The sequence below is a fragment of the Platalea leucorodia genome (assembly GCF_965183815.1).
Source record: "Platalea leucorodia genome assembly, chromosome: 14".
Taxonomy (NCBI): Eukaryota; Metazoa; Chordata; class Aves; order Pelecaniformes; family Threskiornithidae; genus Platalea; species Platalea leucorodia.
The window spans coordinates 7,817,690-8,045,519 of NC_138836.1; the positions used below are offsets into that span (position 1 = coordinate 7,817,690).

At 39.8% G+C, this 227,830-nt stretch overlaps 2 protein-coding genes across 4 annotated transcripts; both read right to left on the reverse strand.

The window, feature by feature from the left end:
• Nucleotides 1-29,591: 29,591 nt before the first annotated feature.
• CEP112 (centrosomal protein 112) lies at nt 29,592-204,465 on the reverse strand. Of its 3 annotated transcripts, XM_082326516.1 has the most exons (27): nt 204,411-204,465; nt 203,292-203,429; nt 202,126-202,316; nt 201,194-201,360; nt 194,433-194,529; nt 191,897-191,971; nt 182,590-182,637; nt 182,375-182,452; nt 168,911-168,997; nt 166,916-167,015; nt 165,582-165,700; nt 163,392-163,535; nt 160,482-160,636; nt 160,018-160,147; nt 158,928-159,020; nt 158,260-158,319; nt 154,699-154,778; nt 138,252-138,387; nt 134,859-134,966; nt 121,247-121,429; nt 92,791-93,021; nt 76,204-76,266; nt 72,140-72,289; nt 47,541-47,630; nt 33,791-33,892; nt 31,345-31,409; nt 29,592-29,954 (listed from the first exon to the last, which is right to left on the reverse strand). In XM_082326516.1, the coding sequence occupies exons 2-27, from the start codon at nt 203,389-203,391 to the stop codon at nt 29,951-29,953; spliced, it is 2,856 nt and encodes a 951-aa protein (XP_082182642.1). In that variant the 5' UTR covers nt 203,392-203,429; nt 204,411-204,465; the 3' UTR covers nt 29,592-29,950. The 3 variants fall into 3 exon arrangements, with proteins under 3 accessions (XP_082182642.1, XP_082182643.1, XP_082182644.1); XM_082326517.1 differs by lacking the exon at nt 204,411-204,465 and having other exon boundaries at nt 203,297-203,359; XM_082326518.1 differs by lacking the exons at nt 29,592-29,954; nt 31,345-31,409; nt 33,791-33,892 and having other exon boundaries at nt 72,140-72,249.
• A 4,903-nt stretch (nt 204,466-209,368) lies between these two features.
• APOH (apolipoprotein H) lies at nt 209,369-216,130 on the reverse strand (the record flags this gene model as incomplete). Its single annotated transcript, XM_082326519.1, has 8 exons — nt 209,369-209,439; nt 210,297-210,494; nt 210,997-211,176; nt 211,778-211,966; nt 212,553-212,629; nt 214,007-214,103; nt 214,726-214,902; nt 216,067-216,130. The coding sequence occupies 8 exons, from the start codon at nt 216,128-216,130 to the stop codon at nt 209,369-209,371; spliced, it is 1,053 nt and encodes a 350-aa protein (XP_082182645.1).
• Between the last annotated feature and the right edge of the window lie 11,700 nt (nt 216,131-227,830).

Consider the following 227,830-nt stretch of genomic DNA (forward strand, 5'->3'; position numbering starts at 1 on the left):
ACCAGCCCTTCTCCCCATGCCCACACCCTGTGGGGGCACACGCGCTGCCCTGTCCCCCCAGCCCGTGCCCACCAGCAAAAACACCCACAGCCCCAAGAAATGGAGCCGAGACGGACCCTGCTCCCACCACCGAGGTTTGTCCCCATCAGCCTCACCCAGCTCCCTCCTGCCCTGCCAACCCCCCGCGTCTCCACGGCAAGGGGGGACCCAACGGTGACACCCCAAGGAACCCCAGCAGTGGGCACACCAGGGAAACCCCAACTCTGGTCCCAGGGGCTTAACCTGATCCTAAATGGGAGGACAGAAACCAGAGTCACAGCCGTAAACCCACGCGTCTCCCTTCCCACCCAAGCCGCCTTCTCTTTATGCGCCGTTGAAAAAGCAACTGGTTTGCAACATCGCTAAGCACGGTGCCTGGCCTCGCCCGCGCTGAAGAGCTCCCGGTTTCTTCCTCTCCCCTAGGCCCTGCTCAAACCACCGTCTCCACCAAGATGACAAGCAAAACAGCGAAGAGGCCATGTGTCGCGGCGGCCCTGGACGTGGCATCCTTTGAAGCTGCAATTTCATCAGCTCTGGGATGGCTGAAGCGATCCGAGCGCCACGCACAGCAGCGAGGAGCTAGCCATGCATGTTACTGGGTGCCTGGACTGCACAACCTGGCCTAATAATATGAAATAACATGTGGGTGAATTTGTTGTTGCTGTCCAATTACACATTTTTCAGGCCTGGGAATGGCTACCATTGGGCACGGAAAGCGAACTTTTTGCCAAACCCACGAGCCAAGCAGTAAAAGCCATTTCGAGGCACACCAAGCAGTTGCGAATTATTAGAATTACTAATATTTTTGCTGCTGATGATGCCAAGTATCGACGTGCCACTATGCCAGGTGCTACTGAGCCGTACAAAATGATCCTTTCCTGGGAGAATGAGGAGCCTGTGTCCCCTGGGCCCCTTGCAGTGGTGACAGTGAGAACACCTCCAGCACAGGACCTCCAGCCACCAGAAGCTGATTGATCACCTCCTGCTACTTACATCTTGAACTTGCCTTGAAACGATGTTGGCATAAAAAGCTCTCTGAGTCCCATTTACTGCTGTAGCACAGAAAATTCAGCCATTATAATGGAGGATGAAAACCTTGGGCTTTTCTACTTCGGCAGAAAATCTCATTAAGTATCATTCGTTATATTTCATAAAAATGTCATTTAACCAACTAGTTTTCTCCAAGTCCCGTTGTGCAATAAAACAGCCCTGCACCGATGCCCCGGGAGTGCACCGAGCAATCGAGTAACCCAGCCAGGTGCTTAATTTACTGCATTGTTTGGGATTGCATGTGCACAAGAGCAGCCCACCCCAAGCCCTGCCTAGCCCACCATCCTCTTTATGACAGTCACCAAAAAGGGATGCTCTGGGAACAAAATTAGAGAAGGGCAAGCCCCTGGGGACGTGGCTTTGTGTGGAAGTGCCCGTGGAGCAGTTTGCCCTCCCCAAAGCTGCGGTGGCCCCGTTCATTTTCTGCATGTCCAGTCAGGGAGTCTATTTTCTCCTCCTGCCAACGGGGAAGAGTCACGTAGTGCCTGAGATTTGAAAGTAATCCGATGAACTAGGCAGGCGGTGGCAGGTACAAGAAGGTCTTCCAGAGTTTTCTTCATCTTTATCAGTTTCTGGAAGTCCTTGTTCGTAGATCTACAGGGAATCTCTGTGTTCAGGTAGCAGCTGCAGTCATCAAGAAAGCAGAGTATCTTTGAATTTCCTTCTGATTTTCCAGTCTAAACTTGAATCTGAATTCCCAGGCTGAACAGAAGGAAAATTAACTATTTATATTTTATTTGTTAGCCCTTCTGCATTTTAGATAAAAATTCATTAAATGTGTGAGAAAATGACTGCAAAAAGCTGTCTGAAGCGGCGTGACCCAGCCGCGCTAATGCCCTCCTGGTGCCGCTGCAAAGGCCAGGCGCGTCCCCTCCTCGCTGGCTGCTGCTGTGTATCACGTTCACAGGCAGCGCAAAGAAGCTTGAAGTCAGATTGTGGCACCAAAAAGGAATAATTTTAGATGAAAAGAGTCAGTTCACAGTGAAGCTACATTATAATGAGAAATGATTTTTTTTGGGGGGGGAGAACTTTTTTAGAGCAGGTAGGGAAAAAAAAGGAGGAAAGAAAAAAGCAGTGGGAGCCATTAAGGACTGGAGTGCCGGTCTGAGAGCGTCGCTCTCGGTGCAGCGCTGACAGATGTGCCAGTCCACACTCCCTGGGCTCATAACGCAACCCCCTCTCTTGTCCTAACTGCACCCAGCTAACGTGGCTCCATCACTGCCTTCTCTGCCCACAAGGCAGATATTTTGCTGGTGTCTCGCTCCGAAAGAGATGTCTCCAGGTTGTTGGCTTCCTGCAGAAAACTAGGTCAAACACCAGGAATGTTAAGGCTCTGAGGACTACACCAGGGCTGCTCTGTTCTTCCCTATATGCAGCTTTGTGGGGATGACAGCGGTATGAGGAGCATCATCAAATCTAACAGCCTCAGCAAATAATGAGAATAGTAATGCCTAAATTTTAGATTGCGCCTTTCATGAACCACAAGTCCTGTACCAGAGGTCAAAGTCAGCGTCCTTCACTGTGCACAGGGAGACACCGAGGGCCGGGGAAGCACCTTCCTTCTGGACAACACCAAAGCAGTAACGAAGCCAAGAGATGGCACCCAGCCCCCGGCCAGCCCCCGCCGCTCAGGCCGGAGCACGCTGCTGCTGCCTGACACTGCTTTTACTAACACAACTCAAAAGTGCTTCCTCTGCTAAAACTATGGTAAGATCACAAAGACAATGAAAAACATGGAGGAAGGATGAAACGGGCATGCTGAGCTCCCTCCTCTCATGCACACCTCTCACCGGCCCCCACTTGGGGCCGAATCCCCCCCCAGGACCCCACAAACCTCTCCTCCCTGCTCCCCGCTCCATCCCTTTGCCTCCCTTTCCCTGGCCAAGCAAGAGGAGGGCGAGCACTGCTATTTACTCTTCCCACCTTGGCGAAATGCATAACCATGGTGGGCTGGGGTCTCGGGGTAGGAATCATTTTCCCAGCAGGAAGGCTCCTCTGCGATAAGCGCAGCCCAAGGAGGACCTGCGTGACAGTACGATCTAAACCCAAAAGCGGCCTTAGTCAGAGACGGTGACTGACGTCATCTGCTCTGTCATACACGCAGCAAGCGGCGGTGCTCTCACTGGTGGTCATGTTGATAACAAGATCAAAGGCTTGCAAGTATTTCAACAGAAGTGCTGGGAACAGTCTTGATCAAAATAAGAGGAAGGCCCTGTATACAGAAGACATGAGAGGTTTGCAACCCACATGTGAACCTTTGAAGTTATTCTTCCCTTTTTTTTTTTTTATAAACTAGTTTAACATCATTAGTTTAAGAGGTGTAAAACCAATGGGTTGTATAATCTCTCTATATACTGCAAGCACAGAGTATTACCCACATGCAGACACGCTTTTGCAGTGGGGAAAAAAAGCACTGCCAGAGATACTCAAAAATAAGACAAGAAAACACACAATTAGTTTTACGGGATTTGAAGTTCATTTCATAAACTGACATACTTTTGTTACCGAGTATTGCCAGATAAGTCCGATACATTTTCTCTTCCTATAATCCTTTTAACATTTCCATTCCCCCCTACAGACTTTTTTCCTTGATGTTTTGTTCAGCGCACTCCCTGCTATCTGCACACGCTTGGCCAGATTTTTTAGACTTAAAAGGGGCACCATATCAGCATTAACCGTTCTATAAGAGCTGATAAAACACACACAAGCGCTTTGCTATCTATTAACATTTCTGAACTGCTTCCTTCACCTGCACGGAATGGTGATTGAAAAGAGGGTGGGGGCAAAAGAGGCAAATGATGGTATTTATGACCAACTTCCCATGACTTATTTTTTCCACCACCCCTTCCTCACTATGCACGACCGAGACATCGCTTTCTCTGCTAGCTTCTTGTTTAAGCAACTGGTAGGAGACCAGGTCTACAAGACCACTGATGGGCAACTGCTTGCCTGGATGCGTGCCACTGGGATAGGAGTAAGGGGTGCAAACACCGCGGCTGGGATATGCAGCCGTGCTATGTACTCTCTAGTCCTAGCAGCTGAGCTCTTCACAGGCAACATAGAGCCCAAATTTCGCCCTTGAAGGTAACATTTAAGTCCTACTGAAATTTTTTAGTCAAATATGGATTTTTTGATGGAAAATTGAGCACTGCTGTGGCTGCTGGGAACATATCCGTGATGCCATGGCAGAGGCACTGAGTGTGTCCTCTTGTCAGGACCGGGTGATAACTCCTTAGAGAGTCCCGTTCAGGGCCACATTCCTCCTTGCTCCATCTCCGCTCACTGCTTCTGCTAGGCATAATATTGATTCTGGGTTTGCTTCCTACATAGTATACATGTGCCAAGGAGAATCGGAATCTAAAGTCGTCTAAAGCCCGGTTTTCAGTGGGGTTCTCCATGCACGAATCCCGTGGGTGCTTATGAAGTGACTTTTAGACACTCCACCACGCAAGCGGTCAAGCTTTACACAACAACCGCTTGTAGGTGTCCTGAGAGGGCTAAATCCCCCTGCTCCTTGCAGAGTTTGTGGCAGTTTGCTAAAGGTGTCAACGGATAACGTGTCTCTGGCAGCTTGGATCTTTATCTGCCAAATGGGCTCAGATTTAAGGACTCCCTTTCAAATTTGAGAGGGTTCAGATCCCCCTACACGTGCACTCACCCTGCCTGCTCTGTGCTCTCACTTCGCCCTTGCCCAGGGAGCACTTGGCAGCAAGGACCTGGCACGTGAGGTTCGGCAGGAGGACGTAGGAGAAACATGGGGAGGTGAAGGGAGCATCAGTGCTAGCAAGGCCTGAAGTAGATTCCACCCCATTTTTTCATGGGAACAGGAACATTTTTTCCATGCATGCTCAGGGAAGCCCTTCTCCTGCATGCACAGAGCAAGCGGGGTGTGCTGGCTCTTGTTCTGCAAAGGCTGGATGCTCCTGGAAGAGAACATGGCCAGGCTGGTAACGAGTCGGGTCTGATGGTATCTTGGCACGACCGCGGAGGAAGTGAAATATATGATGTGTTACTAGCCTGAACTGATGCGATTTGATTCTGCAATGTACTCCTTTTTGTTTTCCGGCTGGCTTCTATAGCTGTGTAAAAATGGTTACTTAAAAACTCAACTAAGTATGAAGTGTACTCACTGCAAATCTCAGCGAGGAAAGGAAATCCAAATGTTTTGAGTTTAACTATTAAACATAGTTTCCAGCTAGTGCGCTCAGAATTTGAAATTAAACAAATGAAAGAAACATGTTTCAATGGTTTTATGTAGGCAATAATGTCATTAACAGGAAATAAAGAAATTGGGCTTTGCAGCTGCAGCATGAAATTTAACCCTTCCTATGCAGCAGGGTGCGTGCTCAGCTGGCACAGCGCGTTTTGACCCCTGCCTGCTGCTGGGCATCCCACACATACAGCAGGACCCTGGCTATCCTGACTCACACAGCCCTTAAAGGATGATGATAATGGAAAAAGCAGGAGGAGACACAACAGTTACGAGTGAACAGGCTTTCCTGACTAGTGGAAAACTTTTAGATCACAAAGTCGAAAAAAACTCTTCACTTCCAGTGGAAAAACACCCAAACCCTTTATGCACAGTTATTTTTAGGTGCACTGTCAAAGCTGAGTACCCTAAAATTATACCTGTTTTGGTTTGTTTCTGCCTGTCGATTCGATTCTCAGTATCAAGGTGGATAGTGAAAGGTATGAGACTCCAGCCCTTGCGGCGCTGTCAGAAGCTGGGTGATGCCTCCACCCACCCTGCCTCTCACAAGCTGGACCGGTACTGAGGCCGCAAAAGAAACTTTTTCTTTTTTTTAAGGATGCCTGTACTTCCAGGTGTGAAATACAGACTGGAGAGAGGAGACTTCACATGGAGAAAGCCTCCTCCCCACGTCGCCCACTGGGTCCTCAGCTGCAGACCTGGCCCCCAAAGTCACTGGGGTTTCCTGTACATAACCCAGTCCCGTATCTGAGCCCCTTCAATGCTGGAAGCAGCACTGAGAAGAATATCCCCAGTATCTATTACGCAGAGGGGACAATAACCAGGGAGGAACCAGGAGGCAGATTTTTTAAGTTAAAAGAGGAAACAGTTGATAGCTAATTAAAAAAAAAAAAAAAAAAGAAGAAGCTACACCTGGTATGGGACTTCCCATCATGGAGGGAAAATCGGCGCAGTCCCCCAAAAGACAACAAATGCCCTTTGGTTGGATCTTTCCTTCACAAAAGCCACTGCTGACAGGTGGATGGAGACAGGCTGAGCACTAAGCTCTACCTCATTGCCTTGAACCGAAGGAAAAGCTGTAAAGGTTGCCTCTCATGGACACCTTTGTTGAAACCAGCAAGCAAGTGGCCATCAGGATTTGTGCTGTAGGACCTGAGCCTCCACATTAGGAGCATTTACACAATTCTTGACATAATTTTCTAGAACTAGAACCAGAAAAAATTCATTGTGCTTTTGAGGCACAACATACAGCCAGCTGCCAGCCCTTGTCCTCTAGAGGGGCAGCAACATCCAGAAACATATTTATTACCGTGGGGCCATCCTGCTCTGAAGCAAAACCTGGGTGGTGCTTGGGAGAGTTTTGCCTGGGTGTCACGGCACTGGGTCTGTTGAGCCCGTTCTGCCCAAGGAGCACAAAGTGCAAAATTTTGGTACCATTTCTTCTAGGATCAGATTGCACAGCTCCCCCTTCTCCCAATGTATCTAAATATTTTTTTTAGTAGATCGTATCTTCCTCTGCCAAAGCCCTATTGATTGTATGAAAAGGCGTTTTCTTCCACTGTAATCCTTTCAAGAAAGGTTAAACAATTAATATTGGCATCTCTGTTGCCCCTTTTCACTAAATGCAGGGGGAGCTCAGTAAGTGTGAGGTCAGTCTCTCTCCAGACTAGACCCAATGGCTGTTTGGACATATGTTTCATTAAGAGTAATTAATGATTTTTTCTTTTTAGTAGAAATCATAATGCTGTGGGAGAGACCATCAAAATATTATTTTAATCTTTTCTCCTTTTGCTAGTTATGCTTTCTAATCCTTTCGTAGAAGCCTGGAAATCACTTGCCCAGTATCCTTTCTCCCCATAAGAAACTGGGGGGGACTGGGAACCTTGTTTTATCACTGAAAATGATGAGAAACTGAAGTGCTATTAGACCACATCCCCACTTCTGCAGTCCCCAGCTGTAGTCCCTGAAACCAGGTTCTGGGCTTCTCCCTCTCTTCCCAAAGTGGCTGAAATTAAGACACTTTTTTTTTTTTTCCTTTGAAAACAAATCTAATGTGAGTCTCCTGTTATCTTGAGAGCATATTCCTGGTCGTTTCACATCACCACTGACAACTCCCCCCTCCTTTTTCACAGCATTTGCATTGGTCGGGATGGCCATTCCCCATGGTCCTCCTGTTCCTCCAAGAGCCCTTCCAGTCCATGGGGTTGTACAGGACGTAACCCAGCCCCATGAGGGGCCTCTGGGGACTGAAGCAGTTCCTAGCTTGCTATTACTACACTGGAAAAGGCCAGCACGTTCCCTCCCACGTGTCCCATGTCCCCCTCTAAGGTCTTCTAATAAAACATGCAGATCAGCTCATTACTCGTGACGCAGCGGGAGCCCCTGATAGGGATGGTGGCCATGGCAAGAAGCACCGAGGGGAGCAGGAGGTTGCTGCCACCTCCTAAGTCCCAGCTGCTTCTTTCTGAGATGAGTTTGTTTTGTAATGGGAACATTTCCACCTGGGGGAAGCTCTAAAAACTCCTAGAAAGCAATAAAAGCTGAAATCCTCGCATGGCTAATGCAGAGTCAGGTTGTGAGGGCTACAGGGCAACTCCGCTGCTGCAGTATTTCAGATCTGTAAAAAATACTGGTCCTGAGGATTTTGTTAGCGATATATTTACGGGTCTGTTTACCTCTGTGCACTCCTATTAATGTAAATGAGAGCTTCCACACAAGCCCCTTGCAAGCTGAAAGGAGAGCGCTCCTATCGTCTTAATCATGCATGAAGGGTTTTGCTTGGAAATGGCATTATGGAAATAGAGCTTTGCAACAGTGGAGCTGACTACGATCCCCATTCGCCTGCCTGGTTGGTTAAATTAAACGAGAGCACTGCCATGATATGTCTCTCCCACTGAAGTAAGTTGGGGATGATGGTCAGCTCTCAGGGAAACGGGGCACCTCCGGCTCCACGCTCCTGCCAGGCGTGGAGGACGTACCGGTGGGACGCCCGTCCCCGGGATGGCGTGGCACGGGGGGCAGCTCCGGCGGGCAGAGACAGAAACAAACTGGCAACGGAGGCAGGGATTTCTGAGCACATTTTGTACGGATCCAGATCTGCAAGTCAGGGCTTGCCTTGGGCATTTGTAACATATGTTTTAGCGCTTGGTCCCACTTATCCACCCCATCTGTGCAACTGATAATAGACTCATTAAAAGCACAACAGAAATGCTGAAATAACTGCTTATTATTCTAGCCATAACTTTACACAATAACATAAATTCCATAGATTTAACCGGTATGCCATTGTCCTTTCATTACACAGGCACGTACCTAACATGAGAACAGAGAGAACAGCTTATATTAAATTGATTTCGGTTCATAAAGAAGGTACTATCGATGCAGGCTAAAAACTCAAGTTATTTAATACATTTAAAAGTATGCAGTTTCCACAAGCTTATAAACGTTCACATCTGCTGTTGAAGTGAGCACAGATAATGAGACGCTTATGTGATACACCTGACACCAGACAACACTGGAGATGTTGATCTGTCATGCGTGGCTGCAAGTAAAACGACAAAAACCTGTGGGCCAGATCCCCGGGGTTAATCAGCACTGAGCCCTTGCCTTCAACAGTTTTAATGAAGCCACCGTGCTTCAGAGCCGCTGACGGTTTGGCTCTGCCTTGCCAAGCCGGAGCGGTGGGAGAGTTTTGAGCGAGGGTGGGCTGTCGTGGAGGACCACTGGAACAGCCCCGTCAGCAGCTGAGGCACTGCTAAATATCCTGACCTCAAACCCAGCCCTTTCTCCTGGAGCGCACTAAAAAAATAATTTGCCTAACACTTCTCTCTGCTGTTCCACTGATGCAAATTAGAAGGAAAAGATTACACCAGTATAAAACCTGCTGTACACCACTATAAACCAGTAAGAAAAAAAAATCCAGGCGATACATCTTCTCTTGATGACTGCAGGGAGGCTGAAGCCGCTGGGGAGGTTCTCCCTGACTACTAGAAGTTGCGTGGAGCCTTGCCACCAGCCTGAAGTGGCAGCAGCCTTTCTGCAGAGGGGAGCCGGGATGTGTTTTTTGGCAGTGGGGACAGCCCGTTTCCTTGGGCCACCCCCTTCATTCTGAATGCTTCGTGCATTAGCTCAGGGAACTCACCCAGTTAAAAATAACCCTCCCCCGCACGAAAAATAGACAAAGAAAAAGGCTATTTATACCCTGGATCAATTCCTGGGGCTGATTCACGGTGCGGCCCAGGAACGGTTGCACGGGGGCAAGGCCCGAGGAGCCCCACGGCCGCGCCTGCCCCGGCAAACCCAGCCCGGGGCGACCACGGGCACCCGCTGACACGGGGGGACGACACCCATTTACCTGTAAAACACCTTGGCATCTACGGATGACTTTTTTTTCCTACAACTATCAGAGGTTGGAGACGGGAGGACTCTTGTGTCCTTTTATAATTTTAATTTCAGTTCATGTGTTTTCAGTTTATAAATGGTTTTTACGTTTACCTCGCGTGGCTCCCCTCCCGGCTGAGTCAGGGCTGTTCCTTTACGTGCTCTTTCCAAATTCTTGGGTTTAAATGCCTCGTACACAGACAGCAAAAGGGCCAGATCCAAATGCCCAAAGAGAAACAGATGATTAGCCAAATAGTTTGATAAAACTCAGGGAGAATTATCCATCCACCTCAGCAGACAAGTTTAAATATGGATAAAGATAGTTGGAATAATATAGATAGGGGTTTTTTTTTTTCATGTTGTTTTCTGTTTTGGCTTCTTTGGGATCATTCAAAGGGAGGTTCAGGCTTTGATCTTCTCTATTGGCAATATTTTTTTCATCTAGGTTTTTATAGTTTGAGAAGAGATGTTACATGCTTGCAACAGAGACTATCAATATGATGTGGGTCTGAACAAAAAACCTGGTGTCAGGTTCTCCATTTGGAGTGTTACCTCAAGCTTTGAAGTTTGTAATGATTCAAAAGCATCTAGAGCTGCTACAAATGTTAATAAAATTAAAGCCATCTGAAAGTGAGGCTTGCATGTGCCTTTGAAAATAGGTCTGTGATCAGTTATTACCCTCAATTACCTTGTTGTCCACTCTTTTAGCTCGAGGTTAAACTCTTAACACTTTGCTTTGAAGTGGTTATCCTTTTATCTATGACCGGACTGAGGAATTTAAGGGCAATAATCAATGAGAGCTTCATAAGAATAAAGGGGAGATGAGGCAAGGAAAATAGGTGTGAATGTTCCCTTCACGGCTGGCTGGGGGTTTGGAGGGGCTGGGAGGGACACCGAGCCCTGACATGATCCTTAAAAAAAAAAAAAAAGAAAAAGGAAAAAAGAAGGAAAGAAAGAGGGGAAAAAAAGGGGGAAACGAAAGAAAGAAAAAAGGAGCCCCAGCAATTTCCAAATCACTGCTAAAAATAAAGCAAAAGCACTAATTCAGGGTGGGGCTGGGAGTGGGGAGAGCACAGAGAGGTGAAGCCCTCATCAAAGGCGCGGGACGAGTAATGAGGCACGGAGATACGATTAAAGTATTGGCTTAATCACGGCTTTGATGTCCACCACGGCACCTCACCCTGCCGAGCCTCAGCAGGGACCCAGGCGGGACGGGTCCCCCGCACCGGGGTCCCGCTGCCCTCCCGGCCCCCAGCCGTGACCCCCGCCCCAAAGCAAGCGGGCCCTGGGCCAAGCGCCGGCTCCAGGAGATGGACAGCGGGATACGCTGATTCCTTGCCGGCCCGCATAGGATGCCCCAGCAAGGGGGTCTCTGCCCTTGCCCGGGAGCAGCAGCATCTCTGCCACCTGCACCCCGCTGGCCCCCACAAGCCACCAGAAAGCCGCCGCGGGACGCAGGAGGCCCTTCTTGGGGGAAGGCAGGCCCAGGGGAGGGGGCTCAGAGAATGAACCTGCCTGCTGTCTTGGTCTTGGCCACTTGCTGTCAGCCGGTGGCATCCCTTGTCGCACCCCGTGAGGACGCCAGCGTGCGACCCAGCGCTTTCCGCTTTCACTCTGTCAGGGGAAAATTGGTGTAATACTCCCGGCCAATTTTTTTTTTTTTCTTTAAATCCAAGGTGCCTAAAGCAAGGTGTTGAAACGCCTGGTGAGCACGCAGAGTTTGGCAGGGGATCAAGTCCAAATGGCCTGGTTTTCTGAAGTCCTGAGCACAACCTACAACACTGTCAAGCGAGAGCTGCGTGTGCTCAGCATCTCTGAAAATCGCACCGCTTCGCTTTGATCCGGTGCCAACGTTTGGATCTGCGTGTCTAATTTAAGGTGCTTGGGTTGGAAAATGTTGACAATTATTGTTACTCTAAAATTAAATCAGTGCTTAATTATCGAAATTGATGGTAACTTAAAGTGGCATTTTCAAAAGAGCCTAGGGGAGTCAGAAGGAGATTTTCAAAGGCAGTTTAATGTCTCAGGGCCACGTCTACCTCCTCGTACCTGCAATTTCTTACTGACTGCTCCTGCTTCAGCACCTTTTTAAGGCCATCCGAGAGGTGCTGAGGTCTCTTTACTGAGAAGGTACAAGGTGGACCTGAAACCACGAGCGCAGACCAGCCCTCCAAATGCACTTGGCTAATTCACAGTGAAAAATCAATTGGCTTTGGGTGCCTAATTCTCCTATAATCCTTTAGATAATCCCAGCTTTAGGCTTTCAGATACTGATTAAAAAAAAAAAACAAAAACCCAAGAAATTTGTGCAAATAGAATAGAAAACAAACATATATTTCATATAACTTTCAGATACTCTGCACTTAATATGAAATAGGTTGAGGACAATAGCAATAAAATATTGCTCAAGAGAGAGTGAAGGCACCGAGACCGTGAAGCCTGAGGCCGAGAACACTGTTTCGTAATTAAGGTAGCCTCCAGACAACGATTGTCATACGCAGGCATTGCTCAAGGACCCAACCATTATTGCTTTCATTATAATTTTTCAGGAGAGGATCTTTTTCTGGCTTGGCTCCACCTTCATTCAAAGCTCCCACTGGCCCCAGTCACTAACGAGAAAGCGTTGATTGAGAAACGCTAATGACAGCCTCCACGGGATGCAAAGGAGTGCGCCCGTGGGAGCCTTGCCCTGCGAGGGGCGGCCACCGAGCCGGCTCGTGGCACCACGGGTCCAGACCAGGAGGTCTGCTGAAAGAGGTGGCACCAGCCGGGGACATCAAATGCCACGTCTGGGATGAGGAAGCCTCCAAGAGCAGCACAGCGAGACGTGGATCGCTGAGCCTTGCGGAGCGAGAGAGAGCACAGCCGGCTGCCGATGCACCCCGGGAGGATCCTCGTGCTGCTGCAGCCCGGACCGGCTGGTTGTTTGCTGCTTAAATGGGGTCCTGCTGGTCTTTGTGCGTCGAACCGTTTGAAAAAGGACTGGCAGGAAGGGTTTTCCAAAGAAAACTGAGCTGACTTTTTAAAAAAAACCTGATAAACCCTATATTGCAACCAAATAGCTTCTTTTTTTTTAATTGCAATACAACATGGGAGCTGTAGTTTCTGTGTCTCATGCTCTGCGCTTTTCCACAGACCTCGACTGCGTCTCCCACGAAAGGCTGGGCTTTGTGCTTGGACAAGGAAAGCGTGGGGGAGCAGAGGAGCACACGCGTGGCTGGGAAATGGCAGTGCCAGGCGTCCCCCACAGCGATGTCCACTACGGATCACTGCTGCATTTCAGCATTTACACATTCTGGGGTTTGGCTGAAATTGGCCCTGGAGTTTCAGCTTTGCCGTGGAGGGGGAAAAAAGCATGAATTAGAAACTCCTCTCTGTAGAAAATTTGATTTCCCATCAAAATCCAAATTTGACTAAAAATTTCCAGTTGGTCATAATGACACCATCTGGTCCTGAGTGAATCCCATTGGAATCGCAGGATTAACTCCCATCACCTGACGTTATGCTGAGCATGACCGTGCCTGTCTGCACTTAACTGCTGACCTATCTTAATCATCCTAGTAATTAATATGCTGAAGCAAAGTCATGTTCCAACACGGTCTAATTTTCTAGTGAAGACAAGTGGATTAGAATCCAAGAAGGATTAGAAACAAATGGGAACACCCCGAGATGTCTTCCTCATACACCGAGCCACCGTGGGTCATTGCTCCTCTGCCTCCAGAGCCCTTCACGCATGAAGCCAGGAGGACCAGGAGGACGCCCGTCCCAGCTCATTCCTGGCTGAGCAGAAATCCTGAATTGTGGCGGCGAGGCCGGGGCTGAGCCACTTGCTCCTGCTCTGATGTTTGGCCAATTATCAGCACCTGGCTACTCAGGCAAGAGGGAGGTAATGTAAGGAGGTAACGAAGGAAGAAAGAAATACTTTCAAGTTCTCATTGCTTCTGTAATAATGCTTCTGCTAGACAGCCCGCCCGGAGACGGTCAGGGCACAGCCCAGCTCTTGGGGAGCCTCCTTGGCCACTGGAAATCCCAGCCGGCTGTGTCGTGGGGAGCACGGGCTCATCCCATGGAGGGCAGAGCCCCATCCCATAGGACGGGGCTGGCTGCAGCGATGTACCCTCTTGCACTATGACTATTACTTCTTTTTTTTTTTTCCCAGCTCATTATATCAAAGAATGGAGTCAAACACCACACAGAAGATCACTTTCCTCTAAAACGTCCCGATCCCTCTGCACAGCAGTGGAGGTGGCCGAGCAGACGCCGCTGTGCTCCCTGCACCGGGCCCCCGATAGATGGACGGGGTTTGTTCCTCCGGGGGCTGGGACTGACCCGGGCAAAGGCTGCGCCGGTGCCTGCGCCCCAGAGCTGCTGCTGCGCTCGCAGGTGGACAAGCCCTGTCGCGGGTCCTCCCCCAGACCCAGCAAACCTTGCAGGGAGGGGACCAGCTTCCGTCATCCTCGAGAGAGGGGAAAAACAGTGCTGCCAAAAGACCAGATATTCAGCGGAGCAGTGCCTGGAGCTGCAGGACCTCTCACCGTCCCAGCCCCACCACACCTCCGTGAAGGGGGGGCTCAGTGTAGCAGCAGTTTCCCGCAGCCAGACAGGAGTCACTGGCTAATGAAGATTAATCAGGTTCTTTTAAGGCTTTAGTTCATTTTCTCCCCCACCCAAGATAACCGGTCCTCTCCTGGCTCTCCCACCCACTCCTCCTCCAGCATCTTCCACTACATGAGATGTTTCCTTTTTCTCCCTCCATCAGGTTTAAGAGAGAAGGCAGATAACAAGAGAGAGCAACTCCCCTCCCCGTGTTTTACCCATTCCTCTAACGTATTGCCCCAAAAGCCCCCCAGGACACTGTGTCGTGCGCGTACTGGGGCAGACTGGTCCTATTACGACTTCTCCTTGCTCTGGTACATGACCCACTGCCACTGCTTAAACCGAATCTCCCAGCTCAGGTGTCCCTTGCCTTTAAAAGAGCAGGGGGTGATCCCAGGCTCCTGCAAAACATCCTCCTCTCCCAGAGGGGAGCTGGGGCTCTGCGAAACCTCGCTGGGTCCCCCCTGAGATGGCAGGGGGGGAGAAGAGGCGCAGCCGCCCTTCACGAGGCCGCAGCAAGGTTTTGTGACTCCAAAGAGTTGGCAAATCCCCGGTTAAAAGGGAAAATATGTTCATAATAAATAACACTGAAGTAACACGTTGCGAAATATTTACTCCCTCGGAAAGGCGGCTGTTTGCTTTCAGTGGAGCTGCTATCTGATCCTCTGCCAAACAGCACTGAATGGCTGTAAAAGATACTTTTCTGTGGTTGGCGAGAGAAAACCAGGTGCCCCAAAGTGCAACGCCTGCGTGTGCACGGGCACGCGTGTGCGGGGAGACGCGCACGGAGTCGCAGGGGTCTCCAGCTCCCGCGAGCCCCGCTAACGCTTCTGCAGAGCGGAGACGCCATGTAGTTGAAACTTTAATTTTAATACAACTAATCATATGTCATTGTAGAGACTGGGGAAAGGAGAATAGAGGGGGGGGAAAAGAAAGAGGTGTTGATAAAATACTTGTTAGAAAGCAAATTGGATTAGTGGTGCCATTCTGGCCATGAAGTTCTTTGAGCTAGAGAAAAGAAAATAATAATCTTGTTCCTTTTTTCCCCCCTCTCTCCGCAGCCCACAGAAGGCCTCACAGCCAAAACATCAGTCCTTCTAATCTTATTTTCTTTTTTCGAGCATGTATTTTATTAACCCCTTTTCTCATTTAACTACTATGAATAGCTCAGTGGGTAACATCCTTCTTAGAAAGTGAAAACCTCCTTGGAGATGCGGTGCAAGAAGAGAAATGCAGACAAACTTCCAGCTCCCGCACTCAGAAGAAAAGCCCCCTCTGTAATCCTGTCTGGTGAATCCCAACATTGTACCCCAAGGTAGCCGCCAGTTCCAGGTCCCCTCTTTGGAGCAGGGACAATCGGGGAATTTATCTGCCGACACGCTGGGAGGCTGTTCCCGGCTCCGTGAGCTCCATGGACACGGAGCAGAGATTAGAAAACAAACAGACGCCCATGCTTCTTGTTGGGAAAGCATATAAACGCCTATAGCACTGTAAGATGAAGTCGGGCACTCTGAATTACCTTTCTTTTACAGCTTCCCTCGCCAGCTATCGGTCACGTACAACGAAATCCCCCAGCGTGGGCTGGGATGCTCGCGGCGGCGAGCCCAGCACCCCTGCGCCGGGGCTGGGGGCTCTGGGCCAGCCACCGTGCTGCTGGTGGCACGGGGACTTGGAGTGGTTTTATCCTTACCAGCCCAAAGGGATGCCTGATTTGTCCTCTTACACCCATGGCAGGATTTCGTGCCCCAAGACAGACATGGTCAAACTGGGATCTCAGAAGCCTCAGGGGCTAGTCTTCCCTCTGTGCAACAGTGATATAAATGTGGCCAAAAGGAAAAAAAACCCCACAATTAAAACATCAAATCCAATGGAGAGAGTCCTGCCCTGCACTGCTGTAAGTGAGAACAGAGATTTGGCCTCGCCATAAAGAAAATACCAGCTCCAGCGAGCTTGGCTGCCGCCTCCTTCCCTGCGAGCAGCAAACCTTCCTGGGAGAGGAGTGGGAGCAGGATCCAGCCCCGTGCGATATTTCTGTGTTATTTTCCTTGACAGCTGTGGTGCATAGTGGTAAGTGCATGTTTAATTCATTCACAATTTATGGTGTAATGAGAACAATGAATGTGTCTGAGGGAATAATTGCTTCACGGCGGGGATGCTGGAGAGTTCAAGTTGGTTGGCACCTGGACTTTGAATCGGGGCTGGCGGGGATTGGCTCCGCCAGCCCCACAATAGCACCGATAACAAAGCTGCCGGGGACGGGGAGGGGGTTCAAAGTCACCCCGCACCCCCGCGCGAGCTGCGAGAGCCTTTCGCCGGGCCGGCGGCGGCCGGATCCGAGCCCCGTTCGACCCGTCTGGCCCCATTTACCGGGTGCCCGGCGAGGGCTGCAAATGTGGTAGCTGGCTTTTTTCAACCTGCATTTACAAGCGAATTTTGCTGTGCTGCAAATCCACGCCCCTTGAAAACCAGCGCTTTCCCCCGCTCCGTCTCCCTCTAAGACCCCTTCACCGCTCGGTCCTGGCCGCATCTACCAAACCCCTCCTTTTGTTGGGGGGCAGAGAGGGGGCTGACCCTTCCCAGTGTCCTCAGCAGCCACATGGAGTTTCGGAGGCCTCAGAGGTCAAGAGCATCCATATGGAAGGCCCAGGAGCTCCGTGCGTCTCCCAGCTGTCCCCACGGCAGCTGTGCTTGCAGCCCCCGAACAAAGCTCGTTAGGGGGCTCGTTAGGACGCTCGGGGGCTGCTCTGCGCTGTCCTGGAGGAGCCCTGAAATCAAACTGCCTCGAGAAGGCTGCAGCCAGAAGGCGGCACCACGCTTGGCTCCCGTACACGAACGGCTAATTATTCATCAGGCTGCGCGCAGGTAGATCGCACTCTGTCGCAGGCTCTCTGCTGCAGTGGCCGAGCAGGGCCAGATTTAGAGTCGACAATAAAGAGATGCCGACGAAGCATTGCTCGAGCCTTGGCCCACGCAGCGTGAGATCTGCTCCTGCCTCTTGGCACCTGGCGGAAGCGCAGATCTAATTTCTCAAACAGACGTGTCAAAGCACGAGCAACAAATCTCCCATGCCACAAATCCACCCCGAGGACATCATCTATCAAGATGGGGCTCTTGGGCCCAGCATCACACGTCTGAGGGAAACAGGCTTGTAAAGCGCTGTGAGACTCTCAGATGGAAGGTGCCATATAACCACAGAGGCTGTTGTTAATTATTACACCGTTATATCGGGGAGCTGCACTATAGACCGTCAGCGCTCGAGCGTTTCCATACATGGACCGCACGGGATGAAGCTGGGACCCCATTCTCCTTCTCCATATGGGAAAGCCGTGGGCTGGGGATGTGCTTGCCTTGGACATCTTTCAGAGATGCTGAGCCAAGAGCCCTGTTACACATTAACCCCCGCGCAGGGCTCTGCAAAACGTTTTGAACATGTACGTAACATTTGGTAGCAAACGGAGTCTGCTTTTAGCTGGGGCAACATCTGGGTATGAGCAGATGTGGGCCAAGCCGATGCGCAAACCACCCCAAGGGCTTTGCTTTAGGGACTGGAAGGCACCTTTTAAAAGTGTTTAAATGGTTTAGGTGCATAAATTCAAAGCTGTCACTTGCATTAGGAACCTAATTCAGATTAAAAGGATCAAGATTTTAGGCTCCTATGTCCCCCTGAAAATATTCCACCTGTCCACATGACGGAAATAACCACAGTTAGGACTGGAAGATAGAGTTTAGGTGCAGACAAATAGGAACTTGTAGTCCTGACAGAGAACCGTGTTTTATCCCATCTAGTCTGAGGTTAAACACAATGTTCTGTCAAGCCACATACGGAGGAAAACATGGTTTGGCAGCGGCGTCTCGCGTAACCACGGTTAAACATGGCATACCTCCGCGGGGCCGCCGCTGCAGCGGCGCGCGATTTGCATCGCGTGGAGCGGCTGCCAGTTTTACTTTCATCTGCGTCTTAGGAACATCGAGGAAGCAGCGTAAATACATCAGCCGTTACGTCCTCCCTGTAATGCTCTGTCTCGTCACCCCTTTCTCTCTGGAGCTACAGCTGCTCACCGCAAACCCTGATACCTCTTTGCCTGGGGAGGAAAAATAACAGACGCCAAGCGCTTAAAGAGAGACCCCGCCAGGATGCAGTCTTCATCTCTCCATGGGTAAGAAAAGTTTAAAACCAGACGTGACTGCAGATATAAAATGTGAATTTGGCTGGGGCGAGACACCTTCTCCCCCTGCCCCATCCCCTCCCGAAGCTCAGCTCTGGCCTGAGCCCCGCAAAGGTCCCATCCCCGGAGGAGGATCCAGACCCACCCCCGAGCCCCATCTCCTCTTCCAACACGATAAACGCAGCCCAGATGACAGGTCGGGATACAAATAAAAACCATCCATAATTGCACATCGTTAATTACTGAGGGTGTTTGGGTTTCTTGGAGAACACTAGGTTGTGAAGAGTCTCAATCAAAGAGCCCTTAGGGCATTCAAATCAAGGCAAGCATCAAAACTCGTAGCTGTTTTGAAAACACAGCTTCAAATGCACGCTGTGGAGGGGAAAGGCTTGAACCCGCCTGCCCAGTAAATAACGCGCCCTGGAAGGGCTCCCTGCTCCAGAGCCGGCTGCGCGCAAGGGCAAAGGCTGCGACCTCGGGGGTACGAACATCTGCAGGAGCCTCCGGGGAGCCCCAGGACGCCACGGCGGGCGATTTCAGCAACTTTAACCACAGCCTTCACCCAGACACTGCAAGTAGCCATCGTGCCGCAGGCAAGGGAGGGAGGGAGGCGTTCCCTCTACTGTATTTTCTCCGTTGTTCTCCCAGGCCTAATCTTTTGTGCCCATGCAACGCAGCTCTGCGGCTGCGCTGCGAGAGATGCATTTTGCAGCATTGCTCTTCACCAGCTTGGAAACAATCAGAGGAAAAGTCAACTTAGGGAGAAACTTTTGTCAAAAATTGTGACTGATAATTGCAACCCCCGAAAATATTTTTAGCTAGACCAAACCAATGTATAATATGTAATTATGTTTTTATAATGATGGAACAGCATTGCAGGCAAGTAAAGCGTGCAAAGAGGGAGTGAAAGCAGCAAAAAGTAAAATTAAGAAAAAAAAAATCACAACTTAAAAAGAGAAGGTAATTAATACATGCCAAATCCAGGGAAGAAATTACAAATCAAGAAAAAGGACATGGTAAAATCTCTAACTAGCAGAACTGAAGACAGTTCAAAGGACAGTTATTTTTAAGAAAACGTTCCAATGAAAGATGATTTGCCCGATACCTGTCCACTATGAGATCAAAATGAAAGACTAATGGTGAAAAGTCAAAAGTGATCTGTATTTGGAAAAAAGCCAGGTAAGCTATTAGAATGGAGAGGAACCCTTTCTATGGCAAAAGACAACATAAGAATATATTACACATCCTGCAGTAAGACACGAGCATCGGCAAAGCTGCCCAAGGGTTTTCAGCAGCCCACTGCCGCGCTCTGTGAAACTCCCTGCCTGGAGGGGAGGGCCTGGGGCCCACAGCGGACAGCGATGTCGTGTCCATATCGAAAGACACGGGGGATGTTCCACGTTATTATTGACCTAAGCCCCAAGTTTAATGGCAAATGGGATAAAAGACTGATGCTGAATAAATAAAGATTTAAAAGAATGCATTATAATTAACGCCAGTCTATTTAATAATGTCCGATTGAATTAACTTGGTATTATTTTTCATGGGATTTTAGAGAGGAAACACGATGATGACTAAAAGACAGGAAATTACAACCTGTTGTGAGACAGAGGGAACTTGCTCTGTTCTGCTTAAAAAGGTTTAATCAGAGAGGATCTGATCACAGCAAGAACATAAAAGAGGATTTCGATGGTATTTGGGTAGTAGTTCTTTTCCTGATAGAGATGTTCTATTTCAGCCAAACCCACTGGATTTCAAGCAGAACATTAATTCAGAGAAGTTTTAGGAATGGTGTCCCTAGGCCATTCCCGAGTCCCCTTTTGGTCTTTAGATCTCTAAATACAAGTTTCTAAGCACCCATGCAGCTATTTCACAGCTTAGCACTCATAGGAGTATACGTACATTTACTTGGAAATAGCTATCATATGAAAAAAAGAGAAATAAAGGTCTGTAGATCCAGAGAGATCTGCACACACCAATTAGAAGCTTCTAGCAGTCGCATGAATTTCAAAATATTATTTCAGTTTAAGCTCAGCATTTCTCACCCCTCTTCCTTACAATGACTAGGCACCTTACAGTGACTATCTGGCCAAAACCCAGCATCTTCTGTAACACAGCACTTGGAGGCAACGGGCCGTCAGTCCCTCCTCCACCAAGCGCTTCCCATCCTATAGTTTCATACACCAGCAGCCATAATTTTCGAAAAAACACATGTACATTGCACGCATTGCACATTTGCTCAACCTGAGCAAAGCACTCCTCTTCCTCTGCAAGGATAAAAGCGAGGCAGAGGGGTGAACTGGGGAGGGCTCGCCCGCGCTCCCGTGGGGGCACTCCCCGCGGCGGGGGCCGGGGCGGTCCAGCCCCCGGCGCTCACGCGCGCCTCGGGATGCTCGGGCCCATCTGTCGGGGTGGCACCGCGCCAAGTCACGAGCGGGCTGGATCCTGCGCCAGGCTCAGCATCGCAGGCCAGCTTAGTACTGCCTGTCACAAGGGTGCGGGCTCGCTCCTGAGAACAAAGCTCTTGCGTCTATCCTAAATTACGGCTTAGCATTGCCCGGAGAGAAAGGATCAACTCCCACCAGAAGTACGTGAAATAAAATAGTCCCCAGCTCTTATTAGATCCATCAGAAAGGTTAAATAACTTGATTCCACCAATGTATCACAAAGCACTACTGATGCACAAGCCCACTCCACACGAGAACCCGCTTCTACCAGCATGAAACCCCACCAACTTACTGCGGGGTCAGGCCTTCAGTTGTCCTTTGCAGACAAGACGCCAGCAAAGCTGGAGCTGCTGACACACAGGGCTGCACACACAGCTCGCGGGGGGCCGAAGGATTTTTCAGGCAAGAAGAAGGTAGAGAGATGTACAATACTGCTGTTTAGAGAAGGGCTGACCTCAGCTTTGAAGATGTTTGGGAGCATAACCCAGCTCAGGTATAACCTGCGCTAAAGGCAGAGGCTCACCATCAAACCTGGCTGGAGGTCTGAAGCTCCCAGAAGGTCCCTATTCATCAGCACATCCAAGCATGGGGATGGGCCTGGCCTTAAGGTTAAGTGTCTGCACATGTGCTTTATTGAATTAGGGCCCCAGGTTCAGGTGGGAAGTGCCCCACTGGGAGCTGGCTGCTTTGTCCTGCTGCTTTTTGTCCGTGATCGGCCAGCGCTCCGGCCCTGCTGGTGTTGGGGCAGGGTGTGGGGTGGCAGCTGGACCCCGCTGCTGTAACCGGAGCTTGCCTGCAGGTGCCTGGTTACTTTTTTACTACACCCAGTATTTATTTTTCAAACCGTAGCATAGCAGTCTAGTGGTTTATGGCACCCATAGACCTGGCAGGAGGAACCATGGCAAAGGTCTAAAAAAGGCACTGAAACATCACCGGGGCCACCATCGGGGGACAGGGTTGGCAGGAGATGCTCCTCCGGTCGGCTGCTCCGTGTGTGCGCTGCTGCAGAAAGGGGGATCCACGCCTTTGCTGTCCTCTTGTTTAACAACTTCTGCCTTTACAGCGAGGAAGCTGGGCCTCGTCCAAACCGCGTAAGCTCTATGAGAAACTTGCAGGTGATTGAAGTTGGTTCTAGGTGAGAAGTTGTGGGTCTTGCTGCTCCTTGCTCAGGAGCAAGCTGGGGGAAATGCAACACATGAAGCCCCACGTGCCCCATCTCTGTGCCTGTGGGAGGCTCAAATCCCCTTTCTCTATGCTAAATGCTCCAGTAACAGGACGGGGAGCTTGGATCGCTTGTGTGACACGAGCCCCAGGGGCTGGACCACCCGTCCAAACGTGCAGATGGCAACCCGGAGGGCCTGTTGTTCACTGTTTCATGGTAGGTCTTATTGCTTTGCACTTGTTCAGATGCAGCCACAAATGGGTGTCCTGCCAGCCGTGCCAGGGCAGCAAAACGGTTGTGTGCGTTTCTGTGCCTGCCTCCAGCAGAAGGACGTGTCCACCTCATGTATGTGGCAGCCACATCTTACAAAACCACTCGATGCTCATGTGCCAAGAGAGGAGAAGGCAAGAGAGCAACTCCAAGTCTCCAAAACCACACCAGCTCGATCCTGCAGCTCCCGGGATTTCCCAAGCGGAGCAGCAGTGAACTACCCCGCTCGCTGCACCCTCCGCCGGAGATGGCAGTAACATAGGTGGTCCTCTGGAGTGAACCTACAGGGCTTGGTCTACGGCCAGCTGCGGTCTCCTGGAAGTTTCTTTTTGAGCCTAAAGGGTTTGGATTAGGCCCAGCTTCATGGCTGTAAAGGCAGGAAAGGTTTAAACATGAGGATAGCAAATACTGCGACAAAACTGGGTCTCTATTATGAAGTCAGGGGAGAAACTGGAGACTGTCACTTCTGGTGCATTACTCAAAACCTTCAGAAAGAGGCAAAGTAGGTGGCTGGACCGTGGGCAGCCTTGCGACCCGCCTGTCGCCTCCACCTAACCCTGCCCGCTCTGCAGCTTCTCCGTCACTTCAGCTATGAGACGCCGGCACCACAAACACCTTTGCATTCTTTTTCTCTGCAAACCGATCAATCCCATGGGTTACTTTGAAAAAATGGTTGATTCAGTTGGTTTCTCCAGGTGTTTTGCTACAATCAGTTGAAATTGCAGAATAATTTTAGGAGGGGTTCAGAAGACTTCTGGCAGCAGAGCCAGGCTCCCTTCCCTCTTGCAGGAGCTCCATGGTGGTGACCCGCCTGGCACCATCACGTTGATAAACAGCCTTTAAAGAAAGGGAGAGAATTACCTGAGGAGGAGCCAGCATCCCTCTTTGGGAGCTGAATCCCCATTACTGATGGCTTTATCACCCCATTACACTGAAACCTGGGTGGGACTGTTACTTTTATATTTTGGCAACTTCAGCTTCCCACTAAACCATTAGGACTCTCTGTCTCCTAATGGGTGGCAGGTTTTCTTCCCTCCTGATTTACGAAGAATTACAGGACCTGGTGAGGGGTATGGCTCGGTCAGAGCACATTGCCTTTACTGATCTAACATCTAATAAAATGGAAGACCTTTCTCCAATTATTTCAAGTGCGAAGCACTTGATTTTGTGTTATTTCCACTTGCATTTGAAATATATATGGAGTGTGGATAAATTCATGTAACCTAATTTTTAGGACTTTTAGAGATTTTTCCATAACACCTTTAACTGGAGTGCCCATGCTGCTCTATAAACAGGGGAAAACCAGCAAAACACGGTCTCCTCAGCACAGGTCACTGACAATTTCAGCTGTAATATTCAGCTCTATTAGGAGCAGTAATTAACGGTAAATGGAGTCGTTGAATGTTTGCTCTGCTCCAGAGCCGTGCCTGGATGAGGCCTGGATGCCCAGTGGCTGGATCATCTCCTAAACAGGTTCTCAGTGGTGTAAATGCACCGTGGGCTCTGTAAACAAGCGTGCGGGAGACTCACCCTTTCTGGTGCTCAGAGCACCCTAACGGAGGCATTTTGCTGAAATACTCAGCTACAGACTTCGGAAGGTATTTAGATTTCATAGAGTGCTAGCCTGGAATTTATGGAAACAGTATGTTTCAGGTACCTGAATGCCTGAGGAGCTTTATGTTACACCCAGTGTTACCAGGTTTGTGGCAGCACAGCAAACTGCACGCCGGTTCCCCTAAGTCCAAGGCTGGCACCCTGACCGATACATAAACCTTACACAATTAGGCTAAAAATCTGGCTTAAGCAGAAGACTGAAGAAATACAACTCAAGTTTCCTCACTCCATTTTGCCAGAGCATCCTCACACAGATCCAGCTGCTGTTCTGCTCTGCTATTTGAGCTCTGAATTTCTCTCGAAGGAAGCAAATGGGGAAAAGGGATAGGGGAAGTGTCTTCTCCTCCTCTGCCTGCAAACTTCTGCACAGTGGTTTTGATGCAAATACATTTATTGCTGATAGGAACAGGACGGTGAGCTCGTTCGAGCAGTATGGGCCGTGGGCCGGGTGCTTGTGGTGGAGGACTCGCTGGCACTCCAGTGCCATCAGTGGTCACTGCCAGGGCCAGGGTGCATCTGTGCTTCCTGCAGGTGCGGCTGACTGGGGAACGGAACATGCAGGCTCCGTGGGCAGGGGTGTTTTCAGGCTGCTGGTGAGGTCAAATGGAAATACTAAATAAAGCATTCAAGATATCCTGTATGGTCTGTGAGCAGCAATTACACACGCAGCTGAGCTGGCCCTTTGAGGTTCCATCCAACTGAGCTTTACAAACATGAGCTTCAGCACCTCTTTGTAGAAGAGGCTGTGAGCGCCTTCTGTCAGTGGGCCGCACAACGTACCCTGCCACGGCGACCGCGTGCAGCACAGCCAGGAGCAGCTCCCGTCTCCCAGTGCCAATTCCCCATCCCTTCGCCGCCCGACTGCGCTGTCCTCCAGCAGGAACCTGGGACGAGCGACATTTCATTTATGACAGCCCAGGGAAGATGAGGGAGAGGGGAGGAAGAGCTGGTTCAAATTCAGAGTTTTCATTCTAGATTCAAATCTATACTGAAATTAGTCAGCCAATGACCTCATCCAACAGCGATGAACAAACAAGAAGATGACAAGCAAGTGTCGATAAGTCTCAGAAGACGTAACATCATTCCTGAGCACAATTAAACACAGCCAGGCTCTGACTGTTCATGAAATCCATATGGAGTCATTAGCCTTCTTAGGTCTGTTTTTCCACCACCCTTAGATGCAGAATGAGAGCCTTGCTGTATAAAAACTTACTGAGATTTAGGTAGGCTCTGAATTTAAAGAGAAAGAGCCATTTCTGAGGGATCGCTTTCTCAAAAGGCTTGCTCTGGAAGAAGAGCGGCCAGCTGTGAATCCACGGGCCACTGCAGACCAACTCCCTAGGCTGACCAGCCGCATCTTCAGTGCCGCGTCGAACGGCTGAGTCTGTGCTACAGCTAACGGTGGAGTTCAGCAGGAAGGAAACCAGCTGGTCAACAACTGCATCGGTATTGTGTGTTAGGGGTGGGTGTCACCCCTTGGGTCACACAGGCTGTCAACTAAATCTCATTAAACGTGTCCTGCACCATCCAGGAGTTCTCAGCACATTGGTCCTCAGGGAAGAGACAAGGGTGGTATTATAGAGTCCTCAGTTTTAGCTCAGGATCACTTTGACTGACAGATTTCTTATGGATTCTACGTCCAGAATTTTAATAAATTCCTATCTTTCTTTGGGCAAAACTGGACAAAGTTAACTTCAGCATTAGTTTGGCTGGGATAAGACAACTGCAGAATTAGGACCCACAACCTTCTTTTGCAATGATGGCCAAATCTGCCTGTTATTAAACTTTAGTATCAGGCTTCAAATGGGAGAACAAGATTCCTAAAGTATAAACTGTCCAGCTGAGATAAAGGTATTCCTTTACTTTGCTCATTTTACAAACACACAATTCCTTGTTTTCAGTCCTAAGTACTGAAACTGTCTGATAGACGTGCTGACGTGTATAATGCACATCTCTCTTTCCACTCAGCTATACGTTATGCAGCACGTGAGACAAAACAGGCTGTTGGGACCCAGCTGCGCAGATAAAATTGTTTCAGAGAGCTGCTCGAAGGAGGTCACAGCTCTGAATCCTCCTTGTGTGAAGGTAAGCTGCTTGTCCAGCTTCCCAAGGCTCTTCCAAAAATACTACCCTGAATATTGGATATATCTGGGTTAAAACGAAAATTAGGTTCACCGTTGCTAGCAATAGCATTAGGGGAACCACCAGGAAAGAAAACGTCTCTCCTCCCAAGGAGGCCTTGAAGCAAGCACAGCACTTAACGGCCGGTAACCAGCGGTCGGGTTGCTGGGATAGAGGCTGGATCAGCAGAGATCAGGAGCAGGGACGGCAAAGCACGGGCACGACACAAGGTCTTCACTCTTTTCCACTACCATGTTTGTCTGACAGTGAAGGAGAGATCATCTCATGGTAGCAAATGGTAAATAAATGATATTTTGTCCAGGGGCTTGACTTCTTTACATTATTACAAATGTCAGATAACATGCAAGAGAGCTGCATACCTGCTCTGTAAAAGTGGTACAAACTGCTCCCAAACACAGCACTCACACAGACACACTCTTTCTCTCTCACATTTTTGCAGGATCAGATCCTTATTCAGTTCTTTCAATGCTTTTTCACACAAAATAATTTCTAATTTAGGGAGGAAAAGTTTGATTTAATTATCTTGTTTCAATTGACTAACTAAATATAAATATCTAGTTTGAGTTGACTAACTGCGTATCTTCCACTGGCTTTATCAAAGAAGCCACCAGTACCAGAGCACATCTAATTTTAAGTGGGCTTTAGTTGGCAGACTTAAAATTGATCATGCATTTTAGTTTCAGTAACTTGCAATTTCTGCACTCTTTGATAGCGCACTTTAAAGAACAAGTCTTTAATGACAAAGGCTTAAAAGAAATGACCTTTCTGAACAAAATATCAAAGCTTAGAAAAGATAGTTCCTTGAAAAAAAAAAAGTCTGAATTAAAATGACCTTGTGTTCTGAAACTTTTTCATACAATATCTGACGTCTTACTCTTCCTTTGTACCCTCAGAAGGAGACCAAGTATGATTTAGTAGTGTGGTGCCTCCAGTACATTTTGTGATTTGGGAAGGACTCGCAGTGCGTTAAGATAATTAAAAAAAATAAATCCGATCCCATGTACACTATCAAGACTGCTCATTGTTAGAATCAAAGCTGTGCATGTTTTTCAGAAAATTCAATAAAACAATGTAAGATATTCTAGTGATCGCAAGTATTTTCTACTAGTCACAACAAAATCTTCTTCTGCGCAGCAAAATCATTTCTCAGTTTGAAAGCACAGTCGGCAGGGATCTGGGCAAGTAACAGGAGTATCTGCTGTCGCCAGTACAATTAAAGCACTGTTGCAGGAGAAAGCAGGAGAAGGAGGGAGGTTGTATCCCTTTTCTTCAGCCGCACCAGAAATGAGCAGATTTGTTACGCGTAACACAAGAACTGTGAGTGGCACTGAAATAAAGTGTCCCCTTGATAAGGGTCACCTCCCTGGATACTGGTGAAAAATGTTACCGTGCCTTTTTCTTGTGGGGTTTTATAGAGGGTGAAACAATCTTCTCTCCCACAGCAAAAATAGGTAACATTAAATAAATAACAAGTACAAATAAAGCTCTAACCATACTCAACCTGGTTTCACCAGAGCTTGTTTTATGGGCAATGAAGCCTGCTACTGGCAGCTGGCAATTCCTTACCTAGTAGGTGAAAAGAGAGGTAGAGAGCAAGTAGTATGTATGAAACCATTTCTAATGCTGCAATTTGGACTCTAACTCTTACTTGTTACAAAAATGATCAAAGAAATGTTAACAACAGCTACAAGAGGACTCCAACCAACCTTGAATTTAAGTTCTTATCAGGTTTATAAGCACCTTCAAAATGGTCCTCACACTATATGTGGTGCTGGAGAGAGCTGCCCAGAGTTTTAAAACTCCCAGATTGACCAAGATCTGCTTTTCTCAAGCTGCTTTTTGATCATCAATGGCATCAGCAACCCAATTCCGTCAAAAAGAAGGAAATTGAGGCCTGAATTCAACTAGCTAGAAAAGGGTCCATACGTTTCTTTATGGATGTACCCCCCCTTACTGCTTCCAAAAGCACTACAATCACCCAGATGTCATGCAAAAACGCAAGCAGAACAGCAGAATCAAAAATCCCTCGTTTCCTTCATGCATGAGAAAGGAGATTTCCCTATCCCAACGTCTGCCGTTTGGACACAGGGCAATATCCAACGGGTAAATCCCAGCGCGCACAGCCTGCAGCTGTGTGAGCTCTCGGTGCTTCTCCCGAAGAGCCCAACCATCGCTGCCGTGCACCTCTCTGAGTAAATACATTTCATTTTACTGCCCACAATTAACTAAATGCATCCTAACAAATTCCTCCTACGAAAACTCACCGTTGCCCCAGGCGAGGCTTTGTGGCACCTGCCGCAGCACCTCCTCGCTTATCAGAGCCATGACAACCCCTTATCTATAATGAGAGGAATCACTTGTTGATTCAAGGAAGGTGGAAAACCTGCCCAGGCCCAGACCAGACTGACAACCAGCAAAGCACCCAGCAAAGCTGGAGCCTGTATTTGGCAGGGAGCTCCCTGCCGGCACTGCCAGGAGGTGGGGGTGGATAGAGCCCAGCCTGCCAAAGCCTCTCCTCATTGATCTCCATGCCAGGCGGAGATAAGAGCGCAGCTGGCAAGCTGCGGCTCGGCACGACAGCCGCGACCAGCCGCGGGCACTCAAGCGGTCAGGACCCTCCGAATTCTGCCCGGACTGCGGCACGTTGAGTGCCGGTGCCACCAGGGCGAGGGAGGAGAAGTGGCCGTCCCTGACAGCAGCGATACGGAGGGTCTCGCTGCTGCTGCCAGTGCCACAGCTGGACGTAGAAGACAGGAATTTCTGGCCCCCTCTCAAGCACTCAGACCATTAACTATGCCTTGATACGAACGCTGCCGGCACGATGGTGCCTAGGAAAAAAAAAAAGCTATTCTTGTATTCAGCATATCTAAATTTACAGATTACAAGTGTACTAATGTACACTCTGGCTCAGGGATGGCCAAGAGATAAGGAAGCCTTCCTATGCCTGGGAGGCAGAGCCAGCTATGAGGAAGACTCCCTGTCCAGGTCCTTCAGCTTTCCACCACTGCTCAAACCTCATCCCTGCAAACGCTTGGGAATCTGCTTAGATTCACCAGGATCATCCAAAAGAGCCTGTGTACACTCATGCAGAATCAAGGCCGTATCGGTTACGACTCTTTTTCAGTAACGCCCCGCAAGTGTGTTATCAGTAAATGACGAAGGGCTTTCCTGTGACTGGCCAGGCAACCCCAACGATCGCTTTATATGCTATTAACTGGCAACGGTGGCTGCCATTGTCGTCAATGTCATCAATGATTATCAAAATCATCAATTTGTCATCATGGTGTTTTCATTCTTGCTAGAAGATTTTTCCTTGAAACACAGCATGAAATATTTTCCCAGTTAACAAAGCCATACAAAACCCTCATATGCACTGTGGCTACTTAGGTGAGTGAGATGCCCAAGCAGGACAATAATGTCAAAACAAAATAGTACAAAATAATATTTTAATATTATGTAAACACATGGACACGAAACAATGTCAAAATATGTTAAAATATCTTGGACAATAATAATAGAAAATGGGATTCTCTTCATGTATAAAAGTGAAAAGAATGGTACCAGGAAGTAATAACAAAAGCATCAATAGAGGAAATTCTACTGGCTCGGTAAGCAAGCTCAGCACAGAGTCAAACACACAGTATATCAAAAGCATAAGTCTGTAATAAGATAATGATAAAAAAAAATAATGGAAGGAAGATACAACTAAAAACATGCTGGCACAAGCAATGGATGTGTTTTCATGAACTTCATTACATTTTATGTGCTAACAAGACAGCCACTGATCTTTGTATTTTAATTTACAAGAGCCAAATCTTCAAACCTATTCAAAGCAGTCCATTTGGCAATCGAAGAAATCCAACAGCTCCAGCAGCTACCTGAAAATGAAGAGATTCTCATTAGTTATATCTTATTATTCTAACTATAAAAACGTAACAGGCTGAAGCCAGGGCTGGGTCCGGTCAGCAGCAGGCCTGGAGACGGCCGGGGCTGCTGCCGTGCCGGGTGTTCAGAGGCACGCCGGGGAGCGTGCCGCGGGGGAGCTCCATCGCATCTGCAGCCACGGGCACGCAAGTGCGTTACAGCAGCAAAAAGCAGTATTTCAGTGAATGAGGGTCAGGTAAATGCTAGCGCAAAATTTAGTGTGTATGTAGTCTTGGAAAAAGATCTGGTCAGGAAGAAAATTTCCCTGACCAGAAGCAGCACGAAAGCTTTTCCAAGTCTATGAGCAAATGCCGGGGCAGCCTTGCCGGGGAAGAGCTGCTGTGTGCCGTGCCGGCTCTGTCCCTGCCCTGCCTCTCCATCAGGACGTGGATGGGGCTCCTTCCACCCCCAGTGTTTCAGTCACTTGTGGCCTGGCCTGACCTAATGGTATGGGATTATTCATCTTTTTAAATAGCTGTTTTCCTAACTGTGAAGACACTAATTCAGAATAAGTTTGAGACAAAATGCATCCCTTGGTAATGCTACTGCTGCCACTGGAGAGAGTCTAGAGACTACACTGCAGCTTTATATTTATCTAACAAAGTTACCTACGCCGGACATATTACCAAGAATCTATGACATGTTCAGTTTCCAATTAGCTTTAGCTAATTCTCGTTAACAAATAGTTTAGGATTAATATTTTCAGACAACTTTCACACTATTAACATTTTTACAAATGTTTAAATATCTGACAAATTTTTACACTATTTTTACAAGCACACATTCTTATTTGCAGAAATCCTCACGTGAGATATGCAAGTATCACCAAAGTCTGTAAATATAAAAAAGATGGAGTGGCTTTCCTAGGAAGTTTGCTTTTACTCACCTCTCCATGTGAATCACTTACTCTAAAGGCACAGCAAGGCTTTTTATTGCTGCAGCACTTGCCATAATTTATATTGGAGGGTGTAAACGTCTGAAAAAAGCTCAGGCTGATGAAGATCCGGTACTTTGAAGATGTGATCTGTAATATTACGCATTGCATCATTGTTTTCTATCTTAAAAGGAGGTGGCATCACCGCAGAGCTGCAGCTGTGCACCGAGCCACTGTCTCATCATGAATGTCGAGGCAAAGCCCAGACTTGTAATGCACCTGCAGGTTCTCTAATCTTGCTCTAATAGTACTGACTAAGCACTGGGAAAATTCTCAGACGCTTGTTTACTGAAAATAAGGATCTTTTAAAACTGCAACCATATTTGAGTGTTTTAATTAAGCCGTAAAACTTCAATAACTGGGATCCACAGGTGTGAAATGGTACAAATTGATCAAAGATAATCACGTACCTTCTGGCATGGTAGGCGTTCAGCTCTTCCTGGAGGACAGAGACTCTTTTCTGCAGAATATTTACCTGTAAAACACATCCCACATGAAAATGGCGTACAAAATTCTAATTAATAAATTTGCGCTCATTTCATAAAGGGTCTTTTTCTGCCTAAATAAAATGCAGTAACACTTTAGCTGCATACTAGAATTGATACTTGATAGACGATCGTTAGCATGGCTTCCTTGGCCCTGCTCCAGCTGCACACTATCTACTCCTTCAGGAACAGAGTCAAAACAGTTTTTAAGCTCAGCTGGTGGTACCATCTGGGTTAGGCAAGGGTTTGGGAGCTCCAGTTCTACTCTCAACTCCCATACGATGCCTGTGCTCTGATCCCGGCACTTTTGCTCTTGCGATGAAGGTACTCACCTGTTCTTGAAGGGTATGAAAATTAATGCTTATTAATACACTGTGGCCACTTTTGGGCAACTCACCAAGAGCAGACAATTGGGCAGCATACTGTATATTTAGGAGCCTTTTTAGAAAACTTTACCCAAGCCTCAAGTATTTTCTTTTTTGTTGTTTATTTTTATCACTGCTCAGTGCTTTTACCCAGCCTATCCTCTTCATCCTCCTCCAACAATAAATAATCCTGACAGGTGCAGAGATTCCACTGCCCTTCTTGTCTGATGTTTTCAAACAGGAATTTCAACAATTTTCAAAGACCAGGACACCTGTGCTTCAGAAAGAGCCCCGCTCAGCGAGTGGACTGCGACGACAGCGTACCGCTGGAAATACAGCCGGCAGCTATGTGTTTCTGGGATAGCACCCAGATTTTAGTGTGTGTAGTTACTTTTACTCTTTTGAAATGCTGCTGCTGCTTACAGAACCCCTGCAGGTGGATATCAGATTCTACTTTTTTTTAACTCATTAAAAGGTGTGGTATTCTTATATTAGCTCCAGAGTAACACTTCCTACCAGACAGCGCTAATAGTCAACCACACTTTAAAAATAGCTTTTTACTATCAACTGGAAATAGATTTTCTCAGCAGATCCTTAACTCTTTATTTCTCACAACCATTTATATGAGAAAGAGCATCACTTCCATTAGGAATCCTTTGACATGTAAGCGGCGTGTTTGCAAACATAGTGTTGAAGTTGTGTCACTACTAGCACATAGGAATATGAAAGTTGCCCCCTATGAAAATTTCCTACTTCTGTTAAAGGCACACTTTGCCAGGGATAGTGTCTCATGCATAGCAAAAAATACTACAGAATAACCCTTATACATTGTAAAGAGGAAAAAAAAAGGGGGGAAATCCCAAATGCATTAAATTACCAACCATCTCCATAGCGAGAGATTGCATAAGAAAGAGAAACGGAGAGTTTGTAGATCTATAATTGCTTGAAGAACAGTTCTGAAAATTGGTATAAGGTGTGTCCTGGTATCAAGCCTAAACTTGTATGCCGTGTCCTCAGGGCCTGTGCTCTTCCCAGAGCTCACGGGCAGCTCTGAGTCACCAGCATTGTCCTGTCTTTCTCTCATTTCTTCCCTTCAGCCCAGGACAATTCCCAGTCCTTCCGACACGTTTAAATGCACAGTCCTGCACTGGGCCATATGCGAACACGGACAGTGTTTTCTTTGGATTACCGTTATTCCACATCTATGATCACTCCTCTTTTCTGCTATTTATCCTTCCTCCTGTGAGTTCAAGCAATGATGATGTTTTGTTTTCTTCCAGCTCATAATATACTGAATGGGACAGGATCAAATAACTTCTGTGGAAACCACGTACAAGAAACACACCCACTTCATTAGTAATTCCCTATTTACAATGACATTTTGATATTTCTATTAGCCAGTTTTATAGTCTATTTCATATAAATAATATTGATTCTGTATTATTCTAGATGAGCTAGTGTTTTACAATATTAAAACCAAAGCAGTTACAGAAGTCTATTAGAGCCTCTTTGTATTGGAAAATGTAGAAATAACACAATGATTATTTGGAATACTATCTTAAAAGAAATATCCCATTTGCTTTATTATATAGGCTGAAAGAAAACAAAATGATTTCTCATTCTCTTCTGCACCCTTTACATGCATCCTTTAAATGATTCCTTCAGGAGAAACGGGGTAAGGAAGATGAGAGATAACGGTGTGCTATATTTGAAAGGTTGACCAGAAAAACCCTAATACTAAATACAGCATAATTTCTACTTTCAACTGCCAACGGAAGCAAAATCTGGGATCAAAAGATACAATATGGTAGCTCTCAAGGTGAGGAAACTGGAGGAGAAGAGCCTTGTGAAAGATGACTGAGTGAGAAGCATGCAAGTGCTGCCATAATTTGGTTTTGAGACTTATTCAGTATTTTTGGCCAAATTTTAGATGGCCATAATTTCTTGTCTAGAAGAGAGAGTTTTTATCCAGTCCAAAAAGTTGAAGATGAATAATAAAAATTTACCTGAGATTTTAAAGATACAATGGTGTCTTCAAGTTCTTGTCTCAAAGATGCTGGCATCAGACCTTTGAATGCGGTTTCGTATTCTTGTCGTATATGGGTCATCTGTAACAGAACAAAAAGAAATTTCTATACAGATGGCGACTCCTGGAAGCCAGAGAGTAACTTTTTTGCTTCTTTTGCGCAGTCCAAGTGAACTCAGAATTGGTATATCAAGGGAAAGGGAAGGAGAGAGAAGAAAGATCAGCAAAGACCTGTAAAGAGCAAAAGAGGTAAAAACGAGGAAGAAAGGAAAAAGAAAACATAAGAATAAAAAATATATGGAGAGAAGGAAAAAATCATGAAAAGGAAACAGTAAGGCATTTGCTGGGACATGGTCTGAAGGAGCAATTATCATTCCTAAATCTATCTCAATAGAGCATTTTTGCAGACACTTTGCAAATTGATAGTCAGAAGTTTTCTTTTTGTCTGTGGTGGGATCTGAACCTGGTCAGTAGAGCGATATTTGCCCCTTACTCCCTTAGACAAGGTGAATTACTGTTTCCCAAGATTGTTTTACAAAATTTCTCAACTTCTAGGTGCCTTTGAGGCCTTTTTTTATTTATTGTGCAACTATTTTTCATTGCACTTTGTGTCTTCCTCAACTTCATTGATGCTATGGGACTTTCAACAAATAGGTTCGAGTATCTTAGACGTTATGAGATCAGATGATCACACCAAAATGATTACTTCTAAAGGAGGACATTTCAGTCCATAACCTCATTCAACAGATGCTGAGTAAACAGTACAGTTACAAAGCAATGTTACATGAAGACAGATCAGCTGGAAGGATTGTGCTTCGTTTCTCTCTGGTGGGGTTGTATTTGCTGAATCTTGACCCAGGAAAAGCACGGGGAGTCTGGGTCAGCTCTGTCCATCCAGTCGCACAGGACTGCTCACACACGTTATTACTTGGCTGAATCAGGGCCTCACATCTGTACTTAACTTCCAATAGGATTAACCGCTTAATTCAAATTAAGCAAGTACTTAGGTGTTTTTCTGGATTAGCAGCTGAATATGTAAATAAAGGATAAAAGGGATTCAATATCAGATTAACTTCTAAAATATCTTTAAACTTTCAAATTGAATCTTCTTTCCAATGATTTCCACACCAACACCATTTTGTGCTAATTTTGTTTTAGTTACCAAATTGCTTAAATCTACCATTGCAACCACAAATCAAAACCTCAGTCGTACATCTGAAGAAGCCATGAGTTATAACTTCCAGCTCCCAGCTTGCGAGGAGCGCACGCGCTTAAACACGTGAGAACCGAACCCAAAGTTCACTGCAAGATGTGCCAATTACCATCTTTCGGAAAAAGCAGGTCATGCCAAAATATGCATCATGCATAATACAATTATCAATACAAAAGGAGTAAAACAATCTGATGAAACTTTAGGAAAATTCTGCCTATGAGTCATTCCAACATGCAGAAGAAATCTCCAAATCTCTATGCAAATAGGCAATTAGAGGCTTTCCCTGTGAGCTGCAACTAAGTGATGCCACTATGCAAATCCAAAGAAAAAAAACGGTGAGACAGGAAACCTTGTTTGAACTCTGCTTGTATATAAGCCAGTGATCAAAATTTATGTTTTAGAAAGTTACTCTGATAAATTTATGCTACTACTTCTATAAAGGCTTACAAAGCTATGCATAGGTGCTTTGCCAGGATAAATATTTTCTGAGCCAACAGCTCATTTGGGTGGGGACCTCGATAGAGCAGAAACATATATTTCAGTTAATTCAACACGTTACATTTGTTCTTGGTGAAATGGGAGCAGAAACAGGCAGCTAGAACAGCAAAATGCTTTTCTTTCCTAAATGTTGAATCTGAATAAAGATCTGTTTCACGATGAAGAGGATCTGGATGATGGATCACCTTGATGATATGTTGGGGTGACCCAACCAGCACAGAAACTCCATCGCAGGGGCCTGACTCGCACTCAAGCTCTCCATGTGCAGGCGTTGCAGATGCCAGGAGCTGAGCCTGGACTCTGATATAACTCACTACACCACGATCTAGCCGTGCCTACAGAGCATCGAGGACTCACGCCCACGTCCTCAGGTGCCAGGCACACAGCAAGAGCCCCTCATTATAATTGCTCCTAGAGGAAAGTCAAGAAAGTTTCATTGTAGGTAGATGCAACAAAAATTTTAATACCGCTCTCTGAGTGAAATAATAATGTTCTAATTGTGCAACAGTCTTCTTTCAACCAGGTCGCTGGTTTTAATAGTTTAATCTGCAAGTGTCCTCTAAATACATGCTTTCATAACGCTGTTAACGTTCGTTATTAACTCTGCAAAGGAGCAAGGCGATTGTTCCCTTTTGACGAAGCTGTTTCTTGGAAAGTCAGGAAGAAATATGTGGTGTGCTTTAAAGTAAGGACATATATCACTGGGTCGGCTGAAAATGGAGAAGGAAAATGAGAAACAAGCCCTGGTAGCTGAAGTATTGCTTGGGGCTGATTTCTTACTGTTTCAGAGAGAAGACACACACTTTTTTTGCAGTGCAAACTGTTCTTTGGGATACAACTGCAATTTGTTTGCTAAGACAAAATATGCTACTTTCAACTGTGCTCACTAATAATTGCATCACAAGAAGATGAAAATAAGATCCCAGCTGTTTGCTGTCACATTATGACAAACAACATGCTGATATTTTTGGCTGAAGTTACTATCAAGGTTTATTGCCCCAAGAGATTAAAATAGTGCATGGCAAAAATCTGAATCACTTCTTATAACTGAAAAATAACATATAGAGGGCTAATGTATACTAATTTTAATGGGGGAATGTTTTTATTTTTTAACACTTATTTTTGACCAATGAAAGTGATGTCTGCAGGGATCTTTTTTTAATTTTTTTTTTTTGTGTGTGCCTTAAAGGCTTTTTTGTTCTTTTATAGCCTCAAGCTGCCTCCCTAGGATCCACAAATACTGTGTCTCCTCTTGCACTCTTGAGAGATGTTTAAAATTGCAATTCTTCAGCCCTCAGGAGGGCTTTAGTCTGCTGGATGAGGATAGCTCTATTTCATTTACTGTTGTGTTCGTTTTTCTTCAGTCCTGAGAAAGATTTTTTTGAAAATTCATTTTGGTGAGTTGATTTAATCCGTGAACCCCCAGGAAGGTTTTATAGCTTTTAATATTAAGCTGCCACACTGGTCTTTGTTTATTCAGGTTGGTGGCTAACATATGAGGTTTAAAGTTTTACCATCAATCATCTTTGGTGTCAGTAGAAACAACTGAAAGCTGAGGTTGCCACACATAGCTCATGTATGCTTAGTCACACGATAAATTAGAAAAAAAAGAAGACAAATATTCACACAGTTATAGAAAGTGATGCAAAAAGCGGGGAAGTTATAATTTCACAGACTACCATGAGATCTTGTCATAGTTGGGCACTGACTGTTCTCAGATGAGATAAAAGTTGGTTTTGATGCCCAGAAGAGAAATATCCAAACCAGAGCTTTCCAAACCAAGCAGTCAGCCCTGGCCCAGCGCTTCTCAGTAGCATAAGATGAGTTTTCATTTTACTACGTGAAGGAGTCTTCAAGTGGCACAATTCAGTTTTGCAGCTAGTCAGTATTTCTAAAAGCCCCCAAAGGACGTTTGCGGGGCTGGGTTAGAAGGGGAAGGGAGCACAGGGCTGATCAGGAACAAGTCCCACTGGCACCGAGCTGCACTGTAGTCACACTCCTTCCTTTTTGAAAGAAACTACTTAAGCACACCCAGGAGAAATGAAGTATCTTCAGGATGACCAGATGCATTTTAATCCATGTGCTAAGAAGAGCCCACAAAGCAGAGGATATTCTGCTTCTCTTCTACGCTTTGTTACACAGCCCCAACCACGCCGTATCTTATTCAGGCTCCTGATAGCCAGGGCTCCCCTTCTTACTTCTGAGAGGCCTGTGATGCCGAGTTTATCATCCAGAACACACTGGCTCTGGCACGAAATCCCCATCACATAAAAAAAAAATATTAAAAAGACCCCAAAACAATTGCAATCTTTGCCAGATCTCCCAATTGTAAATTACTTGATTTGAACTGGAAAAGCATAAGGAAAACGCAAATGAAACACTGAAGTATACATTGCCAAAGCAAATGAAAGGACCACAGAAGAGTTGTTCGAGTTCTTTTAAAAAAACATAAATCTTGTCTTGAAGGGCATGAAGTTGACATTTTGTTTATGTCAGATAAGCATCAAAAGGCAGTTCACTTAACTAAGGTGTTGTGGTTTCTTTAGTATCTTAATTTCTGCCTGTTTATAATATTTGTGAAGGATTATAATTCCATGTGTGCCAGGAAATACTAGGATAGTGACCAAAAGGCATAATTAGGATCATTTAATTATTACCAAATTTTCTCCACGTTTCAGGGGGCGTAAGATATGAGAAGTAATTTCCTTTCTCAAATCCTTTCCTGCATTATTTAAACAATGGTGTGTTACAATGCTGTTTAAAAGAGAAATCTCTTTAAAAAGGTTATGCATCTGTTCTGCAATACACCTCTCTGAAAGAAGACATGAAAGATCTGCTGTAATAAATCTGAAGAAAGGTTAGAGTACCAAAAAGGTAAAAATAACTCCTTCAGCCTCAGGCAAATCATTTAATCTCAGACTAAAGTCTCTTCTAAATGAGAATAAAATAATAATAATAATAATAATAATAATAATAATAATAATAATAATAATAATAATAATAATATTGCATAGGTCAACTTCATTCAGGTGATGTGAAGATTGCTGAAGTAATTTTCTAAAAGCATTTTGAAAAGGGCAAGCGAAGGACAAATTACTACGATGCCATCCCAATTAAAAAAAACCCCCAATCAACAAAAAAACAAAAAACCAAACAACAACCCAAAGAATGTCAAAGTAATGATTAATCACTGCTTGTTTGTGCTCTCCCTAATGCAGTGACTCCTCCGCTGCATCTCAGCACTCCCAATCTCTAAGCGAGCACAGCTCTACTCCCGCAAAACTGCTACGGGTCCGTATGGGCCCCTTCGGGCCCCTTCCTCCACCAGCTGGCCTGGGGACGCTGAGCAATGCCTACAACCGAGGAACCAAACCTACCAAAACCTGAAATTTCCTTAAACATCAGATCTCTCAGTCTTCTGTCGTAAGAGAATATTTAATTGGAGCTTGACATTTTCTCCAACAACTCTTCCTAATGAAGAGTCAAATGATATATCCATTTTTTCAATGAAGAACAAGGCCCGAATATTTGTCTTTTCACAATATAATCAAACACAAATATCCGCTGCTTTTTAGTCCACATCCCCTCTTATTTCAGGCAGTGGGAATTTCTATTCTTACTGTGAAACGTATGTTGAAATATGGTTCTTCCAGATTTAGAGAAATAGAATGCAATTTGATACAAATGTTCTCAAGTTCTTAAGAAAAGTAATGAACGCTATAAATCGCATGAATTTGGCTCAGCTGAAAACAGTAACCAAGCAAGATCAGCCGAGCAAGATACGTTGTCAAGTGTACACCATGTTGTTCTCCACAGTGAAAATACCGCTGGAGAACCTCCTCTGTTCTGACAGTTTCAATAAAACATAAATTGGTGGCATAGCTGTCCTCTTTGTTTTTCTGTCTTTAGCTAGTAAACCATCTGAGCGTCCAAAACAGTTTTGCCTTGTTGTTTTACTAACCCGCGGGGACCTCCAGTTACGCCGAGCTGCTCGCTGCACACTGAGCTTTCTGCTCTATGTCAGGTTTTTTTTGCCAACCTGCATCCAAGAAGCCTTATTACTTCAGTGGCTTGTATTTTGATATCTTTCTTTTCTTAACCAAGATCTCCCACCTGGAAAATCCTCTGTTTGTAGTTAAGCAATATGCGTCTATATAATTCATAGCTGCAAAGGAAGGGAAGGCAAGGAAAACTTTTTAAAAAAAAACACCAGTGGGCTGCATATGGCAAGAACAGCATTCTTGGGATTACGCGAGTTGGAGAGGAATAAAAGCTTTCACTGTCAACACCATAGAACAACCAGGAATGTTGTGGCTAGAAAATTCGCGCTGTTCTCTCAACCTCCCCCTCTCCAGGGCTCCGCTATTGTTCCAGCTGAGATTTGGAGGATCCCTGACTTTTTTTCCCCTCCTTCCGAATGACTCATCGCAGATGCCATCTTTGTCCCGGAGCACTACTTCCCCCAGCTCTTGTCAATGCCGGCCGGAGAGGCCATCGCTGCGCCCGGAGCGGTCCTCCCCTCTGCGGGGCGAAGGGGACTCGGGCACGGCTCGCGCCCCCGGGCCTGGAGGAACAGAAACTAAACCAGCCCAGCCACTAACCAGCGCTGCCGGGCCAAAGCTGAAAACACATGGTGTTCATTTCTGCCTCTGTCGATTCCTAATACGCTATCAAGATAATTAAATCTGAAATAAAGCTATAAGCATCTTTGACACCACCACTGGAATATATTTATGTATTTCAGTTTTACATTCCAGCATGTGTTACCTTCTATATAATCCTTTCCATCCTGGGGTGGTTCAGCAAGTCAAGGTTTCAGTGTCCGATATGCGGAGGAGCTGAGTGCTTGCTAACAACAGGGAGACCCCACAAAGCTCAGCAGCATGCAGGATTATGCTCGGTATTTTCACACTGACTGTGTGAACAAGCAAATCTTTGTAGGTAATGATCAGAAGCTGCTTTTACTATCACCATTTCCCCTCTTTCAAGAACAAAAATCTAATCAGCATCTCAACTGGCAAAGGAGGTGCCAGGTTTACAAAGCATCACGGCTGGTGAGAGCCTGCTCAGCTTTGGGCACGGGTGAGGATGGGTAGTGCAGGAGACGGCCACTGCTGCGCTTCCCCGACGGACGTCTGATCGATGGCATTTTGTGCTGATTACATTGCAAACAAAATAATATTTTAGAATTTAAATTATGTTAAAGATCAGCATAAAGCTGGCCTTTTTCAGTCCTTTTTAGCTCCATCCAGGCACCTCATCACCTAGAAAAAATGAATGGGACAGCTCACTAATTGAGCACGCATCGCTGAGAGCCCGCACTGGAGATGAGGTGCCTCTGCTCTTCTCTTCCATCATCCGACTGGCTCCTCCATGCATTGACATTTCTTCTTTTTTAATTCCCTGCATTAAATACCAATGTCATTGTCCCTTGTAGTCCTACTTTAAACATTTATGAAAGAACAAAATTCCCTTAATTGATAATATGCAAGCAAACCACAGACGCTCTAAAATGATGTACTCCGCTCTTAAAAAGAAAGATCTCTTTCTCGTTTGCTACTATTTAAGACGAAGAGCTAGAAAACTGACATTTTAAAATACTCTCTAATTCCTGCATGCCGGCATATGCTTCTATTCTTTTTTTGGTTAAAAATGCTCTTTTTCCTTTTAACTATTTGTTCTGTAGTTTCTATTTTCCTGTCTTTCTCCAGCTGGCCACTTCGTTCCAATAATTCATTCTGTTCTGTGAAGTAGGTATATATTTGTGTATTTTCCAGTTGTGTCTGATTACCAAAGCTAACATTTGATCATTGACTTCCACACGTACATCATCATCTACCTCTTTTCCCTTTGACAGTTGCACAGTTGGTGAGAGCTTTCTCTCCCGCAGTTCCTGCCATATGGAGCTCCTGGGAACTTTCAACTCCATTGATTTCCAGCTCCTTTCAAATCCCACCTGCAAATCTGTATTTCTGTGCTTGCATCTCAGCTTCTATCTCCTTCTGCTAATCTGAAACTTCACGCTACACAGTATAACTTACTATATTCTGTTTAATTCTGCATTCCCTTCATCATAGGCCATTAAAGAAAATGGTATACAAAATATAAAATATGTCAAATGCAAAGTTATGATTTATTCTAACAATCTCAGTCTTAATGAAAAATTGGGTGGTGCTTTTGTATCAAAGCGATTAATGAATATATCAATGGAATTGCATGTATGGTAGACACTAACCAACGTAAAAGTGGTACGATTGGGCTCCAGATAATGTCAGTAGTCATTTTATGGTACCTTCATCAACATTGCCATATACCTATAGGGGCACCTATATCCATGAAAGGTCCCTTATAGAGATATAACCAGAATCAGTCTGATTCTCCCCCAACAGCCGCTATTGGGAAGTCTGAAAAGAGAAAAACATACTAAGAAATGGATGTCTTGGTCTGTGTACGCCAAACAGCCTGACCAGCGTCCTCTCGCTGACATCAGATTCTGCACTGCTTGTTTGTGGCTCTCCAACATCTTCTCAATAAAAATGTTTTAAATTTGAGATTTGTTCACCATAAGTAGTTAGAAAAGAAACCTTCTATTGTGCTGCCTGCAGACATTGAACCAGCAGATTTTCAGGTGCCAGCCTGTGGGGAGCTACACCCCTCTGGCTGTTTGTCTCCTATATCACAACATATATACATACATGAAATGCTTTATGGGAGGAAAACAGCTGAAGTATGCAGTACCCTCCTGACGCCAGCGCTCGGGGTGTCGGCAGAAGCGAATGGGCAAGGAGGGAAGGACCCTCCTCCTCGCAGAACTGCAGAAAAACAAGCGCTCTTCAGATGCAACCTCTCCGGTCTGTGCTGGTCGCATACAGAAACTGCAGGAACTATTTTCATGTGACAGTATTTGCTGTCGCTGTTCCTGAAAGTCACAGTGGAAACTTCTTTCCGATTCTCACTTTCTTCCCCATCGCAGCAGAGGCTGCTGAGCCCCGGTGCCAGCGCTGCCTGCCCAAGGGGTTAATCGCCTGGTCCGCAGGCAGCGACAGTGCAAGGGCTGCTCTCTGTGAATCACTGCTGTGGTTAAGATCATTCAAATCTAGACTAAGCTTCCCATTCCTGTGGGAGCAGAAATGGGTCTCTGGGGGAAAAATCTGGAAGCGTTTCAGTGACGTGGGTTGAAGCAACCAGAGCAAATGGCAGAATTTCATCACTACCTCCCGTGCGTGCTGTTTGTTTCTCAGTTTCCAAAGTGCTCGTCGGCTCTGCAAAACAAGGGCGGCCTAAATCCTCCTCACCTGCAGCTGGCCACAAACCAAACTTTTATTTTTAAATACCTAACCTAGAGCTTATTAGCCTGATTTTAGACGACTCCAACATATTCTGAGAAAGACAACCCTTTGAGAAAGTCTGGAAATTGCGGCAGGGCCCCAGAAGCACTGCCTGGCTTTCGCAGTCATCTGGGGCACCTGAGCTGAAAGTCCTGTACCAGGAGAGAGGCTGGGTTTGTACCAAACGTCCTGCAGTGGCTCACCCACCTCCAGATGGGGAAACTCCACTGCTTCCACATGATTTTTCCAGAGCATATAGAGCTGGGCAGGACGACGGAAGCGAGGGCAAAGATTTTCTGTGAATTTATCTGATTGCATTTAAAACTCTGTGACATCTTTAAAAATGAATCTGAAAAGAAACATCGACCAAAAGCCCTAAAGTAAAGGGATATTAATATTACTCAAGTCTTCCAGCCATCGTTGTATTAAGAACTATTTGGGACCCATACCTTGGACATAGGCATACATTGCTCATTGCTGTTTTACTGTTCCTTTACTCACAGCTCCACAAATCTGCAGGCAGTAAGTAGCACTATTCCCATCAAGGAGAAGGTGTGGCAAATGTTAGAAGTTCTCTGTGCTACACAGCAACTAAAATTTCAGAACGATGCATCACAGCATTCATCTGAGAACAAATAGATTTAGTTGGCATGGAAACAGTAAGTTAGGCTGAATGTGGTAAATATCCAGCAGTCATAAAAAATTGAGCAAGTCAGAATAATAAACATTAAAAATGAAAACTCGCTGAATGCTTTTGAATCATAGCTCTTTTACAATTATCACTCCTGTTTTCATTTGAACATGAGTGAAATCCACTTAACAAACTAAGCTGTTCCATTTTATTCCAAATACTTCTATAACATCCTTATTCAGATAACTCCTTTCTCCCTTTTTTATAATCTATTTGAGAAAAAAGAAATTAAAGAGCTGGAAATCTACATTGGTATTCTCCTTCATTTCCTCAGTAATATTCATGAATTGAACATAATTGATTTTCTGTCTTCAGAGAATCTCTCTTCTTTAAGACTCTATTTGTGATGTGACTGCTTGCAGGAGTATTCCTATGGTTTGAGTATCTTATAGTGATGCTACTTCAGTTGTTTGTGAACATGAGGAACTTTTTTCCCTCTATTATCCCCAATTAGAAATTTTACATCATACTCAATCCACCCCTACAGTTAAAAACATTAGAATGAGGAATGAAAAGAATAGGTTCTTCTTCTGAAAAAAATATTGCGTGTAATTCCCAAAAGAGAGATTCTTGGAGCTTTTTAGTATACTGAGTTGGGGTGATTGCCCTTACAAAAAGGAATTTGACATGAAATGAGGTATTCTAAAGCAATCTAGGTAATAAAGCAAGAAGATCACTACCATTAATTTTTATGTAGGCCCCAATTCAGCAAAATTTGTTGCCCATGCCTGAATTTCCATTCAGGCAGACACTTAAGCTCTCAGTGATGTGCGTCATTTTTAATTAGACATTCACAGGATGTAAAGTCTGCTGTATGAACAATTTAGATTTTTTAACTATGACTGAGAACTGCACAAAGCTGTATGACTCAAGGAAGAGAAACATTTTTAGTAGAATGAAAGATCTTTCTATCAGAAATCTTGTCTTACATTAGATCTAGGCACGATCAGAGACAACCAAGTGATACACCAGAAGAGTACATGATACAGGAACATAACGTAAATGGGATTAGTTGACGAGAAGCCGGTTCCCACAGTTATATATTACTGAGATATAAGAAACTTCAGCATTGCTTTGGAAGGAAAAGGTTTGGACGCACCCAAATTTCCTAGGAATCTTCCCAGACTGCTTTAACTGTCTTGGGGCTATATATCAAGGAACTTACATAAACAACTATATATTAAGTGTCAGTTACACTTTATTTACTGCTAGTTTGCCACTTTCAATGACTACAATTACATATGTCTCAAGAAGTTGGACATCTGATTTTTGAAGGAATCATCCAGCATTTTGACATGAAGTTCTGAGATTCCAATCTAGAAGTAATATTACTGAACACATGGACCGTTGTGCTAGAAAACCATGCTTAGCAGAGACAGGACAGCCTTTATGGAAAAGATAAAATTACTCAGGTTCGTCAAAGTGGGAGAAGTTCCCAGGCACTTTTGACAAACGTATGTTCATCTGCATTGGAACGCATCATTTGGATAACGTTGCCATACCACAGCACTGATGAAACAACACAGATACAACGTGATTGCATCTACTCACACTGTAAAGAGGATCGAAAAAGTAAACAGCAGTAAACACAAGTTCATACAAGAACATGAAGTACTGGAATGAAAAAGCTCCATAAAAATAACAGCTCATCTTCAACTGCAGTGCCACACTTGCCTCTAGACAGCTCAGGGCTTGCCATCAGAGTCCTTCTAACATATGCCCCCCTCCTTATTTATAGGGTAGTTTATCTCTGTCTCTCTGGATAATTATAATAAAGAAAGGTTAACTCTGTGCGATCACCAGAGGGTTATTGTAACAAAGAGTTAAGCTTCATGGATCCGTCAGTCACTCTTAGAGACTGAAGAGTTACAAGGACATTGCACTGAAAAAAAGACAAACATGGAGCACTAAGATACCACCCAACAAGCCATAACGAGAAACAGCTTTTTATTTTTAATTAAAAGCACAACAAAATGTTTTTTCATGTCTCATTCATTTGTTTGTTGTTGTTATAGAATCAAAACACAAGATTTTTCCTTTTAATGAAAAACAGAAGCTGTTTAACCCTCTCTCCTCCTTATTTATAGACATGGAAAAGCTCAGAAAAGTGGCCTTTGTAATAGCGCCAGCACAAATTTTGATGTTTTATGCAATTCCGATTCAGATAATATTTGGTAAAAGCAGAAAGCAAGTTCGAAGTTACTGCCTTAACTATTTCAACTCCCTAATCGGCTCATGAGTCGTTAGCTACTGTTAATACTTGATGAACATGTTTACAGGTAGCCTGGCCAAGACATAATAACTGGAAATATGTCAGAGCTGTCATTTTTGCATTTTTCTTCTGGAGAGATAAGCATAACTAATGGATTAACCAGGCACAGAGAAGACACATTAACAGCATTCAAAATGTTTGTCTGCAAAATAGACCAAAGCCACCTAAACAAAAACATCCTCAATGGCTCCAGCTTCTTCAGAAAGTCCCAACGGATGAATGGCAGAGACAAGCCCTTTGACGGACTCAGATATGAGCGTTACCATAAGTCTGCTAACATATTACCACCTTGCAGGAAAAGCTCTAAGCTGGATGATGCAGTGTCATCTAAATAACATTTCTGTTCCATTTTTAGTGGGGAATGGGGCATTACCAGCTGAGCTAGTCCTTCATTAATTTAGTGTGGACAGGATAGTCCTGTAGGTTGGTTTGGACCAGGTGCTCATGTAAGAGAAAACCTTGAAGGCAGAAAGGGGGGACCATCATGTGAATCTGCATGTCTAGCCTTCTATGTCCATATTTCACAAGTCATTTTTTGTTTCTTCTTCTGGATCCTCTCTCAAAATGGGTCAGGAAAAAAGCAAAACGGTACTGGCAAAGATGAAAAAAAAATTCTAAAAAATAAGAGATTTGGAAGAGGACTCCCATAGCGTGCAGGCCACTGCTCTTCCCTGGGAGGGACAACCATACACCAAATAGCTCATTTTCCTTCTTCTTTTCCAGGAGACTCTTTGAAGCCAAAATGCAATGCTTGGAGGCCAACTCGCTCATTACACCAAATTCCTCTGATGCTGCAAGCATTGCAGCTAAGGGTGAACCTGGCCCAACATCTAGATTTGGGAGGCAGAGGGGGAAGAGCAGAACAGCTAATCACCAACTCTCCTGAGAGGAAATACATGAACGTAAATGCCAAGGGTGAATGAGGGTTCCTATGTGCCAGCAGGATGTCAACAGCTGGGGAAAAAGTATTTGAAATTAATGATTATTACTCTTCTACAACCACCCCAACTTACTATTCCTGCAGGTATAGATTTAGAAATGCTTTATATAGGATATATGTTATGGATACTGTTTGCTCAGCACCAAATAATGTTCTCAAATGCCGCTATTAGGAATCTGTAAATTCGTATGTGATTCAGATATCCACCACCTGTGTATTTTCCTGAATACTTCAATTTAATCTTGTTTGGGTGCAGATCATTGACTTTCCGTTTCAATACTAGTCTGTAAACTATATACACTATTTTGCTTGAAGCACACTAAATCTCTGATTTCACTGAAAGTGTCCAGAATAATTTTAGCACTATTAATCATATGAAACTGGTTACAGACAACGTGCTAGGACAATGAATGCATAAGATCAGGAATAAAGCTTATTTTTAGCTCAGTTATTGTCCTATTATAATCCTCCTCATACAAGCCATTAAACAACAGGTTAGAATAGTCTCAGAAACCTCTATTAAAACAGTATAGTCAGTTCAAAATAAACGCGTCATTTAACAGCTAGAATAGTTGAAATACCAACTTGAAATAGAGAGCATGAGATAAGTATTTGCCTGTAGGGTTCAGACAATTTAATTCTCTTTTATTACCAAAAAACCAGAAAAGAAAGCTAGCTGAAAATTTTGCAGAAAAATAGGTGCTTTGGCTTTGAAGCAAGATATTATTTCTAAACATCGAACCTCCTTGCCCAAGGGAAGAGGACTGCGGGGGGACTGCACCCGGTACCTGCTCGTGGGTCTCCAGCTCCCTGCGTTGCAGCTTCTTCTCTGCAGCCCGCGCCTGAATGCGGTAACTTTCCACTTCATCTTGTAAGACCTGAAACAATACCAATGGGTGCAAAACACACGTGAGAAACATAGGATGGCAGAAAAACTTACAGGTAATGTCATTCAGTGAGCAGATTAAGAAAACAGTGCAGTATCTGCAGCTCTTCAGCTACAGTTTCTTCCAGCCATACATGATAGATGCTAAGACGTGACAGACCCCGTTCGGCCACCCTTACTGAGTAAAGTTATTCTGCACAGGTAGGACCATTGATTGAACAGGAATAGTTAAATCTAAGGAGTTTTATCTTATTATAAGCTACAAGTATTCATACTAAAAAGGTAATGAATATCCTCAAAGATTGAATGGGAAATGCAAATGTTGCATTGCAACAATTGCATTTGTATTTGCAATTGCAAATGTCTCAGACTTTTGTTATCATCATATTTGTACAGCCTGTGCTTCCGAGGAACACTTTTGCAGTGTACCAATAACTTTTTCTTTAAGCCAGTAGAATAATCCTCTCTCTGGAAAACCATGTCTGGAATTTGCAGTGAAAATGTATTCCATATTATTGAAACGGGATGCTCGCCGAGACGAGGGGCTCCCCTCCCGCCCTGTAGTAAAGTCTAGCATGTGATCTACAAATGAAGTCTAAATGGCAATAAATAAAAAGATTACTATGATCATGTCACTTTACCACAACTATCCAGTCTTTATTTAGTTCAGAAATAATCACTTCTAAATCAAGCTCATAAAATGCATTGACAAATTTATTTTGTCATTATTGTTCTTCGTATATATTTATTTTTATTACGGCAGCCCCTCAGAGCCTTGATCTTTTTGTTATACGCCTAACAAAAGAACAGTCATGCCCCAAGGAACTGATAGTCTATGTTATTTCTAACAGATACACACCAAACAAACAATACAAAGTTTCAAAGATTTTTTTTAAAGTTTCCTAGTCATTGTTGAATGTTTGAATACACACTTAACATTTACTTACACATTTACCGAAAGCTTAGTTATGTTGTCAGCTTGAATAAAGGCATTGTTAACTGCAAGTGCTGACTTGAAGCAAAGTGCACAATGTGGATGTTAGATTGACATCAACACAGAGGCGGCTGCGGCAGCAGAAAGGGAATATTTTGAGTTATCTTTTGTATGCCAGGAAATCAGGGCATTGCTACCCATCAGCTGAAAAGCGTGGCGCAGGGTCAGGACTGGACCTGGGAAGGGACTCCCACGGGAGATAGGCTAGAAATGACGCTGAAGGTGCCTCCAGTGTGGCTTTTGAAAAGCTGAGCTGCAGAGCGCCCTGGAAGGAGAGACCAACGAGTCCATGGACTCTTGGCGCGCTTGGCAGAACATGCGATACGGTTAACATTTGCTTCCTCCAAGTAGAATACCCATACATAAACCAGGATCATTAAAAGGACTCGCAGTGCAAAGATTTCACAGAAAAAAACCCTTGCTCTTTTCCACAGCACTGAAATACTGTACTCTCAAATCATTTACAGGATAAAATTGCTATTGAGATAAGATAAGAGGACTACTTATGATAGATCTTGCACATTGTTTTGAAGTGATGCCAGGCATTAACTTTAAAGTCTTATAGCTATAAGACTATTACATGTTCTGATGCCAAAAAATTTAACCAGACCCAAACATGAACTTCAAATCTGCCCAGGGACTTTTATGCTATCACCGTTTCTGAGTAAAGTTGAAATCCAGGCTTTGAATATATAACCAGTCTTCAATACTCAACAAGTCTTGCAGTACCAGGAATTTACATTAATATAATGAAATATATGTGTGAATTGTAGGCTTTTTGTTTTCTTTTTGTACATCTAATTTTGTAAGGTGAAATAGAAACAAGAATACTTTGATTTAAAAACTAAAATGATCAGGTCACGCAATAAGGAGCAGGGCCGTTCCACCTATCAGAAAGATCACCAAAGACCCAGTTAATTTGACAAAAGTCCTGCGATAACTCCAAAGTGTCCAGACATAACCAGCACAGGACGACTCTCAGGAACATTCACAGAGCACGTGTTGGACAAACTACAAAGTATGACCGGTCGTCCCCTGCTAGTTCCACGTGATCAGCTTATACAGTCCAAATAGCTTGGCACGGCAGAAAAACAAGGAGGGAGGAAACCTTGCTACACGTCCATCGTCCTACCCTGACTCCCTCCTTGTGCTCAAGAGCAAGTTTCACTCTTTCACCGGACTTTGAAGACGGTCAAGAGATAGCATGTGTACGTACGAATGTATGTGTATATATATGTACATATTTGTCTCAGAGAACAGATTTATATCACACTCTGTCACACAGATCTGCAAGTACTGAATACAAAACAGGATCTCAAATTGTTCCTGATAAAGACAGCAACCACACGGTGGCAAAGAAGAGACTTGGTGCGCTGCTGTTTCCTTCCTTAACTTCTCCAGTTTTACTTTTCTTATTTACAACAAACAAACATATTTTGCAGAGCATAAAATGAAAGTTTCCTTTAAATCTGAGGGTTTGCAATGCATCTTAAAGTAATGGGAAATTTGGGAAATTCAGATAACACAGTCTTTGTTAGGTCCACCTACTCTAGATAGTGTTTGCCAGCATGGAGCGCACGTGTTTTGTTTCATTGTGAGAGCAGACAATGTCTTAAACAAGTACAATTTAGAAATAAGGTATTTTTACTGTAGCATATAAGTGTAGCAAACTATCAAGTCTTATAATTTGTCCATTCACCAACTGTCCAAACCAGAATATACTGTATGAGTTCACAGACTTTTCCAATCGCATCATAACTGGCTGTTAGTACGTTTTGTATTTGGATGGCAGAAAAAAAGACTAACTCCTCTGAGCAATCATGAATACCTCCAACTTGACCATTTTTGGACTATTGCTGTGTTGCACACCAGCTCTCCTACCGGTCACTCTGTAGAATCTAGTTTGGGGTATAAAGGATGTTCCATGAGTAATTAATTTTCATTTGGGTATTTCAGCTTGCCTATCAGCACAAGGACCAAAAAGTAAACCCAAAAGATCAGTATTTGATCAAAGCCATGCCAAAAAAAAAGTAACATCAAAATCTCACGGTTGCTGTAGATTCCTGCATATGATTAACTCTGAAAATAGTAATTAGAAGCAAGCAAGTTTGTTGCCCATGATTTAATTTTCTAGGAGGAATCATGATGGATGTCATGAACAATGCGCCTTTTTGAAGATGACACCGAAAATTCTCTCTATTGTCAAAGAGCTTCACATGCAGTGGCCAGAGCCTGAACGCTGACAGCTGTTTCTGAAGCTACCCAGTAGCCTCAAATCTTTTTCTGTATCTGACAGAGAAGCTTTTGTCACATAGAATACTCTTAAAAACAGCAAACGACTTACCCCAGGTACACCACAGAACATCTCTTTTGTAAAATTAAACAATGGGTTTTGGTTTGTTTTGTTTAGAAATGCAGTTTTTATTCCACAGCTTCAAAGTGTCAGATTTTGCCCAGAGAGTAACAGAGCTTATGTTTAATAACTGCTGAGATGAAGAAAAAGGGATAAAAAAACCTAAGAAAAACAGGCCAATTTTTAAGTGTCAGAGGCTTTTTTCCCTAAATGGAAAACAAAGCCTAACTTATTTAGTTAAATTTTTCCAGGTACAGAATTAACCCCTGTCCCTCAGCTTTGCTAAGTTGACTTACATCATTGTTATAAAGACAGTATTTTTTTTTCAGTTAAACCGGCTTTCAAATGCCGTGTAAACATGTTTGCTGTTGAAAGTCTACACCATACCTGACCTTGGAAGTGCTTTGTGTTGGCCTGAGAACAAAGAAATGAAATGTTTTGCTTTCCAGCCCAGATATCCTACACTTTGAAAAGCACTTAAAAATGTAAATGAGATAATAAGCTCTACTGCAACAATGTGGGTGAATTACAGCTGTATAAAAGGAACATTCATTTGATATATTTATAAAAATGGAAAGGATCCTAAAATAAAATCATATTGTAAATGTTTTGGTTGCATACAACATTGAGAGACATGAGAAGGATGGAAGGGAAAAGCAATGGCTTTGAGACGACACCACTGAAATATCACAGTCAGATTTTGGGACCTCAAGTAGAGCTGATGGACGAGTCCATCATCGTCACCGTGATGCACGAAACGTTTGGGTCCTGGCTGATAGGAAAGGAGAAGGGAACATCTGAACTGCGTTTCTGGGTAGGCACTTTTTTTCCTTCCTATTATTCTATTGTGGCTTGATTATCACCAGCAAAATGTTTAATGAAGTGTATTTCAAACCCCAGTCTGCTCGTTGGAGCGCTTTGGAGACAACAGAGCGGCACATGTGGAGTTAGGGCGGCGTTCGGCCTGCGCGGCTCGCAGAGATGTTGGGATGATGCACGAGCCCGGCGGAATTCAGCCTGACTTCTGGGTGCCAGACTGAGGCGGCAAAAGAGGGGATTTTTTTAAAAAAAAACAACTTGTAAAGCGTATAGTTTTGACAAGGAGCTATAGAGAGACAAAAAGGTACGATGCCAGCATTACAAAATCCCTTTTCAAGGCAGGAATAAATTTTTTGCATTAGTTACAGGGCTTAATCTAAATCAACTAAAAGCTGGTAAGAGAAAGATTCTAAGAATCACTGGAACAAGTATGGAACGGGAATATATGAAGGATTTAGTTGTTAATATATGAAAACTGATTTGATTATCCTTTAACCACAGGCTATTTTTAAAAAGAAGTGTTGGATTCCCTGAAAGAAAATTCAGTTCTGGAAGAAATACATAAACAGAAATCATTATGATTTTTAATTACTTGGTATTGATTATTACTGTGAAGATACTGTATTTACAAAGGCGTGATGTTTGGCTTCTTCAACCTGAAATAATCTCCCACTTTTGGTGTGTTCCTGAGAGCAGACAGGGCTCGAGTGCTGCTCCCATCACGTCAATGGCAAGTCTGGGATCACACCGATTTCTCTCTCTGGTACTGAGGGCTGAATAAATACGGGACACTTACAAGGAAAGGAAAATCTTCTAAAAAGTGTTAAACACCAATGTGTTTACACTTTGAAACAAAAAGTGTCAGCAGGAAAGTCACTGCTCATCCTGATTATGCCAGATAATGGCAGAGTCTTTTTTTGATATACATATGCAACTCTTAGTAGCTGTACCAGCCACTCTGCACACGTGGATGTGCATCTGTATCAAGAAAAGACCTCAATATTTATGACCAGTGCAGAGTAATACTACAACTAAAGGTAGTAATAGTTAGCACTTTTCATCTTCAAATGATTTTTCAAACATTACCAAATTAATATAATTAGTTAATGAAAGATGCAGTAATAAAAGCTACCATAATTACCTACTGTAGTTTTAATTATCTCCTTACTAATGCCCACAGAAGAAGGCTTCCACTTTACATCCTCAAAACATGTGCCAACAGTAATTCTGAATACAGGCCCCTCTTTAAGTGCCTTCTAAATTCAAATTACCTCCACTGATGTGTTTTCTCTCCCCGTTCATGAGAAGAAAACCTAGCTCTGGAACTTTAAAGAAAATCCATGTGAATGTTAACAAAAATTAAAGCAAATTTTGTTTCAGAAATATATAGGGAGATGCTTAAAATTTGTCATTAAAACACTCAATCTTGAGTACCTTTTTCTCTCCATGAAGCTGGCAGTATGGGCTGTCTGGGCAAAAACTTCTTTACATTAGGCAGTCTCACAATTTAGAGTCAAATGCAACTCTATTCAAAGAAAGCAGGCCAAGTATCCCATCATAATTAATCTCAGAATTTTTACAGTAATCATTATTTTTGCTAAAATATTTTATGGAGATAAGTACCTTTGTCTGGGTTTATTACAACTATAAATAAATTGGGAAAAATATATCTATGAAGATCACTGATGTAATGCCATCAGTCAGAGCAAAACGAGTGTAGTTTTAAGAAGTGAAATACTGATGTTTGAGCCAAATTGTTGTGCATCCACAATGCTTTTTGGGTTTTCAAAGAGCTTTTGTCCACTGACACTGCTCCGAACCTCAGAAACTGCTCATTCTCCATGCTCCATTCCAGTGCATGACTATTTGAAAACCTCTGTACTTAAGTTCTCTCTTGTTTTTGGTGTAAAGCAAAGGAAGTCTTATGGCTTTAACCTAATACATATGTTTGCCATTCACATATGGCAAAATTCCTTTCTGGTGGGAACTTTTTCGCTGTTGTTGCAACACACTATATATCCAAGAAGTCTCCTTTGATGTTGAACTATTCCTCCACTACTCATTATGCTACTGATTCAATATGAAAGGCAAAATTTCTGTGGTTTTTGTTAAAACAATAGCTTTGTTTTTGCAAACAAAGTTTTCCACAACCTATATGCAGGGGCCAACACTACTGCAACAGAAAAGAAAATCTCTCTATTATTTTATACACTGAAAATAGTTATGGTGTTTAATAACACAAATTATTCTTCCATCCTATAGGTAACATTACAATTACTATTATGACAGTACAGAAAATTTATGCTTTATTGCTCCTCAGGAACAGAAATTAAAACACCTTAAGCAATATTTTACATCTCTCAAACGCTTTTTTTCCACTGTCATCCTAGCCTTTTACCATCAGCTCAACTTCACTGCCTGGGTGAAGTTGCTAACAACTATCTATGGGTGGGGGAAAAGAGAAGTCCTGCGAAGACCAATCTGCATGGTGTCCTACTACGCAATGACAGAACGGCAAATTTGGGAATCTTCATGCCTAATACATGATTTTAACCACTAAACACTGTTTCATGAACTGTGAACATGAATTACAACATGGAGTGAAAATGCAAATGGTAATACCTTTTTAAATGGGTCCCTAAAGGAGCTGGTTGCCCATTTTCTGCTATCATTATGAAAAGAAGGTTTCTTCAGTCAGGAATCGGAGAAAATGGCTAATTTTCAAAGGTACAGAATGAATCAACTCCCACTTGAAATAACGGGAACTCCCATATACTGGGCACATTTGGAAGTCTGGCCCACTTTGCTGACATTTCAGAATGGGAGTGGAGATCTTGGAAAACCACCTGAGCTGTGGGTTTTGTCCATTCAAGCAAGTCAAGCAGCTCCTTTTTGCGCCGGTCTATATTGCTTCTGAGATTTGCCAGTAGGAGATGCCATTGTGAAGTACAAGAATTTCTTCCCTTGGGGGAGTGTGGGAAGAACGAAAGGGGTTCAGGAAGGAAGGGAATAATTTGATTGCAGAAACAAAATTGAGTCTCTCTAGTGGTAGTGAAAAATTTTAAAAATAGGTCACTTAACATAAAAGAAACATATATGCAAACATTTTTCCAGTGTGGTAGGCTCTAATGCTACACTATTTTCATTTTTCGCAATTCATAGGCAAGAGACTGATTGGCAGTATATTATATGCTTTGGCTCTCGGGTGGCTCACCAGCATTAGTTCCTGAGCAGTCCTTTAACACTATTTCACATCAGACTTCATCTGGATTGGTGTCTTTTGGAGATTCCCTGAGCACTGTTAGGATTGTCAACATGCGTATTTTTTCATGCTTTGCTCCTATAAAATACTTGGGTGTTTTCAGCATTTTCTGTAAATATCTAGTTGAGCTGACCAAAGTTTTAGGACCATTTTTCTGCAAAGTCTTTAGCCACGTATCCCTAAAACGCCTTGATAGCATCAGCAGAGCTATTCATAGGCTTAAAATTAGGCAAGGGCCTAAGCATTTTGCTGAGTCAGGGCTTCAGGGCATGGCACTACAAACTCAATTCTCTTTGAAACACAAAGGATGCCATAAGTCAGAGCAAGTCCTGCAAAGATAAAAATGCAAAGAAAATAGCCGTATAATTGTACAGTTAGGCATTTTTTCAGGGGAAGCCAAGGAAGGAACTGGTTTTGCTTTGTTTTTGGTGGCTCAGGTGATAGGAGAGGGGGAGGGAGGCAAGGTTCAAAGAGCAGTAATAAACTTGCTTTCATCTGCTTCTCTCAATGAACCACAGAAGCCAACAAGCAGCTGCCATGTGCAAGCATTGCTTTGTCTATTACCAGGACATTTTCGGGTTGTTGCAATGAAGTCATTCAGAAAGCTTGTCACCTTGGAAGATTCACTATAATATTTACCTGGAATATTTTGTTAGTATGCTTTAAAACTGGCTTTCCCTTTTTTCCAGCCTCCACAAGTTTCATGGTCAAGAGCAGGGGCAGAGGTCACCAAAAGGAGAAAACTGCTGAACTTTTTCCCCCTTTCACTCTCAGAGGTGTAGACAGAAACACCAGTGGTTCACATATACCAGATAAAATGAATCTTTTAAACCCAAAGATACCGTGACATCTTAAGCATACACTTAGGAAGGAAAAGTTCAAAACTCCATTTTAAACCACTTATGAGAGGATTTACCAAGATCCTGCCTAATGTTCAGCTGACGCATTGTCAAAAACATTTATCACGAACCTTTTGAAGTTTCTTAGCTCCCCCCTAGTTATTAAAACTTGAACTGCAGAGTTTGTTATCAGCCTCAGAGCACACACAAAATACATCAGGTATTTTTTAAGTCAACCTTTCAGTCTGATTTTGAGACTATTATACAAAATAAAACGCTCCCAATCAGGTTAATGTCTGACAGATAATGCTGAACAGGCATAACTGCTGTGCCTGATTGATCCACGAGACAATTTTCATTTCCTAATTTGCTTTTTATTAAACACTTTGCAATCAAAGGGAACGGCAAGGAGTCTGCCATTCTCAGAGCAGGCTTCCTGTGAAGACCTGATGTCGGCTTCAACATTTTCAGACAACTTCTTGAATTTTTGATGCTGTGTCGTAAGAATGTCTAAAACGTCACGTCAATGGATATGCCGTGCTAGTGAAAAACTGCTATTGTGAATACAAATGAACTAGTAAAACATCTGGTTTTGCTGCTTGCTGTATTCTTACCAACAGCCCTGCAAAAACAAACATCAGGGGCTCGAGCAGAATTTCCTGCAATGACTTAGAGAACATCTGACTCACGATAAAGCATATTTATCAATCACTCACTGAACAAGGCAATCTTCTCACCGCCGGGGGCTTCATTCCCAGCTAAGTTTATCACCAAACTGCCACTTTAAGTGGGTGTTCGGAAACTTTACACCTGGAGACAGACCAGCGGTTCCAGTAGACCCCTGGTGCTCTACAAACGTCTCCTTAAAATGCATTCCTTGTCACAGATGCATGACGACCTGGAAATATAAACATTTCTAACAGGCTTTACAAAACATCTTATTTTGCTATGCTCTTTTAAAAAGGAAATATGAAAGGCTCAGATATTTCTAACCAATAGGCTAATCTGATTCCCAGTAAGAACAAAAGAAAAGCTATTAATTTTGTGCAATGAACTAGCAGGCTGCCCGATATTGCTGGAATTCTCCCCATTACATAAAATAACACACATTCTCTGACACACACACACACAAAAAAAGAAATCTAATAATGTCTTTATACTTTCCAAAGTAACCTTAATCAACAATATTAACTCACAAGGCAAACCACTGCTTTTTGAACTGAACAAGAGTGAGCTTGACTCAACAGTGCCTGCACACTCAATACGTGTAAGATGTGAGGCAGCAAAGTAATATCTTCGAAAATTATGTCTGTAAGCCAAAAACGGGATGATTCTTGACAGGGGAGGATGCACACTTGGAAACTTGGAAATTCTTTTATTCAAAGTCTTTAATGACCTCCAACCCAATTACATTTGCAACAAGACATGATAATGCAGTTGCTCCTATTTAAAAGTATGTGTGAAAACTGAGCATTTTTGAAGCTCAATTCTTTTTTTTTTTTTTAATCATGTTGAGATGAAGCTCATTTACTTGAAAAGAAAAAAAGAAAAAGAACGTCCTCTGCAGCTGGTCAAACAGATTATGAAACTCTAATCTCACTAGCCTGAGGAAAACGAAAACTGTTTTTCAAGTATCTATTTTACAGAGCATTGGCTTTATACTTTTTAAAAGACACATTAACATAACTGATCAGAACATCCCAGAATGTTTCTGATCTAGTTAATCATATGACGTTATGACAGAGATACTTGCTGTCATAATGCCAATGTTTCTAAACATTTCTAAAATCCTTTAAGTTCATATTTTTTTTCAAAATTAGACATGGGTAAGATCTATTTCAGCTTCTTTAGAAGTTTTTCCTTCCATTTTAGAGCTCTAGAATACTAGTACAGAATATTTTAGATAGACAGACATATATACACGTAGCAAAGAACAACATCATGCTCCACAACCTATTTAAATGTTTCTGCTAGCTTTTCATTCAAAACATTTTACTCTCATTCCTGCATAACTCCTTTCTGGGAGGACCCACCACCCTATTTCTTTAGCTCTAAAGTAATCTTTTTTGCTGAATCGGAATTACCAATAAAAAAATTCAGCATTTGTCTAGCTTAAATTTATTGGCCATGCTTCCCTTAAAAGCCACACTTGCTGCATAGCTGAGTACCCACGCATGTTGGACGATTTTGGTCTGCAGACTTCTCGCGGGTCGGTGTCCCCCCAAGCCAGCCCGGTAGGATCAGACTGAGGATTCCCCGGCAGAGCCCCCTGGTACAAGCATCACTGCAACAGGCAACTGCTTGGCTGCACTTAAAACAAACACCCTACATTTGATCTTTTGACACTGGCAATTTCACCAATACAAAGGTAACAAATTAGGTGTAATTTATATACAGGCAAACTAGGAAGAGGATGAGAAGGGGAAAAACACGTGCCAAAGCTATCGCTGCCTCTCAGGTATAGTTTTCATGGAATGTCAAGAGCTCTCATCACAGTTGTGACAAAGCAGATCTGATGTCAATGGAGTTTTAATTTTTTGTTGTTGTTGTCAAGTCTTTTTTGACTCACTTTTGAGCTGAATGATGGCTGAAAGACTGTGCTAATTTAGTTAGCGGATCTTTCTGCTATGGCAGAAAAGTCTTACGTGGAAATGCACAGGCAGGAGAGAGCCTCAGTGCCACACAGCAGAAGTTTTTATTGAGTTACTTGTGAACATAACCAGCATCCCCAAGATATCCCTCTGCTGCTTCTTCCAAGGAACTCCCACAGGGTCATGACAAGGCAGTTAAAATACTCACAACAGGTACACCAAGCCCTGAAACCACACGGTGGGGGATGTTTTGCCTCAGGCCATCATGAGCAATGAAAGTATTGAGGAAACGTCCCTAAATCTTCAGCCTGTTCCTACACTCTTTCCTGGGCATCTGTTATCAGATCCCACGTCCCAGAAAATGGAGACAGATAGACTCCAGTTTGACCCAGCACAGCCACTTCTGTTTTCCTTGAGCCAAAACAATCTTTGCAGTTTCTCTTCTACAGGACTTTCAAATGACAAGTGTCAAATCTTGATATCCACAATACACTTCAGTCATCATCCAAAATGCTCTGAACAAGAAAAATAACCCAATCGGTGTCTTCTGTTTTCAGAAATGCTTGGCGAGAATGTTTCTGCGCGGGTAGAAAATGCTACAAGAGTTTGACTGGCTGTGCAACGCTTGATCAATGCTAAGCGACTGACTGCCAAACCTGTTTGGCACATCTAAAAGCAAGGCAGGCTCTTTTCATTTTCTCTTATTTTTTTATATGTAAGTAGTTCCAAGTATTCTTATATGGATGACATTTTTAAAATGCAAAAGCATTAAAAATAACAGAAAACAGATCAAGTTCTAAAGCGCCACCGGTTTCTCATTTGTGCAGCTACATACTAACGTCTCTCATTAGACCTGCGCAGCACAAAGAGCAGAGCTTTCCAGCTACTTTATGCACACTCAGAAACCTTTCCTTATCACAAATGAGACATAAACTGCAGGAAAAACGATACATAGCGCAGTGTGAAAGAACTAAGAATTCCAGTGTTGTTAAAGTTGCATAAATCTTGATCCAGTTGCAGGATCTGATAAGGAAGCAGAAATCAGCTTGTCCTCTGCAGAGGCAGGTTTCGCCAACAGCACGTTAAAGAGGGAGAAGGGACATCAGCCTTCTCACATACGCCACGAAGGCTGGGTTATTAGAGACAGGTGCTAGCAAATGAGTCCACAGCAATGCCAAACTTGACTTGGAAATGCACATTTCCATATGATTCAGGACGGAGGGGAGACCTGGTAGAGGACAGTAGAAAGGAAAAAGCAGCATGTAAACACTTAAGACAAGTATTAATGTTAACAGTGTCGACAAAGACCACACTGTATTCTTCGCCCATCAATCACTTCACATTTTCCTGTGTCCTTCTTGCTTTTCGGATTTACACAAACGTAAGTACAAGTGACGTGTTATTCTGGCAGGAGGAAGAAAACAACAGATCAGGTATGAGCTGCTCCTTGGAGTTTAGAGCACAGCCGTGGTCAAAGGTGTTTCCAGGTATGCAGACAATTAAAATCCACTGATATGATTCAAATTGTTGCATAGTCTTCAGTAATTGCTGTTTTACCTGGCTGAATTACAAGTGCAAAACTATAAAGGATATGAATGATATTAACGTGAGGAACAAAAATATAAGGAATTTAAACATAGCCATATCGAGAAAAGCGATGCTTTTTTCTGAAGCTAGAGAGAGCCAATACACGTCTTAGCTTTCTCCTTCAAACTGCCTGCAGAGTTCTGGCTTGGTCCAATTGTGCGGGTGTTCCTGCAGGTATCTAATGTTTGATAGCCTGAATTTTTATTTATACAGTTTCATTCTGCCACTCCCAAGCTTCTCAGTAAGCAAACAAACTCACTTTTCATGTTTAGTTTTCTCTGCTTTGTACTTTGCCCCCCTCTTACATAACTAACGGGGAAGAGGGCAGCAGCACGGAGAGCGCCCGGGGCTCCTGGCCCGCGTGCAAGGGGCCGACGCTCGCCCGCAGGCATCGTCCCTCCCTCCATGAGCACATCCTCTTCCCATGCCTCCTCCAGTTTACATCCTGGTGGTGGAAGTGCGGACGCTGGGTGAGAAGGGAGTCACACTGGCAACAGGAGTAAAAGGGCCAAGCTGGACCACGGTACCACATACGGGTACCCATGGCAGTCCCTGAGCAGTCATGTAGAAAATACAAAGGAAAACGTTACAGCACTTCAGGCTTTAACATCGTTTCCACAGTTCTAATAGAGAGAGCTAGTACAACCTTCTAGTGAAATTAAAATGTTGCACTCCAGAGACAGTGACTCTCAGGAGCCCAGATGAATTCTGGACTAGCACTGCTGCCCATCTGGCAAGAAGGCAAATGCTGTGCTTTCCTAAACCACAGTATAGCTGCATGAAGCTTTGGTGCTGACATGTCCTAACTAATTATTTCCCAGGAAAAGGGACTGTTTTGTTTTCTCCTGATCTGGTTCTGGAAGAACTTGCATTCATTCATTTTTGTTTCACAAATGATCTGATTTGTTTTCAGGACATGGCTGAGTGATGCTCTCCCTTCCTCCCCATGCAGCAAGCGATACTCCTTTGCAATGGTCTAAACTGGAAGAGAGCAAACCCCAGTGCAACCCAGAGTGCTACCCTAGAGATGTGACCTTACGGCAGATCTCAAAAAGGAAGTGAACGGTGCATTGCATGTTTTGTCTTCTAAGGCCAACATGGACAGGTTGGAAAGCCATGATCTCATGCCATGCCGGGCCATGAAAATGTCATATTCGGGGCATAGGTTTCCAGCATAAAAATACTCATGAGGTGATCTGACGTGACTCTATCCACCTGCCAACAGTCCTGGCAGAAAAAGAAACAGGTTCTGGAGATGAGCTGCTGCTGGAGGCAAAGCAGGAACCATTAAACGAGCTGCCCTGACCTGCGAGGAACTGGCCTTGTTGCTTTGAACTTCAGCAGATCTTAATGAATTCTTCATAATTGGCAATTTGGGGTTTTCACTGAGGATATATTTCTCTTGAGGTGCCAAATGCAGGAGACATATTCAACATCAGAAATACAAATTTCAGGTCTCCTGGTTGGTTGGCCAAGCTGGTGAAGGCAGTTCCAACAGGTATCCTCCCCACTACTGCAGATAACTGTGCTGTATCAGCGATTAGATTCATACATGAACATGCATCAGTGCTGAAGGGTTTGCTTTCATAACTGGTAACATATTGACTTAATTGAAGTTATTGACTTCAGTGTTGTGAAAGCTTGAACTAAAAATAAGCAGAGCCAGTTTTAGTAACAGAAGTAGTTAAAAAGTGGTTGTGTCAGAGGAGCAAGTCTTTTGTTGTGCCTGACTAATCTCTGCTTTACTGCTCTTCCAGTCCTCTGTTATCTTGCAGTTTCAAAGGGGATGTTGCCAAGAAGCTCATTTAGAGTCCTAAATTTTACCCCGTAGGCAACACTTATTTCAGTTTCCTAAGAATAAATTTAATAGACAGACCCCTGAAGAAGAAAACAGGTGAACTCTTTTTGCTCCATAAAATAGTCTCCCTGCTGGAGGACCTCAGGCTTTCTGAAGAGGCCAAAGATACAAAACTATTGATGCCTGCACAGAAGAGTTTAAGAAAAAGCTTCAGCCTTGACGTTCCCAGTCTTTCCTATGAGCTTCAGCCTCAAGTCCCCAGTCTTCTTCATGCATGTTTTCAAGGGCCAACAAATAAAATATTTACTATATCAAATCCTGTTCATCAATGAAGAGAATCAACACAGTGTAGATGGTGCATGAATCAGCAACAAGAAACCATTCCTAGGGAAGGAATCCCAAACTCCAGTGCAAGATTGGGTATGCACATTAAGTGCAGAATCCATGTGCAAAAGGCTCAAAGAATAATGTATATTTTAAAAAAAACTTAGCTTTTCACCTTCTTTTATACACATGTACTATATGAACACACAGAGACGGTTTCCTTGAACTGCAAGGCAACAAGGTGAACTGGGCCTAACTGAAAGTGTTTACAATACAAAGTTTAATGGGAAAAGGAGCAAAGTACAATATACAGGAATATAATTTTATTCTGTTTCTGGACTCTAGTGCTATTTTGGCTGCCAATACTACACAAAATTTCCACTGAAGGGCAAGTCAAACCAATTTCCCTTAGGATGGAGGCATCCGAAAACTTACTGAGGTTATTATATTAGTGCCTACGCATTCTTTAAGCAGATGAACTGCTTCATTTTGAATACATGTCAAACCACAAGAACTGGCTGATAATAACATTCAACTAAAATGATCTTGTTCTTCTAGAAAAAATTTGGCTAACAGCTACATCTCACATCTTCTCGCTGGGCACAATAAGGCAATTGATGCTAGAAGGAAACAGGATAGGTTTATACCAAGGATCCGAAGGGCCAGGTTTGGTGACAGCGTTTGTAGGTTTAACCTCTTACACAAATTTGTTAGATGAAAAAGCCATTTCTGCTGAGCATGAAACTGTGAGAACGTCAGAGCTAGAACTCACAAATATATAAGTTGTGCTAATTAGACAGACGTTTTGAAAAACCCCAACTTTACACTCGATGCATATTTGTACCGTTTGATGTTGAACTTGGTGCTGCTTCACACCACTCGGGGCTTACTGAGAAAAGCAGAAGCTGTTCCCTGCTAGGCTGTCTGGGTGAGTTTGCCATCTGATCTACTGAATACACAGATAAAAGTTGCCGCATACTTTTTTCCTCTTTCAGTACAGTACTGTAACTTGGAAAGTTCCTTTATTCTCAACTCCACTGATGCAAGAAAGTGGCAGAAATATGGCAGCTTTGGCTGCTTTCCTTTAGTAGTTCTTTGTAGTTAATCCTTTAATACTAAGGAAACAATAGGTATTTTCATTTTGTATGGAAAAAACCCACTCTATTTATAGAAAATAAAGGCAATGCCTTCCAAAAACTGTAAGAGTGCTCCTGACCACTTGATTCTACTGCTACCCTGCCTTTAAATATTGGTAAATAGTTACCCTGTACAGGTATCGGATTTACCAGGTTTCTCTTGTTACGGCTAAGAAAAGCCCAACTATTACGAAAATGGTAAGTTTAACAAAGATATTTCTATTTCACTGTGATCTGCCATTGAAAAGTGTTCGCCAGTCATTTTTTAAAAAACACTCTGATATTTGATCTGCTTGAGTCTCAGTTACACGTAAAGCTGGAGAGCCAGCAGAAAATTCTAAATGGAATCTGAAGATTTCTAAAGTCAACACAAATTTTGGCAAGAGCATTTTCATGCATAAAGCTGAAATCCTCGGTGACTCTCTCCTGCTGATATCCCTGGAGCAGCCAGCACCATGATTAGTAAAAAACCAAAAGCAACCTATATTAGAACATACGGTTTTGCAAAAAATGTTTACACAAACACTGGAAATTGTGTAGGCATGCTGGAATCAGCCAATGCAATCTGGTGCTATTTCAGCTCACTCCTGGGATCAGCCACACCATAAGAAAGATATCTAAGGGAAATATATGTTGATAAGTAGATCAGGTCCACATCCCCAGATCTCTATTTGCCAAAACCTGCAACTTGTGTTACTGTGCCAGGCTTTAAAAATCTTTACTACAGAGTAATAAATGTTTGTGGACTACGGCAGGTTTGCTTTGAAGATGTCATTTTCTCCAGCAATCTTTTGTTGGTTGAATATATAGTTCACACATATTGTGTTTCCACCTACACGGCTGGAGAAGCCCTGCAGTCAAGGCTGTTCCAGGAGCAGGGAAGGAGGCTGCGTTCCAGGAACTCACTGGAACTGGAACAAAGAACAGCCCTTGGAAAGTCTACACAGCCCTATGCACAGACTGTTTTACAGATGCCCTGTGTTTGGAGGACATTAGACACTTGTTTTTATCTTTATCTTCCCCCCCCCCCCCCCCCTCCCTCTCCAGTAAAGTCTCAGACTTTTGAGCACAGGCTCTTCCTCCCAGGCAGTCTGCCTCATAACTTCTGGGTACCTCCCCAACTCTGTCTTTCTAAGCACCACTGGCTCCTCCACATAAAAGTCCCTGTGCTCTTTGGAGAATAAAACGTCTTTGAAATGCAACAGTAAATGGTAGCCATCCCAGCAGCCTTAAAAAAAGCTAATTTTCATTTTCTTATATCATAGTTATAACCATTGTCTGCCTGTCTTTATTAGCTGCGTGGGCTTACGTCAGCATTACGTGACACTTACTAATAAAAGTGTTTTCTCTGTACCTTTCTAATCACCCAGGACCCCATTCGGCGTTATTACTCCTGTCTGGTCAGTTAAAAGCAGTGAATTTTCTGGCTTGTTTTGAACTCCTTTTCACCATTTTTCCAGTGCAAAATTAGTGTAGTCCGCCTCATGAAAAGAAAGTGATAGCTTAGCTATATGAGACTTGATATTTTGTTATGCATTTATGGAATCTTTAATACCGTAATTTGGAAACTGGTAGATGTAAGGTGGCATCACTTCTAGGGCTAAAAAAGAATAAAAAGGACTACACGCAGCAAAGTGCCTTCTGGAGGGAAAGCAAAACACCAAGGCCAACAACGATAATGTAGGAAAAAGTAAAAATACAAACTTTTAAACCTGCTGGATAAAACTGGACTGCAGTTCAGAGGACTAGGCAAGCACTAGTTCTAGTCTTTTATAAAACTTGTAAGTATGATTTTGCTGTTGGCCATGGTAAGTTCTTCAATGTGTTGAGACATGAAAAGTCAAGAAAAATGCCAGAGTGCAAAGCTTGCTGCAGGAAAAAAAGATGACTCAATTCTTTGTCTCACAAAGCATGTCAAAGATATTATAAAGTACTTACAGATGCTCAGCCACTCGGATTGCCTGATTGGCCAAACATCTGAAACCCTGTAATTTTGAAGAGAAGGTACTATGCTTCAGACAATGAAATGATTTCTGTGGCAGCAGAAAAAGCGATATGATTAAGAGAAGGAGAGAGGACTTTTTAAAATCAGAATTTCACTTGTGATTAACAACTGCTTAACCTTAACACAAAAATAAGCCTATTTTTATTACCATTTATAATGAATGTGTCAATACAGCCTTTCAAAGATAACCATGTAATGGAATCAAGAGACAGAGCATGAGCAACAGTCGATAAGCTCGGGGCTAAACCCTCGTTTCTCTAACAGACTGAATCTGGGTGAAACTAGTATTCATACAAACGACGACTGAAAAACAAGTGCCTCAGAGTTTGGACCCCATGTAAAAGAGAAAGCAAAAGCGTAAAAGCCCTGCAGATTTCATTTACCTGTCCTTTTGGAAGACACAATTTCCTCTGCTGATCAAACAGAATATAGGAAATTATGAGCAAGATAATATTATTTACCTGGTAAATTTTAATGACTGCTTTACAATGCTAAGGTACAAATGTTGGTGCCTTGTAATTCTCCACTAACAAAAGCCACTGCAGAGTTGTTAGTAGTATTCTAGACTAAAGTCAGCGACAAAGAAATAGAGATCCATGAAAAATGACTCCATGTATTTAACATCAAGAGGGTCCCTTAAAACTCTTTATTTCACCATGCCAAATAGTTTCTCATGGTAATGCTTAGCCACAAAACCAATTAGATGGATTTGAGATCCCTCTGGAGAACTCTGTGACATACACATCTCTGAAGATCTTCAATGACTGACAGAATTTGGCATGTCTGTGGCCATCGAACCATCACAAACAGTAATGCATGTTCTGACCAGATGTCTTATAAGACCTGAGTCAGTGTCAGGTTCAACAGTGAAATGCTGACCTCCTTTTTACAGGCACTGTTAGCTAAAACAAAAAAAAACCAAAACAACCCAAACACCTTCAGCCAAGTTTAAATAAAAAATACAATAAAATATAAAAACGCTTATAAATAATGTGGATCTTATTAGCAAAAGTTTATTACACAGCTATTCAACAGTAGTCTAGATTATAACAGCTAACCCTACTGCATCAAAGCATGCTGGAGAGGAGAGCAAGTCAGGACTCAATTAACAAAAAATCCTTGAAATAATATATATCTTCACTTTACCCTAAGTTTCAGGTTTTCGTGTTTAGTTTACAGTAAGCTTACAGGTTCTTTTTCCTAATTAATGTCCTCAGTGCTATCGGTTACACATGCTCATAGCCTTCTGAACAACCAGTCATTACAGCCTTTCTGCTGTAAATACAAAGAAAATGCTGAACATGTAAATTGTTCCCCCTTTATTTGCCACGGCTTGGAAACTTGTCAGCAGCCTTACAAAAAGGTAAAGAACTGAACTGGCCCAGCTTTCTCAAAAGGGTCTGGCGAGCCTGCAATGCACTTGTTAGATGTGGCTTTATCACTGAGTGATCTCATTTCCAAAAATCACTCTACAGTTTTGTTACTGTTTGGATCCCCAAACTGTTCTCGCAGAAGGGCCGATGCACCGGCCGACGCACGGAGCCGGAGCTCAGGAGTCCGGACTGAATTTCCATCTTTGCCACAAACCTTGGACAAAGTCAAAGCTCTACCTTCCAGTGTCTCATTTGTAAGACGGGACCAAAAATGCTTCTCTGTACTCTAGATCAGGTCAATTTAGGTTGTATGCTCTCTGATGCCTCTCCTCCCTTAATAAGCACTAATAAGGACATATAAAACACAGAGTTAGCTTTGCTCTGGACTTTTAAACCAACAAATTAGAATTATTTATTTCTTACTAAACCCAACATTGGCTATTGCAGAGTACAATGGTGCCATTCCAAAAGGTATTTTGAGGACAATAGACTAAATACTTCTGCAGGACTACAGTCACTCGGTTAATGTTGCCATAGCTCTGACACACTTTTTCTTTCAATACAAAATATTATTTGTAATTATAAGTGGAATTTGCTAGTAAACATGGTTGATAATGAAATATAACTACACGCAAAATTAGCCTGTTCACAAAATTTTTAAAAACAGTTTTTCTGATACACTGCATTTTAGAGACGTTTGTAAATACCATCAGTATATTTTGACAACCACTTTCTGGAAACAAAGATATCAGGTGCCCTTAAAGAGATGTTCTGAATGCTTTAAAACATCCCAAGGTTTAAAATAATTTGTTTTACTTTTAGCAGGAACCAAACATGAAAGGGAGGGGGATTATGCAAGACAAACAAGAAGGCCAGGCATGTCACCCTGGCGCAGCGGGCCGCAGGCAGACCCGAGGGGCGGGCTGGGCGGCAGACGGGTGCTCCGAGCACCAAGCCCAAGTGACCACGCACTCTCTTTATGGGGCAATTTGCCCCATAGAGTGATACCAATGTAAACCCACCCCGTGTGGAAACAGTATTCCAGAATAAAACAAAGCAGAGTACCCCACACAAGGACTGACTCAAGCCTAACTACAGCAGAGTAAGTATCCTGTTATAGTTGCACTGAGAAATTTCACTGAGTTGATAAAACCCTCAGTCCAAGCTTTGCATAAGGAAATTCTCTTTTTGCTCCAAGATAGGACAGCATCTAACAAATATATGATGATGCTGAGAATACTCAATGCCTGCATTGGTCCAGACAATTTAAAAGCAGAAGTTTTCTCCTTTGTTCTGCTATGGCTATAAAACACACTTTTGATTTTTTTCCCTCTCAACATTTTTGAACATAACAAAGAAAAGCAACTGTTTCAAAATTTTTCACACGAAGGGGAACATTATTATACGACATTCTTTCCTAGAAACCTTTTAAGTCTTATTTATTAACAGAATTAATCTGATCATAAGCTGGCTGACACACAAAGTGTTGAAATATGTCATCTTCAAGCCATGTTTTCCTAATGAAATTTTGGTGTTAATTCAGGGGATATAACAGAATCCTAGAATCTGTAATATGAGCCAAACAACAAATGTGGTTCCTCTGGCAAAAAAGCAACATTTTCTCCCTTTTCTGTTGTGGGTTTGTCACTGCGTGCTCTCCATCATCCATTTCTTTCCAGAATCTACTTTTTGATGTGGAGTCCCCACTTGGCCATCAACTTCTACATTAAAATGCTCTGAACATGTTTTGCAGTTCCAATCCCAGAAACTGTTTTGCACTTTCAATCCCAGGATCCAAAAGGATTTCATAAAAAAACCCCTAAGGCTGGGTTTTCATAAATAACCTCAAGGTATCTCTACAATGCAATCAACTTTATGCTAGTGCTGAGTCCAGCCAGTAACCACTGTCAAAAGCAGCAGGAAAGTTAGGTAAATGCTCTGACCATTTGACTGCGTTGAGCTCCAGGTTATTGTGGCTAGATTGCTATCGGGATGCAAGAAAGCTAGTTTAAATTTGGCCTTAATAAGTTTACACTACACTTCAATGACCAACATAGATCCTGCATAGACATTCTCGAGCGTTCAGCATCCAGACCCTTACTGGAGGGTGCCTTCTGAAATCCCAGTCTAAAGCATCACAAATGGGTTAACAGACATGGCAATTTAAGCAGCTTTTCCAAGCTTCTGCAGGGCATTAATATAGTTGTGCTCTCAGCTAATCCTACGGTCTAAACCAATGGTTCCTGATCTTTGAAGTATAAGCACATTACAGGAGAGGCATGGCACAGAGACCAGGTGAGCTTTGCTGGATTTGCCCCATGCCAGGCCAGTTGCAGCGTCCTTGTACTCTGCTCCAAAGACCACAAGTCCTGGTAAGTTCAAAGCAAAGATATCTAGGCGGCACTGAATGGCGAGCTGTGCTTTTGGGATCACTCTCTGTGCCAACGCTGTCGTAATCCCAACAGGCTCAAACTCAACAGAGGCGAAAAGGCAGCGACAGGAGTCACTCGGTTGTTCAACACCTTGTCAGACCATGGCTTCTTAGGTCTTTGCTATTAGGCACTGCAACTCGATGGCATCCAAATCGGTTACTTTATAAGCCACAAGAAAGGAATGTGATGAGCCAAAATTTTATCCTAATTTTATGACTCTGATGGCACAAACTTTGACTTGCCCTTAGGCCAGACAAATCATGGTGTAATACGGAATGCCAAGTACTTCAAGCATTTGTCTCAAACTGACCCAAACTGAGGTTATCTGAAGCCAAAAAGGGTTGCTCAGATTGGGTTTTTAGGTTGTCAAAAGAAGCAAAATGTTCTTAGAAGTTTCATTTATTCTTTTTCACTAATGTTTAAGATCCCATTAAAAAAAAAAAAAAAGAAGATAGATACAATTGTGGAACAGTAACAACTTGGAAATCTTTGACTAGCAAAGAGAGTCAGGAATTTGAATTAACATCAAAATCATGTATTATGGTATCCACATCTGGATATCACTTTACTGACTAAATCCAAAACTTTTCTGAGAGCCAGTTGGTTTCTGTAAAAATGTATTTCTCCCTTTGAAAGGAAATAATAATTGGAAGTCAACCCAATACCATTGCAAGGAAATTGCAATCTGTTCCTCAATGTTAGTTTAAATCAATGTTATATTTAGCAAATGCCAGTTTTTTAACGACAGTCTTTTCAATAGCTTATAGTATACTAAGTCTTCTCAAAGGCTTATGCTATATTAAGAATTGCTTTGTCTTTAGAATGTTTCTTTAACCATCCCTCAAGGTCTTCAGCTTGCCCTAGGTTAGATGTTGTTCCCCATCTCTAGGACATCTAGGATTCCACTTTCACCAAAACCAATTTTTTTTCCCCGGGCTAATAAAAAGCGAAGTATTTCTGCATATGCTCATCTAGAAATATGTGTGGTTCTTAAAAATACTAAGTGATCGAGTATTAAAAACACCTCTTTCTGCTTCCAGAAGCATACACAGCAGTTTATCTTCCTAAGAATTTTCTGTTTGAGTATCTGACTTTCAGTAAATTTCCATTAAATCAGTGGTTTCAGGGGAAGATTTTTTTAAAAGTACAATATTAATGATACTAAACAAAGTTCAAGAACTCCAAGCATAACAGCTCCTGCAATTTCTTCCCCAAGCTGACCAAATCTTACAAAATGTAGTTGCAGCACCAGCACTAAAATCTCTCTGGGACACTGCTCAGAAAGCCTGTGCAGAATTGCACTTTGGTTTTTATGTATTTCATTACATTTTGAGGTAACAATGTCAAAATTAAGTTTATAATAGCTGAACACAGATTTACATGGAGAAGGACTTCATACAACCTATCATCATTAGTGTTCAAAACCTGTTGTTATCAACAGCTGAAGTATTTCCACTGAATGTAATTTAGTTTAGGTGAATCCATAAATTCAACAGTAGCACTTGCATCAGGTGCTAAGAAAAAAACTGGTACACGGTCTAAAATACGTATTTCAAATATATAACTCAGGAAGGTATAATGCATGCTAACTGTTGAATTACAGCATATTTCTGACTACATGGAAGACTATTCCACTGTTTTTCTGTCTAGATGGCCACTGGAAAAGTGGAGAACTACAAACAGCACATTTTCCTAATTGGCAAAAATCCACCTGTACCACAAAATATCGTGATTTAACTATTTGGAGATGCTAGTGATAATAAAAGCTACCTCTAGTGATTCAGTTTGGAGAACAGATTATAGCCAACATCCATATGGTTATACCTTTGACAGAAGAGACTAAAGATCGTTTGGAAAAAAAATTCTGTTCCTCAACACACGAGGACAGACAGACATTTTTCCTTGAGGAAAAAAAAATAATCATTAAACAAAAAGAACACTCTGCAGATGATGAGATAGTAAGGTCAACCTAATTTCCTTATGCAAACCATTCAGATGTAGAAGACATTAACTGTACCGTTATCTGAACATCAGATAGGTCTGACATGTAAAAACTCCCATGGTTTCTTTTCAGCACAGAAAGTTAGGAGTTCATTTTTTCATGAGTTGCTAGATTTAACAACAGAATTCTTTGTTTGGTACTAGCAAATGTCATTACAGAGAAAAAAAAGGAATTTCCTTCTTCTATACAACTCTTAATGAAGTGTTTTGGTTGTCAACCCTAGCAGATTACATACTTTCAAAAATCTTCCATTGCTCTTCACTACTCTGAAAGGAAGAATGTCTAAAAAATAATTCTACTTGCTTCTGCAGGTGGGGTTCTCTGCAGCCGCTTTGAATCAGGGTGTCAAAGCAGCAAGGAACAGAGTCCGAATATTCAGAACCTGTAGTCTCTTAAAGCTCCTTTGAAAAAGACCAGAAAATGCAACTCCGATACAAAATATGTAGAAATCTAATGAAAAAAAGTTACAAATAATAAATACTTATTTCCATTCATATTTAGCAGAGACTTTGTTTTCAGTGGAACCTAAGAACACACTTTCCTTCATTGCAGCCTTAAACATGAAAGGTGAGATTGCCGTGTGAAAACCAAGCTAAAGCCCGTGCCGTACTGCAGGCTCTCAGGTGGTGCAACTCGGCTCTCCTATTTTTCACCTTTTTTTTTCAAGTACTGAAAGCACTGTGTAAAGGTGCTGAAAACACATTAAAATATCTGAGTCAATATTAAAAGAAAGAGAACAGGAAAGTTTCAACTTTTGACTGAAGTGGATGGATTAGACCCGCCAAAACGAAACGCTTTATGCAGGCATGTGATCAGCTAGAGGAAAGGGAGCCTGAGTCATCAGCTACATCAAAGTCAAGGTCCAGTGAATGGAATTAGTGAGCGCTGTGTGAACAGGAACGATACCTGCATTCATCTGCCCACTGCAGAACTTTTAATTGCACTCAAACAGCCAGTAGCATCAGTGACTAAAATCCCCAGATTACCTTGATTGCTCTGTCATTATCTGTAATCAGCTGCTGCTTCTTATCTTCAAACTTTTGTACAACTTCCTGGAGCCGCTGCTCCGCGGCAAGCTGCTGCCGGCTGTTCTCCTCTGTCAGAGAGGAAATGGTTGTCTTAAGTTCAGCTATGATCTAAAAAGAAAACAGCATGCTAAATCTCTCTTCAGTAAAAGGCATGTATTTTGCATGTTTTTATGCTCAGTACAAGCATGGCATTGGCATACTCTGCTGCGCAAGCTAAATATTTTAAATTAACATATTACACACTAGCAAGCATGAAATTCCACGCAGAGAAAAAGGAATATAGTAAGGTTGCGAATGACAAAAAATTGCTGAACACAAAATATTTGGAAGGGTTTTCCACTATGACATTCCAAAATATTTACTCATGAGAACAAAGCACATCTGTGATCTTCAAAATAGAGCATGTTTCCCGTCTTCCACTGCCCTGAAACCAGTACTGCAAATTTACATAGTGATGGTGGCGTTTGTTTTCTGGAAGGATACTTTACAGCTTGATACTGCAGAGAAGAAAAAAAACCCAAATTTACATACTGGACTGAAATTTAAACTTGATAGTGAAACTTCTGAGCTGCTGAAAGGAGCATATTCTGCTTAGCAATACAGCGGGGACCTGATTCCATGTCCAGGACCCTTGAACTAGACCTTTTACATGATTCACTCAGGATTTGTTGAAACGTACTTGTTTCACCTTTTTTATCACTGTGGAAAGTCATAACTAAAGCTGATCCTTCAGGCATATTTACAGAATTTTATGCTGACATGTAAGTCATCACCCAGCAAAGCACTTAAACATATGGGAGAGTCACTGACTTGAATGTATATATTCAAGCTTAAGGTTAAGCTGCTGTAGCAGCATAATATAGTCTAATTCTAAAAACACTTCAGCACACAGGCAGTTCAGGGAGAGACTACCAGAGCGCTCAGACTCGGGTGTTTGCAAGGCCTCCTCGTTGGTAGAGAAACATTTAACTATACTAAGACCACGGTTATTTAGGAAAAAATGGGGGTTTTTTAGAACTACTAACAGGATATAGAACTAACATAAAAAGAAATACTCTACAAATGAAAGTACTGGAATCACTGAGGAAGGGAAAAAGGACTGATTAAAACTCTACTGTAAATTTATTTCTGTTTTACTACCTGAAAACCCCAGAGAGTAACAAAGGTTATGAGTAAAACCTACATGGGTACTTCTGTATTTCTTTTCTAAAAACAAATACGTATTAAAAAAGAAAATATACTGATCAAAAGGAAGGCTATTTGCTCTTAATGAGATCAGTGGGCCAAAGTTTAGAGATTATCTGGAGAGGTGTAACTCTTTAGGCAGAATTAAGCAGTACAACCGGGTTTGCAATTTCAATCATCTTTCAGATGACACACAATTTGCACAAACGTGGCTTTGCTAGGTGTGTAACACATGCAGTGAGACAGCAGGAGAAAGCAATGGATCACAACTTGAAGCCATGCACACCTATACCACTTTGTGTATGTTCCATTTTGTCACTTTTAAAAAAGAAAACAAAATAACAAACCCTTTAATATAACGCAAGAATGAAATCTAAAGCTTTGACGGGGTTAAGACCCTGGACTAGCATAAGAGTTCTGAAATGCATGCAAGGAAATTTCAGCATGAATTGATGGAGAAAGATCTGCTTTGTGCAGTACTTTTCAGAGAAAAAAATCTGTTTACTTTGTATAAACTTCAGAGGAAATTTCTTGAAATATCTTCTCTGTGTGGGTGTTAAAAGTGAATGTTCCAAGAGGCCACAGAGAGTAAGATTAGACAGATGTTGTCAGCAACATGACCACAAGAAAAGTTGCAATTGACCTATTATTAATACTGAGCTACAAAAAAACCTATGTTCAAGTAACTTTAGGGATTTGGATTCAAACCCACAAAAGTAAAGAAATTCAGACATCGGGGTGAAACTCCTTTATTGTGCCAAAGAGCCCTGACACATGATGTATGTGTTGTGTCTGCCACAGAAAGCGCAGAGGAACGCCAGTTCTGGTCATTGGGTCCATCTCTCCCCGATAAAGAGAACAGTGTATTAGCCACAGCAATGCCTAGCTTAAAAAAAACATGGCTCAAAATTTTTCCATTTTGAGACTATGCTACAGGCCAATAAATTTCAGTCTGACAAAATTTATTACGACATTTAGGTTAAATAGTTACTACCTTGTGCTATACTACCTAGGTGTTCCCACTGTAACAATTAAAGCAATTTTCCTCACCCCTTGTTTAAAAATTGAGAGAAACTTAGATTATTCCATCTGTGTTTAATGAATGGACCACGACCTGTCTCTGTTCTGACAGTAAACTATGTCTGGCACAGAGAGGCTGACTTCTGATTACACTCACTAGGCACGACAAAAGCATAAAAATGACAATGCCAAAAGGTAGCATGGAGTTAGCAATGAAAAGGATCTCTTCCTTAACGTCTGGCATGCATTAAATGGTACTTTTTGAGCTTTATCAATTTTCTGCTATTCAGGTTCAGATGGCAAGATAAAAAAATAGGGCTTTTTTGTTGCCGTTTCTTTCTTTCTTTATAAATAAGGCTCTCAACAAATGACTAAAAAGGCATTTAGGAGAGCATTCTCTCTGATTTATCACAGAATCGTGGAACTGGTGAGGGTGGAAGGGACCAGCCCAAAGCAAGGTGACCCAGAGCTGGTTGCTCTGGATCATGTCCAGTCAGGTTTTAGGTATTTCCAAGGATGGAGACCCCACCACCTCTCTGTATGCAAATAAATGTGCAGAAAATACACATTAGGTTTTAGAAATATAATGTAAAAACCCATTTACCAATGATTCTGATAAATGCAGTCTCAAAAAGTGTAGTGTGAAAAAGTGATAGTCCAATAAATTTCATCGAAACAACTAAAGCGAAAATTTTGGACAAGTGTTACAGAGAATGAGACTCAAAGGTTGCTGAAAAGCTGAAATCAGGCCTTTTAAAATATTTTGAAGGGTTTGTAAAACAGCTAAGTTTACAGTTTCTTGTCATTCTCTCACTGATCACCTCTGCCTAGTTTGAGGCTTCTGAACCATTCTTTGTAGTGTTTTTATTGATTTTAAAAGAGTATTATTAGACTATTATTACTATTGCTGAAAACACACTTTGCAAGTAAGAGGCAGGCATTCTGCTGTGGTCGGGAGGAATGAGAAGAATGACACCTCCACATAAATCCTCATGGCAATTTTCACATTATTAAAAGCTTAACTTCTGGTTGCAACTCCATCATTTTTTACACTTCAGTACTACCTGTCAATCAAACTGAGAGCTGAAATATTTAAGAATCATTCTGTCTTATCATTTTTAAGCATATATGTAAATTCAACACACATTTTCATCTTCCATGTTCAAGAGACTACTCTGAAGAACGAAAACTCAAGTCAAAATCAGTTTGCTTTCAGGACACTGGCACTCTTCAGAGCGTTGTTTTGGGGAAAAATGCTCAACTGGCTAGGAGCAATGACAAACATCAAGATGGCACAGTTGGGACTGCTGTCCTACATCGGTTGAGTGGGCAAACACCACCTTGTGACACAAAATGCAAGTCCTGGTTGTGCAACTGTTGCTGATTTTATGAGACGTGCTCGTTGACGGGACACCTCGCCTTCCCTTCCCACCGACTGACTGACGGAGGACTCACTCCTCTTGGGTCCTCAGGAGAGGAAAAAGTAAACATAGAAACACAGAATGGTTTGGGTTGGAAGGGACCTTTAAAGATCATCTATTTCCAACCCCCTGCCGTGGACAGGGACATAAGTAGATGAAAAAGATGGAATTTAGAACTCAAAAAAAACCCCACCCATTTTTTCTAGTCAGCTTAATGCTCTGTGGTTTTTGAAAGGTTAAAATCTGCAAGAAAGACACTGGATGTTTGATTTGGGAAACAGTTATGGCTCCTCTTGATCATCAAGACCTACACTTAAGAGCAGAAGTAATTACACTTTTCATCAAGTTTCCCAATCAAATGGATTCATGTGCAGTTCCTGTCTTCTCGCTACCTACCTGTGAGGATTTAGTCAGCTTCTGACTGTACTCCTTCTCAGTCTGCTTCAGCCGGCTGTTTGCCTGAAATACACACAAAAGGCAACCAGATTAGCTCAGATGAAGAACGTGTACAGACACTTTGCCACCGACCCCTCCGCTTGGCACCTCATCCACATGCCTATCGCTGAGCGGCTGGGACCCGCGCCAACTCCAACGCCCTTTTGTGGCAGCCAAAAAACCGCAAGGGCTTGCCTTTGATCTCGAGCCAACTATTCATCACTTAAAAGAGGGGAGAAATTGTACCTCTGCTGCCAATTATTAGAAAAACATAAAGACTTCTGCGGATTAAAAAAAGAAAAAAAAGAGTGAGTGTGTGTGTGTGGCAGGGGGAGGGAGGCAGCGCACACCCGGGTTTATCAGGGTGACTTCGTTTCTGAACGGAGGGAAAGGGCCAAGTCCCAGGCACAGGCTGCGAGGGTGCGGCGCGACATGGAGGACACGACTTCGTGTCTCAGCTTGGTGTGCGCAACTGCCTTCTGTCCCACCGCACGTCCCTTCTTTTTTAAAGGTGGCGATTACACTGAAAATCGACCCAATATGCAGCTGAACCAACCGGGAGCTCTTGGACATACAGCTCTTCCCTTCTCCGAGCATTTTTTTTTTTTTTCCACAACTCAAAGATAAAGAATAAAACAAACAGAAAATAAGGCTGCTTTGTCATATTGGAATCCAATAAGCAAATATTTCTATAATTCTGGGGAAAAATAGCTCTTAAGGTTTTCTCCTCAATTCAATTTCAGAAGTAATTCAATAACAACTAAAAAATAAATTCAATTTAATTTCAGGACATAATTCTGGTTTATATTTTTCTTGCCAAGTGCCACAGTATTATATTGATAGACTGTCCTCAAAACGCTGTCCTCAAATGAACTGCTAAGCGCTCTCTTGTTCTTGGCTCTAAATTTTGAGGACAGGTGTCTAAGCAAAATATTTTCTTAGGGGGACAGAAAATTATGAAGCTGAGTTCTGAAGCAAATTTAAGCTGATTAAGTTTTCAAAATCTATCTGACCTCGTGTTCAAATCTTTGATCTGTCGTCCTTAGTTTTACGGCACAGCATCCAGCACACAAACACGCTCCTGCAGCTGCCTGTGTGCCAGCGCCTGTTTTGGGGACCACAGAAGCCGCGGGGGCCCCCTGAAGCCTCCGAACCCTGCTTGGATCCGGTTGCAAGACTGAAACTCCACTTCTGCAAACACCAGGGATTTCAGTCAAGCAAATAGTCTTATTGATTTTACTGGACTCTAAATTTAGGAGCTTAAAGTTGCAGACAGTGTTTGCGAATCACCGCAAAGCATGATAGGGCTCAAATCCTCTTGTACAATCCAGGCAGTTGTGTATGGTGCAGCTTAATAAAAGTATATTACAGCCAGTTAAAAATAATCTTGAAGTTTACATGATACTGCAATTCAAGATCTTGAATCCCTTCAAATTCCAAAATTATGAAACATATGGAGGTCTCAATTTGTTTGTTGGTACTAAGAAATTTAGTAAAAAAGTTAATCAAAACCAATTATCAAATATGAGCATAACTTTTGATAACATGTTTTGGTTGTTTTTTTGTTATAAATAGAGATAACGGCACTACATTCTGGTTTAAAACAGCATATACAAGAATTCTGGAGCACCAGACAAATTAAATTCCACTTCTACATTTGCCATTTAAAGTGTGCCACAGACACTGTAAGGGCACCTTGTGGGGCTGCATAAATAAAATGAGAGCGGTAACACAGAAGCAGTTATGCCAGACAGCCCTACGCAGGCTGCATTTCTCTTTGTACTCAGGCTGACCCACGTTAACACTCTTTCCACTGTATTGTCGTCTGGTTTCAGATTACGTTTTACCACCACTGCATGCCATGAAGTGACTGAAACTGCCAGTCTATCTTTAGGGAAAAAAGTAAAAAATAAATTACAGTAATAGTATAAATTACTGTTCCTCCCAGAAAGAGAGAGATAGTAGTCAGCAAGGCACTGCAAAGAAGATCACATTACAGCTGCTCTCACTCAACTTGCCCTGGGTAAAAGACTTCATCTTTCATAGAAGCAGCTTTATAACCTCCTGAACCCACAGAAGAAATCCCAATAAATAATAAAGAAACCCCCACAACTTTCATAAACAAATTAGAACTTGTTTGTTCACACTGAGTAGAACCAGGATGACCTCTGATAGACATGACAGAGGCGATCCAAAAGAAAGATATGCTAAATTTCAGTGTTTTATTCCTAACTGAAGGCAAAGAAAGTATATCCTACCAGTTTATTTAAAGGCAATTACAACATTTTATTGTATAATGGCTTTAACAAAATCCAATTAGCAAAATATTTATAAGCTGTCTCCCAGTCATCAACGAACCACAGATTCTTGCATTTACTTGCAGTCTCAAACATCCTTTTTTGAGGGGTCTGATTTTCAGAAGTACTGAGCTACCAGAACTTCCACCGGAGATGGCAAAACCATGTTTCGGTCGGCTCCAGCTGTGTAAAACTGGCTATCTCGACCTTGTGGCACTAAAAAGTATGGACACCTGCTGACTTCAGCTTTTCTCTGGACCGGTAACACCGTACAGGGCTTGCAGCATCACAAACTGCACAGGAGCACCAGCGGAGCTCTGCAGAAGGTGGTTTCTACAAGTTGGGTCACACTGGTCAGCTGAACAGATCTAATTCATGGCGATGCACAGGAACACTCTTTTCCCTCCTCTTCTTTTATTGTAGAAATACAAAACTTTTCCCTTTTCAAAACCTACGACTAAACTAATTTAATACCTCTTGACTATAGGCTGTTGCTTTGCAGCCTAGGGAGGCATAAACCTACTCCCCTGGGGCACGTGTAGCACTGCTACACAAAATAATGTGCCTTTTTACTTTTTGTTTTTTTGGTAAGAAATGGCTTACTGCAAAGTAAATAGACATAGCTGCGTGCAGTGAACATCGCGGAAGATTTATATTACATTTATCTTGACAGAGGAGAAGGTTAGAAAAGGCACGGTGTCCACAAGCAGCAGTTTCCTGGGCTCCTTCTTCTCTAACAGGCTGCTCGGCTCATGCCTTGTATGAAGCGTAAGCTGCTTCTGTATTATTTTAAGGGCATTCCCTCGCTTTCAGGTTACATGCTATTTCAGAAACATAATGAATAAGAATCCTACTGGAAGGTGAACATTTGGAGGGTCAGCCAGTATTCATTAAAGTCTAACTCTTTTTATAGCAATGGGCAGCGCTGCAAATATAGTTAATGGGTCTTAAACTAGTTTTCCATGTGCGAGAGGTAGCTGTTGAAATTCACACTTGGCAAAAACTTGTCAGAAATATCAATTGTAATATCCATTTTTATAATAAAAAGGTTTAAATTGGATAAGCCATAGAGGAATCCCACCGATTCAAAAATTAACTTCTGTTTAGTTTCACACAGTTAATACATATTTTAGCTAAAATTATCTGATTATGACAATTTTACATACAGTTATTTTATATTCCAGAGTGAGGACTTTTGCATTAAAAAGATTATGTCCTTGTTACAGTTAATTGGTTTTAAAAACCAACTATAATTCTATAACACGCCTTAAAGCATCATATTGTGGTTGCTGAGCAAAACTGCACCGACTTCAACAAAACATTTCACGTAAAAATTAAGAACGGTATTAGCACTACAGATGTGGTATCTGAATTAATGGATGCTATTCTAACACAGTCTGATTTTCATTTTTTCCTTTCATGAAACAGAGCAGCATTACTACAAATAAAAGAGCAAAGGATCTATGACGGGACCACACCACAAAAGCATACCGTGCCCTACCCTAATTACAAAGTTTTTATGTGCTATTTTTAAGGTACAAGATGTATTAGAGGGGACTTTCAGTTCTAGTTCCACTTGATGGAACAGCCCCGGGGGCTGCTCACCGGTACGGCCATCTCCAGTGTCGACAGTAGCTCTAGCTGCACTACGGGGTCGGCAGGTACACGGACAACTTCATCTTCCATCAACAGCCGTGAAGGCGTTTAGGACATCCTGAATGTTTATCAAAAACGCAGCTGTTAAGAATTTTTTGGAACAGTACAAATCTGTGCAAAGGGACATGGTTTAGTGGTGGACTTGGCAGCGTTAGGTTTACAGTTGGACTCGATGATCTTAAAGGTCTTTTCCAACCTAAACGATTCCATGATACGATATCTTCCAGCTTTGGAACGGTGATTTTCGGATGGAAAGTGAGATTTCAATTATGCTCCAAAATTAATACGAAAACTAACTCTTGCAACCCAAATGTGGATAGATCTGTAAGAGCTAAGGATGCATAGTGAAATCCTGTTCATCTAGATATGAATTAGTTTTGTGACTGATTCAGTAGTGTTTCAATTTTATTTCAACCTCCCCCAAACATAAACAAGCAACAAAACCCCCACAAATATAAAACTCTCATAAACTAGAGGGTTATATGTACCCACCCATATTCACTAATAGAAAAGCAGATTTAAGAAATCTGTTTAGGGAATAAGCTATGAAATAACCATTTTTCAAAATGCCTGCAACTAGCTAAATGATGGCCATACTATGCTGATCCTCCATAATTAGTTAGATAAAAGTGTAAGCAAACTAAAAAAAAAAAAAAGGAGAAGAAAAAAAATCAAAGGGTGGGGGAAGGAGAAGAAAGAAAACTTGCTCCAGGGAAGAAGCAACTGTTCTCTGATGTGCAGCAAAGAATTTAACATCAAAGAACTAATGTAAATGGGGCCCATTTACCTTAAAAAACAACACACCACTCCACATTCTGGAATATTTCTATTTAAGTTTGACAGCATTATGCTTTGTACCAAAATTCAAGATTGTGTAATTTGACAGATGTCAAAAGAAAATGACCTTCAGAATGGCTAACTGTAGCAATTTTTGTTATTAAGTAGGTTATAACACTATACAGTATCTGTTTAAACTTCAGAGATTAGCAGATCACCTTTTAAGTTCATCAGATTGTACATAAAAATTTCATTTCGACCTCAAAGCCTGAAACGTATCTTTTCCTTATGTGCCTCTAATACCGACGGTGGGTGACTTCCTACACCAATGCTCTCGTTCTTTCTCCTGCTCTGCCCACATCAGATAACAAATGGAAAGCTGAACCTCTGTGTTACAGTGAAAATAGCATACCAGTTCAAATATGTAATTTGAGTCACCCAAAAGACCATTAAAATAGTTCAATATCCAAAATGATATTAACAGAATAATTAGTCAAGTACCAAATGACTTCAAGGGTTTTGAAAATGAATGATAGAAATCCCAATCTGTCATACCCACAAATCCTATTAATATTCTATTTTACATTCCACTTTTGTAGGTCTATAAATCATCATCTTTTTTTTTTTTTTTTCCTTTAAACATACATCTTTAGGAGTAAAAAACCCTCTCATTCATGTACTAAGTACTTTTCATTGCGAAAAAAACAAGAATGAATAGAAATGAATTTGACACTCTACCTGTATGGAGAATTGCCTTTCTGCAGTATATAGCAATTCTGTGCTTAATGGGGGCCTGCTGAAAAACTGCTTGTGCGATTTGTGCCTTAGGAAAACTCTGATTTCCAGTCCTTTCATTCAAACTAACAGTGTATTTCTAATCATTCTGAAATTATGTAAGGAAATTAAATACAGACATTTAACTCTTCCAAAAATTCTTCTATGAGACTCCAACTGCATGGCGTCTGATGCCAAAGTTATGCCATCCTTACACTAGTACGCAATTACTCGGCTTCATCTAAATGGATTTACTGAGCACCTAAATATTTCCCAGCTTCACTAATACTGATTTCTATTCAATGTTGCAGTGAACCAGGCACCTTATTTAAAACCAGCTGCATGATTTGGCCTAACATACAAGCATTGTATACAATACAAAGTTTTAAAACCAGCTTAACAGTCTAGGTTTGCCACATGAAATTGTTCAATACCTTAAATATACAAGATAGTACTGATACATGCATCAGGCATTTAAAAGGACAGGGAGCGAATTAGTTTCATCTGAAGACGTCCTGTGACGTTTTGCCAAAACAGTCGGGAGGCAGGTGGCTTTTACGTTACGGCACGATTCCTTCTTTTGCTCAACATTCAAATAAGATGAACTGAGTAAACCCAGTGAAGATGTTGGGACTGCACCACTCCACATTAGGGTACTGAAGCCTAGTTTTCCCGTGGCTACATGCCTAAACCTGGTACGGCACAAATACATCCCTGGATTACAATTTTTAATATTTCCTGGTTTTCTTCTGTTCTGTCCAACTAAATTAAGATGGTTATTTAAAGCGGGTTTAAGACATTATATCAAAAGTGGTGGCATTTTCTTTTTCAGAGCCTTAACAAATAAAACATGCACCCAAAGGGAATTATGTGAGCTTTTACAAGCTGCCTTTATTCATCAGCAAGACTGGGCACCTCTGCTACACCGGCACCTCTCCCGCTCACGTGCACTCTGTCTCTCTCTCCCACCGTAATATAAAGAAGTTTACAGAACAGCTCATATCACTCAGGCCCAGATGTTTCTGGTACCCAAACAGCTGACAGCCAGTAAAATCACGAAGGGATAGGCTGCTAAACATCTTTGAAGATGCAAGTCAAGCTAATGGTTCCTCCACAAACAGAAGGCAAGGGTACCAAGATGTGACACTGATCCATGACTTGACTCCGTTAAAGGCTACTTAGTATGAGCTTTACAATACACGATTCTTTCAGAAAGTGGAGATTTCTGGGAATCGTGCACTTTCTCACTATATATCAGCTAACTTTACACACCTTGATTTTTGCCAAGCAGAGACTATAAGGCTCCTGAAAGGACTATAAAAAGGGATAAGAATGCAATATTTATTTTTTAGATTCTCCATTGCTGTTTTAAGTTGAATTTTGTGTCAATAACAAGCAAGTGTTAAGAAGATAATAACTAGAAAAAATTCCTACGTATGCATCATTTTGAGAGCAAATATTTTTTTATTAAATAGAAGGAAAACTGGAAACAAAAGGACAGACTTGGTATTACTAAGTTAACTTGATATTACTAAGTCACATCATTAGACAACAGCCCAACAAAAGTTAAGCTCCTACAGTTGGAAAGACAAACATTCAAAATACGACAAAATCCCCTAACAAATCTATGATCTGAAGCAATCAGTGTTCCTTAGCATGATTATGCTGGATTTTTTTTTTGTAGTTTTAAATACAACAAAGCTTCCCAAAAAGAATGACAACTTCACGGAGCCAGAAAGCATTATTGCACCGATGACTAACTATGTGCAAGTCCAGCAAAGTCCCAATTAAAAGAGAATGGAATATATTGCTCAATCATAAAAGCAATTAAAAACATAAATAAGATACTGTGAGACTCTTAACGTTCCCAATGTTTAATTATTTATCCATTCTCCATCCTGCAGCTGTAGGTCAGAATTAACTCCTCTGAACTAAATACAGGAGAAGTCTTTTGGGGATTTGTACCTTATTCATTTTCAAGCAAACACCCAAATTCATTTCAAATTCACACAAGAACTGCAACAGTTTCACCTAAATCAGATTTTCTACAAGTTAAACACCCCTCCTACAGTCAGATGTGATTGTGAAACTACTTTGATCTCTGTTCCCAAATTTATTGCTCTGTGTAATCCATGACAAAATATAATGTGATTTACTGTATCTCTATATGACAGCCCAGCAGCTGACAGAACTTAATAATTTAGCATAAGAAAAAAAACCTTCTGGCACCAAAATACACAAATCATAATTGAGGCACTTTAGTATCACATTACAATGAAGCATATGCAGACTGATCATAAGAACTTCAAAACAATTAGAATTCTTTCTCACCCATTTAATGAAGGTGGGTTTTACTCCATGACATGTTCTGCAGCTGTAAGCAAGTCGTTTTGGAACACTTTTGTTTCTTCACATTAAAGACTCTGAAGGACTAACAACATCGTTTTACCCCTTCCCTATTTCCAAAACACTCTTTCTCCTACAAAAAAGGGGGGGGGGGGAAGCCACCTGCAGCTTTTCTCTATTATGAAGATATGAAGAAAGAGCAAATTAGTGTAAACAATGTCTTCAAATTGTGCCAGAATTTAAATATGCCATAAATTTTTTTATATTAGTTTGGTCTTGATAACTGAGCATTTTTTCTAAAATAAAGCTACAGTGAAAAATTTAAATATCCAAAGACTGACCTAAGCAGGGATGCGATGGACACGTCCTGTGGGGCAGCTTTTGGTTTGGCTTCTGCCAGCTCTCAGGTTTGGGGGACCTGAGAAAGTCCTTCTGTAAAGGATGGATTAACCCCAGGAACTTTCAAGAAAAGTAAGAACGTGGAGCACATGGCATGGGATGCAACAGAAATTTCCACTTAGTATTTACTAATTCCAGGTAACAAACACCAGTTACCGTTGTCTGCATAAACAAAACCATGAACAAGCCCCAGTGAAATCAGCAGTAATTGCTGCAGGTACCGGGATCCAGTAACAGGGCATCGGTCATAGGATCTGTCCTCTCACCCCTGTCTAGGCACCCAGACCAGATGGTAGTCATTCAATAATTCTGAAAGAATCTAAGAATGAAGTGGCTGAGTTGTTAAAAAAAAAAAAAGTAATCTCACATTACAATCAGCTACCGTACTGGAGAACAGCCAATGTTTTTCCTAATGTTATAATGTACCCTGGGATGTAAAGATAAGTAAAATTGGTAAATTAGAGAAAATTGTACCTACATGCAATCAGCCTTCTCCAAGACACATAGTTTTGTGGAAAAAAAAGGAAAGAATGAGGTAATGATTCAATCGGGCTTTAAAAAGTTTTTAATAAAGTTAAAATAATAAGCAATTGTGTATTACAAGGCAAAGTTGGTGTGTTACAGTTTGTTTGAATAGTGAAGAAAGGCTCGGGAAACTATTGAAAAAATAATTAGAACAGTTGTTCTGCCACTGGAAAAGCCTCCTGCACTTCATAACCAGGAAAGTTAAGACTGAAACATCAGTTGTACTAAAAACATCAGGTATGTCCTCTGGAGTCAGGCTCATGGGCCACCGAGCCCAACGTCCTCTCCAGAGGCACGGGAGATGCTGCTTGCAGAAACCTCGCCCCTTCTGCAGTTCGTACCCCTCGTATTCCCCCAGCACCCACAGGGAAGTCAGAAGTTAAATCCCTGCTTATTCCCATTAGCGACTGGTTACAAACTGCTGCTCATAAAACTGTTCAATTCTTTTTTGAACCTGCTGATCACATCTGCCTTCACAACCTCCATGGAAATCAATTCAAGCAGCTCGCTATCTGTTGTTTAGAGAAGTACCTTCTTTCACCAGTTTTAAATCAATCTCTTATTAGTTTCCAGCAACTACGCCCAAGTTCTTGGGCAGTAAACAACAATTCAGCATTCATGTTATCTACCGTCTTCACGACTTTGTGAGTCTTGACCTTATGAATATACACCAAAGGCTTCAACCTGGAAGTTACAGAATTGAGAAGAAGCAGAGAGCGCCCTGGTGAGGCAGAACTGGAAGTGGTGTTTGGACACAGACTTGAAAAGAAATAGGAGACAGAGAAGACCAAAAAACCCACCTGTGAATACTTCTTAGATAGATACCTTAGATTAATACCAGTTGGTTAAAAAAAACCCCAAACTTCTCAAACAACTAATTAACTATAATTGATATGATAGGGAGTGAATAAACTGTGCTGAATGACAGGCCATATGATAGAGCTCTAATTATATCAGTCCTCGCCCTGTTGAAAGCTATCTTTTTAATTCTGTATTGGTGTCATAATTTATCATTTAGCTCAATTATGCTTCCTCTTGTCTGGTTCTCATTTCTTAACAGTATTGCATCAGTCATTTTAATTTGTAACCCTGTGGTGTTATTTGTGAATGCAAATAATGTGGTGCTTGATCTCCTCTCCAAACATGAATGAAGATGTTAAAGAGTAAGCCTAATGCTCATGCGCGCATATTTTTTCCCACGGTGACAGCTATACCAGCTACTCTTGGGTACCTCTGGAACCAGGTTTATAAATACAATTGATGGGCAGAAATCTTACCTGTTTTCTGTTTTGTTTTTCTGAGGGTTTTTTTGTGGTTTGGTTTGGAGGGTTTTTTTTGGTTGGTTGGTTGGTTGGGGTTTTTTTTGTTTGTTTGTTTTGTTTTGTTTTTTGGGTTTTTTTTTTTTTTGTTTTTTTTTAAAGAGGTAGAAGCAGAGTAACTCTCTGTGAATAACTGAGACTATTGCTTTGAAATATCTCCTGTAGGGAGAGCGCCATAAATTCTCTTTAGTCTCATTTGAGTGAAATATCCCTGAGATTATTCTACCATATTTTTCTTCATGTTTGGCTCTGCTGATTGAAGACTCTTCCAAATGGCTCCCCTAAGGGATGATGCAATTCCTGTGACCATGGTCCTGGTCCACTATCATCTTTCTTTTTCTTTGGAGCAATAAGAAGGAGCAGTGCAAAAGGGGACACACTAGAGAGGAAATTGGTTTTCTCCTCTCATCTGTGAGCAAAATTTTATTGCAAGAGTTGCTGTAAAGGTACTATAAAGACAGATTAAACAATCTGCACAATGCTAACATACACTAACGTTGCTATACAAATCTTTTCTCTTTATGAAATACATTTCTTTTTTCTTGATCTTCTAGGCTTTTGGCAGATTTTCTCCAACAAAGCCGAAGTACTATGCTCATTTTTAATAATATTAGTTGGTGAATCACTAACACAGTGTCAGAAATGTTCAAGGACCAAATGTAAGTAAATGCACACAGTCTCATCACAAAACCAACAAAAATATTGCTATTCTGGAATAGAGAGATAATATCATAGACAATAGCTCTCGGATTATAATGAAAAAAATTAAGAGACTCAGGGAATATCCAGCTGCTCTTGGTAAGAATCAGAAGCTCTTTAGATCATTCCTAGCTAAGGCCTAAGCAAAAGAATCTATGTAACAGATTCAAACAAGCATTTAAAAATTTTAGCCTAAAAAAATGGCACGTATAAACTAACTGGTGGAGGTCCTGAATGCATTCATCGTGGAGAAAAAGATATGTCTACATTATAATTAGATACCAATTTAATGATATCATTATACTCAGGAAGAATACATGTCCACATTTTATGGTTGACCTATTTGCCCCCATGTAAATAACCAGGGTATCGTTGCAACGAGTGTGAAAACAGTTCATCTGGATGCTCACAGAAACGAAGCCGTCTATACTATGGCTATTAGTGTTCAAGTTAATGAAGTGAAAGGTGTCACTCAGATCAAAGACTCCATTATGCTAAGAATTCTTAGCAGGAACCTACAGAATTGCTGCAGAGATGGTCCAGCTCCCAGAAGGTCTTAGATACAAAGATGGAACCCATTTTGCTAGTTAATGAAATGTAGAGTTGGCAGAGAAAAACAACAGCTAGATAGACAGTATTCAACAACATAAGCTAATGGAAAGCACGCAATGCCTATTCTTTACGAGCAGAAGTAACTTAACCGCTTAGAGGAAACTCAATACCTTTAATAGAGTACCTCTTGGAGGATCTCTTTAATCTCTGAAGATGTCATATTCTTTCTCTTCATCTTCTATTTCTTTGCCATGCTGAACAGTATGACATCATCTGTATGAGTACTGACAATAGTGCCAGGACAGATAGTGTGAATTAAAGATATTCCTACGTATGCAGGATGAGAGTATGCCCAACAAGCATGTCCAACCGGACTGCATCCTAGGGCTGCACTTGCTAGTTAATTAATCCAGCATCACAAAGCTTGATGATAAAGGAAGGAATGAAATGTTCTTTAGGGCACATTATCAGTACCTTATTTGCAAACTATATGCAAGTAGAAGTTGTTAAAAAATTAAGCATCCAATTATAGGCCGCTGTCCGCAGATTTTTGAAAAAGGCCCTGTTACAAAAACATTATATTACAACATAACTGCTCTGTAAAATAGTTATTCTTAATTAGGGAAGCGGTCACTTACACTGAGTACAATACTTTCAAGTGATTTATTTTTTTTTTAATTTTAACCTTCACTTTGAATTTCCTGGGCATTTTACTTTTATATGGACTTCCCACCAGACATAGGTAGAGTGATTGTAACAGGTATAGGCTAGAAAACATTGTAAATGTCAATTTTTGTTTAAAATAACAGAAATCTCAGAGTACAACTAACCACTACATCATTAAAACCTACAAGCACGATTTGCACGGCTCTGGCCAGGTTGCCTGCCATCTTGGAGTCCCATCTCTCCAGAGTGAACCGTTTCACAACCGTACTGAAATCAGAAGAATTGCAGTCCAGAAACTGAAGTGTTTGACTCTCCCTTTTTTTTTTTTTTTTTGACTACAGCTTCATCCTGTAATCAACTATTATGCGCATTCTGTACAGTCAATACAGAAAAATGTAAATTACTTCTCCACAAGAAAAGCAACACTGAAAACGAATTAGTGTTCCTGGAACCTGCATAAAGATTTAACAGGATGAGTCAAAATATCTATTTAAATATAGAAGAGAAGGCAATAAAAAGCTAAATGTTGAAAATTATTTAGAGAGGGAAGAAAAAAAAAACCACCAACTTTTTCTCCCACTCCAATTTACTCATGTGCGCTGCTCAAAGAGAGCTTTTTTTATGAGATGTTTTCAGCTCCAAGGTTGCTTCCTTTGAGCATTGTTAGCATGTCTGCTGAGCTGCTTGGGTCATGCTTTCTGAAGGCTCCTTTTCTTTGCCAAGAAAATACCACAGATGAATGTTACAAACAGTCGTGTTAGCCAAGCTTCACATCTGCACGCACTTAGAAATGCAGTTTGTCTCTTGCTTTTAGTAATTTCTGGCAAACCTGAAAATGCTCATGAGCTTTGTACAGTCTGTTACACCTGGCTGATTAGCGTTCATGCTGTAAGTGCTGCTGATGCAACCTATAACACACCTGTCTCCCTGCTGAAATCAGTCTTTAGTGGAGCCTAACTACAGTACTATGTATCGCTAATATGTTCATTTCTCAAACAGTTTATGTTTCATTTCATCATAATGAGGTATGATTTAAAAAAATAAATAAATAAAACTACCATCATATCAGAAAATGCTATAATCACTTGCTATAACAGAATGCAAGCAAGTTAAACCTATACTTTAAAAGTAAATCAAAATCACTATGATTGAATACCAGTGTTCTTCTGAAACGATATTTAAGATTCCCTAGCTAATAGACAAGAAATAATTTGGAGATATTCTCAAGTCATTTTTATGTTAGAGACAGATAACAGATATTATGAAAGTACTGAAGTCCGAAGAACATGGTAAGTACTGTTTCAAATTCTCTACGCTATCGTCTTGAATTTTTCTCTGATTTATGTCCAGCACGGCTTATCTGACCTTAGGGACATTAAAATTTGTTATCCTTATCTGATAAGATGGTTCTGTCTTCTAATATAACTACCGTGTTAGGTCTTAAAAGGTGAGCAATAAGGTGATTACACGTGATCAGGCTGTGGCACCTCATCTCGCAAGAAGCGAGGCTGAAGAAGAATCGCTGCACTGCGCCAGCAGGAACAGCTACCTCTGCGCCGAGCTGCTCCGGTATCACCTCGGCTCCGTCTCTATGTACCAGGCTGGTGGTAAGGACCTTGCTTACAGAAGTCTTCGGACGGCAGTTCAGGTAGAGCCCTCGGCTCCTTCTCCAGCGCTCCTGCAGCTCGGGGCAGCGCTCAGCACGGAGAAGCCTCGGGGTGCCCAACTCGCCCACAACAGGTTCAACACTACTCATCATGTGCGTATTTAGGTCAGCTATAGCTCACTTTTTAAGAAAGTGGTGTTTAATTGAAAACAATACCTGCAACAGGGAAGGTCACTGGAAAATTATGGACTTTTCCCTTCATTATTATTTCCACAACAACAAATGCCATGTTTATCTTTCCTATAGCGCAGGTTACACGGTGCCATTTGGCAACCTGTTTGCTATTTTCCCACTTGCCATTCCCTAGTGACTGGGAGATGCAATAACTGTCAAAAGATATTTGCTTTTAGAATCATAGGTTGAAAAACATTACTGTACCGCATTTATTGAGCAACTTGCTGGCATTGTATGCTGTAATCACTAACAAAATGAATCAAATAAAATATTACAATAAACAATGTTCTATCTTTATAGTGGAGATTTTTAAAGCAACAGAAAATTAAAGACTTCAGTCAATTATGTGTCCCTAAATATTGAAAAGCTGTCTACAAATACCAACAGATATTTGAATGTCCAGCACGCTTGCACTGAAAACTGTTCCTCTGTCTCTGTCCCCCCCTCTCCTCCTTCCCACCCCCACTGCAGCAGGGCCGTGGGGAGGGCAATACCATACCAACCCTGTATCTCCTTCGACCCATTTTTACTTCAGTTTTTCTTTTCACTTAAGTGTCAGCCATTTCTTTTGTATTTCATCATGTTCACGTGAACAACAGTCCACAATTACACAAAGCAATCCACACAGAAATCAGTATTACTCACAAAACAGACCACAGAGGAATGAGATCCTTCACTTGGGAATAGACTGACCTTCAGAAAGTCTGGGCAGTCAGATGTTCCAAGCCGAAACAGTGAAATTCAGCTTCCCCTTGGATTTTTAAGCAATCTTTACAGAATTGGCAGAAAAAAGTAAATTTAGAGGAAAAATTTTTCTCCCCTATTGGCCTAAACTTCAAGGTAACAAGATTTGCTAGAAAAATAAAAAGACTTTTAAAAACAAATTTCAAGACTCATGCTGCAATTAAGTTGCTTTCCCCCCGCCCCCTTGGATAAAATCTCCTTCATCAAACTTCTGTGGACTTTAATAGGATCAAGATTTGAACTAAGTTAGCTGAAACTGTAAATTTTGAGCTTTAAATGGAGTTTGCCCTCTAAGCTACTACGACTTTTGGACTTTGTGGCCAGTTTCCACAGCTCTACATTTGGAAGACAGAAATGAAGCAGAAGGGTAAAGGGAGATTTGAAGGTAATACAAGGCATTTTCACATGTCTGTGAAAGACTTTCCAACAGAGATACCTCCCCCCCCCCGTCTTTTACTCAACATGTGCTCTTCAGATTAGAGGTAAAAATAGGGAAGTAGGTTAAATAAAAAAAAAATTCAATAGCAGTTAATATAGCTTAAAATTAGCAATTTTTTTTAAAATAGAAAAAAATCCAACAAATTAAAAAAATAGTATTTCTGACAGAAATGACAATTCAAGACTATTAAAGATACTGCCCTATGAAGGATTATTTGTAACTTTAATTTGAGGATGTAAAGAAGTTAACTTTTCTTTTGCTATACTACACATGTAAAAAAAGATCAAAGAAAGAAAAGAATTGAGATTCAAATTCCATTTTTAAGCAAAAATGACAATGTCTTCCTGAGTTAAAATTAATCCTTTAACGATGAATTTCAAAGGTTTAAATACTTTCTGTGACCTTGGCTTTAAATAATTATGCCAAGCGGAGCTTTCCTTACATTCAGAAAAGATTCTGAATTGTTGATCACAGCCATTTTAATGGCTTCAGGCTGGCTGATTTCCAACATAATCCTCCGAATGCTGTTTAATATTACAGACCGGGAACCTGATGCAGGTAAATGAAATGTCACTTTCACAAAGGCTGTTCAAACACTCTATGCAAATTGTTAATTTGTGCCACGGTACATTGCTTTGCAATAAAATGTATGATCTATTACATTAACGCATATAAAAGATACTTCAACAACTATCTGCTTACATATACACAGCACCTACCATAAATATTAAGTAGGGTTTTTTAGTTTAGCTTTTGAAATAAAACTCACATGTTTTAGCTCATATCATCCCTAATGTGGTGAAATACTTGAATGCAAGACGCTGGTACAAGGGGACGCTCAGCAAGCACGGATGTGCAATCAGGGACCCCACTGAACAGAACGGGGAGGGAAGCCTTGATGTATCTCAAACATTAATTTCTATTTTCAAGCCTTTCACACAGCACTCGCTCACCCAATGCACACAGGCAAAAGCAGACCAGCCATTTTTAGCAACTAGACCCAGTTCCCTTGCAGTTTTACCCTGAACTTTTTCCTCCTTAAGAACTTTCCCTCTTTTTAAGGGAGAAAAAGCTTGGTTAGACAGAACCGCCCTTTCTACTCTATCTATTCCAGCAAAGGAAAAGTGATTAGCCTAGTCCTTGGCTGGCTTTGCCTTTGAAATCATCTGGATTTTTGAAGTCCTGCCAGCTCCCGAGCACCGCGCGGTCGTCCCCGTTCCACGCTCACCACGGCTGGAAGGTGCTGCCCCAGCACCGCTCTCAGGGAACACAGTTACAGCAGCGACCGCTGCCACTGCGTGTGCAAAGAGAAGTCTTTCATTACAGAACCACAAAACTTTCCATACTTGTGCTCTGACTGCGGCATCCAATGTCAGATCTACAGCATACGTCTGTTTTTTCAACTCAAGTGACCCCTGAACATTTTTCCTCAGTGAAACTTTGCTTATCTGCCTTTTGGGGTGATCGCTCCCCTTTTGCCATGCCACAAGAAGCAGCCCTACCCAAACCTCTTACCTTGTCCAAGGCCTTCTCTGTTTCTGCCGCATGTATCTTTTTCAGGTCTAATGTCATCTTTTCCGCCTCCAGCTTCAGCTTGTTCACCGCGGTCTCATGGTCGCGAGCTGCCCTCTGCTTCTCCTCGTCCCACTGATGGCTCAGCTCCAGCAGCTGTTGCTTCCGCTGGGCATTTACCTGAATAAGCTCTTCCCTCAGCTTGTGGATTTGGTTCTCCATATCACAGATCACCTGAAATAAAGAACAAATGAAGTAAAAAAACCCACAAAACACTTGATTTCTCAGACAGGCTGTTAGCTGGGGTAGGAAGGAGACTCAAAGGATTCTCTATCCCTTTTCTTGGCCTCTTTTATTACTCTTCCCCCTCTCTTCATATATGCAGATGAATATGGCTCCCTCCTGCCCAAAGCACAGATGGAGCAAGATTTACCTTTTTGGAGGGCGTGCCCCCGTAGTTTGTGGCATATGATCACTACGTATAATGCCCATGCCTTCTTTTTTTTCCTTAAGAAATGACCTGCTGCCTTCTAATGAGATATCAGTGTATCATCAATCATTTATCAATCACTGCTACAGATTATAGACTGTATTTCATCATAACGTGCTAATGTGCACCAGGAATGTATCAAAGAACGTCCTTCTCCGGGTGAGGGAAGTAGAGCACGCCGAGAGAGGATGACGGGGCCAATGCAGAGAACCCTTAAGACTCTGCAAACGGTATAGATAAGATACACAACCTTCAAAATGCAAGACACAGACTTCAGAACCCACAACTCTCTTTTATGTGATCACAGATTATCCTTCAGTCCTCGGGAGCAAAATACGTTGTGCAACGCAGCAGTGGCATCAGAAGCGGGGACTGCGGTGCGGCAGCAGAACAGCGGGGAGCCGGCTCACTGCCGGCCTTCGAGGGGGGAACTTGAAAGGGTAAGGAATGAAAGTTACGTGTGGTACATCTGTGCTACTCCTAAAGTACACAGAATAGACATGGCTACTTTACAGCAGCAGTAGTAGAGTATACATTTATTACTTTAGATTTACACTTGCATACAACGCTCATTAGTTACTCTTCTAACTGCGTTTCTTCTGTAGCTTCTTAAACGAAGTATAGGAGCATTGTTTCTGTGACATCAAACCGTTGTCCTTACAGCTAATTGCAATGTATGATGTTGCAAGCACATATGTTTTCATTTGTAAACACAATTCTGAAAATTAGCATTTTTCACTAAGAACCTCGCACAGTATTTCCCCCTTTTCCCTCCCTGCTTCACAAGGAACTGTGCAGTTCCCTGGGATTCTTTCACAGAGGATGTGATAATATTGAGATGAGAAATTGATGTTCTACCAAACAGATGTAGGTGACTCAGCTCAAGCTTATTAAAGGTTTCATAAGAAAATCTGATGAAAATTACCGTATATTTAAAGATCCCATTGCCCTGGAACGCCAGTTACTGCTTCTAGAGCTCTGAACTGATCTCTCTCTCCAACTATTATTTTTCTCCTTTAGGCATTTTTAATATACTGTCTGTATTCAGCTCAACCATCTATTTGCAGTCTCTGAGAACCACATTACTACAAATCTTTGAAAAAGAAACATTCATTTCTGACCAAAGTTGGGAAATGAATGACTATCAGAAACATTGCCTTGTACGTTAATATCCCAAGACAGATTGTTATAAATTCTGTGATCTGAGAGAGAAAAATCGAGGCTTGAAAGTTTGCCTATTTTTTCAAACTATTTGAACGATATGGTGTAATAAAAGACATGTCATCTCCCCTCAAACCTTCAGTTGTGTCCTTCGACTATCACAAGTGTAACATGTATTAAATAATATTAACCATCTCAGAAATTTATCAGAAGACTGACTTTTGCTTCCATGCTTTCTTAATTACTCATTGGCATTATTCCCTACTATGTCAAAGGTACAATTTTGTGTGTATGCGTAGAGAGGGAATGAGCACATCATTTGTATACAGAAGTGTAACACAGGCCACATACTTCAACTATATCAGCATTATCTCAAACATATGGTTCATATAGTGTAATCTGAACTAGATCCTTTCCTTCCTTTCCTGATCTTTTCCTCTACACATGTTTAATTTTTTCTTAAATCTATATACAGTCTAAAAATGTAAAGTACATTTTAGTATATAATTATACAGAATAAAATGTAAAGTACATTTTAATATATAATTATAATCTACAATATACTTTTATAATTCTTTTGGAAAATAATTTCACCTCCAGATCATAACAAAACGTTAGCCTAACTGGCTTTTACTTAACCAAAGAAATGCTACAGAGCTACAATTTCTATAGGATGATATGGTCTGAGTTCTAAACTGACATACGTAGCATTTGGGTTTTTTAATAGCCGTTCCAATGCAAATCCTGCCCGGAATAGTAACAATTTCTTTTAATCTGTGAGAGCTTGTTTTGAGAGCTTATTCCCCCTCCACTACCATTTTCCTTCCCCCCCCCTTCTTTTTTAAAACAAAAAACTTCCTTAAACTCCCCCTCACCCCCCACCCCGTGTAAGTGAAACTAAGATATTACATTGCTCAGAAGTTTCCTAAAAAGTTTGATAAAATATTTAGGATAAGGAGCCAAGGCTAACTTCTTCTAATACAGGGAAAATTCATTCATAAATCATATTACAAGCCAAAACAGAGACTGGGTGAATTCCTGACTCAGCTGTTACATCTTTCTGCTTTACTTTGCTCTACATTCAACAATTCTTATACAAAGCCATTAGAAAATCAAATGGCACAATATAGTGTTTTCTACTGCCACATGGAAAAAGTCACAGCTCCAAGCCTTCAGATTCAAAACTGGGGAGCCAAAAGATAGGGGGCTGAATGTTATAGGTAAAGTAACAGTAATTAATATGCAAAGGAGCATTAATGTTGGACCTGATAGATGGCAAAAGCAGATTTGGTTCTATTAGGAAAGAAGAAAGAATCTGAGGACGGGGTGATGGCAGCGAAACTAATATGATTAAATAAGTCCTTTTGGAGCAACTTCACTGCTAGTAAGATGATGTTAAGAGACATCTGATCTCTCCAAAGTGACTGGAAAAAGCTTATATTGGGGATCACAGACACAGTTCCTGTCAATTACTTTAAAATAAGTCTAGTTCTCACAGCCAGATTATTTTTTCCCATAAACAAAGTCACTGGCAGAAGCAGCTTACAACTGAACAACTTGCTGCATAAGACAGCTTTGTGTGACATGGATATCTTCAAACTGCTAAAGGAAATGAATCCCAAACTTTCCATCCCTAAGATTCTGGTATTCCACATGCCAGGTTTAAACAACCATTATTAGACTTAAATGTAGGCAAATTAGTACTACCAGGGGAAGAAAAAAGAAAAAAAGAAAAAAAAAAAAAAAAAACAACAACAAACCCAAGATGACATAATTCCCAGTTGTGAAAAAGCCATGAAATATAAAACTTAAAAGCAACTGTCTTGTCTTAACAATTCTCTGGAAAAACAAAAGATGCAATTACAAAATCTCACTTCTCATGCCTGAGATCTGAAGGCATGATGCTTGCTTGGTTTGTTTGTAAATCCAAATCCTCTTTCTCAGTATTGGTTTCTTAAATTCTTTTCCTAGCTGCTCAAATCTATGTTTGTGACCCATGCCTACCAAACTGTTTGCATGGTCCAAACAATAACTTGGGCACAAGAGCTGCTGTGACAAATACACATCCTAAACACTCCACCAGAGCAAGTTATTCTTCTGCTAAACATAAGGCTTAAACATAAGAAATAAAGACTTCACAGTATATAACAGGTCCAAAATTTTATTGCTACTTGCTGCCCCTTTTTTGGATCAAAATGTTATAGTCTTTATTTCAGTTGTATAGGTACGAGTAAATGAAATAAGAGATCTGTGAATGCAGAAGTTCATAGCAATTCCACAGGATGGCCATGCCATAGCAGCATGCCCCAGACTAGAAAGCATTTTGTAAAATGACTATTACTCTGCGTAAAGAAAAACAAACAGAAAGAAACCACTAGCTTACAGAGTATCCCAAAGGGAACAAAAATACAAATATGTAAACTGCGTGACAGGGTAGAGATTTCATATGAATTTATATGGCATACTTGTACGTATGTGTATGCACGTATGATAATCCCATAGCTGAAGAAACTGCTAGCTGAGATGGTGACTTCTATTTCTGTTTCAAAGGAATAACTTAGAATTCTAACTAAGAATATCTGTGCTGAAATAGTGTCATAAAAAGGGTGGGTCATAAGCCCACAGCAATTTGCCTGTAGGGAAAAAATAGACTTGAAAGAAAAAAAGAAGGTTGCTCACTTACTTTAGCCCATTTAAAATGCCAATAAATGTTCTGGATGTTATTTGGAAGGAAAACATGTGCTCTTAATTTTAAAAAGTAAATTGCATAAGAAAATATAAAGCTGGCAAAAGTTTAAATTAAAATCTGTTGCTGATGTCTGAAACTCTGCTACAGTTACATGCAACAGAGACGAGAAATGGTCTGAATGACTACAGCCTAATTAAAAAAAAAAAAAAAAAAATATATATATTCCCTTTATTTTTCAGGAGCTCCTACTTCAACTCCATGAAGCATTTACTTGGATCAGTTTCTAAGGAAGAGGCTAGAGCATGATCGCATCTTTTATACTCACAGTGATGGAATACACGGACTTCACTGTCTCCCACTCAATGTATTACACACCAAACCACATCCACCCCATCATTTGAAGTATTTAGCTTCAAATAGTGTTGGGGGCATTTTAAACTCACAAAAACAGGGCAATGCAGAGTTAAGATCAAATCCACTCTTAACATATTCCCTGAGGCTCAGATCTAGAGTCATTTAGGTGTTGCTTCAGCAGTTTTTACAGTAAGTGACTAACATCTCCCAGCAGATGAAGTTGCAATAACCCTTCCTTGCTCTTCATTGCTGAGTGTACTCAGGCTGATGAAAAAAGTATCACTTTTAAAGACCTCTGCATTTCTCAAGGGAATCATGACAACTCCTCAAACTGCGTTTCAAAAGTTTTCCACACTGGGCTAACTTGGCTTCAGTTGCAGATGACTGCATAGGTCTCAATTTGCTGTGTTTAATTTTGCTTGCATGTAACATTTAAAATAAAAACAACAAAAAACCCCAAAACCTCTGAGCAGTTCCATGGACTTAGCTCAAACATGAACGTTAGGTTACATGATCACAATCATCCTTTCTAGGATAATAACCTAAAATAGCAGCCCACAACTAACAGCCCTGTTTGAACCGCCGATACGCAGCTTCCACCTCTGTGCGCGCCAATGCTTTCTCACCTGGAAGCCCACTGAAATGAGTGCCTGCATTGGACCAGCGCGCTCTGCAAACCCATCAGCTGAGCCCTTCTGAAAGGGAGATTTGTTTCTTTGAGTCTTGTTAGGCTGGCGTGATGTGACAGAGATGGATGAGGTACACATAACATTCATTATTGGGTGGTGGATTATTTTTGAAAGGAGATCAGTCCAGTCAAGGGAAAGGAAGTGTGTAGTAAAAACAAATCTCACTTTGATGATGAAGAAGAGTTAAAAGGAAAATAAGGAACAAAGTAGAAACACCCAGTGATTCAGTGGTGACAATGACTCCCTTTTTACCCACGATCAGTGCAACGTCCCAGAAGAGGTGGGTAAGTATCCCATCCCAGGCGTGCAGCCACTGGTGACATATTTAGTGTAAAATACCTTAGAAGGGATTATACCTTTAAAGTGGGAATCTGAACTCCTTTAGCTCTCTTATTAATAAACAAAGCTTTATAAAGTGCTGAGAAACAGATAAGACAAGTTTCTCTACCATTACAAAAATAAGCAATGCATCTAACATAAAAGAATGCTAAAAAAGTAAACAAGTATTATTTGTTTGCAGCTCTAAGCTTAGAAAAAAATAACAGCTGTAAGAACTTCAAAGATGTGTAATGTTAGTGTGCGTTTAAAACAAAATTGGTTTATATTAATGAGTCTTACTACTGCAGTTTCAGCAAGTCACAACAATCGGTCTTACACTTGATCTCACCCTGGCTTTGGGGAACGGTCCCCGTGATTTTCACCCCACAGAGCAGCCACGTGCAGTACCCAGGGCAGGCACAGTCCTAATGGCTCTCCAATCTTTTTGCCCAAAAAGCATCCTACTGAGTGGGACTCACTGGTCCCAGTATACCTCTGCTTTTCTCCGTGCCAGATGAATTTCAACTGGCCGGTTCAGCCAGCTGGCAGCTGTATTTGTGGCTCCTTTGTAACATGACAATGATACAAAGGGTACACAGCAGTGCTGAAAAAAGCCATCTTTTTGTTCAAGCTACAATCTAAAGCTGAAGAGATATCAAATCTAAACTGGTACTTTAAAAGAATTTTGAACTAGCAAGAGTCATTAAAGTGTAGTAAATCAAGTTTTTAATGTCATCTTCTAAATAAAGCTTTGCAATTAACTCAATTATCTCCATTTTAACCAACTATATTGAAAATATTGTCTACACCATAGCAATTTCAATTAAAATATGTTAAGAACTTATTATCCAATTTTTCTTGTGACTGGTAAAATCAGCAATTTGTCAATATTATGAATCCTTAAAAAGATAGATTTGATTTGCAAAGAAAACTACTTCCACAAATGTCACGCACGTTGTCACAGGGGTAATGGTGTGGCAGAGCACAAATTACAGGGATAAGTAATAAACAGCTATTTAGCTTTCACAGCACAATTTAAACACTGTCAAGTTTAAATGCCTTTTGGGTAAGAACACATAGACCCATAAATACGGTAATTAAGGGAGCAGATAAACGAAAAGGTGTGAAATGAAGTGAAAACGAACAACAGTTCAGTGACCAACAGGTTGGTCTCACCTCCTAAGAGCGCTGATCAAATTTTCCAAAAAGCATGGGGCTGTGCAAGCTCTTCCGGAGGAAATCCCGGAAGCGCAGGAGCTCTGCTAGCACCACCATAATTACAAGTAGTCCTCATCAGTAGCCTAGTACTTCCTGGAAACACTAAAATATCAGCAAAATTAATACTTCAATACTCAAAGAGATGCATTTTATTACATGCTTATACAGTATTTTGTGCATACTTCAGTGTCCTCATTCTTGAGGGAAAAAATTCTGCCCGTAATGTTGGTGCTATTGCACAACTTGTTAACTACAAGACATCTTTATCCTATGTATGAGTACATTGCAGTGATGGGGTGAAGTTATTAATACATTCATTAATCAAATGTTCACAGTTTATAAATCAGCTTGTATAACATCAAGTTTAGGTATTCTCTTGTAGGAAAACTGTTGCACAAACCTAAGTGGTACTCACTAACCTGCACCACATAGGAAGAGCGGCAGTTCTCTAAACTCAAACAGATGAATGTTCAGTGTCAAAAAAACTTATGTAAAAGCAGTGCAGATGGCAACCATGGTACTAACAGTAAAATGTTTGCTGTTCAGCAGTGTAAAATCTGAATCCCCATATTACAGGGCTTACGCAAAGGTGTATCAACTCCATCTCAACACAGTCCCACCTTCTCTCACCTTTGCAAACGTACCTCTGACATCCCTCTTGAAAATAGCCACCAGGACTTGTAAAGTGAGGTGTTGAGCTGCTAACTTACATATTTATTCTATTAATTTTAACAGCATTAAGCTGCTTTTAAATGTCAAACCTCCTTTGTAAGATTCTTTACTTGGACTGTTTCAGCACTGTGTATGCTCTGAAAAACACCTCTAACATTTATGAATCTGATAAAAGTATATTCCTACCAACCTTGCTTATTTTGTATCTACTATGGTGTTAGGGGTGGGGGCAGGTTTAACACCACCCTACCTGTACAGTGCTGCTGGAGGCTAAACATCACTCTCTTCTTCATATTCAAACCACGGACAACTTCATTCTTCCCCTGCACTTAACACAGTCGCCAAAAAAGTCCAGCACCCTTTACACGTTATCTCTTAGTAATGCATTTGCTGTATCTTGTCTACTCTTGTTCTACAGCTTAAGCATTTTCCTGAAACACGATGAAAGTGTTGACTCATGAAGAACAATAAAGAGAAGTTACCTTCTGCTGAGCTCCATTTTCAATAAAATTAATGAAAAAAGAGTCTATCCACATCATTCCTATAAAGAAACATGCTTAGGCAACATTTCCATAGGTAATCTAAACCCCAAACTCTGCACTAACTTTGCGACATACTTCTGAAGGCTGAAAAGAAACATGCAAGACACGGGTGTCAAAGTGCCAGTAGGAAAAGTTATGCTGAAAGTATCAGCATCATTCTGGTTTCTAAATCTATGACTACATGTGAGAAAGGGGTAGCAAATTCTCAAGATCTGCTGTGACATGGTATTAAGCAAAACACAAATTTTGATCTTTTTTTCCGAAAGAAGTGCACTGAAATAGATCTGGAGTTTTAAAGAAGCCAGTTAGCTGCTTAAATCCCAGTTAATGTAAATGGCACTTAAGCTACAAACTACTGGGCTTTTAAAAAAAAAAAGGTGGGGGGGAGAAGAGCACGGAGAGAAAGAAAATCAGACATCCATTTGAACAGCTCCACAAAGAGCTTAAAATTAACGGAGCTTATTTTGATTTCTTAATTTACATAAGTACATTTGATTCTAATTTAGTTAATAGCAGCTAGAAAGCAGAACTTCATACAGGTTGGTTATTGTCACTGCCTTCCTAATAAAATGATTTTTAGTCAAATGTTAGAACCTCAAGCCTACACATGTAGCTAAAGAATACAGTGCACTGGTGAGTGAAAGGATTACAAAGTTGAAATTGAGATAAATGTAAATAAATTTTCCGTTTAACAGTTCTAAGATCTGGAAAAGACTTGGCCCTCTTGCCTGGAAGACAGATCCAGAACAGTTTCTTATTACCTGATTTACTGTATTTGCTCTGAAATAGATCAGTGAGTCAAAAATTAAAACATCCAGCCTTCGTTCTCCTCTCTTTTTATCTGATGAAAGAAATGTATTTGTATTTTTCTTTGTACAAACAAAATGATTTGAGTAAGACTACTAAGAGACCTACCTGGAAAGGACTAGTTGGAGGACTCATTGCCTTGTGTCTTTCTACTAAGAAATTTAATGGAGACACTCAACTGGGCACCTAATAATCCACGTAACTGCATTAGTGTAACTTAAATATGATGGAGATGGGAAAAAAGAATCAGCCATAAATTCCTGCTTAATGCAGTGATCCGCTAAAATGACTTGTGAGAGCAGATTATAGATAAAATACAGAGTGGCTAATAAATAAACAAACATCTGTATCTAATACCAGGTTTGCTGCATCATACAAACCATAACAACCTATCCCTAAAAAATGATTGATGAAAATTACACCAAACACGTGTGTTTAGTCTTCCCTGTTTTCCTTTGTGAAAAAATACAGAGCTTTATTTTCTGTATTTCAGAATGTGAAAGGAAAATATTCATTTCAGATGAATGTTAAAGATACATTCAGTTCTGAAATAACATTACAGAAAACCTTATTCAAAAAGTGAAGAAAAACTACCGATATTTACGGAAAGATAAGACTTTCCTGCAACGGAATACAGAAATGGAGGCTAAAGATCTCTGCAGCATGACTGGGAAGTACTACCTGTCAATCTGATAGAGTACTTCTGTGTCCAGCATCCCCTAAATCAAAGCTTTTAAAAATATTTGTATTTAAATTTTCCATGCATTAAATTTAAAAGCATTAGCAGTTCCTGAACAACATGTAATTCTGATTTAAATGCAGACATGATGTATTACAGATTTAAGGATTACTACATTCATCTCTATGAGGCAGCAAAATTAAACGTATTATAATTCCTAATTTGTCCCCAGAAGAGGTACAGGCTGTATTGTCTATGGGGAACGTCTTTGCCCTGTCAACTAATGAAAAAACTTCACTGTAGGTAAAAAAAACAAAACAATCCCACCCCCCCAAAAAACCCACCCAGAAAAGCATCACACACTTCTCTTTTGGATGCATGTGTTTAAATTACTGCTCGAAACGCATACATCTTTTGAGTACTCCAGAAATTTTACCCCACGCATCCCGTAAGGGTTTTATGGTGACTGTAACGGAAATGGCGTCGGCTGCAAAACTTGACAGGACAAACATAAGACAAGATGCAGATACAAAGCCTAAGTAATAAGCTCTTCATGCATAAGATATCTCCCATCTTCAACTTCTGATGTTAATACTTGTAAAAATGCAAACTTTGGACACTAACTCCCATTCAGGTCATCTGCCATGACGACCTCCTCAACAGGCAGCTGAGGGACTTGAGGAAGACCCGACATTCATGCTACTGTCCAAGCTCTGCCCTGACTGCCAATCAAGGTGAAAAAGATAAATTTTTCAAAACTCCAGTATAATTTCAGGAAGCCAACTAAGGAACCTAACGCTGTCATTCTCTGGGCTGATGACTAAAGATGACTTAAATGCACTAGCCTGTGTGTACTATTCTGCTCTACTAAAGAGCCTAATACACCAGGAAACTCTCTCATTACTGATGTCATGCTGCTATATTGAAGATGACAGTCTTTAACCAAGCATGAAGTCCTCATTCTCGGTCTTATGAATGGCAATATGTGTGGGCAGAAATACTGAAATCCAGCAGCTTCAGAAATGAAAATTGTGTGACTTACAGGTTTAGACTTTAAAGAAATAATCAGATTCTAACTTTCAAAAAAACCCTCATTTCCACAAGGCAGTAACAACAGCTGCAGTATTTCTGTTAATCAATGAGTTGTGGTAAATTCTTAGCTGTACGTTAGCTGCTTACGCAAGTAAGATGCAGAATTACACACACGTGCAGCTTTTGACTTTCTCCTTTTTGAAATCAGCTCTTAATTGGAAGAAGCATATTCTAGTTGACTAGTGTCAATCCTTATATCAAACAGATAAATTTGTCACCTCCCTCGAAGGACAAAAGTCCTAGAGAAGGAAGTCTTCACTGCAACCTAGATGTTAGGTTGGAGTCAAAGGCATCAGCTAATGGTACCTATTGTGTATTTTGTACACACACATACAGCTGACACCATTTCTAGTCTCCCTCTCTGCACCTTCATCCTCAGATGACATCAAGCTGGGTGGAAGTGTTGATCTGCTGGACGGTAGGAAGGCCCTACAGAGGGACGTGGACAGGGGCCAACTCTATGAGATTCAACAAGGCTCAGTGCCGGGTCCTGCACTCGGGTCACAACAACCCCATGCAACGCTACAGGCTGGGGGAGGAGTGGCTGGAGAGCTGCCTGGCAGAAAAGGACCTGGGGGTGTTGGCTGACAGCCGCCTGAACATGAGCCAGCAGTGTGCTCAGGTGGCCAAGAGGGCCAATGGCATCCTGGCTTGTATCAGGAATAGTGTGGCCAGCAGGACCAGGGAGGTGACAGTGCCCCTGTACTCGGCACTGGTGAGGCTACACCTCGAGTCCTGTGGTCAGTTTTGGGCCCCTCACTCCAAGAAGGACATCGAGGTGCTGGAGCGTGTCCAAAGAAGGGCAACGAAGCTGGTGAAGGGTCTGGAGCACAAGTCTTGTGAGGAGCGGCTGGGGGACCTGGGGTTGTTTAGTCTGGAGAAGAGGAGGCTGAGGGGAGACCTTATTGCTCTCTACAACTGCCTGAAAGGAGGCTGTAGTGAGGTGGGGGTCGGCCTCTTCTCCCCAGTAACAAGCGATAGGACAAGAGGAAATGGCCTCAAGCTGCACCACGGGAGGTTTAGGTTGGATATTAGGAAAAACTTCTTCACCGAAAGGGCAGTCAGGCATTGGAACAGGCTGCCCAGGGAAGTGGCTGAGTCTCCATCCCTGGAGGTATTAAAAGACGGGTAGACGTGGTGCTTGAGGACATGGCTTAGTGGTGGGCTTGGCAGTGCTGGGTTAACGGTTGGACTCGATGATCTTAAGGGTCTTTTCCAACCTTAACAATTCTATGATTCTATGATTCTAAGTGCTGGTTGCACTATTCCCATCATCTCAGTAGTGGCTACTCTGAGTTCAGAGACCTTTTGGAAGCATCATGCTCCACAGCTACCAGTTCAGAAAGACAAGATCAATCACAGGATGATCTGTACAAAATAAATGAAAACTGTCTGCGTAACATTTCTTTTCTTGGAATCGAGAGTATTTTTGGCTCAGTATCTTCCTCTGGCACCTTTACATTGATCTCTATCCTTTTCATCCGTCTCAGTTTGTCCTTGAATTCAGTTGATGCCACTTCGTTTTCTGAATGACAAACAGGCCACTGCATCCTAGGGCAGGAATTTCTTCAGATTTATGCATGTAACTGTTTTGAATCTACTGTACTTTGAAGAATATTAATATATAGTTTAAATGTAAAATCTAAATACATACTAAACATGCAAATTCTATGAAATACCAGTAAAATAAAATAACCCATTAAATATATCCATTTATACAGGTCCATGTTTACATTTACTAACGCCGCCCCCCGCCCTCCCCAGAAAAAACACAAACCAAAAAAAACCGCCAAAAAAACCCAAACAAACCAAACCAACCTCAACATTGCATTAAGAGATCAGGAACAAGGTATTACTCCTAAACTGAATACTCTGGCAGGGAACAACGGTTGTGGGAAGGGCTTGACGGAGAAACCATTGACTGGAGGCAGAGCACCAAAGGGAGCAGTCTGCTTTCTGTACAACAGGGAAGCACAGTGTTTTAAGCGGACATAATTTGCAGACGTTTGAAATCTACTGTTTTTACTTTCCGGAAAGCACCACTGTTTTGAAGGACACAATCTTATGTAAAAGTAAGAGATCATGACTATGTACCACAATTTGACTAACATGAAGCACGAAGATCAGGGAACTATTAGAGAGATTATTTCTTGAATACCATGAGGCGGTATTTTTGACGAATGGCATCTGATGCATTTGTTGAGACAGAGCTTTCAGTTTTCTCCATATGCATGCCTAATTATCACATTAATGAAGGCTATTGCTATAAAGGAATAGCAAGGCTGTCTCTGCTAAACCTCCTTGAAACTCATGCACAGAAAAGCAAACATTGCTTTCCATGTAAATGACTACATTAGAAGCCATTACTGATTAATGCCCATATTTTCTCTCAGCCTCCAATGCAAAAGATGCCAAAGAAATGTTATCACAAGGGTTTGTTTGCACAGCTTTAGAAATGATAGTAATCTACTAAGTATCCGACACAATACTCAGGTAGAGCAGGTAAGAATTAATTGGCACCTTCCCCCCCCGCCCCGAATTTGAGATGCTGAAACTGTTTTTCCCTTTATTGAACCAGCTCGGCCTAGACTAGCTTGTCCCGCAGTGACATGTATATTGAATACAAATCAGACAGCATAGCTTTAAATCTGTGTTGCAGCTCTCATTTCCAATTCGAGAACTGTACTATAATCATAAGCTTCTGGTGGATGAAAGGAAATCAGCTCTCTGAATATTAGCTAATGCCACATTTGCAAGTCCTGAAGAGATCTGTGCTGTTTAAAAAAAAAATAGATCATTTCTCATGAACCTATATATATGAATCGCTTTGTACTGCACGACTGATAGAAGCGATGCCTGTGCTGGGATTAAACCCTTTTCATCATAAAACCTCATCTGGTTCGGAGTCCAAGTCCATCAAACCTTTTCCCTTTAAAGTCCCGCCTTTGATTCTACATCAATTTATTCAAACCGCAGCTGGGTGGCTGAAAACGAAAGGACAGCATCATTTAAACCAACCATGTTCCTAACTTGAAAGAAGGGCTATAATTAAAAAAATGGGCATAAAAGAATGGAAATGGGATAATATTTTTTAATGGTAGTTCAAAGGCCGACAGATGTCAGAGCCTTTGAAGATGTCAGTACACTGAGCAAGAAGTTGCCATTAAATAGTTTGCCTGAGAGGTGAAGCAGCTTTTTAATGACTGAAAAAGCCCTTGCAGACACATCCTTGTGTTTTTAATTTGTCAGAGTTTCTGCAGTATTTTCTGATTAATGACACATGATTATAACTGCATAGCATACATATTTTTATACTTTGCTAAATGAATACTTTATTCCACATTCCTTCAGTGCCAGATAAGAACAGGAAAGCTTTACTACAGATTCCAAAACTATTCAGATTGCTCAAATATTTATGGTAATTTGAGGGGACTGGCCAGATACAGAGCTACTATGTGTTGCTACCTTTTGTTCTTTAATGGTGCTATTACTACCGCCATCACAATATGCATGCATTAAGTGAGCATGTGACCCCATAATGTATTGTGCTCTTCTTGTGCACTAAACAACCAGAGCTTTCATAATTCCCTGACGAACAAAGTCATCAAATCAAAATAACATTTCGAAAAATTCCTCAGTTGATTTTAAACAATACAAACAATGGCTGCCAATGTATTGTAAGTGGAAAATAACTTTTCTCAGAAAAAAAAAAAAAGCATTGCTAGGAAACATCATGTTCAGAAGAAAAACACCAGTATTTATAAATGCAGATAAAGTCCCCATCTTGGGCCGAGAAGATGTGCCTGCAATATCCTTCATCTCTCCGTTAACATATGCAAATTTTTTCTATTTTCACCATGAATGAAAAATGTAGTAGCCCAAAACCCAGGCACAATTTCTTTTGCTCCCAGGAGTAAGCTCTCAGATCACCACAATAGTTTTTTGTGAAAGCGTGCCTGCCAAGCTGAGCAGGGAGCGCGCAGGGAAGCACCCCAGCCCTGGGGAGGGACAGGAAAAGCCAGAACTGCGTGCCTTGCGTTGTGTCACACCTTAGAGAAGTCATTCATACGAAAACACAGTCATTGCAAGGGAATTTGATTAATGTTCCTTCTGCTCTTACAACCTAGATTCAGCTTGTTAATGGGATCATAAATAGAAATATGATGGACTCAGCTAAAACTTAATGTACAGAGAGACTGGAGGTACCTTAGCGGAGCTTTGTGAAATCAGTTGCTGGTCTCCCCAGAACATTTAGATGATTTCATAAGTATGAATATTTGGCTTATTGCAATGCATATCCATCAGGAACCTCTGTAATAACCATGCCACCTACCACCACCATCATGAACCTCCTCGAGGGGAGGAAGATAACTGCTGGATACTCACTGCTACTCTGAAATCGCCTGCATCTACAACTGGAGATGAAGCAAGCTGTTAGCAACAAATGTTCTGCTGTGTGTTCAAAACACTACAGAGTTATCCAACTGCAAAAGCAAGCACTGGAAGTTTTGAAAAGGAAAAGTCTATGGCTGCAGAGAGAAGAAATGTAATTCTGAAATTTAATTCTCCCAAAGGTATTTATTGAATGAAAACAGAGTCCTGCTAGGAAAAAATATGACTATGTTAGGACTCAACTCTAAAGAACATGTAGAAGGGGACTACTTTCAGTACAAACAATTGTAAATCCAATTTCCAACTAACCTGCAGCCTTCTTTCTCATGTTATTCTAAAGTCACCTTCAAAGACAGTTTTATTTAAAAAGCAAAACAAAACCTAATCTCCTGTGCATCACTAGAATACTTGACTTTATCATGAACCTCATCAAGATTTGAAACCTCAGTTTACAAGGTACTTTTCTGTTCATAATCAATTATTACTTCAGCATTATGGTAAAAATAGGAAAAGAAAATGGCGAATTTTAAGCAGTTATAATTTAGCTGAAATAAAACTTCAGAGAACAAAGAAAAGGCACTTCTCTAAGCTGTGAGACTTTCTACTGAATTTCAAATTAATTTTACAAACTAAAGGAACGTTACCCACGAAAGATGTATCAGAGTTATGAATAAATATTACAAGATTCTTCTAAAATGGGAAATATCAGACACCCTGAAAACAATGTTTTGCTACAGAAACCCAGATAAGCATGCAAAGCTGAGCCATTCAGATTCTATCCATTAGAGGGCAATAATACATACACACACACTCATACATACATACATACAAACACACCCTCTCTCACACCCCCCCAGCTGACTTTAGCAGGAAAACCAGTATTTTCTCCCTAATATTACCAATGCTATATTGACAGCTTGTGTCCTGATCCATTCTCTCCCCCTCCACTCCCCAACAACAGCATCCAACAGATCAAAAGTTACAATAACAAATTATTCTTTAAGTTTGCTTTCCTACAAGGAAATCAATACAATACATAGTTTTAGAAGGCTTAGTTAGTTGTTATCAAATGTAGCTTGAATAGATTGAACAACTAGCATTTATATAAGCATGTAAATCATTATAAAGGTTCTCAAACTTTGAACAGACAAAAGTGTTCTTCATGCGTTCATCTCCCACCTACAGTCAAACCCTTCTCCTTTTCTATTCAGTCACATAAGAAACCTCTGGCAACAGCAGCAACTGCAGACGTGGCAAGTATCCCATGTACTTTAGATGTCTCTTAATGCTACAGACAAATCACGGAAAGGCATTTTTACTCTGTCATTAGTAGAGCCACTTGAGGGAAGCAGCTCACGTGCTGCGTCTTCTGCTTTCTTGCTCCAACCATGTCAACCTCCTGATAAACTTCATTGTTTATCATGGGTCCTCAACCTTCTGCTTGCTGCCCCCACTTCTACTATCCTACAAGCACATTTATGGTATGAGCTCACTGGGCCAGGAATTGTCTGTTACATATTTTCACTAACACAACGTAGACTCAGACTCCTGAGAGGATTCCAGCAATACAAATAATTACCAGCAGCCCCTAAACTACTGCTTGTCAACATCTTATTAGTTACAGGATTGTTGCAGTTTACAGGAACGCACAGGCAGCTGTATCAGTCACACGATGCACATAATGACCAGTAATTCCTATGAGCATCCAGACTACAGATTTGTGTTTTGTGGTTTGTTTGGGTTTTTTTAAATACATTATTTTGCAATGATCAATCTGTATTTCATTAGAAACAGTAATTCAGGTGATGATTTCAACTAACAGCTAGTTGTTTCCATGGACTGTTGAATAAATATTAATTTCATATTACACTAGAGGTTTAATTGAAGATCTGAGTTCAACTTCACAAGGTCCAAGATGAAGATGTAGAATAACACGCTGGTCGTATGCACTATCCCAGACAGCCGGCGTGCGCCCCCCAAAAGTGGCAGGCACCTTGAACTTGCAAATCCCTAATGATACCACCTACGGCAGGAGAACAGGCAGCTATTTTCAAATATTCCAGCGTACTCTGTGTTTGCAGTGCCTGCCTTTCCAAAATCACTTCCTCGCTATTTCTCTTTTCTAAATTCGTTTTACAGATGCCAATACAGCAGAAAGCACAGACTACAAAAGAATTCAAGCTGTCAGAGACAACTTTAGAAGAATTGTATCACCCGTGCAAAAGACTGAGTTCACTCTTCGTGGGATTTTCAGATCTGTTTCAAGTAAAACCACTGTGTCAGGTTTTTTGTAGGTTTTTGGTTTTTTTGTTTTGTTTTTTTTAAACTACATCAGTGTTGTTTTTATGAACTCTGAAGAACAACTTTAAAACCTGAAAATGGAATATTCACAATCAGGCCAATATTTTAGGGGCCAAAAATAAAGTTTTCTTATTTGCAATATTTCAGGAGGACTTTCATACATAGGAATACAAATTACTAGGAGATATGTAATTGCAGTTTGAAATATATTGTTTTCTCCATTAAACTGAAATCTACAGCATCCTTGACATCGATTTCTGTCATTTTGTCATGATAAACACTCAGGTATTAAGTACCTTCCACATCATGCACCCAGGCATGATTCCAATTAGTGCCGAATAGAAGACAAAATGTCAGCCTAATAAGCTTCAATTTGCAAAGTCTTTGAACATTTGATGATATCATCACTTTGCCAATCATTTCTTGTACGTTGGCTTTTTTTTCCACATCACCTTTCCTGTCAAAAGAAAAGTCTTTCAAATCTACCGAAACAGAAGACATGAACAATGTCAGTCATTGGTCTGACTGAGTTAAAAGATCCAAAAGTGACTCCCCAATACATCAACAGAGAACTATGATGTGCACAATATTCCCTCAAAGTTAATTTGCTGCCAACATGTAGAGTAATTGGGGGAAAAAAGTCTACTTTAAAGTCATACTGTGAAAAATATTTTTTCGCATGAAATCAACACTAAAGACCTTAAATCACTGTCAGAGTCTGTGCCACTCTTTCAAAATCAAGAAACAGTATTTGTTAAAGTAGAGATGACAATCGTTTCTTCAAAGGTGACTGGACCAAAGAACATCTCTGCTGTCTGACTTTATATTGAACATACTATATTTTATAGTATGTATTTTCTTTCTAATTTGTCTCGGGGGGGGGGGGGGGGGGGGAGTAGGTTTCCAAGAAGGAAAAAAGACAACTTGCAAAAAGGGCATATACAGTTCTGTCAGTTTGAACATACATGCCTACCACATGTCCAAAGCCTAGAGCTGAGGACACATGAAGCTTTCTCTATCTGGAATTTCCCTAAATGCAGAACCTAAAATCCCTGCTCTTATCTGGGTTTGAAGGAAGACAGCAACAAAAAAATGGCAGCAGAAAAGACAAGGAGATAACGAATCGGGATGGGACATGTGGAGCAATACAAAAGACCACGTGGGCCCTCCAAGGCTCTGCCAGGGCAGCTGGTCCTGCCTGAGGACCGAATGCAGAGTCCCAGTTCAGAAAAGGAGGCAGGCAATGGTCTCTTCTGAGCTGACTCCCCAGAGGGGATGGATCGCAGCGGGGCTGACCAGAGCACATGACCAGTGACCGACAGGCTCCACCACCCAGGTCCAACACGATCCCTTGCACCGCGCCAAGTTGTCCCATTTCTTTGGTTTGCACATCCCGTGGAGCCCGGTCAGGAGACCTTCGCTGGCATGTATTTGTTACTCACTGCTCAGAACTGTCAGGACACAAAACTGAGCCTACACCAAACGTGGCGTGGCAAGAGTCAGTGCTTTGGTAGAAAAAGAGATCAAGGAGCGCGGAAGGGGTGGATCAGAAACTGTCTCCTGGAGCTGAAATGAGGGAGGGAGTTGGGAGCACACACTGAGCATGGCACTGGTGCTGAAAGAGTGCAGAGCACTTGGCTACCCCTCCAGCTGATGGGTTAGCAAATTCCTAACATCTGAGGCAGAAACGGAGACTTCGAAGAGTTGCTACAGACACCGGGGTTAGGCCAGTGGGCAAACAGCTGCAGCGATGTTTAACAGCAAAGTACTCAGCCTGGTGTCTGTGCCAGCAACATCATCTTCAGATCCGCAGATAACCCATCACGGGGTTTGGGGTTTTTTCCCCTCATAGCTCCTGTCTAGGAAATAGAGGAATACCAGAGAAGTCTTCCATTTTTCTTCCTGACTAAAGCAATATACGGAGGAATAAGCAGAGCAGTAGTAGGGTGCCCAGGACAGTGCAGTATGCCATAAGCATCTCAGCTGCAATTTGTTACTGGTTTTCCACTTGAAGGTTTCTCCATAATACTTTAATGTGGGAGCGTGCAGAGCTTTATGGATGGTCTCATATTTCTTAACTGACATATCTTCAGCCAAAGTATGTCAGCTACAGGAGAGGGCAAGGCTTTTCACTGGCTTTGTGATTTCTTCTTCCCCCATCATAAACCACATAAAAGAAAAATACAAATAATCAGCTCTCCAAAATTGCTATTTATTACCTCATCATGAAACCGTCTACTGGACCCTGCAGTGGTATTGAGTAATATCATTACTTAAACCATAAAGAGGTTGTATTTATTACTCAAAATTGGGAAAATTAGCATCCATATGGATCCTATTGTTTTAAGACCAGTAATACTGCCAAAACAAGTGGTGTTAACATTCCAAACTACAGATTGTCATAATTTCTCTTCTAGTGTTTCATTCTTTCATTTGGTATTTATAATACCTTTGAATTGAGGAACTGAAGGGATCATAAAATCTCTCCTATCAGATAAATCATTTAACAGCTAGACTACTGTTCAAAACTTGATTTATGGTGGCAGTGAGTGAATGGAATTAACATCTGCTGACCTAAGGAAGAGACTAAATTGATTTTGGATAATCTTTCTCTAGAAGCAGGGACAAGAGAAAAAGCACAGTCTGAAAAAATTAACTACTTAATTTGCAAGACACAGCACCTTAGTAGGTAGTCATAGACAGGACACCCTAACCTCCATCCCTGGAAAAATTATGGAGTAAAACTCCAGGAAATTAATTTCCAGGCACATGAGGGATATAAGGGTCACTGAGAACAGCCAACCTGGATATACCAAGGGCAAATCATGCTTGACCAAACTGATTGTCTTCTAGAACGAAATGACTGACTGTGTGGAAGGGGGAGAACTGCCAATGTCTTTTATCTTGACTTTAGCAAGGCTTTCGATACAGACTTTTATAGCATCTGTATAGTCGAACTGAAGAGACACAGACTGGATGGGGGGACTACAATGTGAGTGGAGAACTCACTGCACCACTGGGTTTTAAGAGTAGGATTCAACAGGCAACAAGCTGTAAGTGGCATTTCTCAAAGCTCAAATGGGGCTGACACAGCTTAACATCTCCATCAATGACCTGGATGATAGGACACAATGAACCCTGTGCGATACTGTGGATGGCATCTCTTGGTGGTCAGTATGTTGGAGAGCAGGGTTGCCATTCACAGGGACCTCAAACTCGGCAAGCTGGAGGAATGGGCCGCTAGGACCTTCAGGAACTTCGACAAACTAGGTTTGTTCAGCCTGGAGAACAGAAGACTACAGAGGAATCCAATCGCTGTCTTCAATTGAGTGTAAAGAGGAACTGTAGAAAAGACAGAGGCAGATTCTTGAAGGTGGCAGTGAAAGGACAAGAAGCTACAGATCCAAATTGTAACAAGAGACATTCCAACTGGATATAAAGGAAAAGAAATTTCACAATAGATTAGCAAAGCACTGGAGTAAGTTGCTCAGGGAGGTTGTGAAATCACCGCCGTTGCAGGTTTTCAAAACTCGGTTGGAGCTGGCCCTAAGCCACGTGATGTAATTTTGAAGTTAGACCTGCTTTGAGCAGGAGGTTGGACGTGATGACCTCCAGAGGTCCTTCCAAACCAAATTATTCTATGATGCTGTGAAAGACTTCAATATAACTCCTGATCTCCCATTAGAGCATGTCCCTTCAGCCATTCAGTGGAATGTTTGAAGTAGATATTGCTGCTGTTTTCCAAATGGCCGTACTTGTTCTATGGATTAGGAGAAGTCAAATTCCTTCTATTCAACAACTCTCTCAAGCACATTATAAGATCACTCTAAAAAGCAGTTTCCAAAAGAACTAAAAAAGCATTAACAAAGAATGTTGTGAGTAAGCACCTCCTTCTCTGTACAGCAGATACTTGCCAAACAGCAAGTTTAGTAGTAGTATTTGGAACAATCTAATATCACAGAAACTATGTGCAAAAGAGAAGATTTTGACTCTTACACTTGGAAGGAATACCAATAAGCAACTTTAAAGTCTGGCTTTGCCATACACTGAACTTCAAAGAGAAAGTGTGTGCTGCTTTTATTTCCAAATCAAGACCTTATATTGTAAGATGACCATTTCGGCAGAATAGTAACAGTATTTTTGCCTCTCTGCTTAGAAATTATGTTACACCATTTCAAATGCTACAGTTACTATCACCTGTTTTGTGTTTACTAATGTACTTGATCATTTACTGCCTCAGTATTCTTTTATATACCTTCAATTTTAAAAATAATTTCACACTATGTATAGCTTATTGTCTATTAGTGTTCATCATTCATTGTAACCATCACACGCAAAGCCTATATGCAAAGCCACGCCTAGTGCCTGTGTTAAAAACTGGCATAAAGATCCTTTACCCTGCAGATGAGCAAGACTGATCTCATTTTTTCTCAGAGAAATTATTCTGTATTTATTAATGTCTGTGCAGGAAATAATCACTTTTTCCTAAACAAGGAGTACTGGTATAAATTAAAATTCCTGCCATATGATATACACCCTGCCCCTACACAAGTGAAATGACATACTCCACCTTTTCAGCTGCCAATATTTAAAATTAAAAGAAAAAAATAACAGAAAACATTGATTACAGTGTAATAACAACTACCACATACATTCATTTCATAGTCTATTAACAGAAAGTCCATTTTACTGAAAAGAACTCCATCTCAGAATCAGAGTTCGTATCATGTGATGAGCTAGTTTCTATGGCAACTGCTTTCTCTTTTACATACACTGTAGACAGCACAAAATGTCAGTTCTCTCCTAAGCTAACTTAACATTTTTAATCAGCAAATGATAATTTATGCACCATTATGTATGGCTTCCAAAAATGTCTTTAGTAAATATTTCAAATGCTGAACAGCCTGAAGTATAAAAGGACCGAGGAGCAAGTGAAGTCACACCTCCTGCACCGAACTCCTCGCTATCTCATTTCAGTCATATCGTAAAAAGTGAGAGTCAAGAAAAAATGTGGAAGAGATCATAGATGATCACCCACTACAGCACGAGAACACTTTGATGGTTCCATTAAGCAAGGAAGCGGCAGATGTTTACAGCTTGTTCAAGTCTTTTGAAAGGCATCTCAAACAGAAGCAGCAGCTTAGAAGTGGGGACCAGAAGCAGAGTGCTTGACGCAGAACAACAAACGCGGCGAGGTGGCTTCATCTGAGCAGGGAAGGGGAAGGTGCGCAGGAGGCCCAGACCCTCGCCTTCGGGGGAACCCTGAGCCTGAACTGTGTGCTTCAGTTTTAGAGCAAAGGCTCATTTTTCCTTCTAATCTCAAAGATTATGTCTATGCTGCAGCCCAAATTCTTCCCACAGCTCCTCTGCATTTACTCAAGTGCAGCTGAAATTAGCTGCGTTGATCACCAGAGCCCAATATGGGATAGTATTTGAGTATTTCCCCAGGCAACTGGTGCATTTGGGCACTTCGCTGAACTCTCCACTTCACAGCAATACTATTAGTTAAAGCCCAGTTTGAATGTCCCTATAGGACCCATCATCAGATCCTTGATTTTAGTAGATATTCCCCATCAGTGGCATCCATCCCAACCCCGAGTCAGCAGACTATGAATAACAACCAAGGAAAACCACACAAGTGCTGCAACAAATATTTGGTACTTTAAATATTTTACATCAACAGTCGTGTTCATTATACTGAGATGATTGGTGGTAAATTAAACATGCTGCAATATAGCCAAAACCTTTTGTTTAGGAAAGGCAAAAGGGAACGGCTGTCTACAGCAGTCTGACTGTCAGCCCAATAGCTACTCTCCAAGTAAAATATAACAAACAAATATTTAGATTGCAACCCCATCATTTAGATTGTCTGCAGAGAAAGCCTGCATAGCAAACGATGCATTTCTTCTCATGCCAAAGACATCTTCTATTGAGAAAAGAAAAAGAAGTCAAAGAAAAAAATGAGTCATAGAATTTATTTACTCCAAACTGCATACAGAAGTGACTTCAGTAGCACCATCAGCATCTGAACGTTTCACAGGCTGCATCTATCTGTACCCTCCAGACACAATCAAGCAACCTGCTTCCACGGATACTAGAATATCTTTGTCAAAACTGGTGTTTGGAGATAGTAGAACAATTACGTGAAGTAGAAGAGTTGATCAGTGATTTATCTGTACGGTAACAACAGGGTCTTTCAGATCAAAGTTTAAGAAAGTTTCCTATTGCGAAACAAATGCTCCCAATTTCCTTCTGTATTAATATAGCACTGGAAAAGTTACTGCTACAGCCATATTTACACACAGACAGATTGTGCATGTGTTGGGGTATTTAGTTATCATTAAACAAGTATATAATATTTCTATTATTTTTTTCATATTTTCTCTTGTCAATAGTTGATAAAGCTCTCCATCAGACAAACGTATCGGCGCAGTACCGCTTCAGACTGACTACCTATATGGAGGCAAGATAAATCTCTTCTGCTCCCCCCACTGTTGATACAGTAATTATCTATACAGAACCATAAACATATACCAAGGATTTGCTGGAACAAAACCACTGATCATTACTGTGTTTTTTTGATCGTTAACTCAACAGGCTCGAACAGCATGGAATTAGTTCAGACCAAACCAGGTGCAAAGCAACACTTGCAGAAAGATCACTGCTTCCAAGTGCAAAGAAGCACATGTTCAAAGAGGAGAAGCCAGAAGAGAAGGGAAAGGATGCCCTACCCATTGGGCCCCAGGGAAGGAGCCGCCGATTTCTGAGAAGGTAAAGCAAACCAGGATGGTAAAGGCCAAGGGGATTACGGGAAGTGCAAAAAGCGAGAGAGGATAAAGGAAGCAGATACTTTGGCCATGGGAAAATACCTTAATAACTCTTCTTGCCACCTCCAGACTGCTCTTTTTTTATAACAGCTTCCATTCTCAATATGTGTGTTCCCACGACTGCAGAACTGCTCGAGGTTTTCCTTTCCCAACGAGTAATGGTTTATTGAGAGCCCTAAGACACCCCCAAACACCAGTGATCTTCTCTTAAAGCAGCCTCATTTTTGAGAGCATAAACGGTATATGTTAAAATTAAATACCGTGACATCAGTGACAAATACTGGCAAAACGTGCCTCGGTGTTCAAGCTGCTCTTGACCCAATTACAAATGGATGAAAACAGTGGACTTGCCATTTATCTCTTCACAGAACCTGGAAAGAGAATTCTGTTTCCTCAAGGAAACTTTTTTCCCTCTTGCTTTAGTGTAAAGCGCTATATTTGAAGTTACAGGGGTTCATTTTTTTTTCTTCTTCTTGCCCGAAGGTCAACGGTCAAAGAACAAGCACAAAAATGATCCAACTTTGTGCGGCAGCTGGAACATGAAAATCTTTGAGCTGGTTGAGGGCACGTGTCAGATGCTGGGGAGAGAAAGACATTCGCAGGATAAAGGGAAAATATAAGGGTACAACTGGCACCACAGTCCATCGGGCATCAGTTATTAAAATTTCCTAACCTTGCTATCTTATTTCGCAGAAGCAAACTAGATGTATTATTCTCTGTAATCAGCAGTCTTGCTTCAGGAAATCACCGATTCAGTAGCAAGGCTGTTTTTATTAGACCAGAAGGAAGACCTCTATCATCCAAGGAGTTTCCCTGTTTTGTGAACTAGTGTACGCACTAAGATTATTTAGGGATGTGGGGAACGAATGACCAATGAAAGTACAGCTTAAAAATGCTCATAAAGAAAATAAACCAGATAATATAAAAAAATCTAAATTAAATAGTAGTGATTCAAAAGTACCTTTTTTCATAAAAAAAAAAATCCTGTATTATTAGCTACTATTTAAAGAATAACAATATTATGGCAGTTCATAGAAAACGTATAGGATTTAAAAGACTACAAGAACACAGCATGGTATAAAAGCCCTTGTACTGCTTTGACTTTTATTGACCTACATGTCAATTTACTCCTCCCCAAGCATTACAACCCTAGGTGAAAAAAATCAAAGCAAGCCTCCTAGAAATGGATAAATCCAAGAGCTCAAGTGGAATGCAATTGTTATCCAGAAATTCATCACCAATACAAAAGGTGATCCACCTAAATCAAGTTCCTTTCCTGAAAATATATTAAAGTTATATTTCAAAGAAGCAGTAACATTTTTTAATATTTAATTAAAATCTGGCAATGCACTGAAATCTTGACTTTTATGCTTTAGTTCTGAGTAAAGCATTAATAAATGTATTCATATTTGAATAAAATCTAACCATGTTGTATACTACCTTTTATAGTAGTTGAAGACCTACGTGGAAGTAGAGACCTTGGATACACAATAAAAATAAATTAATCTTTTCAGTAACACTATAATAAATTGTTCCGCAGTACTCAATCATAGCTGTCTTTAGTAATATAGTAAGAAATACGTATTTTAAACATTTGTTACTCTTTCATATGGAAAAGGATTTAAGAAAGAACAACAGTGAATACCTTTAATAACGGTGCTTTCACATCATTCACCAAACATTGAACAGACAGGTCCTTCAAACCAAGCTACTTGTATGTGATTAACACTAATTATTATTTAAATTCTTTGAAATACCCAGCAAATCTACTTTTCATTTAGCGAAGCAAAATGGCCTCTTCTCCCATCTCATAGCACCTTCACTGTAATATAAAGCAGTCCTAAAAATTACTGCTGTCAAACATGGTACCATTTTAACAGGTTTTTAAAAAACTATGTCTACATAAACTCATTAAATCGCTGTGGTATCTTTGTTAAGAGACCGCCAAATGTTTCATAAAGGACACTGGCCATTAGTTGTGTTAGATGTCCAAAACACGTATTTTAGTAAACACATGCAAAGATTAAAAAATTTTATGAAAAATATGTGCCATAATTCCATCAGAAACGCCAGGATTGTCTATTGAGCTCACTGCAAAGACAAAAGTGAATTCTAATACAAAGACCAGAGGACGGAACGAAGAATGATTTATTTTCCAAAATGGAAAAAATACGCACCCTTGAAAGCAGATAGGTTCTTACTAGAATTTAAATAAACAACAGCTCTTCTAGTCAAAGGCAACCGCAATTTCCTCCCTGATTTACATGTCACTCTCATGGCAGCAATGTTCAAATGACTGTACAGGGGTATTCAAGCTACAAAGAAAAGCCCCGCAAAAAGGCCAAAGTTTTTGCTATTCAGACTGTTCAGATTTTCCTAACAGCTGCGATAATTTCCAGTTTTTTACACAGCACCTGTAGTAGCATTATATATCCCATTGCAAATAGAAAGCACAACTAAACTTTGATCTCCAATCTTTGCCAGAAATGACCCACAACAGAACTAAATAGAGAGATACGCTTACAAGACACCTCCCAGGGTCTCTGAATTTGCTTAAGACCGTCCCTTTACCTTTGCATTCAGTGTTATACAGAGCAATACAATAATTGCAATGAACGCTGGCGTGTAGAGAGAACAATTCTGTATATAATTCTAAAACTGTTTTTTTAACCTGAGTGCTACAGCTCTGCCCTTGTACACAAACACAACATCAGGAATGCAGTTGAGAGGATGATATAACTTTGAAACGGCATTTGCAAATAGCTATATAGTTAAGATGCATCTATTTTGGGCCAGAGAAAAAAAATGCAAAGACAAAAAACAATCCCTTTAACAATTTAAATCTTTGTTCACTCTTACAATAAAGTGGAGAATAAAGGGTAAGGTTTAATTTTTCAGAAGCCACCTGAATATCCTCTTCGCAAGCGTTCTCACAAAAGTATCTCTCGTTTTCCTTGGAAAACCATAATGGTGGAAATGGAGAAAGAAGTCCTGGCTCTGCAATATATCCCTCATCCTCCCCCAACAAGCCGTTTGCTTTCCAATAGACTTACTTAAGCCAGATTTCGATAGAGTCTGAGTCGTCCAAAGGTAACAAAAAAAAAGTTAATTTAAAAATTAAATATTCAATTTCACTTAGCTACATTATGGTGGCCAGTGAAAGACACAGCCTACTAGCCCAGAGGAAAGTAAAGTGAAAACGCCTCAATGTCAGTCTTACTTCTCATAGGGAAGGAGGTGGTGCGCGGAAAACATATGTCGTTAAAGATGCCTCACCAAAATGTCCAGTTTTGGTACAAAATAATCCATGCATGTTAAGTAATTCTAATGCTGATTAGTAAAGATTATTTTCTGAATACTCTTTAAACTACAAAATCACCTTACATTTTTAAATATTGCCATTGCAGGCCTTTTTAATATAGGCTCTTAGGAAAGTACACCATGCCAATCTTACAAAATATATTGAAAAAATGCAGTAAGATGTTTTTTGAACTGAAAACTCATAAAGATCATTTTCCATGCTGACAGTGCGCATTTCATCCAGAAGTTTGAAGAGTCAAATGCTACCCCAGCTGGGGGTTATTCTGCCAAATGGCTTCCAACAGTGACCACAGAGATGGAGGATGGGAGGGGTGCGTGTGTGTGTAGGAAAACAAACGTGATGGTAAGCAACCCCAAACCCACAGCATCTTATCAAATATCCAACATACGTAGCCAAACACACAATACAAATCTAGAATACAAAACTGAAACAAAAAGACATGAACAAAATGAAATAAAGCCATTTGTGTGGTACCTGCAGAGATTTAAAACAAATAAAGCATACGAATGAAGCAGATATAATTCATATGGATTTGCCCAGGAAGGAGAAAAGGAGGGGTGAGTGTGAGGGCTGGGGGGGAGAAGAACAGATACCTTTTTTTCTTAAACAAATCCATCATGAAAGAAAATGAGACAAGATTATAAATAGGCCGAGTTATAGCGCACCATGGGATTTTTAATCTGGCTACCTGTGGTTTTTGCAGTTAAAGCCCTATTCAGCAGTGGGAAGGGAGGGGGGAAAGCGGGTAAAAAAAAAAAAAGAAAAAAGAAAAACAAAATCACGTTTATGTGCCAGTTTCGCAAATGCTCACACAGCGTGCATCACCAACAATGCTGGCAAACAGGAAACACTAATTATTAGCATTTTCTAATAAGCGTACGCCTTTCAAACAGTATCGATCATTACCTGTCCGTCTCGTTTCCTGCATTCTTGAGTTTTACTCTCGTGCTCTGCCATGGCAGCGCGAAGCTGTTTTTCCAGTTTCTCGATTTCCCGTTCATGGTCTCGGACCAGGCAGTCCTTCTCTGCGTTGTGCTGCTGGAATAGGTGCGTCTTCTCCTGTTCATGCTCCAGCTTCAGCTCCACTATCTGATTGGACAGTGAGGAGTACAGTTCATCAATAGAACATCCTTGTCGTCATGACAACTCGTCTACAGCTTAATTTTCCCCTTAATTTCATCAAGTTGGCAATTTTATTTTTACGTCACTATTACCTCACCTTTTAAAAAGCCACCGTTAGCATGACAGAATTCCTCCAGACGATTCCAACAATGGAGACAACTGAGCAAATCCAGCGCATCCTTAACCAATTTGTTGGTACAAATGTCGGAGCGTACAAAAAAAAAAAAAAAAAGGCATTGTCGCATTCTGTGTACGGTCCCCCCGTATCCTGCTGCTGCTCATCAGCAGGGCTGAGGATCCTAAATGGTTAATAGGCAGCCTGCTCTCCCCTTCGCTTAAGTATATACACACAAACCCCCCCACCCCAGCAATTAAATCTTTTAAAGATTTCTTTATGATTTCCAAAGCGAAAGCTCTTCCTTCAATATTCCTCAACGCTGTCGTATATACAGTTGTCTTTTTTTTTTAATAAAAAAAGAAAGAAAATTATAAAAAACAAAGCTCTATTATCCCGTTGTCAGCTACGCTATCCCAACATAAACAGATGTACGTGTTCCAGAAGGGCACCTGCTGTGCTGCAAGCTTGCACCATGATTTCATAAGAAGCCCTCTATTCTCAGGATCCTTTCCCAGTCTGCACCACACTGGATGCTGTGACCTTGGCCAGTCTTAGCCTCTCCCCGCTAGACTGAATGGCAGCCCGAGACCAAGGGCCTGGTTGCCGCAGCTTTGATACTAATCCTCCCCGCCTGCGCACAATGGCACCCTACCTGGCCTGCACACTGGAGCAGCCAGGCTGCCTTTGAAGCAGGTGATGAATAGGGACGGCAGGAAGCCGCTTCCCCACTGAACTCCGGGCCACACAGCTGCTAAGAACAGTCACTTGGATTTTTCTTCAGTTTTGGTGGATTTCGGAGGGGGGGTTAGGGGGGAGGGAAAAAAAAAAAATGCTCTTATCATGAATATGGTGGGTTATTTTCAGCGTGAGAAAAAAAGCAAACGGGAGGAGCCGGCTGTGTGTGCGCCGAGAGCGCCCCGGCACCTTATCTTAAAGCTGTAGCATTCAATTCTGGAATAACATTAGCTGTTTGCGTGGCTTTCGGGTTTAAAATTTGAAGCGAAGTAAAAAAGGAAGCATTTACTCAAACTATGGATCAGCATCTTCCAGGTTTAAAAGTAAAATGTCATCCGTGCTGTGGCCAGGAGCGTCCTTCCAAAAACGGGGCAAGTGGAACAGATGCAATATTCTACGGTTTAACGTATCTACATTATTAATAATACTAAAGAGCTCATTAACAGACATGTGAAGTCCCTGAAGGAGTTATCCCCCCAGGAGGCACACATTATCTGTACTGGGCCTGGGAGCCTTACACAAAGTTCTTTAAGTCAGGTTTTTGCCCAAGGTTTGTGTGCAAAACTGGTGTCTTTTCAGATGCTATCGGTGTCCTTAGTGTGCCTAAATGAAAGCATTCTTCCTCCCTAAAATAATTGTAAAGGCTTAGCCTGAGTTATGGGAAAAAATATTTAGCATTTTTTCATAAATCAGACCTGATCAAAAAGAAATCATGTCAACAAGAGAGGTCTTTCTTTTAATTTTCTTTTCTTAATTACTGGATTTTCAGCTGGTTGTGCCATGTAAGGTCTGGGGTAAGACAGTTTGTTGTGAAGAACTTCAATTATTTAGGTTTTCACTTTTTTAACTGAAGACAAACAGCAGCAGGCAGGGAACGTGGGCCCGCAGGAGGCAAGGGACAGATCCTGCTTCTTCAACCCGTTACACGATACACGTGTACGTCACCACTTCACCCAACCAAAGTAATCACAGTTTTATTTAGTAACCTCTTCACTTACAGCATTTATATTATAGACACAAAGTTTTTGAATTTAAGAGGTGGAAAGAGCTAAAAGGGACAGGTCCTTCTGCGTGCAGAAAGGGTGTCCCCCTAGGTCTGCTACGTGGGAAGAGAAGAGATGGTAGTGTGAGGGGAGGTGATTTATAAAAGGCAAATTTGCTGAAGAAGAAAACCTCACCACTTAAAGCAAAGTATTCCCCAGGATGTTTTTGTTTTGTTTTTTTACAGATTTCTGGCAGGGAGCAGAGGCAGAGAGAGACAAGAAAGGAGAGAAGGATGGGGACAAGAGCATTTTCTTCCCTCAGGTTCAAAGACCTAGAAAACCCATCTTCCCTAATGAATATTAACAAGCACCCCACACTTGTAACCACCAAAACGTGCTTTCCTGTCCAAATAGCATGAAGTGACCGAGTAGCTATTTGACTGCACTGGTGAACACTCACTGAACCTCCTGTTCTCCTCAGAACTGCTGCCAAGCGCTACGGTTTCTCTTCCACTCCTCCCTCTCTCATTCTTGTATTGTTGTTGGGTTGGTTTTTAAAGGAAAAAAAATTAATGTATACCAACAAAGGGAAAAAAAACCCATGCTGTTTTGCAGCAACAGGACTTCTTCATCACAGGAAGCTGCATGAAAACTATATTAAATCTTCATAAATCAGTATGGATTCTGTCTCCTCTTTGAGGTAGTGAGAGTGCCTTTAGGAATGATATAACAAAACCACCTCCTTTAAAAATTGTACTGCATTGAGATCTTTCTGCATCTACCCCTAGATGCTTAGCACTTCATCAGATTACATTAAAATGTCTGCTCAAATCCAGCATATAAGTGTCTAGAAGACAGACAGTTTTAGGTGCCATACATTTCAGACAGACAAGCAACACAATATTCACAATGGGAATTAGGGGCGACGCTGAAAAGAAACAGTCGTTAAATAATAGTGTGCGCCCTATTACCATAATCAGATCGTATTCATTGTGGCTTAGATGTTTCCTCATCTTGCCCTCCCAAAGATGAAAATCTCTTATTCTCTTCTCTGCACATCTGTTCCTATCTCCAGCCATGGTCTGGACACTAAAACAAGCAGGACTGTCTGACCCGATATAGCTGTTCTTACCGCCAAACACTGTTATTACCAAGTAACACAAGCATTTTAAAATTATGATCTCCTCTTACATGAATTCTTCATTTCTTAATTCTTTCCACACCAGTATGACAGAACCATATTCAAGCCAACAGCCAACACCTGATTTACTAAGCCATCACCAGAATTACATAATTTATTTTTAAATTTCTGCTTTTAACTGAAATTCAACAATATTTACTTAGTCTTGCAAAGAAGAAAAGAGAGAAGACAAAATTCGTAAGAAAAAACTAAAACCAGATTAACCCAAGAACTGTGACCATCTTTTGCTGTTCACTAGCACAGATACCCCCACGTACACAGACTGCCAAACAAATCCGGCAAGGTAGCTCGCGCCCACCCTAGGCAGGCACCGACAACCGCAGCTGGTGCTGAACGACGGCCTTTAGCGCAGGCGGATTTCACTGCACCCAAAAGTGGAGGTGCTTTACAACAACCTGCTAAAACAAGAGACAATCTAATAAAGACCTAAAGCGAAATCATGCTGCTGTTAGCACCGGTTCAGTTTGTACATCCGAAGAACAAAGATCTACAGTAAATAGCCTGCTGATTGCAGAAGATATTTTCAGAAGCCAAATACTTGTCATATAATCAACGTCAGCAAATACCTTTTTAAAGTCCCTAATATAGACAAGACCTTCTACTATCCAGTTTTTGCTTTTACATCACACACTAAGTTTAGGGTTTTCAATTTTAGAACAATTTCGACTTGTTCTCAAGAACAAGTATGCCTTTGAAATTCTTTTTATAGTCCCCAAAGGAGGGAAAGGAAATTAGTTAGCTCACTACCTCTTTGAAAAATGTAGCTGCTACAATAAATATTTGACACCACAGTATGAAAATTCATGTAAATTTATGTCCACAATTCCAGAAATATTGTAAGTAACAGCTATATAAAATATAGTTTTGCATGGCAGGATGATTTTATTAGCGCTATTTTGGCATGACTGAACTTGTGAGGGCTGGAGAAGCCACCAATAAGTTACACACACCATGGCAAAGAACTGAAGTAAACTCACTCACATGGCATGCACACAGCACGTCTGTTTTGCAGCAATTCTATCTTGCAAGCATTTAAGAGTGTTTGTAAATCAGGTGTCCTCATTATCATTACTCTGCTCAAAAGCAGCCCTAACCTCTGCCCAGCACAGCATACAGCACATGATCTAGCCCCAAATTACAACTCCAGTAAAATCTAGCATTTTCTGTCTCCTAAGCCTATAAATAAACGTGCGTGTTTCATGAGGATATGGGGATTACCCATCTCCGCAAATACACTGCTTCTAAAAGTAATCTGATATAACAGGCTGGAGGATCGAGTATTAATCATGCTGGGCTCTGGCTTAGCATAACTTTGGGCAGAAAAGAGGAAGCTTCACTGCAAGGCAAGGGAGCATACCAGAACTACTTTGCAGCTGATAAATTAAATGGATTTTTAAAAGTACACATTTTTGTGAATTTTTGCCATAACTTGGAACACAAAGTACTCCCAAGATAAAAGGGCTGTAATGCGCCACGGGCAAATGGGACGGCGAAAAATATAACAGTGCAGAACCACATATTACCACCGAAGTAGCAAATACATATAGGGTAATGCACATGCATAGTGAAGGCGTTTTACTTTCTATTTCATTGCAGGCTGCGATAATTTAATTGGCATAACTGTGTTTCCTGTTATACTTCACCTTATAATCAACCACTAATAACTGTATTTCAACTGCAAACTAAGAATTGCAAGAAATTCTCTAAAAGAGACAAGCTGGTCTATTAGCCAAACCGCACTTTGATTTATCCTCCCCAATACAACAGTATACCTGAGTGGTGTCAGTAGGTATATAAAATGATATACCTGATCCGGAAATTTTTACTTACAAAGGCCTCCCAGAATTTTAATATTTTTAAAGTATGGGCAGCACAAACCTCACCTCAATCCTCTTATCTTCCCAATCCTCCTGCCACGAGTAAATTTGTTTTTAAATCACCAACATACTGGAAATGAAGTTGCATCCCCATGATTAAACCACACTTAGAGCGGTGATGAACGTCAGGAGGTCCCACTCCCCTCCCCAGCCCATCTGCTCCAGTAAAGCCAACGCGGTCTGCAAACAGAAATAGTTCTTTCAAACTAATATACCTTGAGTCACTGCAAACGCCTGTTTGTAGTAGGTTCTGGTACAGAATTTACTGTACATAGTCTTTGTCTGGGGATTCAGAGTTTATCCAAGGACCTTCTTTGAACACTGAGCACTGACTTCACAGGCGTTTGCAGCCTGACTTGCTATTTACTGCAGGCACCGATTTATGTTCCTGGAATCGTCTCCCCTCTCCTTCCTCCCCCCAAAGTTGATTCTGTTGACTATACAGGGAGCTAAAGCTTTTAACTCTGAATCACACACAAGTTAGATGCCTGCAGGAGACAGTGTAAATACCCATCTGTCTGGTTAACAATTCTGTAAACAGCAATGGTACAGCGAGAAGATTTCCACCCGCTCTTTACTTGGAGGTTAAATTCATATCCTTTTCCCATTTGTGAGATTTAGCTATATCATAAAGTGAAAAGTTGATGTTGATTGAAGAAACTATTCCTCAGATATTCTGCACAAATGGCATTCATCCGTGTGTTAGGATGGTTCAAAGGAAACATCTATGCATCCTAGATTAATTTATTAAACAAAATTTATGCAGCTTGTTGCTGATGACATGAAAAATTTAGAGCCTCTGCTAACGTACTCATTTGGCCTTCATGCAAGCACAGACTGTATTTCAATTATCTTAGACTACAGACAAAGAGGAGACGAACAAAGCTTTTTACAAAGACTGTGTCCTTATAACTAAACCAGCATACTAAAAATGGATCGTGAATCTCTGAATATAACTGGACTGTTTAAAGTACAGCTCAGAAATGCCCGGAACTCTGGTCCGCCTGAGGAACACCATATTTCAAGTACGTCTTTGCAAGTGTTTTCTTCACTCGAGCGGGTAACAGAGCGCTCAGAAAGAAGCTAGAAGAAACAGAAAAGGAAGAACGAGGCCAGAAGAAAAGCTAGGAAATAAGCGCGGTGGCAGGAACTCTTAACTGAGAAAAGGTACAGGGAGAAAGCAAGCTGAATGTTAAGCTTGTTATCTCTGCTAGTGTGTCCAGCTGAATGTCTCTGAAGGCTTGAGCATGACACTGGAGTCAGAGTTTAAGGTGCACATAGGGTGATCATGTCTCGTGATAGGACTGATGATGTTTGTAGTAGTTCTGAAGACAAGATCACCAGCTGGAAGATCAATTGAGCTAAAAGTAATATGCCAAATAAACATGATAGGACTGTAAACTCAATGCATCCAATGTAGAAGCAGCACCTATCTGCCCTGCTTCCTACCTTAGAAAGGCAGAGTGGCCACGGTTAAAGCAGGAGGTAATAAGGAACGCTGGCTCCCGGAGAGCCAACTCATGCTCAATGGACGCTTCAGCCCGTGCCACCCCTCCAACTGACCCCTTCTGCAGGACTTGCCCCTCCAGTGCTCCCCATCCACGGGACTAAATGATATTTCTCAGCCTAAGTACTCTAGGCTCCATTGCACGGGCTTTTCACAGCCACTCACAAATTCTTTTCACAGACAATAACTTATTTTCCCCGAGGAGCTTCCTTTCCAAGTCCCATCCCCAGGTCACAGCAGTTTCTTGGTTTAATGCTTAATCCCCACTTTTTACTCTATTCCTTACCTACCCTGTATTTTCCCCTTTCTCTCATGAGGTCACTGCTTTCACACCACTCTCTCATACACAAACTGTTCTGGCTCCGTTTCACAGAGCGGAGGTGGAAATTCTCAGTGAGACTCTTCAGAACATTTAGCTGCTGAACTCCTGAACATCTGAATTAAGCAATGTTTATTGCCTAAATACACTTCAGTAGATCTTCAAGGGAAAAAAAGACATCCAGGTCAAAAATACCCTACCCTCCAGCATTTCAAGAAATTATCACTACAATTCTAAGCAAAAGCAAAACAACGTCATCTCAGCCTTGATAATCCAAACACTGGTGAAATCTCTTGGCACAAAGTTAAATCGTTAAAAATTATCAGGGGAGATGCCCAACCATTAAATGTTAATCTAAATAACACTTTAGAATATTTTTAAGCAACTGAGCATGACCTTGTGCTTGGAACCTTAGCATTAGGCTAGCACTGAATAAGATGTTTTTAAATATATACATCTATGTATAAAAGCAATAGTTGTGATTACAAAATTCATATTTTACCTGAGAAAACCTCACTCTTTTCCTTAAATTAACCTCACTAGAAAGTTATAAAAGACATACTGAAAGATCTAAAGAATATTCTTCCTCTCAATAATATTTTCCTCTGCTCCAGCACACTGCTAAAATAAGAGCAATTTCCCAACACTACCTTGGATACTTGTCCTTGCTGCTGGGAGGTAAGATTACAGCCATGCTTTTTTTTCACTCTTAACCAGCTGATTCTGCACTTATTTACCTCTCTTTCTTTAATATAAAAAGGCATATTTAAGCTCAACCACATCTTTGTCTTGCTCCCAACTTAAAAATGTAGACTTTTTCTCTCATCTTTAACATGATTTCAAAGTGATTTTGTTAAAGACCCAGTAAAAGATTTCTGAAGATGTCCTGTTTCTTTCCTATTTGGCTAAATAGGACAAGAAGAAACTCCAATTATTCCTTCACAAGTTTTATAGAAGTCAGAACCCAACAATAAATGTCACAAGAAAGGATTTCCTGAGATATGGGGAGATTCTTCAGCTATCACGTAATAGCTTTCCACTTTGCTATGGAAGCATGAATAATTATTATTTTAAAATGGAATAAACACCATTAAGAAAAAGATGAACCAAAACAAAGGGCTTATTTATACATTCAGGTTGGCATCTAATCTCAGAAATTATGTCCATAACTCAGCAAGTAACACCGTCCTGCTATCACAATAATTCATCAGCTTTTTCATAGTGTGTTCTCCCTGCTAGGAAAATGCAATTTCGTACACTTTGGCTCTCTTACTAACCTTGCATCTCCATTCTTTCACACTCACTCAGTCATAGGACTTCAGCAACTATTTATAGCAAAAAATGGGCGTAACTGATCATAGTGATCTACTATGGTGTTTCTTTTAAAAAGGACAAGCTAATACCATTTAAACATTAAGATCTCCAAAAGTTCACTAAAAATGTTCATTCATGACAATTTATTAAAATCTGCTTGAAACAAAGGTGAGCACATCCTTGACTCTGCTGCGAAACGCCCCTGCGCGAAGCCCTGCTCCACCACAAGCGCTCTGCTGGGGCACCGCAGCTCGCCCCGACAGACCTGCTGTCAGACAGCGCCCAGCCGACGTGGATATGGGAAAAAAGCAAATTCATTAACTTTTGTGTCAAATTTGCCTGCCCAAAATCCATTACTGCAAAGTTTGGACACATGCTCTTTCAAATATTTGGGCTTGAGGAAAATTATTTCAGCAGAAACACTTCCCAGGTATTTTGAGCTAAACCAAGGATGTAATTAGAAAGGGGGGGGGGGGAGAAAAAAGGGAGGGGGTGCAAAAAAACAAACAACCTTTTTTCCTGTGCTGATGGTGCCATAAAGCCCGACTATAGATACTGCAACCATTTCAAAGGCAGGAAAGGCTGAGGCCTTCGCTGTGGTGTCCACTGCCTTTGAAGTGCCAAAAGCAGCTGCTCCCAGCAGATAGGAACTGTGGTGCTGCTGGAGTTATTTTTTTTTCTTCAAAATATACTTTCAAATCTAACAGCTGCAAGTAGAACAAAGTTGAGCTAAAGTATATTTAAAGAAAAAAGCGCCACCAGTTTCTCTCTAAGAGTGTTCTCAGTGAATACTTCAAAAGAAAGTGGCACTGAATCAGATGAAGTTGGAACCAGGAGTGACACACGACAGCTGGAACCAAATACTGCAAGATCCAAAATTTCTTCTTTGCTTTATTATTATTTATTTATATTATTTATAAATGCATTTGAAAAGTTAACAAAATATTAACTGCCATGGGTTTGTATGGTTTTGTCCTAATTCTTTTTCAAGGAAAAAAAAAATATATATATCAATATATATCAGGTTATTTATTGATACAAATATCAGATAAATATCAATATATATCAGTATATCTAATCTGTAGACAGAGCAATCTTTCTGCCCCACAACGAACAGCCCATGGTCACAGCAGTAATCTCTCTGAAATCAAAATTCAAGGAGAGTCCTGTGAAGCGCAGGCAACCATTCCTATAAAGCAGAGAGGTGAAACCACAGGTTTCAAGTTCCTACACTTCCAAGCTGTTTCTCAGGTTGGAGAACTGGATAACACATCAGTTCATTTGGTTCTTCATTACCAACTTGATTCAATTCATGGGCAACTGAATTGTCCAGTATGCTGCCCGTGCTGCCTCTGCCACTCACCATGCCAACCTACGCAAATGATATCTGAAGGTCAATTTTCCTTCCCTTTGTGTATAAATTCCATCTGACAATTAGATTCAGACACTCGAGGCAGAACATCTCAAAGCAATTACAACATTTCTCAGGTAACTAAAGTATCCGGTTTTTGGTTGGGTGTCTATTTCCCAACTGGAAGTCCACTAGAGCCCTCCTCAAATGCACCACCAGTGCCAATTTACTGCTCTATTTAAACAGTTTAAATCAGTCTGTTCCTCCCCAAGTAACCACCAAAGATATATGCAGTAAAACACGGCAAGGAAAAGTTTGCTTTAAAAATGGTTTAGAAGTTCTGAAGCATAAACAGAGAGTAATACAGAGAAACAGAAGTTGGAACTACTGAAAGGAAATTTTAAGAGTGGAAGAACTGAGCTCATACCGCTCTGCGGCTGGGCTGAAGGAGCTTTGTACTGCAGCAATGACAATAGAGAAAGAACGTCGTTTCCAGTGATAACCCATTGCGATCTGCAGGAAAGGTCACATATTTTTCATGTTCGCAAGCTTTCAAAGAACATTCCAAATGAAGTATGAAGAGAAATAACTTTTTAAAAAGGGCATAAACAGGATTCCTCTGAAAATTCTTCTGAGGCTCTCATTGTTTAGCTGTTTAGTGCTGAAAGCCTTTTCTTGGGTTTCAGTGATGTTTCATAAAGTCTAGCTGTTCTTTCTTACAGTAAAAAGTAGTTATCTTAAATAAAAGTGAAGCAGTAAACATCTCCTCATAGTGGAAAATGCTTTCACTGATGTTTACCACAATGTCAACGTTGTTACTGAATACCAGTGTAAAAAGATTCACCAAATAAGTTTTAAGTATCACATTCATTTCTTGGTATTTTTTTGTTGTTGTTGTTGGGTTTTTTTTGTTTTGGTTTGGTTTTTTTTGATCCAGTCTCCAGAAGGTCTGGATATAACAGGCATGATGATACAAGAAAACAAATTAAAAATAAACCATGACACTACCAGGCATTAGGCTTGGTAGCTCTTGCCATGTATACTGAAAGTAAAAAAATTACCATTTGTAGGTAGGAACAGGATTGTCATAACATCTGATGAACTGCAGATTAGTATTTATCTCTATAGATCATGTTCCTAAACCTGGGAACAAAATATTTGAATAAATGCTTACTTTGGGCTTTAAAGATGGACCACGAATTATAAGAACTGTAAAGAAAAGAGTGAACGACCCATATCACTAAAATGATGTGAATAAAAGATTCCATTAAAAATTTCACCTTAAGGCGGACACCCAGCTAACCCCAACACTTCCCATGGTTCTCCCTTCAGTACATGCTTCAATTGACACGTCAAACTTCCCCACCTTTAATGCATGAAATTATTGCAACGGGTTTCACATGAACCAATGTGCTGCACTGCTGCGGCCTCATCTTGCGTACTGTGCGCAGTTTTGGGTGCTGCAGTATAAGAAGGATACGAAGCTACTAGAAAGGGTCCAGAGGAGAGCCACAAAGATGGTGAAGGGTTTAGAGGGGAAGCCGAACGAGGAGTGGCTGGAGTCACTTGGTCTGTTCAGCCTGGAGGAGACTGAGGGGAGACCTCATCGCGGTCTACAGCTTCCTCACAAGGGGAAGAGGAAGGGCAGGCACTGATCTCTTCTCCCTGGTAACCACTGATAGAACCTGAGGGAACGGCAGGAAGATATGCCGGGGAGGTTTGGGTTGGGCATTAGGAAAAGGTTCTTCACCCAGAGGGTGGTGGAGCGCTGGAACAGGCTCCCCAGGAAGGCAGTCACGGCACCAGCCTGGCAATACTCAAGAAGCATTTGGACAACACCTTCAGACATATGGTGTGAATTTTGGGGTTGTCCTATGCAGGGACAGGAGTTGGACTGGATGATCCTTGTGGGTCCCTTCCAACTGAGGACATTCTATGATTCTATGAAATAATTTGAAGAAAATCTATTGCTGTGATTACATAGTAGTGACTGCATTTGTGATTTCTAGCCTTTATTCCAGAGATTATACTAAATCACAAGAGAGAGGTAGAATTCTTACTGTTCTTTCAGCAAATGAGGTCATCTGCAAGACAAAATCCATGAAACAAAACCCCCAGTATCTCTGCAACCTGGACTATTCCTGAATCCTTAAACAGAAGAGCCATAAATAATATCACTCAGTAAAACAAAATGCCTGTGGAGATGTTATCTATTACCTGGGACAGCTTCTCACCCTTTGTCAGGTGACAACACAACTAGTAATGTTGACAATTCTGAGTGAGGATAAGGAAAATACTTTGATCTGAACAAACTCCTTTCGATTCAAATCTAAGTTGAGAGCCATGCACAACACACACTATTGTTCCTCCCAAGCACGGGCAAAGATCTCTCTCAACACCTACCAAAGTGATCCCATTCCTTAATTAGTTGAAAAACCCCTTCTAGACAGACCAGAGCAGGTCTCGTACCACAAGCCAACTGCAGTATTTCATCCTCTTACCAGCACAGAAGATAAACAGAAATGAAACCACATTTCCCTGGTGGAAATGTAAACTTATATCCATGCAAAAACATTGATAAGAGAGAACTTCAACCTTATGGACTAACTGTATCATTGCTAAAAAAATTTTTTTAGTCCTTTCACAGGTGTTACCAAACAGACACCACTTTAGTTTCATGACAAAGTACCACCTTACCCAAGTGTTTGATGGGCTGTTTCAGCTGCGTAGCTCTCAAGTCTATATCATGCAATAATTTGTCTGCTTCTATTTCTGTTTTTTCCCTTTACACTTCACAAGACTACTGAATTCAACTTTCTTGTCTCCACCCAAATGTTTCCTGAATATTTCCCAACCCTGAAATTACATTACAATAAAGAAAATCACTATCAGCGGGCCAAAACAAGCATTCATATGAACACTCCCCCTGTTAAAAATGATAAAAAAAAAATAAAACACTGCTTCTTGACAAGAAGAAAAACAGATAACACATTAAATAATTTCATCTGGCCATTATGAAAATAGGTGTTGCCACCTGTAAGCCTGGGAAACAATTTGAAAGAGTCAGAGGTACAAAGGATTGCAAAGAGGAAACAAAAATATTTTCTGTGTAGACTCTTCCCCTCCATCCCCCACCACATAAACTCTGCATACCTATAAATGTGGTCTTCATACAAAGAACATTTGTATAGACATCTTTGCCTGGCGGAAAAGGACCTGGGGCTGTTGGTTGACAGCCACCTGGACATGAGCCAGCAGTGTGCCCAGGTGGCCAAGAGGGCCAATGGCATCCTGGCTTGTATCAGGAATAGTGTGGCCAGCAGGACCAGGGAGGTGACAGTGCCCCTGTACTCAGCACTGGTGAGGCCGCACCTCGAGTCCTGTGTTCACTTTTGGGCCCCTCACTCCAAGAAGGACATGGAGGGGCTGGAGCGTGGCCAGAGAAGGGCAACGAAGCTGGTGAAGGGTCTGGAGCACAAGGCTGGTGAGGAGCGGCTGGGGGAGCTGGGGTTGTTTAGTCTGGAGAAGAGGAGGCTGAGGGGAGACCTTATTGCTCTCTACAACTGCCTGAAAGGAGGCTGTAGTGAGGTGGGGGTCGGCCTCTTCTCCCCAGTAACAAGCGATAGGACGAGAGGAAATGGCCTCAAGCTGCACCGGGGGAGGTTTAGGCTGGATATTAGGAAAAACTTCTTCACCGAAAGGGCAGTGAGGCACTGGCACAAGCTGCCCAGGGAAGTGGTTGAGTCCCCATCCCGGGAGGTATTAAAAGACGGGTAGACGTGGTGCTTGAGGACATGGTTTAGTGGTGGACTTGGCAGTGATAGGTTAACGGTTGGACTCGATGATCTTAAGGGTCTTTTCCAACCTTAATGATTCTATGATAACAGCAAAGCACAGCGAGAACAGGATTAAGCCTGCCACAGGAACTGACCTGCGTCTGCATGAAAAGGTGTCCCTCCTCCCCTCCACCCAGAGGAGCAAACCAACTGACCTGTTGCTCGTATCTTTGCTTGAGCTCTTCCAGTTGCCAGGAGAATTCTTTGGATTGCTTTTCCCGGAGCGATTTTGATCTGCTTAGATCTGCTTCAACCTTTTCCATCTACATGGTAAAAGAAAGGGAATATTTAATTTTTTTTAAAAAGGCATAGCTTGAAACGTCCTGACGTTTCTACAGTTGTTTGCAAACCATCAAAGATACGAATATAACTTGCTGAGAATGATGATAATACTGATTTTATGGAGTGAAAATCAATATTCAGTGAATACCAGATTATTAGTTACTTAAGGATATAGTGATCACCTACACCATGCCACTCCCTGATTACAAAGCATTGGCTCAGTTTTTCACTTGACAGTGGTGAACATCCCATCAAAATTAAGTGAATATTTTTCCCAGACATATTTAAGACTCAAATATATTTCACTTAAAACTATATTGCCTGTGGAAATTCAAGGGAAATCATGTGTGAGTCAGTGCACAAACTACACATTTAAAGTAAGTTTACATTAAATCAGTAAAATAACTTAAAAGAGAATTATTTGGCTGCAAGTAAAGTTCTCTGAAGATAGTCATCGCCTATGAATAATGAGTCCCACAGATTCCAGCACACAGCATCAAGGAAGCAATTTCATAACCCAATTAACAAAGGCTTTTGTATCAAAAGCACAACTGTTAGCTGTACATCAGGCATGTTTCCAGGGGAATATATATATATATATATTTATGCAGTACTATGCTGCAGTGCATACTCATCAATTACTTTTAGATTCAGGTCCCAACACAAGCAGTGAATAAACTGACTCCCTAAAAAAGACAGAAAAGGGGTGTAGCTGTCAGGAGGACCAGTGCTGCCACAAGTCCATCTGCTGTACCAAAAGAAGAAACGCATGAATTCCTGAACCACAAGCCAAAATCCTGTTTGGCCTAAGGGAGTGCTCTGTCTTCAACAGATGTCTCTGCCAATCGGCCTGGACATCACTTCTAAGCCAGGGAAAGAGGAGAAAAGGCAGTACTCAGAGTGGGAAAAGCGTTTTATTGGAAAATACTGCAGCAAGAGAGGAAGATATAGGACTAGGAGTAGTTGGCCAGATGGAAAGCAGAAAAATAGAATAGAAAGGAACAAGTTATCCTTCCAGTAGCTCTTGAACCTCACTGCTACTATCTGCTATTAAGAAAAGGGACTTCAATGAATATTTTATGCATAATTTCTTCCACCTCCAAACTTACTCAAATTGCATGTCCGTAGCCATATTTTACTCAGCTCAATAAAAACCAGAAAAATAAAAGATCTTGTTACTTTATTAAAGGATTTTTATCTTTAAGAGAATCAAAAAGTGAAATAGTAAATTCTAAAAAGTGAAATAGTAAAAACATATGCAAAGATGCTCTAACTCTACTGGATATTGTGCTTTACTCGTTAGGTGACATTCATATATTTCCTACAAGTGCAATGAGGGCTCTTGATCATTATTTGCCAAACGCAGGAAACACTAGATCTAAAGTACCATGACATAGTCTATGTATTCTTTCTCTTTTTGCTAGTTACTATTAGAAAAAATGCAGATCTTACAGTTAAAAATGTACCACCTGCCCATCAACAGGCATCAGGTGACTCTTAATAATCACAGGCTTGACAAAACAGGAAGCACATAGCAAAAAAAAATATCACAGAGCCAAACTAACGAATCAACTCTTGATTACAAGAACTGAAAATGCCAGACCCCATCCTACTTTTCTCCATAATTAACTTTACCGCAGACCAAAAAATGGTTCTAGAAGCCCAATATTTCTAGTGTAGTTAAAAGTACGGTGTTGCTATAGCTACTACAGTAGTTGTTTTATATGCAATACATTCCACCTAACCACAAAAAATAGAATTTTCCAATATGTTGCAATCTAAAGGGTGATTTATCTAAAGAGTATGTGCGTGCAGAAGAATGAGAAAGGACAAAGCTATGAAGACAGTTTCAGTAGCGTTTCTTTGATGTATTTCCCTGAACCTTGGTTCCTGTAGAACAGTACTACTCAATTGTATGATATCATTTACTATTTCTATAGTTTAGCATGCAAGTAGGCACAGAATAAACCCACGGCTGATTCCTGGAGTGCAGCAAAATTTATGGTCAAAATTTCCCCCAGCAATATTTTAAAATAAATTTGCAGTCATTTTTAAATGACAATTGACTTTAAGTTTTCCAAATTCTTTTGCACATTTTTTTGTTTTGGATTGGTTTTGTTTGCTGTTTTTAAGTGAATGAAACTATTATTAGTCTTTCTAGAATTAGACTATATCCCTTTTGGAGCAGAAATAAGATAATATTTTAAGTCATTGTGAAGAAGTTGGAGGAGTGTCTCACAGCACAGAAAATGTCGGATTAAAACTGTAGGATTTGTCATATTGCCCTCACGGGTCTAGTTTGCAGAACAAATCTTGCTTTTATAAGTTTGTTCTTGCTTTTTTTATTTCCAAGTTCTATTATTTGCTGTCTGCATGGGTCTTAAAAATACCAGCAATGCCTTACTTAATTTCTCACTTTTGTTGAAGATTTTCAGAAAAAAAACTTCACGAGAACAACAAAAAGATTATTTGTTAAATTATAAGCCAGCATCCTTAGAAATCTATTACAATATCAGACTGCAGCATCCTACTGTCAACAGCAAGGTTTGGTTATGATAGGTGAGGTTGGAAAACTGAGTATATAGTCAGGTAGAATTACAAGCTTGAAATATGTAGAGAGATTTCAGCCACATGGGCAAGTTAAGGAAACGCTCCCTTCTCTCCCCTTCTTTTTGATCACCTGTCACTTGTTCCTTATTTCATTCATTGTGCTGTATTTGTAAAATTCCAGGGACAATGGTTTAACTATTGTTTGCTCCATAAGGAATTTAAGACACTAAAATCTTTTGACATAAATTCCTACTACTAATTTTCAGGGACAGAAAAATGGATTTTCCTGTCCTCTGCACATGACTGCCAACAGCCACAATGGCTCTGCCCCTGTTTAGGCTCAAACTGATTACGAGACCTCATTAACGGAAGACAGAGTCCTTCTGAAAAGAGTAGGAAGAGACACACATTTAAGTGGAAAATTACAAACCTTGTTCCATAGGGGTGTATAAACTAACACTTTATACTCTCACTCCTGAAAAATCCCTAATCAGTATTATAACCGCAGATATCTTTATAACAATGACAATTCTGGCTTTGTTAGAAAGATGAAACAACTGCTAACATCCCTTTTTGACTTGCTAGCAAAGACACTACATTCTGAAAGATTTTGATGTAGCACTCTCAAGTGAAGCATGTTTCTGGCATTATAAGATCAGAATATGCTATCCTACTGAGACAGAGTTTCAGAAAGGCTGGCATTGTGACCTTCTCACCTGCTGTTTCATTTCAGCATAGACTTTTTCTGAGTTCAGCTCCACCTGCCGCTTAAACTCCTCCAGGGCAGCATCTGCCTGCTGGGCCTGCAGCCTCTGTACCTCTGTCACCCGAGTCAGCTGCTCCTCCTTCTCCCTAGAAAGTCACAGAAAATTTTCAGAGTTCAAGTATCAAATAAAAGAACAAGTGTGCCAGTGTAAAAGAGAGGCCTTTAACCCTATCAGTTTAAAATAGTATTCAGATTTCAATTTCCTGTCCCAGCTTCTGCCAAACTTCCCTGAGCAATACTTTGAAGAAGGGAATAGAAGGCTGGAGTTATTTTCGCTTTCTCTTATTGAATTTCGCACACCTAAACATGGCGTTTGTAGCTTACAACAATACCTCCATCTTCAAAGTCTGCATGGACTTGAATGGTTTACTACCCGCTATATAACCCCCTTTTTTCATCTCACCTTTAGAAGTGTATCGCCCCCCCCCCCCCCCAATATTTAAATGAATTCCTTTTAGCACGATCATCATCTCCCATTAAAAACAAACAAAAAAATTATCCCAGTGCCATCTTGCTCAGACAAGATGCAGGATTACTCACTGCTTGGCATATATCAAAATGCAAAGCAGGGTAATGCGTGACATATGGTACCTTCTTAATCTATTAGAAACCCATAATGCTGTGATATCTATTCAGCCTTTAAAGTAATGACAGATGGTAAATCGTTATGCAAAGATCCTTCATATTAACAGCCTATAATATTTGACAGATTAATGTCGATACATGTACAGAAATCAGTTTGGGTTTCTTAAGACATTCTAGTATATAAATAGTAATGCATGCATAACATTTTATGTACGAGCACATACATATACACATCTGAAAAATAGACACATGCACCATATTGACACATCACAGACATAAGTTCTGGTAACTTGTAAGTATTTAAGAAATTGCGATGTGATTCCTCACATAGAAAACCATCAGGCAGCGCTATTAACTTTCTATTACACGTTTCTGCTATCGCAGGTCAGCGGAGCTGCCTGACTTTGCGTTAAAACACAGGAGGAACACAACGGTGGCATCAGTGGCCAAAGCTGGCTCCACCAGTGGTTTGTAACAGAAGACACATTCAAACAGACCTGCCGTTGACATTTTCATTTTGCAGACAGAGGAAGTACCTCATGATAAATTTCCCATTTTGACAGAAATTATTTCCATATAAAACAAAGAATCTGACACATAAGAGACGGAAAAGACCAGCTAATTCATCTAGTCTGTCACCTTGCCAGCACTGAACTAGCTATTACAGCACTGAGCAAGCCTTTCTAAAGGTCAGGAAGCTGCCAATCCCAAAGTTACAGTATTCACATCCTCCGCTGTGGTTTTCGTACCAGACTTTGACAATGGGACACAGAACATAATCCTACATCTTCACAAAGTGTCCATTTGCAGCGTAGGAGAGCAGGGTAATTCTATTAGCAAAGAGATCAAAGAAATGCCACGAGCCCTGAGTAAGTATATTACTGTTTACTTTTATAATTTTTTCATTATGCATATTTTAAAAAACATACTTGATTTTGATACTTCACTCACAGCTGATGGAATAATTGAGACATAAGGAGACAGCTATTTGCCTTACAGAAAAAGGAAAATACTTTTCTTACCCAGCAGAAACTGGAGCAAAACTGAACAAAATCCTGTATCGCATTTCTGGTGACAATTGTTTAGCATTTTGGGGGTTGTGTTCATAGAAGAGGGTGTGCAAATTTTCTTCAAATTTGCTAGAGAGCTTCCGTCACCCCTACGCAGGTATCCTTTATTTCTACCGCCACAGCAAGTCCATTTTCTAAACTCCTTTGAGGGGGAAGCATGTCTGTATATGCTAAGTTACCATATTCTCCACTGATTTACAAGACAATAAAAATGACACAGCAAAAAAACAAACCACCCCCCCCCCCCCCCCCCAAAATCAACACCTTTTCCCCGTCTAAATTCAACTGGCAAAAAGAGCATTTAGGATTTAAATTCCTACCTCAGAGGATCCAAAAGATCAAAATTGCAAGTACAAAAACCCTCAGACATTTCTCAGAATGGGCACACCAGTGATGCCTCCAGAGCTAAAAATGGTATGAGCTGTCTGAGGAGCGAGTTAGGCCCCGGCTCTAGCTCCAAAGGCATTTGGCTCAATTATCCCCTTGAAACCAATGTACTAGGGAGCTGCTGCAAATGGGAGTTTTTAAGCTAATAGCCGTTTGATACTGAATTACAGCGAGCATGTTGTTCCCCTCTCCCACAACAAAATCTACCAGCAGTTCACGGGAAAGAATACGTAAGAGGATGAACTATCTCCGAGACCTACGTACGGCTCAACACCCTGAAAGAGAAGACGGGCGCCGGGCGGCGGCACGGCTCACCAGCGGAGCACTATCCACGCCTGTTACCTTGGAGGAAACACTGAGAGGGAAAACCTCAACTTCTCCTCCCAAAGATCCTTAATTCAGTTACGGGCACTGGGTAACAAACCTCCCTCCCCGCAAAATACATCTAATACTGCCAATCCACGCTGGACACAAAACTAAAACCCAAAGCTTATTCAAACATATACACACTGATAAGTGCCAAGAGACACTGGAACACCATTTTTGGTCCAGTCAGATGGAAACGCAACAAATCCAATTGTAAAAGGACAAGATGCCAGTCCTTGTGCTGTTAGTGAGCCTTCAAATTTATACATCATCTTCCTGAGGAATATATTTTTATTTTGAAATATTATGATGTAAACTTTTAGGAATCTGGTTTTATGCACCTTCCTTTCTTTTAAGGACTTAATCCCATGAATAGATGCAACATCTCATTATAACCAGGAATAAAACTTCATTTTTTAAGGATGTGGGAGCTAGCTCTCTCTACTTTTTGTGCATTTAAGATTTGTACAGAAGCTTAGAAAACACGTACAACAATGGACCACAGTTCACAAATATAAGAAAAGCTTTACTTTTTTTTCCCCAAGACACTGAGCAATACGCCTTGCATGAAGCACTAAAATATTCACTTTGAAGATTATTTTTTTCAGTTGGACTAGTTGTGGGGCCGAATACAATACAATTACATCATTTAAATCCCCTAAAGCTGAGCCGGCTTGAATATAAAAATAGGGTGAATTTACTCTTTGGCCCCAATTTAAAAAGCAGCAAATTCCTCTTGTTTCAGCATATAAAGGATATGGTAACAGAATTAGCAATCTTACACAGCACAAACCATCTCAGAGAAAGTTGACTATGAAGTCCAGAATTGCAATTTCAGAAAGCAGCACTCTGAAGTGTACTGATAAATGGAAAATATAAACATCTCGCATACTTCCTCTTCATGCTTAATCATACATATTTTCCTTGCTTTGTAAAACGTCTTCCAAGAGGTAACAAGTAAACGCAGTAAGACATTACAGCATTGCGACTCAAGTTAATGAAACACAGGGCAATCCAGTGATTTACTCGAGAGGTTAAACAAACTCAAGCTGTCCCAGCAAACGCGGTACGAACCAGCATCGTCACTCGCAGGGTTCTCGCCATTCCCTGCACGAAAGCAAGGGCTGACCAACAGCAAACAAGAACAGGAGATGCACCGATCTCGGTCACAGCCTCTTCAACAAATTAAAACATTTTAGACTGGGTGTAAAGATACAGATGTACAAAACGTGTACCTCCGTGAGCTACATGTGGACAACTTCTGTGGACAGCGAGTTTCGCATCCCATTAGCAAATCCGCACACAAGCGCCCTGTGTGTAGTTTAGAGAGTTTTTCAGTGATACGAAAAATAACTAGATTGTGAAAATCCTGATGTTTTCTTATAAAAATTATACCAGGCTTTAATTCATGAATATGCAAATTCTTTGCCAGGTTTTCAAATCCTGCTGGCAGCAGTGAAAACCCACTCGTGTCCAAACAGGCCGTTGTTTCCCGAGTTTAGTGCAGCACAAAAGCAGAGCAAGGCATTTCTATGGTAAGGACACATTTTGCCACCAAATAAGCTTCTGAAGCTTAGATTCTGATGGACTCCACAAGAGGGAGAGGCTGCATCTCTTGTCTATCACAGATTAGTATGGCTCTGGGTTTATGCCTTTAGATAAAAATGAATCTTGCTCTGTAAGGTTGAGGCATGGAAAAGCAGAGTAATGGCTGAGCCTTCAGTCCCACCGATGAAGCCGAGATCTTCAGATGGTGATCTGCTCGGAAAGGCCAGGCTCTCCTGCCGATTACCCTGATGATCCCACACTACATACATGCACTGACTCTATGTATTTAGATTTGCAGTGCTTACACAAGTCTTTGCCCATTCCCTCCTCTCCTCCCCAAATATTAATACTTCTGAGGGAAAATTGCTTCACTACCCACCAACCTGCAAACTATGCACTTGCTGGAAGGCAGCTGAAGGAGGATATTGCTGGGTTTGTTTCTAAACAGCTTTCCTTTTTATTTGTTGACAGAGGAAATAAACAATTGACTCTTACTAATCTGTGTTGAAACAAAATTCGTTATCACCATTTATATAGTCCATTTAGATTTAAAAAAACCCTATATAAACATATGTTCCCAAAGGAGAAGACAATTCGCTAGACAACACAATACACAGCATATCAAGTAGCTAAAAACATAACTGTCAGCAAAACATGTATTATCTGCCCATGCGAAAGCAAAACTCAGGAAATTTACCTTAGTATCATTTGTGTATAAGCTACAGACACAAGTACCTGTCCAGTATACGGACGCATATATTTCCATATACAAAATCTCATATAAGTGACCCCACAATCCTGCTCCTGATCTCAGAGACACTCTCACATGGAGGTGCCCTGATCCGGGCAGGACTCCACATGAATGCAGCAATTTATTGATTTATAGCCAAATGCAAGATCCATGACACCACTTTTTAGCTGGGTGCAATAACCGTTAAAAAGATTCCATGCAACAGCCCCACTAATTTAATTTCTAGAATGCAGACTATTTCAACGACATAAACAATGTATTAAGGCCTAAAGTACCGTATATTTGTAGAAAGAAGGGGTTACTGGTTTAGTTTATTGTTACAGAAAAATTCTTCAGTAGTAATAGCAATTCTCCGAAATACACAAAAAAACAATTTTACTACTTCTGCTCTACTATTTTTAGCAAACAGTGACAGTTAACTAACAGCTTTCTGTGCAAATTACATACTGGGCCTAAGCGCACCCATCTCACTCCGTTAGAGCATCTCACTGTAGAGGCCGTTATTGCCAGCGAACAAGGAGGACCAACGCGGGCTCTCCTACAACACGAGCGCCCAAACATATGGAATATGTGCAGAACACTTCTTTTTGGTGTGGAGAGGAAGAAAGAGCGTGTGAAGTCATTCAAGCGGAATGATAACTAAACCAAAGCCAGATCAAAGGAACTAAGAAGAAAGACTGAAATGTGAAGCTGAAATATTTATTGCCTTCAAAACATCATCCCTATCATGTCCCTGGGCACTTTAATATTTCGAAGTTGTTAGAAAGCATTCTAACTTGTTTCATCATTTCAAAGAAATAAAGCTAAAAATATAAAGTAGAGAACAATTTTATCTTTCGTACCCTGAATTTAAGTATATAAGATGAGCTTGTCTTTATAAGAAAAAGCACAAATCCACTTACAAATTGTTTACAGTTTGCATAATTTGAGATGTTAACATCAAAAAGCTGGTCTGCATTCCTTCAAGTAAGCTATAACAATGAATGACATTTACGATACAATTACTATTTTAAACTATATACTTATGTTTTAAATAGATCATGAGATAACATTAACCAACTAAACCACTACTTAAAGCCGTTAATGAATTTAGAGTAAATAATATTCCACGTGTGTATATCACACTTCTGTGAAATAAGAAGAATAATGCATTACATTCAAAATTAATGGCTCACAAATTAGCTAGACATTGGTTAAACACACTAGTAATTATTACAACTATTTCTCATTATAATAATGTCAGGGTACCGTCGTGCTAGGTGCTATGCAAACAGAATAAAAACAGCAACTGCAAAGTGATGAATGAGATGTGGGTTAAAAAGCTGGGCAAGCTTGTAAATGTGGCTGGAAAGGAAAATGTTATAATTTTGCTCAACACTGCAGAAACTGTCTACAAGATTTAGATACACCACATATATGAAAGGCCACAGAGGCTCGGTTATCAAGAGAGGAGGATTAGAACAGAGATTATTACTCATGGCTTTTACATGCTGAGATGACAGCTAAACCTCTACAAGGAGAAGATGGAGGGAGAATTAGAGAGACAGGTATAGATAATGGCTTAGATAAAAGGAGACAAGACTGTAATTAAAAGGTGGACCAGAAAGTCAGCAGCACAGATACTCAATAGATTCATGAGATACCCAGAGAAGAGGTGCAAAGAAGGAAAAGATAGGGATCAGAGAACAGTGCTGTGGCACAGAAAGCTGGAGGGTGAATAAAATAAACCATCTGAGGGACAAACTATGGGAGAGATCACCGAGCAGAGGAGGAGAGCCAGGCAAGAAGAATCACTTAACACTAACAAAGAACAGCCCAAGATGTGTTATGAGTGGCAGAGCCAACAGTGGCTGGCAAATCAAAGGCGACGAGGATGAAATAACAGTATTAAGACTGTCTCCAATTTTTCCAATACAGAATTCTAAGTGAAACATCTAACTAATTACTTCAGCTTAAAGCATGCCAGGTTTATTATTTCAAAGAGATTATGATGAAAACACCCTAGGTCAAAAGGCCTTTAATAAAATAAATTATTTCCCACCAATCCTGTTTCTCTTCTGCCCTTAGATCATCATGGCTACACCACCAAATACCAGTTTTGAATAAGCAAGTAAAGAATCCAAAAAGCAAGCATATCACTCGCCTGTACAAGGAGGTACAAGGATACAGTATTCATTCTGTCATTCAACATATTTAAGGTAACTATTTTTATGGCTGAAATAACTGTACTATTATAGTTTAGGATTCAGAATAATAATATCCATGTTGTAATGGACACTATAGTAACTCAATACTGAGGAATGATGAGTATCTACTCAGCTCATCTTCTTTCTAAGAGGCTGGGATGGTAGACATGGATTTTCACTTTTTCTTTCAATAGAAGTACTGTTAGAAATACTAACTTTAATTCCTCAATGAAGGTTGGTTGTGTTGTTGATGAAGCTGGAGGAAAGTTGTACAAAGTATGCAAAAAGTAAAAGTCAACTTAAGATTACCAAGTGTAATTGAAGTCTAGCAATCATAATCATCTAGCAACAACAAAAGGAACAAAGTCACTGCTTGTACTATTTTTGTAGTTAGTTTTTAACTGACCCAAAAGAGGTGACAGCCTGAAACATCTCATGCTCATTAAAAATCAGCAATTGAATTCAATCATCTGTAAGACTTTCTTTAGCCAACTGAAGGCTCTTCTCATTTCATCAACGTTTTGGGCACTAGATAGTCTTGAAATACACCGCACTGAATCCTAAAGATAAGCTAATGTGAAAGGGAAGCCTTTCAGAATAATAAGGGAACAATTCTGACATTTGTGTTAACTACTTTTATATTCATTTAGTGAGGTCAAAATCTATAGCCCTTAACTACATTAATTATTAGAATAGCAATTTACAGCAGTTAACCTAAGTGTTATAGCATGATACACTGATGCTGTTCATCTCACAAGGCAATACTTTTCATTTCCTACAGTTATGTATTATATTGAAGCATTTTCATAGTTGATATCATTAAAAAGATGTCATACGATATCTCCATAACCATCTTGAGGGATATAGCCATCCCATAGACAAGGATTAAAAACTGAATGAACTGTTACTTTTTCTTGTACAACTGAAGCTTTCCTTTAAATACATATTTCATTATTGCCAGTAGGTCTCCAGAGAAACTGGTGAAAGAAAATGAAAGGCTGTAAATAGTTAATAGAACACTTTATTTTTTCTTTTAAGTGAGACTATTAAATAAAGCTACCACATTTTTTTGTCCTCTGTTCATACTTTACATTGTGCCCCCTAGAGCGAGGGTTATGTCAGCATGCTCACTAGGGCTAAAGGAATGTTTACAATATGCTGGAAACTTTGACTGGTTTTGCTCTAAAAGGTTTCAGATGCTCGAACAGAGCACCGAGTGGAGAACAGCTGGCTGGTTTTCCACTGATTCTTAGAGGAGGAAAAAAAACACCAAAAAAACTCACAGCCCTGTTCTAAAGAGGAAAATTACATACAAAGTCTTCAGCCACTTAACATTACCACTGGTTTTAAATCACAAAGTTTGCTTTTTTCATCATATTGCAACTGTTGCAACAAGACAACACTAAACATTTTAATAAAAGAGAATGATGAACACAATGAACATGAGTATAAACTCTTAATTATGTTGTTTATTGCAACGTTTGGAATTAAAGACAATGCCTTCTCATATTTCTTTAATTATTTCTGGCTTTAAATAGCTTTTCCATTCCTACAAGAATTCCTCCACACAACTATACTTCATTTCCAAGGAAAAATGGAATTAACTACACGAAAGCAGCTACACTTAGGCAGTTAGCCTAAAAATATTAACAACAACAAGTAATTATTCAGAATCTGGATTCAACTTTGAGGAGCAAGAAAGGAAAAAAAAAAAAGAAAAAAAAACAACTTGCGGTTAAAGCTATCACTCCATTTATTTATCATCGTATTGATGATTATCACGCGGCTCTATTTTCCTGCGTGCAATGGCATTTATGACATCCCCCACTACAGGGAGTCCATACAGTACAACCCATACAATACTGTTCTGAAGAAGCTGTTTAAAAATAAAGTTCTCAAACGGTTTGGTATCATTAAATTCTCAAAATCCACTGTAAATCACAGGTTTTTAAAAACACAATTCCTGTATATTTTGAAAGTCCAAATTTAAGGTTTTTTAAAATATTGGGATCCAACGTAACAGTAAACACAAAATTATGCAACTGTAACCTGCAAAATAAAATGAAATTATATTCACTGCTGTTTATTCTATCTTTTTCTGCCATCTACTTTCACGTTTTTATTTATCTTTGCCTTCATCTGTTTCCCTTTTATTAGCTCAGAAGCCTTACGTATACCATTTATTTCTCTCAGATTTACAGGCCCTCATTTTTTTTTTAACATTGTCCCTTTTATGATAATACAGAGAAAAGAAAAGTTATATAAACACCATGGGAATTTTGCAAGAGATTACTAATCTCAAAGACTAAAAGACCCTTACATAAAATTTCTGGTGCTAAAATTTGATACATTCTTACCTATTCTGAACAAAGCAAAAAGAGCCTTTCAGACCAAACAAATCTTGGCCTTCTTTTTGTATATCAAAGAAAACTACACAATGAAAAATGAGTCATTACACAGCCATCACTGTAGGAAAAAGTAGAACAGAGATTCTGCGAGGGACCATCTTGCCCTGTTCCCATTTTTGTCTTGTCCCCATTTCACCAACACAGGGAAACTGTGGAAAACACCAGGCAGGATGCCTGCTGGAAGCGGACAAGGAGTGGACAAGAAAAAAGAAAGGAAAAAAAAAAAAAAATATATATACACACTCAGGACAGCACAACAACATGATCATGTAAACTCAAATCATTTCACTGCCCCGTAGTCCAAACCAGACTGAAGCCCTGTGGATGTAAAAACGAGAGGAGATGGGAACGTACTGAACCTCCACGGAGCTGCAATCCAGGCATCCCTTTCGTCAGGGATTCAGGCTGCAGTTGCAGAACAATTATAATTAGATTTCTTCTTGCAGAACATACTGGCACTAGCTTCTGCTTTTGAGTAAGTGTGATATAAAAGACATTCTGCTAAGGCTTTACAAGTATCAGTACTAAGTTTAAAACTTCAGGACAAGCCTGAGCAGAGCTCCAGCTCCATTGCTCCATATATCTTGTGATGATGTCAGGTAGGGAACAAATGATTCAGAAGGGAATGACCAAATGACTGGCAAACCATACTAGGAGATGACAAGTAGAAGTCCTTTGAATAAGGAAATGACTAAGATTTCAAGAAGAGTAACTGGTATGAAAAAATTATTTCTTTCTCAAAACAGCATTTTTTACAACTTGTTTTAGTAAATACAAGTGTAAACACATTTTTATCCGATACTTTCTACAAAACAAAACCTTGTAGTAGTAATAACTGTAATACACACAAAAACTGAAATTTAAAATATATATTAGTATCACTGAACTATACTTGACAAAGTGCCTCGAAATTAAGAGTCCGGCATCAGCATGTGGAGGTAGAAAGGACTGACGCAGCTATCATATTGGGAAGAACGAAAAGCAACGATATAAGGCTTAAGTTTACAGTGAAGAAACTCCACGGCCCCATTCCTGAAAAGAAATTAACTTCTTTGTCTTTATTCTCATGTCAAGGATTCCCAGAGAAAATATGTGCATGTACACAAGTACTTTTATTTCTGTATTTTATTGAACATCTACATGCATCATCTTCATACCATGCCTTTGCTTGAAAGGACTTTTTGGTCTGCTGTCTAAACCAAATCACAAAATACTGGGAAAACTGTATGTGCATGCTTTAGAAACTCCCCAGAAGAGTTTTAAACAAGTTCAGATGAGGGGTAGAGAAGCAATGGAGAAAAGAGGTGTTGCTAGTTTCTTATGTAAACAAACAATTTTATTAAGTGACTTTCAATAAACCAGCTGCCAAACATTTGCTCTGTATCATCACCACTTGCAAAGTGCTGAGATTCAGCTCCATAGGCAGGCTTAGAAAAAAGGCAAAGATTGAGAGGAAGAACGTTATGAAGCACTTAACTGTAGATAGCGTGCACGCGTTCCTTGACACTTCAATGTTCAATTGCAGCGTTTGCACCTGTAGAGGTAACAATTCCTTTCATTTCTCCTAACATGACTTTTTAAAAATTGTTTCCTTCAATCACGCTACAGAATAGAAGAGTAAGAACTCGGAAAAGCTGTATTTCAGTAGCATAATGAAATACTAATTTTTGTATGAGACATGCAAACCAAAAAGCATTAAATCAGATCCCATAATTATTTCCAGTATGGGAGAACCATCACAACCATTATCCTGAGAAGCCAGCAGCAGCCAGGTGGTCTGCACTTCCATGCAGGTGACAGACAATAACGGCCTCAACTCTTACATATGTTTATAGTTTAGTCCAAAACCTCCATCTCAAGATGGACAAACTTTATATGTCTATGCAGTCATAAAGCTATTATGGACTCCAGAATGGAAGTGGCAAAAACCAAACCACATTGCAACTAAGGTGGTCTAAATATATGCTGTATTCACACTTCAAAAAAATCTGTAACTATAACTATTTACTTATACAAACAAATCCTCCCTTCTTTACTGTTTCATCTTTAGTTTTTTATATATTACTACTAATAATATATTTTACAGTTTATGGTGGGACTTGACCTTAAGGGTCTTTTCCAACCTAAGTGATTCTATGATTCTAATAACATATAAATGAACTTCAAACTAAATGCTGTAAAACAAACATTTCCTCCTGTACACCCGATATCCTCCTTGATGTCGGTCAAGCTGGCAGTTATACCTCATACGCTGATGGAGTATATAAACACTAATAGTGCACATGGCTATTCTGCTCCTTCTTTGGATCATAAAAGAGATTTCTACCTCCGATCTTAAGCAACAATGTTCTAAGTTTCTCTGTTTATCAGCAAATAAATGAGGCCAGCCTTAAAGTATACGCACTTCTGCTGGCTGCAAATAACGCCTGGCACAGAACTGTGATACTGCCACAGGAAGCCTTCGGGATCATTGCTACGACTACCCTGCTAGCATTAAATTCTGAACATTTAAACTGTGAATGTAACATATAGTTACCTCCAAGGTCCTTCCTTATTGAACATCCACTCTCACTGCTGTTTCATGAAATTACTACTATAATTATTTCTAAAATTTTTGCAATGACTAGGAAGACTGTCACCTGTAGTTTACAACACCATTTTGGAACCAAAAAGTAAAAAAGGAATGGGGTTTTTTTGTTGTTTTTTGTTTGTTTGCTTGTTTTTTAAATAGTACCTTCAATAGGTCTTTAAACAATTCTATAGTGAGAGGGCTAGAGTTCGTCTTGTTCTTTGAGGGCTAATATCAACAGAGGTCATTATTTAGTACACCTTCTGTTGAAACGAAAAAGAATTTAATATTTGTGATTGACACATCAAACTGACTAAAGCATTAACAGCTCAGAATGCTTGCATCCTTTTATGAAAACAAGTTAGATACAACTTTAGGGTTTTTGTTTAATAACCGGTGCAGATATTTACTAAAAACTGATGCTTATAGACACAGCAAGAGCCTCCACAGCCAGAGAATGTGCAGAACAGGTCCAAACTGAAGGGAGCTTAAATACTTGAACATTTTTAAAACACAATTATTTATTTTGGAAAAGAGATCTTTAGACCTTGGTGTTAAGTCTTCAGGAAAGTGCATAAATCCTCTACCTAGTGTTGGGAACATTACTCAAGTGCAGATCAGAGAAGTAAAAGTTGCTTCAAAAATGATCACTGAAATAGAAATAGGAGTAAAACCAGTCAAACACACATGTCCCAGCCTCAGTTTTAAACGACATCAAGGCCATGCCTGTTTCCAGTTCCCTAAACTGCCGCAAGTCTCTAAGCTCCTATTTCAATCCTTTAATAAAATGGGAAATATTTCCCTACAGCCTAGTAAATTAAAATTATGAAATAATTGGATATTAAAATATTAGCAGAGGCAAAATAAATATTTTTAATAAATAGGTGTCCAAATTTCACAGAGCAAGACAAACAGATCATGTTGAGAGCTACTCTGGATAACGGTGTTGTATAAAGTCAGCCAGACCTTTTCTTTCTCTTCCATGTAATTTCTTCAGTAACAAATGGATACAGATTTTTTCTTAATTTTTTTCTGTTGTATTCAACTCAGTCTGTAGTGTGACAAATTGTAATATAACTATACTGCTTTATTTCCCATTCCTCTACTTAAAATAAAAAAGATAAGAACCACAGAGATTTAGCCTATTTGTAACCCACTCTCATGACATATTTTATGCAACCGAACTAAAGGGATTAGAGAAACAACCTTTCCCCCCAAGTAATTACACAGAAGCTTTTTAAGAATACTTTGTTATTGCATAAATGCAGTTTAAATTACATTCTAGAAAAATCCTTGGAGCACTTCCTATAGTCACTTTTGCTATTAAGTAATGCCTATGACATGCATTGCTAAACTAAATATAAAATTTATATCTACAAGTCACCACCAATAGTCAGGAGTATTAGAGCAATTCTTCTGCAAAAGACTTGTTTTTGACAGAAATTTCTACCATAAACTTCAGAAGAATAAAAAAACCCTTCCATAAACTATGTAAACCCCTATTCAGTATTAAAACTCTGGCAATACTATTTATTTGAAGTGAAAGATACTTTTAGAAATGTGGATTTTACCATTCCACACAATGTCTCAAATCACTTTCATTATGCATCTGTGTGGATATGTTTGAAGCTGCAATAGCACTGTTTGCTGTCACACCGCTGGAAAAATAATAACAATAATAAAAAAACCCCACTAAAATGCCTGCCACTTCCCTTTCGATGTGTTTGCAGCTGACTAGCTACTCAAGATATAATCCTGTGGCCATTTCAGAATCAAAGTGCATTCAGATCAAAGTAGCTTATGAGAAATCACTGATGCACCTACTGGGTTCTGAGCTGCAATTCCACAAGGCATCGTTTCTATTGAAGACGGTGAACTATATTTTCACCCATCTCAAGGAAGATAAGATTGTGTTCTAAAGGTTTACTGTGTCTGCCTTAGCTTGTAATTGCTTAATTTGAGTCCACAAATAGTCACAGAAATACAGAAAAAGAAAGCGTTTTCACATAAGACATTAGATCTTGTGGATGCATATTAATAGCAAGAGACTGTTAAAAGGACTAATTTTTGCAGCAATGGGGAAAAAAATGCCATAAAGAAGCCATCCATTTCTGACACAAAATTATCACTGCATAAGAAATATGTATTTCTTATGTACATATCATATATAAACACATAGATATAAAATTTTAATATTGTCCAGAAACATTGGTACTAAATTAATGGCTCGTTTTCCAGATAGTCAGCCTTGCAGGATTAGCAGTTCCTCTGTACTGGGCACATGAATTTGTTCTTAACACTCACATGCACTGACACATCCATGATCAGAAATGTACAGATGCCAGACACAGAGGTTTTGCACCGGAACTGAAATCTGAAAGAACCAGCCAGCAGAATATATGCTGGGCTTAGACTGGGGCACTATATTTCTATAAATACAGTATTTTTAATCTTTAGGAGCACAAATCCACCCCAATGATTCTGCCAACTTCTGTCTCCATCCAGACAAAACCAAGGATGATTACAAAATAATTACTTATTAGCATTATTAATTCCATTACTAATCTTAAAATTAACCCCAAATCACTGGTATAAAACAACCAAAAGAACAGTAGTATAGACTCATTATTAAAGAGTAAGCTATCTCCAAAATTAAAACATTTTCCATTTTAAATTAGGAGAGTGATATATCATTCAGTATTAGAAATCACCACATTATTTTCAAGACCCTAAATCAAAACAATAAAATAAAAAAAAGCATAACAGAAACAGAGTGCCAAAGGACATGGAAGTGACCTGGGAAAAGTACTCTACAATATGAGTAGAAGCAGCTTATATTAGAAGACACGTTGAAAACCGGGAACAGGTATTAATCACTTGCTGTAGGGGAAATAGTCTAGACATAGTTTTAACCTATCAGGTAGCCTCCAGGGCTCTCGGGTCCCAGAGGCTGACCCATCCTCCGTTTTGGCCAAAGGACCCACTCACACAAAGCACAAGGTTGGGACTGGCCTCACTCAACATCATCTTAATTTGGGGGCCCTGAAGCATATACCAGTCAACTGGGCTCTTGAAACTTTAGTCTTTCAAATCCTTACTCTATCCCAAACACTAAATCTAAGCTTAATTACAGCTAGGGAATATCTGAAATAAATGAGAACCTCCTCAGCTATCTACAGAGCTTCTCAATACAGTGCTGTTAACCAAAAAGTAAGTTCAAAATCCACAGCACGCTAACCCCCTTTACAAATACTTGCCTGAAGTGGAGCACTAACATGTTTACTCTGCACCGAGAGCACCCACATGGGGAATACGTCTGAGCAGCCAGTGGACTGTAAAGTCAGACTTATTTTATTAACATAAGTAAGTGCAAACTGACATGTTATTTGAAAGCCATGGAAGATAATTAATGCAACTACATTACCAATGAATCAGATGTTAAAATACTAAAAGATTAAGTTTAGTTGATAACAGTTCAATCTCCCTAAAATTATAAATAATAGTCAGTGTAAAGAATTTAAAGATTAAAAGCTAGAATTTTTATTAACGTCTGTAGTGATTTAAGATAGTCTCTGTTTATGCCAAATACCTAAGATTATAGAAATAAAAGAATACAGACTTCAGCCCTACAACTTTTATTGAATAAAAAGTATTGTCACAATGCCTCTATCAGCCTAGATAAGATACATTGTAACATTTAACTGAGTAGTTTTAGCAAATAACTTCTGGTTTGTTTCAGAATATTCTGGTTTTGCTAGAAATCATTTCCATAACTTTTAATTTAAACGGGATAAACATATGGAAATAATACTTTACATAATCAAAAATGGAAGCAGCATAACAAGAGTCAATCTTGTCATATGTGCATCTGCTGTATGTAAACCACTCCTCCGCTCAGAAAATATCAAACTTGTTGTGTCCTGATTAGCGTTTTAATGTACAAGGTCAGCAAAAAAGCTGTTCCAAGTTAGTTAATGAAAAGTGTCCTCTGTTTGCTGCAGACCATTTCTCCAAGCCTTAGCTACATTTGAAAAATAAGTGTTTACACAAAGAAGTGTGGTATCAAAGAGGAAAAATCCACATTGAAGTTGTAATTTATGGACGTTAAAAAAAAAAAAAATCACAAACATTATATACTAAATCAAGATAAAATATAATTTAAATAAACACATCTTCCAAATTTATCCCTTCCTCTAAAATAGTCCAAAGCAACTACTCTTTAGTTTGAATTATTTGGCTATTATGTATCCGTTCTAAATTGAAGCCAGTTGGCAAGACCAGCTGACATCACTAACTGCAATTCTGTTTTATTCCTACCACTTGAAAGTCAACAAATTTGGGTGGCTTGGTTCTTGCTTCACTTTTAATTTTTATGGCTGACTAGAACCCTGAAGATGCAGCTTTACAATGGGAAGATAACCCAGACAAATTATAGGAAGGCAGTTAGATGAGACAAAGCATAAGCTTATTTAATACATTTGACTAAAAAATTGGGGATGGTTTAACAATTATTCCATATTCACTTACTTCAAAGTCTCTTCCAGTTTGCGAATTTTCTTTTGAGCATCCCCTCTTTCTTTATCAAGATCATTCCGGATGCCATGAATCTACCATTTGAAGGAAAAAAATACCATCTTTTAGCTAAAACAAAGCCTGATTACAAAAATGTTATTTTAAATTATAAAAACTATTTATTTTGCATATTTCTTTTGCACTGATGTAGACAACATCGATATATTTCTAAAATTACATAAAATGCAAGAATAAGGATTAACAGAGAGATGAAGTGTTAGAATATAGCCGATAGAGCTATTTTTCTTCTCAAAATTAATATTACTCTCTAGAATAAAGAAATATCAGTAATTACATAAAAAGGAACTAGATTTTCTTTAGATAAATACAGGAAAGCATATAGAAATCTGCCTAAAATAATGACATGTATTCTCTATGGTGCAGAGTTCCTACTTACCAATTTGTGAATATCCAAAGTGAACTACTTTTTATCAATTCTTACAGCAATAAAAATACCAAACATAATGAAAGTAAATAACATTACTTTAGAATAATACATACTCAAACATTAACTAGCTGAGGGTAGATACTCCTAAGAAAAGTAAAACTTTGAGGAAAAGTGGTTTCCTACTAATGAACTCCTGACCCAATGAAATCAAACCAAAGTGCTTCAATCATTCCATAAAACTTTTCATTTTGCCATTTTGCATCCAGACATTAAAAACGCCATTTGGAAATGTGGGGGTACAACACTCTCGTATTAAGTGTACAACTAACAAACCTATGAAAAGCACACAGACATCTCTAAAATGATAGAGCGTCTTCGCTAACAATTATTATTCCATAGTAAACTGTGACCACACGCTGCTTATAACACAGTGTGAATCCAGAAGTCATCGTCTGTCACTCCAATGGATGTGGCAAGAAATCAATCCTAGTGCAGCCTGAAAGCCTCGGCATCCTCCCACAACAGAAAGCAGCTGCCCCCATCATCTTCCTATCTCTTCCCCATCATCTCTTACCTACATCAGCATATGTGTTCACTTTGAATAATCTTGCAGTATAAAAATCTTCCACATCACTAAACACGACCTCAGCCCACAGCAGAGGATCACTACTCTCTAACGTCACAGGGTCCCACACCTCTCTGTATCCTTCACTCGGCCATGCTGCTTATCCCTCTTCCTTTCCGTTTCCCCAAGCAAACTGTGCATTTCCAAGTAATTCTCCTCCATGCAGCTGCCATTACACCAGGCAATATCTATACACACATATTTTAAGACATCTGCACACAAAATGAGACAAACGGACCTCTTACATAAATATCCTAAAAATACTCAGTTACAATAAACTTTGAGGCCCTTTAATTCTCCTCTAAATGTTTGTATTTTTCCCAGTATATTTTAGTTACCATTTAAATTTGAAACACTGTTTTAATTCCTATTAGTATTTAATCAATGCAGAATGAAAATGGCAACTTTGAAGACCTCACAAGGAACATATCCTAGCAATCTGAGAAACTGCTTCTCTCTCTACAAAGCAATATAGATGCAAAAAACATTGAACAAAATCTGACTCCCGCTTCCTAAATTCACTAACCAGGAACAGACATTTTTATGTCTCTGTATCTCTGGTACTTCTGGATCAAGAGATGAAAGCAGCTTCAGAATTTGGCAGCCTCCCAGGCACGGTCCAAACCATGGGTTTTCATAAGATTTTTTTGCCAAAGGCAGATTAAGTACAAGAGCTTGTTTTGCTTTTAGGATTGCTCAAGGAACAATGTGGCGATGTGACGTACTAAGCATGCTTTTCTTTACCGGATGGGGAGCACAGGAAATCCTTTATTCACCTACAATCAGTTGCAATGTTACATGCTATTAAGTCACTACAATAAAGAAAAACGTGTTTTAATAAGTCAGAAGCATAAGAGTATAGTCCAATGAAAAAAGAAATTTAGAGATTCTCTATTGTAAGCAGTTCCATGTAGGTGCTTACTACATGGAAGTCTGAATACTTAGTTGGTTTGAAAGAGCCTCCAAACCGATGCGCTGTCTGTCGGAGAGTAAAGAAGGTACTGCCAAACCTGGTAAAATTATATGTATTTAACAGCTGGCTTGAAAGTGGCTCTCAGGAATAATCTGTCACTGTTCTTACGCTTAGCTGAATGTTTGGAAAACAAGCAGTAGATTATTTATAAAAAGCAGGTGTTTCCTTTGCTTGTAAAACCATTTAGCCTAACTGGTTCCTGATTCAGCAGATAAGCACATTGAATCAAACAGTGACATTTAGGGTTACTACCTATTATTTGTTTGATGTTTAAATATCCTAGCAGGCAATAGCCACTGCAGACTAATAAAGATTATTAGATAATGGGTAGGTTCTTAAGTGAACAGATTGCACCAGAGACTTCATGATTCCTTTACTTGAAGGCAAGCTTGTTTTAGTATTTTATGGGCCAATCTATACTATTTTATGGATTTATATTCATAGATTGTTCATATGTATTTTTTCTCCTCCTTTCTCAAAGATTTGATTTCAAAAACACAGTTACATCAAAATTTATGAATACTCAAACTGCTGTAAAGTTATCTATTAAAAATAAAGGGTCTACTTTCTTGTTGACTGGTACAGAGTTACAACTTCAATATCTGTGCTTACTGGTGCAGAGTGATTGCTGACATGCTCTTAGCCCATGCTAAGTAGCATTCTCCCAAAAGATCCTCAAACCTCATTCAAGATTCGCACGGGACAGGCACCACTGCAGAAAGGTAATACAGATGCATCCCCCTTACTGTCCAGAATCGTAAAGTTTAATAGTGTAGAAATGAGCTATTTGATGGCATTTGGACTTGGTACCTGGAAACATTACCAGCCACATTTAATCTGTACTTATCTGCAGAGGAAGTGAGGTACTGCAATAAACCAATGTCCACTGTACTTCAATAGCTAGAAGATATCCAAATTATGCTAATAGATTTTTATTTTGACTTGCAATATTATTCCAATCCTAGGCTGTTCTTGAGGCCAACATCATAAAAACCATGACTTCTCTAAAAAGGCAAGTGTAGGCTAGGATTAGACCAAAACATATCTTGGAACCAAAAAGTATTTGACGTCAAGTCAGCAGAAGTCACTAACTCAAACCTAAAACTCACTACAATTTATGTTGCAAATGCTATTACCAAGTGACAAGTAGCTATGGTCACAATTCATTATTTTATATTATAAACTTCCCGTGTTTGGAAATGACATGTTTGAATAACACATCCTTTCAATTAAATAGGCATCTAACACACCCTCTTACTAACCACCGCATGAGTCAAACACAACATCACTAAACTTGAAGTTTAATTTGAAACCTACTGATGTTTAAAGTCTAAAAGAGTAGACAGTATTTGCAAAGTGCTTTACGATGAAGTGTATCTAGAATCAGAGATGATTATTTTTCCAACCCATGTGAAATGCTTGGATTCCAAAATTTACTACTTTGGGGATTTCAGAATTTAAACCTTTAGCTTCTGTATGCAACAAAACTGGAAACGTTCATAAGATGGCATATTTTCCTGAAAACATTACCTGTTTTTCATATACACGCTCCAAGTGAAGTTTGTCCTGTTGAAGCTTGTATTCGTGATCCTGCAAAGGAAGAGATGTGTATTCTAAATAGACAAATCACATTTTTCTTTCATGTCAAAGCAGTCATTAAACACACGCACATTTGCTATTATATAGAACAGTCTATAAAAATTAAAAATCCACAAACTCAAACAGGATTGATACAGATGTGGAAGTCACTGTCCTGCGATAGGAGGATTAATTTAAATGTCTATGGGAAGACAGAACATTGAACCGAACTGTTAAATAGCAACAAAAATAAAAACAATTTTGAAACTTACTTAAAAATGTTTGCACTTCAGGAAAAGAAAAAGATAGCCGTAATTCTGTGACATGCTTCTCTATAGTCCACTGATACATGTTTATACTGTTTTAACACGTGAATTACAGCAAACAGTCAAAAAGTTCCTGTGAAAATTCTGCTCTTACCCTTAAAGTGATCTCTTTTAGTCATACTTTTTAAATCAACCTTTAAGCATAAGGTGACACTTTATGTGTTTCTATGAATAAAATACATATAAAGATGCACGTTATATATAAGTGCATTTTAGTATGGCTATCTAAACATTTAAATCGCTGGAAAAAGTAAAAAGGGCTGGTCACTCTTGAGTAAGAAATTCAGGGCTCACCCTCAGCTGTTGCTGTCTTTGATGTTCTGAATCTTGTAACTGTTGTTTTAATAGAGACACACTGTGCTGTAATTCTTCAATCACATCAGATGTCTGCAGGGATTTAACAGAAAAACGAAATTTTGTGTTGCATTCCAAATTAGCTCTACAGATACATCTTTTGCTTTTTTAAATTTCTCTCTCAAAGGTGCCTGGAAATCGGAAAAAATTATCAACTCGGGAAAAAAACCTGTATGAGTTTACAACTCCAGATATGTCACTACCGTCCGCCTGGTGAACTTAGAAATGTAAACAAAACCACAAAAAAAACCCTAATAATAAAAAAACAAATGTCGGCACTAACAATTGAAAGAAAGAAAAATACCTTGTAAATTAAATGGAGTACAGTATCATCAAAGCTCCCAGAATTCCAGTAAATAAATGCAAAAGACCCCATTTGTCCTATGTCTCTAAGGATCGGCAGGATGGTATTTAAAACATGAGCCTTTTCTACAATTATTTAACTTGAAAATTATATTAAATACATACTATATATCTATCTATGCATATCGGTAGATATCAACCTGATAGATGTTTTTACAGAAACAAACCAGAATTATTACATTTTGGGTGGAACGTCCGCTTGTAGAATTTAAAAATAATTTCTTAAACACATGAATATTTAACATAATGTTCCATATTAAGAGGCTTGCAAGACAGTTTATTTCTGGAAGATATATTTTCCCTCATTGAAGAGGCCTTATGAAAACATTAAGTGTGCTGAGGTCCTCTGGTAGCCGGAATTTTCACAGAAGCACAAACAACATCAGCATATTAACGGTACCTTATCTCAATCAGCTATGGAAATACCACCTGTATGTACACATACACACACACCCCAGAATTATCAGTCGACTTCAGATGATTTTTTCAGTCAAATTTGGGGATGAAAAATTAAATCACAATTTTATTTTTTTTTTTAACTTATACACATGAATAACTTGGGGAGCTGAACAGTTCCTTGGATTTATTCATAAGCATTACATTTATATTGAGGAGGCCACTTAAAAAATAAACATCATTTTAATGCCTATTATACATGGAAGCATACCTTAGCTGCAGAGAGAGCATGTTGCTGCTTTATAAAATTTATATCAGCATCGTATTTACTTTGTAGTTGCTGAATGTTCTCCTCATATTCCTGTATAATATGGTCCTTGTCTTTCTGAAGTGAGCTGTGCCTACAAGTAGTAAGCAAACAGAATATGGAAATTGCTTTCATATTTTGGCATCTTACCTGCTCAGTATCAATTCTACAGAGTATGCAAGTCCGCCTGTACCACGTGCTCATTGTAACAGAATGAAATGCTTATAAATAATGGAAAGATAACATACTTTTTACGATGGTCATTCGGGTCAGTTACAAAATGAGTTCTACATCAATTAATACATTTTCATAACAATTTTCTAATGCCAACTACCATTCACTGCGTTCTTGAAATAAAATTAAAAATGTTTGCTTTTGGAAATTCCATATTCTTCAACATTAAAAAACAGCAACCGCTATTTAATTACCTTGCTTTCATTTCCTGAAGTTCAGAGCATACCACCTGGTAACGTTGTTCTGCATCAGCCTTTTCTTGAGATAATTTTTGACGCTGTAAATTACTATTTTCAGCTTCAACAGTCAACTGCTGGACACGAGCCTCCAGTTTTTTGACCGTCTGGTTCTAAAAGAATAGGTCATTGTTGAGAAAACACCAGAATGAATTAGGGTATACCTCTGGCGTTAGTCAGCAGCCTAGAGCAACAAGGTTCTATGGTGGTCCAGAGACACAAGAGTTACAATAGCAAAGCTTTCATCAATCATGACAGTAAATTCTATATAAAAAATAAATAAATCTTCAAAATATGGATGTCTAATACACCCCCCCCCCGCCCAAGTAACGTGTCTTCTCCCCTAAGCAAAATAATACATGCAATTGATTTCTAAACTACAAATATTTTAAAATGGGAGAGGAGAAAGATATTTCTATGAAAAATTGTAATGGAGGATAATATACGTAAAGCATTTTTAGACCTTCCATTAACAAGTGTGTTATCACTAGCGATATGTACAACCTCATGTGGAAAATAGTATTTTAAGGAAAAAAACTATATATATAAAAAGATTTTACTGATCATTATGGTGAGGACCAGCTACGAAAGCCAGCTAGAAAACATATTAAACTACATAGCATCCAGTAAAATCTGTAGTTTTCTCATGCTGAAATATTCTTCCGAGTACTTTTATGACCATCATATGTTGACATAAATATATATATATATGTATATCAAATTTCTAAACTAAAGCAAGGAGCAATGCACTTAGGTTGCTAAAGAATTTTAGATTTTAAGCAACTGTCTTTTATGTGCACACTTTGGCAAAACCACATCCCAGCATGTAAACACTAAGGTACAGTAATATCTGCTAGGATTTGGAGGATGTAAGAGGAACGATTCTAATGCAAATGCTACATTAACAGTGCAACTGCTATCTAGTTGTGTTTCATATCAATTAACAAATATTAACTAAATAATTCACCAATCATCTTGTAAGGTAAGTATACCATCTCCATTTTATTACTGGAAAACGGAGGCACACGGAGAAGGAAAGTGTTGCGCACAGGAATATAGCAAATCCGTATCAGGACTGAGAGCGCATTCTCCAGTCTCTGCTGGTATACCTTTCCCTAATCCACTTTTCGTATCATTTGCTTAATTACAGTGATTTCTTGTCAAGAAATTACAAATATCTGCCAAAAGTTATATCTTTTTCCAACAACTTCAACTTCTAATATAAACAATTTTAAAAATGAGCAGAATGAGAACAGGCAGGTAGCATGAGACCTCTCTACTACTTCCCATTCTTCCCGAAATTTATGTTAATATGCACGGAAATGAGGGAAGAATTCCTCAGGAGGCTGGAGTCAAAAAATAAGACACAGCTGTCCTTCCAGGATGTACGTATCATAGTTATTTTTATATTAACAAAGGTCCGAAGATGAGGGAAGCGGAAAAGTATTTTCACCCTCTGTTAAAGAAAAACTCCAACATCTGCCATCTCAAGTCAGTGCCCCAACTGTCACAGCGTGGTTAAACGAGCCTGGAGTAATGCAAGAACCTCACACAGCCAGAATGGTCACCTGAACTTTGTCAAGTGGCTTAAGATATTTCATGAACATAGCCCAGCAAGCTTTTCCATCAATACAAAGCCAGCTGCACGGGGGGGGGTGTGGGGGGGGGTGTGGGGTTTGGCTTGTTTATTTGTTTTTAAAAATAACAACAAGACACACACACAAAAAAGAAAGGTTCCTACTTAACATATCGCCAAATATCATAATTCCTCCCTGGGCCCCCAACCCTCATGGAAGTTAATATTTGTTCAATGCACAAATCCCTACTTATCAGTTCTACGGTATAAGTTAAATTGTTCAGCCCATTTCACTTGCCAATAGCAACGGCATTCTTGTCAATGTGAAACTCTTAACAAGGAAACTCTGAATTACCAACAAAAACCACAAAAATCAGGAGAGAGAAAGAAAGAGAGAGAGAAAAAAAGAAAACTAATTTCCAATGACAGTCTAGTCTTTCATCTTAAGCCCTGCCTTGAACTCTACCTTGTTTAATTATTAAATCAGAAGCAGCTCAGCAAGATCTGTCTAGTTTTGATGGTTCTTAAATTCAATCTTGCTGACAGACTGTGTCCATTTTTCTCTGTATTTACTGTTACCTATGACATGACCTGAATGCTAATTTTTAAATTCAACATTCATTAATAAAGGAATAAATTTTGTTTGACATTGTCTTTTCACTCATTCAATTTTCTTCATACCTCATCCTGATAAAAAAGTACAAGATGCTTCCTTGAGGATGCTTGTTAATTTTTTGCTTTTTACATCATTTATATAGCGGGCACAAAATCCAGATTACACCTGCTTACATGTTTCTAATTATTCTAGGAAAGAAATGCAATAAATTAGAATAATACAATAATTATTTTAAAAATCCTTTGTATTTGATCTTTAATCTAACAGAAGAATTTGATCATTTGAAGAGGAGGTGAGTAAGTAAGAAGTCACACATATCTATGAAAACACATGTACTATATAAATCCTTTTTTATAGTCTACAAACCTACAGAGACCAAAGTTCTGCTAACTTGAATGAAAAACAGTGAGAAATGCTAGAAACAGTCCTTCAATGCAAATATATATCTGCATACTATTCACTGAAGGGCTCTACTTTGATGAATTTTATCCAGGGGAAAAATCCTTGGTCGGACTGGCTCCCAGGACACTGTTCTCTCCCAAGACAGAACAACTGCATTGCACCATCAAAAATATTTCTCGGCCCAACAGTATTCATGTACACTTTTGCACAAATGCATGAAATCTGAATACTGCAAGAGACATTTGCTGCCGTGACATATTGACAAAAAACTCACAGTTGACTTTATCTGTTCCAAATAATCCTCCTCCATTTTGCTAAGACGAGCATTGGTGTCCTCAAGCAGTTCCTGCATATCTTCTGTGTGCTTCTTCCGAATATTAAACTTCTCCTTCTCCATCTCAGCCACAGCATTGTGAAGCTACATCACAAACATATTACCAAATAATAAATGGCATATAAAACTAGCATTTTTAAGTATTATTATAGCATATGAATAGAATAACTGAGTACAGGCCACATTTCTGTCCTTATAACAAAACTAGATCATTGTCTCACTAAACAGGTCTACTATGACTCTATAAAGCAGCAATCTAGAAGTAGAAGTCATTTTAAAATGTATAGGGGATGTAACTTATCCGTACAGAATACTAAAACACACGCATATTTTTGCCATTCTCTGCTATTCTATTTGTTTCCACATGTAAACTGAACCCCAATGACTGTTGCACAAAATTAATGAATTTCTATTACAGAAACACTAATAGTCTCTCCAGATACTTACTCTGCCAGTTTATCTGCCTCTCAATTTGTAAGAAGCTGGAGAGCCTTGACTATCTCCTTGTTTAATAAAAGGATTATTTGTGTCATTACTAACCCTTGATTTATATTCTAAATGCCAGTGGCCTCCCTTTCTAGTTAAGCAGCCTCAAATCTAAATTTTCGCTCTATACAATAGTAAAGAATAATGTCACATCAAATTAGCATACAAAACTTGTATGGTGTATTGGTTTTATAACAGCTGTCATGTATTTCCCAAGTTTCTAACAAATCCGTTTCACGGATGAAGGAGAAAGCTGCAATATACAAAACAAAAGCATCGTCCTAAACACACTGCTAAAATCAGGTTAATTTGCAGAAGTATAGATTTTTCTCTCCAACATATAGACTAGCAAAATCATGGAGGTGTCTGTGAATCTGGACCGTTATTTAACAGACTTCAACAGTGTGCAGTAACTTCATAATTTTATTTCATCCAAAAGATAAGAATGCTAATAAATTATTATTATAAGTATCATGTATATACCGTGGTGTTCAGAAGATTTGCTGAATTTGAGATCCTTTTAAAAATAATATGGGGAAATAAATAAATAAATAAATACTTAATCTCCAGGTGCATAAGATATAAATAAAACCAAAAATTCTGGGAACATCTCTACCTCCTGTACAACCGATTAGAGTAATATTTGCATTATTGTCAGCAACGTCTATATTAAAATAACTTGCATCTATTCAAAGGAAAAAATACACAGAAGGAAGTAGTATATAAAGTTATAAAAATATTGTACTGTTAACTTTTACTATATTTCCATCATACTTCCCACTACCCACATTGTTCCATAAAATACATGATTTCACTTCTATAATTTCATTAAGATAAAATTAATATTAGTATTTTAATTTGCCTTCTTGTTTGCACACTGGCATTACTGAGGACAGTTACAGCTGTAGAAACAGCATTTGCTAGGTAACCGCAAAAAGCGGGATGACCTCGGGCTGGAAATAAGGCTTCTCTAAAACAAAGAAAAACACCTAACAGTGAAGCCTCAAGGTCTCAAGCACAAAGGACAAGATTTATGATTTATCTCTTACAAGACAAAAATTAAAACCAACATCACTTCCAGATGCAGGGCTGCAAAAAAATTAAACAGCATACTTCATCTACGAAGGGAGGTGGTTTTGCCCTTTTTGTGACCCTCCCTCTCCTGAGAGGGGTAAGCAAGACAAATACTGACAATCATCTGGGCAAAGGTGAAGCTGCCTTGCAATGAACATGCTTTTCTCTCTGCTTTGCTGCTGGCTTGAGTCTAACAATAAATAAAAATACATGGAAGAATTCATGACCCAATGCAAAAATCATAGTTCAAAGGAATCACCGTGGCAGCAGGTAGCAGCAGGTTTACCGAGATTAAAATTCCATGTCAGGTCAACCAGAAATAAACACTTCCCTAATACATCCAGAGACTTGCCAGGAGCCCCAGGAACAGCGTGACCAGCTGGGCATGGGCGGGTGGGCAAGCATCAGCAGAGAGAGTCTTGTGAGATTACTCCAGAAAAAAAATAAAATCAGCATAAGAAAATATCACTAAAAGTAACATATTCCTTTTCTTTTTCTTAAGTGACAAAACGCATTATCCCAGATATACACTGTAGGAGTCTTTCAAAGAAAGCAAGTATTATTCATTACCCTTTTCTCCCACTCATTGTTCAAAGAATCATTGCTTTGCTCACACATCTTCTTTAACTCCACAATCTGCTTCTCTTTTGCTTCTCTGACGACTTGTGACTCACGAACAAGGGTCTGAACTGTCAAAAATGGGAAAATAAACAACCATTCAAGAGATACCTTTGGGATTTTTCAGTGTTGGTAACAGATGCAATCAGATTACATCAGTTTTCCAATTGACCTGGCTTTCTGATGTTTTGTGGCTCTTAAAAATACTTAATGCATGTGCTGCTTTAAAATTTAGCACTTAGATTCTGTGTCACTAAAATATTACAAGGTGTTCTCTCTTCTCTGCTTTATTTACAAAATATTTCCTAGTGAGTTTTCCTTGCTGAAGCAGTAAATATACATCAACAAAATTCTGTAACCTAAAGAAAACAGGCATTTTTAACCTGATTTTATGTGCATCTTTAGGAGAAAAGGTTCTTTTGAAGGTTGAATGCCCAAGATATACAAGGAAATTAAGTTCCCCAACTTAAATTGCAAGTGATTGCATCAAGAACTCACAGTCTCACAAATTTTGTGGAAAACAAAGTAGGCACATACTCACTTTTCAAAAGTGACTGATGATTTTCACTATCTGGCAAGAGCGTAGGTGACTCAAACACAACGTGTTACAGCTGAGCGCAACCACCAGCCCACCAACAGAAGCACCAGATCCCTTGCTGGACCATTTACTTTGCCAAGGAGCAGGAAACAATATACATGGAATTCTCTCCTTTTTTGTACATAGGTCACCAAACTCGTCTATTATTTTACATTGTGGTTTAGTCCATAGCGTAAAGGGACTCCAAGGAATTCTAAAAGAAACTAACATTCAAAAACTGCTGACAAGCCACGTTCAGGCCGTTTTGTACTTATGACACATCCAAGACTACTACTCAGGTTTGAAAACTCTTGCCACGATAGTCCTAAATAAATAATACCTTGTGGTTTGATTAAAATGTACTGAATGCATAAATAAATTAACCCTGAGCCAGAGATTCCAAAAAGTTTGAAATAAGTGGTCAAAATATATTGGTATCATCAAAGAAACATTTTTGGTGACTTTCATAAAACCTGTAAATATTAAATATAATAAGATCACGCTGCCTCTTGGAAAACTTGGTTTGGAAACTGGACAGCAAAGTCAACCGGACAAAGCTCAAAATCTAAAGGAAAAATTAGGTCAAGACCTGCAGATGAAGTGGAAAGGGACAGCTGCACCTAGAAGGAACACGTAAGCCCATAGCCACAAGAAGGATGCAGTACAATACCACCGCACAGAAAACGACAACCGTGAATATAAAAATCACCTTTTTTCTCCAGTTTTCTAATCGTCTCCTCAGCTTCGTTTTGTTTGGTTTTGTAGAGGGACTTCAATACTTCTATTTCATCATTCTTTCTATCCAAAATCTGTAGGGAAAATTCACAATACTTTAATGAAAGTCCAGAAAATCAAAACTACAACCGGTGCACAAAATAATATACACCGACCTCTGTCAAAGGAGCTGCCTTCAAGAAGTGCTTAGGTCGTCCAGGATTAAGTGATTAAATCTAAGCAATTTTCACAGCTAAGGCTGCCAAGTCATAAACAAAGGACTGATTTAGATAAATGTAGGCAGAAGAGCAGATTAAAAAGGAGTTTCATGTTTTAGGGGAGCCTTTTTGTTTCCTTTGAAACTTGGGCAAAACCAATGTTGCTTGTGTTGAGTTTGGAAGTTTCGTGGTACTACTACTGCAAATAGAAAGGATTTGTTTCCATTTTCATATTTATGTTGGCTAACATATTTAAAAACATCTAAAATTCTCAACAGGTTTAAGAAATAGTTACATCATTGGTGAACTTCATTACACTCTTGTACTTCATCAGTTGCAATTCTTTGCAGGTATTCCAAGAAACAATGGGTTGCAACAGAGCACGTACATGAGGTGCATCTACATTTACATTTCTGTGCACGCTGGGTTTGGAAAAAAAAATGCTCGAATATTTGCACGCTTTGAGACAGTAGTTTAATTTAAACTTCGTGTCTAAGATAAACATTAAAGTCACAGAAATTTCCTAACAGTGCTCCAAATCTCTCATCAAACAGAAGCTTTCATCTTAAAACAATATTACTCCATCTGCATTAAATGTTTTGTGTCTTTAAAGATTAATACGACACTATTTAACCTTTTCTAAAATATCCAGCGTTATTAAACAACTTCAAAAGACAGAATTCTAACATCAGTTCGAAAAGGATGACAACTCAAGGGATGAGAAAGCATTTAAACTATTTCTTATTCCCACAAAGCTGCTTCCTTTAGACTCTCAGCTTTGCTAGCTAGTTATGCTTGCAGACTTTGAGAACAGATGAGCCAAATATGCACCTGACCAAATATTAACATCCTTTCAGGAGGCTTTGATGTGTCACAGGGTTGTGTCAACTAACTTCCTCCAAGTCTGTGACTCAGTCTTAAGAAACAAAACAGAGGTACTCAGTTAGGCAAAGCTTACGGTAGGATAAGTCACCACGATCCTGACGCTGAGCATTTAACTCCCATTATGTTCCTGGGATCAGAGTGCTTCAGAAGGCACTTAGGACCTCGCAGAACTTGACCCCACATGTTTAAAACATGGTATTAAAAGTAACAGTATGGTCTTTGATAGTCTTTTTGTAATCTTCCCAAAAGCGGTGTTATGCAACACAACAAAGACAAATCCCAAAGGAAGTATATCTGGTGTCACTTTATTGCTGTAAAGAATTAAAAGCCACATACAGCTTTAACAATGCAATAACGTAAATAACAAACTGTTTATTGACCAGCTTACGCTTTAAGATACATCGTCCAAACAGAGACACGGGAACAAGCACTACTGCTGTATTAGTAGGAACGCATGTGATATACTTGCAGAATTTCCTACTGTTATTTTTAGCATTTTGTCCGTAAAAATTTAATTGTTTTAAGTATTTTTGTTCACATTTTTCTACAACGAGTGCTTTCTCTCTGAAAGAAAAATCATGACTTGATTTCATCAGCATATGAATCCATAGAAGCTGTTGGGCTAGTAAAATAGGTTGTCTTGTTCAAACAAACAATCAAATGACTTTGTATTTTCATCTGCTTGTTTTTCCCTTCCTAAGTTTATGTTATCATAGAATATTTTGCATTCCTATCAGCTTATGCAAACTATTACCTACAATCTTACTTTAAAGGAACATTAATTGCAAATGTGAAGAAGTTAAAGTACAACTGAAAATTATTATAATCGTATTCTCATTATTTTGTTTTATATATGTCTTTGGAAAAAAAATACAAACACTTCTTACCTTTTGAACATCAGTGTCATGCTTCTGCTGTAATTTAAGTTTTTCTTCATGAAATTTACCTTCTGCTATTTTCATTTTCATGTCCAGCTTTAAAAGCAAAATAGAACAGATATAGAACTTAATTAAAATAAAGAATAAATTACACTAATGACCTTTGCATAACTTTTAAATTATTCATTCATGTCTTTGAGAAGGCAATGGCAAGTCACTAACAAATAATTACTATGAAAAAATCTATATTCAGTTTCTCAGTATTTTCATATTTATTTGATAAAACTGTGACAAAAGATTTCAACCTAAAATATTTATTTAGAAAATGAATTTGTAAGATGTTTTAGTTGGCAATAAAAACAACTGCTACTGCCCAGAAAAAGCTATCATCCTTTATTTAAATAAACACTTAAGAACAAAACTTTTAATATTTCTGTTAACACACCAAGTATGGTAAACTTGCTTTTATTCTTTAGGCAGGTGTTACATTTATACAAAGAATGTCCTTTAGCCCAGATGCATGCTTATTTTTGTTTGTTTTCTATTATTCATAGATTTCACAGCATAAACACATTTCCTTTTAAAGGTTACTTAAAATGGGATTAAGGATATTACTGCTGAATTTGATTGCTAAAATACATTTCCTGCTTCTGCTTCTGTTTGTTCAAAGTAGTGTACTTGAGCCCCTCCGACACAATAACACATTGCCACTTCTTACTTATAGTCTCAGTTTTTCTCCTTACAGTATTTTTAAACGTCTTGCATATTTTCACTACGCCATTAAAGACTATCTTCAGGACTCTGCAAATATGGTAGGTATTTTGTGTTTCTCAGAATTTGCTAAGAAAACAAGTGACACCTCAAGTTCAGATTCAGGCTACTCCACTTCTACATTTAATCATTTCCACCGTTCAGAAAGCAAAGTGGACAGAAAAGCTTCCGCAGAGCGACAGATCCCAACAACCCCCCTCACTTTAGAAAGGGCAGACCAAAATCATTGGAGTGTGAGTACCAGCGTCTCACCAGAAGACAACTTTAAGTGGTCTGTTGCCAACAGAAAAATTTGTATTTGCCTTTTGGATGTTCTAAGAGCCCAGGGTGCTGACGTCCGCCTGCCCTGGAGCTGGACACTGGACTCCCATCACCATGCAGCTATTTTCAGTTCTCAAATTTTTGTTTAGCTCAGCTAAGAACCTGACCTCTAATACTCTCAAACTGACAAACTCTAAAGGAACCAACAAGCATTATTCATTCCGCCTTTATTTTTATTCCTTTGACTTATCAAAAGTAGTCATTCAAGCATGAATCTTTATCTAACATATACAAACAATAAACACACTCCAAATTATTAATTTCTTTTGTATGATTACTTCGTGTTATATATTTCTGGGTTTTGTGGCTTGAAAACATGAGCTACAAAAATCCAAGTCAACTCAAAAATGCAAAATGCTGTGCAGTAAATACAGTAGACTCCTCAAGAACAGAAAAGAGAAGAAGCAAGAGCAGCAAATTCTTTCGATTTCCAGACTCCACATCCACTGATACCAAAAGAACACGCCTGCTTATGACACCGCATAGAAAGAGGCTACCTATCTCCCAAGACTAAACAGGTACATAGTCTTATGCAAATTACCAGGGGAAAAAAAAGGTTAGATTGACAATTAACCCAAAGAAAACAGATAGTATTCTCAGCTGTCAGCCACCTCTTATCATCCATAAATAAGCATCACGATAAAAATGCATGTTCTATTCATGAAATATACGCATATGTATATATGAAAAGAAATATATGCATATATCTCTCCAACAAAGTGACATTATAGAAGGAAATCTTAGTATCAGGTGATAAATAAGTGTTGATTTAAAAAAAAAAAAAAAAAAAAAGCACAGTAATCCACTTCCAGATAGACAGTTTGTGAACATTCCATACATAAATATGAAGGTCTTGTAAAAACACAAATACTGGAAACTAAACATGAAAGAGACTCCAATCTACTTGAATTACATTAAAAGCTTATGAATTACTGATGTATAGCTATGGCACTCCCATAGCTATTAAATCCACACAAACACATTACATTTAAAAGTCATTAATAAAGTGAGAATGTCTTGGCTGATGTAAATTAATCCTTGGCGGTTTGCATCAGCTGAGATCTGGTCTACGTCTTATTATTCTGTAGGCTGAAAGAACATAAAAATAAATCAAACTCTAAAATTTGTCTTGTATTAAATATGGACATATATTTTCAAGTGATGGCGATTGTTCTCAGCCACAGGGCTGTTTTCCCACAGGCTGACAGCAGAAATCCCTGTACTTGAAGCTGGCTCCCCTCCTTGTCATTAATCTTCCACTTAACACCATTCTTGCACTTGCACTAGTTCTCATCGATTTTAGTTCATTAATTCATTGCACTACGTCCAGTAGAACAGATGTCCCTTAAAATTTCACAGATTTAGGGACTACTTTCCAACAAGGATTGGCAGCTTTGTCTCAGGAGACCTAGTTGCAACTAAACAACAAATTTGAAAAATGTGTCTGTCCAAGATACAGAAGTCAGCTCTTAATGAAGGCAAGCACTGTAATAAGAAAATAGATTACTTTTTCTTTGAATACTTAAAAAAACAAAACAAAACAAAACAAACTCTTACTTGAAAAATCCCAAAGACCAAATCCTCATCAGTTGAGGGCTGAAAAGGTGATACCTTCAAAAGCACTCAAGATCCTCAACTTCTATAAACTTAATGAAATTCTGAAGTTTCAGCACCGCAGGCATTTTCCTGCCCTGTCTGCTTCGTCCACAACTTACATAATTTTGTCCCTTCAGGGCCTACTATATAAATAAATGTGAGGAGCCCCATATTAAAGTGTTTGAAATTCAATAGTTGATGTGCACATGGAGTTTTCAGCTAGTCTTAAGAGGAAAGCTGTGTTTATAATGAGCAACTGGTAAAAAATAAAATAAACCAAAAAATCTCCAACAACATTTACATTTTATAATGGTCCACAGTTCCAAGACACACATGTATCTTCATCACAACTTCTGGAAGTGTTAATTTGAGCATTTGCTGCAAAAATAAAGACACATCGGTTTAAAAATCCTACACTTACAACTTCTTCTGTGGAAAACTGCTGGAACAGCCAGAAAGGGTAAGGACAACAAAACAGTGTCCTACAGCAAAGCTTGGAGCACTAGTTTCATTTAGGAATCTGCTTTTTGACCCACCCTTTGTGTAAGGCAGACTTCCAATCTCACTGCACGTGTAGATAAAAAAATTGAGTCATATAAACCCATTTTAAATGTGATCTCATTAAGGCTGGGGTTGAAGCAAATAGGCTCATCACTACAACTGGGAGTGAAACTTCTCCCCTTCCATTTCAGTGGTTAAACACATTATTAAATACTAATTTCAATAAAGAAGTATCTTTCAAATTAAAACCATACCAAACGGAGTCAAGCGCATAGCTGTAGTTACCAACTGCCAAACCTCATTTGCTAAGTTAGTCTCAATTTCCTGTGGAACAGCGCTTTGTAACGTTGCGTGCTACCCTTCCGTAAAGGGCCCTTTGCACTTCAGCTTTACTTTATTTATTAAACACATATTGAGAAGCAAAATAACCTACAACAGTATCAAAGGCCTAAGTTTTAGAGAAAACAGATAAAAACAACTCAGAAGAGTCATTCACCTTGTTCGAAGCAATTAATTGCGCTCACGCTCATCAGTTTTAATACCTTTTATTACCAGGTAAGAGGCAGCAGAGAACACCAACTTTCTGGCATGTTACCACTCAGACAAAAAAAAAAAAAAAAAAGAGGGGGTAGGCATTTAGCTATAGCTGAGAAGTTTGCAACTATGTATGAAATGCATCCATTGCTGTTGCCTGAACACCATTCCTTTGGATTTCTGTCATTGTTTATTCTCCTTACAAAGAGTATGAGGCAATTAAACCCTAAGGCCATGTAAACATTACTGATGTCAAACATCTGTGCTGTCCCTGTTATTTAAAGCCATGGAGGGTGGTATCAACAGAACTGCTTTTATGTGCCTAGTCACACTTTCTTCCTAATTTAAAAAAACAAAACACCACCAAACCCAGAAAACAGTTACCTGAGAATGGGTTTTTATCGTATCACTGTCCTATATTTTCATAGCCCAGGTTAGGTGCTATGAAAATTTAAACAATAACCGTCAAACTCAAACCAATAGTCTAATCTGCAACTATCGCCAATCTTTGTCAAAATAAAGGTGATATCCCAGTTTTTCCTCATGACAGAAGACAAACATTCATCTTGTCACTGTTTACAAAAATTTGCAGGAATATTTAAATACCCGATTTAAAGTAAATCAATAAATAGCCTAACAATATTAATCTGAGGCTGTAGATCAGAGATAGCTTTGAACTACTGCTCACTGTTCACTTGTCTTCATTACAGGGATCACCCTTAGGCCAGAGGTGGCATCTTGAAGTTTTAACATCCATCAGAGATTTTTTTTTTTTTTTTTTGGATATTTGACAAAACAGTAATTGTTTACTTGCCAGATTTTTTCCCAAGTCTATGAATATATGGGGGAGGGAGGAAACGAGGAAGGGGGAGAAGGATGTAAACAATAAATGAGAACTTCAAAGTAAGAACTAACAATGCAGAGCAATGACCTGTATATCTTACAATATGCGACAAAACTTATTTGTCTTGGTGTCATGCAGCTGCTAAAAGAAATCAGTGCACAATACAAAGCTTTGATATTGTCATAGAAGAAAAAGATTTCTTTCAAAAAAAACCAAAAAAAACCAAAACAACAACAAACAACCAGAACTTTCTACTGAATTGTGTTTACTCAATTTTTACATCCAGGGTTAAAAAAATAAATATTGATAATTTATACAGTGTTTTAAACTATATAGGCAAGCCAAGGCAGGAGATACCGTATTTGCAAAACATTTGAGATTTATTATACATAAAGACATGTTGACTTCAGACAAAAGTAATTTGGAATAGTGTATCTCACATCATAATTAACAAGCTATCTTATTTCATTGTGTTATTCTAATATCTTATATTGTAGCCTCAAAAATTGTTAAGATCAGCTTTGAGGTATATTAAGAGTTTTAATATTTAGAGCAATTTAAGAGGCAGAAGAACCAGCTAAATATCTAAAAGAAAATCAGAAAAAAGGAAACAAATTCATACTTTATAGTAATTTATCGGAACAGAAATTTCTGCTGTAAATATAAAATTTAATCATATTGGAACTGATCTTCTATTTTCAAAACTGAACTGCTGAAAAACTTTCACTGAGTTTACAGTATGTGGAAAAAATACCGTTCATTTCCAACTTCATTGCATCTAGAGGTCTGTAACCAGCACACTTATCACGATATATAACTTAATATCGCATTTTATATTTAATAAGCAGCTCAAATAATTCTGAAGATCAATATCTACTCTTGACATGTTTTTAACTGAAGAGAGAAATGCATTATACCATGAAAAGAAAGCAGGAAGGGTAAGAAGGTGTAAGATGCATACAGAAATACACCTCATCTTCCACACATCGATGAATGTGGGGATCATACTGCCTTCTCAAGACAGCCAAGAGTTGCAAAATCTTCACAATTAAAACAGGCAAAGTACATGAGGAGAGAAGGCTCGCTGATGTTCTGGGTCTAGACCAAAGTGAAATGTGCATATCATGACCAAAGTATCAAATACGACCACAGGTCTTAAAAGCGCAAACAGATTTGATTTCCTTGCAAGCGCAGATGGTGTTCGAGGAGCACATTGGACAGGTGAGTTTAGCGATCTTTGCTCAAAGTCTAAAAGACAGGCAACAGAAAAAGTTATTTCCTGGAAGAGTTAAATAAGGCCCTCAAGCCTGTCCGGTTCTCTTAAACTACTTAGAATAAACTTTTCTGAGGGGTAACAGGTGAAAAAGTTTCAAGACTTGAACAAAACACAAGACCGACCCAACATGGATGACCTTGTGTTTAACAGTTCACCGTGAAATTCCAGGAAGGCTAAAACCAGGAGAACGTTTAAGCTGTGCTAGTGTAAAGCAATATAAGTCCACAGACAAGCTTGCAGCCCTAGCAAAACTGCTTACAAACAAATAAGCAAGATGCAAGGATGAACGTTCTGTTGAGAAAAAAAATAAAATGCATTTTTGAGAAGTTTGCTTTTCTTCTCAGGTTAAGATTTCAAGAGGAGTTCCCGATACAGAAGCAGTACCTGCTGAATCTCCCTGAGGTCCAGCTTGGTTCCCTTGATAAATGGCATTCTATACAATACAAATTTTGAGTCTTTGACAAAGAATTTCTATGATATGCTAAGGAGATTCTTTTAAGTATCACGGGTCATTGTTTCTCACTGTTTCAGATGCAGACATTTCCCCAAAATGTCCTGGGAGGGACAGGGTGGGCAGTTTTGCCACCAACTGGTTTTACTGGATTGAAATTTCCAAGGTTCTATCATACTTGAAGAACAAATCCTAGAAATTAAAGGAAGTCATAAATAATATTTTTCCTGGTGCAACATTACACACAACAAAAGCAGGTTTTCCATCTGGGATTCACATTAATATTGGACTTTTTTCCTGATGTTTGTGCTCATCCTCTAAGTTTAACACAGAAATTTAAAAAAAAATACATTTATAACTACACTTTGAAACAGTAGATCATCAACCACTCCAAATTCTGCGTTGAATATCACCAATATTTTTATCCCATGCAATGCCTATGGTGAAATAAATGTCTTGTAAAGTCTCTGCTGCAAAGAGTTTACAGTCTGGACAAACCAGAGACAGACTGAAAGAAAAGCTGTATCAAACAAGTGAAACATCCAAGCCAGAAATTAGAATGTAAAAAGCCCCTTTATAAACATGGCATTTTGCCCAGATTCAAAGGTCCCTCCAAAAAAGTCTATGTTTATGATCTGGACTATATTATTTGACCTAACAAACATTTATACTTCTCTCCACATATCTAACCTTCTTTGATTCTTTACTCTTTAAAAACACTACAACTACTACTTCCAGTTATAATATTTTTACAGAGTACTCTTTGAAGAGAAACAAGATATTCACTTAAGTAAAAAATTAATATGACATTGCCCCATTATTATAGCCACTAAAAATGAAAGGCTTTGTCCTAAATCAAATCATACAGCTCTCCCCCATCAAGAAAAGTCTGACTTTTTAAATGACACTGAACATTAATACACATTTGCTGTACAAAAATAATTGAATGGACAATTGTTCTTATTCATATGTAAATGTCATTAGTCTCTTTCAAGAGAGAACAATGTATTTTTCATAGATTTCCAAGTTGGGGGTGGTGGGATAGGGAGAAAAGCATACAGCTTTGTATCCCAATAACTGTAATAACACGAAATAGTATTTTTACTCTAAAGGATGCTTGATATAGCTAATAAACATAACATGCATATTAGCACTACAGGACATCATATTACTTAACAGCTTTATTTGGAGTGGCAAGTGTCCTGCTTCCATACATAACAAATATGTCTGCCACTAGTAGTAGAGACTCTGACATCATTAGGTATCGAAACCAGTTCAAAATATGTTTAGAAATTGCGAAAGCTTATACACAGTAATAACTTATTAGATGCAATTTCATAGAAGACAGCTCAAAAATGCAACAAACTGTATCTTCAATTGCCAGCACTGAAAGTTGAACTCAGTTGAACTTTGTGAACATGCAGAAATCATACTAATTTCAAAGGGAGTTAGTAAAATCTGAGCGTAACAAAATAGTAGATACTACTTGAAAACTTCATATAATTCTGCCTAGTGCCGGGTCCAGTGAAGTAAAAGAGTCTGTATACGCTGAGTCAACACAACGTACTTTTCTCCCCAGCATTACTCCCTTTTTTTTTTTTAATATATTGTGTTTCAGCAGCTCCTGAACTTTTTACACTCATTTCAGGATCTCCTAAAACAGTCATTAAAACTGTACTCCTACCTTTATTTCACAAGTGCACCATGTAGCAATAACAGTGGATAGTACCTGCTTTTTCTAGTCAATGTCTTTCTCCCTTAAAAAGCAGGATCTATACATGTTTTTAAAAAAAAAAAAAAAAAAAATCAAACTTTTAAGGAAAAAAAAAAGAGAGAGAGAGACACTTTGAGGTAGAGATTAATCATGCAGCAAAAGATTAATTCCCAGCTGCTTGGCAACCATCTGGACATTCTACTGGTTAAAACACTAGTTTGAATTGCTAACCTACCTCTTTGATCTTTCTCAATGTCTCCAGCACATATGTGCAATAATTAAAGACATAGTTCACAAACTATTGCAAAAAAATAAATAAATAACTGTATATGTACATATATATCTACATGACCAGACCAATTAGTATCAGGAATTATAAATCACAAGTCAGTTTATGAAAACATGTCTCATCCTGACATGCACTGTATGTCTCACACCAGTCTAGCAATAAAATAAGGTTTGGGTTTTATTACATTACATTTTGAAGAGTTATCAAAGCAAGGCAGGACGTGATTTCCTCACATGGAAGACAATGGACAACTTGCGTATGTTCTCAGGAACAGGACATTAATCAGCCAGGAATCGTGTTAACAGAAGTCAAGATTGCTGCGTTTTTAAACATGAACTAACAGATTACTATTCAGAATGACTACTCGGTGACGAGAACCAGTTTACAACTGAATTCTCAGTGTAAATCAGACACTGCATTCAAAATAGACATCAGGTTTATGCATAAAAGGAGAACGTTCAAATGAACCAGAGAATATTCAAAGTCACAATACACACTGCTTGGAATATTTTTAAGGGGAATAAAACAGTATTTTCAGAACCAAGTTGTCATAAGAAAAAAGTTACGGAAAAGCGGAAACCAAGATGGAAGCTACAATTAGGTCTTATCTGCCTTTTTGCATTTTCTTGCCCTTTCTTATGGGCCACACTTGTGTGAACAGAATTCAACATGCATTCCTACATTTTAACAAGAATATTCACCAGCATTAAAAACCTAAACCATTTTTACCCCTTGGAAAACAGCAAGAAGTTTATAACCAGAAGTGTGACTTGGACTGTTCTGGATGAACAGGATGGCAAAAGAAGGGGAACAGGGAAGGAAGAGGAAGTAAAGAACAGAGGGATCAGAAGAAAAAAAAAAAAAAAAAGAATTCCAACACATGAAGCTCCAGTTACTGTAAGAGTCAAGTTGTGGGCCCACCTGTGGATGCCTGTGCAACTCAAATGCTTTCAGAAAGTCCATCAAAACCACTCTCCTCCTATTATTAGTAAATACCTCTGAGCTTAAAAAGCGTAAACAGGATCACCAGCCCCATTACCTGCCTAAGTAGGCTCCTTTAGCTGTATTCAGCTCTCCTAATTCCATACACATATGTATCTACATCCATCTACCAAGTAGATTTAAACTCTAGAGACATACATACACATGAGCACATGAACGCTTTTTTTCATTATAATATACAAAAGAACAATACTGATATATTTTGTTACTATTCTTGGAAGATATGAACAAAATATCTGTTTTCAATGAGGAAAAAATATCAAATCCATGATGTAGCTAAAAGCACAATAATGTTAATTTTACATTGGTAAAAGCTCAGTTTAATTGCAAGAGTCCTTCTTTTAGGATACTATCTCCATATTAGTTTTATTTGTTGCTTTTAATTTGGCATGCATTAAATGTTTAATTCATGTATTTAAATACTTTACCATAAAACAGAGCAACCAAGAGGAAGAAATCAAAACGAAAAGGACAATGCTCACTGATCACCACCTCCTTCTAACTGCAGGGACACATATTTTTATCCTCACATGTTGGGTTTTTTTTGCCTCCTAAAACCCCACCTCTCTTCTATGATAATATCCGCAAGTGTTATTCACTCTCCCTCCCAAGTCCTACAACTTTCTTTCCTCCCTGCATTCTTTCCTCTACATTCTATGCATGGTCCCTTTGGGGAAAATCACAGCCCTTATTGCAACTCTCTCCCTTGCAAGTTATAATCTCTTGCCAGATAAGTGAGAAGCGCAGTAAATCTGCTGCTTTCAACACCTTAAATTCAGAACACTTTTAGCCATATCAAGACTTAACTACAACATCATCGCTGCAGCATGCTGATTTTATATCACTAGATCCCAACACTTTTGTTGCAGTAGAACTATATACATGGCTTGATGATCTTTATAAACAAAATTTGTGTCACGCAACAAATGGGAGTGCTCATTCATAAACAAAGGAGAAAAACATAAAGAAAGATTACAAAGATAAAGGTTCTAAATAGCTTTTTTAAAGAGGCTGCATCTAAAGATAGAATTCTTGAATACAGAAAAAAAACTCCTCTCTTCCTTTTCATCTTGCTTCCAGTCTTCAATCCATGAAAATGCATTTTCAGGGGAAAAAGATGTCTTTTTCCCATTCTCTACACTCTAAGTTATCTTTCACTACCCAGCTCATCTCTCCTTTTCCCTGGGCATGTACTCTCTCTTCCTCGGTCCTCATTCCACATGACAAATTGGTGGAAATTATCCTGCAGGTATTCTGTATCCTCTTGACAACTCCCCCATTGCCTTCCCCAGAACTACTCCTCCCTCCAGTTGCACTGCACTACCTACTACTCCAGCTGACTGTAGGAAAGACAACCGTTTCTGCCAGACTGCTTTAGCATACAAGAAGCTGGAAAAGCACCTGGGCTCCAGTGTCCAAAGACTTTATCACTGGATTTCCTGTGACTTTGTCACTGGATGTGACAGGAGCACAGTGGTGAAGTCAACAAAACTACTGGAAACATTCGATGTTCTCAGTTAACCCAGACAGATGAAGCTTCATAGACAGTTACTACACAAAGCACCGAGCTTGCTGGTTTGCCTAAAAAAAAAAAAATTATTTAAGAGTTGCTCAGTACATATTTACTCCTGATGTTAATTATAACCTTCAATTTAAAAGAATAAAAAGAGAAAATTATTTCCAATATTCTTGCTTCAAATTTGTTTAGGTTTCATTTGCTGACTCTAGAGAAATAAATAGCTTTGCTTACAGAAATTATACAGAAGGAAATTGAGAAAGATGCTAAGAAAAAATAAGATTGACAAAATGAAAAATTAAGAATCAGAACTTCTTTAAAGGAAACACCAAAACTTCTTTAAAGGATACATCAGATAAACTAGTTGTTTGAGAAAGGTTAACAAAACACCATATTTTATTGACATAGCTAAATTTGTTTTTTAATTCCAGAAGAATTTCAAACCCATATCTTAGCAGTAGCATTGGTTCTGGTTTTCTGAAAAAATCACAAATAAGAACTTTTTCTTTCCCGCCGCCTCTGCTTCATGGAGTATTGGGTGGCACTCAGGATGACCGAAGGTGAAGTTCAAAGGGAGGCTTTTTCCTATTTATCAAGATAAGCCAGTCATACCATCTGTTCTGGTTTGCTGTACTGCTGAAAACTGACACATTCCTGTTTTGTTGCATCTTCCTTGTTTGAACCCATGATTTTTCGGTAATGACAGTTTCCCTAATGGTTTAATCCATGTCAGAAGTATTTGGGGAAAATATGACTAAAAACCACTGCCTGATGATATTCACATTTTCATAAATCTGTGATGTGGTTATCATTGAAAATGGCCATGTGTTTAGCATTACAGAGTCAAAACAGGTGCAGGAATGGTTTATGAACAAAGGTCTAAAGGTTAAAAGCAAAAAATCGCAGTTATCCTATTTTATGTTCTCCCATTCTACTACAAAGAGGTTGAAAACAGTTAAAGGTTTACCAAAAGCACCATTTCTCTGTTAATACATTTACATTCTATAAACGAAAAGGCTTTATTCTTAACTGAGCTTCACAAACAAAATAAGATGAAAACACATTTAAGTTTTGTACTTAATAGCACACACATGGTGATTGTGAAACACTGTCTATAACCTTTCCAGTTTAAACTAGCCCACAGTTGAGTACCATTAGCAAAAAGCACTGGATTTTTACTGTGTGGTTTAGAGGATTTTTCCACTGAACTAGCAAAGTATTCACTGAGTATTTTATGTAGCTACTTGGCATGCATTCCTGTTTATTTAATTTGAAAATATTATTTAAATGACAACATTGTGCTTTCAATTTATTTATTTTTTGATCTATTTTCACATCTTATGAAACCTTGCCTCGCCTCATCCGGAGGCAATGGTGGTTTGAATATTGTCAATACAAAAGAACAGTCACTCTGAGACCAGAGCAGAGAAAGTGAAAGGCAATGTATTGTGCAACTGCCATATCAGGCTGCTTGTTTAAGCATCCAATTAGACTGCCAGCTATCAACATAAAGCAGACTTTCATATCCATTACTTTATTAACAATAGAAGTATCTGCAAACCAAATTTACTCTCCCGTGTATCTCAGCTAAAGATGTCTTCTGAAGCGTCCTTGAAAGTAACTTTAGGACAGTTCTAATTCATAAGTGTCCTGACAACGTACCATGTAAAAGGAAGGACGATTTCATGGTTTGCAGATGATGCCCCTTCCTTTCCAACTCGTACATATTTGGAGTCCTATGTAGGTCTAAGTACTTGTGGATAGCTAGGGAACTGTGTACATATGCCTCAATTTTCCAAGAGCATGTGGCTAAAAACAGAAATTTGAAGGGCAAAGAGAGAAGAGTGTTGGGTTGGGTTTTTTTTTAATTGTTTTCCTAATATATGTTGAATTTCCTTTCCCGAAGTCTGGTCCATCAGACCATTGACTCACTGACTTTCAAAAAAAACAAAAAAAAAGTGGTTTCAGAAGAATCTGAACTATGTGCTAAACATAGGATATTTGAGCTTTATCTCATGACTGATGTTTTAAATAAACTGAGTAGTATATGACAAAAATATCATAGGCATACATCTTCCTCAAACTATGAAAAAGGTAAAAATTACCACAAAACTACTGTTGTACACGTTCAAAACAAAATAACATGGTATGAGAGAATTAGATAGGCAAGCTTTGACAGTAATCTCACGAATTAACAATGTTCAAAAGAAATAACACAAAAACCCATATGAATAAATGAGAATTGGAGCTAGATGAGGCAAATATAGAAATAACGTAGGTCCTAATAGAAATAAGGTCTAGATCTGCAGATTTTTAAAGGTACATAGAAAGTAAACAAAAATCCTCACTAAATCAAGGGTTCCATTGCTTCTGTTAAAAGGTACTTCGGAAAATTCCTAGAATTCAAACTCTTCTACACTAAAAATTCCTTCAAAGGAACAGTAAATGTGTTCAGAACATCTTTTTTATTCCCTAAGTAATTGAGAAATACATTAAGTATTTAATGTAAAGCCCTGTCACTTCAGCAAAAATTCTCTTACATGAGATTTTTCTGCTATAACAAACTGCTTTGTGAATACCCAATTTCCAAAGAAAATGCCCTAACTTACTAATTTGGGTGTAATTTTCTTTTTCTAAAAAGACTAAAAAGAATCTTACCTCTTTTTCACGCATTCGAAATAGTGCCTGTTCATCACAAAAAGCGCTACTTTTTCCTAGGCCAATTTTGGGTGTCATCTATTGAATGAGAAAAAGTTCAAAACAACTTAAGTTCAAAGCAGTAACTCCAAGTAAAATCAATTCTAACCAGAAATGAAAAATATTAAGCACGTTTGTTCGCCCTTATAAAATAACAAGGGAATATAAATACCTACCAAAGACACTGGCATCGGTTTTTCCCGCAAATACCTTGGATTTTCTAACTGAAAAACAAAAGGTTAGAGAAAAAGTAATTATGTCAGCAACACCGTTTGTTACTGTTTGTAAGAAATATCTCCAAATATTCAAAAAAGTTTGCAAAGACAACTCTGCATGCGTACTTTGAGAGGTAATCTGTATCAGTGAGGGTACACTCAACACAGGAACCGTATCACTCAGAAGAACGACAATGGAACCGATTTAAGCGTGCCTTCCGACATACACACCAGTTCAAGAACTGCTTTCCACTAGAAAATTTTAATCTGCAAATCAACAAAACGGTACTGTCTCTAGATAAATGGCTGTAACCTAGAAGTAACACACAAATTAATTTTCCTGTGCATAATTCTTTCTCCTTTACAACATTTCAATGATCCTTAAGAAACACACTCGGCAGAATGCAGACGTCCAATAACATACTGCCACCTTTTACAAGTTATAGAAAATCTTCATAAGAGATCATGTTGTTGGACATGACCTACTCAGCAAGTTTTAAAATTTTAGTGTTTCCTAATGCAAATGGATCAAAAATGGCACTTTTTTTTTTTCCAAACCCTTGTGCTTGTATAAATTCCATCAATGCATGTTTTAGAAGAATTTGGCAGCTAAATACATAGCTTATACAAAAGATGTCCAACTTCATTGGATAAACTTTCATTTAAATCAGTGTAAAGCTAGAATAAATTTACATATTACAATGATTTTAATCTACGTGTTTTCAAAAAACTACAGTTGAGTGCATTGAAACTATATCCACATATGTAAGTCATAGAGACAAAACATAAGGAAATACTTCATTAACAGTACTGTATAATTAAAGCAGCTCTTTCAATCACTATTTTTAAGAACTGAATACAAAACATTGTTCACAACCCACTTCCTCTATCAGACAGCTATATCTTTTTAATTTTCCCAGACGATGAGGCTCAAACATCACATCACAGAGAATGCATAACACCCAAGAAAAGCTTTCAAGGGTATAATCTTGTAAAATGTGGCAGAGAGATTTGGAATACGAATGTGATTGCAATAAATCATCTTACAACATTTAGACTTTTTTTTCCCCAAAAAAAGATTAAATTGATCTATGAGGCATGGCAAATATATCAAATGCTTGCACTTTCTCCGGTATTATTAAATAAATTTGTGTGTTGAATTTATCAGTGAAGAAGAGGCTTAATCCCTCTGAAATTTCAATTTGATACAGTATTATTCATTTCCTGTCCTAAAAGGTTATGTAGGATTTCTATATGCTGTTGAAGAGTCGTCATATTTCACCCAGAAGTAGTTGTAGATATTAGCAGCTTTAACACGTACATTCAATTTCAATGAATAATATTATCTAATATTTTAATACCATACCTGAAAGTATATAAAAACAATAATTTAACAAATAATCTATTTGTTTATTGTCAATGAGTTTCCTAAAACAGATACATTAAGCTTTCTTTCATATAAAGCATCCTGAGTTGTTTTATTTCAGGATTTTTTGGTGTCTTTTTTTTTTTTTTTAAATATGCCACAAGGATTGGCATGCAAAAACCATGGGTAGACATTAGTGCATAAAGGAATCCTGTATGCACCTACCAAAACAAAAAAAAAAAAAAAAAAAAAAAAACAACAAAAAAAAAAATTGGACACAGAAGAGGAGATTGGTGAAGAGAGGAATACAGGAGTGACAACATCATGGGGCATTAACCACAGAAGACAGATAACGGGGGGGGAAAAAAGGCAAGAGAGACAGAAATAAAAAGTATAGAAATTCTAAACCAGGAAAATTTAGGAGTATTTTCTTTGTCCTACACATTTGTATCTGCAAGAGCATTTTCTATCTAAAATTATCTAATTTTACTAGTATTATACTCTTCTTTCTAGCTCATTTCGCCTACTTCCCCATCCATCTCACACGCCTAATCATCACCTGTACAGACAGGCAGGACTGAAGGTGGCTTGCCACAAGTCCAAGGTAGAGCCCTGATCTGGCTCCCCAGAAACCTGAGCAGCAGATAACACTGAAAGCCTTCACCAGTACCTGGGGGAGAAGGCGAAGGCTGCAGAACCAAATTTCAAAGGCTTAATTATTTTCAAAAGCGCTCTCTCTCACACAAAATGAATACAATCACCCTTTACTTTCCCTTTTTTAAAGCTAAAAATTATTGTAAATATTTACAATTAATTCAAATACTTTATCTGACCATGAAATTAAGCTATTTACAGTCTTCATTTCAAAACCAATCCAAAGAGCTAAGGTATATCCTACTTGTTTATGAGAAAGAAGGAAAATGTGTCTCTAATACTTTGTATGGCCTAAGTCTTGCATTTTTTGATTTTGTAACAGCAGCCATATGTGCTTTGAAGTTAAATGTTCCCACTTTGTTACTTGTTGTGGATTATATCCACTTAAACTGATCTGTAAACATTTAATGTCTCAACATTCATTCTTTTCATGCTGGTCTACTGCAAAACTTCTTGTTCTCAAAATTACACCACATTAAAGAGGGAATATCACAATAAAGAATGCCCAAAAAAGAAAAAAGCTTGTATTTATGAGAAACATGCAAATTTAAAAATAATAAGCAAAAGGTCAAAGACAAACCAAAATACATATGTATGAAACTGAAGGACTGCCATGAGAAGAACAGTAAATCACATGCTTTTTTAAGAGTATGAACCAAATAAATGTCATCATGAAAGACATCTTTATTTGAACTAGAATTGAACTCTAATTTGTAAATACCACTTCTTAACAAAAATGGCATTTTGAATTTCTTTGTAGAAGAGATTTTGGATTCTCCTGTTCTATTAGGCAGTCAAACAGACAACAAACCATGTTTCAATTTGTGAGGACGGGCATAGTCACCTTCTAGTACTTGAGTTCTCACAAACCGGAGCTGGGAAGGCTTTGGATGATCAGATCCCCTTTAAGAGATTCCCATTACCTAACAGAAATAATGTACTTTATGAAAATATACCCATTCTCCTAAGTTGAAAAATGTATGGCAGAAATCTGCATAAAGACACAGATTCCAAAACTGAATTTGAGGTAAATTAGCCGTAATTTTTAACCTAGTATTTTCAATTTCTATTTCTGTATAAAGCAGTCAAACCTAAACATTTTTGAAGTACACAATTTTAAAGCTACCAGTGCAAGCAATAGGAGAAGTAAATCGAGCTGAAATGGTTTCTCCCAAAAGCAAGGACAGTACAGAAAAAGCACAAATTCAAGCACTAAGTACTGCCACAAGACTCATCCTCAGGACATCAACTATATTTCACCTCTCTGGCTGAAAACAGCGTACAGGCTCTGTATCTGTCATAGTCCAGAAACTTATGCCAAAGTTTCTGCTCCTTTGACACAGTAAATACCACAAAAACGACAACATTAACGTTATGCTTTCATTCCACCCTTTCCAAAGTCACATTTCGTTCTTTGGAAGATGTTTATCAAGGTATACGACTGCAGCTTATTACAGTTCAGTAACAGAGTCAGAAAGTATGTTGTATATATTAAGATTCAGGAAGAAGATCCACATTTCGATCAGCAGGCTTGTTGTACATTCCCCCTTAAGCTTCTTCAAAGACAAAATGTGATTGTTTTCAAAACAAGGATGGAAAAAACACACATGAAAGAGTTAAGAACACTTAAGATTTTGAAATGGTAAACAACTGAACTGAACCTTGCCCTAAGTTTTTACTTTAATCTAACAAACCCAGCCAGCCAGCATGTTCCCTACAGAAATAACTGCTGAGTAGCTTCAGGAAATTTGAGTAAGGACATTCTTATCTAACATCATAATTTGTAGGGAAGTTCACTTTAATGCTGCTTCTGCAGTCTTAGTGGAAAGACATTAAAGCACATGAAGATTGTTTGTCAGCATGGAAGTTGAATTTATTTTTTGAAGTCACAACACCACTTGGAGTTCACTGTGGGAAAGTTTTTACAGTGTTGCTGCCCTCCAACACCACAACATATACAGTAGGTATGTTTATAGTAAGCAGACAGACTAAGAAACCAAACAAAAGATAATCAAATGGTTTGTACAGAAATGGTTGAGCTTAACTAGACTGGAAAGACACAGGCAGATGTGAGCCAACTACACAAAACAGGCATTAACATACACTGTTGCTGTAGCCACCCAAGAATTCTCTATGCCTGCATCTACTTTAACCCTGTGTTATATATAATTGCTCCAAGAAAGAAGAACATAATGCAAGCCACTGACCGCGGAATTTCTTTGGTCTAAGTCCTCTTAAACCTTTATTAGGCAATAACATTTCCCATGATAAATTCTTCTGGGCAAGACCTGAGCATCCAGGTTCTTTGTACTGAAGACCCCACATCACTTCTGGTAAAAGCTAAAGAGTTAATTCTTGTCCTGGCTGAATTCCAATGATGAAAAATTATGTTCTCCCTGATTAAAAAACCCTTTGCTCTTTCCCCAGGGTACAATCTCTTTGTATGCTTTCTACCTAAAATGAAGTGCTGAATTTCCTGGGATGTTTAAAAGAGTTGCTTTGTCACACCTAAAATGGGCTACAATTCAGTGACAAATTAAACTATCAGAAACTGTATCAGAAGCATCATGAAAAATATATATATATAGAGAGAGAGAGAGGCAGGCAGGTCAGGTAAGAATATGCAGTGGTCTAATTCACTGTTGTTCCTTTACATAACTTAAATTTGATATCCAAAAAATTATGTTTGTCTGCAATCTAAAAAGGTTAGCAACTACAAGAGGAAAAAAAGAAAAAAAAAAAAAAGAGCAACTTTAATTCCGTTATCCAGCAAGCTTCTTTTCCTGACACTACATATATTCCACAATAATTATTTTTGAGACATAACTAAAGGGCAGGTGAGGATGTTCCACTTATGAGGCATACTAAGTTTGCAACAACATGTAGAAGTTTATTGCCAGCTGTTAATAAAATAAGACAGCTGAGGGATTTTTATTATATTCTAAAATAGCTAAAGAATGACAAAGAAAGTTCAAAGTAACAACACAACCAAAGATTACTTGCATTTGTTTAAACTCCTGGCTCTGAAACTTCTCCCTTCAAACAGCAATACAAAAGGATTTCTTCTTTTCTACATTGCAAATGCAACTTCAAGGCATGAACACTTAATAAAGGATAGTTCCCACGTCAGTTTAGATAAGAGTCAATAAGGGCTAAGAAAACCACATTTTTATAGTGTATTTAAAATTAGCTTATATTAGTATTCCATGTATGAAAGGCAAATTCATCATAATCAAAAATCAGCTTTTTTTTTTTAAACATTTACCCATGCATGACTAGAATCTAAAGAACTGGAACAATAAAACATTTGATAGAGATAATCAGGAATGCTGCAAGGCAAATGGAAAAATTCTTTTATTACTTAGGAGAAGCAACAATACTAGCAAAGTAAAACAATAGTCTTACTTCTCGTGTAGAAAATGTTATTACTAATAACAACAAATATATCTGAAGCCTACATATTACAGTCTATTAAGCTTTGACCTCTCTGCTTAGTAGAGAAATCATAAAATTATTTCCCAAATTTTTCACAATATTTCCAATAATAATAAAAAAAAAAAAATCTCAGCCACTGATGTAAGTGTATCATAAAAAGTGCAAACACATTCAGTATGTGACCTTAAAAATACATGACCTTTGAAGAAGAGGAAATTTAGAATATATGAAAGAAGTAGAAGCCCAGAAGATAAGGGTGAAAATAAATTAACAGTTTATAACCAGTCATTATAACCCAGCCAAGCGTATACTGGAACAGTGATGGCTTAGCAGCAACTCACAGCTGGACGATGCTAAGCTTTCCTCACCTTTATGTAGGGCACTATCTCGATATTTGCAGATTCTTGAATAAAAGCATATTCTCCCTATATACTTGCCTGAAATAAGAGCTTCCTAAAATTTCAAGGATTCTTACTGAGAAAAATCATTGTATAAGGACTTGTCCAGAATTCCCATGATCAGCTGTCCCCATCATTGCAAGAAAAATGTACAGAAGCACACATTCTTTGCCAGACTAGCAACCCCAATTCACCATTTATTCCTTGACACACAATTAAAACTCAAAAAAAAAAAAAACCAAGGAAATTTTGAAAAGCTTTTTAAAAACAACCGTTCTTTATATTAGGCAATTCAAAGTGAAAGCCATTCTGTATTTCCTTTCCTAACTTTCTCCCACTACTGGGGGAATACACTACTGGAAGTATTCTTTTGGGTCAAGGGTCTTCTGTACCTGAGGTGGGATCGCTTGTAAATTAAGTTTCTGAAATGTTCTGCAAATGTCACTAGCAATTAAAAGATAGTTCGATGCTCCCACAGCAATGTAAATGCTTAGAAATAATAGCAGTCACATCTTACACTCAACCTTACAGATTCTGAAGTGCTGCCATCATTTAGTAAGCATTTTTTGTTTCATTTTTAATAATTACATATTCTTCTTTAAGTATGAAATTCTACTTAAAACTTCCTGACCCTTTAAGAACCCATTGGAGGCTGTGATCCATAGCAGGGAAACACTGTTCAACAGCAACCACTTACAGACTTCTCTCTTACAACCTCAAATCCTCTTTGTCAGGTAACTCCCAACAAGTCTTATCAGGCAATCAAAGTCTCTCACTAGTGACTTGTTTAATTACCATCCCTGGAGAGGAGACTTGAAAAACTGATTTATGTGTCACGGTAGCCAATTTGTTATCCAAGAGAGCTCCCATATCAGTGGAGGATCATCATAGTTTAATAACCATCCATTATCAACACAACATGATTGCAAACTGGAATTTCAATTAGAAAAAGAAATAAAAAACAAATAAAATTAAAGAGATAAGCAAGCAGGCAGATCAACACAGATATAAAAACGCTGGATATAAAGAGATTCTTTGTCAGCATCAATTGGAACAATTTGTAAAATGGCCACGAGCAAGTTTCCCCCTTAAAGCAGCTTTCAAAGCTCAAGGTATTACAACTATCCGTTCATACAATCCAGGTATTTATACAGCCCAAATATCCAAAACCTGCAAGTGACTGCTTGCATATTTGTTTCAGACACCTGCATAGCGCTTTTGCAAATTGGAGTTGACTGCTATTGAAAAGCTCTCTGGAGATCCACTCTCCCCACTTTACAAAACTCCAATTCCTGAAAAATATATTCATCTAAGCCTGGAAGTGCTAGAAATTGATCTTGTATTACTCTATAAAAGACAAGGACCTCCGAGGAGCAATACCATGCACCCAGACTAACATTTTCACTTATCTCCACCTTCAGTTTGGAGAAAGCAGTCAGGCAGCTGTGGATTGTCTCAAGGTCAAGACTTCCTTCTCTCTCAGAAGTAAAGCAAGCGAGCAATTTGCATTTAGAATGCTAACAGGCACCAAAACAGCAAGAGAAACACCAAGAAGGACACCAAAAAAGTTAACATTCTCTCTTATCATTTATGTTTTCACTGAAGAGAACTTAGCCATCAATGCAAAACATTGAGTGTATAGGCAAGATTTTTAAATGCTGTCATATCCCTCTGGACTGGAAGAATAAAGATTATTTGGTAGCTGACTAAAATGACAACATCAAAATACATTATTTTTAAAAAACAAAGCTGAAGTGTTTCATTAGAAACTAGCTCTCATCCCTCCTAACTTCAGCTGCCCTTTCTCCCAAACACAACTAAGTGAGCTTTCAACCCGTGAGAATAAGCAGAAAATGAGAAAGAAAAAAAAAAGAAAAAACTCTTTATTAAAATAAAGGTGATCTTAATGAAATTAAGATCTTAATAAAATTGTTATGATGATATTAATCCTAATCAAATACGTTACAGATTTGGTGGTACAAGGGAAAGGGTTAAAAAAAGACAAAACAACACCACAGAAAAAATACAGCAGAACATAGCTACAGAGAGAAGGAACTTCACTATGACCTTAGAGTTGTCACGGACTAATACCACAGAAAATACAACCAAGGGAATAAAGTCTTATTATAACAGTAGCCTTAAAATAAAATCTAAATTCATCTGATATGTCTAGGTCCAAAATAGTTGATTAACTGCTCAGGAACAACACAGAGATCAAGGCCCACATATTAAATTTGTACATGCAAACATCAAAGACGACTAACACAGATTCACATCGATCTTAGCTACCAATTTTTTCATCTCTCCTTATAAAAATATATTTACTGCCTCACTGTATTTACCTCTTGCGCTATACCAGCCCAAAAATACAGAGGATGTGTTCAAATCCTAAGAAAAAATGATAGCTTGAAAATAGATTTGATTTTCCAGAAGTGGTTACAAAAGCGGTTTAATCTTAAAAAAAAAATGTTAATACAGATTAAAGTTCTCCTAGCTGTAAACATGGCAAGCTTTGGGGAGATATCTTTTACATTTTTGCTGAGATCCAATAAATACTGGTTCTGAAGTTGTCGAGCTGTCCAAGAAAGAACTCCTCCTTATTCCATCCCCACAGCAGATTCTCTCTCAGATACTTTAATTTTAATGTATCAAAGTCAGGACAAATCTCAGTATCATAGCAAAAGTACCGTATTCACAGACACATTCTAAAGCGAAGGCCACACGAGAACATAGACCAAAGTACTGCAGAAGTTTCCACAAAGGTAGATTCTTTCCTCAGCAAAGCAAATTTGCAAAGACACACTATTCTTTCCATGAGTAAGAGCCACAGAGCTGGTCTAAAGATTCTAATTATTAAAAGGGAAGGAAAGAGGTTAACACACTGAAAAGCGTCTTGAACACTTCTAAAAGGAGGCAAACTCTGGCAAAAAAATGTTGAGTTGTAGTAATGGCTTGCAAACCCTGTATTCCCTACCAAAAAAACAAACAAACAAACAAACAAACAAACAAAAAAAACCAACAGCAACCCACACTCCACACACAGAAAGTCAAACTCTTCTTTCATTTATACAAGCATAAATTCAAAATAATGTTATCAAGTTATCAGGAAACAGTCTGGATCTCTACTAGAGTAAGACACTTGGTTTTGACCAGTAAGTATTATTATTTTGCTTGATTTATCAGTAACTATATCAAATACAATAAGACTATTATTGCTTAAAAATTAGGCATTTCTAACGTTTTCTTCTCAAAATGACATGTATTCATAATTAACCTTTCCAAGCTTTACCAATTCATTTCTAAAAGACTGATTCCTACATAAAGTTTTGTTGACTAAATTTAGAGATCCAGACTACATTACTAAGGAGTTTTCATTTCAAGTCAATAAATAAGTAATGTGCTCTGCTTATTTTACCCCAAGATTCCAACTATTGAGACGTGCTTCGAGGTCACTGTCATCCAAAGAAATGGTTTTTTTATGACGATGGTCCTGGAACATAAAAAAGTCAAACAAAATATCAGAAGAGCTGGCAGATATATAGTCTTAAAAAAAAAAAAAAAAAGCAAGCTTCTCATTAACTTCACCATGCCTACACTGCACTTCCTAATAGTGTCATGATACCTCTGACAGCTTTAATTTAAATAGCTCAGTTACCAGTAGGATACTCTGCTAAGAAAGGAAAAGAAAAGAATTCAGAGGATAAATGAGCCTGCCTCCTCACTTTAATGTTGTTCTTTATTTTACTTATTTCCAAAGCAACAGCCTCCTTTACAAACGGTGAGTTTACTAAACAAAAATCAAAATACTCCATTCTTCAGGCCACATACTTATTCTACAAATGATCCATCTCCACAGTACCTTGTGGGGCTAATCCAGAATTCAGAGATCACCTGATCAGCTTCCACATCAAAAAAATAAATAAATAAATAAATTAAAGGAAACTATAGCAAGGCAGGGACAGTTATACTGGGCAGAGCTGCAAAAGCAGCGGACAGAGTAGCTGCTTCCCAGCTCAAGGCTAGGGGTCCTCTTTGCAGAAGCAATTTCCAACGTTCAGTAAGGACTGTAGTTTTTGTTGCTCAAGGCTGTGTCTTTCAGAAGAAAGTTTTTCCTCTAGGATAACAGTAACTACTGCTTGTATTTAATGTATCAAACAGGGGAGCTGGTACAGAAATTTTCCTTAACTGAGATATAACACTATTTAGAAAAACAACACATTGAAGCGTGAATTACTTTGTCTCATTAAGCTCTGTTAGTAAGAGGTTTGTGTATTGGCATGCAAGCACCTCTTTTTTAAATCTGCTCATTCATTATGAGCATATAGTGAACGAAGCTTTAACATCAGTTAATCAACACTTGGTTGAGGCAGTTCTTAATGTTTCTTAAAAGACTCCCTGTTCTTCTACCTGGGCCTGAATTATGCCAGAACATCTGTGCGTCACTGACAACAGAACAAGATACTATTTGTTCCAGCCAGCCAAACGTTCATCAAACTGTTTGGCAAAGCAAGAGAGGATTATTTCACTTAAAGGCCCTTTTAAAGCTGTAATCACAGTAGAATCCAGTATATGAAGCTGAAGAACAATGAAGTGCAGTGATTTGTCTAACATTGCCCTGGAAGCCTGTGGCAGAGCCAGGAACAAACAAAAAAAAAAAGCCAAAACAATAAAAAAACCCCACCAAACTTTAAAGCCCCAAATCCAGGTATCACCTGAAGGAAATCCTTTTCTTTACAATAAAACTGTTCCATAAGAAATATTGCTTTAAGTCAAGTAAAACAAACAGGAAACGAGTAAGGAGAAATATAGTAAATCCAGCATCTGTTTTTATTTTTAATTATGGCATTTCTTTTTTAAATTACATTTGTATATATACAATCAACACACACATTATAAGTACATTCATACCAACCAGAGCCTAGAGCAGAGACATTCAATTTTTGCCCACAGACCATTTGTAGCCTGCCATGATAAAGCATTCCCTTGCTAGTCCCCTATTCCAAATGCACAGCAGAACACAAATTTCCTCAGAAAGACAGACCTCAGAAGCAAGCTTCCAGTTTACCCCACTTGCTCGTCACGTCCTCATAAGTTCTTGATTGTGCCCAGTAAAGAAGTGTAAGAACAGTCTATATGAATTGCTCAGGTGTCAACAACCCACTTCCAGCTGTAATCTTTCTAAACCGTTCCTCTGATACAATCAAAAAAATAAGTGTGGGCAGACCTACAACGTACATACAGCAAATTCAGTGTTTCACAGAGGAACGAGAGCCGTTATGGATGCACTGGCTGCGGTGAAGGAACCACAGCAAACAGACCTCTCCAGTAATAAAGACTGGACACTACCAGGCTACAGAACACATTCACAAAGGAAAACAGCATATCTGTTGGTAACATATATTTGTTCAGGAGTAATTTTCAGTTTAAATGCTTGCAATTATACATCAATATCATTAAATATTTTGGACTAAAAGGGTTTTACATGAAGTCTGTTTAGTGTTCTTCCATCAGCCATAATGCTAGCTGTGGAAAGTTTGATAAAACAGACTGTCCAAAATTCACTCTTTTAGAGGTCAACCATCATTAAACAGAGCCAAAGACATCTACGCAGCTTTTTTTAATCTACTATTGCAAAATACAAGATGATGTCAATACAGTCAGTTTGCCAAGCCTAGGGAAAACAATGCAGCAGACATTAAACACACTACACTAAACAGAGGTCAACCATTAGGATGAATTGAGAGCATCCTACAAGAAATTCTTTTCCCCTGCACTTGCAGAGGGCAGATTTTGGTGAGCTTTAGTCTTTCCTATCACTCCTTCCCAAACATCTGCACTTGTACACAGGGATCACGACTCATGCAATTAGAGAGAACAGCTTTATGGGGATATACAAAAACAATTCATTGAAACTAGAGCAAGTTTTATGACAAAAAGGAGAAGCATCTTACAGACAGTGGTGTGGCTAGGTTATCTTCATCTGTCCGGTGAGGAGGACTCATAGAATGTGATCTTAATGCTGGCTTCTCATTGTACTTGAATCTTTCCCTGTTATTAACAAAAAGAGTAAGCAGAAAGAGAAGAATTAATTTTCAACAACTTGTAGCACGCAAAGGATGTTGATCTTAAAAGAAAACCTTTTAAAATACACAAGAGAAAATAATTGTCAAGATTTAAAGATTAAAAATAGTAGAATAAAAAAAGAAAAATTTCTTACTAAAGGCATGTTAAAGGCAAACAAAAGCCTTAAACATTCCATTAAAAAAACATCAGCCAAAAAACCCCACACCAACAAAACCACCAGAAATATCGTGTACATCACAGTATATTAAAAGGTGTTCTTTGCATTTCTCAGTTACTATGTGACCCAGCATCTCCCAACAGATTTTGGAATAAATCTAAATTAACTGAGAAGGCCGATTTGAGAGAACGTTTTTGAAACAAAATGGCTAAACATATGAGACATCATAGGATAAGGTCCAGAAACTCAGAGAAGAAAAAGGAATGAAGGTGGTGGTTAGCTGCACCATAGGGAAGGAGACTTTGGGAAGACCAAAAAAATATGAGGTTAGATCAAGGTATATCTTCATATAACACACAAACTGGAAGACAAGGACAGGAACTATGCATACAGCTCAACAGAAAAGCAATGACTTGAAAGGTCAGGACGGAGAGTAACATGTCAAGGAAACCACCCATAAAGACTGTATTAGTTGCATCTCATTTCAGCTCTGTTTTATGGACTAAAGTGGTATATACGGGGGGATAGTAAGGAAAGGCCCGCAAGACAGGATACAAGTACAGCATGATCAAGTACTCTGTCCAGTAGAGAAAAAAATTGGACAGGGATTTTTTGGAAAAGCTTTTTGTCATAAATAAAGCATTTGAACAAAAAGAAATTAAGAATAGCAGATAGGTGAAGATAACCTTCGCTGATGCACTTGGTCAACGGACCTTTCTCAACTATAGAACAGTGAACGAACAGAACAGTCTGGAAGAAAATAAAATTAAAATTATAAGAGTTTATTAGATAGGTTGATACAGCAAAAGATCTAAAACAGTAGCGAAACACCCTTTAGCATATACTCCAATGTCACATCCACATGTATTAAAGTAACTAAAAATTCCTGTTAGTCCACTCACCTTCCTATGACTAGCTATACTGTATTAAAATCAAGGCAGACCATTAAAATACCTTTCATTCTTTCCATCTGGCAGCAAATTAGACAGTAAGTTATGCCAAAAAGACACTGAGACAAATTAAGTGTTTATGAACAGAAAGACAACTGTTGGATGTACAATGTAAACTAGTCACTTCTAGGAAGACAAACACAGACAAACTTTCCATGAAGCACACCGCCCCAGCTTTCATCAGAACAGCAGGGAACAGTGAAATGTAACAACTGGGAGCATACCTTCCCTTCCAACACCAATAAATACCAACAACATACATGGATGCAAATAACAATTACAAAGCAGTAAATAGTTTAGATAAGCAAAGACTGGGAGGTAAAAAAGATAAAAAGAAATAAAAGAATACAATTACTGTTTCTAGCACTCCAAATCATGCATTTCTTACCAAGATTTCATTTGACACAAAATTATCTTTCATTAAAAGGAGACAAATCTTTGCCTGTCAGTAAATCTGCACTTTTATCAGACTTCTTTTCTGAACAAGACTCAGGTTACCTAACAATTCAATAAAGTTCCAATTGTTTAAAATGAGACAAAACAGAATTCATGCCCCTACTATCAAGAGATTAAGGAATATCAATAAATATTCAAATCAACCCGAGTTACCAGTAATATTTTTGAATTGACAAAATGGGGGAAAAAAGTCCAGATATATTCTTAGTTCCGTATTTGCTATTTTGAAAAGGAACTGAAAAGGAAGTTGCTTTACTTGATTCTATAAACAAAATTCTAGAAGATCGTTAAGCATGGACTGCAATTTTGCTCATATCAAGCATATACTACCCTTTCACTCCCTTTTCCAGCCTTCTGCTAATATGAGTCAGACTCCAGAAATCACAAGATTATTTCTTTTTCCTCCCACGGCAGGTGAGCGGAGAATGGTCAGTCTTGACACCAGCGCTGTGACCTCCTGCTTCAGCCAGCACAGTGAGCTACCATGGGAGAAGGAAGCAATTTGCTGCTAATAAAGGAGATTAGTAAATAATTTCCTACTAGGAACAAAGTAAGGGAAACTCACTGGTTCCTCCTGGTACAGCACAGCTACACACTAACCTTTAACAATGTTTTTCAGGTGTAATCTATAAACATAGAGTAGAATTTTCCTATGGGGTCAGAAAGACCAGGTTTCGGTTCAAACCAAACCACACATTCATGAAACCAATTCTCTCATGTTTCAAAATAAAGATGCACCTTTTTAGCACCAGCTGGCTCGGTCTTATTCATTTACACCCTAGTTTGCAAGTAAGGTTTGTCTATCTACTTTTTATTTAGCCAGATAAACAACTTCTTATAGAAAAGCCCAAATCTTCACACATAGAAGTATGTGTATTGCAAGATAAAAATAACTATGAAAAGAACTTCTCCATTTGTTTGCTTCTTTTAAAGGAGAGAATCTTGAGATAAACGTCAAAAAATCACTCAAACATTTCTCACTGGCATTATCTATTTTGCCCTGAGAAAATGTTGTAGTCTATCTGTAAGAACTGAGTCATGTTTGGAATGCAAAATTTTCATCTAACTCCGTATATTACATGCCTATGGATACACTTTTCCTAATACCATCCTGACTAGAAGGACAAGTATAACGTAACAAGATCACCATCTGCTGGCGCTCTCTACAAACTGCGGATTCCAGAAATACCCAATACTTGACATCTTTACTTGCACTGATAGCTCATTCAAAACCGTAAATACAAAGAAAGACAGGATCTATACGTCGAGTATAGCTAACATCTTAATATAGACACATGTAAATAAGTATTAAATAAGCTGTTTCTGCAAAACGTAACAGCCGAACATTTACCTTCAGCATTTCTTCCTGCATAACTCACACATTCAATGTAAGTTTCTCATCGCTATGAAGATTAGTTTATGTAATCTACAGAGCTATCAAAATTTCTAATTGCCAACACATAAATTCTGATTTCCTTAGACACAGCTCCATTCCTGGTACGAGTACCCATTAGCAGAGCCATGGCTATACACCTAAGTTTCACTTCCAGATCTCTTTAAACCAGTAACTTATTCCATCACATTTACTTGCTTCTCCTGGCATGAAATAATATGCAATACAGGTCTCCAGAGAACTCACCAGAGCCTTGGGAAGCATCTGTTGATCACCAGTGTAGGTATTGCTACAGTCCCACAGGACAAAAAAGAAAAAGTAAATGAAATAAAGCTTTGCTACCCTGCCCACATCTTAGGGAACTTTGCCAGACCAAGCCGAATCTTAGGTCCAGATACTGAATGGGAAAAGGGGTCAGAGTTCCAATATTCTACTATAATCCAGGTAGCAAAGAGACAAAAAAATATGGCAAAGAATATAAGGGAGGCAGTAGGCGGAACTGTACCTCAGCCTTCCTCAAACAGGGACAAGCACCAGTTGGATGCAGAGGGAGGAGTATGCTGCCTCGTCCCACTCAAATAACACTCCAGCTGACAGTACAAGTAAGGAATTCAGAGGAATTAGGTGTATTATTATGCTGCAAATATGGCCTTGTAGAGAGAGCAATATGTTAGATTGGGCCTAATAGTGGAGAGTTGTGCTGATATTGCTTTATTGCTTCTAATACCCAGAGTGATAGTTTATCATGATGGTGCTACTCCAAGTGACCACGACAATCTGAACAGCTCTATGCTGGTTATCTTGACATAGCACAACGGTATCTAACATAGATTGAGCTGAGGTCTCAAAAAGCATGTCTAAAGCATAATACACTCTCTGTTTTCATAAGGTCAAACCTAACTTTTTTAATTGAGGGTATTTGGACAGCTCTACCCAAGGGCTCTTTGTATCACCAAGCCTAAAGCAGTAATACCGTAACACAGCTGGCAATTTTTCCATTCTCCAGCTTTGTTTCTTAAACCACAAGTCTGCTGTCAAAACCACAGGGTCATATCAGAGCATTTGAGTGTAAGCAACCAGAAGACCCCTTAGTATTAACGTTGTAGGACCTGGAAAGAGGAAATGCATCAGTCCTAAGAGCAACTTTTAAAATGACTGTTAGAATTACACAGTTAATGGATACGTAACAGGAAAAGTTTCAAGATACTCAGTTATCGACGTGATATAACTTGCAAGAGTGCCTATCTGTCATCTATCCAAATCACAGCTGAAAAATTAAAAAATGCAAGACTCAGCACTGTGATATACAGCATAAACATCAGGCTGCCTAAAAAAATGAACAGCTAATGAAAACCGCTTACGAAAAATATAAATGAACACATTAAAAAAGCATTAGACTTCTGAAACAAAACCTGAGAGCATATTTATAATGCAATGAAACCAAACCAGAAGTTTCATACAGAAGTAGAGCAAACATTTACTTCCTCTTGTACAGAGTTTACTGAGTTTTGAATAATATGCACGCCCTACCTCTAAGTGGTTTTTTCACCAAGGATTTCAGAAAGTTTAAACATTAACTAGACTTCAAAACGAGCAAACAAGAGGCAATTCCATCCGTGACTGAAATGCAGCCACATAAAAAAGGAATATAGATCTTGATAATCAGTGCAAAGTTGCACTGCATTAGAAAAACTAGAAAGAAAGTGAATATTTAAGAACAGAATGTAGATTAAAATAAAATTTACCCAAGATGCCCAAAAACAGGACAGAGAAAAAGTCTATGATTTTCAACAGTGTCCAGCTGACCAGCTTGGCACACCTTCAATAGGGCAGGGACATTTTTCTAAGCCAACAGGAAAACAAGCTTTAATAACCTGACACATTTCATCCCTTTACCTGCTCTGTAAACAGTTCTATACCCAACTGTTTGGAACTAAGGATACAGCTTAAGCTTACTGGCTCCTGCAAACCTACAAAAAGAGACTGTTCAATGGATTGCCATAACAAGATGCCACTACAGAAACTCAGGATTCTGCTGTACAGCTGCAAATAAGCAAAACTGAAATTTTTGCATTATCCTAATGACAAACATGCAGGGTCTAGGCATAGGGGGTGCTAGTCACCAACACAGCACATGTATTTGTAGTAGACAGCATGATATAAATCGAAACATTTTAAATCAAACTCAGAGATTGTTCAGACAAGGATGGAGTCCTTGCAAACAATCCTCCACACGCGGTAGAACAAAACAACACGTCAGAGTATCCCACACACAGCAGCTCTGATTTTTAGCCTCACAAGTTTTAACAAGTATAACTGGTCCAGTTTGACCTTCTGTAATCCAAGATTCATGAAGCTTACGGGAAACCTAAAGAAATCTTGCTATTTCATAAAGAAGCCATGATGAAACACAAAACAAACAGGTAAGTGTTTAATAAGAACTAACATGCTCACAAAAAGATGTATCAAATCCCTCTTTCTTTGTATGCATCTAACTTTTCTTCCTTTGTGACAGAACGGCAAACCTTGCTTATCTGCAGGGAGACACTATTCTGTTTCCTCTAAAAAACCTGTGAGCAACAATGCGAGAACATCCTTTAAATCCACCATCTGTATGCTTGTTTATATTTCTATTCTCTACAAAAAAAAGCCATTAAAAACTATTTGATATAAAAGCTCCTTTCCACATTATGACCTTAGACTACCACTTTTTTTTAATATTATACATTTACTCTCCCCACAGTTTTTCTCACTTGCTTACTGTACATTCCTTTTATTTTGAACTGTATAGAAATAGTGAAGATTAATCTACCTCAGCTTCATTAGTTAATACCGTTTTCCAGTTTCCATACATCAGCATGCAGAAAACTGGACAGTACAAGAACTCTAAGGAGACAGCAACAGTTTTGATCTGTTTTAAGAAAAATCTGGCCTGAGAGTCTTCTGCATCTATACAATCTTTTAGCACGCCACTTCTTCCTTACTGCCTGTCCACATTTGTCTGTGCTTCCCTCTCTCAGTTAAGTAACTTTGTATGAATTCTGTCTCTTGCCTTGTGACCACTGTGCTTTGCCACCATAATATCTGAGGTCTGAAAAAGACAACCAGAGTACCAGCTTATTTGATAGATATTTAGAATGTCAGAACAATAGGTATTATCTACTTTTGAAGCCTACAGAGAGTATTAACACAAAGAGAGATAACGGTGGAAAGAAGTGGACAGTGATTATTTCTACGTTAGCAAACACGCTCTTTGTACAAGTCACAAGTACCCCACAGTAACCACTAGTCCAAATCACTATAAGGCCCTCTCTTCAGTTGCTGCTAAATTTCTCAAACTATCAGTTTGGCCTATTGATTTTCCATGCTAAGTGTCTGTAACTTAAAGGGGAAGGAGAACAAGAGGAAGGGAAAGAGGATAGAGCTATGGGACATGGAAGACGACTTAACAGAAGCCAGAGCAGAAGACATAATGGAGGAATGTAATAACAGAAAAGTATAAAAGTTATCATTAAGTTAGAAGCTATTACCAGAGTTTCTGTACCTAAAGTACAAACACTATATTCGAGACGAGTCCATGAGAAAGTGTATTGAATTCATACAAATCTTATCAAATCAAACATCTATTAAATACGAATCAACTACTGAATAAAGCATACACAAAAATCCTACCCATATGTAAGTGGTGTTGCTAAAGATGATTCCTCTTTAGAAGATATCTTGAATGATTCCTCATGCTTAGATTCATTGTTTCCTAGTTCTCCCATTACCCAGTCAGGCAAGTAGTCTGGGCTACTACTCCGAACTCTTGTTGAATTTGGTTCATCAAAATAAATTGACTATAATTAAAAAAAAATAAATACAAAATCAACACTAGAATTTATTTACACAAATATATTCTTTACACTGTTAATGTAGTTTCTTGCAGGAATATCTGCAGTACAAAAATTCTTTTTCCAATGAAGTCAATGAGGTGTTCAAATATTACCTTCCCAACCCATGGAAATTAGTACAACAGGCAATGGTGTAAATGTTTTCCAGTACTTCTTTCAGTATGGGTAATTTTAGCATAAATCAGGACTGTTATCTCACTAAAGGTAATGCCAGTGATTGACACGGTATATTCAGATCTTCACAAAACAAACTGCAAGCTTAATATCTATGTGAAATACTATTAACTTTTCTTTCATAGAGTTTAAATAGCTGGAGTGTGTAGCAAAAGCCAGAATGACAGACTACTAAAGTCATCTCATTTAAGCACATTTTTCTTTTTAGAAGAACTATCTGCTGATTAAGACAAAAATATAGCCTCAAGGGTCTTTTATTACATCCTTTCAAAGAATTAGACAAAAATTATCTTTCTGTTCCTTCAGAACACCTATTTTTATAAGCCTTCTGAGAACCTGAACTTTGAAAAAGAAACAGGTCTCATAAAAAGGTTTTCCAACACCAATTACAAGATACGCAACATAAATGCCTGTATTTACTACATGCAATTCCACTCAATTCATTCAGAATTGTTTTTCAAATTTATGCCACATCAAAGACAAAGTATTTTCAGAATATATTTAGGCAGGTTTGTCTTATAAAGAAGTTACACCCACCATGTACGAAGGTAAAGTTTTCAGCATTCCTGGTTCTGGTTTATGTGTAAAAGGACCTTCCAGCACACCTCGCTTTAGCATGTGGAGCAGAAGTTTTGCATATAGGTTCCGATTCTTCCTTCCCACTATTCCTGTGCCTGCTCCTGAGGGTTCGCATAGTTTTTTAATCCACAGTGCACATCTTTGTCGTTCTAAAAATATAGATATACATAATCACTATACATTTTCAGAGCAAATCAAACACATAAAAATAACAGAAGCCATTATGGTCACCAATTTTGTCGATGTTTCCCTTCCATCCAAAAGCTTAAAGCAAAACAAACAAAAAACCCCAAATGACTAAGCCAAATGAAAAAAATGGTTAAATACTGAGATTAAAAATAAGTCTTTAACAACAGTTCAAATTTATGTCACGTAGAAATATTTTCCACAAATTCATGTTTACCAGAAGTTTACATGACTTCTAGAAATAGCATGTTCGGAATCAATGTCTAATAGGTACAGAACACTTAGGTCAACAGGAATTCTGAACTCACTGCAAGTGCTGCCTTTAACTATAATGTACAGCTTGCATGAGCGTTAATATTTTAAATGCACAATAAATCTTCATTCATTTTAAAAACACCTATTTACAGAAGCTTTGCTATCAGATGATGAAACTATTCATTTGATTAAACGTTTACAAAGCCAGGTCTTAATTTGTAGGGTTCATGCCTTTAATAATAACCAGTTTGTTCTAATCATTAGATTTATAAAACATCATTTATTAATTGATGTTTATATTATTACACACTCGTAAGCCAAGTTTTAAAAACCTTATCTCTAAAAAAATTTGTAATTTTTTAAGCATAATCTCAAAAACAATGCCTTTTAGAAGCTTTCAGTTTCTACTGAATTAATTTTTTAAAAATAGAGAAGTTAATGTATTTATGCAAAAGCACATTTACATCACCAAGATAAGACAGATAAGCTCAAACAATAGCAACAGGCACCTAAAGAAGCCAACTTCAGAAGCTGTACAACCCCACCCCCCAAAAAACAGTGCCTTGTAACATCAGACATTAAGCATCTAGTTAAAGACAGCGATAAAAGTATGCATAATAATTACCAGTAACCTAGAATTTTGTTACTAGTGTTTCTCTATATGCACATTTTACCATATTTACCTGACCTATGCTGTAGTTTTAGAACATGAGGCTTCATATCCACAACACAGTGATCAAATTCTGCATCTAGTTTTTCCCATATTTCCTCTTCACCATTCATTTTGAAAGAACACAAAGTAACCTGCGAAATTATTCACACTGAAGTAGAAAAGATCAAATAACACTATACGTTAGTCTCTGTTCATCTTAGGCTATGCAAAGACATGCTTTGGAACTATACAGAAAATTAAATCTTTTATTATGTTCAAATAAACACAAAAATAAGAGTGGTTCTTTGCAAACAACAGATATTCAATGTACTCCACAAGAACGCGCTTGTTTAGATTTGAAAATAAATAGCCAACCACACAAAAAGCTATTCAGTAACACACAATTTGTATAAAACACCTACATGAATGTCACAGCCGTATTCATAAGTTTTTCTTCCTTAGAATTAGTGGGGTTTTTTTTAAAAGAAGAGGGGGAAAAAAAGGAGGAAAAACAGCAAACAGACCTATGAGTTAAATGTAACAGAACCAATAAATGTCAGAATTGTTTTTTAACCAAGGAGTATTAAAAAGACAGCCAAACAAGAGCTCTTTATCCAAGGTCATCTGTCATTAATCTCCCAGCCGGAGTACGGATCTCTTTTGTACCTTTGAGCTTGCAATTAGCGCGTTTCTTTGCCCACTTAAGCTGACCGCAACGGCCAGCCTGCCGAGGCCGCTGGGGCCCTTCCCTGCGGACAAACCCCGCTGCAGCCCCGGCCCCGCCGAGGCCCGGCCGCTCCCCCCCACACCCGCAGCGTCCTCCCCGAGCAGCGGGGCCCTCACCGCCCGCCCCGAGCTTCAGCCGCCTTCCCCCCGGGCGAAAACAAGTGTTTCCCTACTTCCCTTCCTTCAGGTGCGTTACCAAGCCGCTTGCTGGCAGCCCCGCGTCCGCCCGAGGCTGATTTACCACAGCGAACGACCCCTGTTCCCGCCCTCTGCCGTGATGAAGTTGGCGGGATTTGATGCCACAAACCGCCCTCAGGCCCCGCGCCCCGGCGGGGCAACCCCGGCGAGCTTCGCCCGGCCCCTCTGCCGCAGGTGAGGCCGCCCCGCTCCCCTCACTGCCCCCGGGACACGCCACCCCCTTTACCTCGCTCTCCGCAGCTCCCAGGGAGGGGGGCGGAGGGGGGCCGAGCCGGGGCGGCGGGCCCCGGCCCCCCTCGGCGGGGGAAAGGCCGCCCCGCGCAGAGCCGAGCCGGCCCGGCCGAGCGGCCAACGGTTCAAACCGACCCCACCTCCGCTCCCGGCGGCCCCCGCCGGCTGCCGGCCCCGCGCGTTTCCGTTTCCGCGGGCCGCCCCAGGGTTGCCGGGCGACGCGGCCGGGGACAGCCAGGCCCGGCGCGGCCCCGGGCGGCGGCCTCGGGGCGGGAAGGCTGAGGCGGCCGGAGCGCTGGCGCCGCTCGTCAGGGGAGCTCTGAGGGGCGTGGGGGGAGCGGGTGGGTTTGCGGAGTTGATCGCGCCCAGAAGCCGGTACGGAAAAAACTTTTGGGGCTTGAGAGAGTAAAACCGTGCGTTGGAGGTGATGCCGTTATCCCGCAGCAACGCGGTCACCGCCCGTCAGCATTAATCACTGTCCGAGGTGATGAACGGCACCTCGTCAGCAGCGGCTGTCCCCACCGACCTGCGCCGTCATCGCTGCGCCCGGCGCTCTTCCCCCCAAAATCCGTATGCGTACCTAGATAAATACTTATTTAAACACTCGGTCACGCACGCACATTAAAAACCTCAAGAGGCTGAGGGAGCCCCAAGGGAAGAGTGGGAGATGCCAGAAGTTCCGTGAGGTTGGCTCGGGCCCTCGTTACGCGGGGGACAGGCCCGGTGCTTCGGGGCTGCAGGAGGGCCGGGGCTGGAACAGCGAAGGCGCGGAAGCGGTGGGAGATGGCTCTGGGTTGTTCGGGATGTGTTCCCTTGTTTTCCTTGCTGCTAGTTGGATATCGGCTATGTCTATTTTTACACCTCGCCTTGTGATCAATATTTGGGGAAAAAAATGCTTCCACCCAAAGCTTAGTGAAAAATATTTGCCGCTCTGAAATTAAAGGTCAGTAAATCAGAAGTAGCTTTTGAGCCTGAGCAATGTTTTTGTAGCTCCACAGTGGGTGTCAGAAACACGAGCGGATAAAATGAGACTGAAATTGCAGGTGCAGGCTGAATAATTGCAGAGCCAATTTTAGCCACAGTTTTGAGTTTTCTGAGTATTTCTATGTGAAATTTGTTCAAGTATATCCTTGTAGATAATAGAGTGATTTTGAGTTCACTTTAAAACATTTAATATGCTCAAAATTGCTCATGTTTCGTGGATTGTTTATGTCCTATCCCAACGACAGAAAATAGGAAGGGGTGTTGTGGAATAGGAAAATTTAGAAGTGCAGGCCTGACATTGCTACACAAAAGACATAGGTTACACTCGTCGTTTTGTAGCCATGTCAAGAAAACCATCGATTAATCCAAAAGAATTAGAGAAATCTCCTGGCCCTTTCAGCTCTTCAGCCTCTTCCCAAGTCAATGAAATAATTGTATGTCTGTATGATCTCAAAGAAAACATCTGACCTCTTTGATTCAATTAATTATTTCTCTTTCCCCAAAATCCGTCATTGACCTTACTGTCTGTGTGTAGCATCTAAAGTCCTTTTATCTCAAATGAGCAAACTCTTCAAATCTTCAAAGCTTGATTCACATGCACATATACATCAAACAAGAATTTCTTAAAGGTACGGTAGAAAATTGGCTGTTTTCTTTGATTTCTCAGCTGATCTTCAGCAGAAATGATTCTGCATTAGGGCTCATTTGGTGATAGCTATGACAGCTACACTGGTTGCCTACTCAGTTGCCTACTCATTGCACATAGCTCCTTAAATCAACATTTGCATAGAAGCAGTGCAAGAATCAGTGATGGAGTATTTAATCCATGGTAGAATCTCATGAGTAGATTAAAAAGATTATTTATTATCTTTAAATTCCAAATTTAAAATAATTGTAATTTAATATATTTTTGAAGATATGACTACTTTTAATCTGTTTTAAAATAGTGCAAGATTCGTGCAACGTAGTAAGACTGCTGGGTGACTGACTTGCTCGAAGAACTGAACTTGCTGAACTTTTCACCTCTGAATGACCACTTCAGATATCCAGATTTGTTACAGGAATTTTGTAATCAGTATGAAATCAATTTGTCCAAGTCAGTCCAAATCATAGGAGACAGACAACGGTTTTGTTAGTCGGTAGAATATGGAAGGCTGAATGGACTTAACAACACGACTCTTTGCAGGCAGGTTTTTCAAGGGCAGCACATCAGCCAGGCGATACGGTGAAGTTTGCATTTCTGTCTAGCTTTGCAAATCTGCTTTTTGGCAGTTGAAAAGGGAATTTCTAAGCCAACTTTTTTGTATGTTGTTGTTCATTGATTTGTATCTGCACATTGCCTTCAGATTTGAATATATATCTCTGTCATGCTCATCACAAAATACTTTGAAAAGCTGAATTTGCTGGTATATGGTGAAAAAGAACAGGTGGCAGAGCAGAACCAATGAAACTGGAACCAGTACTCCAGGACAAATTTCCTGAGAGAACAGATCTGGTTTCTGGGTCTGCTTACGAATGCAGAGCAGGGTGGCCACAGAGGTCGAAGCCTACCTGCATTGATTTGACAACTGCATAACTTCTGTCCAAAAAGAAAGAAAAACTAAAGATTCAAGAAATGACCAAAGTCTTGCCTCCAGCCGAAGCTGCAGCCTGGACACGATGAGTGCTGATGTGCACTGACCCTCCAGAGGAAATCGCTATAGATACATGATTGTAGAACACATAGATATCCCAGCCAGAATACAGAACAAATTCCCAAATTGAATTGCAAAAATATCTTCATTTAAGTAAAACACATTCAGTACTTTTTTTTTATCTCATTTTACCATGTTCTCTTATCTCCGTAACTGTCTCAGCAGGTTGCCACAAGTAACATGAGCACAGCTTAAGGTATTCTTTCAAACATCTTTTAAAAAAAAGGCAGGTTTCACTCACTTGTACCGGCCTTTGGAACACCTCTAGTTGCAATACATTATTTTTCAGACCTTCTAAGCAAACCTTTCATGTCTGAAAAGTTGTGATTGACAAACACCTCACTACTTCAAAGACTTATCAGTTCACAGACTTTTTTTCTCCTCTTCTTGCTTCAGGAGACTAGATAATAAATTCAGCCTATGAACATTGGCTCCTAAGGGTGATTCTTTAAAATATTCAAATGCTGCCTATCCAGCTAGGGAGCAGGGCCAGCTGACGTGATCAGTTGTTATCCTGCTGCATGGCTAAGTAGAACTGGGAAAATTTACTCAGAAAAAAATGAATGTTCCTGGGGCAACTGTTTTTGTGCAAAATACAAATCGTTTCAGGGAAAAGTAGCATTTCTGTGGCAGTGAATGCTAACTTTACTTATGCCAACTTCACAGTGTTTTACTGTGAAAGACAAGTTAATATTAAACTGTGTTTGGTATCTCAGCTACCGTCCTGAACATCCCGATCACAGAGATGTATCCAGACAATATTTAGACTAGATTTCCAAACAGATAGGTTCCTGCCAGCTGATCTGTGTATGTGTTAAAAGTCGTTATGAATATCTTGGCCCGTGAGTCAAACGTCATTCAAGGATCCTGCTTAAACATGTTAGGAACCAAAACACAGTGCACATTGTACCAACGAAATACCCTCTTCAGTTGCTACTGTGAATTTGTCTGTCTATCTCTACATTAGAGAATTAAATTGCTGATGAGTACAAAGTATTAAATACTTAATAACAGCTGCCTCAATCTCTCCTGAAAAATAGGAAGTATAAGAACAAATGGTATCAGTCATACTATTAAAATATTCATGTACAGCCTTCAAAAAAAAAAAAGATAATTAGAGTATGTTCAGAGTTTTTTAATGGTAGCTGTAGCATCTTACAAGTAGTTTGATCTTAATGTTAAATGGTCCTTTTAAAAAGTTCTACAGGAGCTTGCTTACTGTGTAGCTTACTTCTGCTTTTAATCAGAGAAAGCTTTTATACTTCAGAGGGAACCACATCTGACTCATGACAGTTTATTATAAGTGTACAACAAATATTTTTCTATCACTTTCTAGTACGTTGAAATTATAATTATTTTTTCTGAATGGAAATACAGACATAAGCACAAAACTTGCCAGACTGGATCATACCAGTGAACTACCTGTATCATAAATCAAATTAAAAGCACAGTTCACTTCAAAGCTACTTAATGACCAGAAATCATTACTATTGCTCAATGGTGTACAATTATCTTTTTTTTTTTTTTAGAAAGGAATCAGTTACATTGCGTAATATTGAAACAGTGGTAAAAATTAACAGTTGTTTAAAACAACAGTTTCAGGTGAAGTTAGAATCTCAAAAACATAAATAGTCTTACTAACTTCAGCAAATTTTTTAAAAACTGTAAAAGAACCCTTTGTCTGATGCTATTGCCATTTAAACCATGGCTGGATACTTGGCTTCTAAACTCGTTTGGAAATCTGTCTTTCTGCTTACGTAAGTTCTGGAGAACCCTCGGCGGATGACCCTCTGTCTATCCATAATTAAAGGTCCACTCCCTGTCACAGGGGAGCAGTAATGGAATCAGAACCCATCTAATTACTAATGATGAAGGCCTTTCTTTATAAATCAGTTAAGAGCTAAAGGATTTGATTGATGATTAGGTAATATTAAATAAGAACACACTATTGGCTGAAAATTACTTTATTGTAAAGGGACTGCTATTGAGAAAGTCATTTTCAATTGCATAAATGTTGGAAATATGGAAAGAGAAGCAGTACTGCGGGGATTTTGAAGGCGGCGGAGGATAGGGAATGAAAGTTAATGGCTGAAATAATGTGTCATAGCTTGTGAAAGAGGCTGGTAGGGATGGTGGTTGGGAAAGCAGCTGAGACTGCGTTCACAGAGTCCAGAGTTCGCCTGGAAATTTACACTCACAGAACCCAAGTTTTCCTCTCATATATAATGTTTTATCTCAGTAAGGCAGAGATTTAGTACTGTATTACTTTTCTGAGTCATGCCTGATCTTCACATGGCTTCATGTCTGATGGGTCCTTCTTCACAAGAGTTGAAAAAAAGCCACGTTCTGTTGAAAACAGGTTAAGAACTTGGGTTAAATTCTTGAAATGTGTGATAGCTGAAAACAACGTCTCATGGACCCTGCTAGGTGAGCAATCCCTCTTTGCATCATAGTAAAACTGCTAGAAGAAATACACTGTTTTAATTTCTATCTTAATGAAAGCTAAGCTACATCCATCAGAAGCCAAGCCAAATGTGATGTTTTCATCATGCATAGGCTGTGTTTTTTCCTTCACTTACAAAAGAAAATAAAACTTACAAGGAATATTCTATCCAAGGGATGTTGATAAAACAAATGCAAAGCATTTTCTTTTGCTAACAAACTTCAGTATTTAGTCTGTTTATTTATCCTAAAAACCTGTGTGCCTGTGAGCAAGTTCCTCCAATTCCTCGCTACAGCTGTCAGCTGCCTTTTAACACTCTTGGTCCAAAGTCAGAACCAATGTGTTACCATCAGCATAACGTGGGAGTAAATCACCAGAATGGGAATGAATACGTCAGCTTCTCAAGGCTGCAGCAGTGTTCAGGCTCTTTTCCCCTGTAGAAGACACTGACCCAAGGATTCATGAAATCCCGGAATACTTTATGTAAGGCCTTTTGTTTGGGCTAGGCCACCTCTAATAGCACCTTCTAAGAACAGAACAGAGATTAAAGCAGGGCTCTGATGTATCCAAAAGAAAAGTCTTGCTGTGCATTCTCTCCTTCTCTCAGGCCGTTTCTTCCTAAATACCCAATAAGTTTAGTACGAGGCAGATGAATTAGCCAGTCAAATAGGGCTCGAAAATGAATTATGACATTGCCCCCACACTAAAGTACTTGATATTCCACCAACAGAAGCTGGTTTATGATTAGCCTGGCTCGTACCTTTGAAACAGGCGGGGAGAGTAAGGTTGCCATCCACACATGGAACAGCTACGGTATAGGCACAGGATTTTTCTTTATTCTTGCAGAAGAAGGATATGGTTTCACCATGCTGAATGCCTTCCTTGAGGTCATTCTGAACTCTCTTCTTCTCGCCATTGTATAATACTACAGCTTTCTTAACTGGTATTTTACATGGTCCTGTAAAACAATCCAGTTAAAAGCAACATGTAAGGATAATTAGAACTCTGTTTTGAAAAGTGGGTAGATTAGATCCCATCAGAAGTCTGTACAGGTGACATTTGGGAATGAAAAATAGTGTGTCCTGTACATACATAGTACTTCTGCTGGTATTACAATGCTGAAGAAATTCAGACCCCGAAGTATTGGGTTGAAAGTTACCAGTGAAAATCCAGCCTCAGTAAAATTTCTAATTATATTAAACAAGAAGAGGAGAGGAAATATTCAGACAAATAAAGTTATGTGGCTGATTATCGAAGTCAATTAAGAAACATCATGTCATACAACAAACATTCAGTGTTGGGAGCGGTCTTAGATTATCAGGGCCTTGAAATGACTATTTTGGTTTTCTTTTGAGGACAGCTCTTGCACAAAGGTGTAATAGCTCATTAACAATCCAGGCGATGGTCTTTTAGGAAAATTCAATTTGATACGTGGTTTCTAACAGATAGTGTATGTATACCTTTACAGGTTGGCTTTGTGGACCAGTTTCCACTCTTTTCACATCGGGAATGCTTAGGTCCGTCCAGCACGTAGCTGGCCTGGCAGCCGAAGCTGACGCTTTCATTATAGTGATATGTTCTGCGAACAGCGAACTCTATGAATCCATTTTCTATTCCTGTTGGAGTGGGGCATGTGACAACTGCGGTACAAAACAAAACCAAAGCTTTATCAGTGTTGCGGTTCTAAAAGTCACACTATATACTTTGAAAAATACATAAAACTCATGGTGGTTCATTTCAGCCTCATGCACAGGAAAAAATAGCCAGAGGAAAGATAGTTTAAAAAACCACGATAAATAAATATTACTTGTTTTAAATACATATCTATTGCAATCTGTGGTTATTTCCAAAAACTAGTTAAATGCGGCAGAGTTTCACTGAAACCAGTGAAATTCTTAGGACTAAGGCTAAGGTTGTCTATTTCTTAGATTAATCCTAACACTTAGTGGAATGAAATGTTCGCTGTGCTCTGGAGGCCAGGCTCTGATTCCCCGCTATGAACTATGTTTGGCAGGTCTTGTTTACACAACCTTTATACCTGCAGCAAATATTTTGTCAATCCCATGGTGCGTGCAATCCTGTTAGCAATCACCTTGCATTCACGAGTCTAACTTTCAGAATAATTCTACTGTACGTTTGCAATAGCAATTGTAAAAAAAAAAAGGTTAAGGTTGTTCATATAGTTTTATGTATACAATTCTAGGGAATGTTTTTAGGTGTCGATAAAAGTAAGTTACTTACCCTTGCACTCTGGAATGCTGCTCCATTGCCCGTTGGCCATGCAGGTAGCCGTCTCATTCCCAATAAGTGCAAGAGGAGGTACACATTCAAAAGTAATTGTGTCCAGGAAATGAGAAACATCTCCGGGTTTTAAGCGACGGTAAGAAAGGACTCCAAGTTCAGGAAGCGAGGGAGGTGCACAAGTCACCGCTAGAGAAGCACAGCATTCATAGAAATTAAAGCTTAAAGATGGAATTATTACGAGAATCACAGGAGCAACATGCTTATAACCAAAGTAACCCACACCGCCCTTTACAGAAGCATAGCTAACAAAACAAAAAGTTCAGATTAAAAGTCTCAAGAACCTCAGAGTATGTATTTGATGATTTTTGCTATATTTTTCGGACAATATTATGCAGTATATTGCTTTTTCACTAAAGTGTTTATGCAGGACAGGTTATAGCAAAAACACTTATAACAGCTGCAAAGGCATGACAATATCCTCTTTTTATACACAGGGAGAATGAATTTGAGTGGATAAGCATCTTACCTTCAGCTGTAAATAGCATCCCTGATCCTGGCCTTTTGTACAGACATTTAAACTCTTTTTCTCTAAAACTAGAACCCGCAAATCTAAAACCAAACGTACAGGGTTCTTCTTGATTTTTCCTAACCATTTTTTCACGGCACTATAGGAGACCTCTGAATAAGAGTATATGTAATTCTGAGCAATATAAAGGAATCTTTCTGTAATAAGAATAAGGATAGAGTAGTCCTTCAGTATTTAAACACGTACGTTGACATTGTGGAAAAGTTCCACTCCACTTTCCATCTGCCATGCATTGGCTCGTTCTTGTCCCAACAAGGTTGTAACTGAAAACAAAAAGACCTGGTTATCAGAAAGCTTAACGAACATGGAGGAGAATCAAGTTGTTCTTTGCAAGAAAGATTACCATTTCTCATAAACAGACTTAAGAGTCCAGGTCTGAAATCCTCTAGTTCTAGCACTTACTGACCTCAAAGGAGGTTCAGATTCAAATATGGAAAATTGTTAGTATTTGCGTATTGCAAATATCCAGACAAAAAGGCTTGATACAACCAGATGTTTTGCCATTTCAACTGTATATCCTATCTTACATATGCATTTCTGTAAGTGATTAATACTGTGGATATATGTAAGTAGTGAGCGTTGTTCTGTGATTGCTAATGTAAATGTTATGGTTTCTTGGGAGGAGTTCCTAGCTAATTATGGCAATTAGGATCAAACTATTGCAAAGAACTCGTCACTCTTTAGAACTAAAGTCACTGAGGTGCATCATTTTATTTTAATGCCAGATAGCCCAATTCAATTTCCATATGCACTCTAAATGCTTCCCTCCCATCCTCTGTACTGATATTAGTAGCTCTTACTCCAAGTTTTAAAGAAATGTTCATCATGTATCTATCATTACAATATCACACAGCTGAAAACCATTAAATTATAATTAGCAAAACTAAATCAAGTCCCATTGCTACATTTGTTGTCATAGATGAGTTTATTTATTCCTTATTTTGCTCCTCTTTTGCAGAAGGAGGAGGTAGCTGAGGTTGTTGATACTCTTCAGTGAACTCTAGCTTATTTCTTATCTATTATCTTCCCAGGTAAGCACTGTTTGTTTATTAATTACCTAAGTAAAATGAACTGTACGTTACTATCAAATGTTTCCCTGCATTTACTGTAACTATTTTTCTTTAAATGTGTCCTTATTTCTAAAACTGGCAAGTAGCCTTGAGTAAAAGTGTATTTGCTCTAGGGACCAAATTAGGATTAACCTCATGTTTCACTTACTGAGCTTGGAAAGGCATAGAAACAAAATTTTCAGTCTCCAGAGCCTAACAGTGTAACATCTTAGATGGAGATTATCTTCTCTCTGCTGTAGGATTTCATCTCATGATGTAATAAGAGGATTTAAAAAGCAGGGGAAAGCAGTCCAGAATAAATCTTTGCATAAAATCTCTGCTGTTTTGATGGTTTCTGTATCTATCTGTAAGACATTGCTTTGGAGTAGCAGAGCTCCAGGATGTTATAGCCAAGACTGAACAGAGGAGGATCACCAGATATGCAATTTTTTTTTAGTTTCTGAAGTGGAGGTAGGCTCTTATGTGTGGTTTTCCAAATTCCCTAGCTTGCAATACTGCAGCAGGTGATACTAGAATGTAATTTTGTGGTTTAAGTTATTTATTTAACAGCATGAGGAAGGGAATGCTTACCCTGGTTCACATGAAAAACTTATAGAACTCTGATAGTGGAGGTCTATAAAATCAATTTTTCCATGCTGCAAGGGTCCAGGACTGGGACATCTCTTTGCTGCTAATTAAAGATAAAAAAAGAGGATAATATTTCATGAGGCATGAAGCTAGGATAATGGAAATGAGTTCATCTTAAAGGGGTCCCGATGTCTTTCATGTTTCTCCAGTCCCGTGTATTAGATTTTGTAAGCCTAGCTAGTCTATGTTACTCTCAAAATATAGTAGTTTCAAAGTTTTTGTGATTAAATAACTTTTAACGTTTGCTCGTCTGAGGAAAATAACTTCTGTGCAAGGAAATTATAAAAATGAACAGAGGGATACAATAAATGCAGGTATTATCAAGCAGTATACGTCGTTAGAGGTATAAGCACTGCTGGGCTGCGTCCGATTAAGGTTCACCTCGTCTGCGTCCAATCTCTGTTGCTATCTGGGAGCAGAGGCTTAAGGGAAAGCGTGGGACATGTATGGGAAGATCCTTCCCCTGTTACTTGCCCCTCTTCTCCCCCACACCCAGTTGTCTTCCGACCAGTAAGGAAAGAACAATCAGAAAACAGAAGTATATCAGTTTAAATATACTGGATTAATCACAAGGACCACAAAATATCCTTTTCGGGTCAGTGCATGGCACGTCAGCAAGATGGTGTAAAATCTAGGAATAGGGTTTACTTTGTTTTACTTACGTAGGCATAACAGGGTATTGAGAGGCCACTTGCCAGTCGGGAGGCAGGTGTACTTCCTTTGGCCGTTATTGGGGATGAACCCAGGCCTACAGGTATATTCTATTTCCTCACCCACGTCATACACGCTTTTGTTTACATCAACTGTGGCAAATAGCACTTCTGGTGGCCTGGGACAGACTGGAGGAAAGGAGACACTTTACAAGAAATTGGGCAGAAAGTTGGAGTTGTCTTTACTTCTCAACTGGAAGCACAGGTTTCTGTATTATCAACTATAGCATGTTCCTGCACTGAGCTAAACGGTCCTTCTGTACTCTATAGGTACGTAACTTACCGAGGCAGCTGATGGCTGCTGTAAGTATTAGCTAGAAAAAAATATGTTCTTCCTCTTCTCCTTGGCGGATCTATCGGTGACCCCAGTTAGATTTTGTGTCGCTTTCTTTTACTAAAATTTACTTTGGCTTCAAAATGGATTTATGAAGGTATTCTGCAAAGTGAGTCAATGATGGTAAGTTATCTTGGGCAAAAGAGGGTGAGAGGGACTTTGAGAAGCAAACTAATGCATTTCATTTTTAATCTAAATTAGTTTGGTGGGGTCAGCCTGAAATTAGATTATTATTTTTTTAAAATTAAATTTATTTTTCTCTGGTTTCCCCAGTTTTTCTGTTCAGTGGGGCAAACACTCTGTTACATTAGACAATTCTGATTCCAAAACAGCTTTAACATGTTGACAGCATGAACAACTCATCACTCAGTGAGAACAGGAGGGGAGCAGTGAGGGAGGAATGGAGGGTGCAGACTGTGCTCCTGCAAAGGATGTGGAGAGAGGCTCCTGCTGAGATTGTGGGGAGAGAACAGAGGAACACAAAGCTCATGCTGTAGAGATACATCACAAACAGAGGGAGAGAGTACATGACACGGTGCCCAGAGCCCTTGGCGTGGAAGAAAGGAGGAGAAAAGCAAGGCAGGAGCTGTGCCAGGCAGCCCCTGCAGCGGAGGGGAAAGCAAGGTGAGCAGGGAGCTGGGCAGAGGGACGGAGCGAGGTTAACTCCTGGCACACGCAATGCCCCCAGCATGCAGGCAACGTGGCTTCCACAGGTTCTGTCAATGTTTCTTCTGTTTTCCTCCATTTTATACTTTTGCATACAGCAATTCACCTCACCGTAGGAAGGGACAGAGGAAGGAATGAAAGGGAAAAAGAGAGGAAATACGTTTTAGAGAAAATTCCCCTTCAAAACACTTGACCAGAATTGTCTGAAGGCTTTAAAATCCTGCTGCTTTCTCCAGCTTCCCTCATTCACACTTGAGAATAGTATTGACTGTTAGAAAGTGGAAGACGCTTACCTTTTGCTGCAAGAGCACAGTGGCTCAGAGCAACTACGCACGCAACCAGTGCCAGAGAGTACATTGCTGCCAGTCCGCAAGCCCAAATGACCCTCAGTCCAGTGTTCCTTCTCTTAAAAATAAGGGCATCCACAAAAGGATGGTTACATATTAACTCTTTGTATTTATTCCCATCCCAGTAAACAGAAGATAAAAGGTTCCTTGTGTGGCGTGTAATAAAGGATGAAACAACCATCACATGTTGCATTCGTACATAATGCAGGAATTCAAATGGCGATCTCTGCGGAAAACATCTCCTCTCCGGTTGTTTCTGCAGAGCATCTCCTGTTGGGACCGATGTGTTTGAAAAAAAACAATATTATCTTCTCAGCATCTTTAGAGGATGAGGATGTTTGGAATACGACATTGGATCACAGAACTGTCACTGAGAAGCTTTTGTTTATCACTGGAGTGTGTACATTTGTAGGTACCGAAGAGTCCTGAGAGTTATAACAAAATCTTTTTAAGATGAAATGATTAGTGTTGGAGTGACATTGGTATTGTCATACATCTCCAGTGATGATATCAACTTCATGCCCTTTTATACTAGATGATGATCTGGCCTGAATTTCGGGCTTCAGGGGCCTGTTTGATCAGATTCGTGCTGTCAATAAGCATCTTTCAATTAACAGATAACTAAAAGCAGCAGAGCCGGGGCTCACAATGCCAGCGCTGAAGGAAAAGTGAAATAATGATTCTGGACTGTGCTTATTTGTGACAAGGGGGTCAAACTCAAATCATATTTTTGGGTGGTACAAAAACTTGTTTTGGTGCTATTATTTGGGGTCACTAAGTCAAAACTCCACTGATACCAGCTGAGGTTCTGATCACTGCAGTTCTCCTAATTTAGCAGATTTGAACTGGAGGAGCATCTGAAGTGCAACCAAAATAACATTTGTGTAATCATTGTTCCACAGTTTGGTGTTTCTAATCTAAGTATCCTCCTTCCCTGCTGACTCACAGCCTGTGAGGGGGAGTGAGGGACATTTGAAGCTCTAACGAGAAGCTAGGTTATGTCAAACTCTTACTGCTGTGATCTCAAATAGTTTGTTTGGTTTTGTTTTATAAAGTTTCTCTGTTTGCATTTAAAACACAAATTTTAGCCACAACATTAAACAATTAGGAACATGCTATTCTTCTCAGAAAGAAAATGCTGTGAATGTCCTGCTCCAAATATTTACCAAATACACAGTGCCAAAGGGCAAAGTACCACTGCTAAATCAACAGAAAAAAATGGACTTAATTTTCTGTATTTACATCTGATTATTTTTCCATTTGTCACAGCCTGCTTCTTCCTCTTGTCTTTCTCTACAAAATTTGGCAACTATCTTTTCCCTTCCCAATGCACTGCAATGCTGTAATGAACTTTCTTGCCTCTGGTTTAAATCCTTCCTTAGATCTGCCTGCTATTTGGATTACATTCCTTTCTGTGTTTAAAATAGCACAGGAATAGATGGGCACAATTTTATCCATTTCAACGTTGACCGTAGGGGCATTTCTCACTGTGCTCAGCAGATGGCAGAATGTACTCTACCATATACCATACAGAGAGAAACTTGAACTGAAAAGTTTTCTATACTACTCTAGGAAGAGGAAAAAAATTGGCTTCAACTATGTGCACATTAATTTTTCCACAGACTTTGTGTGTGATTACTGCTTTTAAAATTGAGAGTAAAACTGAATAGTTGCTTATGAAACTGAAAGAGGAGTGAATATTCAAGTATGCGTTTCACACAACTGCGTAATAACTGCCAATATTGTGATTTCTTTTGAAAACTTATTTCTCTGCAATAAGAAGCATTAGAAAGTATGTTACAAATAACGGTGTCTTTTCCAGTAACTGGAGAAGAAGTGGTTATTATTGTATGGATTCACCTTGGCAGAGCATGAGCAAACCAACCTAGTTCTTTCTGTACTTGGTGATAGTATGCAATTACATATATATCATCTGATTTTTCCATCAAATCCAACCCACTCCTTTAGCATGTGTCCTATTTATTGCTATGGCTCCTAGAAACCCAATCAGGAAGCAGAACTTTGTTTCATTAGTGACCATATAAATGGTCACAGAGCAGACTGATGGTCTTTACCACAAATAATATTATATTCTAAGGAAAGAAATGGTAGCTGCAAGCAGAGAAAGTAGTGCAAGAACACCCTGAGATGATATCAGCTAGCATGGTATGCTAGCACCATATCACACATATTGTTACCTGATTTTGTGCTAGCATAACTTAAAAGGAGAATATGCAGGAGGGATGTGAACAAACTGGCTTTGCAGAAGCGGTGTTGCCCAGATAAAAATGTGAAGGGCAGCATAGCAGAGATCGAGAGTGCGTGGTTGAAAAGACAGCAGTTAAATGATGGAGACCAGCATCACTGGCTGATCAGAGTGGTTTCAGTAAGGAATAAGAGAGAGGCAGAGGATAAGCCAGCAAAGGCCTTAAAAGTGAAGGTAAAGTTGTCATATGGAAGAGAGGAGGGAAAAAATAGTAGAGGGATGCTAAAAGAAAAATGATGATGAAAAACAGCCTACGCAGCAGCATTCTTCATTGACACAAGGGGTCAGCTGGAGCCGTCATGACAATAGGAAAAGACATTGTAATAATCAGGACACAAGATAATGAGAAGGTAGGCAAAGACTTTCAGGCAGGAATTGGTCTCTCCTAGTGATATTATGCAGAAAGCTTGCAAGAACTAGACAGACTGAGGGTCAGTGCAAGGTAACAGTTCCCCCAGCTAATGAGCCAGGCCTTATGTCCTCCTTCTAATCTGTCTGTCTGCTTCTCTAGTTGATGTTGTAATTTTCCTGATATTGTAGGATATGTCACACCCCCGATCCTGCCACAGACCTCCTGGCAGTCCATCCTTCGGGACAATAAGTGTTGGGTCTGCATTACCCACCATTCTCAAGATTTTATGACTGTTCTTCAACCAGAAAATGCATGACACAGCCAGTTCAAAATGCAGATGTTTCTCAAATCAACAGGAATGTATTGATTACAGATACTGAGGTCAAATATTAAAGAGAAGCCTGAATGCAGTCCTCCCTTACGTGCCAGCATTTGCTTGCTGAGGCACTCTCTCTGGCATGAAAGCTGGCCATGGGACTGTACTTGGACCAACAGTCTCATCCTTTTCCTGCAAGGATAAGATACTCGGATTCCAGCTTCCTTCATGCTGTTCCTTTTGTTTCATATGTCAGTCGCTGGGCTTTCATGTGTACACCCATTCCTCTCTCCGGAGTATGACGAGGTGATGGCTAACGGACGTATCCATCTTCCTCTGCAGGAGCAGGTGTTAAGTCACAGGTCCAATCATGGCCCTTCATGTTGCCAAGATAGTTCTATTAATATTTGTTCAAAGTTCATTTATGCACTGCACAAACGTTTTTATCGTCTCTACTCAATGCATCCAATATTGAAGTGAATGCTCCATTGCACTGAAGAGATAAGAAATAAAAAGTAAGAAGGTAAACTGAGTCATTTTTAGCCTTAAAGAAAAATAATTGCATTCAGTTCTGGACAAGTTGAAACTATTCCTACTTCCTAGATATTAGTTGTGTTTCATATTTAATGTAGAACTGTATAGACAATTTAGATGTATACATTAATTATTAGCAAAACATTCAGCCAGCTGGAAGCCAAGACCCATTTCCAGTGATTTATTTTCCAGTGAATGTTTGTATTTCATGTATTTGGAGATGTTGGAAGTAAGCACACAGTAACTGTTATTGACCTGAAAGAACGTCTCTGTGACATGAAAAGTAACCAGTGTCCGTATAATTCTTAAAAAGATTATTTTCACTTAGTAGCATAGAAACTGCAGTTCTAGTTACCATTGATGTTCCACAATGGTTTCTCTGAAGTTAGCGAAATAATTATCATTTTAGTCCTAGACCTTAAATCCCTTTAAGCACACACCAGTTTACTGGAAGTGTGGTATTAAAATACCCAATCCTGTATGAATCGGAGATGTCAGAGGGCTGGCACTAACACATTTTCTAGATGACAGCAGGCCTATATTCTCTCACAGAGGCATGAAGGTATTCTAGTTTTCACATACATGAAATTTACAGTGTACAAAACCAGAGAGCATTGTAAAGCTACTTCTTCCTCTTTGCCTTCTCATTTCCTGCACAGAAAACCCAGAGAATCTCTCTCACAGGTCTAATGTGACCCAGATATTGTGAAACAGTCTGTTCCTCTGAAAAACTCTTCAAAACTCTGTCTAAAAAATCCTGCGTTAGATTTCTTTAGTGGGAATGTTAAATTATGAAGCCTTGGGGGCAAATTATTCTCTGAGAGTTTGAATCTGCAGTGAACAGATCTGCAAGGGGCAATTTTTGAGATGTGGATGTAAAAGCGCAGTATGGAGTCATAGACCTTCTCGCCCTTTTTTGCCTTGCCCTACCTTTTTGCCTTTTCCCTCAGTGCAGGTGTAGAGATACACAGTTGTATTCAAGGAAGAAGCCAGCCAGCCATGCTAAGAGAGAGGCCAGAACAGACAGGGTGCTCTCCAAGCTCAAGCCAAACTGTTTCTCTTTTTCCTGTCAAGCTTGAAACAAAGATTCAAGATTCCCTTCATCATTATTGTTCTGCTTTCTATTAAGCCAGATGCCACAGGTTTCTGTGAGAGCAGCATCTGGCCTTTTAATTTATTTATATATATATACACATAATTATTCTAGAAATATTTTTTTATATATATATAAAATATATATAATTATTCTACATATATTATTTTTAATATAATTATTATTTATATATATATATCTATATATACATCTCCTCAGGTTATCATCTTGTTTACAAGCTGGAGAGAGTTCAGACCTGGTCAGGATCTGATGCAAGTTCTCCAAGGAAAGCGCACTGCTGCAGGAATGCACTTTACGCTTTCAGTACATCAAAAATGTCATTAGCATTTTACCACTTTGTGATCCAGCAGAGCAATCCTTGCTAGTTTTCATGCTAGGATGACTCCATCCCTCCCGATAAAGGATTTCTCTGGGTAAACGAGAATGCTCTTAAATTGCCTGTGCCTCCCTTGGCACATTGCCATAATACTATCAGAAAGCCCAGCTACCACCAGATTTATTTACTGCCACTCTTTGGTTTTCCCAAATGATGGATAAGGGGATCAATAATCAAGAAGCCGTTTGGTATATTCATCCATATTAAAAACTTGATTGAAAAGTGCGTGTGTTTAAAAGCAGCCTGGAATCGATGCTCTTTGGCTGTGTCAGAGACGTCCATTGGTATCACCTAATAAATCGACAGCTTCAACCTAGATAGATCCTATGATCTCTGTTAACCCATGGATATCATCTGTTAAATTCTTTCTGGGCGGAAGTCCAGAGTGTTCCAGATGAATAAATCTACCTTCTTTGTGATTCAGCTCCTGTACGGTGTAATCAAAAAGTGGATACTGATCTCCCTTATAGTCTAAAGCAAAACCTTCACAAGCCAGGCGGACTCTTCTCATTGGCTTCATCCGAGGCTTTTTAATGGGATTTTATCCATGTTTTTATATGTGATTTGAAACAATTTATATACAACTAACAAAATTGCAAGATTAGGATTTTTTTCCAAATCTTTATTAATCAACACAAATAGTTGACTATCATTTTTCCTCACATATTTTTAATCTGGTATTCTTAGCAAATTTACTCTGAAGGGGGAAATTCTCAACTTCACTGTTGGCTGACAAGTCTGAAAAAGCTAAAAAGTAGTCTCAGAACTGAAAATTTCACAAAATGTTGGATCCAGAGGGAAGGCCATTGACTTTCACAAGCTGATTTTTTTAAGTGTTCTTGAATATTTAGGCACAAGTGGGTAAGTTTAGGGCTAGTGCAATAGGAAAGATTAGTTTGTCTTGAGCTAGATGTTTTGCTAGAAAATCACGCTGCTGTTGAAGGTTCCTCATACACCTCTGTTGATGCAGCCCATGTCTGATGCTCATGACATCGCATTATTCTGCATCTGGATCCTGTTAACAGACTCGTATTGTGCCACGAAGTATGGTACTTTTATAGTGTGGACCATTAGAGAGTAGGAAAATATCAATAAACTAATTTCACTTTGTAACAGCCTCTGATCTCCAGCAATAAATCCAGAGCGAAGCCTTTCTAAGAGGAAGCAGATTTTGAAGGAGCCAGTATCAATAACTGGAATCAGATTTTCAGAAGGGCTCAAATTCTATTTAGACAACTAAATGAAGGCCATGCTTTTAAAAGTGCTCACTTTATTAAAGTAAATTTTTGGTGTATTGGGTTCTTCGGAAAATGTAACTACCTCTTTCGGTTTCCAGAAGGCCACTCAGCTGCTTTGACAATCTCCACATGTGTGTATATCTCTAAAAAATTTTTATTCTAGTGTTGTAATCTGCATCATCATCTAGCCAGGTTTTCCTTGGAGTTTTGCATTTATTTTGTAGTTTTATGTAAAAATAACAAAAATAAATATCAGAGGTCGATTTCCTTTATTCACTGCACATGGAGACTTTTCATTGCACATGGAGACACAGAGATGCTGCCAGCATTTTCGTAACAGAATGAAAGAAAATTGCAATCATTCCAACATTGCCAGAACTGATACCAGTGACATTCTCATAAATTCAAGTTTTGAAAAGAGAAGATGTCCAGATGTTTTGGAGAGAACAGGTCGTAAGCGTTCTACGGAGTGCATAGTATTCATGATACAAGTTGAAAATGCACAGAAAGCACATGTATGTACACTTGCTACACACTTTATTCCTTTTTTTTCCTATTTCTAGGAAAAAAAAATAATCTCATTTTTCTCCCCGTCACCTAAGCATGTGGTCATTAATGAGAGGGTCGTTGTATTTTCCATGGCCGTCAGAGTATAGTCAAGTTGAATATTAGTCCACTGTACAATTTGGCTTAACCACTGTTCCAGACCTTTTTCAAGCCAGCTGCCTGGCTCTTATATCACAGCCATGACGTAATACCTCTGCAACAAAATCCACTGGCACTTGCATCTGGGATGCCCGGGGTTTTATTTCCTTAGCAGCATTGTGGGTGAGATGTCTGATTTTTAAAATTATGTTTTCTAGAACAAAACTATTTTCAAATGCAATTCATGTTGAAAGAGCATCTGTAGCATTTTATTTTCTTACAAACAGCAATTTGGGGCTATTAATGTCACCATACCTTGTGGAACTGAATGGCAGCATGAGCCTTACTTAACGCAACCTAAGGAGATGTTCCCTTGTTATGATATGTATTAGTCTGCTAATCTTTTCAGTCTTTAATCCACAATACTGGATTAAAAGACCAAAAATAGTCCCTACTGTCATTAAAGGACTGTTTCTGGGTTTTTTGGAAAATGAAAATTCTGGTGGGAACTTGAATGAATGTTAAATCCTAACAAACAGAATCCTTCCTCGTGTCAGGTCTCTGCGGCCTAGAGGTTTTCCACACTTCATTTTTCAGTTAGCTGTCGCTTCGGGGTTTGGAAAAGTTGGTGTTTTTTTTTTTTTTAAATTAAGGTCAGCTTGTTGTGTGCGTCAGTGTTTTCTCTTTTCAGTTCTTCTAGATTAAACAAATATTTTAAAGCTGTGTTTGTCCAGCCAAACTCTTGTCATTCCAGTTATTAGTGTTTCCATAAGCATAAACACTTGTGTAGAGCACAGACGGACGTGGTGTAATTGGAAGTCTTACCATTGAAAATGGCATTCTGCTTTCTCTACATCAACATGTCATAACATAATGGTGGCACAGAAAAAGAAGTGAATATCCTGTATATTCCAGCTGATATGATTTTGTTTTCTTCTCACGTTTATTCTCTAGAATAAACCAAATGCACCATGAAAGTTACTATTTCTTGTATATGTGATAAACGATACTCAGCTGTCAAAAATAACAATTTGAAGTATGAGATATATAGTATCTATTTACACTTCATCTTCGCATGACAAAATTCTACTCAGCTTACTCTTGCAAAATTATCATACCTTTCAGTAGAAGATTTGTGGAAACATGGTAAATAAAATATACCAGGCCTTTCTGTTCACATTGGAATAGTGGGAAATTTCACTTTGACTTCAGTGTCAGCGAGATGACATCGCGTGGCCTGTAACTAGCGTAAAGAAACTGTATGTATTGCCCTGGTATGTCAGGAGCTATCTGATGCTAGACAGGCTGATATTCCAAACCCGTTGTTTTCCAGCAACCAAGCAGTAGAAAGTAATTTACTCTTTGTATCAGTTTAGTGTTGGAAAAGCCCACTGGAGATTCCAACAGACTATCGGGAAAAGGCTTCAGGGCAGTGCAGCGACTCTGCTTTCCTAACCTGTTTTTGCTGGACATATTTTACTCTTCAAGGGATCGCATATAGACGTACCTACAGCGTTCCTTTTACCTGCAAACTTAAACCGTGCATGTACAGCTGCCACTTTTAATGCAAAAAGACTGGAAAAAATAGTTTTTTGAGGGTAACTTTTCATCGGCTGGCGGTGATACAGTAAATATTTTTTCGTTAATTGAAGAAGAAAAGGAAGGCCGTGGGAGTGGTGGTGCTGGTTCAGGCAGGGCCCATCTGACCGAGTATTTTGTCTCTAACAGTGCCCACAGGCGCACACCTAAGAAGCAGCGAGAACAGGGCAAGCAGACGTGATACTTCCTCCTCAGAGTCTCTTCGTTTCTGAGCGTTTTCTGTTTAGGGAATTTTCTGAGCCGGCTGTGGTCTGTGTTCAGTGACATCCAACGCTTCTCTCTCCCAGGCTTTCTCACTCCCCTGAGCCCATGCAAGCGCCCTGCAGCAGCGCTGGGTTCTTGCGTTTGGTTCTTCTGGGCAAGGAATTCCAGGGGTCAATTGCCTGTTGCAGAACCCACCTACTTTGTTTCCTACAAACCTGCGTGCCATGCTTCTCTGAACGAATAATAGAGGCTCTCTTTAGTTGGTACAAGAGAGGTTTGTTCTTTTCTCCACATCGTTTGAGTGCTTTGTTTGTATTTCCAAGTCTCAGTCTTTCTGCCTTTTTTGTGTGTACAGTTGAAGATGGAAAATTTGCCTACACAAGAGAATTGTTCTGATGTACTCAAAAGAATTTGAATTATTTTTTGGAAGAGATATTCAAAATTTTCCTGAGCGATTGCTGGTGGGAGGGACAAAATCTGCAAAACAACAGTGATAGCAAATACTCCAGCTGAGGCAGAAAATTTTATTTATACAATCTAGAAAGAGATAAAACCTATAAAACATCCCAAAGGACCCCCAACACATTTCGATGTATGACGGCACCAAGCTCTGATTGTGCTGTATAACTAGGAGATGTTTTAGGATGTTCCTAATACGCCTGAGATATGAGAAAAGAAAACAACAGGTTGTCACTCAGTATTCTGATGAGAACACTGATATAAAAAATGTCTTTTACGCTCAACGTTCTGTATATCATCCGCCATTTATTTCCAATTCTGTGGAGAGCTGCTGCGAGGGTAATTCACAGGCAGCTACAAGATATCTGCATAAGGAATGGGTTTTGCACCACTTTCAAGGAAATTCAAGTTGAAATAATGGCATCATTTACATGTCGCAAAGGGAAGTGGGATTTTGCTGATTAGGACATATCAATGAACTGTAATTTCATCCCTGGCAAATGATTAGTTATTAGGATATGCCATTTTTACCCCAGAGTTTTTCAGAACTTTTTTTCTGTGACATTTCATCTCTCATAGGACTTTTTTCTGTACTTAGTCGTTTTGACTGTGTTTTGGTACATACATTCGGACTTTCACATTAGTACTAGCATGTGTAAATAAGCTGCCTGTCACATGGAGTAATTTAATAATAAAATCTGTCTAATGACCCAGTGTTTCCCAACCCGCAATCTGAGTAACTTTGAAAGGAAAAGGGCAGAGAAGAGAATTAGTGTAAATACAGAAAGACAGAGCTAGTGTTGTGCAGACTGTGAAGGCACAGGTGCAGAAAGATGCAGAAACCAGGGTTGGTATAGAGAGATACAAAATATTTCTACCTCCTTCTCACCACTCGGATACCAGCCATACAAACACTCACGCAAATGTATTTATTTATGTTCCCACATCCTACCTTTTTCTAATTTTTGGAAACATTTAGGGTACATTGTTGCCAAAGTGTCTGGGTAAGAAGAATGAACAGTTTCGTTGATGAATGTGTAGTAGGCTCTGGAAAAACCATAGGAGTAGTGGACATTATCTCATAATTAATAGGGGCTGGTCAAAACATGACAGACAAACTTATGAAAGGGAGTTCAAAACTAAAGTCTATAGGTGATCTCAAACAAAGAATGTGTTGCATGGAAAAAGAAATTAGGAAAACCTGGCTTCTGAAATTTGACTCTGAAGTCCAGCCATTAGTGGAAAATGATAACTGCTTTTTACTTAATTATGGCAAGTAATTATTCCGCAATAGTTGCTGGTAGAAATGTCTCCTAAGTTGACTGCATGGAAATTCCTTTGGAAGATGAGACCGGGTGAAGCAAATCATTTGTAGCCAGGGGGTTTGCAATGATCAAGTCATCCTTCCTAAAAGGGATTTGGAAAATAGCTACTCATTCTGATAACTCTCTAGAAAAGGAAGTGGTTGTAATTTGCTTTGAAATGTGAGGAGAAATTAGGTTGTGAACTTCCTTACAGCCCTCAAGCAGGAAGCGATTCCTGTTTGTTGAGTATTTCTCACAAGCAGGAAATAATAGAGAGCCACAGTTGCCAAAGACGCTGATGAAGGTGTTCTCCTCGGCTTTGCCTTTGAGCTGATCTGATGCAGCGCATGTGAATAGGGACGGAGCAATCCAGACACTTTTCCTTTAGGAAGGACACACTTTTTATATTGCTTTTTGATCCAAAAATAATACAGGCAGTAGCGTGCTGATCCAGCAGATGAGTAAAAAGAGAAGGCATTTCACAGGCAGCAGAATGACACTAAGAAACCTCTTTCAAAATGAACACAGGTGCTTGCACTTACAGGCCTAGGGTGGTATTAATGCAAATATAGAAAGGACTTGAGACGTTGTCCTTGTTACAGCAATAATCAAATTATTCAGAGAAAAACTCATAAACCATCCAATGGGAACTTCTATCAGGGACAAACTCTCTAGGATATTATCCAAATATTCATACAGGAGTATATTTGTTATCGGAAGACCCCATAAATGGTGCTTTGGAGTCAGGAATTCTGGAGCTTCTTGCCAGGAGATTGGCAAAGCTGGTACTCTGACGGAATAACCATATATATGCCCAGCCACAAACAACGATAATGCTGACTCCTTGTCCAGATGGCCTGAATCAGAAACCAATTGCAAACGCTGCCCTGAGCAGAAGAGCAAGTCACGGGCTGCTGGTGGGAATGTGCGTGCGCAGGAGGAGATGGCAGACGTCTTTCCTCCAGCAATTTGCAGAGGAAGGCTGAGGTCCCGTATCACCCACAGGGCCTGAGCGCAGAGTAGGAAAAATGGGTGTGCAAGCAACTAGAAGCCTCCCAGCAAGAGGATGCTGCCGTTGGGTTAGCATATACCAAAAGCATCTGCTGAAGGGAACGTAGCATGCCTTCATAGCACCACTGCAAGGGTGCCCTGAATCTTGACCTTTGACGGTGAATACATACACATATATAAAAAAGCATTGTCTAAGTGGCATGTGTCCAAAACACAGTAGCAAGGGGAGTTATATATTATATACAGTAAAGGGAAGGTTGTGTTATAATGGTTGTCTGAGGATCGCTATGCA

Bases quoted from the DNA above. Each gene is read 5' to 3' on its own strand.
- CEP112 (XM_082326516.1), bottom strand. From the start codon at position 203,391: ATGAATGGTGAAGAGGAAATATGGGAAAAACTAGATGCAGAATTTGAT. The intron at 194,530-201,193 runs GTAGGATTTTTG...TGTTAATAACAG, and splicing joins GCAACACCACTTACATATGG to GGAAAGATTCAAGTACAATG. The intron at 134,967-138,251 runs GTGAGAAGGTCA...TTTACCATGTAG, and splicing joins ATGCTGAAATGAAACAGCAG to ATGGAAAAGGTTGAAGCAGA.